Below are 275,945 nucleotides of genomic sequence, written 5' to 3' on the forward strand. Positions count from 1 at the left end.
GAACCCTCCCTCCTGTGAAAGAGAACGTACATAAGATGTCCATATATGAAAATATATGGAAAGAGTCCCAACTGGAACACAACATTTAAAACCATTTCCACTGACTAGAGGGAAAACTTGCAAGAAGGCATGTGGATTGGCTGCTTCATTTTAAGCAAGCAAAGCCAAAAACCTGGGCTTGGAAGTGGTTTTGGATTTTAGGCAGGGGACCCGGTTGGGGGTTTTTGTGTAAGTATTGGGTGGTACTGAGGTTGATTTGTTTTGTCTGGGCATAAGTGTTCTCTTTCTGTGTCACAATATTTTGTTCACTTGTTTGTTGGTTGGTTGTTTTTTTTTTTAATAAATAGCAACAATTGTGGCAGGCAAATATTTAAAACTAGATCCATCTTCTGGTGTTGAAGATTATTTTTTTTCCAATTTATTTTACTTCTTACTTGCTAGTAAAGAAATAACCCGTACAATTGTCTTATTTTCCATTTTGTGCCCAGTAATTTTATATTTACTTACTCATTCCCATTGAAAGGTTTTTCTTTTGTTTGGAATTTCTTATTTAGGCTTTTTAATTTACTATTTTAGAATAACACTGTCTCAAAAGTATATTTAGCATGCACTAACTTCAGAGGGGAACATGCAGATTTTTGCAGCTGCCCTCCTTATGGCCTTCCCTCTGCCCCCACAGTAGGCAGTAGAATATCAGGCTGGGAAAATGGAGACAAACCAAACCACATTTGCCAGCATACAGTAAAATGGAAGTGCTTTCTGGCGATGCACACTGAAAACCTGCATATCGTCGAGGACGCTGTATTTGGGCCTCGCCATTGTCCCATGTGTGCACCCCTGGGTGAGATGGGGCAGGATATGATGGGGGGACGTGCCCCAGGCTCATCTGCCTGCGGGGCTCTGTGTCCCTGCCACTTTCTGCTCCCACGCGCATGTGTAGCACCACGAGGGAGATGGAGTTTGGCAGGTCGTGGGTAACATGGTACTGCAGAACAGGAGAGGAGCTATCACAGTGCTGCAGTGTTGTACATGCCTGAAAGGCCAGTGTAAGCAGGGAGACAAACAGCCAGTCTTGCATATTCTAAATTAATTTTGACAACTGTACATCTTGCAGAGGATAGCTGAAAGGAGACTGCTGGAGATGCGTATCTCCTGTAGAATGAGCTTGTACTGTGGCACCCTGCTTTCGATCCACTCCTCAGTTTGAATTGAAGGCACAATTTTCCATTTGCTAAGATGTTTCATGAATAATCAGAAGGCTGGGTTTTTGGGGGCATCCCTCCTCATTTTTGTCCAGTGCTTTGGGAGCAACACAGAGGATTTGGAAGAATGTGTGCATGCAGTAACCTGAAACGCAGCAGTCCATATACCATCTTGGAAGAAGAAAGAGGTTTTCAAGCAGCCACCTTCTGAGCCTCCAGCCGCAAAGGAGCAGACCTTCATTAGCAGCTTGACCCCTCATCACCTGTCATCACGAAGGATGGGCATATTGTATTAGCAAACCTCTCTCCCTCTTTCTATGACGATTCTATAACACCACCTGCCACGGCATTTCCCCCTATTATACCAGTTTAGGAGTTGTGCACTGAAGATTTTTGGCATATATTAGCACTTCCATGTGATTGGCAGTATACCACTGAATTCATTGCAGCTCTGCATCTATATGGGTGTAGCTCTGAAATTCAGGGCAGCGTTTCCTAGGGTTTATCTGTGTTTCAACCCATATCCTGCCTATAAAAGTCCATTACCTTTCCATAGGTTTCAAGCAAGGAAAGGGGAGGGTAAGCACACTGGTGAAACAAGTGCTAGAGCCACCAGTTAGATCTGCTACTAATAAAATTATTTAGCACCAAAAGGAGAAGGTGTAGCATGGAAAGTTGCATGTGCTGTACCACCCAACTGTGAGTAAAATGGTGAACTGCTTGCTTTTGGCCTCAAAAATTATTTTATTAGAGTAATTTTCTTGCAGAGAGTGTGTATGCTGGCTTCTATGAAATACCAAATAATCAAACTAGCTCACGGCTAAGCAATGGAAAAATAAATAGCTGTGGACTTTCAGAGTGTTGAAATACATGTTATCACAAGTCGTGCTGGTTCTTTTCTTGTCTGGATATGAGTGCAAAGTTTCAGCCTGGCTTCAGATGATTATACACTGGTCTTGGGTTTGTTATGCAATGGTCCAGGCTCCGTTACCGGTGGAATTTGAAGCTGGCTGCTGCTGTCACATGGAAAGAGATGTGGTCTGCAAAATACCTGAAGTCCAAACCGCAAAGGGGAAAATACCAGGAAAAATGGAACGGGAGAGCTCCTCCCCGGGCAAAAAACCGAGGCTTTTAAGAAGTCACAAGTGTGCCTAGAATGGAAACTGGGACTGGTGCGTGGCAGAGGCGGGGTGGCAAGCGAGTCCCCTGAACTCTTCAGGTGCATCTTCACGTCTTGGAGGGTTCTGCTTCCACTTACACCGAGGCTCTAACGGACCCGCTGGCCGGTCCCTCCCGCTAACGGGGTCCGGGGCGGGCGCAGCCAGGGCTCGGGTCCAGAGGCCGGCTCTTGCAGGGCTCCCCAGGCAGAGGGGGCCGGCGGCTGATACTGCAGCACCGCTGTGGTTTGGGTTCCTCCGGTCCCGCCCTAGTCCCGCCGGCAGAGCCGCGGGCGAGGCGGCTCATGGCTCACCGCAAACGGTGCTGCAGAAGCAGTGCTCCCGCCCGGCGCTGCCTGCGGGCTGAGTCACGGAGGGAGAGCAGGCAGCGAGGGGAGAGGAACCGGGCGCCGAGTGGGTAGATGGATGCCTTCCACCCTGCTTTGCTGATAATCTCTGGCATTACGGCTCCCAGATAAAATATTCATATACTAAAGAGACCGTAAACACCGCGGCAAATACATTAGGGCACTTCGTTTGCGGGGCTTATGATTATTTCAGAACTTAAAAGAGATGATACGTGGCCGCTTTCAGAGGTGCATTTTCCCCCGCGAAGCAGGGACGGATGGGAAGGGAGGGGGAGAGGCTGGCCCCGAAGGGGAGACAGCTCGCGGAGGTGAGCGGATGGCAGCGGCCCCCGGCCCGGCAAGGCGCTCCCCCCGCGCTCGTCCCCGAAGTCCCCGGCCCACGTCCCCTCCCTAGCACACAAAGGCAGGGGACACCAGCGCACATTTGGGGAATCGCAGGGGTTTGGATTTATTTTCCAGCCGTAGTGAAAAAAAAATTAAAAATCTGGAAAGGTCACATAATAATGAGCACTTACAGCAAACACATTCTTCCCTTCCCCCTTCCTTCTATCTCACAATAAAATCATCTCCTTCAATTTGCCATGATCGTCGCGACCAGGAGCCAGGTGATTATCCTAATTAATGTCTATCTAATTAAATTACTGTCAGCGGTTAACCAATGGCAGAAGCCGTTTCATCCTCTCCACAAGCAGCAAGATCAAAAGTGAGTCTTTCCTGATTGCTGCATAGTGTCAATTGGCCAATCTCTTCTCCCAGGGAAGGAAAAAAAAAAAAAAAAAAAAAAAAAGTAAATCAAACGTTTGGGAAGCATTTGGTGGATGAAGTGCTGCTTTCTGCCTAGCGAGGGTCCCAGGATGTCTAGCTTCTGATACTAAGGAGCCCTTTCAGATCCAGGGACTGAAGGGTTATTACTGTGGTGCTAGAGCTATGCAGCTGGAGCATTGTCTTTCTCCCTCTATCATGCTCTCCAAGAAATTTCTCAATGTGAGCAGCAGTTACCCACATGCAGGCGGATCTGAGCTTGCCTTGCATGATCATCCCATTATCTCGACCACTGACAACCTGGAGAGAAGTTCACCTTTGAAAAAAATTACCAGGGGGATGACGAATCAGTCAGATACAGACAATTTTCCTGACTCCAAGGACACACCAGGGGACGTCCAGAGAAATAAACTCTCTCCCGTCTTGGACGGGGTCTCTGAGCTTCGTCACAGTTTCGATGGATCTGCTGCAGATCGCTATCTGCTCTCTCAGTCCAGCCAGCCCCAGTCTGCTGCCTCTGCTCCTAGTACCATGTTCCCTTACCCCAGCCAGCATGGACCTGCTCACCCAGCCTTCTCCATCGCCAGCCCCAGCCGCTACATGGCTCACCATCCTGTGATCACCAACGGAGCTTACAACAGCCTCCTGTCCAACTCTTCTCCACAAGGCTACCCCACGGCGGGCTACCCGTACCCCCAGCAGTATGGCCATTCCTATCAAGGGGCACCTTTCTACCAGTTCTCCTCCACCCAGCCGGGGCTGGTTCCCGGCAAGGCTCAGGTCTACCTGTGCAACAGGCCACTCTGGCTGAAATTTCATCGGCACCAGACGGAGATGATCATCACGAAGCAGGGGAGGTAAGCCACCGCGCGGACCCTCGCCTCGCCGGGGGTCAGGGCTGAGCTGCCGGCTCCGCCGGGGGAGCCGCTCGGAGCCTTCGCCGCCCCGAGGGAGCCGCCCGCCCGCCCGCAGCCGCCGCTGGGGCCCCTGAGCCGGGCGCCGGGATCCGGCAGCACCGGTGCCGGTCCCCGCCGGGGCAGCGTTCCCCCGGGTCCCCGCTGCCCTCATCCCTTCCCCGCTGGAAGCTCGACGTTTCGGGGAGGGAGTTTCTTTTAATTTTTATCTCCTTGTTGCTACCAGGAGCCGTGAGGATAAAACACAACGGGCTGGCTCCGCCGCGTGTGCCTATCGCTGCCGGGGGCTTGCTTCCCTCCTTCCCTTTATTATATTTCATTTTTCCCTTTCCTTTTTTATAGGCGCATGTTTCCTTTCCTAAGTTTTAATATTTCTGGTCTCGACCCCACGGCTCACTACAATATTTTTGTGGATGTAATTTTGGCGGATCCCAACCACTGGAGATTTCAAGGAGGCAAATGGGTTCCTTGCGGCAAGGCGGACACCAATGTACAAGGCAAGTTCCTCCAATTAACACTTTTCCCGACACATATGTAGGTGAGAATGATTAATTAAAGCCTTTGTGGACTGGCTCTGGCGACTTCTTAAACGCGAATGAGCCAATGATTCTTTGGAAAAAAAAAAAAAAAAAAAAAAGGAGGGTGGAAGAGAAAGTAATAGGTGTTCGGAAAACGCTGGTATAATCCTCGGTAAAAATAAACAGGGTTTTGACAGTAAAATGCCGCTGTCTTAACGGGATCCTTCGACCTCGTGTGCTGCTGCGGTGGCAGAACCGGGGTGTCCGCGAGAGCTGTGATGTGGTTGTATTTTGCTGTTTTGCTTAGGAAACCGGGTGTACATGCACCCCGACTCCCCCAACACGGGAGCCCACTGGATGCGCCAGGAAATCTCCTTTGGGAAACTAAAACTTACAAACAATAAAGGAGCATCAAACAACAACGGGCAGGTTAGTGGGGAAGACGCAGCAGCTGTGCCAGGCTTATTTCTGTTGCTTCAGGCAAAATCCTACCGTTACGGAAAGGACGTGTATTTCTTTAGATCGTGTAGTTAGGTGACAGTAAAAGGGGGTGGTGGGGGAGTCCTCCCGTTAATTTTGCCGCGGGTCTCTCTGATCCTGAGCGCGTCGCCCGTGCGGGCCCGGCGTGGCCGGGGGGAGCCGCAGGCGGCCCGGGGAGGTGGCAGCGGGGTCCCATTGCCCGCGGGCATCACGCTCCCCATCCTTCTTGCTCTAATTTGCTCCTCTTCCCGCGGCCCCCTCCCTGCTTTTCCTCTGCCCGACAGATGGTGGTTTTGCAGTCCCTCCACAAGTACCAGCCACGCTTGCATGTGGTGGAGGTGAACGAAGACGGGACGGAGGATACCAACCAGCCGGGCAGAGTGCAGACCTTCACCTTCCCTGAGACGCAGTTCATAGCGGTCACCGCCTATCAAAACACCGATGTAAAGAGCTCCCGGGTTTATTCCTCTCGCGGTCTCCCGCGCTTCCTTCAGCTCACCCCGCCGAGGCCGCGGCACTTCCCCCTCGGGTCTGCGGCGCCGGGAGATAGGGATCCCTATCTGCCCCTTTGTGCCACCCTGCCCTGACCGCGGCTGCTGAGCGCCGAGCGCGGCCGAAGCCGCCCGCGCCTGCCTCGGGTGCCCTGCACAGGTGGTGCCGCTCCGCCCGGAGCTGGGCGTTCATTTGCCGCGCTTCTCTTCCAGTTGGAAACAGCTCAGTTAGCTGTTAGCTTAAGCTTTAAGCCTGCAAAGATCAATTAACAACCTCATTGATTGTGCCGGGGGTGACGGAGCAACTTCCTCAAATTAAAAGCTCGTTAATGGCTGGCTACGCTTCGGAGTGGTCTGGCTTTGCTACAGACTGGTGCCCCCTTTTTCAACTGACATATGTTCAGTCCACATTCTCGCTTCAATTATTTTGCTCGATGCAAATGTAAAGTCTTAGCTACCGTTCTGCGGTACGGTCTGCCTAATTTCTGGATTTAAATATATTCATACCCATGCAGAAGTAATACTGACACATCTCAAAACATGGGGTTCAATATTAATTTTTATCGTACTTTATTTCAATAAAGTACATCTTAAATTAGACCCTGATATCTACAAGCATGCCAGATCTTTATTTTTCATGCTTTAAAGTCAATTCTACCGACTAGTGTGAAGCTTGACTTTAAAAATGTGTTGGCTGCAGTGGGATATATTTTTCAGGCTTCCACAACTCTGGTCATTTCTTTCCTTAGATCACACAGCTGAAAATAGACCACAATCCTTTCGCAAAAGGCTTCAGAGACAATTATGACACGTAAGTAAAGAGGATTTCTTTTATTTCCCTTCTCCCGCTGCACACACGTCAGGGGAAAGCTTTGGGATGCGGGCTGGCTTCGTTACACACCGAAAACGCGTCGTACAGGGCTTTTCCAGAGCCCTCCGGGAGGGAGGCACCCGCAGGCTGCCCTGGCAGGACCGCGGAGAGGCTGTTTTTGCGGCCGCGCTCCGCGCAGCCTGCGCTCACCTCCACGCCTGGGGCCGTGCTGTCCGCACCCGCATCTCGCTTTTGCACTTTGGCGGTTTTGTTGCTGGTGTTTCCTGGCACGCATTTTTGCGACTCTGACCAAGTTTCCGTTTCACCTGCACGGAAAGGCTTCGAAAGGGGCACCCGGGCAAAACCGGGCTCAGTCCTGGAGCAACCCGCCGGGTTTGGCTAATCCCGGGGTCCGCAGAGTCCGTGTCCGGAGGAAAGTTGCTTCGTCTTGTTTTGTTCTTCTTTGCGTTGGATTTTATATTTTTTACCCCTCCTCTCCTCCCGTTCAGGGTGGAGCTAAGGCCGCCGAAATTTTTTTGATCGCGGTTTGTCCCCGCTCAGGCCCAGCCGCCAGACGCACCGAGCCGTGTCCCTGTGGGACCTGTGGCTGATGCCTCCCCGAACGCGGTTCGAGGGGCACCAGACCCCGACTCCCCACCTCGCCGGGACACCCGGCCTGGGGCCGCCCGCCTGCACCATCTGCCCAGACGGGCAGGCGGAGGGCGCGAGCCAGGGCAGCCGGTCTGGGCGGCTTCGGAGCTCACCTGCCCCTCTGCAAGCCCCGGCTTTGAGACGGAAACCTCATTTTGACTCTCTCAGCTGCGGCGAGGAGCGGCCTCCCTCGGAGTGCCTAAGCCTGCGCGTAACTTCCTCGCCTGCTTAAAGCTCCCTGACCTCCGTCGGCGCTCCAGCATCCCCCAGCAGCGGGATTTCAGTCCAGGGGTAGAAACGATGCCGAGGCCTGCCGGAACTAGTGTGAGGAGGGCCCGGAGTCAAGAACAGACTCTCACCTGGGAGAGGCTGGTGATACAGCCGCTGTCCCCTAAGGGCGGGGGTCGCTGCAGCTGTGTCGGGGTCCCGGGCGGTGGCGAGAGGGGGGCTTCGATCCCTGTTCGTGTCATGAAGGGCGGCCGCAGGGCCTGGCCGCTCTCCTGCGAGCTCTGCAGGGAAGATGCGCGGCCTTTAGGAAGGCTGCGTGGCCTTCACCCCCAGCTGCCATTGCTTTTCTCTTTTTAATAGGAAAGAAAACTTTACAGGGAGTCACTTGAAAGGAGACTGGGGGGAGGGGGAAGCTTCAATGTTGTCTAGCACGTTGAATTTGTTTAAGGGCCAAGTTTATTTTGGATAAGAAATTCCAGGAGGCGTGGAGGGTTAATTAAAGCACAGTTTTAGCCTGAATTAAATACAGATAGTAGTTATTCATCCATTAAAGTTTTTATAATCGCAAATTACAGCCCAGCATGGGAGAATTATATATAGGCCACGCAGGGAACACTGGATGTGTCTGGTTTTACATTTCCTTCAAGTAGGTGTTTAAAGATTAGCTTAATTTAAACTCGGTATAATGTTGATGGTTCGTCTGTGACTCCCAATAATAAGTGATAAACAGCCGATAGAATTCCGTAGGCTGCCTTTCACGCTGTTGGTGCGTGTATGGCGGGAGTGGTCAATGTGCCACGGCCCGGGTTTTCACGCCGGTCTCATGCCGGTTTAGGGCAAGAGCAAGAGATCTCGCTCCCGTTAATGAATGGCCAATCGGTCCCAAAAAGTGCCCTCTCCCTGCCTTCCCTGCCCCTTCCCCATTAAGGCTGTCGGCGGTCCCAGCGCCGCAGGCCGAGGCCGGAGCTGAGCGCAGGCCGCGGTCAGCACAGCAGCGCGCTGGGGCGGCCGCCGGCCCATTCGGTCCGTTCCCGTCTCTCCCAGAGGGCTGCAGCAGTCCGGCTGCAGCGCCGAGGAGGGCTGCGGGCTGCGGCGGACACCCAGCTCTCTCCCCTTCTCTTGGGCAGGATCTACACGGGCTGCGACATGGACCGGCTGACACCTTCCCCCAACGACTCGCCCCGCTCTCAAATTGTGCCCGGGGCCCGCTACGCCATGGCCGGCTCCTTCCTCCAGGACCAGTTCGTGAGTAACTACGCCAAGTCCCGCTTCCACCCCGGGGCAGGAGCCGGCCCGGGGCCCGGCGCCGACCGCAGCGTGCCCCACACCAACGGGCTGCTCTCCCCACAGCAAGCCGAGGACCCGGGGGCCCCCTCACCGCAGCGCTGGTTCGTCGCGCCCGCCAACAACCGCCTCGACTTCGCCGCCTCCGCCTACGACACGGCCACCGACTTCGCCGGCAACGCGGCCACGCTGCTTTCCTACGCGGCCGCCGGCGTCAAGGCGCTGCCGCTGCAGGCTGCCGGCTGCGCCGGCCGACCGCTGGGCTACTACGCTGACCCTTCGGGCTGGGGGGCCCGCAGCCCCCCGCAGTACTGCAGCAAGTCGGGCTCCGTGCTCTCCTGCTGGCCTAACAGCGCGGCGGCGGCGCGCATGGCGGCCGGGAATCCCTACCTGGGGGAGGAGGCGGAGAGCCTGGCCCCAGAGCGGTCCCCCTTGCCGGGAGCCGAGGACTCCAAGCCCAAAGATTTGTCCGACTCCAGCTGGATCGAGACGCCGTCGTCCATTAAGTCCATCGACTCCACCGATTCTGGGATTTACGAGCAGGCCAAAAGGAGACGGATCTCCCCCTCGGACACCCCGGTGTCCGAGAGCTCCTCGCCCCTCAAGAGCGAGGTACTCACTCAGCGGGACTGCGAAAAGACCTGCGCCAAGGACATCGGCTACTACGGCTTCTACTCGCACAGCTAGGCGCGGCTCCCGGCCCCGCCGTCCTTTTGCACAATAACTCCTCCGCGTTAGCGCACTGACCCCCGCCCCTAGCTGCCCATCCGTACCCCCGGCCCGGCCCGCAGGCAGGCAGGGAGGCAGGGCCGCGGCTGCCGCCGTCCCCCCGCCCCGCTCCCCGCCCGGCCCGGGGGCGCGGGGGGCACCGCTGCTCCGAAACCCACTGATAAGTAGGATGCTTAGACTCTCAAACAGTACAGCGCTTCCTTCCTTTTACCACGGATGGATACTAGGGGATAACAGTAATAGTGGGGGAAAAGAGCCTGTGAAATGCCTGTACATAGTACTTAATTTATTGTAACCGACTACTTTTCTTTGGTTCTGTTGCTTTCTTATTTGTTTGGATTTTCTTTTAGTTTTCATCGTTAAGTCACAAAACTTAGATCCTGTTTAAATTTCTCCCACCTTTGCTTCTCCCCTTGTCCCCTCCTCACAGCCGCCCCCCCCCCCCCCCCCCCGGTAAACACTCTTTCTAAATGCCTCTGGAAATGCAGAGCGGCCCGTAGCTGCGGCAGCGAGTAATGGGTTTCTCACTTTCTCTGCAATTCCTCGCATGAAATAATTACACCTTGCCCTGGGCTAACACAGCTAAAGAATAGCTCAGCTTTCCCTTCAAAAGAACAGAAATACGTCTCGTAGGAAAGTCTATTAAAGTAGCATGACGCCTTCCAAAAGCAAAATTAAATGCCTCTGTATTTTTCTTTAAAAGGAATAGCTCGACATCAGCAATATTATTATTTTTGTGGTATTCCTCCTCCCCCTCCCCCCCGCCCCCAAGTGCCAAATCCATTACTGGTCCCTGCAGGTGCCAAATATGCTGACAAACTCTTTTCAAATTTCTTTGCAGTTTTCCCCTCTTTCTTTATATTGCTGTAAATCTTTGTAATGAATAATCTTAAAAAAAAAAAAAAAAAAGAAAAAAAAAAGATATAGACGACTGAATTGTTGGTAACCATAGTGTAGTCCAGTGAAGATGAATTGTGAGTTGTATATTTTACTGCATTTAGTTTTGGAATTGACTTTTTCATAAAGTAGCTAACCGAGATCTGACTTCCTGGGGAATCAAATGCACATCAAAAGTAAGAGCGATCTTTCCTGTAAACCTGTTACCAATCTCATGAAGGAGAACTAATATCCCTCCAGGTCTCTCCCCCCGGCGAAGCAGAATAGTAAGTCTTCGAATTTTGAGTAGCAAATCTACACAATTAACGCATTTTTATATAGAGGAAAAAAAATACGATTACAAACTGAAATATGCATCAGGCTAAATATTCAGTTTAGATTACACTCGACGGGGAAATTTCCTAATAGAAATTCAGGGTCATAAACGTGTGTATATTTTTGACTCTTCTGTAAATCGAATGTTGTGATTTTTATATTTGTTCTGTTACGTCTGTGGAACTGAATAATTTATACCAGTACATGCTCCATTGAGAAATGTTTCGGTTTTTGCCCGTTTGTATCGTCTGTGTATAACAAGTAAAATAAACCTGGCAAAACGTTCACGCCGTGTCGGAGAGCACTTTGCCGTTCTGCACGTCCCAAGTTGGGAGACTCCAGTTCTGCCCTAGCTGCCCCTTGCCCAGCTTCGCCTCTTTTTTTTTTTAGGGGGGTTGAAAAGGAGATATAGGGGAGAGTTTATTGCCAAGCATGGCCAAGTATGGAGGTTTGCAGTTGGAGACATCGGGAGATGAAACCCCTTCGGGTTTTAGATGTTTGTAATTACTCCTGTCTTTGACTCTTAAACCCCCTGACAGCACTTTGCAGGCGGCACAGGTTCCCTGCTGCGGAGAAGCCGCCCTGTTGGCGGAGCAGAGCCGAGAGGCGCAGCGGTGCCTGCTCGCAGCCCTCCCGGGATGGGGACGCAGCGAAGGGCCAGGCCGGGCCCTCTGGGGGCGCGGAACGGAGGAGCGGCAGAGAAACTTCCGTGGCACCACCTCCTTCTCTGCCGACCTTCGAGGGACGCTCTCCTCCTTTAAAAAACACGTACCCATAGGCTTTAGTAGAGGTGTCATCCCCCGGCACCTGCATGGCTCGGGGTGCGGAGATGTTTGGGGTAAAAAGGCCAGTTTTAGTCTTGATCCGTCAGAGAGGTAAGCGCGGGTGAGGAGCCGCCACAGGGGTTTTGTCTTGTGGCGGTGTTGACACGGGGGATCTGAGGAGCTTCGCTTCATTATTCCCTCTGTCTCCTCCACAAGGTGCGGGGTTCGACCTGAGGGGCGTCCCTGTGGCCCCAGCTCCTCCGCCGGCTGCAGCGGGCCTGTGGCGACGGCAGCGACGGGCTTCGGACCAGTACCTGCCCTGAGGCTGCCGCCGGGCTAACGGTGCTGTCCCCGAGGCGGCGGTGGGGGCCGAGGGCCACTTGGCCCTCGAGCGGAGGGACCCCTCCGCCCGGAGAGGGCCGCTTTCCCCGGGAAGGGCAGACCAGGCCGCCGAGGGGGAGAGGGCCCCCCTAGAAGCGCGGGCAGCTGGGGCTGTGGGAGTGCGAGCCCTTTCCAGCCGCCTCTCCCCGAGCGGCGAGTCTGGGCCGTGGCACCGCCCGCGTCTCCCCTCTCATCGCCCACAACTCTCCGCCTCTCGCGGACCCGGCTGCCCCCGCAGTGGCGAGGCGAGGGGCTGGCCTGGCTCCCTCCCGGGGCTGAGAGGCTATAGGAAATTAAACGTTCTCGGCCCTCCTTCCCGCTTTCGGCCAGCAAAACCCGTCCTCACGTTTCCTTCCCCCCGCCACCCTCCGCCGCTGCCCGTCCCCCTGAATTACCCCCCGGGAGGGCCAAGGGAGCAGACCGAGACCCGACAACATTCCCGAGGAGAGCCCACTGAAGCGGCGAGCGGTCACTGCGGGTAGCCCTGGTCTGAAGTGGTTTTGCTGGGTCGTGTTCTGCGGGGGTTACCCAGCGGGTCTGGAATAAATACGTAACGTGTGACAGGTCTGAACAAAATCCTCTCCTGTGTGTGAGTGGTTGATGTTATTCCGTAACTATTTCGACAGGGTAATTCCGTAACTATTTCTGCGAGACACTGGAAGAGATAAGGGCTGCAGAAGTAAAAAAGGCTATTTCCTATCGGTAGGTCACTTTATTACTATTCTAATTTTTCAGATGATTATCAGAGGTGCACCTGTGTGTCTGATGACCACATGTTTGCTGACACATTCAAATGTTTGCGTTCACCTGGAATCGAACATGCAGGGTTTGACGCGGTGCGTGGAAATGATGATAGCCTTGTGGTGTTCTTGGTTTAGTCAAAGCAAAACCCCCTGTATGAATTTGTTAGACCAGCAACTAATTGCATGAATTTTACATGAAGTATAATTTGTACAATTATTCTAGGCATGCTGAACAGGCTTTTAATTTAATGATTGTGTAAAATAATCTATTCCATTGCTCTTTCTTTGCTTTATTTGATATAACATGAAATCAAGCTCCGATGTGTAGCAAGTAATTCCAAGTTCTTACCGGTAATACTTTCTACCACGTTTTACATTAATACTATAGCAAATGTAATACAGTGATTTACGCTCCGCAGATTTTGCACGAGTATGCTATGCATATTTGATGACACATTGCATATTTTAACAAGGTTTTTAATGACTGATTGAAATGTTTGCTAAGATATTTTTTAAGAGCTGGAGGAGAAATGGTTGTGGAAAATGTGTGTAATAGAATAGTGATAAGGATGGGAGGGTTTTGATTGACAGTATGAGGAAGCAGATGGATGACTAGGTAGGTCAGAGGTAAAGATGCCTTTGACAGCTTTTTAAGTTCCTTTGGCCATTTTGGTCCAATGAATCATGCAAAACATGTGTACATTACCAAACTGATGTCTCTGCATCGTTTACTGTTGGAATCCTCATCTTTTCAAACCCACCCTAACCTTCTTTCATCACCATTTGACGTGCTATGTCTAAACTAGATTGCAAGATCCTAAGAAGGCAAGAATCTGTCTTGTATTACTTGTCAGCAAAAAGAAAAAAAAAATAGGGAAAAAAAATCATGTAAACCTATGGAGCTAGAAGAACAACCGTGACAGATTGGCAGAATAGGCGTAAGGTGGGACATGTTCTTCTTAATTTTCGCTGTCTGGTCATCACTCCCCTCCCCTAGGTAGTGCTCAAGGGAGATGTGGTGAACAATGATTTCCTCTCTCCCCACCCCACCCCCCAAACTGGCATAAATCTGAATTTTCATAAGTCTGATAAGAGACCTAACTGCATAATTTTCCTTATAACATTATGCAGCGAGTGCTGTTGCTATAGTTAAAATGGTTTTCTTCGCAGTCTGTCTTTTCAGGTGCTTTGTGTGTCCCTCGCAAATTACTTTGTCAACTGGAAATGCTCTGATTTATCCCTGCAAAAGGTTACTGTTTTTGGAAATCTTGTTTAAATTGCATAGGACAATTTTAAAATCACCATGATACAAAAAAAGAATGTGTGTGTATTGGGAAAAGCAGAAAAAAGGATTTTGCATGGAAGTATGATTTCCAGGTACTGTTTCTGTGCAGAATGGACACAACTTTTTCTTCTGAGTATTAGAACTCGTCATGAATGCGATCTCCAGTGGGGAATGTGTCACTTGCTGAGACACAGGGGCAAAGGCAAAGAAAAAGAATTGAAATAGCAGAGTGATAAGTAGTTAGAAGGGAGCAGACTGTTTGTATTCAGTACTCTGTTATTTCCAGCTAAATAGATGTAGTATATTTGTGGTGGGTCCAGAGATCTGCAAGGCTTAGTGATAACATTTCATGCATTTATCAGAGTGCACATTAATCTGGGAATGCACAAACAAAAGCACTGCTTATTTCAGAGTGTGATTACTCGAAAGCTGCCCATTTGTTCAAATATGTATGGCTGGAAAAAATATATATGGGTTGAAATACATATACACAAATATATAACTCTTGAATTTTGGAGCATGTGTAATATTTTCCTTCTTACAGATGTAGAATAATCATTAATTCATAAAGATCCAAGGCTGCTGTTGCTGATTAGATGTAACTTTTGGCCTTATAAAATATATTACACAATAAAATCTGTGATGTTTTATTCATGCTATCACTGCAGTTTCTCATAGCTGCAGTGTTTCTAATGCTAAAGGGCTGATATGAGTACAAATGATCTTGTTGGTCTTCAGCTGACATTTTAGGTCAATTTTATTTTTTATTTTTTATTTTTCCAAACTGAAGACTGACTGGATGAAAACTTCAGGCACGTTACTTCCGTGTATAAACTACCTCTACTGTTACACTGATATTAACAAGCATTTATTTCTCAAGCTTTAAATAAGAAACAGCTGGTAATGACTTTGAATCTGTTTTAAGAGACATTTTAGGTAAAATGCTGATAGCTTGTAAATGTGTATTCCTGTCTTAGTCTCTGATCGTGCATGCAAGTTCATATGTGTGAACAACGTAAAGCAAGAGGTCAGTCCTACAAAGACTATTCACTTGTCTAAAAATTCACAGACATAAATGTTTTCAGGATCAAGGCCTTTTTCAATAATTGTGATAGTCATGTACCTTGAAGTGACTGACTGATTTAGAATACACTTAATAATTTGATTTTTTAATATAGTAGAAACACTGCATTGATGGGTTACCAAAGCGCGTCATACGAGCTCACACTTCAATCATTTGTAATATATTTTTTGTTTGCTTGTTTTTGGAATTTTTTTTTTTTTTTTTTTTTTTTTTGGTGGTGGTGGTGGTGTTACTGACGGCGCTAACACATAATTTAAACTTTCTAAAAGTCGCAATTTAATTTGTATGGGCCGTGCTATGATATGAGTTTTTCTACGCAGGCTTCTTCCTTGAATTATATTTAGTTGCACATTGACTGCTTTAGAAGAAGCAGCAGCAGCGGATAATACTGGTCTGGTACTGAAGGGTGTGAGGGCAACACCAATATTTTCAGTTGAGAGAAATTTCAGGTTGCTGAAAGTTGTCTCCTAGTTTAGAAGGAGACACCCACCCACCAGGAATTAAACTGAAATCAGAAATGTAAGCTAACAAATGCTTTTGGTGGTGGATCAGCACCCTGGTTACAGCTTATTTACCTTTATGGAAATGTTTGCTGAAAGGGAGGCATTATTTATCTGGAGTCAACTACAGCTGAACTGTCACATCTCCGTCTTCCATAGACTTCCTGCAGGAGACACTGAAAATTTGGTGGCTGCTCTCTGGCCCTGGGAAAGTTGGGGCTCACCCTCTATCATCCGAGGCTCCCTTCCGAGGGCCTGGCAGCAACGCCTCCTGTCTTGCCTTTTGTTCTGTGGTTGGTGCCTACATTTTACCAAATCAGATCTGTGGTTCAATAACACAGAGAAATAACTGCTCCCCATGCTATGTCCCCTTTCAGCAAACCCTTAAAGCACCTTCCCTTTCCCTGTGTTGCCACTGCCTTACCACTATATTTCTAAAGCTTGATGGTTTTGTACACAGGCATTACTTTAAGCTTGGTGTAAGCTCTCTTCCGGTAGCTCAGTTTACCCTTGCATTAGGAGAAGAGAGCATTTCACTTGGATTAGATGTGAGGTATTGAATAACAGGTAAAAGGTTTTCCTTTTTATTGACTGTTCCTGAATTTCCTATGGAAAACATCGTGCATAAGTGATGAGGGGTAGTAGCATTTTTCAAAATCCGTGAGTGGTTTAGTTGCCTGTGTTTAGAAATGATTAAAATCGCACCGAGAAATCTACAGTCTGGTGGTTCTAAGGGATTTCCACACTTCTTACAGTCTGATTCTTGGGCACATTATCAAGCATTTATTTCAGATATTCATTGAGCAGTAGTATTTTTTGCAGATTTGGTATCAGAATAGTGTGGATTAAATCCTCTATTGGTGTACAATTATGTCATTTCATTGGCTTCAGTGGTTCAATACAGATTTGTATCATCTGATAGCTTCCTCTAGCCAAAGCAGGTGCTGTTTGATGGAATGAAGAGGGCCAAGTATCAATTTGATATGCACATTTGTTTCTCCTGTGTTAAAATAATTATAAAAACATCAACTGATATCTTACTGTACTTGCATTTTCATTTCTGTCTGTTCATATTATAAAAAGAGTTGAAGTGTCATTTTTGCTTATTGTCAAGGTTGATTTCGATGCTTTAGTTTTCTTCATAATTAAATCAAAACCAGTTTGCTTGGTATGTGTTTTACAAGAATTTGTCCTTTTTTAGGGGTAATATTTAGGCCAACTCTATTCTTTTATTATAAAAGAAATGTTCAGAAGTTGAATGGAAAAAAATTAATCAGATATTTTTAGTCCTTCTTGTATATGTCTGGGATTCTGTAATGCCCAAATCTCTTTCATGTTCTTTGCAGACTTATCTGGTCTAGCTCTACTTTTTTTCCTTTAGGTTAAATGCCACAAAACCCCTGTGATGTTAACATCCAGTATTGTATTTTTAAAGATTTCTGTTTCCATTTTGTTTCCATGTACTTGTAACATCTTTCTAATCATTGAGATAGATGAAAATTACAAAGTTTTTTTAATCACAAACCGATTCATTTATATAAGTAGACATAAGCTAAAGTAACATGAAGTGTAACAACAGAAATTAAAAATGGCCTTTTAAAAATGAACATTAAAGTTTACATTAAACACATGTGGATAAAAGATTGCTTCAGGAATATATTTCCCTGTACACCATTCAGACAGATGTAACCTAAAAGGCCAAACTCCATGGTAGTCTATTAGCAGTATATGCTTATTTTCCAGACATGTTATAACTGCAGAAACAACACAACTAATTGTCCTGTGACAGTGTAAAGCTTAGTGTACACGTGCACATAAGTCTTTGCAGGATCAGGGCCTATGTCTATTTTTCTTCAGCAGTGTTATCTGCTCTGGGGTTTGGGATGTTTTTTTCCCCTTGGTAATTAAAATGCAGATCTGTCACTGTGGTCACATTTCCCAGCTTTAGAAGGACAGGGGTGATGCCTGTGCTGAATACACACTGTGCTAAACAGTGATTATATTTAATTTTTACTTGATATCTACAGCTGCCTCAGGGTAAGGATCTAGGAGATTTTAAGTGTAGTTCTGTGTACCCAACCCTTTTCACAAGGGTTGTTATGCTGTCAGTTCAGCTCGCATAAGTCACTTTAGATGGTGATGGTGCTATTGAATGGGAAAAGCTGCCAGGCTGGTGGGTGCAAGGGTGCAAGGGCAGGGCAGCAGGAAGCTTGCGATCTCTTTCATGGGCAAGTAGGTATGAGATTGGGTTATCTATAACCCAAAACTTGCCCTCAGAGAGTTGTTTTGGATAATGCATGCATTGCTTTATTCCTGGGAGACAAAGCAGCAGAGCTCCAACCTGCTGCGAATGCACCAGTAGTCGCTAAGTAGCCTCTGGTCTCTTCCCCTGGTAGATCTCCAAAGCTTTTCATGAGCTCCAGCCTCTGCCTTGCTCTTCTCCATCCTTTTCCTTACTGGTGGGTGGAGGGGCTCTGCACTGGCACCTCATGGCTAGTTCTGTTTAGAGCTTGAGCATGTAGACGAGTGCTCTTTCCTTTAACTCCTTCTGTGGAGGATGCTTAAACAAGGAAAGCCCTGCTCAGGATTAGCAAAGAAGAGGAGATTGATGGAAGGCTGCTCTCTTTTATACCCAAACTCTGTAATTTACATTTGCATACAGTTTCTTGTGATTGTAAAGGGTTTAACTTGTATAAAGCGTTTGACATGACACATTTCATAAGAATCAAGAATGTAAATATTTTTAGCATTTGTAGTTGCATAACCAGGGTGTCTGTTTCTGATTTTTTCTTAAGAAGAATGTAACAGGTGAACTGGTTTTATGGGTGTTTCATTGCAACCTATGGAGCCTTTGCTGATCTAAGTTTGATTCTTATAGCTTTATATATATATATATATTTATTTAATTCAAACACCATTTTCCAAAAGACTACTGGCAAGAGGATATCTTAAAATAACCTGCTTGAAATTTATCCTTTTATAAAAAATATTTAAGCTTGTAGCAGTTTCCAGTCTATTCTGTAATTGCAAGAATAAGTATGTCATGTCTAGCCAATAATATTATGTCTCAAATAATATTATTTCTGAATAATAGGAGAACATTCTAGAACCTATAAGCACTTTTTCTGGGTTACACAAACACACTGTTTTGCCTGAGAAATCCTAAGGTTTATGCATTTTATTAGATTGTTTGGTTTGTTTTTTTCCACAGAAAAGTAGACAGTATAATGGAGCTTTAGTCCATCTTCTATATTTTTCCACACATCTTGGTGTCCTCCTGTATTTCATCAGAGATTTAGGAGCAACTTGGCTAGTGCTTTTATTCTATGGCATCATATTTTTCTTCCTTTTTTTTCATGTAAGATTAGATTATTATTATTGTATTTACAATACCCGTTGCAAAATTTCATCTCGTATTACAGTGTCTGCAATGACAAACCACAGCTTGTCTGAGACTGGGAATATTTTCCTTGAGAGTCTTCATCATTGGACTATGGTGTGTGTATGTCAGTTTTACTGAGAGGTTGGATTAGGGTATCAGCTGTCACTGAATCTTGTTGGGATTTATATTTTGGCTGTACACCACACAACTGTGTGAAGACTGGCCTCCGCAATCTAGGAGATGCATCTTCTAAATCCTTCCTTGCGGCTGTTACTAGTGGCTTTGTTTCTGACAGTTTCTAATTTTCTGTACATAATAAAATCAATTATTTTGCACATACATGCTAAAGCTAGAGGCTGTTTTTTGACTGTGCATTCTACAATTAGTTATGTAAATAGCAGCATATGCTACAAGTTTCCAGTGCTCACCCTGCCTTTATAGAAGTGTTGGCTCAGGCTCTGCTTCAAAGTTAGTTGGCAGAGGTGTTTGGTGCTCTGTGGCTCAGGCTCTGAAGACAATGCTTTCTTCATCAGTTTTCCCTTGTGTTTGGTGTGTTAGTCTATAGTACATCTATAGTACATGTTTCTATGCCAAAGCTAAGACATGACTCGAATGCACTAGGGATTTTGTTAGTCAGATGTTCAAACTTCCCCACATTTTTCTTGGTTCATATATAGAGGGATACTGGTAATTGTACATGGGCTGTGAAACACCTCCTGTCTGTATAGTCAATCTTCCCGCTATCCCACTTGGGTTATTTCTTTAAATAACAAAGAAATAATAAATAGTTTCTTTATTGAAACAATAAAGTTTGAATTCATGTCTCTGCCTAATGGTTTCTAAACCAGCCCTTTCCAGAGATTTCAGAGGTATATAATGAAGTTATATTATTATTTAATCACATATGAAAGCCTATTGCAATCTCTTCAATGTCATCAAATATTTCGGTGTCTTTTTGAAAAATACTTCAGCTGCAGAGTGTAATCCACAAGGTAGGTTGGTAAAGCAGCAAATTCCAAGTGGGGTTTAAAAAATGCTCACATGCAAATCAGTTTGTTTTTCATCTTCTCCTAGAAGATTCTGCTGGAGCCCTGATCAAGCACTCAATGTAGAGCAGCTTTTGGGACTTTGTTTTTCAGCAGGACTTCTGAATCTTAAATCACAAGCTTCCATAGTTTCAGTCACAGAAAACAGACAGGTTTGTTAAAGCTTATTATCTGTTACTTTTGCGCTAGCTCCCTGTATGGGGTGGTTGGGTGGGTGGGCATTCTTTAAAAATAATTTTGGTTAGGAATTTTTTATGTTGTGGCACCTACTAATACAGGATATTTGTTGGATGTGCGAGCTCCTCCAGAATTCACTAATGAAGTTCACTTATCTCTTAAGTCAACTCTGTGCTATTACATTCAAGAACAATTCAAGGGCAAGTAGTAGTAAAGCCACAATGTAACAGTAAACAGGAGCTTAATGGCTGACATGAGATTGAATTTACATGCTATGAAAAGCCTCTGAAAAAAAAAAAAAAATCAGACAAAACTCAGGTGAGAATCCAAGCCCCTGTTGTGGATTGACCAAAAAAGTCCTTGGATATTTTAAAGACTAGTTGATATGCTCACTTTTAAGGAGTAATTAGCTCAGATTCTGCTGGGTGCATGAGACAAAATATGCCAAGTGAATATATGTCCTCATAGATGAGGAAAATTCCTAAATCTAAGACAGTAAAATAATGAAGTGCTTTTTTTAAAAAAGGAGCTAGCATAGTCGGAAAGGTGGGAAAGAAAGTCCTTTCACACAGTGTAACTGGTGTATTGGGTTGGTAGAAACAGATCTGCAAAAGGAGAGACCAGTCATAGGTAGTACAAGCAACAGTCTTCCATCAATATCCTTCACCTATTGTCTTCCAACCAGGGTCATTAACAAGCGACTACATGCATGGGACCTTTTATATTAGAAAAGGACAAGGATTACTCTTTGACCTGGAGGACTTTAATTCCTGCATATTGCTAAATAGTGCATGCATTAGGCTCTTCTTCGGATATAGGGGTTCATTAGCACACACCTTCTGTCATAAATCAAGTGTTCATGCCCTCATATTTCTGAACGTGTAAGGTGGCTCATGAAAGAGCAAATTCCAGAGGCAAAGTGACCTGTTGGTCTAATAGCAGCTACTTTAACTAAGATACATACTTTAACTATACTTCTTTAAGATTACTTTTTTTAACCCTTTGTCTAACTTAAATTTATCTTTTAAAATCTATTCCACTAAACATGTATAAAATCTACGCATAGGCAAATGCTTAGAAACCAACTATAATTATGCTAATCATATTATTGATGAGATAAATGATAAATGTGGAAGCAAGTAGGTTAATTTGGCCTGATGAATGGCTTAAAATGATGATTTTGTAAGTAATATTTTTTTCTTTGAAAGTTAACCTATTCTCCAAATGTATTTAAAATGTTAATAAACTATTAAATGAACAAGTAACACTATATTCAACATTTTTACACCATTTCTACAGTGGGTAAAATTGTAGTATAAAGTTGGTGTATACACGATAACAATTTACATGTTTATTTTACCATCTGGTAAATGTGTAAACGATATTTTGAGAAGCACATTTCAAATTCACTTTAACAACTTATCCCCGACAATATGTATCCTATCTCATGTACTGACTGGAAGGATTTTGAAAACCTCTCAGAGAGAAATGCAGTAACAAAACATATTATTTTTTTAGTGATGCTTAAGATCAAGCTTAGCACCAAGTTGGAGGTCTTTTACCTTTTGGGAAGCATTTTGGTATGTTAGTGGTGTCGAAAAGAGATTTCAGACTATATAAAGATATCATCTCATCTTCCCTAAAGAAACCATAGGGTGCATAGGTAGCAATAACAAAACAAATGCAGTTTGCTATGTTGTTGTATAACTGCACTGTATCCTTTCCAGGGGGTTTGAATTTGCTATCTCTTGTGTCTAAATATGGGAAGCTCATTATTAGAAGTGTTACAATGAACCCCAAGTGGATTGCTTTTCTCATGTACTTTAACAGCACTTTGACACTGCAGCCTTCTGCCTTTTTATTTTAGTCTTCTGTTTATTGGTCTCCCTGGATTAAATTGCAACCACTTTCTTAAATATAACAAACTAGAGAATATTCTGTTGTAGCCCAGCTTTTATTCACCCTTTCCTGGCTGTTACTAATGTTAACCGGGGGGGGGGGGGGGAAGACTTCCTCTTCTCCTCCCCCAATCCCAATAAAATGTAAAAAACTCTGCCCTGAAAGCAAGTCTGCTTGGAGAACACCTCCACACTAATTACCATCTGGCCAATCTGCAAATGAGGTTTGAGAGCAGATTTCAAATGTAGGCTCCAGCTAGTCCGTGCCTTATATCAGTCCATTAGTATTTTTTTAAGAGATCTGAAAGCATTTAGGCAACCAAAGAGCAGGCAGGTACCTTAACTTCTGGAAAACCAATCGGGCATTTATTTGTTCCTTGCAGGGTCTAAATGCCTTTGACCTGGTACCTGATCAGCAATGCTCCTTTAGCGTTTGTGGCAGCATTTTGTTGAGTATATACTTTATAATGGCCAATGATCTTAAAACACCTTTTAAAATGCATTGGTGAAAAAAATGTATAAAATTATTGTACAAATTGTAGTTACTCCTGTATTAAAGTTAATGAATTACAATACTAATTTGTTTTTATTTATGTGCTATTTCAGCATGGGAGAAAACCCTGCTTAGCACACAGTCAGATCCATTACTCATCCGGACTAATCAGAGAAACCTGTGAGCTGCTCTGATTTTATGTGTGCATTTAAAACCAGATTTTATTATTATTAATGATAATAAAACCAGGTTGTTATTAAACAGCAACATTAAACTTAAAAATATATTTGCATTTTTGCAGGTTAATTAGGCACACTGCTTTTAGCATTACTGTTGTGTTTCATTTAGATATTACATGCATTTCACTAATGAATTTCAGGTTCAGCAGCCATTTTCTCTTCCTCCCTTACAGAGATTAGACAGGACCTTTCCTGTTTGTAAATCAAAGATGATGTAATTCTTATCAGACTTAAAGAAATAATTTTTCTTTTCTCTTCCCTTTGCTGGCTTCTTGTTTTGTCTCAGCTTTGTGAAAAGTGCTGTCACTCTTATGTAAACAATAATCTATTATTGTGTTTTTAATGATAACAAAATCCCAGTCCAGAAAGCCTTTCAGCAAAACAGCACTAGCTGTTTAGGACACTTGCTGTTATAAAAGATGTTCCTACAGGAGCCAGTTAGCTCATGGGTGAAGTCCCAATTGAGAACACCTGGGAACATGTAGAACTGAACCTGAGTTTTGTAGCGCCAACAGCAGTTTCTAATAGGTACTTATAATGTCTTTCTCTTTAGGTTGTCTGCTGGTATCTATATTGCAGAAGCAGGTGGTCAAGAAATTACTCAGGGGTTTGAAATGGTGTTTAATTGGAATCACCTGGAAAAAGTGGGCAACACGTGGAAAATCTACTTCATAGAGTTCTGGAGAGGCTTCCTGAGGTGGCACAGGTTTGAAGGTAGGTAGTAAATAGACTAGGCCTTGAACACTGGGTAATGTTGCTTTTATTGTTTTGCATTGGAATTTTAATATGGCAATTTTTTGATGGAAAAGAATTTTGCTCTGTAGCTATTTACTGTTAGATGTGGTGTTTGCAATCATGCCTGCCAGCACCAGGAAGGAATCTGCCCCTTACCCTATGATCACATTTGTCCTGGTGGATTCCAAATAGAAGGTCCCTTGGCTTGCAAAATGTAAGCTGTTTCCCTTTAAGTGAAAAATATCCAAGCCCATTTAAAAAAGATTAATAAAAAGTGACCTTTCAAAAAAGTGAGTTAAAATTATATATTTAGTTCTCATATTGTTAATAATTGGTGCTCATTGGCCTCAGAAGCTTCCCCGCTCCCCATGTTTTTCTGTGTGTCTGCTTACTTCCAATAATTGTAAATATCAAACTATGTATTTAGTGCTTTAACTTTTAAAATACAATTTTAAAATTAAATGTGAAATTTTTATAGATTTTGATATTGACTAAAATGGCCCTTTTAAAGTGACATAAATACATAAATGGAGATTGATAAATTTATTTCAGACTACCATATGGGAAGGCTGATTACAAGGGCATGTGGAGCACAAAGCCAATTAAAGATATTCTTACTTCTTACTGTGGACCGTTGCTGCCTTCCCCATGTTCCCTGGAAGCTAAACTGAGTAGCATTTATGAAAAATATTAAGCTAAGGGTATCATCATAAATTTTCTCTTTATGTAGTCCTGTTCTCTATTGACAATCAGATTTGCATCAAAGAACATGACACCAGTGACTTGCTGGCAGCTTAAGTAATTGGGGAAAAAAGTGGTTATTCATATGGAAACAGGAGTTGGCTCATTACAGCCAATCACCTGAATAGCAAATGGTATGGCTGCCAATAGATGGAGAAAAAGGCAAGTCTAGTGGAAAATAGGAGCATTTAAAGGCCAAGAAAAGACATATGGTCTGTCTATGCTTGCCTTATATGCCTGGAAATTATAAATTAAGCTACGATATAACCCACCACCTCAATGTGAAATTCTCCATTTTCCCCATATTAATCTTGAGAAATTTAACAGATTTGGCTACTAATACTGACTTTAGCTTTTGTAACAGCATTGAAGTTTTATATAAAAATAATGGCTGAATTTATTGTTGTTTAATATTTGATTCTGTTATGGCCATAAAGGATGTACATTTGAAATAAGCTCTCTTTCATAGCAATTGCAGATGTGGATCTGTTTTGTCCTTTATAGATGTTCATATTTTCATAAGGGTAGGCAAGAGGAGAAAGCAAATTGTTTTTGGCTGCTCCTTTTTATAAGGTAATCCTGTGATGATGATATGAAATGATTTGTGTCTTTAATGGATATCTCATTTACTGTTAGTGGTAGTCATAATTTTAATTGTGTGCTAATGCTCTCCTTTACTCCTTAAGGTATATTGGACTTTTATTTCATTACAGGAACAATACAGGCTCAAATTGGTCTGTAAGTTTCAGAAACTGTGGGCTTATAGAGGAGGCTACCTGACCACTTTTCTGGTAAAGCATTAGTAAAAGTTGAGAATACAAAATCTTCTAAAATGTGCTTGTGTAGATGCATTTCACTTGAGAGACCAAGTTCTTGAGTATCTGAGGGCAGTTTGAGTTGTAAAGATTTTATGTGGCCTCAAGATTGTGAAGGCCTGTACTCTTCTTAGCTGCCGCCTTCATGAGCTTTTTTTGTTTGTTTGTTTGCTTTTTTTTTTTAATAGATTCCTTATTCTAAATCATCCCATGATCTAGAGTCACGTGGAGAACAGATGCTGAATTCTGCACCTTTTTTAATGCCATGTGCTGAAAATCCAATGGTTTCTCCTTTTCAGTTAGAAATACTGAGAAAACACGGGCCCCTGACATAAGCTTCCCGGACCTTGTTTCTCCATTTTATGTACCTGAAAGAGTTACTAAAGCTATTATTTCTGGTTTGTATTCATGTGCTTTAAAAATAAACTATTTTTTACATATTCCAAAATTCCTGATTGCAGCTGAAACCCCTTTTTTTAGTTAATGAATAATTTCTGACTTCATTGTAGTATTCTAGGAACAATGAAGCCTAAAATTTTGAATGAAAATTTGGATTTAATGGAGGAACAATGAATAGTAAAATTGTGTATTACAACTAGCATGCATTTAAAATTTGATATGTGATAGATGTTGTGAAAACCATGGAATTTGGGGCTGCATAAAAATGTATATATGCTTATCTAAAATAATCTCATCTATAAAGTTTCTAATTGGGTCCAGTGACATAGTACACTTGCAGTTCTTCCCCTACCCTCGCCACTGTTAGGTCCTTTCACAAGTACTTCTGTTCTCCTCTTCCTTACTGCTTCTTTGCGGGTGAGTGACCTGCTGGCTTAATTTCCCTGTCTTATTTCAGCACAGGCACAATCAAATCATCTCAACTGGTGACCCTTCTGACAACGAACCTCAGAAATGAAGTTTCTTCATCCACTTTGAATCTGGTGCGTGTCCCACAGGGTTATTTTGGGATTTCTGAGGTGCAGGGCAAAGAGAAGTAAATCTGCACAATTCTGAAAAAGTGCTGCTAAGAAAAGTTCTTATGAAAATATTGCTTTATTTTGGGATCATCCTGCATTTGAAGTATACAGGCTTATATTTCAAGAAGTTCCATCTTGGTGAACTTTTTCATTCAGATCCAAAAATTAACCCATAACTCTTCAGTAAAGCCTTACCAGGGAAGACCAGTCTAGGTAACAGGAGCCTTTGCCCATCAGTATACACTGGCATCACTCATTTACTGTAGCTCCAATTAATGGTAGTAGAAGTTACACTTGTAAATTCCCCCACGCATTAATGAGCGAACAGACTCCCTCTGTTTAGTTAACCATCTTCCAGTTACCTGGCACTTTCCCCATCCCTTGTGAGATCTCAAATATTTAATTAAAGCCTTTTTTTTTTTTTTTCTTTTTTCTTTTTTTTTTTTCCTCCCCCCACTCTCCTTCATTCAGTTTGTTGAGTTGTAATTCTTGTTGGCCTGATGCCTTGGCAACATTCAGCGCTTCTAATTGCCTATATAGTCTGGCCTAGTCATGGAGCCTTTTAACTTTCATTGAGGCTTCCAGCAGTATCAGCCTTGCTGGTCACAAGCTTCCCACTCAGGTTCCGTTCACAGCCCTTTCGCTGATTACTTGTTATGTATTTAAAGAGCTCCATACTGTTTATTTCATTTCCTATTTGAGATAGTCTGTTTGCTTAATTTTTTTCTATGCTAATTTAATTTTAAACATATAGGGCTGTCTTCCTGGTCAAACAAGCCAGAATTTTGCATCCGTATGTTACATTAAATAATAATAATAATAATACAACAAATAATAGTCAATGCTTTCTGCTTCTGTAATGTCTACTATTCAACGATCTCAAAGCATTCTTATTTTACAAGTGGTAAAATGGTGTCAAGAGACATGAACTACTTGTTAAACATTACGTGTGACATCTGTTACAGAGCCAGGCATAGGATTGAGTAGTTTGGTTTCACTAATAGCAGTTAGTCTAATAATTGCAATATGCTATAGGAATTATTAGGCTAAAATATGCTTGAACTGAATGGGCTGTACCCTTGTAGAGCTATGTACTGTGGAGACTTGTGCTCAGAATATCGTGTTTGTTGGTATATCAGACAGACTGGAAAGTGGAATCCAATGGATATTGATGTGGTCTCTGTAAAGGTTAGTAACCCCTGTAAGTGTAAGTCATGTTGGTTTTATAGTCATTATTATGAATCACAAATAGATTAGAGTCATTACTTTTAATCAGAAATAGTCGGGTATATTTTGTCTCATTTTGTTTTCTGCATGAAGACCTCGATTTCAGCAAACCTCTGGCTTACTATGGTTACAGTAAGTCATTTATGTCTCTGCAGAGATAACACGCTAATGTTAGGACTTATGCTAACATAATCTGAATGTGTCCTCTTTCAATGTCTGGCAGCATACAGAGGGCAACTGAAAATGGTCACTACAATTTGTGTTTTTTAAGGTTGCTTTTGTCCAGCAGCTAATCATGGCTCTATGTTGTGAGGGCTACCACAACTCTCATCCATGACCAAAGTCACATTCCTTTGTATGATCACTTTGAAGTAGTCAATAGCTGATTTTTCAATGCCTGCACTTGGCTTTTAGGATGTGAATGCTTATATGCATTTTTATTACATACGTGTCTTCTTCCCAAGATCAGACAGCAGAATGCAAGAGTGAAGAAGAACCAATGTGACTATATCTGTAGTATACGTGAGTGGAGGTCAAGCAAGTAAAAAGAAGGAGAAATCAGTGCTGGCTGGGAAAGGTTCTCTAATGTGGTAAGCATGGTGAAATGATCTTTTATTGTTTTCTGGAGTGAAATTAACTTAATTCCTGTGGTGGTACAAGGATTACTAGGGACTGCATAGGAATAATAAAGTGGGCTGGAAAGCTAACAGCTGAAGTATGTGGAAGTACAAGGTTATACAATGTCCTTAAAAGAAAAATCTTAAAATGGAATCTGGTTGTTTTCTTCAGACAAGAGCCACTCAAACTGTGATCATGTCGGAAAAACACAATATAAAAACCAGTTTGCTTCAAATACAGGATTACATTTGTAAAAAAGTGTATGTCCAATAATATTTTTATTATCCCTTGTTTGACCCATGTGTATTCTGAGCTCAGTATTAAGCATAACTTGTTGCCCATGGATGCGTTTGGGCTTCTGGAGAAAGACTGTGTGGGCTTTTGAGCAATAGTCTGCCAAGCAATATATCACGAATCCTAATTGTTTTAGAAAACAGTTGTTCTTTTTCTTCAGCAAATACTGTTGTATCCACATTATTAACATAGATATGTATAGTCTTTTTGAAAAATCATTCTCGGTTTAAAGAATTCTAATGCTTCATACAGTGATTATGCAAAAGTCTCATGTATAAGCAATGCCGATGTTACTGGAAGCGCCTCATACAGAGTCCAAATATAGCAGATCAAATCAAAACTGTGCTACATCTTAAGCAACTGTTGACCCATTTCCATATCAAATTGGTTTCTGTCATAGAAGACTTTGCTTTTTCTTTTAGAGATATTTACTTGTGCTGTGCTAGCTCAACTACAGTAACAGCATGTTTTATTGTAAGAACATTAAATAATTGGTCAATTGGGTTTTAGCTTTGTATATTAACAACTTTCTATTTAAGAAACTGTCATAATGAAAGGTTTGTTCCTGCTCTGTGGTATGTGAACATACCACTGGCTCCTGTAAAATCAGTTGCCATGATTCAGCACACGCAGAGAGCCAGTGCTAGGTGCTATGCCATGCTCAGGATGCCTACCAGTTGGCTTGATAAGCTCAGTCCTAAATATCTAACTTAAACTGTGGGGAGGAAATTCTATTTTGAAGATTTCACTTTGTTCTTTGTTTACCTTTTTCTTTTTTGAGGGCAGAGGGGAGGGACCAACAGAATTAGTGGACTCTGGCATATCAGTAAAATCTCAGAGATTGCCATAAATACCTAGAGTAGGAAGAAGGTGAGTTGTTAGCAGTGTAAAGCTTGTTTGTGTCACTTTGTTATAACATTAGCAGTATCTTAATATAGATTTCTTTTTTGGCTTCTAATGATACATTCGTTTCACTGGGGAGGGGATAGGAAAAATGTGCTACTGCTGTTTTTCTGACATGAACTGCTCTTCCCCTCCATGGCTCCTGGAGCCTCCTCAGGTGCTAGTGGGCCCTCTCGTGGGGCTGGCCACCGAACCCTGCTCCAGCTCCTGCTGTGTTTGGTAGACATGCCTCATTGTGTGTGGACACTGATGTAGCTGACACTGCCAAAAAGTAAATCTCAGACCCCTGTAACATTTTAAAGCAAGACTTATTTCTTGCACAGAAAATGTATAGCCCAGGCTGCAGGCAGCAGGCCAGTGGGGACCACAGCAAGCCTGCCAGTGCCCATGATCTAAATAATCTGTTATGTTGCACGCCATCAAGTTGCTTCTACAAAATTAATTATATAATATCAGCAATATTTGAGCATTTTGGCTTAGAAATTTCAAATAAATTTGCTTTTTTCCAATTTTTTTTTTCTTTTTGCTTTTTATATGTTCAAGAAAATAATACTATTTGAAAAATACATGTAATAAATCATTTAGGTGATTTTGATACCTTAACAGCAGTTCTGTGCTGAGGTTATATATTTTTGTCATCAGTGTCTATACAAATGATTCAAATGTACAAGAACAATTTGTAAACTTAGTATATTTGTACTTTTTCAGTTTTTCCTTTGAAAAGTGGGTTCTTATCACTTGCAGGAGCAGTGCTGTTAACATCAGAGTTTTCACTAAAAGCTAAACTTATTTTCTGAGGACGTGGTTTTACACATGCCACCTCCCAAAAGACTTTTCTGATCTCAGTTAGCAGAACCTACTGTTTCCTCCTCAGACTCAAGATCTGTATGTCAAATATAGAAACAACAAACGTGTGGTTTTACGTCTCATGTCAAAGATGATGCCTTCAGAAAGCATAGCTGTTTCCACAATGATGCCAGGGCAGGCTACAATATTAACTGACAGGCATGGGAATCTTATATTTTACTGGGTATGTCCTGATGCAGGACTAGCCTAAGTTGTGCCCTGCAAGCAGGCAGGTTACAGCCTGCTTCAGCTGCCCTGCAGCTCCTGTTCCTCAGTGGTGCTAAGTTCTGTGTTCCCACCTCTGCATGTGGAGACCCTCCAGTAGCATGGGGCTGTTCAGGGACTGGTGACCCATGAGACAAGCTGCGTCATGATAATAATCTGTAATGGAACATTTTCACATCAGAGAATGAAGATTTTTTTCAAAATGTCATTTCTAATGCAGATAATTTGCTTGAAGAAGCAAGAAAATCAAGAAACAGCAAATTTCCAGGGGGTTCCTTGTGAGCCTGGGGTTCCAGTTTCCACCTTTTTGGCAATCTGTGTATTGCGTTGATCTCACAAGTGGACAGTTTCAGATCCTGCCTGTCTTACTGATAAGCCTCTTAAGGCTGAAGGATGCAAGTTTCTTGTTGCCTTGCCTGTGTTGGAAGCTCAAATAGCCTGACGGGAACTCAAAAACTGTGAGGCTTTGAAGTTGCTGTGCAAGCCAGGGCTTATCATCTCCAGGTTTTTCAGAGTAAGTGGTCTATCATAATTCCTTCCACCACTGATTATCACGCCTGTTTACCTATGAATGGCTGTGATTAATTAAATTATTGTAACTGGTGAATAATTAAATTATTGTACTGTAGTTTTACAATGCCAGAGAAGCAAAACCTGCCTTTGTAATAGTGTTTTAGGTTGCTTCTGGCTGCAGACTGTGAAGGTGCTAGTTGTATTTGAGAATTTGGCAAATACTGGCTAAAGGAAGACTGAATCTAGGCTGTGTTATCCAGCCTTTCATATCTGTGAATTCCAAAACTATCTGAAAGGAGATATAGCAAAACAAACCCTTTCTTAAATCTAAGTGGTATTCTCCAGCTGGAATCCTGTTACACATCATCAGATACAAATATTGGTTTTGATGAACTCCTCAAATTGATGTGGTGGATTTTTTTTTTTTTTTTTTTTTTTTTTTTAAATATTCCACTGCACTTGGCAAAACAAGGGAATAAATGGAGTAGAAAATTTCTTTGGAGTAAATAAAAGGTAGCTGCTATTAGCATTTAGATTTGTATATGATAAAAACTATTTGTGTTCGGGTTTGGGGATGATGCAACTTTGAGTCATTCTTAAATGAGAGACATGGGTCTGAATCACAGCTAAACAAGTCACTACTATTTTTTTTTCCTTCGGGGATCTTCAGCCTGGCTTTGTTCAGTGAAACTGAATATGCCACATTAGAGCACAAGCAGATGATTACCAACAATGTTTATTGATGCTACCACTAAAAGAAAATGGCAGACTGATATAAAATAAAGAGACTTAGCAGATGGGATATTGGCATTTGAATTGGTTAAAATAGATTACTGATTTTACCCCAAACCTGCCCTTTTATGAACACTGTGGTATTGTCGCTTGTGGAAGTATTGTAAATAGAATTCATCCTTATAAAATTATTTCTCATTGCAGACTCAGACTATTTATTATTACACATGCAAAGAATATTTTATTACCAGGGAAGTCTAAAGCAGTGGTTCCTTGTTAGAGCTCCTGTCAACAATGACTGTAGACATAAGCTGCTAGCATAGAAAGTTAGATTAAAAGAAACCTTTCTTGTTTCTAGGCATCCCCTTACTATAAAACCAGCAAAAGCAGATCTGCAAAGGTAATTAGACACATGCCTCTAATTGAAATCAATGGGAATTAGAGTCAATATCTATTCGATATTGACTGCCTTTCATTAAACCCTTGTGACTGCACAGTGCTGAGAACAACATGAGCCTGAAGAGGGACACAGAAAGTCCAGCTGAAGGGTAGAACTGTGACATGTGCTTCGACCCTGCTAAAACTAAAATGCAGATGTAGAATAGGCCTAGGATAGGTGTAAGAACTTAGTGGAATTTAGGCTATGTGTATCTGGCTCTAGGTGCCTAAATAAGACCATAAGGTCTTCATCATGGTAACTCTCATGGACTCCAGGCTAGCGTGAGGAGGCATGCAATGATTAATTAGGTCTTTGGTTTTAACATCTAGCATTTTGTACTATGAGTATCCAGCAAGCTCTGCATGGGTTATCTTCATTATTGGCAACCCTTTTTCCTGTGTCAAGGCATGTTATTTACATGTAGGTCACCAAAACAGTCCTGGCTCACCAGTATTTGCTCTGGTGGCTTTTTGCACTGGATACAGTTCTTGATATAGCTGAATTAATGGTGACCCTTAGTATCCAGGATGATTCATCACAATGCCAATGCATATTTATAGCAGCAAAAATTCATTCAGTGCTAGTCAAGGAAATCATGTGTGAATTTAAGTCCAGTTGGCAAGGTAGTACAGTATCTGAAATGTTGGCTGTGCAGCAGCTGTCATTCTATGCCAATCTATTCTATCATACAGTAAGCAGGTGGCTCACACATATTGTTTTTACTACATATCATTTTAATTTTGCAATGTCTCACTGAAATAGGAAATGTGTGCTACGGATTTCAATAAGATTTTCTTTATTGAAGCATGTTAATAGCATGCAGCAATTTACAGTATAGTTGGAGTAATACAGCAGCTGCTGAACCTGTTTATTCCCTATGGCTGTAGTTGTGTATCAGTCTTAAGTGAAGCTAATTAACTTCTATTCATTAGGGATTTTACATAAATTCAAGCAGAAAAGAGAATACAAGCCTCAAACAGTTTGTGTTCCTTCAACACCCTTTTGCGATGCCATACTGCAGCAACCCGCCTCCTCTGGTAGACATGCGCTGTCCTCAGGCCAGCCGAGGGGGACTCTCTGGGCTCATCTGTATTTCTGAGATTTGGGAATTTTTTGATGGCTTGATCTGCTGAAGGAATTGCCTTTATTGCAGTGTGGCATGTTAGCTGTTGTTTGGGAAAATGATATCTCGATGCATTATAAATAACAGTTCTCACAATGCAGCCCCTTGGTGTTTCACCTCTCATCAGAGCTAGCATTTGAGTAGGTCAGGTGAGGCTGGCAGGACAGGGAGTGACAGTGTCCAACTCTGGACAGCCTTAGCATCCTCATACAAATGTGGTCTCTGTTTCTGGTATTGGATGATCTTCTTGGCTCGCTTGATTCTCAGTATATTTCTCAGCTTCGTCTTACTCTGTTTGGGCAAACATTTTCTTTCACAATAAGCAGTATCTCCTACTCAGGTATTGTTTCGGTTTGTATTTTTTTAATTTTCTGACATTTCTTGGCCTGGCAGGATATCTTGCTTAGTCTGATTGTAACTCCTATTCACATTATGGGAAGTTCTCGTAAGATACTTCTCTTTGTGTGAATTACTGTTGATAGAACTGGTAATGTTTTTTTTTTTCCTGTCTCTGGGAGTTGTTTGTTTGCCTTTCACTTACAAAGCACATTGATAGCAGAACCCTTGCCTTGGCAAGGGTTTTCCAAAGTCTGTTCTCTGAGGGGGAGTTCAGGCTGAAACAAAAAAAACCCACCTAAAAATATAAAAAATAATTAATGGGAATTGTAAAGGGAAAAGAAGGATAATAATGAATATAGTATATGGGACTGCTTCACACCCTTTAGGCTGAAATGCCTCTGAATTCAAGATTTGCATTTGGTGAAAGGAAGTTTTTCCCCAGGTGAGCCAAAAGACTATGATAGCCCACCTGACTTCCTAAGGGCTTGTTTCATTTTCCCCTTCTCTTTGTGCTTGCTTTGTCCTTCTCTCACTTGCACGTAATTACTGAATGTTTCTTCTTGCTCCCTCTGACTTTGTCTTGTCTTCTGTGTCCTGCAGACTTCTTTCACTGTCCCTCTCTGCTGTTGATCTCTTCTTACGGCCATGACAGTTTGCCAGTTCATGTATCATTTCAACTGAACGTCCAGTTCCTCTGAAAACCCCACTGTAACCCTCACGCTGTTCCAAACTAAAACTGTTGAGGCTGAGAATGAGATTAAGTGAAGTATCAACACCATCCTCTCTTCTAAAATGCAGCTATTTTCTACGAATCAATACGGTATCGTTCCACTGCATATCACGCTGCCGGCTGCTCTGGCACAGGAGCTCCCTGCAGTTGTGCCATTTGAACGCTGAGTGGCACTAAAGCCCATGTCACTGGCAACACGAGGCATTCCAAAACGGTTCTCAACTCAGGAGGAAGTAACTAACTAGCTAACATATGAGAGGGCTTTTGTTTGGCTGGGAAGGGAGGTATTGTAGATGCAAACCTGTAACAGACATTACATATCTTGGACATGTTCTTAAGTTTTGCTAGGGATCATTCTGAAGCCATTTAAGAATTTTTCTGACCATGATACTGACTTTTTCTTTTTTTTTTTAACTAACTGACTTTACTATTTAGCTTCAGGCACATTCAGTGTACTAAAAAAAAAGGCATTCATCTGGAAATCCCACATAAATGTGAAGTTAAAAAGAAATTTCTCAGTTTGTTCAGCTCAGAGAAAGTGTGGAAAACCCCCAGTGCTGTAAGTGCTATTGAACAACCTTGATGTTGTTTCTAAAAATTGTTTGTGGGCAGCAATTCATATTTTGTAATACCCCATTGTTCTGGTGAAATTTTGTACAATTTGAAGCTAGTTGAGACCCTGCTCCTACTTATTCAAAAGGTACAGTTTGATCACAGAATCACAGAATCCCGAGGGTTGGAAGGGACCTCAAAAGATCATCTAGTCCAATCCCCCTGCAAGAGCAGGGTAACCTAGAGTACATCACACAGGAACTTGTCCAGCCGAGCCTTGAATATCTCCAACATAGGAGACTCCACAACCCCCCTGGGCAACCTGTTCCAGTGCTCTGTCACTCTCACAGTAAAGAAGTTTTTCCTGATGTTCACATGGAACCTCTTATGCTCCAGTTTATACCCATTACCCCTTGTCCTATCACTGGACATCACTGAGAAAAGCCTAGCTCCATCATCCTGACACTCACCCTTTACATATTTGTAAACATTGATGAGGTCACCCCTCAGCCTCCTCTTCTCCAAGCTAAAGAGACCCAGCTCCCTCAGCCTCTCCTCATAAGGGAGATGCTCCACTCCCCTAATCATCTTTGTCGCCCTGCGCTGGACTCTCTCCAGCAGGTCCCTGTCCTTCTTGAACTGAGGGGCCCAGAACTGGACACAATATTCCAGATGCAGCCTCACCAAGGCAGAGTGGAGGGGGAGGAGAACCTCTCTTGACCTACTGACCACACCCTTTCTAATGCACCCTAGGATACCATTGGCCTTCTTGGCCACAAGGGCACAGTGCTGGCTTTTAATTTCCTTCAGAAAAATAGTTCCTGCTTTTATTGTAAGAACGCTGTTTTTGTGAGTAGCTCATGACATGATGTTACATTCAGTTTTCTTAAGAGGTCAAGATCATCTGTGCTTTACTTGAACAAAACACCTGGAACTTCACCTTGGACAGCTGCACTTCGTGGTTGACAGTTTTCACTGGAGCTCAAGACTAGCACATTGCCATTATTCAGTGTGCTGAGGACAAGACTGCACTCTTGGCTTTGACCTGAAATTCAGGAGGTATAGCTGTAGTATGTGCTTAAAAGCGAAACATTCCAATGACAGGACATTGAATTGTGTATACAAGTGGCATGCCCTATTTATTTAGTCACTAATCAGACTTGTATTATTAATCAGAGAAGTGCCTTATTTCTCTTCACAGCTGGCAGATGATTGTAAGGTACAGAAGAATTTTAAGAGGATGGGTGTGGGAGTTTAGTGGCAAGCATTACTTTTTGCCACCTTTCATTTGCACGCTGTGGCACTGCCTTGTTTCTTCACACCACTTTAAGGCAGGTAAGACCTTCCAGTTAAATGAAACTGAGCCAGCTGGACAAGGTCTGGCTTCACCTAGAAAAGATGACAGTTTCCATAACGATTTACCTAAACTTAGAGGGGCAAAAACCTTAACTTCATGTCCAAGCACAGCTTAAGGCAGAATTGTAATTATAGAAGACTACTGTGTCCTGAGCATAGGACAGAGTTTATCAGAGAAGGGTAAATTAACTTTCATCTACCACCAGGGTCTTTCAACTTTGTGGTTTGCGTTAACTTTCTCACTGGCTCTGTATTTGAGATACGGGAAGGTAAGACTTTAGAATTTTAATGACTCTTGCTTGTTTCCCATATCTGAACCTTGTTCAGCTGTATGGAAAGGGTCTTCTGCAAGCTGATCACCTCCTTTACAGTGTCTGGCCAGTAGCTAGCAAGTATCATAAACACAACCAGCAACCAATATATTTTCTGTTGAAAACATCCCATAATACTGTCATGCAGTTAATGTGATCCCTTACGCTCATATACCACAATGATTGTATGTTTTTGTTGCATTTTTCTGGGATGAGAAAGAGAAATATCCATCTAAAAAAGTAAATATAAAAATGATCTTTTAAAATACAAAAATAATAACGGTCCCTGTTAAATAGGGGATCTGAGTCTTAGGGGGATGGCAGACAAGGTTCCTGCTGTAATGCTACTCTCTAGATCAAGTTTCAGGGTCAGTTATATATGATGGGAAAACTTGTTCATATGTTCATATGTTACTGAGTTCCTATTCAAAATGGGAGTATTTTTGATATTCACTTCTTCTGCAGTGGCAGATGAGAGTTACTGCAAAGGCCCTTATGTCAAGTGTTCTGATGAACTCATCAGGCCTCCATCTGTGGTTACACGACTAACATATTTTTGTAGCTCTGTGTGTCATGCTTCAGATAGTGCACCAGTGTGTGGATTGTCAGACAAATGTGGAATTGCATTTTCATCACTCTAAGGCTCTGTACTCTACAGCTTGTGGCTTTGCACAGGTACCAAAAGCAGTGCAAAATATGTTTTGCAAATTTGGACAAGCTGTACTTGTAATATAATCACAGTTGCTTTAAATGACCATAGATGGTGGCAGTGCCCCTTGAGTGTCAGAGGTTCTTCATGCCCTTTCTACAGACAAAATCTGGATACAGAATTCTTTCTTTCCTGACAGCAAATTCTGAAAATTCATTCATAGTTGGAGAATCTTCTGTATCTTCCTTCTATTTAATATCCCCAAACACGTATTTACTGTTTCACAGTGTGAATGGTTTTCTCATATTTAAGCCAACCTGGTGACACACTGTCATTCCTGAACAGTTCTGCCTGGAAAATGGGTAATTTATTGCAGACATTTCACAAAGAAGAGAAAAATGTCTTCCATTAAATTGTTTTTTACTACCTCTAGGCATTAACTTATATTATTTTCTGATTGATGATAGTCTTGTGATTTGGACAAACAGCAGCAATCAGCTAAGGTGAAAATGTACTCTTCTCATCTGAGGGTTTGTTCATGAGCTAAGAATAAATGGCTCAAGGGTATCTTGGGCTAGATTTCCCCTTGAGATACAGGTTTTTTCCATTTTCGTTATTAGAAAATATCTTTAAATTTTGTTACTAAAATTTAGAACGAAATATAATATTAATAATCGCATATCAACACATCCTTACAGTTTTTCTTGTCATAAGGAAATGGCAAAGTTTCCGTGCTGAATTTGTTCAACCCCCTTTCAGTAATTTTTGAAATCTTTGAAGATGACCTACAGAATCATAGGGAAATGCATTGGTGTGATCTTCATTCTGTCTGGTCTCAAAACACAAATCATCCTGAAAGATCCTACATGGAGGTGTTCTTCAGTTATGCTCAGTATACCTTACATCTATTAGGCTTTCATAGTCATTATTAGGCAAATGGAAGTTAGACTATGGAAATTAGACTTGCAATACTACCAGTTCCTCCAGGGGAGGACAGCTATCGAACAAACTTTCAGTACACTTGGTGCTACCACAGTTCCATTGCCAGTGTTACCTTAGTTTAGTAATTTAGGCATGGCTCAGATATGAGCATCTGTGCTGCAACAATAGAAATATGTTATCTGAAATAACACCAAGAAATATAGTCAAAAATAAATGATCTCCAATGCTAGCAGCATTGACACGCAAAAAGGTACTTTTTTTCCTAAACAAGTTAACCTTCTGCCAACCCTGAATACAATTCAAATGACTTAACATACTCCAGTTGTGTAGTTGCAGCTTGGCCTGAGGATGTGAGAGAAACCAAAGTGTGTATGGAGAGGAAACACCTCTGTTAGTGTGGTGGTAAAGAACGGATATACTTCTGAACTTGTAATCTTTTCACTAGATCTAGCAAGAGGTAGCAAAACGCAAGCAAAATGTAGGTTTTACAAAAGTGGTACAGGTGCCAGATATTTGAGGTGTGAATTTCTTGTAACTGAGAACCTGTAGTGTTATCCTGATGACTTGCTTGGGGTAGGGCAGTGATTTGTTCTCATGAAAAGGCTCTGGCCTCTACACACCTTCCAGTCTCTCTGTTTTGAGCATTTCATGGAGTACCTAAGTCCTGTGCTCTTGGTGTCCCATATGTCTTGGCTGCAGCACACTACAGCTTCCCCATGTCATAGTTTCCTCTTTGTGGGAAACAGGTCGCTGGGGGAGAAATGGTACAATAATCTTGCTTTGATATGGGCATGTCAGAGTGGGAACCATGGGAGATGAGCAGCAGTTTTCTGTGTTTTAGGCAGCTTAGACATTTGTGTCCCACAGTCCAAGTTATTTGAGATGTTGAGCACAGTTTATGATATACTTTTGGTCAAGGTTTTAATCAGTCCATCACTGTTTTCAAGACTCACAACCTGACGCCAACATCAAATTATGCAGCAGTGCCCCAAGGTACGTTTCCAGCAGTGCAGTTCAGTCAGTGTGATATTTATGTTTGATGCTTCAAGTGATCCTGATAACCTCACACTTTCACTCTAATGTGTTTTCATGTGTGCAGTTAGAGTATTAGGGGGATTCTGGAAGCTTAGGCAGCTTCTGGTCCTGCCAGCAAGTGGTAACATATTTACCTGTGTTAACACATTGGCTTATTTTTAGGGACAGGCAATGATTCCTCAGACCAGAGCATTAGTACACGAGTTGCTGGGCATAATGCAGTGGCTAGAGAGTGGATTTACACCTGTGTCCTTACACTTACAAATCTACAAATACTGCAGTATTTGCAGAAATGGCAAAGAGATTACATGTACTAAATGGCTTGTCTGTCTTTTTCAAATCTCTTAACGGGCTTAAAGACCCTATAAATAGATGAGGTACAGAAATCCCACAGTCACTGTCTTAGAGATCCACAAACATGTAGATAAGATTTTTTGAGAACTCTTATCAGAGTTTTCTATTGCTCTGGTAAGAGTTTGCACAAATAATTTTATCTATGTGTTTAATAAATTACAAAAATAATCCCTGTAATATTGGATATTAATACTTCTCAGTTTTTTCTTTATACCTGGAAGTTTAATCTTTTGTTTTTCTCATCTTGAGGAGGAAAGTACGATTGTATTTGAGCTCAATTATTGCTTCTTTTCCCAAGCAAAAATGTTGAGCTCAGTTCTGTGGTTGGTGTATTTAACTTTAGTCGAAATTGGATAAAAAGTAGAGCTCAGACTTTATGCTGATATTTACTTTGTAAATGGTCTCTCTTTTTTTTCAGGTGTAATGCAAGACTCTTTAGGGGTTCACTATGGCAGAGTTAGATCTGTTGAATGTCTATTGGTATCTAAGCAACTTGTGTGAAATCCTTTTGAAGTGCCTGGAGAGGAACAGGTACTCCTAGGTCATGATCCACCTTAAATGTTTACCCTAGGGTGAGATGAACTATAGCTGAGAAATGCTTTTTTGTCTCTATAAACTATAAAATGAGTCTAGCTCGCTCCTAGAATTTTAGGCTGACAGTGCTGTAATATATATGCGATTTGAACAGACCCCAGTTTGTTGATATTCCTCTGTGTACTGGGGGCAAAACACCAGAGCCATGTTATTCAGATGTGACTTTGTGAGTGCCAAGCAGAGAGGAATAATCACATACCTGTACCTGCTTGCTGTAATATCACTAATTTGGCCCACAGAGCTGACCCATTCCAGGTGCACGACTCCGCATTTATTGTTAAACTTCATGAGGTTTCTGTCAGCCCATGCCTTTGATTTGCTGAAATCTTCATAAATGGCTGCCTGGTCCTCCAGTGTATCAGCCAGTTGCCCCAGCTGGGTGCCTTGCCATGGGCTTTAGGAGGGCTCTTTCTGTTCCATTGTGCGGGTCATTGATGTTAAACACCTGAGGCATTAGGATCAGCCCCAAAACTGACTGACTGGAGATGGGCACCACTTGTAGCTGGCTGCAGTTAGAGTTTGAACCATCAATCAGTAGCCTTCGTGCCAAAATGCCCAGCTTCTCACTGACTTTGTGGTTCACCCATCCAGTTAGTACTGCCTCAGTTTTCCTGCAAGGATGTGATGGGGGGACTGCATTGGAAGCCTTGTTAATGTCAGGGTGGATGACAGTGTTTGCCCTCCCCTTGCCCACAAATACAGACATTTCATTATGGAATGCTTCTGGACAAATGCTTTGAAGTATGGGTGCAGCTTACAGAATATATGTCATTAACAGTTGTGTATCGGGACCCCCGGTATACTTTTATATTATTGTCACTATTATCAAACATAATGAAATAGGTTACATACTATGTAGCCTTTCTAAACGAAATTTCATGCTGTGAAATTCTTATAAACCCATGGAATTGTTATCGTTGACTTCAGTGAGGCCAGTAACTCCGTAAAGATTTTATTTTCTGTGTCCTAATTACCTGTCTATTGAGGAACATGGATGAAGTTGTTCTCTTTGCAGAATTAAAAGCTCAAGTTAAGTGTTTATCTTTAAAGAGAAAGTTACTACCTTGTAGTAACTATTGCACTGTGTTTGAAAGAAGCAATTGCAATTCAGTGGAAATTCTTTTCAAATCCCTATTTTTGTTTTGAGTAGGCTACTTCAGTAAGGAATGCACTTCATCTCAAAAGCCTATTTGACCATATTGGAGCTGTGCCAGTTTATACCAGCTGGTCTTGTGAAATTGCAAGCCACTCAAAATTCTGGATTCTGGATTTCAGGTAGGAGATTTTTTTCTGGAAACGTATCATGTGGAAAAATAAGATGGACGTGTACTTCTGTTTCACTAGTAGGTTAATATTAGCACAGTAAATATTTGTCCTGTATGTAGTGGTGAGAGCAGTAAAACCAACAAAGGTGGTATTTTGAAACATTCCTGGAAGGAATGCATGATTAGAATATATGGTAAGAGTTAGTGTTTGTTCATTTGTATGTGGTATCTCTGAGTGTGCTCCCAGAGAAGGAGAAAAAAATTGCATCTGCTAAAAGATGTTACTAGAGTCAGGTTCCTACCAAAGGTGGGTAGAGCAGAGAGGGAACTAGACTGGTAGCATCCACAAATTACCTGTAGCAATGGTTTGACTACTGAGGAACTTCAGTGTTATATACAACCTAGAGTGGGATTGTTATTGGAATATTTATAACCTTAGCAGCTTTATTTAAAAAAAAATAATTAAGAAATTACTTTGTGTGTGGATTTTTTTTGTTTCTGTGTTGGTTTGTTTGGGTTTTTTTACCTACAAAAGCTTCATGCTAGCAGCCTTTCCATTAAACATGAGTTTAGTTGGTTCATAAACATTGCAAAGAAACAAAAAATAATTCAGACTTTACTTGTTTTCTGCACCAAAGCACATCTCATACTTCATTTTTTAAAATGTACCAGGAAAAATGTAATCAGTGCAAACTTAAAAAGGTAAAAGTTTTGAGGTGAGATCTTCCTGCACAGAAGCTGACAGCAGACTTTTCAAGGGATCTATAGAGTGAAGACTTTATCTCGTTTGGTATTGTTACGCTTGGCTGGGTTTGCATCAACATAAGTCCATTTTACAGAAATATCTTCTTTCATTGTTTTATTATTCCTGAAGTTTGGAAATTAACTTGTGGTTTTACTTGAAATACAAATTGAAATGCAAATAAGCTGTCTATTAAAGGAACATTTTTCTGATAAATATGCACTAATCCTAGTCTTTCATTTTCTGATTTTGAATATTTTGTGAAATTTTTCACTCTGCTACTAAAATTGGCTGGCAACCTTTGAGTGCATTTTGGTTTTTGAATTATGAAGGTGGAGGGTGCATCAGAGAGACATAAAAGATTCAATTAGGTAGACTTCAAACATTTCTACTATTGCGACACTTTAAAATGTGTAGGCATTGCTTCAGCTTTATACTAAGAAAGCTTAGTTCTGAATATGAGCTGAATTTTTGAGAATTGGATCTCAACTGCAGGCATTAATTACGATACCTTTTTTGCTGAAGCTGTGTGGAAATCTGGAGTTCACTCTTGTGGACAGAAGTTATTAACTGTGACTTTGGTGTGCGTCTCATTGATAATTCCATATTAATCTGATGTAATTTCCCTGTCCAAATCTAACAGCTCAGGCATGACACCATGCAAACACTGCACTGCTTCAAGGACCCACATGGCTTGGGTGCAGATCAGCCTAGTTCTCACAGCTCAGTGCTTCTGTTTCTGGGATTAAAATACATAGCCCTGGTGTCTTAGATGTATGTACAAAATATTACTGTTTGTAAATTGTACATATCTCAAGGAATAGTTCTTTTACAGTTACATGAATACCTATGGAAAAGCTGAAGTTTTGTGCCTTTTCCTTGATCACAGTAAGGCCACATGATTAGTTTGGTCTTCTATAGAGGCTGACTGACCTCCTGCTGAAGTGCTTATAGGCTAAGGCAAGCGACAGAGAATGTGATTAGGATTTAAAAGGTAAAAGTAGGTACATGAAATTCATGATATTGACTTTAGTATGTATTTGCAAATTTGCAGTATCACAAACAAATAAAATCACAGCCAGCCTTATTCATCTTTCCCTCTAACTATCATCTGACCCTGTAGATGCCCCTGCTAGGAACATTCCTTGCACTGCAATGCTTAAGGGAATGATCATGTTTCATGATGTGGAAAACGGGATGATCCAGAGGTCAAAGGCATATAGTCTGGCTTCTGAGTGCTACATTGTTAGGTCAAGTTTTAGAATATTGTGGTGCTCCTGTGCAAATTTGAATAGGTCAGAAGAGCCATGACAGTGGTGCAAAGTCTTCCTTTGCAGTAAGGAATTAAAAGCATATATAGAAGTATTAATACAGAACCTACCTGTATTGAGAAAATAGAGGTCTTCTCGGCCTAGAAATGAGATGTAACAAGATCCAAGGACCTGAAGTTCAATCTAGTTAAATATTGTCTTATGTCTGCAAGATACATATTTAGTTATAGTTTGCTGTTGGAATAACTCAGCAAACAGTGTATTATTCCTTCCTTGCAGGTTTTAAATTAAGGTAGCTTAATCTTTCTCAAGGATTATTTAGGTCAGTGACTAATCAGAGCCTGATTCAACGTATTTTATTTAGAAAGTCGGATTAAATGGATATGTTTGAGGAATTTCTTTCACTGAAAAATAAGTCTAGAAAGGTAGCTATCTTAGTAATTAGCAAGCTAATGTATTGATTCATTTTAAGTATTGTATTATTTTATTAGGTAGAGTCTTTAACAACGCTCAATTATTTAGATTTTAAAATAGTATTCTGTAATATTAACTTAGCAAGTAGCAAAATTCAAAGGCCTGTCTTAGAACCAGAATATCATAAAATTCATAGCCTTTGGTAGGTGATACCTTGTGGGGAAAATTAAGGAAGTAACCAAATATTTGGTGCTCTTTAGCAACACAGATTATCTATTACAGGAGTTGTCGGATTGGGCTTGTGGACTCAGACATATTTCGTTGGCATTACTTTCTTTGGCTGAAGAATGTGAGAGGTTACATTAGTGAGACAATTACTAGAATACTTTTTTTCCAGTTCTGATGCCAGTATTAAAAAAGAGATTATGTCATAACCAAAGCATATATCCCAATCAGCCTTTTTGGATCATATTTCAAATGAATTAACTTAGAGTCAAATAATTTCAGATAGAGTATATTAGCATAAGAAAGAGCCATTACTGCTTTCCAATGAAATGAGAAACACAACTGAGTACCACCTGTCACAAAGGCAGTACAATAATCCAGATGGTTATTTATTTTCAGATAGGGAGGAAGAATGAAGAGAGGAAAAACTGCTGCCAGAATTTCTGCTGTTTCCCCCCCTGCTTTGCTACCTTCTTGTCAGAACAGTTTTTCTAATGCCAGGAAAAAAAAATTCTTTGGAATAGGTTGTACTGACGGGATGTTTCTTTTGATATCGAGTAGTTCACTTTTATTGACATAAAATGAAGTTTGAGAGGGCCACCCATTACTATTTCATTCTTGTACCATCAATAAGAGAAAAATAGAATTAAAAGGATTGTGGCTGCTTGGTAGTGATTTCTTTTCCCTCTGAAACTTAGAAATTAATTTGCAACTTTACTTGAAATAGAAATACCTGTAACAAGCTGAAAATAACCTGCAGTTTTCAAAAAAGATTTCCCTTCATTAAAGAAATATTTTCTATGATAAACATGCACAATATGAGCATTCAAACTAATACGTATTGTGCATGTATTTTATTTACCAGTGTATTTGAGGCTCGACCTTAGGCAAGAATCAAGAAAGGGCAAACTGATCTCACCCTAGTCCTTTCTGATTTTGAAAACTGTGTGAAATCGTTCACTGTGCTGCTAAAATCTGCTGGCAACCTTGTTAGGTCTGACAGAGTGCAGCTTCTTTTTGGAATTAAGAACATGGTAAGAGAATTGGACATAGATGTAAATGAGTGAAGTAGGTTTCAAGCATACTTCTATTATGGGGACATTTTATAGTAAATGGTTTTCATGATCAGTTTTATAAACTGACTACCATGTGAAAATCAAGAGTTCATTCTTGTTCAGCAGCAATTCTCCCTCACCTCTCCCATCCTGGTAGAGTGACATATTTTATGGCTAAACTGGGAGAACAGCCAACACACCCAGGATGTCTTCCTAGAACACGAATACAGAAATCGTATTTGGAGAAATTTATTTTAACTTATAGCTTTATTTTGATGACAAAATGAAAACTGACAGAAAGGTATGACAGTAAAAATGTGAGTGGGATTGGGTCAATAAGTGATTCTAGGCTTCTGTGACAGCTTATTTATATTTACATTAAAAATATATTAGGGAGATGTCTTTGGGTAAGAAACTAGAACTTATATTACAAAGACATAATAAGGCAAGTATTGCAAGACCTTTCATAAACTTGAAAGCTGTAATTTTTAGGTCTTCATTTTGGAGCTGTATTTTATCATATGTCTATTTTTTGTATATACAGAGCTATGTCTTGCTGCGTAAGCCAGTGGGAGTTATTTACATTTTAATGTCAAACCCAGATAGGTAGGTCTATGCCATGTGCCCCCAAAGTCTATGCTATATATCCCTCCAAACTACTTTGAGAATGGGCTGAGCCTTCTGAATGTATTTCCCCTTCTATATAAAACATACCCCTTGAGAATATATTTGAAGGAATGAAGCCTCTGTTAAGTGGGGTTTAAAGCATTGGCTATCATTCAGCAAAACACGTGCATTACTGGCTTGCTGCAGGCCAAAGGGGTAAGAGGCAGTTTTAGGAAGGAGAAGATTAAATGTCAACTTTTGCTGTCTTTGTTTTCTTCTGAAAGATGACACCAGGCAGGGATCTGGTCAGTTTCTAATGTCAATTCAAAACATTATTGAGTAAGAAAAATATTTCCCCTTTTTCCCACTGAGGTTGCTATGGGAGCTTTATTATTGTAAAACTAAATGTAGAAGCCCTTGCTATATAATGCACTAGATATATATATGTAAGGACAAAATTAGAGTCTGACATAAATATGTCACAAACGTATCTATTCCAATAGCGTATCTTAGGTACTCTTGAAATCTTAAAACTTAAGTGTATCTGCATGTCATGATTTCAGGACAACTGCTCTTTTTGTTTTCAAGTTTCTTGAATTCTTGATGACTTGAGAACCTCCTCTTACTTTTTTGCTTAGCCTTCATGTACAAAAGCTTGAAAATATCATCTAGTTGTGTACTAAAAGTTCCAACTTGATACTCAAGCCTGCTGTGCCTCATGACCTGGTCCAGTGGAAGGTGTCCCTGCCCATGCCAGAGAGGTTAGAACTAGGTGATCTTTAAGATCCCTTCAAACCCAAACCATTCCATGATTCTATGATTTTAAAACTAATTCTTTTGGGATGGGAAGAGGCATTACTACTGTAATAGAATAATATTGAAGAAGAGAAAATTACTGGGCATGTCTGGGAGCATGGCTTACATCAGATGCAACAGTGAAAGAAACGAACTTTAAATTTCAATTCAGTTATAAGCATTTGGAGAATAAATATTACTTTCTCTTTGTTCTCTCTTTGGTGTCATATACAGCTAGGAAGTTACTAAAAAAAATTGGTAGCTTAGCCATATTTGATTGAAAATAGAACTTTCAGCTCAGTCTTTTATGTTCTTCCACTTTTGTATTTGGAAAGCCTTTAGCTTTAGAGCTTTTGAATACAACATGTCAGATCTTCGTACTGTCACAGCTGTTGAAAAGAATTACCTGTACTTTGGCTATTAATTTGTGGCTTTGTAGCTATGGAGGACTGTGATGTTTTTGCGTGAGCAGAGCAGGACAATACAGAATGATTTGGGGAGTTTTGATATTTAACAGAGTTTTTCCATATTTTGTCTATTATTCAATAATGGTGAACTCCTGACTGTAAAGCACTCTGGCAAAGAACCTTTGCAATCACATCACTGACCCTAACTGTCTTTTGCTGGCCCATTCAATAACTCACTTGTAGTTCATGTGAGTGGTGCTTGTGGTCTTGATCCTGTTTCTCACTGTGAAACATTGGGAAACAGTGTCATGCACATAGTAAGCTGATACACTTCCTCATAGCCTTTGTAAAATCTGATTTGTCCTTGGGCTTTGCTTTTAGAGGTGTATTTGTGAACAAGTGTGTTTCCGGGAATCTTTTGGGGAGTGAAAGATGTGTAAATGCCATTAAGCTTGATGTATTGCAGTATGCTCTTGGACAAGCTCGAGATATTTAGGCAAAGACTTAGGATGCTTATACTTATGTTCATTGAAATTGCTGCCTGTACACTGAAGGTTTTTGGTTTTACAAGTGGTATATTCACTTTAAATCTTTTCTTTTCTTTAAAGAAGGAAAATCAGTTTTAAACACATTCCTTTCCCAGCTTTATAATGACTTTTATAGCTTAATTATAAGCTCCTACAAATAGGGTTTTACTGCACAAATGCTGACGCAGCTTTACCTCTAGTGACCTGAATGGCCTCCTATGTTAATCACCGTAGGTCAGTAATCATATTATGAAAATATGCATCTGGCTTCTGCCCCAGAATCTGGATCACAGTGTTGTTTGTCTTTCTATACAGTGTTACATGTATGTATCACTTGGTACTGAGACCAAATTCTCAATTGTGACTCAGAAAAATAGTCTGCTCCTTTGTGAGAACCAGCTTGAATTCCCTTTCCTTTATACTATCTCCTCAGCTTTCTGCCTGATGTACAAACAAATCAACCTGGAAAATCTTTAGGAGACTTGAAGAATATGCCCCATGGCAGATGAGATTCAATCGGATTTAGAAAAAACTATTTGTTGATCTACTTTTAGACCTCAAAGTCTATCAGAAATGTAAGGGATGGCCTGCTGCTTTGACAAGGCAATCAATGCTAACAAGGAGACAGGGATTTACTTTTTAGCTCAGTTTTCCTAGTCAGGTCTCTGCTCATATTTACTCTTACGCCCACAGGTGTGGATGGGAATGTTGTTTTGGGAGATGTGCTGGGAAGTGATGAATATGAGAGCTTCTGTAGCTCAACTGTCTTGGTAGGCACCATTGCACCTGTCTTTAATAATACAAATAGTGTAGGGGCTCAACTATCTTTATGCTCATTTGGATAGTCAGATTTGGGCTTTGGCCAAATCTGATCATGTTCATGTAGCTTGTTGGGATTTTGGTATGGCTGAATGTAGCTATTGAGTTCTAAAGCCAGACAGACTAGGACAAGTTAAAGGTGTAGCTGGCTTGGATGATTATAAATTGGTTGAAGGGGGTAATACTCCCATTGAATTAACTGCATCCAGCAGGATATGGTAATAGGGTATGGGGTCATAACTTGCAGGTAAAAGGGGATGGTGGAGTGATTTTAGTGGAGAATGGCCCAGACCACAGACACCCTCTGTTTTGAAGATGCCGACTGTGTCTAAGTGCCAAAACCTGGCAGGTCCAGGCAGAGATCACTGGTTTTCAGTGCACTTCGGATGCCGACTAGATCAAAACAAATCTTGGTCCATGAGTGTACTGAAGCAACAGTCCTGGGGAGACTGTGGCTGAAGCCTGGTGTGAAGTGGTAAACTTGGAAGTCGTGTTCTGATCAGGTTCGCTATTGCAAATCCCCGGCACTCGGGGATTCTGGGGTCCGGTCGCTCAGCTCCCTCGGGCTCGGACAGGGAGTGCACTCCCCTTTCGGCCGTGGCGACTGGCATCCCCGGCCCGAGCAAAGGTGCCCTGTGGAGGCACTCGCGGCTCCGGGGTGCCTGGTGCCTGCTCAGGCGCGGCCGCACAGGGGCGAGGCCCGGCCGCCCTTTCCTGGCGGCAGCAACAGCTGGACCCGGCCGCATCCCGCAGGTGGATCCGGCTCGTGCCTCCCCCCGCGCCGGGATGCGGAGCCATGTGACTGGCGCTCTTCCTGCCTCCGCGCCACCTGATCCGCGGAGGGAGCGCGGCGGCGCGCGGAGCTGAGAGCAGCCCAGCGGCTCCGGCAGCGCCCGGGAGCGCGCCCCGTGGGGCGGCGGGGAGGGCGCCGCCGCCGCGGCCCCGCCGCCGCATGGAGACCCAGGACCAAGGGGCGCAGATGGAGCCGCTGCTGCCCACGGTACGGCCGCCGCAGCGCGGCCACGGCTGCGGGAGGGGGGCGCGAGGAGCCCCGCGGGAGGCAGCCGGGGAGGGGTCGCGGTGGCCGCCTTCCTGCCCGCCTCTCCTGGGGGTCGAGGCTGTTTTCTTGGGTGTGTGGGGAAACAGGTTGGCTCGCTCCGGTGCCGGGCGGCGCGGCGGCGGGGTTGCCTGGGCGCCAGCGCACTCGGGGATGAAGCGGGGTGTGTTTGTGCGTGTGTGTGTGTGTGTGTGTGTGTCCCGCTAGGGTGAGCACCCTGCTCTCCGGCTCCCCCCGCTTCAGACATTTTCTTCCCCTCGGTACCGCTCTCTCCGCGTTCCACCGTCTCTGACATCTCCGGTCTCGGTGGGGCAGCGCTGGGGAGCGGGCACCTGAGGGCTGCTCCGTGGGGTCCCGCTCCGGGCTGGGACTGTCCCTGCAGCTCCCGGCCCTCCCTTGCCTGAAGACCGCAGAGGAATCTGCCGAGGTCTGGCACTTGCATCGCGGGGTCTAGCCCCCTCCCCCGCCCCGATCCCGGGCTTCGCTTCGTGCCGTGGTGTCGCAGTTTCTTGTGCTCAGTGGTGGAGCTGGTAATCTGTGGGTTATTGTCGTTTTGGGGGGGTACGGGGTGCACCCCTACCTCTGAGCACAGTGCGATTGCACTGCTACGGCTGGGCAGCGTTTCTCCAGAAAACAGGAAAGGGGTCAGTGGGTGGGGGACCTCTTAGATCAGTGGGGACTCTCTTTCCTGCCTGGCTTCCCCCAGACACAGGGTTTGCAGTCATAGAGAAGGTGTGAGGTGGGTGTCGATCTTCATCTCCTACTGAGATTCTGTTTGTGAATGGTGGTTCCTGCCTTGCACTGGAAATCACTCTATGTGGAGCAGGGAGAAGTCTTTCATGTGCATACACTAGTGTCTGGCAGGCATACGCATCCCTGTGAGCACACTGCATAGGTCTGCAGAGGCTTCCCTGGCTCCTGAAATGGATTTGTGTTAGCACGACATTGACAAAGCTTGCAAGAGACAAGTCTCAGCCTCTACAGGTTGATGAGCTGCATTCATGGCAAGCCTGTTTTCTGTAGAGTCTGTTCCCATCATCTGTTGACATGGTCCATTTTGCAGTCAGGTGGCAGGTTGCTACACAGTGTGAGGTTATCCCTGGCATCTCCTTTCTCCTTGTGGCAGAGACAGTTTTCCCTGTTGCTCTCTCAATACCTTTTGTGAATCCTAATTCCTGTTGCTGCTCTTGCACTTTCTGGTGCTGGAGTAGAAGGTCCTGGCTTTTTCACTGGCAGACTGACTGCATGCTTCCTTTCCTTAGAGAGGCAATTCAGTGTAAATCCAGTTTCCATTGTGATCACTGATTTCTGTCGAAGGTTTAGTCCTCAGTGTTTCACACCAGTGAGGTAGCCTGCAGTACCGCGGTAGCAGCCTTGCTCTTGCTCATATACCTTGCTAGCAGCCTACGTGCTGGTCTTGCTTTGCCAATATGCGTTGTCTCTGGTTGTGCAATGGCCACTGCGCAGGGAGTCAGAGGCATTAGCTTTTAGAAGGTGCAACGTACAGGATTGACTTGTGCTGTCTGGTTTGGAGTTTTGTTTCTCCAGGGCTGTGCACAGGAAAAAAGGCTGTTGCTGTGGTTAAGAGGACCAAAGAAGATAGGATTTCTTGTGTGCTGATGAGGGGAGAATTGTTGCCAGTTCCCTTTGCAGCTCTGACTGGCGGCACCCTGACCGATGCAGTATCTGTCTGCAGAGCCGCAGGTACCCATCGATGCTGTTGCTTGTTAAGTTTGTGTCCTAGTTCCCACCTCCATTTACTTAAGCCGCTGTTGTGCTTGCTTCAAGTAGGAAAGGAAGACTTCTGTACTCCATGTAATATATATATCATGGCGTGCCCTCTTCCTCTCTCCTCCGTTACTCTCACTCTTTCTGACAGGGCCTCTGCAGGTCAACAAGGCAATGTTTCTTTCTTGCCACAGTGATGGTAGAAGGCCTAGCTCCCTCAATCTTAGAGATTTTGCAGTTCTAATGGCATTTTCTTCTTGCATCAAGTGATTAAGTATGTGGATGTGCTCTGGCAGTCTCTGCCTGGCTGATGTCTAGAGTCCTGCATGTGATAAAGGCAGAAGTGGCTTTTGCATGGTTGGGAGTCTTGTACCTGGAGTCTCAGCAGAGTTTAAGGAGCAGGAATCGGAGCTAATGTTAGTGATTTTAGCCTGGGAGGTAATGCTGTGACATAGCAGTACCTTTAAAGTGCTTCTGTTTTAGGGATCAATCCTCATCTTGACTTGAAACAAACAAATGGGAGTCCAAGCTGTAAGACGAATACAGTTCTGTTCCCAAATGTTGTCCCAGTTTGGTGTACTCTGGGTCTGAAAAGAAATGCTTCTAGCTGAGCTCTTTTCCTTCAAGAGCTTAGTCTAATGGCAACAGTGTGTTTATTTTTTTTATTTTATATTTTTTTGTGAAACTCTGACACATGACGCAGTTTAATTGTTATTTATAGTAAAAAGATAGCAAATGTAGCCCTTGATTAATTTTATCTTCTGATGGTGCTCAGAGATTGTGAAGCCTCAATGTAATTTCCCACAAAAATCCCGCAGCTTGTACAAAGTGGAATCTATTTTTACTGTAGCGTTAGTCATATGTTGTTATTGATTTATTATACAACTATTTAATTAAAACCCCCAATCCCTAGCAACTAGCAAAATGATAAAATACTGTGGTTTTTGGGGGGGTTAAACGATTTCCTTACCAGTCTCCTTTCACAGAACTGTTTCCAAAAGGAGATTTACACAGCCACAGCACCTCTGTTTAGCGGTTGGGATACTGCTTCTCATTTTTTTTTGCAGTGTGGTCAAATTTCTCTGAAACTTATTAAAGCTCTATTGCAAATTGTCTGTAAGTGCAATATTGTAGAAATAAATGTAAAAGGAAATTGTTCACCTGGAAACAATTTGTTCAAACTGCTTTTGACAATGCAAATATAGTCTTATTTTTATTGTTCAATACATACACTAATATGGTAACAAATTGCAGGCTTGTATGCTTACTGTATCATCTAATGTTTTATTTATCAGTCATCAAGTATATTTTTTCAGTATGATTATTCAGAGTGCTTTAAAATAGTTGTGAGTAATTGAAAGATTGCTGAGGAGTCATCATTTGTTTACAGAATGGGAGAGACAAGCTGCAGATCTTCTCCACAAAGATGCTGTATTGATTTCTAATCAAAGGACCAGATATGGTTAGTTTGTATATATGTATACCTTATTGCATGTCAATTATTTTGCAAATGGTCACTTAAGGCAGTGTGTTCACAGCGGGAGTTACTCTGTAGCGTATTTGTTTATGTCTGTTCTGGATCTCTCTTGTATTCAAGTCAAAATTTGCTTTCAAACCAGGGTTGTTGTCAGACAGAGGCTTGATATTTCAGGTAGAAGGAGCATGTACAGACAAAGTGCAGGTATTTTCTTAACTGTGTTTGTGCTGGGCATGTTGTTTTCCTGTGTTTTCTGAAGGTAACAGTAAAGCCCATGTATATAAAACCAAATTGACTATTCCTTTCTAAGTTTGTATTCTCTCACCTTCAAGCTGTTTTGTGTTATTTATTTATTTATTTAAAATTCTGGTAGGTACAAGACCTTAAAGCATGACGCTGCTGATGCATGCTCACAGATACATATATGTAATGTATATGCATACACTATGGTATGTTATGTATGCTATAGGTAAGATATCGTTTGTAATCGAGTACTCTTGTTGCTGCTGGAAGTGGCATGCAGTTACTACTACTTAGGCCTCCGTATGTGGGAGAACGGTATAGCGAGATCTTGGGTAGTAACTATTTTTAATGTGGCAGGTGAGTGTGGGAAGCTGCTCACACTAACAGGCCAAATTCTCTTGCTTTTGTTGATGCTGAGTGAGACCTCCAACAAGACTTGAAGATGAAATGTATTGCTCATTGTGAGAATGGATGGCAGAGCCTGAGCCCACAGTTTGCATAGCAGTACTAATTCTCAGTTCATCGAAATTTAGGATTATAACAGCACTTAAGGCAAGTTTATAGAGACTATAGGAATGTTGTGTTTCTTTTGGAAAAATGCAGAAGCAGTATTACATTTTCAAGACAGGAGTACTGAGATAATAACACTGTTGATAATAAAACCCCAAAACCTAATTGTAAGTATAAATCTAGGAGTGAATTGCTGCTTTGGGCATTTCCCTTTTTTACTGCTTGATTCCAAGTTCTGAGTGAAAAGAAAAAAGAAATCTTTTTCCAGGAAAACGCTAGAATGAAATGAAGTAACCATCAGGGGCACATATTTATTTAAGTACCTCCCCTCCCCCTTATATTTGCCAGTGTCATGATTATAAAAGATATCTCTGGATCATATGGTATACTGTGGTGTTACTGTTTAAGGATAATTGGCAGCCTGATACATATTTGTGAAAAAACAGGGAAAAAGTATGAATCCTGTGTGGAAATCATGTTAATTAATAATCAATTTAATGTGTCTGTGTCTGGTTTGAGTTCTTTCCACAACTTCTACTTGTTAAATACACACTTTCAGTTTCCTCTGCTAATAATTGCATCTTTCCTTTCTATTTTTTCCTTTGGAAAAAAATATAGAATCAATTCTAAAACAAAATACTTCCACTGACACCTTTAATGTGTCTTAAATAAGTAATGTTTACAACCTCAGTGGATGAGAGGATTTAAGCAGGTGAGGGAAAACTTAATCCACTCTAAATCGTCTTGAACAATTAGTTGTGTATCTGATATGAAAAGAGAAAGCCATAGGCATAGCACATTCATTTCATTTCTGTAATACACTGTAACATATGTATTTGTGTCTGCATTGTAAAAATCCCAAACTTTTGAATAATAATGCCCTTAAGAGTCCCTTTGCAATAATAATGCCATTTTTATATTAATGGCAGAGTTACTTAATGGAGAACTGAGTGTATTCAACACAATTTTCAGTGTTGGTGGAGTTTAAAAGTTATTCTCATGAAATGAAAAATAATCTTAGCATATTTAAACATAATTAATATAAACCATGCTTGTACAAGGCTTTTGATTAGGATAGGCAAGGTGAAAGTTGGAATACATGATAAAGGCAATTACTAAAAATAGAGGGAAAAGAGTCTTGGGCTGGGAGAAAGAAGTTGCAGGGTGACATAAGGGTAAAGTTTTGAGTGTGGAGAGATTTGTGCGAACTTGGAGAATCGAGGATGTTGTATCTGACTGTGGTATGAAACAGAAGAGGGAGCTGATTAAGTTTCACACGGAAAAACTGATTTAGTTACAGCATGGGGAAAGTCATGGAGGAACAGAAGCAGGAAGGCCAGCTCATGCCCTTGTACCGCTGGGGCAAGACAGGATCTTGAATCCTGATTCTCCCATATCTTTTCTGATTTCCCTGTCCACCTGCTGGACCCTTTTCACTTTGTTTAATTAGCTATTTATGAGACATCGCAAAGTTGATTATAAATAGGATTTGGAATTCTGTGGAGATATGGAAGATACATCAAGATTTGCAAGTTCTTGATTGAAATGGGGCAGGAACTTGCTGCGAAGAAACAGGCATAGTACTATATTTAGAATAAATCTGGATTATAAATGTTGATAACTTCAGTTACATCCTCCTGATTCTTGAATTTGCTATAAACATTTACATTTACTATGAACATATTCAAAGAATATATTAGAAAGATAGATGCCTACTATTCATCTGATTTTGTGGTTGCAAGTAGGTTTTAAAACCATACAACAATATAAAATATAACATTATTTATGAATGCTAATCTGCAAAATGCTAATCTTAGATGTAGATTTTTAAGCCTTTGTGAAGCATTGTTGACTTTTAAAGAGTATAGAAATCTGTCTGCATCAGTGGGGCTGCAAGATGTTCCAGGACAAGTTTCACTGAGAGCAGTCACTTGGTAGCTGTTGCACTGAAAAATGCCAGAAAGTATTGCATGTTCATGTTGCATTTTGGAGAGAGATGGGGATGGTTTCGCACCTTTTTATAGCAACTTGTAATGAAGTAGTCAAAATGATATAAATTAAGAAAAACTGATCTGAAGCCACTGTTCTGAGGGATTGTTCCAGGTATCAGTCCCTAACAATTGCACTAGACATTCATAAGCACTGAAACTATGTAAGGATGGAAAAAAAAAAACCCAAACCCTGCTGTTAGATGTGGGTAAAAGTAGAAAATAGATACTTAAACTGTAATTAGTCTGTCAAACTATTTCATTAAATTCAATAGCAAAATGCCATGTCATTTCTGGAGAGGAAGATAGTATGTACATGTAAACTTCCTATCCAGCATATGAATGTGTACATGGGTTTTATGTTAGAAGAAAGCAGCCATCAAAAAGAATGTGATTTCATGTTGAATCTTTCCCAGTAAAATGCTGAAAACACTCTGGTGGTTGTGTGGAATTAAGGATGTCTATAGTGTTGTAAATATTGATAGGAAATAAAGGTACAATCAGAGAGGCTGTGTATCAGATTACAAGTTCATACTGACTAATAGTTTTCGTATTTTATAGAATCGAAGAATAGAATCCATAAGGGAATAAAAATAACTTAAGTATTTTAATTTTGGTGTTCAGGAAAATTTTAGTGGTAAATTTGAATAGTTGGATTTATAATTGTAGAATACAAATTAGAAATAATAAAGGGCTGCATTATATTGATGTGTTCAGTATTTACAAGATACAGTAAAATTTTCAGTTTTGTTAGTGGACTGAAACATCAAGCTTCTGAATACTAAGATGGATCTGTTTCGTTCTGTAAAGCTATATTTTTGTTGTAAGATGAAACAGAAAAAAATAATCCCAGGATAAGATCCTGAAGTCTCTCCTAGATCTGGTTGGAGGAAAGATGCAGTTGATAAATTTGTGCTTGAGTGTATTTCTAGAAAAAGAATTTTGCTTTCAACATAAATCCATCATCTGTCTGTATCTTTGACAGTTTCCCAAGAACCAAACAGGAACCCTATCAGTCAGATTATTAAAATTCAGCTAAGAAAAATGTCGATCTGTTTCCTCCTAAATTAAGATATTGACCTTTTTTATTTTTTTGGAAAAGTATACTGAAATATACAGAAAAGGATGAAAGTTTTCTATTTGGAATTAAGCAGCATAATGACGTCTAAAGTAATCTTGAGGAATTTGCCAAAATTCCAGTGCAAATATCAATAAAGTCTTAACTGCAGATCTAGAAATACACATCTTTTTTCAAGGCCTGCCTCAGTAGAACCGAAGATGTCATTCTTATCCTTGTTTAATTATTTAATTTGCTTATCTCACAAGTCAAAGCCTCTTGCAACAGCTGTAAACCAAATGCAAATCTTGAGCTTTTTGCTAAATCCATAAATATGTTTTTCTAAATCTAGGAAGTTGATATTTTTCATTTGAAGTGCAGGTAAGTGATGATAACGAGAACATGAGAATTTGAGTGGCAAGTATTAGCTGCCCATTTGCTCTGGAGATTTGTTCTTTACCTTGGGACTAAAGGTTGAGCTTATAGATACGCTGTTCCCAAGGACTGCTGAATAGCCATGCAGAAGCGATTGAACCACTGTTGTCCCTATTACCTAAAACCCTCTCACCTCTTTTGCCCAAGTGGAAAATGGATGAAGTTGGATATCATCTGCTAAGAATGCAGAACAGTGTTTTTGTGAGATTGCATTGCAAGCATCTCTAGTGTATTGATACAAAATTGAGAAGATTGAAGTTTATGATGTGATAATCCATAAGGGAGAGGATATATTCTCCTAGTATGCTCTATAACATGAAGAGTGTGACAAAAATGATAATTTAATATTGCATGTGGAAGAAGGTAGGCATTCCTCTAGCTTTGATTTCATGAAAATGTCCATAACCTGTATCCTTTTTCAGAAAAATCAGCATGCTTTAAGAATTTCTTTTAATCATTTTTTGACCTATTTAGGTAAGTACCAAAATAGAACCAGAGCATCCCAGAACAGTACATTACTGCACTGACAGAAGGGATATTATATGTATTGGTGTTTAAAATGAATTTATAGAATAAAAGTAGTGTTCCCTTCCATCCTCTCACCCCCAAATCTATGCAGTCCTCAGGAACAACTTAGTTTCCAGTTCTTTTGAGGCTACTGCTGCCTTGTTTGAGATTCACATGAGTATCATCACTAATACAAATGATTATGCAGTCTCTCCAAGTCTGCTGTCTTCTGAGACTTTAACATACTTTACCTTTTTTTCCAGAAAATTTCGTAACTTTGATTGTAACCCATATTACTCATCTCCTTCAATTACTGTCATCCTTTCCCTTTATTTGAAGAGAAGATAGAAATGCTCAAACATAAAACTTGACTGATGATATAATTATCTTTTAGAAAGCTTCCAATTTATTCTGTTTTTCCTCTTAACGATTGTGTTGTAGTGAAATACTTAACTGTGTCCACTTGTTTTTATTGCAACATTAGAATAGCTTTGAAATTAGAAGTGGCAATGAACTGTAAAAACACCCATAAAGCTGTATTTAATACTCAGCCAAGAATCTTGTGAAAATTTTAATAATAGGAAAATCCTGTATCTTTTTTTTGAGAGAAGTATCTGAATGAATCCAGAATAGGTGAATATGCTCTCAAAATTAGTATTTTGACTGCAGGGCATAAGCCTTCATGCTTATTCTCACCAGTTTCATAAAAAGGACTTTTTCTGTAGCCATACAGCTGGCTTTCCTCACTAACATCAAATGTGCCTCTAGCTTTTGGAATCTGCTCCTGCCAGTTCTTATCCTGTAGGAGAATGAACTGAGAGAAACCCTTTTATGAAGTACGCACTGAAACCTCATGTTTCACAGGACTTGGTTCTAAAATGACATTGGAATAAAAGGTTAAAGATTTTTAAAGAAACTTTTAAAGAAAAAAATACATTCGGTTTTGGAGATATTGAAATTTTTTGTCAGTGATCTGTAGTTTGTGGAGTTCGATTGTGTTCATGTCGCTTCATCTTGCCTAAAAGTTTATGACTGTGTTGCTGTATCAGCATGGATGTACTTTGGCCAGCAAAACATGAATTTTTTTTTTTTTTTCCCCACCATAATTAAAAGTAGGTGAGAGGTTTCTAAATGCAAACCAGTATTGCCCAGAGCAACAGAAAACTGCAGCTACTTCTGGAGTGGAGAAAACACTTTGAAGAGAAACTTAAGAGGTGCACAGCTGCCAGAAGCAGGTTTTGAAGGAAAAGAGTTGGTTTTGAGAACTGGGTATCTCCACTGTACCCATGAAGAGGGGTTTGCCTTTTACTGGCTTCTGCCACAGGAACTGTGTTCCCACTAACAGTTACAATGATACATACATAGTAACAGGATTATAGCTTGCAAGTCCAAATACGTTACAGCCAAAAAGCTCAGAATCCTAAAGCTACCTTGCCCTGCCTCCTTCCCCCCAATTTTTCCATAAATATGAAACTTGTTAGTGTGTGTATGTCTGTGAAAAAAAGTTAAGTTAGAGGGACCAGACAGAATTTTGTAAAAGAATCTGTCAAAGAAGAGTATGGAAATATTAAAGTGAAAGTTGTTATCAAAACATGTAAATGTGTAAACCTTGGCTATATTTTTTTTTTACTTTTTTTTTCTCATGTGAATGACTCAGATCCGTACAATCCAGTCTTGTGCGCATTCATACTACCTACATGCCTTGGGTAGTTCAATACAAAGAATGTAGGTTTCGAGGAAGCATCCAATGTAGGGTCTGAGAAAGACCAGTAGGAAAGAAGTGTTCTCATTCTGAAACCATTTCTTTTTTATCTTAGAGTCTAGAAATCGTGATTCCAGAAGTACCATGGTATTTAGAGCAACTTGGCATATAAAAATTCTGAGCAGTGTTTCAATGATAATATTATGAAAAGGTAATATCTGTAAAACCGGTTCTTGGTGACTCTTGGGCTTCTGAAATTGCAAACTGTGGCACTCATCAGAAGTTATGATTTCATGTTTGTTTGTGTCTATCTGGTCTCCCTTGGCTTGCATACAAAGAATGGCTGTAAAAAAACCTGCTGTGAGGTAGGTAGCATCAGCGGCTTCTCTTTTAATTCCTTAGTTGCATGTGCTGACCTTACATAAATGCAGGGTAGGTTTGCCCTTGATAAAATTGGGATAATCTGCTTTGTGCTTGGCATCATGTAAGAATAAACACAGCAGTTTATTACAGCATGGATAAGATGCTGTAAATGAGACATCAAGTTTAGGTGGTTGTATTTTTTGTTTGTTTGTTTAGGCAAAAAATGGTGTGAACCTTTTGAGATGAGGACTGTATTTTTGTTCTGGATGGATGCAGGGCCTGTCGTGAAGGGGTCCTGATCCATTACTGGCTAATTCAGGAGCTAGGACAGTACACATGTGAATAACAGACTTGTTTATTGGCTTGATTTTAAGCAAGTAAGTTTCTGGTAATGCAAAAATAATAGAATCTGCTTCTTTTCTTTAGTTTGTTGCTCTCCTGATTGCTCATGAAAATAACTGAGCTATTGCAGCATAACCATTATGGCTGTAATCACATGAAGTGCTTGCTGTAAGAGTGCAGATAATAATTGCAAATGGTGAATGGACAATTAAAAATACCTCTTAATTTAGGCTTTTATTTATTTTCTTTTAACCAATAAAACTTTTACTTTTCTTACACAACAAATAGTAACTTTTATGTATTCAGGGAAGTGCTGTTTATGGATGTGAGATTACAAAATTCTAGAGGATTATGATTAATCTTGTTCAAGTACTGTAACCCAGAGACTGTTATTCTGCTATACTTTGACTCTCAAATTTTTCATTTCACAGTGATTGCAGGAATACCTGTTTATATAATATTTCTATTTTGGATATTCTTTAAAAAGCAAAAAACTTAATTACGTGGAGCAAGATTGTCTTGAGTGAAACCAAATGAATTGATAAATGATCTGTGCAAGCTGTAATACAGTATTGTTAATACTTTGCAGTTAGAGTACAGGTTTTAGTAACTCATTATTAAGAGCAGGTTTATTTCTGCTACTGGTATATTTTTATATAGGAATGTAATACTGATATATAATTACAGAATGATTTACTTATTTTTTTCTTTAGTCCATAAATGGTTATTTTCCTAATACTGACATTCAGCATTTTTCCAGCAGGCTTTTCTTGGGTATTATGGATTTTTGTGTCCATATATATCTGGAAATATGAAAATACATTTCATTATAATGGGAATATTTTTTAAAATTTCTGCCTGGTGGCAAACGTTCAATTCAAGTGAATGTTTTCAGCTTTCAAGAAATACAAGATTAGGTAATTTTTCCTTTAGTTTTGTTATTAATACTGTGTTTTAGTATTAGTCGTACTTTATTTGAATTACATAAACCCAGGTTTTGTTTTGTGAGGACCAAAATTCTTCAGGGCACTAAAATCACGTTGAGATTTATTACAATATTTCAAGCCTTAAAGCATCTTCTACTGTGTCAAAAATATTTATAGTATTAAAAAAAAGAGAAAAAGAAGTCTCTTTCCTTTTCTTGTTTGGAATGGGAAGATGACTCAATCCACAGTTAGCAGTGGGTTTCCTTCACAGTCTCAATTTTTAAGTGTTTCATTTAAGGTATCTTGATTGGTAGGGTTAGTAATAGAAATGATAGGAAAAGTATCTTATCATTTGGAAGTGCTAACATAACAGATATGAACATGAGTGATCTAAGACATGCCTATGAATTGTGAGTATAATGAAAAGAGCAAGAAATCTAAAAGAAAATTCAGTATCAAATCGTTATTGTCAACTTTTATGTTTCTGCTATAATCTTGCAATCTTGTAGTTTTTATACCAAGAAACACCTATATTCTAGATTTTTTATTAAAAGGTGAAAATAAAATAGGCAATATTTTAGCCCTCATGGTGGAGATGGAAAATGTGAAAACATCAATCTTGACAATCCAGAAGGCAGAAATCATTGTATGTGTGCTTCTTTTTAAATCCCATCTTTTCAGCCACTCTCTTGCTTTTTAGGTGCTCTTGCTGGCTTTCAGTATCTTCTTTTTTCTGAAACAAATTTCATCTCTCCCTAGGATGCTTTTCTCTCTGCTGTCTAGGATGTTTGTTGTCCAGGTTGTGCTCCTTTTTAATGCTGTGCTCTACTTGGGCGTTTACTCCTGCAGTTCTGTGGCTTGTGCTTCACACAAGTACACGCCTGTGTTTAAGGGGAGGTGACAGTCAAGTCACTGCTGATGTGGACACAATGTAAAAAAACCTTTCAGAGCACGTTCTGCATGTAAGATCAGGCTGCTCTAAGGTCTCCCCAGAGCTTTCACTTCTCCAAGCTGGACAATCCCAACCCTCTCTTGACTCTTCACAGAGGAGATGCTCCAGTCCTCTGATCATCTTCCTGGCCCTCCTCTGGACTTCCTCTAACAGGTCCATGTCCCTCTTATGTTGGAGGACCTAGAGCTGGATGCAGGTGAGGTCTCATGAGAGCAGAATAGAGGGGGAGAATCACCTCCCTTGTCCTGATGGCCATGTTCCTATTGAGCTTAGTGATGAAGTTGATGATAGCACTGAGTGCTGCTATCCTGAAACAGGGCTTTCCCTGAGCTTTCAATTTGAGGACTCTAAAGTCTGGATCATATTTTGAGGTAATGTCATTCAGCCTTTCTTTACTATTGGGAAAATAGTTTCTGTTCAAATCAAAGCTGTGTAGATTAGGAATTGTTCTGGAAATGAGGCAATTCAGGAAATGGAGGATGAGATACCATGAAAAATAAAGAAAAGGTAAATACAGAATACATCCTACCTATTTCATTATAGCAGAAATAGTGAATTTCAATAAAATTATCATTCACTAAGTTAAAAACAAAAGAGAAACACTTTCCACAAAGTATAGAGTTCAAATACGAAACTTAAAGTAATGTGAGATATTGTGGAGGCCATTAGTGTAAATAGGTTAAAAAGGAATTAGGTAATTAAGCACGATGATCCTAATTCAACAAATGCAGTCACCATCTTAGGAAAACTTTAAACTGCTGATTGCCAGTAACTTGGACTGAATACCAGAGGAAACACCATTTGCTAGTTCAATTTTTCCTTGTACTAAAAGGGGCAAGTAGTGGGGCAGCCTGAGATAAGATGGATTTCAAGAGAGTTCTGCTTTTGCTTTTGTTCCTGAGGTCCACGAAATGGGGTTTGTTATTGTTAGCTTCAGGGGCTACGTCTTGGGTATTTTTGTAGAAAGAGAGATAATTCTCTTTGGTCTTACCAATAACTTGTTCATCTGTAGATGGGATCATTTAAAAATAGTAACTTGTCCAAGATGAAATGGGGTTTCCCATGTACTGTCTTTATTTTCTTGTGCCGAAGAGTTTATGTTCTTTCTGATCAGTGACATTTTTTGTTGGATTGTTTTTGGTGTCTCAGGAGAAATATGTTCCTGATTGAGGGGTCCCAAACAGAGGAAAATGTAGCACTTGTGAAATATGTGCTGTTTCAGCAGTGGGCAGCAATGATCCTTGAGAGGTCTGTCACACTGTATTCTTGCTGAATTCAGTAGTAAAGGAAGAGGAACCTCTTTCATCTCTGTCCATGCATTCACATTTTCTTGCAAGCAAATGAGCCATCTGTATGTGGACATCTTCACAACCTTGCAAACTGCTGTCCTTCTTCCCCAAAACGCCTCCTGTTTGCTGAACTTTTGGAATGTGCTGCCTGGCAATTTATAGGGTACAGCTTGGCAAGGCATGCCAAATACTTGCTTTTTACAATGGGCAAATAGTTGTGTATTCTTTTACAGATTCAAGTATGAACTACAAAGGAGGACACAAGGCTGCCACTGAGCCAGGGAGTCATTAGAGGAGCTGATGATGGATGCCAAGTGCTTTCACTTTGATTGTATTAATGACAGACTATTGTATTGGATTTTGCTTGGTGATTCATTTGGTTACCAGCTGTGGGTAATTCAACTGGTGAGCCCTAGATGGCATCTAGTTTGTCTCTTTGCTGCTGCTCTGCATGCTTTCTTTACATCTTTATTGTGTGCTTGCCTGGATGATGGAAACACATGGCTATTGTAATGGGAAAACATTGTAGCATTTCTGGGAGTTACAAAATCTGGTAGTTTCATAGTTCCCCACTAGTTTTGGTGCTGCAGTCTTTAAATATTGAGATTGAGATAAATTTTTGGTCTCCATTTAGTCTGCAATTTCATATAAGAGAATTCTGGTTCCTAGTATCAAGCACTACAGTCATGCACACTCTTAGTAAGATCTATTTTTCAGGTGCATAAACATGCAATATGTTGGAAAATCAGCAATTTTTTTCCTGATTGTTATGACAGTAAAACTGCATGCAAAATTCATGGTTATTTCACATATATCTTCGGATGGATCAGGAGAGACACAAAACCAGGTTTCTAATGTACACCACTGCAAGTATTTAAAAATAACATTTAAAACAGTGTTCAGGGATGCTAAAATAGAAATCAGATGCAAAGATCTGTAGAAAAGAGATGTTATGAAACATTTTCCTGGCAGGGCTGGGTAAGACTAGATGCTCTGTTAGAACATTCATAAGAAGGAAATCTAAGAAAATATTCCCTGTGTCAGGATTAAGGAATAAAGTTCTCCATTTTGGATTGTGTTTTGCTGAGAAACGAAGCTTGAATTCTAATTCTATTTTAAAGGTTAATGCTCAGGTTTAAAAGTTTGGGCCTAAAAAAAATCTCAGAATTTTTACCAGTATCTCTGTCTCTGGGTTTGGATCTGATCTATAGTAAAGAAATGTCCTGATACAGAAATTTTTCCATGCATATTTTTGTTTATTGCATGGTGAGACTTGTCCAAATACTATTCGGGAAGGTGCAGTGCAGTGTAACTGGATTGAAACTAATGGAGTTGCCCCAAACTTATACAAAAAAGCTGAAAATGTGATTTCTCTCTGTGTATTTCTGTAGTAGTTTTACAGTTCACACAAACATGTAATAGCATCTTATTTTCATATGCTAACATCTTTATCCTTTTCATTTTGTTTTCTGTTTTTCTACTCTTTGATTCTCTCTTTGTCCATTGTGCCCCACCATCAGGAGTAGATTATCACTCGTTGTGATTGTGCATATGGTTCTGTACAATATTGGTTTTCTAATCCTGACAGCTGAGAGCTACAATGGCAGCAGCCTGAAATTAACTTAGAAACTTGGGATCCTAATCACTGGGTTTTGTGCTGCTTCAGCTGTCTGCACTTTTAGCCAGCTAAACCAAGACTGTATTACTTGCAGATGTGTGATAGAGCTGATTGATAGGTCAGTTCAGGATTCATTCAAAGTTGAGAACCCAGCTGGGAGCTGAGAAAGCAAGAAAGCCTTTTTTCCACATATGTACATGGAATATATTGGAGAAGATGACTCCTGAAATTTTAAAGGCTATGTACGTAAAATTTCAAAGACATTTAGACATCGAAAATACATGGAATTTCCTACTGAGATTTCAAAAAAAAAAAAAAAAATGTAACTAGTTTTGGCATAGTATTTTCACTGAACTAGAGACTCTTGGGCAACTAATCTGATTAAAAAAACCCAGGCAAACTCAAACCCAACAGAAAACCAAGTAGCAATTAAATGCTGTAATTTTCTGACAAAATAATGCAAAATTAACACTGAACAAATGGTAATAAATATACAGTCATGTAAGGAACATGTAAGCATACATTGAATCCTCTTCGCTTTTAAGAATCTTCCAGATTTAATATATCTTGGTTTCTGCTTCACTATGCTTCCAGTGTTATACTAAAATAGATCTCTTTTTTGGAAAATATCTAAAAGTCTAACTGCAAAACAAGATTAAGACAGACTATATAAGTAAAATGACCTACACGCTCATTTAAGGTTTATATCAGTTTTAAGTTGATCTGCTTTGCCTAGGGCACAGTACAGAAGGACAGAACCTGGACAGAGAGCTATGCAGGCAAGATGCCTGTGGCAAAGTCTGCTGTACATTTGGTTAGTCAAATGCTTAAAGATGCTTGTTTCTCTAGGTACCTTTAGCTTTCATCCCCTTCAGCAATGATGAGTCTGTTCTCAAACCGTACTTTCTTTGTGATCCCTCTAACGGTATACTCTCGCTACTGGTTTTCATTTGGGGGAAAAAAACCCCTGTTCTCTCATTTACTTCTTTGTATATTGAGAGGTATAAGCCAGAGGTAGCAAAGATGAACATAGACTAAAATAGGTGTGCACACTTGATGGTCCTTTTGTGGCTTGAGAACATCTTCTGGATGACTATAACCAGAATATATCAGCATGGCAGGCTTAAAATTGTAGGTAATTAGCATCCATATTTCATAATTCTTATTCTTTACAGAGTGTAGGGAAATTTCAGGTCATATTTCTGTAATACAGTACCTGAATTGCTGCTGTAATTTCTACTGCTGTTTCCACAATGTTTTGTGGATTTGTCAAACAAATCCAAACAAAAAAAAGGAAAAAAAGTAGAGGGACTCTATTTTTTTTTACCTCCCAGTAATCTCTTAAAGCTTGGGTGATCTAGTTGCAGTTTCTCTCCAGCATCTGTGAGAGCACTTGAACACCTATCTCCCACTTCCAAAGTGGTGATCCACCCCAGTGAATCATAGCTGGATCTGCAAGTGGACCTTTACGGTATCATGGAGAAGATGAAGATTACTAATATTGCAAAGGTTTCATGTTGTTGCATAATGCATTGAAAAAGTTGCATAACAGATTAAATGTGAGTTGAGAGTCTCTTTGTGTTAATTTCCTTAATTAGTTTCTGTATTCGCAGAACTTCATCCAGTTACTATAGTAATTGATAGAATCTTCCTTCACTGAAATTGTACAACATAATTGAGTGCTTTCTTACATTTCAACCTGTAAGGTTGTTTTGTGGCGTGGTCTGTTTTTTTTTTTTTTTTTTTTAATAATAGTATTTTATTTTTTTGGCATGTTTCTTGTTGGCAAGTTTTTATTGCATAAGGGAGGTGTAGTGTTGTAACTATCATTTTTAGGGTAGAGATGCTTTAGTTAAATAAGACCGCTGCAGAATTTTGTAATGGTGCATGATTTGGCTGATCTACTGTGGGAGTTCATTCTATCATCAGATTTTCTCTAGCTACAATTATTTTTACACTCCTTTCTCAAGCACTTAGTGATCTACATTAAGAAAGCATGCTGAAGCTTTCACACTGTTCACAGAGCCGTTCAGTCTTTGATCTACATTATACTTGATTCAGTTAGGATCTCAGTCTTCAGTTAGTTGATTGTAAGTATTTTGAAGAAATTGGTCATTGATCAATTGGGTGAGGGATGGCCTAAATGAGGATAATCTGAGACAGCTAGCAATAAAGGGGGATTGCACCCATGCATCATCAGCTGCATTAAACTACAGTAACCTAACTAGACAGGGAAAATGTAACACTTTGATAGTAGCCAAATTTTGAAGTGGAAGGAGAGGGCAGCATTTCCAAGTTACTAGTATATACTCTTTACATGCTTATTGTGTTCATAGGTTTATTTTTTGAACTGACGAAGGTTTTTTTGCTGTTCATAATTTGACAGTAGCTTATTGACTATAGTTTCAAAATAGGAATGAAACATTGGCTTAATTACTGTTTAGATAGGGAAAATGCGGTCATTTTCCTAGCATAAATACCAAGGCTTTGAAAGAAAAAAATCTTCACATATCAAAGGAATATGTTCACTTAAGGAGCCAGAATTTTCTCCAACTTGTTATGATTGGAAAATTGATTTAATAGTCTTTCTTTCCCTGGAAAAGACTTGTTAAGGCTGAATCATAAAATAGTTAGGGTTGGAAAGGACCTTAAGATCATCTAGTTCCAACCCCCCTGCCATGGGCAGGGACACCTCACACTAAACCATGCCACCCAAGGCCTCATCCAACCTGGCCTTGAACACTGCCAAGGATGGAGCAATACAAAGTTTCTGAAAATAGGGCAACTGTTATTACAATAAATGACAAAAAATGCAGTGAAAGACATCATCTGAATAATGTATTTTTGCTTGGGGGCTTACTTATATTCAGTCTCCATGTTATAAATATCACAGTTGTAATTTTTCAGTAGAAGAATCACAGCAGTAATTGTTCTGATACACTAGTAACGGAGATTTTGGCATATTCCCAGCACCCCGTTATAAAATTTAGATGATGAAATGTGAAGATGGAGATATTTTTAATGTTGCCTAAGTGATTTTGATGCTTATTGATTTTTAATGACATCTGAAAATCTCCTGAATATGTAACTTCATCCCCTTGATTTTACATGTTATTCATGACCATTTAGAAATACTTCCAAATTTAATTTTCTTCCTGAAGTTGTAGAGCCTCATATAAATCCCTGCAGCACTGTTTCTCAATTTCCATCTTATCTTGCTGACAAGACTAGACTTGTTTTCTAAGTTGTGTCACCTATCAAGGAAGATTTTTCTTTCCTTATGTGGTTATCTCCTGCTAAGGAATGAACAAAGAAGCATTTGCTTAGAATCATAGAATCATAGAATAGTTAGGGTTGGAAAGGGCCTTAAGATCATCTCGTTCCAATCCGCCTGCTATGGGCAAGGACACCTCACACTAAACCATGCCACCCAAGGCTCTCTCCAACCTGGCCTTGAGCACTGCCAGGGGTGGAGCATTCACAACCTCCCTGGGCAACCCATTCCAGTGCCTCACCACCCTAACAGTAAAAAACTTCTTCCTTATATCCAATCTAAACTTCCCCTGTTCAAGTTTGAACCCGTTACCCCTTGTCTTATCACTACAGTCCCTAATGAAGAGCTTGAAATGCTAAATTATTATTTGATTGAGTCTCTTTACCTGATTCCTTTAGGCCGGAAATGTTCTCACCCTTTACAATTAAAAGCTGATTAGCAGTAAACCATTATTTGGGAAGTAGATGAGTGAGGATATTTACTTTCTGATAATGCAGAGGTTTTCTTTATTGTTTCTTTTAATTGTACTAGGGAAGAGTCAGCTGTTACCATGTATTTTTATTGTTACCATGTTCAGTCTAGCACTTCTAGGTGTCTGGAAAGTTGGGTTTTCAATTTCATTTAATCTGTTGAGTTCCACAATGTTTAGCAATCTTGTTTAAAAGTTCTTGCCGAAGTTTAACTTGAATTTTGCAATGGAAAACTTATTCATGTTGCTTTGAATTATACCTGCTTAAACCATCCTAAATCATTCTCTGCAGCTCTCGGTTTCAGTAGTACTTTGTTATCATCTCTTCTTAAACTCTAAGGCTTTATGTTTGCCATTGCTTCTTTTTTAAATGAACTCATTTGTTGACCACTTAATTGTCTTGACTTAGTGAAACCTTTGGGGAGCATTTGAATACAGCTCTCTCTACCTGCCTAGGCTCTTTAAGTCAAATACAAAAGATGAATTTTAAGAAATTAAATCCTGGCCTACAGCCTAAATGAGTTGTAAAATACTTTTAGGACACCTGAAAACAGCTGTCAAAGTACAGATATTGGCAAAACATGAACAGAAACGGAAGTGGGAATGATATGTCCTTCGGCTGGTTCAGGGTTCTGATTTTTGTGTATCTACAAGGCCTCATTGAATCAGTGCCCTTGTTCCTTGCAGGTAACTTTGTGAAGAGCAGAGAAAGGAGTGGAGAGGGTGCATGTGCTGAGGGAAATATTCGGCCAGTAGAGATACATGAACTGGTAGAGAAGTTAATTGCAGTTTATGCTATTCATGTGTTACAGAAATGCATTGCAGGAAATATTGCAGCTTTCTCATGACAAAAGCTCTGTGCTTCCAACGCCGCAAATTCTTCTGGAGGACAAACCATAGGCAAAAAAGTTGTTTCTTGAGAAACCTCAGTTAATTTTTAGGGTAAGAAACTTTACACAGCAGTTGTGGTTCTTGTGAATTTGAGTGTATCTTACGTTAATATGGTCTGCCCTGCATACTTATTGTGTTATCCTCTCTAAGTAGGTATTTATTAGTGCTGGGCAGTGGCGTGATACGTTCTTGAAGGAAGTTTACTTGGGACTGAATTTTCTCAGAAAGGTTATAACTAGGGAGAAGTGAAAGACCTTGCAACTGAGTGCTCAGAAGTTAATAAGCTTACACGTAAGCAGTGAGCATTGGGCATAATAATGTTTGTGAACCCTGCAGCCCGTTGTGAGTTTGAGCTGATTCCAGCAGTTCTCTTAAAGCCTTGCCTGAAGGATTGCCACCATCCTGGTATGGAAAAACATGCTAGGGCAAAATCTGCAAACATGATTCGTGTGTTTTTGACTCTGTGTGGAAAAAATAAACCCAGAACTGGAGGTACGTTTGCTGCAGCAGCATGACATTGTGGTTCTGCTGTGTTTACTCAGGGGAGTTTACACTGGGGCTGTTTCTAGAGGTGCCTGAATTCTTTCAGGCAGAGAAGAAGCAGACCTATATCTCTCATATTAAAGTAGAACAAACAAGGGTGGATGGTGTTACAGTATTGCTAGAAAACAAAGCAGTAGTCACCTCTGTATTTTAGGTGTCATTGGACATGTGTTTTTCAGAGAAGAACAGGGAAAGGTGAGTGAGCACGTATGATGTGAGAGCAACACCCTGGCTGGCTTTAGGCTCTGGTTAGACATTAAGTTTCTTTGCCCTGTTGAGACCAAGCAGAATCTTAGCCACAAATGAAACTTTAGTGTGTGTGTGTGTGTGTATATATATACACTAAATATATATATCTCTTTATATACATATAAATATATAAATATATATGTATATGTAATATTCATATGTACAAAGTACATATATATAATGTATATATAATAAAATTTGTATGTATATACAAAAAAGAGAGGCTCTTGTCCTGAGTAGTTGACTATTGCCAGTACCTGTCATCTTTGTTACTGTAAGTATTCCGGTAGTCTTCTGAAGGAAGGACAAGCCTTTGTTTTATTGAGTGCTAATTGGATTCTTTTCATTTCTACTAACACGTACATCAAAATACTTTCTAGGTGTGGTCATGCCCTTTCAAATAAAGTAAAAAGCAGGGGGATAAGACATAGAATGAAAAAATAAAAGTTTCAACATAAGCCCATAGTATGTATTAATTGCATGTAAAGCATTACATGGGCCCAGTGCCAGGCATATGCATGTATATTTCCCACCAATGTTTACTTTATGTGAGTAGGTGTTTAATTAATAATTTCTTGTTTCTCAGTTGTTTTTCTGACCAGAGCATTTGATATGAAAGCCTTTGTCTCAATTTTCATAAAGTACATGTAAAAACCTGGGAAAAATATTTGCGTAGTATAGGGAGAACAAATAACTTGTGCAGATCATATTTTTGCCATTTTGTTAACAACATCAGTAATTAAGTATTGCTTCCTGGAATCTGAATATGTAAAATTCCCAGTGACAGCACATTGTTTATGGCTTTGAAATGATACTTTCTTTGTTAGAGTGTCAGTTCCTTTGGTATGTATTTCCTCTGTCACCTGAGGCTATTTTTCCAACACGTAACACATGTGATCTTTTTTCTGCTTTCTGAATAATCAGCTTTTCCTTTTGCTCATTAAGCATAAAAATGCAGCCAAGGTATTAACACAACATGAGGTATTAACAGTGACCAGTCTCTACCAAATACTAAGTTCTTTTTGTCTCTTACCTAATTAACATACTTTAATTAGTTCATTACATTTAATGATTGTTATGTAAAACTCAACATATTCTACCTTCAGGATAACCATGACGTTCAATCTAATGTGTCAGACTGGACAGTATGAATAATTAATACAGTATATTTATTAATTTGTATACAGACTAGCTTGACAGACTGCGTAGTGGGGTGGTGCTCAACATGGGGGGTCAGGCAGCAATCTGCTGGGCAAGGAGCAGGAGCAGCACCCTGTAATGGCTCTGCCTGGGGAGGAAAGAAAGGATGAACCTTGATAGAAATCAGGACCCTGCTGACACCAGGTGCTTCTGAATCTGTCCAGTGTCTCCTGCTGGCGTGAGGCAAAGGCAGTCCTTGGCTCTCTTATGCTTTTTGTGCCTTACACCTCCTTTCATGGCTTCACTGGCAGCACTGGTTCAAGTCAGAAGAGCTTAATAATAATAATAATTCATGTAAAATGCAATACGTGTATTTCTGATAAAAAACAACCCCCTGCACTTGAGCTATTAAAATCAGAAATATAACTGCTGAATACTAATTCTTTAAGCTGCTTGAAAGTGAATTTTAAAAAGAATGTACTATTTTAATATTTCTGACAGATGCTGGAACTTCAGTATGTCTTGGGTTATGTACAAGAAAAATTGCGAAGCTGCAATAAAGGTTTAGCTGAGTGGAAATAGGCCTTTCTCTTGTTGTACCAATGTGTTTTGTGCTTTCTCTGACCAGAAATGGCCTGTTGTGCTTGGTAGCGTATGAGAATTTTTGGCTTCAGAAACATGTGAGAGGCTGGTGGTTATCCTTTGGCATTGCCTTGTGCACCCTCTGAGTGGAGTGCCTGCAAAATATCTGCTGTGTGATTGCTGCAAAATATCCTGTGTGATTAAGACACATGAAAATGTCTCTAGAAAGCTTGATACTGTTTAGAACTTCTTTCTGGAAGATCCTTACTAGTAGCAAAAGTGATAGACAGTATAGGTTTCCATGTGGGCATAATGCCATCTAGCTATGAACGCCAGTGGCTATAAGGCTTTGCACAAAGGTCATAGTGATGACCTAGAAAATAGGCTTAGACTTACGAATATCAAATTGATAGAGGGGCTTGAGAACATGAGCAAGGGACAGTAATGCATTTTTCTTGAAATAGATTATGACAGTGCTAGGAATGAGAGTTTCAGATTTTTACTTAAAATGCATTTTTAGGCATTATATTTTTGGGAGAGGTAATAAGGTGAATGTATGGAGCATCTATTTGAATAAAGAACTCATTTCTTCAAGTTAGACAAATTCTGTTTCTCTTAATGATGAAAGGCATTTTTTGGTTTTCGAGGTGAGAAAGAGGCTACAGACCCACTTACAATACTACCTTAAATTCACGTGCTGATTTGGTTTCCCCAGCTACTTTTGTCTCTTCCTTGTGAAGGATGAGTTAGAATAGACTATATATAAACCTGTGGTCTATTGACTGCTGGAGGCTGAGTGAAGTAAGAAAGTAATTGAAAAAAATGAAACATTTATGAGAATTTCCTTTATATGATATGGTATGAACTGCTTTACTTGGTTCATAATGCAAAGTACTTTTTTTTTACATTAACATGGCTTATTTCTATTGCATTTATTCTAAATACTTCTCCTGCTATCATTGAGTGAGTTTTGTCATCTGTTGTTGCTAATTACTTTCTTGAATGAGTTAGTTATAGGGATAGTCATTTTATAGCTGTGGTATTTAAAATGATTTATGGTAAACTGGCTTTTGCATGAGTTGTGTAAGAACTTTAGTAATGAGAAAGAATTTATGAAATAATAGAGGTGGTATTCTGCAAACAGGCAGGGTACTTAATAAAATGACCACACACTAGCGTGTAACGTGCACAGTTTATTAAACAAGCACACGAAAGCGAATAAGCACACTAATGTGAATCAGGTATATATCTGTATGTATATATAGTAAATAAGTACAGGAAAGTGAATCAGATATATATATATATGTAAAGCACAGAGGAAAATCAGCAGTGCGTCAAATTGTTACTGTATAGAGAGAACAGAGATTAAGAAGAAATACATCACCAGTTACCACCTCATCATCATCCAGGCCCACACTTGAGGCTGGGAAACCCCGTTGCAGCTGATACCAGGAGTCTCAGGTAGCTGGGAAAATTCCTACATGGTGCATCCACCCTTAGATGAGGCTCTGGATTTGGCTGCAAAAGGGTCCTGCTTTTGTATTCTTAGAATAACAATGGGCTTTATGCCAGCTCTGTGATTGTTTACTCCTGGGGCCGTGCAGTTTCTCATGATCTCACTGTTGCCCACGCCGAGAGCGTTGGCCAGGCACCCTGGTGTGGCCAAGTACGAAAGTCAGAACAACTGCGTGCCTATGTCTTCCTGCCTCTTTCTGATGACAGTCACAATGAACATAAACATATATACTCTATCAAATACACTTTGACAAAAAACGCACTTTGGTATGTCTCTTAGTCACAAGTGGGAATCAACTGTCAGCTAAGTTCCCGTCCATTACAGGTGTCTCATCACCTTACTACCAAGTGGATGCTGGCTGACATATATTTGTTTTCAAAATACACTTGTTTTCTTTGTAGGTTAAGGCAGAGGCTGTAATTGAGATTCACATTGTCTCTGGCCAGCAATTGGAAAATGCTGTAGATAGGTGAAATGTTAAAAATATTTACTAGAAATGTGTGTAAAATAGCAAATTTGAATGATTCTTTTCATGATTCTCCTTTTCCACATTGTTCTCCTTTGAGTTTGCACACAACACTGAGCACGTTAAACTGCAGAACTTATCCTTAAAATAAAAATTGGGTTGATGGTTTGATGAATCATTATGTAGAAGTAGTATATAGGATTTGAAAATAATCAGGCTATTGAAATAACACAGTAACTCTTGAAGTATATCTGACGTGGAATTTGTGGCATCATATATTATCTTGAAAGGCAGTCAAGAAGTTCTTGAAAAATAGATTTGGGAGGAACTAACAAAAATATTATTCCTTACATGTATTTAATGAAATTAGGATTCCAGCTATTTAGAACTAACTCAAATCTTCATGTGTTTTTTCGCATCTTCTGCTTTGCTTCTGAAAGCCCTAACTTTTAGTAATTTATCTGAAAACTGTTCAAATTAATGAATGTATCCTTTACCATTTCCTTAACTTTTGGTTTTACATAATAAAAGTAGAAATAAATCAAAAGTTGGAGGCCATAGATTAGAATTCAAATAGCTTACATAAAACAGGCGTGATAATTACAATATTCAATGCTACCGTGACTAATGTCTTCATGATGTTATCTTGTTACAAAATTGCAAACAGCAGACAGTTACAATTTGCATTAGCTTCTTAAATGTTTTTTCATATTAAAATGTATTTATTATTTTTACCTAAAAGACTTCGTCCATTAAACCAATCCAAGAACTAAAACAATTTTAAGAGTTATCTCGGTGGTGTTAGTCATGTAAGGTATTTTGAGTTTCCTGGTATTTGAGATTTCATTATATGGCATGATACGGCTAAACAAGTCATGAAGTGTGACACTAAGTACAATTTTTAGTGTATTGATAATAAAAGGCTGCTTTGTGCAGGAGATTTACAGCATTTTATCCAGCTGAGTTTTGCAAGTCCCAGATAGTGAAGCTAGTGCTGCTTCTCATTTGAGACTGTTCTCCAGGTGACATAGTTCAAAGTCAGTTTTTAATTTTTAACCATGTACTTCTGTGAATTTCACAGTATTGGGTATCTATATTTCTTCTAACAAAGAGAAAACAACATTTTTGTATCAAACTTTGAAACATTTTTCTGAATAATGAGAGTGTTTATGCCTCAGTGACATGGATTTTAAAGAGGATGTGGAGAATGAGAGTGAGGGTGGAAATCCTGTCACTGAATATTTGTCTGATGGATTGATGTGAAATCTTCTTATCAATACAAATATGGTGTTGCTATGGGCCTTCATTTAGCGAGTCTGGTCTGAGAACTCGGTGATCAGGTTCTGGTCTAAGTACATCTGGTAAAGTCTTTCCAAACATTGGAGATAGCACACGCTGAAGCCGTGTACCCTCTGAGGAGTTCAATGAGGCTGCTAGACAACTGTCTTGTGGTGTGAATGTCTTTGCTTTATAGTTACCCTTTTCTCTGAAATTTGCATGGAAATTGACTCACAGCTGTAACCTAAGAGGAAGTTTTAAAAAGGTTTTGAGCAGTGGAGATTACGTAATGACTGCTTGCTTGCAGAACTGACTGACATCTTTTCTTTCTCACTTCGCCTTCTGAACTCACCTGGTTTTTTTACCACTGACTCAGAAAACATTAAGTCTTTTAGGAAGCTGCTACAAGGCCTGAAACAGGGCTGTGCTGGTGGTGGATGTGTATGGTGGTTCTGCTGATAATCAGTGGAGGGAGATGAGAGTTGAAAGAAATTGGCTAATTCAGGAATCTTGTGTCTGTCGGCTGTCACTCTCTGGGGAGGTGGTCGCATCGCTGGTTTTCTCCCTCTCTGAGAGGAAAAAGAAAAGGTGAAGTTGGCTGCTGCTGAATGTATCTTTCTGGACAAAGGGGAGGTTTATTATCCTGGGTATATTTAACCATGATAGATCTGATCATTTAAGTTTTAGACTGTCAAACAATAGCTACTGTCAGGCAGTCCAAGTTCATGCAGTAGTATAGGATGAGAAATGATTCACTGTCTTCATGTGTGTATATATGGTGTATGTGTATATATATATACCTAAGAGAGAATGACTGTGAAGAATCACAGAAACAAAAGTCTTTGCACCTTTGGCAAAAAAACCCCCAAACAAACAAACAAACAAACAAAAAAACCCAACCCAAAGTTAATGGCTACATAGCACCATAGTTAATATTTTTATTTAAGAGTCCTTACAATGGGGCTATTCCAGAAGATCTTCTGTTGCACTTCAGGTATTACAATTTCATTCTGGTGTTTGCAATATTCTCTTTACTTACAGTGGGAAACAGTGTTTAATAGAACTAGTATTCACAAGAATTGGCGACTTCTTCTTATTCTTCTCATTATTATTATTTATTATTTCTTCTAACCATTTCTTATCAGAGTAAGGCAAGCATATATGCAATCACCAAACCATCAAAGGTGGTGAAGTCCTCTTTACTGGAATGCATCTAAGTATTACATTTTCTTCATTTTAGTGTTCTTTTATCTTTCTTTGTCCTTTACACTTTTACTCTTTCACAAGTGCTTTGCACTGAAGTACTTGGCTGAAAGGCAGTTTAAATACAAAAGCTGGCAGTGTCTGACTTTTGAAGCTCCTGTGGGAGACTGCGTGTTCCACTGGGTATTTCATCCCAGTTTTTATCTTTGAAGCAATCATTGGCTTTTATTTATTTGAGATAAACATTTTGATCTATGTCCTTGTGTTATTGGGTGTAAAATCGTGTTTTAAGTATTAAAAAAAAAAAAAAGTACATGGGCAATTAGATTTTTAGAGCATTTTGAATTGTTCTAGGAAAAGATACCTTCTTCCCCATTTTTATACATAAATATATATGATTTTGTCTAATTTATATAGTTTTTTTCTCTAATTTTATAATTTAGTCTGTAGCATCCCAACATGAGCTTTGGGGCCTGCTCCTTGTTTGGGGTGACTTTTCTTTCTTCATCCCTTTCTGTGTTCTTCCTACATCAACCAGAGGGGGGCTGCCTCTAAGCCAGTGCCTGTTTAGGCTGTGGATGCCTGCCCTTGCAAAGTCGTAAAAAAGATGTTTAGCTTTCAGTGAGATGTGCTGCTTCAATAGCTTTTCTGTGTTCCCTCCTAGAGGGGGGATAGCAAAGCAGAGCTGGTGCAGTTAATCTTAGTCTGCTTGCTGTCTGTGTGCACCATTTGAAGCTTGCAAGAAAACAAATGTTTTCTTCAGAGCTCACATTTCAGAATTGATTTTGGAATAGAGTGCTTGATCATTTTATTTATTACTATTTTTTTTAGCTGTAGGGGTGATAAAATTAGGTAATAATCTGTCTGATATATTACATATCTATGCGATAAATTGCATTTATAAAGCACTCTTTACTGTCTTGCTTTCTTCCTGTCATATGTTTTTTGTCAAGACTACTAACTAACCTAATCCTAAAATATACTGGTGTAACAGCTCTTTTCTCATAGCTTTCCTTCAAAGCAGTGGCTTTCTTTCACAACCTTTGAAACTCTCATCCCATATTACAGTCTTCTAAGACTCCAAAGGGTATTTTGCATAGGACCAATATTAGGTTTATGCTCTGATACTTAAGCATGTGAACCCACTTGTTTTGCATGATTGAAATAAGCATTTAAAACAGCCTGGAAAATTTTGGAGTAAGTGATGTATCCAGCAAATTTATTTTTGTATGCACTTTGACTGAATAATATTGGCTAGAATTAATCTTTATTTATTATCATTCTCATTTAGAATCAGTATATTTTATAGCAAAGGAGTGTATGCATGGATGGATTTTTAAAATATCTCTGTTTATATTGCCTGTCTATATTTTATTGATAAAACTTTGAAAGGACCATGGTGCACAATTGATGTCCAAAGAAGCTGGTACCTGGGAATTCATAAAGGTATTCAGAAGTTCTGATTGCTTAGAAGTATAGATAAATTAATGAGGAGGAGGATACAACTGAGTTTGTATTAAAAGTATAGTATGCTTATATTTTTACATACAGTAGAGGAACTTGTCTGAAATTGTCTTTTTCTCCATTGTTTGAACTGCAGCAGAGTTTTGTCTGATTTAGAACTAGTTCTGAATATGATATAATTTGACATAATCTTCTCAGAGTTTTTCCTTTAAGAAAAATGACTGAGTTCTCTGCTCACAATGGGCATGTCAATGTCAAAGCTCAGCAGTGCGTCAGGGTAATTCTCTAAAGCTCTACACAGACCGAAAAGACTATTGAAGAATGCACAGGCATTTTTTTGGTGCTAAGTCTGAAATAGAAGTGGCTAAATCCTCACTGGGTAGAAGTTATATAATTCGGTGATGCTATGCTGATTTATGCCTCTTGAGAGTTTGCCTGCAGCAGAAGCTGGAGGTGATGAGAAGAGATTGGATGAGAGAAAGACCGTCCAGGAAAAATGCATCAAATTTGTCATTCTTGAAAGGACCATCATAACATATGGTAAGGCATATCATTTACCTCAGGCTCAGAGGAAAATGGTTTCTGCTAGGAGAATATTAATTTTATTTCTTACAGGATCAGCTGACAAGGGAGGCTTTCTCCTGGCTGGTCTTCCCCTTCTGTTTTCTCTAAAGGGAAGGATGGAAGCTTGGAAATGTCTTATCTGTAGCAGACAAGCAAGTTGGCATTTTGCCATAATTTTCTGCTAGCAGAGAGGATAATGGTAATTATATGTCAAATTTTAACATTTCTCTTCTTTAAAAGAGAACTTTTTAATGCAAAATATTTAGAAAAGTAAGATCGATTCTGAAGCGGATGAGAAGCTAGGATTAGTGAACTGACAAAATTTTCTTAAGAATTTTTTTATTCCTCTTCAGGGACAGTAGAGAGATGAAAAGGATCAAAAGAAAGCAAGCTATGAGGTATGCAATCTAACTAGGCTGCAATTTCATTATTGTGTAGTATTTGAGAGATACCCACAGCAGCATTGCCTGTCCTGCTGTTCCATCTGTAAAAATACTGGAAGCACTTGCTTTGCTAAAGGGTTCCAGCATTTTTTTGTTAAATTTTTATTTCTTTGTTTATCAGGAAAATGAATTTCTGTTGTGCTGTACAAACACATCCAAATTCCATCTTCAGGATGAAAGGTGAAAATGTTTTCCTGTAATCAATTCTAGTATCCCCAGTGGCTGCAAGTTAGGCCCTTAGTCAGCCATGTCCTTAGTGAATAAAAGGAGAAGGGGGTTCCCAGACTGTGGCACGTGTTATAGTACTGCTTAGGTGCTTAAAAAGGTAGAAAGCTTTGCCTTCTTTAAAGTCAGAAAATGAAGGCATGGTCATTTAAAATAGGACCCGTTTACCTTCTAGACACATATAGAATTTATAATTTCAATTGATTTTACGTATAATTTATTAGAATACATGATTTACGTAAATATAGTTTTGCTAAGAAAATAAATCCATAACTGCAAACTTTTAGAATATGTTGTACTCTTTATATTCTGTATTTTTCCAAGAACAAATGTAAGGTCAAGGGAGATGATTCTAGCCCTCTACTCTGCTCTGGTGAGACCCCCACCTGGAGTACTGCATCCAGCTCTGGAGTCCTCAGAACAGGAAAGAAAGACATGGACCTGTTGGAGAGGGTCCGGAGGAGGGCCACAAAAATGATCAGAGGGCTGGAACACCTTTCTTAGAAAAAAATTCTGAGAGAGTTGGTTCTGTTTAGCCTTGAGGAGACTCCAGGGGACACCTTGCTGTGGCATTTCAGTTCTTAAAAGGGGAGAGACTTTTTAGCATGTGCTGTTGCAATAGGATGAGAGGTAATGGTTTTAAACTAAAAGAGGGAAGGTTCGGGCTGGATGTGAGGAAGAAGTGTTTTTGCAGTGAGGGTGGTAAAATACTGGCACAGGTTGCCCAGAGAAGTGGTGGATGTGCCATCCCTGGAGACATTCAAGGCCAGGCTAGATGTGTTTCTGGACAACCTGATCTACTTGAAGATGCCCTTGCTCATTGCAGGGGGGTTGGACTAGATGACCTTTGAAGATCCCTTCCAACCCAGACTATTCATCTTTTATATACAGTCTAAGTATAGAATTGCCGCTTAGCAGTCAGAGAAAAAGATGTCTGCCTTCTCCTACATTATCTTTTGGGAAATGGTATGCCAGGCATTTTGAAGTTGATTTTGAAGGTAAAATACTGGATAGAAATAGTTTTTTCATTTCATTGTTTTAAAATTGTTTATTATACATTTATTCTAATTTGTTGGCAACATGTAATGCAGTGACGTGGATCATCAGGGTTTGGCCTGTGATACAACTTGAGTTCTAATGCAAGGATAGAACACTCTTGACAGTAGGATATTTGGAAAAGCAGGTTTTGATACTGAAGAATTGGAAGCAAGCAGTTCATTTCAGGTTTTGACTATGCAGCCATGGTTCAGGTCTGCCTTTGCTTGTTTCCTATTTTGTTTTATAAAAGTTTTGAGTTTCATTTAACCACAGTTGTGGTTATCCACAGATGACCTGATTAGACTTTCGTAATGCCTGTTGAAATAATCACAAAAGGACAGTGTTGGAACAGTACCTCATTTGTGAGAACGTAGTAAATATGTACATAAAACATAGTAAGTTTTTAGTTAATAAATCTAAACTTGTATTTTCTGAATGGTTTTCCTGTTTGGCTAGAGAGGGATATTTACACTTCATAGCAAAAAAACCCCAAAACTTCAATAATTTCATGGGATAATTAAATAAGAGATATGTAGATGGACTACAGAGAGCTAATAGAAACAGTCCTGTCATTAGGATTAAAGGGGAATGGGCTATCATTAGTTACTTTTGAGCGTATTCCACTCAAGTACAAAGGTACTTTTTAGTCTGTGTTGATCTGAGCAATGAGATGAAATTTAAGAACTGATGAACTATTTTACTTTAAAGAAATTGCTGAGCTATTTATATTGTTAATACCATTCTACATATCCAGACAAAAGCTCAGTGTTTTCAGTATAGGAGAAACCAACTGTTACCAAGTTGTGAGTTTTTTTTTTTTGGTTGGTTGGTTTTTTTTTTGTTTTATTTTTAATTTTATTCAGAGTTACAAACCTATTTCCAACCATTGTTGAGCACCAGGGCAATCTCTCTATTTTTGTTAGGGCCTGCTCTTGGTACCAGTTCTGCTGTACCTTAAGTTTCTGCTTTTTTTTCTTCAATTGTCTGTGTTTTCATGATCGTCTCTAGTAGAAATATAGGAATGAAAGACACACTTTTGCTTTTTCAGTTTGATTTCCTGCTCTTGCAGACCTTCGGCTTCTTATAGTGTAAAAACCGCCAAACATTAGTGACAGCTTTGTATGGATTTATGTTTGTTTCAGGATTTTTCTTTTACATTAATATTACTTCTTTTTCCTTGGCATCTCGGTCTTGACACCTACAGCCATTTCCCCTTGGTCTTTTTTTTGTTAAACTAAGCAAAGTAAATGTTTTCAGTTTCCTCTTGAAATTTCCCTGACCATTGTAGAAGCCTTTATCTCTTGCAGTTTAAATTCCTTCGCTAGGCATAGATGATCAGAATCAAGAATAGTAGGATTTGAACAGAGCTTCTTGCTATTGCATTAATGCTGATGTCTGTTTGCTAGAAATATCTTCTCTGATAATTTTAAAATTTCATTCCATTTCCATAGGGACATCATGTTGGTAGCTTATAATTACTCTGCGATCAGCTTTGTCCCCACAGTTTCATCTGCTGTAATTTTCAGCTGCTGAGCTCTCAATTCTTAGCAGAAACTTAATAATCAGTTCACATCTTTGCATTTCACATTATGAAATTTTACCCCAATTTTCCTAAAGGTAATCCATGTCTTCCTGGTGATGTTCTGTTCCTCATATGAGCAGCCATTTCCAATATCAGAAATTTTTGAGTGAACCCAAAATGATTTTTTTGTATTATTAATACTACTTATGCTCTTGTCATTAATAAATATATAGTAAAATTGATTCCCCCAAATGATGCCAAGGAATATGTGTTAGTATTGTTCTTCCAGCTCTTTTGGTACAGCACTGTGTGATCTCACCTTACTTTTACAATCTGTAACACCTTTCACTGGTCTCAAGTGTTCTCCATCACCAGCAAACATGACTTAATTTAAAAAGCTGAGTGACAAAGCTTCTGTTGTTAGCTCACTTATTGCATAGGTCAGGTTTTTTGATGGGAAGCTGATTCATAATAGACTCGAAGTGACCATTATTTCACCTTACATAATCCACAGGAAGTCTGAATTTGTTTTTTTTCTCTCTTTCTAGATTTTTTTTTCCTTTCTTTTTTCCTGTGTATGTGTGTGGGAAATTCAAGGAAATAAAAGCAAACTGTATTTGTGAGTAATACTTTTGTATGGTATAAAGTGGTACCTGTTGATATTCTGAAGGGAATGGATTACCATATTCTTGCTTTGAACATCTCTCAGAATAAATAACTATACTTTATAAAGCAGTATTGTATTTATACCATCTCTGTTTTAACATTTCTAATGAAATGTTAAAATTTTCACTTTTGCAGAAGAGTAATTGTATTGACATGAGGAAAGACATGGTATAACTTCTGAGAGAAGATTCCCCTAGTTGGGATAATATAAATGAAATATTATAATCATACTGCTGTATATTTCTGAGTACATTTATAATCTGTACTGAGATCTGAACCTAACTCAGGAAAATAGTCTTTTGTCTTGTCTTCGGCTAGCTCTTGAATTGATTTTAGATGATCTTAAGGTCCTTTCCAACTCTTAAGTATTCTATGATTCTCTGAATTCCTCAAATGTCCAGCTGGGCAGAGATTATGCATTCTTTGTGAGCAGAAACTATGTAAGTGATGTTTCTGACAGCTGTGTTTAAAGCTCCTAGTTCTGTGTTTTTCACTCTTTGGGTGGAGATCATCGTATAGTTCAAGATTTGCACAGAGAAAGCATGTGTATTATTTATGAAAGGTGTCTTGGCAAAGTACATCTTTTATGTGGTCACTTCTTACCATCTTCCTAGCCTTAGTATTCTAGCTAGGTGGTTTTTCGGGACTTGGAAGTGGTTACCAGCAACTTATAGATACAAGGTTGTACTCCCTTACGTAGTTGTAAGTAGCTACTGATCAGAATACAGTATTGCAGAACTGTGTGTTTGCATAGGAATAATTAATATTTAATGCTGGTGTATTATTATCTTTTATAAAATTATCTTTGGAAAAAAAAATATTACCCTGGGAGATACTCTTGTTTAATACTGATGTAGGGAAAGATATTTTCTCCTTCTTTTACTGCTGAATCACTCTTTTCCGTTTTTTGAAGGGCCTTTTGTTGTGTGTATGCATTTATATCCTGTGCACATAGATTTGTTACTCTTTTCTAGGTTGAAGGTGAATTCATGAGTTTTTATGGAAAAAACTTTAAAAGTGGCAGCTTTCACAATGAACATTCACCATGTACAAAGTGGCACCCTGACTGCCGTTATCAGCTGATGTAAAAGGACAGAGTCAGGTAGTTGGGTCTCAAGATTAACTTTCTGGAAAATACAAAAAGCAGAATCAAGTCTGGCTTGATCTGATTCCCTGTTGTACTTCAAAACTTCCTTGGGCCTCGGTGGCTAGCCTCTGCTGGGCTGCTGGACATGTCACTGGAGACCCTCTATGAATGTGTGGCTGAGTTCCTTTTCCCTGTAGATGACGCAGTTGCTGTATAAAGTGAATCAATTAAAAATCGATGGCAGGCAGTTTCTCTCTCAAAGGGAAAATCTGTGATATTCATGGATGAGACCAGTTTGCTTTTATCAGTGCCATAATGTGAATGACTCTAAGCCAAATTTGATTAAGTTACTCAAAAGACCAGTTACTACAACTATATAATAATAATGTTAAACTAACAGAATAGGATCTGGGTGAATTAATTTAGAACCATTTACTTCTAAATTCAGCTTTTGCTTGTATTTCAAAGAAGGACATCCAGAATCATTTGAATAACATGCAAGCTGTAGTTATATCAGGAATATATCATTTTTTTCCTCCAAGTTTTATTTGTCTGTAAAATTTGACCAGTAGCAATATATTTCAATATGTGTTCAGGGGATGTTCCTCTGTGTTTAAGGATATGGACTGAGCGCCTCAATAGGACTTTCTCAGTGCATGAACATCAGTAAATTTCCTGTGGGTCTGGAATGCAGAGGAATTGTTAAGTGATAACTTTTTCCATTTTGTTGGTGGGACTGTTTCATCCTAGTTCTGTGAAGTTTTTGTTTGCATAAATTTGTTGCCATAATAATAGAAACAATAAACATAAATAGTGATTTATAATAATTAATTTGCATCAAGTATGTGTTTTAATAAAAATCTGGTTATTACTTTGTAATTTAAAAATTACTAAGGAGAATACTATACATTTGTTAGCTTGAAAGGTCTCTTGTATCAGAAAAAAACCATGCATGATTGTTTTGTTTGATATCAAAACACATTTTTGCTGTCATAATACTGGCACATTCTCAAGGCATGCTGTTTTCTGGCTGCTAGCAGGGAGTAATGGAAACAATGCAGTGATCGTGCAATTTATTTGAAAATAAAACACTAAAAATTCTTAGGCAAGCAATGTTTTTAATTTAGGATTCATAAGGCTGCCTAAAATAGCTGTTTTAGTACCACAAAGGTATTTAAATGCCTTGCTCCCTCTGAATTGTTTATAATTTCTTTCTGGTAATTTTCCTTTGGATCAGATTGTGATGCTGCTTCTGAATAGTGATAGTGCTTGTTGAGGAGTGGTCATGCAAGCAAAATGTGATAACCTCGATATGTCACTTCATCTGCCGTTTTTCTTTTGTTAATGCAAAGCTGGTTGCATAATATCTAATTTCTCCTTTAGCTGACCACAGATGAAAACAAAATCTATAATGGCAGTGCTAGATTTTATAAAAAACGCAAGTGAGGAGTTGAAGGATGTGGCTTGTTCTGTTTGGATGATGCAGGATTGCTTTAAGCAGTAAGCTTACTGTTTTCAGATGGCATTAGCAGCATCAGTGATATAGCTGTGTCAGCCTCCTTGACTACTGGATGTCTGTAATCGCACGGAGGGAACTATATTTAAGATCTGGTATCTTGAGGGTAATGACTCCAGCACTTACTGATGGACAGAATGGCTGTTAATGCTTTCTTCTCTAGCCCTGAAGATTTTGAAAGATAGATGGGTCTGTGATGTACTTCTGTAAGACAGGAAATGCAATTTTTGGGGGTCTCTGGAAACAGAAAGGTCATGCAGCTTGGAACCGGTGAGACATTACAGTCTCTAAGTCATCAGGTATGAACTCATAGTTTATTCTAATATTTTTAACACAAGGGTTTGTTTTACAGTTTTAGGTCGTTTACAATCTCTTTGTCTGTGTAATTTTTTCATGTTGGATTTGCTACAGGATTTGTCGGGTAGACTGTTTACATAAGCAGAGCAATGTATATCTTGGAAATCTAATGTGTTGTTAATTGCTTTTTGAACAATGTAAGGTTATTCCATGTATATTTTCAACCTGTTTTTATTGTGTATATGATTTCTTTGAACTAATTCAGGCTAAAGGTTACACCTTTGCTGTAAAGTAAAATTACAAGATTGTATTGCATTTGTACTTTGCTTTATCTGTACGTGGCACACAAAGCTATTGTGAATGCGTGTGTTTGTGGTATGTAATGCAGTATAAGGCAACTGTTTACCTACAGTGGCAGGTTATTTAAAACAACGTATCACATTGTGTAACAGCACTGAGCTATTCTGCAGGCACAGATCTTGCTTCATTTTTTTTTTGTGTGTGTTTTGCAGTAATAGGATATTTTTCTTTTTTGCTTCATTTCAAATCAGTTTAAAAATAGCTCACTGAACATAACAGTGGAAGTTTGGCAATAACACTCCTCTTTTTAATTATTACACTTAGTGACACAAACTAATAATAATGGGTTGTAAATGAGAAGGTGAATAACTTAAATATTTAGAATGTTGTTTAAAACCAAATTCATTTTACTTAAGCATGTCTCATCCTTTTTTTTTTTAACTGTTGCCAACTTTATTGCATGGCTGATACAAAAGTATTGTAATGTATTGTGGTGATGGATAGGACAGTCGGAGTACATAAAACCCCAGGTATGTGGGTATTTTACATAGGAAGATAGTGGCCTAATTTCATGTGTGGAGCACAAAATGTAATTGGAGATCCTGTTACAACTTCAGGTGTTATAAATGCTAGATAATAGCCACTGTTTCCCTTGAATGTATCATGGAGCAATTATGTTTAAATTTGTAGAAGTTTATTTTAAAACAGTGATATTCAGCTCCATCTTAAGAAATTCTAGATGTATTTGCAGAGCATTTCCATGGCAACGTGTTTGCCATGTGTTTTAAAAGCTCCACGGAAGCCTGAAAGTAGTGTGCAATTTTTCTGTCACTTGCTTTACCCTTGTAGAACAACAATTTTCACATAAAACTGGGCTGCAGATTGGCAGGGGTGGGTGATAATTCCTGACCTCAAAGCACAGGATTAAGTGATCAAGATTTAAAAATATTTTCATATTTCCACACAGAAATGTAAACATGTAAAATGTGGATTCAATTTTGCATTTAAAACTGTATTCTGGTTTCACCTCCATTTAATAACATTCTGCTGGATATATATGTGTGCGAGAGACCCCAGAAGACCAAACTTAAGAATGTGCAGCAAATTGCTTCAGTACAAAAGGCTGTCTTTTCATTTTTAATTAAAAACATATTTGTAAAAAAGTGTTGTATTACTTTTATTACCCATAATTTATAGTTTCCCAGTGTACTTATCCAGCTTGCGTTCTTATTAATAATGGAGAAAGACTGCCCTGCTCTTAAGCTTGATTAGGTTTGGAATGATTTAACTCTACGTTTCACTTGCTACAAGGTCTTTTTAATCTGTTAGAATTTATTTTCAGTATTTTAATGTATTGGTCACAATGAGTAGATTCTGTTCCTTGGTATTGGAATGAAATTCCTGAAAGTATTAGTTTCATGGTATTTTGGTGCTTTGCAGGGTATTTATGGACTTTTTATTAGGACGAGCCTTCCCCCTAGCTTTTTTATTTTCTTTATTCAAGTGTAATTTAAAATCTTGACTTATGTGCATTTTGAAGTTGTTTCTGAACTCTCCTTTGCTCATTTAAAATAATTAGATCCCTATGGAATTTTGCATAACTGGAAGCTATAGCAGCATGTCATGTGCTTATCCTGGACTCTATTTCATCATTTATGTTAATTCTGCAAACTGTTCTGTGTGTGTTTCTGAAATGTATCATTGATAATAATCTCCAAATTGCGCAATAAACATCCGTTGCAGCATGGTTAGGATAGAAACTGTGTTTACAGAGGAAAATTGGTGAAGAATGCTTACCTGAGGAAGTGTGTGTTTAGGTCATACCATTTTGGAGCAATAATTTTACTGACTATTGCAAGTGAATTTGAATATGTTTTTTCGCTTAAAGGAGGCAGTTCCATTATAGGTCCTCCTTAATTTTGGTGGACTAAAGAATATTACCCCAAAGGAATGTATGAAGGAAGTGAGGTTCTTTTCTAAAAGAAGGAGTTGCAGCAAGGTAGAGATTTACACATGAGAGGTGGGAATCACACTGAAGAGATCTGAAAGCTTAAAACTACAAATTATTTTGCTTGCTTAAAAATGTGCCTTCCCCCTCCTTCCTAAAAAATAATCAAATGACAGTTTTAAAATGTTTGCTGATATTTGGTCATATTGTACAAATTTGAAGTAATTAAATCCAGTGGCAGTGTCTTGGTATCAACAAGAAGCGTTTCTTTTATTTCTCTAAACTATACCATCTCTTCTAACCAAGTTGATTGCAATTGTCAGTGTTTGAAGAATACTGTGTAAAGAGGGATTACCCTAACTAAAGTATTCTTTCCCTATGACTATGCATAACGAATACACATCCATGAGTATGTGTTTCCCTATCTTTAAACATTCCAACTTAGAGAGCTTGACTATAAAGGTCTTAAAAGAAACGGAGCTCTGTATGGATGTTTTAGGAACAAAGTTAACTAGTGAGTTGGGCAAGAAGCCCAGTATCTGTGTAATTTACTAAAAATGTGAATGTTCACACTCATGTCAATACTCAGGTGTGTAGTGGTTTTACTTATTATTGATTGACGTTCTGAATCCACACTGCTGACTTTTTTTCCTGTGTCACAGTGCCAGTTTTTAAGAATATGGCAGTACTAGGACTAATAGGAGATTGTGGCCAAACATTCACAACTAGCAAAACAACACAAGAAGTAAAAAGTACTTTCAGAATGAGTTGAAAGAATTCAAGTGCTTTTGGCCTACATTAGTCTCTGTCCCAAGAGATGATCCCATTCTCTGGTCAGATTCTCCTTGTTTAGTACTTTAATTCATATACCAAGTCATTTGGTGTTATAACCTGAATTATAGAAGGCTTAGAATCAGCATGTCAGAAAGGTCTAAAACATAAAGTAACATAGCATAAAATGTAATAGTGAACAGTAGGACACAAAATACATAGCTAAGTGACTAGTGTTCCAAGAATGCTCTATTCCATTTAGTGTTCCAAGAATATCACTATTTGATCATTTGAATACAAACCTTTTAAAGGAGATTTGCTGGGATGCAATATGAAAATGTGGACAAATAACAACAATAATACCACAGTAATCTGTTAAAAAAATTTTAAATAGTCATAATTAATCCCAACAAATTCTGGGACCACCTGAGAGGGAGTAGTAGGGAAGGTGACCATAATTCTGGTAAATTCCAATAGGCCACTTACTAATTAAGATCGACATAAACTACAGAGTAAGCTACCTAATGCCTTCATTGTGCTATACTGATTTCAGTGTGACCCTTAAATGGGAGAGCATCACTTTCTGGAGTAATTTAAAAAATGTATATACCAGTAAGAGGTTACAAGATGTGAGTGATAGTATATGGTGGGGTAATACTGCTATTTCGATTTTATTAAGGGCAAATTGTTTTTTTCTTAAGTGATACTTATATATTTAATTTGTGCTCGTTACCTCTTGCCCTGTCACTGGGCACCACTGAAAAGAATCTGGTTAAGCCTTTGCTGCTTCCCCCCCCATCATGTATTTGTACACTCTGATAAGACTCCTCTGAGTCTTCTCTAGGCTGAAACAGTCCCAGTGCTCTTGGCCTTCTCTTCTATGACCTTTATGGCCCTTTACTGGGCTTACTGCAGTACATCCATGCCTTTCTTATAAGAAGGGAGCCCAGAACTGTACAGTATGCCCCAGTTATGTCTCAGCAGGGCTGAGCAGAGAGGTAGAATCACATTATCTGGTAAAGAAATTTGGATTGTCTGTTAACTGGTCAATGAAATACAGGAAACTTGAATCCTTGAAAAATGAGGTTTTAATGCACTGAAAATTATATATACTGTCTGTTGGTAATCTTATGGAGAAGAAAAGCTTTCAAATAGCTTTGCTTAATTCATAGCAGTATTTTTTAGCAATGAAACCTCCTGTTGTTCTGGAATGTCGTATATGGAATCTATGTTCCCCAGTGCCAATTGATACAAGCAAAGACTAATGCCTAGGGGGAAAGGTTAAGCTTTAATATTTTGACCTAAGCAAATTTTAAAGTAACTGAGTAAGAAGATATTGTCTAGTATGATATCACTAATAATCACAGAATTGTAGAATGGTTTGGGTTGGAAAGGGCCTTAAGATCACCTAGTTCCAACCCCCCTACCATGGGCAGGGACTCCTCACACTAGACCATGTTGCCCAAGACTGTCCAACCTGGCCTTGAACACTGCCAGGGATGGAGCATTTGCCACTTACTTGGGCAACGTGTTCCAGTGCCTCACCACCCTCATGGTAAAGAACTTCTTCCTTATATCTAACCTGAACTTCCTCTGTTTAACTTTAAACCCATTGCCCCTTGTCCTGTTGCTATAGTTCCTGATGAAGAGTCCCTTTCTGTCTACTTGTAGGCCTCCTTCGGATATTGGAAGGCTGCTGTGATAAAAAATAAAGGTAAACTATGGGGAACCTGAACTCCAAGGATTCGTAAGTTTTGTTTTAGTCGCCAAAAATGATTTGTTAATTTCTAGTAAAAACTCAGAGCGTGCACAGAACTCTCAAATGTGCTCAACTGATGCAGCAGTCATCAAGTGACAGAAAATATTCAGCTTGGTGCATTGAATGAAAATGTAAAACAGGCATTAAGTGACATGAGGGAGTGTTGTGGTATTGTAAAAATTTGCTCATTTTTGTAATAGCTTCCCCCTTTTCCCCCAGGCTGCTTAAACAAACTAAAAATATGTATAGGAGACTTCAGTGATTCAAGATTCATCCATTTCTCTACTGATAACATAATGGGTTCACTTGTTCAAATTCTCTTTTTTAAAGATTTTATGCAGGCACACAGTCATTAAAATACATGTAAGAAAGCATACCCATAAGGTTTGCATCCACATTTAATGCAAGTAAAGCTATTCTAACAAAAGTAGTATCGGTTTTATGTCCAAATCCCATGACAAAAAGTTTCCAGGAAAAACAGTGTCACTTTTTGTACCTGAATCCTTGAATCCTGAAGCAGAGAAATACATTGTACTTGCATTTGTAAGGGGAGCTGCAATTGAGTGGTTGCATTCAGGTGTGGAGTTGCTCTGGAGATGGGATTTTTTATGGTAGAGACCTCATGTCAATGTCAAGCTTATTATGTGAGGGGGTTAACTGTGCTTTAGGGGGTTTCTGTCTGATAGTCGTGCAGATCAGTTACACCATCCACTGTCATTCTTTAGTTCAATTTTTCAAGGTGTTTAAGTGTTCATTTTCTATTTTCCTGCTATAAGGTTATCTGAAATACTTAAAACTTGGTGGGGGGAGGGGAGAGGGGGAGGAGATCAGACTGTGCTTTCCCCTTTTCTTCTCCCCATTGTTCATCTAACTTTTAAAGTCCTGTACCATGACTAAATTTTGATGAATATAAAATTTTGGACTTTGTGCATGTACATGTGTCTTAAGCAGCAGTTGTGCATATCACAACTTTGTATTTAAATTTAGGCAACTCTTAGTATATGAGGAAGTGGAGGTTGGATGGTGTTACCTTCATGTTGACTGCCATGTAACATTTTAATGAAGTGTACACTGAATGAACATTAGGAAAATCTAATAAGCATGGAAAATACAAAATGAGAATTTTGTAACAAGGTAATGCAGTGATTTCTTATGGCATTGTATATTCTGCTAAAGATTATTCCTAGGTGCTTAGATTTCATGTGGCGAGTTTAGGCCTAGTTCTGTGAGTGCTACTAAGGATGAAGCTGTGTCTGGTAACTGTGGTTGGAATTTTAGTGTATCATTTGTGGTAATTGTGCTAATACATGTCAAAAATATGACTCCTTAGATCACCACGGCACAGGATTTAGTGGAGGTTGCTGTATGTTGCTGGTAAACTTTACCTAACTTTACATGAAATATGAGACATGGAGAAATGAAAAACTGTCCTGGCATTCTTCTTTTGTTCTGGAAGGAAGTGATGACCTCTTTCTTCAAGAATTTGGTTTCCTTGTTTCCTTTGCCAGACTTCTTCCCTCTGCTGGATCTCAGTGTACCATCACCAGTCTTTCTGGATGCAGTCATGGGTGAATTTCTCATTTCTGCTAATGAGCATCTTGCAGTGACTCACTGGGGTTGGTTATTGCCCGGTCTGCCTTCTGCTCTCCTCCTCCTCTTTCCGGAATGGTTTGCTATTTTGTAGGGTACAGACGTGGTGAAATTTCTCAGCCATCTAACTTCTAATGCAAAGATGCATATTTGCTGTGGATGTCAGTGAAAGATGTAATCTGTGCTGTCAAAAGTAGTTACTAGCACTGCCTTGTGTACTGAACATCTACAGTAGCAACAATCTCATCACAGATCTGAGGCATGCTCTGGGTCCTTGTCTGCTTCAACAGATAAGAAGTGTTGTCTCCTTTTTAGTATCCTTTGCAATTGCTGAGACAGGGATTAAATTTATATTTTTAGCGATGTCTGTATCATCAGCTGTAAACAAATTTCCCTGGCAGTTGCTTAGACTTGATTTCCCACATGGGCCTCCTTTTATGTCCATATAAATGTCATTATCAATTTCTAGTTTAATTTCCTTTTAATTTTCCTGTCTTTGCTTGGCTGTACTGTACACACCTGTAAATCTGTAATTTAATATAGGAACATAAAGAATAGCACTTTTATCTTCCAGTCTGTACTGCATACAATTTCTTCAGGTGACCTGAAGAATCTCTTCCACTGTTTATTCAGTCATAGCAAACAAGGTAGGCTCTTTGGCTTTGGACACTTTTGGCATCTGCTTCTGTACAGAGCTGGGCAGCAGGGATCCTGTAAAGTAAATTGGTTAAGCCCTGAAGCTAATGGTGTTCCCATAATGGATGCTTCTGCTTTCCAGCATGTTCATACCATGTATCTACCTCTCTTGGTTTTCAGTTTACTTATCGGGATATTCATAGTGATGTACAGCGACGTAGTACTGTTGTGGAACAAAACTGCTCTTCTTGGAATTCAGCAGGGGGTTACATCATTTCCAAGGCAAGAAACACCTCATTCTCAGTAACCCTCACTTTGGGAGATTGTCTGTGTTAACGAGGGCAGGGCTTTCTTTGCTTATTCAGGTTCCTAGTGCAATTCTGCTCAGTTTGAATTTATGTATTTAATTCAAATTTATGTATTTAATTCAGTATGAAATTATGTATTTATAGCTTCCTGGTCCGTTGTCAGAGGACCTCTTGATCAATTTCAGTGCAGAACTGCAAATGTACCTCAGATCCCTCAGTTGATGTGTGTTTCTCTGGAACATTCCACAGGATTAATTGTTTTCCAGTATATCATGCTTACTCACATGTCCTGCAATTTTATTCCTTATAACAGTTTCTCTAAATCTGCCCATTGCTAGCAACAGACTATTGGTTGATTGTTTACAAACATGGGAAATCTTATTAGAGGATTTGTTGTAGTTGGTGTAGTTGGCATCATATGTGCAGTCTTCCAGTTCAAAGGTGAGTTCAGGTAATCCAGTTCAAAGGTATGCGAGGTTATTTCAAGGAAGGATGTTACACACCACATTCGGTCTCTCACCTGTAGAATTTGTGATTATAAACTGGTTTTGTTGGCTAAAATATCTTGAGAGTAGTTCTGTTGGAAGGATATGCAAATTTATTACCAGCCTACTTCTAGGCTGGCTGGATCTCCAGAGAAATGTAATGCAGCATTTCAGAAACAAGAAAACTGAGGAAGCAGAAACATTCAGAAAATGTTTAAAAAACAAGTCAAATACAAGATAATAATGTCACATAGTTTAAATTTTTTCATGGACAGGTTAAAAAAGCCATCGTGCCTTTGCTGTCTTTTATTGTTCTCCAGCACAAGCATTATTTTTGTGATTCAGGGGGATGAAAAATGAACAAGAATGAGAATAATCATGAATAAATTTTCCAAGGGAATAATAGTAGTATCTGTTAATGGAACTATGCACAGGATGTGTTGACTTGATCTTTATGATATTGAAAAGGAGAAATTTCTTTTACTTAGTAATTAAATATGTCATTTGCTACTCCCACTCTTTATTATTTTCTAGGTGAATAATAAATGGACATAGGCAGTGTGATATTTAGGCTAAACTGCCCCTTCCAGTAATTGTGAAGTGGATGGGCAGGTTTCCAGACTGCCCTCTGCAAGTCAGATCCACCGCTAAAAGAAGAAGTGGGGACATTTGCTTTTTCTGTTTCTCTCTTTTTTTTTATTTCCCTCAATGAAAAATTCTTCAGTTTAAATGTAAACTGTACAGGAAGATGTAGTTTCAGTCTTTAGTGGTCTTACAAAAGCTTTGGGCCTGTCTCTGTTCAAAGGTTCAAGGGACATTTCAGTTCTGTTCCTTCTGTTATGGCTTCTAGTCTCTTACTGACTTTTTCTACACTCTGTTGTAGTTTTAAATATGCTTATTCTTTTTCTTAGTACAGGAAAGCTCTTATGGTATGTGCTTTTTAGTGTTCTGTTAAAGTCCATGGCAATATTATAGTTTAAAATAAAAGATACCTGAAATCTTAACTAGCTTCCATCCTGCTGGCTTCCTGCTGATCACACAGAAGTTGTGCAAGGTACAAGTTAATGTAGGGTTTCACGTACATAATGGGGATTAACATCCCTGTCATGATCTGAAGGGAGCCTACAAGGATGCTGGAGAGGGACTCTTCACTAGGGACTGTAGTGATAGGACAATAATAATAATAATATAATTATTATTTATGTATTAATTTATTATTATTTTTTATTAATTTATTATTAATAATAATAAAACTTAAACAGGAGAAGTTTAGATGGGATATAAGGAAGAAGTTCTTCGCTGTAAGGGTGGTGAGGCACTGGAATGGGTTGCCCAAGTAAGTTGTGAATGCTCCATCCCTCGCGGTGTTCAAGGCCGGGTTGGACAGAGCCTTGGGTGGCATGGTTTAGGGGGAGGTGTCCCTGCCCATGGAAGGGAGGTTAGAAAGAGATGATCTTAAGGTCCTTTCCAACCCTAACTATCCTATGATTCTATGGTCTACTGAGAATTCCACCAGTCAGAAATGGATTTATAATCTTGATGAATTACAAACTTGCTTCCTTGAGTTTTGAATTCTGCCAGGTTTACACCAGGAGGTCAAATGATGCCAGAGCATAAAGGTTTCAAAAAAAAAAAAAAAAAAAAATTATTACACATAACTCTTAATTTTTTCCTAAGTGCTGCTGTCCCTTTGTTTTTTAAGTGTGCATATCTGTGACTTTAATAACGCAGCAGAGTGACAGGGAAGGAGTGAATTTCAGGTAACACTTTTATTTTTTTCCTTTTTTTCCTCTTCTCAGGCAGATCAGCTGCTACAGCTTTAAGTGTTAGCTGAAATCTGTGGTTCCTATATATAGCACACCTGATTGCACCCTTATTTGGAGACCAAAAGCCCTGTGTAACTTCCTGGGATAGGTATGGTTTAAAATACATTAGCTGGTATTCTTCTATTTGCAGTCCTTTGACTTCAGAAATCTTCTACTTGAAAACAGTCACTGGTAAAGATAAGTATCAGACATACTAGCTGTGATGTTGGGCTTGGGAAAGAATAAGTATGCTCAAAGTAACAATACAAGCTTCTTAAAAAATGACAAACACTCCTTTCTAAAGAACCCAGACATCTGATCATCCAAGGTTGTTGCAGAATAATACTTAACCAGGGATGTTGTTTACTCTCTTGTGTACTATATATTGAGAAGAATTAAGCACTCAGTATGCTATTCTGGCAGATGATCCATAAATACAATTAAAATTCCTGGGAAAACAGAGCTCAGATTAGTCCAGTTCTGCATTACTAGAGATTTATTAGTGTATGTTGGCATGAATTTCTAATAGAGTTACAGAGTGTACAAGTATAAAATGCCTCAACCAATACTGCTTGTATGGACTTGGCAGGCAATATAAACTTCAGTGTATTAAATACTCTTCTAGTGTAACTATGTCATAGCAACTCATCCTTATCAACTAGAATTTTAAATCACCATGTGATTTGTTAAAACAACTAATGTGTGTCAGATAGGGTATATGTAACAGCTTCAGATATAGAAGTTTAAGGATATATGACAACAACAATCAGGACAGTACTGTTTCCTTTCTGTTGTTGTTTTTGATTGCTTTACTGGTACTTGGTTGTCTTTATGCTTTCTGATACTTTTCCTGCTTTTATATCAACCCGTGCCCAGACTACACTTCTTTTGGTATTCTCTGTCCTTCTTCCCTTAAGTTACGTCTGCCTTTGGTTCAGCTTCCCCTCTGTGCCGTTCCTGTCACTTCCTTTTTTCCTACAGATGCAAAGCTCCTCATCTCCTCCATTATCTATCTATTTTCTTGATGTTTTTGGCATGTTACTGGCGTCAAAGAACCTGGAGGTTGTCTTTTTACCTCCTACTGTTCCCTCCAGCCCACAGAAGTATGTTCCCTTGTTTATTAAGACGTCATCATCTATGATCCTTTCTGTGGACACTGTTACCTTCAACAATATCTACTGTGAATTTAGGTCAAAGAAGTTGGTACTTCTCCGCTGTTATTCTTAAGCTCTGCCTGCTCCCAGCCTTATTTATTAATTTACTTTATTTAACAACAGAATTACCTTCTGTCTGTTTTGCTGATGTTTTTATGTCTGTATGCACACAACTCTACCTATTCTCATCTCTCTGTCTGACTTTCATTCATAATTTCTCACTATTCAGTTTCTTTATGGATAACCATCCAACTCTGTAGCTGCCCTGGTGCTGTTGTTTCTCATTCGAGTTGTATAACTGTGCCAAATCAGCTACATGCTCAAGTTGGTCTTTTCTCTGCGCTTGTTCTCTGAGTTCCTTTTCTGCGATAACTGTTTAAATGCTTTCACCATTTTTATTCTGTCTCTCTCCAAGAATGGGACTTTGCAAAACTTTCATTTTGTCTATCTTAATAACATAATTTCTGCTCACATTTCCTTTATTCCTCTGTACTTTCCTCTATCAGCTTATCAGTTCCCTTCAGGCTCTGTTTTTTTTGTTCTTCTCATACAGTTCCAAACCCTTTTGACAATTCATGGTCCTGGCTGACTCCCAGTATCCACTTTCTCAGTTCCTAATGCCATCTGCCATGCTTCAGAGATACTGCTGACTATCTCTGGTGAAAATCTTTTGATTCTGTTGACTTTCTGCATTTCCTAATCTCTGGGATTTTTATCATCTGTTATGAGTATCTTTCTTTGCAGTTTTGCCAGTTCTGTATTTTATTTTGTTAATCATATACATTCCATTCAGCTTGTCTATTCCCCTCTGTCTCCATGTGAACTTCTTAAAACCAGCCAACTAATGCTGAAATTCAAGCTTCCTCTTCATTTAGTGAAACAGACATTAAATTTTTGTTTTGTAGTCTTTGAACCTGTTCCAATGAACCCATCCTTATCCCTATTCACCTTCTGACCTTCTGGCATTCTCTTTTTTTTTAAATTTCCATTTCTCGAATTGCTTCCCATGCACAAGAAATCTGAGTCTCATGTTAAAAAAAACCAACACAAAACAACTCTCAGTTTCAGAAGTTTCTATTCACCAGATTAGCATCTTACCCCTAGGCCTCCTTCATCTCGCCATACCCTGACTATGCTTTGTACAATTGTCTTAATTACTTGTCTTCTAATGCCTTTCTAGAGCTGCTCACTTCTGTTTTCTGTCTTTTGCACAGAAATTTATCTCACTAATGTTCCACTTCTTCCTGGGGGATTTCCAAGCTAGTCCTTTATTCTCCTCCACTCCATCTGTCATCTCTCTGCAATGCTATGTTGTAGTCTTCACTAGATTTTGTTGTTCTTAGACATTTGTTATTTTGTCCTTGTTGATTCTCTTTCTTTTCAGACTCAGTTTCTTATTGGGTGGGTCTTCTCTGCCCCTCCTCCTCTTTTTGTCTGTAGGTGTGTGTTTAGATCTCTCAAGAATCCATCCTCAGTCTTCGCATCCTCCTCCACACCTTACTTCAGCTAATGGAGCTATAAGCATGGCTTCTTTATGCATCCCTGCTTTACTTTTTAGTGATCTTCCTCCAATCCAGTTAAGCTATACTTATCTCAAAAAATTTTCTTGGTCTTTGGTGGTCATCTGAATATAATCATGTCAGGAAGAATTACTGAGTTTTCTGTACTTTCCTCATGTGCTCTTCTTGCTATACAGTTCCAAGGTCTGTCAGTTCCTGTTTGTCCGTGTAGCCATAAATCAGATTGAAGGCTTGCTTGCCTCAACACTGTTATTGTTGTGATCTCATCTGCCTGTCTGACGCTAGTACTTTTAGCTTTGCTTTACTTAATTACTGGTGTTAATATCATCTTCACTTACCATTCTGCCTACATCACTTGCTTTTTTGTCTATTTACTCATCTTCTGGCATACAAACTTCTTTCTTTGAAAAGCATTAAATTTGCCTTCCCCTTTCCCTTCCAAGGGAGAGATTTTACAACAAAGTTGAATTTTGTGTTTTCTCTGCTGGTAGTGTTGGATTTGATTTCCAAATGCTATTTGTTTTACAGTCACTAGTATACTTGCACTTAATGTGCTCAATCTTTGTTGAAGCTCCTCCTCAAAACTCTTTCTGTAGTCTGTAAAGTTAAGTGTAGCCTGTTAATGACTGGGCATGTGTTAGTTGTGTGCATCTTGTTATACTTAGGTTGCCAAGAATTCTTAACTTAAGGCTATATCTTGTTTGTATGCTTACAAGGTATAACGTGTCTTTTAAATTATAGGACCATTGAAATAGTTATAAATAAGGTAATTTATTTGAAGTATTGACTATCACATCATGCATATATTTGCAGTATATATATCAACAGAGCCCACAGACACTATTTTTCATTCTCCACACATGGTGTGTTTAATAACAGTGCTAGTTAAAGAAAAGGTAGGCAGAATTAGCAGGTATAAGGAGGGATGCTCATAAGGCCAAATACAGATCAGAAGGTATTATTATTTTAGTACCTATACTGAGATCCTGCCAGAAGAGGATGAGCTTATTCTACTAAGCCTGATATAAATTTGTAATAAATGAAAGAGTACTTCAAGTAGCTTGTGACATAATGTTTATATGACAAGAATTTTCTTTTTTGTGTTCATCACAAAGAAATCCTTTAACAAATTCTTTAAATAAAAGGAAATAATAAATAAATAAATGCTAAATAAAAATTCCTTAATACAAGGAGATGGTGTTGTCTTGGCAAGGAAGGCTATGAAAAGCATCTGCTGGATATTATTTTTCATCATTGTGCTTTTAACTGTTTTCACTTTAGAGTAGTATAGTGAAATACAAGTAGTGATACGTAATTCCAAAATCTCATTACTTGTATTGTGCCAGTAATACTTGATATCTAGTAATTTCTGCCATTTTCTCAAAATACTAAATACTGGGGACACTTAGATCAGGGAGATGGAATCTGAAAGGTGAAATTTAATGGGATACTAGTTATCCAGTAAATACATAAATAAACAAGTAAATACTATGCCTGTGAGAAGGGCTGAAAAAAAATTGCTTTGGAAAAGTTTCCTTACCATTACCAAAGTGGGAATGCAGTCCTAACAGCCTTTCTATTCAAAATATTGTATCTATCACCACCAGAAAGACTCCCAAATTCCTAAGGAAGAGAGTAGCTAGAGGTTAGCTAATACCCTTCAAGGCTCTGATGGAGATGGTTTTATCTTCCCTTGCTGTTCTCTATCTACAGCTGCATATGGGTCTGTCAGTTGAGTAGCATTATGAGAAAATAGACAATGAAAATGATGCTCTTTTCTAACAATAAAATCCTTTAATACAGAAGCACAAAACATGTATAAACTGGTAATGCCATATTCACATTTACTTTCTACTGTATAGTAATATTTGTCCTTTTTCCTTTCTAAAAGTTATGTTCTGTAATTTCTATATAAACCACAATGTTAAAGCTGTATCAGTTGTTTCTAACTTCTTATTGCTTGTTTTTATTGTCAAATATCTTAACTAGTCTAGAACAACAAGGTCATGGAAGTGATGATGTTTAAAGCTTTCAGTTTACAGCAGATGTGCAACATGTACAAGTCTAATTCTTAGATATCTGAGACTTAGGAAGACCAGTTGAAGTACTATTTATAATTCATCTTTACCTTTGATTCTTTGGCAGTGCAGTTCAAATTCCTGAATGTGTATCTTGTGCACTTGTGCTGTCTAGACTTTTAAACTGTACAGATATCTCATTATCTAGTCCATTATCACGATCACTTTCCCAATATATTTTCAGTGAGTCTTTGATATAAAAATTCTCTTTACAGTGCAGTATTTCATCTTCTGGGCAGAAGTGATGCACAAGTAACTTCAAAATTGGTATCTCAGATCTGTTTATTTGTCCTGTTACTTCTCAGAACACATTATCAATTTCATTATCTCTCTTCTTTTCTGCCTTTTGCTTTTCTCTCCACTGCTTCTGCGCTGTTTACTGCTTTTCATAATTCCTATGTGGATTAATTAGAGTATCTGAACTTTCAGATAGCAGATCATGTTATCAGTGGCTTGGAGGACATAATTATTTTTTATCTTTGTGAATAGAGTGGCTTCTGACTGTTTTCTCTGGCATTGCCCTCCCCAGTCACCATAGCTTCATATTGAGAGAGAGATGAATAGTGACAGCAACGATAATCAGAATGTCATTGTCTGATTATGAGATGGAGAGTTTTTTCATGTCTTATGCTGTGTCTATATAGGCAGTGCAAAAGGCCTTTCCATTTCCGTTAAGGTTTGTTTGTATGCAGCAGAATATTTCTGGGTGATACAAATCTGGTTGTTTTTTTTTTCCCAATCACATCAATGACTGTTGCCTTGGTAACAAAATCATTCATGACAACAAGATCACATAGATCAACCTAAATCTTTGGAGATGAGAAGTACTGGGTCATTTGTTCTGGATTTTCTGCTGAAGTTACTCCATGACGATATAGATGATTTGGGAATTCTTCAGACTAACCCCTGCATTTGAATTTATACATTTTGGCCAAGAAAAACTTGTCAGTTGTCTTCAAGGAAGTTATTTACATGTTTCAATTTAAAAAACCCAAGTTAACCAAACACAATCATCTTTTCTCTTCTGGAGGATAATAGATCATATAGAAAACAAGTCTGAAAGACTACAGGAATCTAATTTAATCTTCAGAAATGCAACAGAAAATTGTATGGTGTTCTGAGTTGGTTTTTTTTTTTTTTCTGACAATGGATGGTAAAAGGGCTGTATTAGTTTTCAACACTTCAGTTAGGTTTGGTTTTGCTGCTGGTTGAGCAGTCATATCATGAGTGTTGGCAAACTTATTTGGAAGGTTAGTGATGAGTTTGGCTACATATGGATTTTACACTTGATCAAACTGACAGTCATCTAGTTTACTACCCTGTCTCTCCAGATAGTCGTAATTTGACTGTTCTAAGTCTCAACAGTTTTCAGCCCATCTTCAGTGACAGTCAGTCTACCTAAGATCTTGTGTTTCCGGTGGAAGCAGCCATCTCTTTGCATTGATTGTTAAAAACGTGGATGGTGATGTCATCTGTAGTTAAGGCAACTTCAGTTAGCTACCAAAAATTTTATGGAATTAATCCTTGTATTGTGCTTGTCAAGAGTGCTTGTCAACTGAAAATTGTGGATAGGTCTGAGAAACAGAAGAATCACTGAACATTATACTGGTGTTTCTGAGAGAAGGAGTTAATATATTATTGATCATTCTGGCTTGCAATCTCAAAAAAAAGTGATGTGTTGAACTGTAGTTGGCATACATTTGTTAAAGATGCAGACTCCAGACTACATAATTTTTGTGGCTGTAAAGAAAGACAAAAGGTCCTCTCTCCTGCTAAGACAGATTCTGATAAGTTGGTCATGACCTCTTTTCTTCATTGCACTTGCTACTTCCACATGAGTAGCTGCTGCAAGAAGACTGCCTTCTGTGACTCTTTTCTCTGACCCTAGTTCTAGGTAAAGAAGTCTCAAAACAGGTCAACTTGTCTGAGGCTGAAGGCAGATCTTATGAGATGGGAAATGTATCTAACTTAAACCCCAATGTATCATAATGCTGATTAAGAAACTAGCAATTAACATAATTTATGTTTTTCCATTTGCTGCCCAGCATCTAATATCCTATTGCATAGTGGGCTAAACTCAGCATGTTTAACTACATGGAAATAATGCTGTTATCTTGGATCTGTCCTCACCTGGCATTGGGCCAAGAGAGAGCTTAGACATGCTAAGAGTAAATCTCATTTGGGCTTTGGATAAAGTCCTCGCATCCATCTTCATGCTGTTGGACTTCTCCATAGTAGCTGAGAGAGCCATTGCTGTGAATGAGAAAAGAGGATTTCAGCTAATGGGGCTCACTGGGATGACGTAAGACATTTGAATAATAATCACAGAGATAAAAAATAACCATGCCTCAGGTTGAAATCTGTGCTGTTCTCACCTTCATAATTTGTAAGTATTTGACAGTGTAGTAAAGAAAAATATGAAGCAAAGGGAATAGAATCCCAGTCATGCAGATGTGACCCAGCTTTGCTAGCAGCAAGGAACACTTTATTTTATTTATTCAGAGGTCTGGCTGAGACTAGCAACTGAAGAAAGATTAGTTTACAAAACCAGCAGATGTGATATGGTAGGAAGGAAGGGGAGAAGTTACGGGAATCTTAACATGACTGAAAGCGTTCAAAAAGCACCATAACCTATGTGCCTTCTTCAGGTTTTATAAGGCGCTCACATCATTTAGGCATACCTGATAATTTTACTCTGAGGCATACAAAACATGACAAGTACAGCTGCAATTAAATGTGCATGCTTCAAACAGGTACTGGAATCCAGAAAGAATTTAAGAGTTCAGTATTTCCTTAGAATATCCAATGCTCCAACAGGTTTATCGAGTCTTAGTGGAAACGTTGTATGTGTGTGATCCTCTCCCCTCCTTTTGTTGCTGCAGTTATCAGTACAATAGGTGTATGAAGAATAGATAATGTAACATATTTGCCTTGCAAATGAAGGAAATATATTGTTTCTACCTAACATGGCTTTCTAAGAAAGAAGATTCCTTATCAAATGATAGGGAAATATTTCAGTGATTGTGCATTCATTTATGCATCAGTTCTTATTGGCTGTATTGCGTATAATGGTAAATAACTAGCACAGGATGATTCAAAATAGATAAACACAGGGATTGTATATATTTGTGAGCATTTACTAGTCTGTAGAACTGCTTTGTGTTAATTGTGTGTGCAGTTTCTGCTTGTGTTTCATATCATTAATTTTATAATGGGTAATATGTGCTTAGATTTAATGTCTGCAATGGTTATCTATGTTTACATGTTACAGGAATTGCATTATTACATTAAATGTGTGCTTAGTCTCAGGTCAGTAGCAGATGAGTTCTTTGGAGCCAGTGCTGATTAGTGCAATTTTTAGCAGCATTGCAGAAGATGGTATTTCTTTACTGAGCCATGCTAAACAATATCTTGGCTTTTGCTGTAAAGGAGAAAAGGGAAAAAGAGGCAGAGAAGGATGCTTCTATGCATATGAAATGCAGCCTTAGGGAAGATGCAAATCTGGAATGAAAACTAATTGCTTTCTATTTTGTTGTGTAACCTGGGCTATGTGGAGTAAGGCTGACCAAAAGGAGTGTGTGCTTTATGTTAACTAGTAGTGATTACTGCAGAAAGCTGCCGCAAACCCAGACCTTATTGAATTATAAATGTGCTTTGATGGGTCTTCCTTGATAGGTGGATAGAGGGGGAAAAGGATGATAATAGTGAAGCTAGTGGAATGGAAAAGCAATTGTATTTAATCGGAAAGGTAAAATTCACTGTACTTCATACCTTAAAAGGTTTCTAAATATGATTATATGTAATATAAGTAATTAAACACAATTATATTAAAAAAGTTTGGATGTTAGGTTTTTTTTTTTTTTCTTTTCTTCCCTGTGCTTGTCTTCAGAAAGTGAAAAGAATTGTAGCATGTAAATTGTGGGCATACATATTGTACACTGAACTAGTTTTGTGTGGCTGTGTCTGTTCAAGGGCAGTTTAAAGGACAAGGCTGAACATGGCAGTCACCAGTGATTTGCATCCTGCAGGAGGGAGGCATCCATCTACATATAAACAGCTTTTTAGCCATTTAGGTTAATTGTCTTTACAAGATTGTTTCAATATGCTCTTGGCAGATCCTGAGTTCAAATAATTCACTTTTCTCTATTTTTAATAATGACATTTTTCTGAATTGTCAAGCTGAACTTGACAAAAGGTTCTTAAAAATAGAAATATTGTGTCATGGGTCTGCGAAATAAACACAACACAAAACAATAATGCTGGAATATCTTGAGACTGGGAATTTAATTGTGGTGTGTATATGATCTCTGGATAAGTGTTTAGAATTTCATTACAGACCATTTGAAAGCTGAATACACAAGGTTTACACCACTGACTTTATTTATTTCAGATTATGTATTTTATCATATGTTACAGAGTTCCATCTTTTAATTTGTGATTATTGATAATACAAAATAACTAGAATAATTTTATATTTTAGCTTTCTATTGTTCATAGGAATGCAGTATTTAATATTTTATGCTGACAGGTGTTCCTGAGTTCCAGATGGCATTGGAGAATTATGTAGGTTGTCTAATCATCAGTAAGTGGCTTATATGGAGAAGTAATTAATACCATGATTATTTTTCTTATGAGTCATCAGGTGTGTCATACATAATTTCTACTGAGGAAAAGATCAAAATGGCTTCTGTTCTGCTGTATAAAAGTGTACCAAAAAAGATTCTTTTTGGTTATGTTTTCATTTGTGCTATGGGTATATTAAGGATGTAATTGAAAAGGATTTTACCTGAAGGTTTAAAAATGCTGAAATTTTTTCTGTAATATTAATACTCTCTGGTGCTGATTTTTGTGTTGTGTTTCAAAGGAAATCAATCATCCAGTTTATTGAAAACACTGACCAAATATCAGAGACAGAAAATAAAAGTAGCCAGGTATGAAGAAAGTCAGGTAGAAAGAAGGATTAAGAAAAGAAGTAATTTCTGGTTTTCCATGTAAAATGAAAATTTTAGTGCTATCCATTGTTCAAAATATTGGCATAGTACCATACCAGTGGAGCAGAGTACCTACTAAGGGAAGGTCAGTGAGGCATATTTGTTGCAACCATTTAATAATTTTCTATTGTCCAAACAATTTCCTGTTTCCTAATGTGTATTTATTATTGTTCATTTATTCATTTATATTTTTCATTTATGGTGCTGATCAGCACAGATGATCTTCAGTAAATGTTTGTGTAATGTTCAGGTAGCTTTTATGATACAAGCAATAGTGTCTTTTAAGATCATGCATTAGTTTTCCTTTTTTAGTAAGTACGTAAATACGTATATAAATACATATAATAAAAATTGTGTGTATTGTCACCTACACTTTAATCTACCTTTTTGTCATCTAGAATATGAGGAATGTCCTAATTCCATCATCCAGAAATACCCTGAACAAGTGTGTCTACATTAGCACATAGGTATTTAAAAATGCTTTAGTATGGATCCATCTTTGAAAGGAGGTGCTTTCCTCCTTCCATTCATCTACCACATGATGAAAGCACCAACATTTATGAGAGCTATAACTAAAAATGACCCAAAACATCTGTCATACAGTCATGCTTCTCAGCTTTTCTAGATGTGTGGTTTCTCCATTAATTTAAGTGGTCTGAGGTGTAGAAGGGCAGTGCATGATCAGCCTCTTTGCAACACAAGATGAATTACAGTTAGGGCTGTATCATAGGTAAAGAGGAAGCTTTGGGAAGCTTTCCAGGAGGTCATTTATTTAGCTTTGAAATATCCTGGGTAGTGATCTTTATCAATACATTAATAGAAAGGGCACTTCAGATGTTTAAGTTTCTAAACCATTGGCCTTTCTATTCCTTCTGACTTAAAATTCCTGGCAACAGCTGCAGCCTCACTTTATACTCTGATAAGCAGGTTGTTGATCTAAGGTTGAAAAACAGTACTCCTAGCACCCATGGTGACCTTCTTCCTTCATGACTGCATACCAAGAAGTAGAAGTCAGATGTCTTTGAAGGTTGTTGATTGCCTTTTAATTTTGTTCAAATACATGTTTCAGTGTTAGTGTGTGGTGGTGCTGTGAAGGATGCAGAGGATGACTACTGTCTGCTTTTCTATACTCACCACTGTATTTAAATTTCTAGTATAAGGAGACAAAAATAGTAACAACTATGTCTATAAGACTCATTAAGTTCGGTTTTTCTGTGAAATATGTGCAGCAGATGCTGCTATGCGGTGAAGGTCATTTCAGCATTCATTTGGAAAACGTAAGAGGTGAAATCATGGACTGAGTAGAGTTGCTGAGCCCTGGTCTCCAAGGAGCTTGTGGTTTCCACGTGAAAGCCTCAGCTTTTACTTACTCTTTTATCCTAGATACATTATTTCTTTTACTGTGTGTTTGCTATTTTATTGCTTTAGGGAAATAAAATGTTTGTACCTACATTTAAATAAACCATTGTGTGATAACTATATAAATCAATAAAATATTTACAAATACAATTAAAAAGAGAGAGAAGTGTTAAGTTGTTTATAAATATATGCCATGTTTATTGTACTCTGATTACAGCTTCACATAAATATAATTCTTCTGCAAATTGCTTTTGAATTAGGCTAATAGAATGCAAGCCCAGTATATTTATTTTTATGTAAACTTTGTCCAGTTAAGTTGTTAAAGCTGTACACCTTAGAAGTATTAGAAGGTATTAATATACATTGGTTTGATGAAAAAACCCAAAACACTTTATGCCTAAACGTTGATTTTTATCAGTCTGTTGTTTCTTATCATCGTATCTTCATGTGGGCAGACTTTTCTAAATTGAATGATTTTCCACTTCTGTGGTGCTTTACAGTTCTGAAATGCTGTGTGAATACATTATAGCACAGAGCAGCCTGGTCAGGAAGGTAGGTAAGTAAGTATGATTATCCCTATTTTACAGATGGGGAAGCTGAGGCACAGAGATTAAGTGACTTTCCCAAGGCCACACAGCAAGTCAGTGGCAGATCCAGGATTAGCGCTCGGGGACTTCCTGGATCCCTCTCCCATGCTTTAAGCAGTAGACCACAGTGTTCACTGGACTCAGCAAGCGACTCATTGCAATAATGGACAGTTCCAAGGACTCATACCTGGTCAGTGTGTCCACACATTTTTTGCAGACTCCTGCAGTAAGTCAGTATGATTTGAATACCCTAGTCCTAGCAGATTTGTGCACTGTGTAAAATTTCTGACCTTCATCATCTTCAAATAGGGTGAAAGGAAGAAGTGTTAGAATTCTGAAATAAACATGGCATGTCTATGAAAAGCATTGAGTTTTCATGCTTAATTCTGAGCCTGCTGAAACTAATGGGTAAAACTGCAGTGGATTCATGGTTTTGTTAGTGTAGAGGTTGGTTGACTGCTTGGTACGTTAAAAGTCATCCAGAGCATGAATTCTATCTTCCATGACTATAGTTAGTCTTGCCTACATTTTCAGTTTGAAACTCTCATTTATTGCAACACTTAAAAATAATAATTTTATAGTTTTTCTGAAAAGCTAATAAAAAGCAGATTATCAACTGAAATTAAGTTTCTAGTCTCTAGTCATCATGTGGATTGGAGTGGATCTGCCACTATTTTTACTTGTGTGGAAATAGTGTTTACCTCCAACTAAGATTAAGACCTAATTGCACTAAACTAATAGTGAGCCCTTCCTTCCTGTCTCCCCTCCTCCAAGGAGGTAATACAGGAATAACAGAAATTACTTCTAGACTAAATTCAGTGTGACTCTTGTACTGGTAAATGCAAGGTGGCTTTCATACTGCTCCCTGGGAAGTGAAAGTGTACAGTGCAAGGCCTCTTTAATTGGTCTTTGCTCAGAGTTTGACAAGTGAATTGGCAACAACACAATACTCCCAATTAAGCTGTTTTTCCCTATAATATTAATGGAATAAACCCACTTCTGAGAATGAGGCGAGACTGAGATTTGCTGTGACATTACAGGAAGAGGAGGCAGGGAAGAAAAAGATTGCCAGAAGCTGAAAACTGAACACATGGGAAAGGAGAAGTCAAAGTGTATAAGCATATTTTGATAAATATTAATGAATTAATTTGTATTTAATTTACTTAGATAATCTGTAAAGGCTTTAAACTGTCCAGTGATTTAATGTGTTCCCCCTTGTAAATTTCTCCTAACATTGTTTCCATGAGGCCTTTTCAGTATGAGTAAAATACTGATGGCTGTCTTATACTAGAATAGCACTATTTCTGATATGGCTGCAGTACAAATATGGACATTGGCATCCTGCCTAACCATTCACCCAGGGGCATGGCATCATGCCAACGTAACGAACGCCCAGTTGTGTCTAAACTGCTTAAAATAATGGATTCATTTTTACCTAAGATGATAAAATGGTTTGTGTGAAATTATACAGCCCTGGTACACCTTAATAGATTATTAGGTTCTAAATTATTAAAAGACAAACCAGTTTCAATAGAAGGCCTCTTCTCATTGCCAGATTGTAGTTATATACTATTATCTGTGGGAAAGCTCTAGTAAAGATACTGTAACACTCTTAAGTCTCTCTTTCTTTCTTTAACAGCCCAGATGCTTGGAGCTGACACATTTCCAGGGTTTTTCTATATAACATAGATACAGCACGATAGCTATTTTTAAAAAAGAGAGGAGCCTGAAACAAAAACTTACATCCGGAATGCATGACATCCAGCTCTAGATGTGAATCTTTTTGCCTGGGGCATCTGCTCTTTAAGGAGAGATGCTTATGTAGTTAATTTCTTGTTATATTTGGTTTCATTCTATATATAGATATAGATATTTAGCATGTAACATTGATATTCAAATTCCCTTGCTTCAGACATCCATTAAAATATGAATTTTATATACTGGAATCAAGCAGTTCTAGTTCTAATATTGCTTACTAAACCCCTTTCACTAATGACAAGTAAATATGTATTCGTGATACATTAATTCATGTTTTTGTATAATTCATCCTTTTTTTCTTCATCATCACTTACTGGGAACCACACTAAATCATGTTGTGAAATACAGGCTGTGTTTACTAACTGTATTTTTACAATTGGTGAAGTCAAACTCATAGTAAAGCCAATATTTGTTTTAGCCCTGTTGCTGAAATCCCGAAAGATTTCTCTGCTTAGGGAAATGTGATTTCCTCCCCTTCCCTCCTTTGTGTCAGAAGTGACCACAATAATTAATTTCTGCAGCTTTTTTAGACTAATACATCACGTGGTGCATTCACAGTGCAGTAGAGAATAGTTAAAATGCATGTATGATCACAGTATAAAATTAAACAAGAAATACATGTTCTTAACGAAGAACAGCTTCTCTCTTTTCTACTATTACTTTTTCTCTCTTCCTTAATTGTAATTACAGTTGGTGTTTGTAAAGAAAAGCAAAACCTTTGCAATTCACCAGTAAGCAAAGTCAATTGTTTTCATGGTATTAAAGTATTCTTTCTTACCATGTTGTCAATGGTAATTGATGTCAATTCTCTAGCTTTGCCAAAGTATAGGGAGTGTTTGTGTTAATAATTTGGAAATTCTATATGTAGCTCAGGATCCTGGTCAAAAGACAAAAATACATGTGCAGCCCCTTTCTTCAAGAGTACAAGAATAAAGCTGCCTCTACCAGACATTTCTTCCCTCATCTCTTTCATTTTCCTATTGACTCATCTTTTTCTTAGTTCCCAGTAACCAGTGTTTACTCATCATCTTGCAGGTTTTAACATTTCTTCACGTCAGTTAGCTATAATCTTACTTCAGTAAAAACTGAGGCATAAAGAATAGATTTTAATGAGAAAAATTATATTCTTAAAAGCTTTTTTGTTCCTGAGTAGGAAATACTAAATATTAAAAGCTTTTTTGTGTCATAATACTATACAAGCTTCCAAATTTTCCAGATGAGAAGCAGCTTACCTGTTCTTTTTTCTGTTTTACAGAGGAATGATGAAGAGGCTGTTGTGGATAGAGGTGGAACTCGTTCCATTCTCAAGACACATTTTGAAAAGGAAGATCTAGAAGGTGAGAGATAATTTTTCTGTGCATTACATTATCTCTTTTTTCTGAAGGTACTGAGATGCAATTCCAGTGTGTAAACTTACTTTGAGCAGGGATGCAAAAAGAGTGAGCAAGAGAGTATAATCTTATGATTCATTTTAAAAAGAGAAATATTACTCTCTTCTCACACTGGTGCTCAGAGATGATGGTGGAAAGAGTTTGCTGGTTCTCAGTAGTCTATAATCAAGTCCTGTCAGCATGTGTGTATGACTTTAGATAAGTCTTTCTACCTTTGAGTTTCGAAATATGTAAATGCAAACAGGATTGATGATTTAGGACGTATAATGGCTTCTACACTTGCTTTACCGTCCCCATCTAGTTGCCTAGCAGCATCTTCAGCTGAACAAAAACATTCTGAACTGACACATATTGTACAGATGCTTGATAATACAAGCTCCAGAAACCACCTAACGTCATGTAGAAGAAAGTGAGAAGTTGTGAGAACTGTCTTATCATGTTGGCCTAATAATTCAGATAGTCTCAGAGTCACATTTCACTCTGTTTAGTGGATCCCAAAATTATTCTGTACTTACACTGTTGTATGAAGTTGTGTAACACCTGTCCCTCCCCCAAATCGTAACTACTGGATGAAACTGAGTAACTACTGGATGAAACTGAATTTCTGTTGCACGTATAATATCCCATCCCAGAGACTGGAACTTACTGATTTTAATTGTTAGCTTCTTGTGGTGGTATGTAGAAGGTTCTTGTCTTTGTCATACAGAGCCACAAGAACTAGCCAAAGTGAAATACTAAGATCTGGAGTGTATTTGAACTTCCTACATCTGAAAAGTTACCTGCCTCATGTCTAAATAGAGTTATCTCTATCTGTGCATGAACTCGAGCTTTCTGAATGCCTACCCTTGATTACTTCATCATAGAATCATAGAATATTTTTTTTCTTCTCCTTTCTCTCTGGCTGTTTAAATTTCATGTTCTCTGCTACGTGATGGCCATATTGATGATTTCATGTGAATATCAACATGATACATAGCAGCTCCCTGTTTTGCTTCTCTCAGCTGTGCCTCAAAAAGCATTTTGAAAGGGGCCTGAATGTGTTAGTCTGTATGAGGTAATCTCTTACAGAAGGATGTGCCACTCAGTGTAGTATGTATAAGATAGGTAGCTCTTTGCTCAGTCTGTGGCAAGTCTGTGTACATGCAAGGGTAGATATCAGGTAAGATGTTTCTGGAGTGGCATTTAGGGTTTTTTGGTGTCTCCAGGGGTAAATGGCTACCAGTGAATCAGGCTGGCAATGACAATTTTGAACTTAAGAGCACAACCCCCTTTTTTGTTTTTGAATCTCACACTTAGTCTTCTGTAGTATTCAGTCCCTTGATCATGTCTTTGGGCAGAGTGAAACTATTGTATCTGGTGTCCTTAGAGAAACATCTGATGGAAGAATGCAGGCTCTCTGCCTTTCCTTCTCCATAATGCTGATTCACAGAATTTTTTGTTGGGTTATCCTACCCCAAGAAATTCCTTTTGCCGAGTCATTTTACTGTTGTCCTGGGTTCAGCAGTAGCAGTCAGTTTTTCTCCTTCTTAGTAGCTGTTGCAGCGCTGTGTTTTTGACTTTCAGCCTGGGAACAGAGCTGATAACACCGATGTTTAGACTGACCAAGGACTTTGTGAGTCTCATGCTCTGCCAGGGAGGAGGAGAAGCCGGGAGGAAGCAGGGACAGGACACCTGTCCCAAACTAGCCAAAGAGGTATTCCATACCACAGCACGTCATGCCCAGGATGTAGAACTGAGAGTTCCCGGAAGGGCTAGATCACGGCGGGGTGGGGGCGAGGTACCGGTTGGTGAGCGGTTGTATTCTCTTCCTTGTTATTTCCTTTATCATTATTACTATTAGTGGTAGCAGTAGTGATTTGTGTTATACCTTAGTTATTAAACTGTTCTTATCTCAACCCGTGGGAGTTGCATTCTTTTGATTCTCCTCCCCGTCCCTCCAGAAGCAGAGGGAAGAAAGGTGTGTGTGTGTGGGGGGAAGTAGACTGCGTGGTTCTGATTTACGGTCTGGGCTTAAACCACGACAACTGTTGATGGTAAGGTGGCATTATAGAGATGTACAACTTTCTAGAGAATGACATCTTTAAGCCAGTCACATGGGTAGACTCAGGTGTTGAGGAAATCAGGATGACTGTGATGTTCCACATGTGATTGCATGGAACCTGAAGCTTCATCTCAAAATTTGAACAAGTATGTAGTTTAAAAATGTCGTGGTTTAAGCCCAGCTGATATCTCAGAACCACACAGCTGCTCACTCACTTTCCATTTTCTTCCTACCTGGCTCCTGGTGGGATGGGGAGGAGAATCAAAAGAATGTAAACTGCACAGGTTGAGATAAGAACAGTCCAGTAACTAAGGTATAACACAAAACTACTACTGCTACCACCAGTAATAATAATCATAAGGGAAATAACAAGGGGAGAGAGTATAAGACTAAAAAGGGAAAGGCTAAAAAAACCAATAAACACAAGTGATGCACAATACAATTGCTCACCACCCACTGACCGATACCCAGCCTGACCTGGGCAGCAATCTAGGCCTTCCAGGTGACTCCCCCCCAGTTTATATATTGGGTATGATGTGCTGTGGTATGGAATACTTCCTTGGCTAGTTTGGGTCAGGTGTCCTGTCTCTCCTTCCTCCCAGCTTCTTGTGCCTCTCTTCACTGGCAAAGCATGAGAGACTGAAAAGTCCTTGATTGGAGTAAGTGTTACTTAGTAACAACTAAAATATTGGTGTGTTATCAGCATTGTTCTCAGGCTAAAGCTGAAACACAGCACTATACACACAGAAATATAAGAAGGAGAAATATAACTGTTACGGCTGAACCCAGGACAAAAAAATATTTCATTGCTATTTTTTGCCACCATCTTGTATATATAGAGTTGCTCCTGTGAAATATCAGTGAAATATTCTTTCAAAAATCTGCTCCTAGGGTATTATCAATAGAAATTAGAACACGACAGTGACACCCCCCCAGTCTTTCCATGAGTTTAAATTGTTTAGAATACTGAAACATTCTGTAGCTAGCCAATGAGTCTGCTGTCCTTTAAAATAAAATCACACTGCTCCCTAATGTTCTAACAATTATTCAATATAGAATCCTTCATAACGCAGTTAGCTTTCTCAGATAAATTTCGTGTGCAATCTAAGATCAGATCACTGTGTATAAATATATAACTGCATCCAGAAATACCAAATGACATAAAAAGATCATAAAAGATTGTGAATTTTAATATCCAGTTGCTGTTAATAGCATGTTCATTTGTTTTGCAGGACATTGAGGCACTTTTCCATCTGGAAGCAGTAGATGTGACTCACAAATGTGACTTTCTTATTTTTATCCAATGTGCATTGTGTTGGGTTCTGCTGAAATCTTACCTTTTTCATAATGACATAACAGATATAAAATATGAAATTATATAATCAGGTGCTAATTGCATAGCTTGGTAAAATCATATAATTAGATAATTAATATGTATTATCTAATTAGTTCTTTGACAGACGCTTAATTGGATTTATGTTTTAAAAATATAAATAGCTAGTTACTGAATATTCTAGCAAAGACTAGTTTTGACAGGGTTTAAGTTTAAATAGCACCATATCAGCAACATCTCAAAACCTGCAATTCATATGAAGAACTAAAGGTTCTTTAAATCTGAAAATCAATATTCTATTTCTTCTGTTTAAATTTTAAAATTGTAAGTATTTTTCTATATTTTAATTTTAGACTATCAGCATTCAAATGTCAGAAGTACTGGTTTAAATGTGTACTGAAATTTCTAACTGAAATTTCTTGGCCCAGCAAATACTTGTATTTTGGGACAGCCATTGTGCAAATATATTGCAAGTACGTATCTTGCTGAAAGCATGAAAATATCCTGGTGATTAATGCTGCCTGGAAGAACATCCACATGACCAGAATTTTGCCTTAGTCTCTTTTGATCAGTGTTTTTATCTTCCTTGAGCAGTATAATGAAAATCTGGGGAGATAGGACAGGAACTGCAGTACTTACAGGAACAGAAGAGGTGTGGTGCTTGTCTTAGTGCCAGTAATGATGCTTGCAGTATGTACTTCGAATTGTATCATTTTATTTAAGTGCCTCAGAAGTAGACTGTTTGCAGAACTTCGGCATTCAAATTTTCAGCATGGATGATTTTTATCATGTAATTCATTTTTGCTCGTGGTTTAGAGTGAGGTGTCCCTGCCCATGGCAGGGGGGTTGGAACTAGATGATCTTAAGGTCCTTTCCAACCCTAACTATTCTATGATTCTATGCTGAGTTGTAAGGTCAAGATAGGTAACTAATACCAAAGAGGTCATTTGTCCGACTGTTGCATTAATGAAAGGACAGAGAAGGCATTTCTAAAAGCAAACCAAGAAGCCTATCTCCCCTGGTTTTAATCACATACTTTGCACGTTATCTTTCAATGTGTGTGCAGATCAGTGGTGAAATTCCTAAATGAGAATTCGGCACTGATTCTGGATAGTAAAGTACTTAATTGCAAAAGGACAGGTTGTACATGTACATGAACTGGGAGCAGGTAGGCAAGTTTTCATAAACAGCTGTGCACAGTTGCACTCAGCTTACTCCCTGTTGCCATCTCTGGCTGTCTGCCATTGCTTCAGTGGATGTTCAGTAGTAACAGTTTTCTGACAAAATATATATACCTACTTTTTCACTCATAGATTAAAAATGTTTGGATCAGTCTCCATGTGCTGCAACTTTTGGACTATATAGGTACGCAAAAGGATTGGCACTAAGTGCACTCTCACTAAAGGATTTTGCTTACAGCCACCATATTACCTGAGAATGAAAGTGTTCCATGGCTGTCCTTGTTAGTGGTGTTCAGCTGCAGATCTGGATTTTTGTGGCAGGATTTCAGAACTGCTGTGGTTTGAGAAGAAGCTTCAATAGAGAGATGCCTGAAGATAGGATTATTATGTGGAGGTTTAGGGATGAATTCTGGCTCTGTTGGAGGAAATCACAAAATGATCCTTGATTCAGAGAAGTCAAGATTTTGCTTAAGCTTTTTATGTTTCATACATTTTATCTGCCTAAGTGGTGTGGGAAAAATTTGTCTCATGGGAAATCAAGTTTGTCATCTTTCATGTCTCTCAGGATGCGTAACACACCGTATCCAGTATATAAATCACTGTACATCAGATTATTCATTCCGACACTTTTGACAAAATTTAGATTATGTGGACTGATTACTGAAAGTCACAAAAGACTTCAAGCTAAATTAGGAAATAAACAACACTGAATAGGATGCAAAAGCTGAGGATTTAAACTTAATAAATGAGAAATTAATTTGAAATGTTTAGCATGCTTGTAGAGATATTTTGTACTTAACAGCCTGCCTGAAGATTAATTTTGGTAGTAGATTTTGTTCTACTGACCAAAAAAAGAGAAATCCTGGAGTATTTAATTATTCTCTTTTAAAAATGGTTATTTTAGTTAATATTACTTTCTAGATTTCTTCCAGTTTGTGACAGTAATTCAAAAAATCATTTTAATGACAATTTCAATATACACAGTTAGGGTTAATATATGTAAAAGTCATTGTGATTGAACTCTAATCTCCATATATTATTTAGTGAAAATCTGAATGGCTTCAGATCCTGGGAGTAGCCTTTTATTCTCAGAGACTGGACATTTCTTATAGAAATAACATGACAGTGGACCTGTCTGCCACTAATATTGTTTACCTGAGAGTTAATAGCAGCTCACAGGACTGAGAGAAGATAAATCTTATTAACCTGCTGGCTTTGATCCAGCTTTGCCCCTGTGTAGAAGCAAGTCAGTTACTAGTTCTGCTTGGCTAGACAGCAACACTGACCAAGATCTCCCCTCCCCTTGACTGACAGGTTGGTATAGCTTATTGCAAATAATTTTTTACCCCATCAGTACAGATCCCCTCTCCAAGCTTCCTTGCCTCTGCTTCCCTTGGATGCCCCATTTATCCTAATGTGCACTCTCACCTGCCCATGCTCCTTGCAGCAATGTTTATTAGACTTAGAGGGGTAGAATATAAGCTGTGGAAGTAAAGAGCTGGAGAAAGATTCAGGTTAGTCTATGCCTGTGATGTCAGCTTTATAAGCACAAAATTCTTCATTTTGTTGCCTGTGAGGTATTACATGCTCTAGTTTGTTCCATTTGTTGTTTCTAAGGCACATCTTTCTCTATTTTTGACTTCTTTTTCCTGTGTCTCTCAATATTTGTCAGGATCTCACATTCTGCTGAGCTATGCTTGCACTCTTGCCTTGGCAATCACCTGGAGTCATAGAATCATAGAATGGGTAGGGTTGGAAAGGACCTTAAGGTCATCTAGTTCCAACCTCCCTGTCATGGACCAGGACACCACCCACCAGACCAGGTTGCTCCAGGCCTTGGGCAGGCTTTTCCAGTGCCTCACCACCCTCACAGTAAAGAATTTATTCCTTATATTCAACCTAAATTTCCCCTGTTTCAGTTTGAATCTATGACCCCTTGTCCTGTCACTACAGTTCCTGATGAAGAGTCCCTCTCTGGCATCCTTGTAGGCCCCCTTCAGATACTGAAGGGCTGCTGAAGGTCTACACACAGCTTCCCTTCTCTAGGCTGAACAGCCCCAATTTTATTAGCCTGCTTTCATATTGTCCCTTCACGTGGGTCTCTTGTCCCTTGTTTGTGGGAAGATGGTTCGCCTTGAGGATTCATGAATAACTCTGCAGGACATGTTCACATTCTATGTCTGCTGAGGTTTTTGGCAAGGTTTGAGGCCTGATGTCGTGATAGGACTGTGCACACAATACCTGGGCTGCTCTGGAGCAACGTGAGGAAATCAGGAATGAACAGAAGTACAGTTAAAAAGACTTTTTAACTCAGCCACAACCTGGAAAAATGTTTTGTTAAAAGGAGAGATTTGTCAGGAGGGCAATGATTGATGGGGGCTCTTTAAATGGTCCTTAACTTTAATGACTTCAATGAGATGCACTTATCCTCCATATTCAGTATGTCCTTAAGTCTTTCTTGTTGTTGTTTATTTTTTTTTCTATATAATTTCTGCTGTAATTTAACCTAAAACATAAGTTGCATGCATGATGTAAAAATTTTGTGAAGGCTTTCTTGGCAGTTCCTCCAAATTACAGCATGGCAAAAAGGTGAAAAATGTCCCTTGAGCAAACCATAACCACAAACAGCAATGTAACTACTGGTTTAGGAAGTATTGTTTTTTGTCCTTTCTGCTTTCTCTTTAGCTCTGCCTCCCTGCTGCACTACAGTAACGAATCATGAGTCATGTATTGTTTACTCCTACACAATTCACTATAATCACTTTTTCTTCTATAAGGAAGGACTGCTGGATTTCTGTCTCTACTCACTGTTCATTTTTGAGAGGATGGAAAATTGCATTAGGTTCAGCTGTAGCTGGCAATACATAAAAGAGGCTTCAAAGCACTCTTTCCAGAGGAGGAAGAAACCCCTGCAGTCCTGCTGAGGTCAGCAGTGATTTGAGACTTGGCTCAAACCACTGGCAGAATATTCTCTCTCAAGGCATCTTGACTTTGCAGTGTGTTTCCTTAGTAGGTCACAGAAGTCTGCCTTTCCTCCTTCTGGAGGTGTTTCAAGACCCATCTGTTCCGTTATCTGCCCCTTCATGTCATGCCTGTGAGCAGGGATCTGAAAGGCTTGGTCTCAGTAGGTGCCTAAAGCAGATTCAGAACCTTCCAGGTTGAAGGCAGCACAGGCAGATGTACCATGTGCACCTGGCACTCACAAACATTCACATCCAGGGCAGTCACTTTTTATACAGTAGTTATCACCTTGGCTGGTTCACTAAGGAGCAATTAAAGTACCTGCTTGAGTCCCTCATGAATGGTGTAGCATGGAGGCCTGTGGAAACTTTACTGGTGAGGAAGCAGGGAGGTAAATGTAGATTATATGTTTTTTTTTCCTACCGGATGGCTGTGTGTTTTCTGTGTTAAATTTGTGCTTGGAAGAAGAATGGGAGGCACTGGGGCAAAAATATCTGTACTGTTAGCGTTCCATTAAAAAGATCTTAATTCCTCTAAATTAAAGGAAACATTTAGCATCCCTTTCTCTTGATCTCCATTTTCTGTTGCAATGTCACATTCATTCAAACAATTCTAATGAGATTTCCAGAGGTTCTTAAGTGAAGTCATCAAGCACCATAAATTATAATGGGTGCATGTTTTCAAGGCTTTAGAAATCCCACTACATTTCCTTTCCTTTCCATTTATTTAATGAATAAGATAAGTGGCTAGGGCAAGCTTCTGTTTTAATGACCCAGAATGCCAGATTCTGAAAATCAGTTTTAGATGTTACATCTGTAATTTTCAAGGGCTGTGCAGAAAGTATTTTATTTTCTGAGGTTGGCTTTTTAGATTGTTAATTTAATGTTGGGGTCTTAAAATAAAATTTAGGTGTAAGGAAAAATTTCTTCTTTGGAATACGGTAACCCCAAACGACCCTTCTACTTAGATTTTATTCTGAGAAATGTCTCTGAAAGATGTATTCATATTAATAATGTATATTTCATATCTGTCTTCTCTAGGGCATAGAATTCATACCTCCACAAAGTGGAGATATTTATAGCACAGTACGCTTTTTCTGCAAATGTTTAGGGGAAATCCTGATCTTTACGTATGCTATTATATACTTTCATCTGTATGAAAATTAAATGTAATTAACATGATTCCTTTTAAATATTTTATAATATAATTTGGGTTTGTTAATATAATCCTATAAAAATTAGAAAGCACATTTTATAAAAATGGTCATTATGCCTTAAATCCTTAAAATATTTTTACCTAAGGAGTGTTTTGATGTTTTGAAGGTAAGCCACAAGGGGTCAAAGCCTCTTATGCTATAAATGCGTGGATTTGAACTAACCTTATATTATGGTTTTTGTTCCCCAGCTATGTGCAATTTGATTAAAACCAGTCTTTTTTTAAAAGCAGTATTTATACAATTTGACAGTGGCCAGGTAACACTGTATGAAGGTGACATTGCAGAGCAGATCAATTCAGTGTATTGCATTCATTAATAAGCTTTCAGACTGTAGATAATATTTTATAATAATTTATTTTCTCAGAGGTTCAGTTTTTAAAAATTATTAGCTCCTAAATCCTAATACTTAAAATACTTAAGCATGTGTTTATGTTTGGCTTTCCTAGAGGTACATCTGGAATAAATCAATATTTTAGTTCAGAGTGTGGTTTTGCAGGAACAAAATCATAGTCTTTCCATGATAAAACTCTGTTGATGTTAAGGTAAGGTTAGTTGAGAAAGCTCAGGAAGACCGTAGGATAAATCCTATGGCTCACTAATATCTAACCCCCCTGACACAGGCAGGGACACCTTCCACTAGAGCAGCTTGCTCCAAGCCCCTGTGTCCAACCTGGCCTTGAACACTTTCGGGGATGGGGCAGCCACACCTTCTCTGGGCAACCTGTTCCATTGTCTCACGAACCCCATAGTAGAGAATTTCTTCCTTGTGTCTAATCTAAATCTGCCGTCTTTCGGTTTAAAACCATTTGCTGTTGTCCTGTCACTACATGCCCTTGTAAAAAGTCAACCTGTTCTAGTGCTTCACTGAACCGTGTTGCGAGGATCTAGATTCTTCTCTATGTTTATTGAAATTATACCTTGAGAGAACTCTGTTGGCCTCAGTAGGTTCACACAGAAGGAAGATCCATTTTGCATTTTCTTGGTTATCCATTTTGGTTTCCAGGTTCCTGTTTTCTTTTTCAGTGTGAACCAATTCTTTCTGCATAGGGAAAATTGTTGTGGTATTCAGACATACATGAATGTTCTGGCATTTTAGGGCCTGTTTTCTAGTTCACTGAATAAAGAACAGTCTGGACTCAGGTCCTGGATTCAGCCCTGGGAATTAATGTGTGTGAACCTGAACCTGCTTTTCCTGATGCAGGTACAACCTGAGCATTGAAGTGGCACAGAACTTCAGTCATGCATTGGAGGATCATCATGCCCACTTCTATCACAAAGCAGCAGGATGTATTAAATTATTGAATTAAAAAAGCAATCTGTCTGCACCTCTGGAAATTATTCCTTTCAAAATGTTTTGGGTTTCTTTTCTCCCCAAGGAAGGGGACAAGGAAGTGTTGAATACTACATTACTGTCCTTTGGTATCTTTTTAATGAATTCTTTTTATGGAATACTTTTTTCAGTGTTTCATGAACTACTGGTTGCAATACATTTGAAATACACCAAAGCCATCAGTTCTCATTAAACCATTTCTTGGGTTAAATGTAATAAACACGAAGAAAGAGGCATCTAATAAATAAATAGTAAAAAAAACCCCAACAATTTCAGTTCGTGGTCTTTGGTTCCGAAAAATCTCCTGACTCTATAAGAATAGTTTCCTAAAAATTGATGCCTTTGCTTTCTAGTCTTCTCTGCATGCATCAAAGTTGAGGAGGTAACTGGTGTGGTGTCCAGGCCTTTTCTCCACCTTTTTTTGGCTCCACCTTTGCAGAGAATTCCTATGAGCTTTGAATTTTTTTGATGTATTGTGACAAATGCTGCCTTGCACTGTTTTCTGTCCCTGCTGGAGTCTCCATGGGATTAGAGATCACATGCTACCTTAGCTTAATGTTCTTGACCTTTTTTGGATGATTGATGCTGCTGAATGATTACAGCAAAGCAGCAATTATCTGCTAGCTGTGTTATGCTTTTTTCAAGGAGAAAATAAATGTTATTTGAGATGAGTAATCTGGACTGTGTCTTTCTGCTGAGTAACTGTAGGAGACTTGACTGTATTGAGTCATGATTCCTTTCCCATTTGTTCTGTTTTGTGGTACTTTGTGATTGCTTCCCTTCTGCTCTCCCCCTCCTGAATAAATTACTGTGCTCTGATCTTGTTATCTGACATAGCTAAGAGCTAAACCTTTGGGCTTGATCAGCAACATAAAATTCCTCAGGCTCAAAGATGGTGGTAGGCATGGCAATATACCTTCTTATGTATCTTAAGAAATAAAAGAAACGAAAGCACCCTAAGCTACCAGTAATGTATTTGTTAAGTGAGCACATAAAATTGTATGGGGATTTTGCAGTCTAGCTTTCAGAGCGTTTTATTGGTTTTTTAAGTAATTTTTTTCTTTTTTTTTCTTTTTTTCTTTTCCCTTCAGTTAATTTCCCACAAGAATTCTGTCAAGGTTTGGCTCATAAATAGCAATGAGTTTTGTAAAGTTCCTATACACACAAAGCAAACAGCAACTTCACCAAATGTTCAATGCAAAGAGATCCATGTGTCTCTTCATGTTCCTGTTTTGGAAGACATTTTACAGAACACCTGTCTAGCTTTAATGAAAGTTCACACACAGAGATGCAAATGTGAAGAAAAAACTTTAAAAATCTGGCACTGCATCATAAGGACTGTATCAAGTATGACCTCTATCAAGGGATTGTATACCTGTGCCACTACATCATCATTATTGTAATCAAAAATGTTATGACTATGACATTGGAATAATCAATATTATATGATTACACAGTTCTAATGATTATTATACCACTAATGCTATTATGGTTATTACTATTGCCCTTATGTTGCCACAGCCGCTTTTTAAAAGGTAAATGTTTTTCCCTGTAGGCCATCGAACATTGTTCATTGGAGTTCATGTGCCACTGGGTGGAAGAAAAAGTCACCGACGCCATAGGCACCGTGGGCATAAACACAGAAAGAGAGACAGAGAGCGAGATTCAGGATTAGAAGATGGGAGAGAGTCTCCTCCATTTGGTAAGATTTTAATAATAAACATCAGTATTGATTATGCATACTTTACCTTGTTACGGCTTGGGTACCATTAGTAGTGGGGTTTTGGAGAACCCACCAGAACCTCTCCAGTCTCTGCTGGAGAGCCAAGATTTGTTCCTCTCATGAAGTACAGCAGACAGTGACAGTCAGTACACGAGAAATCTCAGTAATTTCTACTACTGTAGGAGATGGGCCATAAGTGTTCTCTTAAAGGTAGACTTCCACCACCACTGAAAAGGGCTGAGCACCTTATGGCACCAGCTGCCCTCAGTGAAGGCTCTGGAGTATTTGCCTCTAAAACCATAATGTGCTGGATGCTGGAGTGGTGGTTCTATAGACTGTTTTGTAATAATGTCCATATTACTGAAGCTGCAGTGTTTTATCAGATGTGAACTGTGATCCAGATTGTGTTTGCCTTTTCCTTACATGACACCATAATGTGCCATTGTGAGATAAGTCTGCTGAGGATGTGAGAGCAAACAAGAAAAAATACTTTTCCATTAACGAGCCTGATACAAAACTCCTAAAATTCTCAAAATTTTAAATTAAAAAGCATTACAGAGAACAGAAAAAGGTAGTAATGAATAAATTAGTCAAGCTTTGTTTCAAAACATATGCGGATATTATTTGCTGTTCAAAACTAAAAAGCCCATGTGCTGAAATATCCAGTAAGTGTTGAAAATATAGTGGGAACCTGTACAGAAAACAATTTGTCAAGTGTACAACAGAAGAATGTTTTTAAATCATTAGGGTAATATGCCAATATAATTTCAAGTTACAGAATAGTAATGGTAAGACTTCATTTTAATATGAAATTTGTATTATGTATGTAGAAAGATCAGGAGCAAGTAGATTATAAGTGCTGATGGTTACAGAGAATGAAACCAAGTCAAGCCTTTTTCAGACTCAGTAGATATTGGCTGTGGTGTTTCTGTCTAGAATGTATTTCAAATTTACAAGGACCCAATACTGTATTGAATCCAGTTTCTTGGAAAACAGCAAAGTTCATAAATTATTAAAATAGTTTTCAAAAAGAATATGCATATATACATATAATGTCAGATTGAAAAGAAACAATTGAAAGTTACATTAGCCAAGAAGTGAGATATCTTAAACTATGAAGCAATGTCTTATGTTAAGTCATCTGGTTTTATTTAAGTGCCAGTATGTGACACATTTTGGCTGAGAACTTAGCTCTGTTCTTTCAACTTCTGGAGACCTAGGCTTGTGTCCTTCCTAATGTCAAAATAAAAAAAAAAAGCCCCAAACACCAAACCTGCTTGAATCTGTCCTTAATAATCTTTTGACAGTTGTGCAATAAAATGCATTTTTCAACACAGTTCTGTGTTAAGTTAAAATCAGCCTATGTTCAAGAATGCTCCAATGAGCATTGATGAGCAAAATGCAAGTGCATTTTGAAGTGATTTTGAAGTGCATTTGTAAATTGTTGTTCACATCACTTTTCTACAGCCATACTTGTTTGAAGTAACAGGACTGCACTTTTGCAAGTCACATTTTCACTTGTAAAGGTATTACAACTATGAATTAAGGGGTGTGTAAGAAACATAAATTATTATTTTTATAAAAAAGGCCAGGACACATAAGATACAGACGTAGTCTCTGGATCCAGAATGCTGAAGATACTCTGCAAAATACTTGGATGATAATGAATGAAACAAGGCAAATGCAGAACTACCAAACATTCAGAAAAGTCTGTGAGTATCCAATTTTTCCTACTTAGGAAAATTTGAGGATTTTTCCCTTTGGCTGACTGGCCAGAAAACCAGACTTTGAGCATTGACTTCTGTCCAGCTGGGCAGAAATGTGGCATCGCATAGACAACAGTGGAAGGGATTTGTCTTATGAAGGTAAATCTGACAGTTATACAGTGACGGAAGGGTTGAACACAGAGCAAACAGACAGACAAAATTATACAGGGATTAATTGTAGTCTATATCCACATCCTTGCTTTTACAGTGGATTTTCCTTATAGGGAGTTTCAAACATGTGGTTGTGCTGCCTGGGGAAAAGCATTCCTTTAAAGAGAATATAAACATAGTTTTTCTATGCTTTATTTACTCAGAGGGAGCAACAGATACTTCTCACGCTAAATCTGAATCCACTAAACCTCAGTAATGCTTCTTAGCTCTCATCTCCCAGTGACCACAAGGTTGTAACAGTATCCAGAGGCTGAAGGAAATTGCAAGGAAGACAAACGCATTTCTTACTCTTGATGCATAACTTACTGTGAGGTACTGTGCCTAAGAGATCGGATCCAAAATAGTCCCTTAATTTGTGAATCATTCTGATTTAATTGAACACGCAGAAATGCTTAGCTGCCCCTTTCTCTAGACGCATTTTAACGTATTTATTTCTGTTGAATGGTAGGAGGCTGTATTCTTGAGAACTGAGAGGGAGGAAGGGAAAGAAAATGTTGCAATGAGCAGGTACAAGAATAAAACCAGAGGAAATAAGCATTGTGAGTGCAGCTGATAGAAAACAGTGCTTTGAGGTAAGTCAGAAAAATAAATTGGATTTCTACGTACAGGAGAATAAATTAGCAGTGTTTTGAAGCAGTGAAGTATGAAAGGAGCTATAATAAAAGATGCACCAACTGAGTAAATAATAGAGATGTTGGAACAAGTAAAGGCCTGAAATATTCAGACATGAAGTGCTCCAGACTGCTCAGTTAAACCAAGCATGGGATGAAGCATTATTTTTTGTCATAATCTATAACTTCGTAAGGTATAACTTCATCTGTGAAGTACCATTAGGTGCAGATCTTGCTCTGCTATTATTGCTTCAGGGAGCTGTGCAGTACATAGTGCTGTGGGACTGTGCAGGCCCCACTCAGTGGACAAGTGCCACCAGGTTGCTATCCAGTGAAAAACAATTTCTTAAACAGTTTTCTTTGTATCGGCATGGCTAGAAAACACCTGTATTCAGTGTAATGCCCATGACTGGAAGCTTTGTGTTACTTTTCTTTGAGTCCTGTCTGGGAAAGCTGTACCAGCTACTTTCTGAGATAAGGTGTTTGCAGAGAACAGATTTTTTAGAATATTCTGACGGCAGCTCATAAGCTTTTTCCTGACCTCCTACTGTCACTTTTCAAAGGTACCCTGAGTATTCTCAGTGTGCTTGTAGATTCAGAGCTTGTAGACAAATAATACATAGAATATATAGGTAATGTGACCTTTGGGGGGCACAGATCAGTTACTCAAGTTTTATTTCTGTTTTCACCACACCTGATTCTCATTGTCTGTCTGTTGCCTCCTGATGAGATGAGGTTGTGCAAGGTGTTTCCATTTTGCCATAACGATGTGTCTTTGAATCACGTAATTTGCAGATTACATGGCTTGCTCATGGAGAGGCTTTTTTGGGTAGTAAAAATTGAAAGCAAAGTGATTTTGTTATTCTGGATTTCCACCAACTTGCCTCACAACTTTTTGGAAGAAAAGCAGAAATCCAGTGAAATTACTCACTCTAGTTAAAAATGCAGTAAGGCTATTTGCTTTATTGAAGAGGTTTATTGTTCCCAGCTGAAATGCTGCTGTTGTAATTAAAGACCCAGTTTCATGCCCCCTTTAAGCTCCCCTCCTCCACAGCTTTTTGTGTGGGTCAAGTGTTTCAGCTGCTCTGTGAATTAAATTAGGGAATTAATATAAATTAAAACTAGTTTGGCAAAATAAAAAAGCTGTTTCTAGCCTAGAGTAGCTCCTTGTGCAGCTTGTTGGAAGGGCAATGCGTGACAGCCCTGGTGGGCTGCATGGCCACAAGCTGTCTGGGACTGCTCCATCAGCGCTATTGGTCATGGTGGTGTTGAAAGTCTGCAACAGATTTCCCTTTGGCTGGTTAGGTTGCACTTGCTTGGTATGCACGTTGATTTTAGTGGCAGTATTCAGTATTTTCTTGATGTCTGATTATTTTGCCTGTAATCAGTGAAACTGCTCTCTTGTACTTCCGCTCATGAGTTAAAGATACTTTTCTGTTTTAAAATGGGTTGGAATAGGAAGACTTTAGCTCTCAGCAGGGTGTCTTTAAGGACAGGTTTTGTAAGAGTGAGGTGAGCACAGCTGTGGATACTGGGGTTTGATTTCATTTTCCTGTGGTGTTTTCTAGGACTAGATACTATTGAGGCTTGTGCAAGGTTTGGTTTGTTCTTTTAAGAAATCTGGCTTTGATAATGTCTAGTTTTAAAGAGGCTTAAACTTGTAATTCATGCTATTGGATGTGGCAAGGGAAGCTGAGCAGCTCTGGAGGTGATGCTAACAGGAGACTATACATGCACAGTTCAGAAAAGTCTCTTTGAAGGTAATGCAAATAAAAATGAATTGCAAAGGGGAACTTCTCTTGGTTACTAGAGGGGCTTGAAGAAAGTGTAATAAAAGGACTCAGCTGGCAATTTGGTAGCTAACCTCAAATGTTGAAGGGGTATTAATGGGGCAAATTTAATTTTCTGTAAAGAATAGGGCTGTTAAGAGAAACTCCTCACCTTAATTATAGGCTTTGTATGCTGAACAATGGAATTAGAAATTTGAGTCTTTGGGCAGCTGTGGAACAGATTGCAGGAAATCTGGATTAATATAAAGTATCATAACTTCAGTTTTAAGTGTCTAGCAAAAAGATGATAATTGAAGCTTGGGAATTGCCCATATTGTCAGACCCAAAATATAAGATTATTTGTTGTAGCCTTGATGTGATGGGAACAATTAATGGGAAGAAAATGCAGAGAGAGCTTCCTGAAACAAGATTATACATATAGGGCTGAAGTCCCAGAGAAGGAAGCAAGGGAATACTTTCTTCCATTTTGTCTATGATGTTTGCTACCTTATGTGAACTTCTGTAATATAAATTTTATTTTAACGTTTAACATGTTTTTGAATGTCGAAAATGTAAATTTTCACTCCTACATTTAATGACCCCAATAAGAAGTATTAGCCCACTAATACTTCCCTTAAATGAAGGCTCTCAGCAGGCTTAGAAATACAGAAACCTGTTCTGACAATTGAGATAATAGACTGTTACCAGAAATACACTTTTTACGCTTTCTGGAGCTTACTAAGGGCAGAGGCCAAAATTTGGATACATTTTACATGTGTTTCTGATTGTGGTATGGCTTGGACAGATTGTGTGCAGTTCTGACTGATGGTGGGGTGGTTTGTCTCAGGGGAAATCCTGGTGTGTGCTGAGGAGGAGGTCTCTCTGGTGCAATGGAGCAGGTTGTTTGCTGGGATGCATTTATGTGGAGGGGCAGAGAATGATCCTGCTTTCTTATCCCAGAAACCTTGTTCCCTTAGGTGAGAGGGAGCAGGCCTGGCCCAGAATTGTGGTTGCACTTGGGGATGTGTTAAAGGGGAAAATGCCAGTTGTGGTTCTTTCCTACCTGTCTTTTGCAAGGTGGGATGGTGATATAGGCCACTGTTCCCCCTACCTCCATGCAGCGCTGTTCCAGGGAGCAGCTCATTGTGTTGCCCTCTGGGAGTTAGGTTATTAGCATTTCTGGCTTTCAGTTCAACTGTTTTGGTATGTCTGTGCCCGTATCTTGCTTTCATTTTAGAGATGCTAATGACTTTAGAAAGAGCCTTTGTAGTGAGCAGTATGTCAGGTTGCTGCAGAGTCACTTTTCTGCAGCTCTGAATTCCAGTGTGAATTTGTGCTTTTGACAAGAGCTTATGCACCAGGCCTTAATTTTTACCCTTTTGACAAAGCAGTAGAGTTATACAGGTTTTAAAACTAAAATATTCAGGTTTTCTATGCATGCAATGAATTTGATGTGTCAGAGGTAGTTTGGGTATCTGTGTGAGTGCTGCACATACGATGTGAATGCAAGCCCAGAGGAACACGAAGTCTGGCAGGAGGCTCCCATGGTGGAGCCACAGCAAACAGAAGCTGCTTCGGCTCTTCCTTACTGAGATGGCTTATTAGCCAAGCATGGGTGGTTGTTGATGGTACTCCTGTGCCTGTCATGTAGCAGACTTTGTGCCCAGTCCCAGCTTATCCTGAAGGATTTCCTGAGGTGGTTGTGAGCCATTTACTTGGGAGAATCAGCAGCTGCTTACTGTGGAACTCGAGTTCTAATTGCTTCTAATACCTCTGTGCTCTGATATGAAATAACTGCAGTTATAGAAATACTAATGTAACAAATGAGTACCATTCATTTTATTTTTTTAGCTTAATCTAGATTACTTTCATTGTTTTTTAGAAATAGCAATAATAAAACATTTTTTTAATGTTGGCTGTACTACTTGAAATACGGATAGACACAGATAGTATTCAAGCCGATTTCTGTTTTCCCAGACTTCAAAAACATTGAGTGTCCTAAATTGCAAATATTATGCTTCTAGACTGAAGATTAAGTTATCACAGTTTGACAGTCACCAATTGAAGTTTTCTTTCATACTGTTTTTGAATCATAGATTACTCATTTTCCATATAATACATTAATGACATATTTGGTATTTATTACTCTGATGAATAAGAGCCAAATCCATCTGGCATTGCTCACATGAGTATCCTGTTAACTTAGTTTTACAAGTAGAACCAACAGATTTTCTTTTTTAATTTTACTGTTTACCTATTGTTTAATTTTCTTAGGAGTTTGCCCTTGAAATAAAATTATTGTACTATGAAGCAAACAATATCTTCTTTTTTTTTTTCCCAGCTTGGCATCTGAAACTCCACCTATGATTTACAGGTTTCAGACACCAGTACAAATTACAGCAGCAAAGAAAGTTAGCCAGAATCTAGAAGCTAGTTTTACTCTTGTCTTAAAGAGGACGAAGATAATTTAGTGCATATTTTAACATATATATAGATTCTTCAGTGTTGTCAGTGAAGTAGCTGTGTTACACAGAAGACCCAGTAAGAAGAGATCACAGTAGTAACATGTTTCCTCGTTACTGCTCACCTGACTTCAAGAGGTTTCTGATCCTCTGCTTTCCTTGCCATGCTGAAAGTGTGCATTTGAATGAGTATCATAACTTTCATAAAACTGCAGCTCTGCTGTACAACACTACTCATTTATTACTTAATAGTAGCTGTTGCTGTAAATCAGTTCTAGTGCTGATTTTATCAAGAGTACAGGATGTTCCTGGCAATGCTTATTCTCAGATTCTCACTGCAGTCCAGCTCTCTACTAAAGCAGCTTGTTCTCCATGTTTTGTTACTTGTCATGTGCACTTGCCCTTTGCAAGTTCTTATGTCACCAAATTTTTTCCTTTTGGGAAATAGTCTTAACAAGTTGCACCCTTCCTGACCAGAATATGCTATCTAGTCTCGGATTAAATCTTGATGTTTGTGTTTACTTTATCCTTCTCCAGAATATGCCAACATGTGGATATGAAGAACATAAAGAATTAAAAAAATCCCCAAATAAACAGAAATAGGTAAAGAGAGGCTGGAAGGGGTCTAGAATAGAGGTTGAAATGGTCTTAAAGAAAAAAGAGGACTGAAGAGTAAGAGAGAGAGTAACAAAAGAAAGGGTGAAGTGAAGGATGTTATTGCTGTTCTTCAATGATTCACCACAAGTAATTTCTGTCCCCTTGGCTGTCCTCTTGCAGTTCCATCCTCTAAAGCTTAGTAGTATCTGAGCCTATCTTTCTCTCCCTTCTGTCCAGTATTTCCTCCTGGGTTTCATTTCCTTGCTTTGTGAAGGAGTAAGTAGCTTTGACTGTACCATATCTTTACACTCTGCTGAAACAAATAGACCTTAAGTGAAAACTGTCAGGTACTGTGTGTATTTTTTTGCTATAGCAAATTTACTGCTACCAGAAAAGGTATCTTTACTGCTGAATTTAATCTTCTGTATTGACTGCCCGTTTAATTATTTTTGATTAGAGCTGTATTTGCCCTTCAACTAGCATTTGGTGAGTCTATTACCTCAGTTTTTCCAAAATTCAGAGAGTTTGAGGATCCTATGCGGAGATGCTCTTCACTGCTAGATGGAAAATACTGTAGGTTGTCTTACAAATACAGTTGTAGAACAGAACTTCATTTAGAGAGTGTTCAAGGAATTGCTGAGCTGTTCTGCTGGATAATCAGTTTTTCAGTTAACTGGCAGCCTGGACCCTATCAGCTCTTACAAAGGGCTTTTGGTTCCTCTTAGAAATATAAACTACATTAGCAGAAAAAAGAACCGTGTATTTTTGGAGAGACTGGATTTCCTCCAGAGCTTGTTCATTTGAGATTTGCATCTAAATAAACAAATAGGATTTTATTTTTTTAAAAAGCCTTACAACATTTGAGCTATGAACGCTGAATATACGTGTATGTTAAGGTGCCTTTTGAGTTCTGGAAATTTTCTGAGTGATGTGAAAAATGAATAGTATTTCTCTAAAATGCATTTAGTGGTCTGCACTGAAAGGTTATGAAGAAAAATAACTGGTAAAGGGAAGACAGAGATAGGAAGAATAAAATGGAGAAATTGGGACGGATAAATGACTTCGTCATTTGTAACAGCCTAACCATGTAGAAACAGTTTACAAAGGTGCAGGGAGTGGTAGTTGTGTAAGTGGTAATGTATTCTTTTTGAACTTCCCAGTGTATATTGACATTATAGAGTATTTTTCTGGTTTCTTTCTGCAGAAAAGGTAAAACAAACAATGTACATTTCGTATACCAGCTTTGTGAGCTGAACTGGATCTGCAGATTTAGACTTCAGATGTCGCAGAGTAGTTGTAACACTGGAGTAAAAGAGTTTTATCAGCAATATCTATGCTGCTATCTATGCTGTCTATTTTCTGTGAGATACCATTCCAGCTTCCAATAATCACTATTTCTGTACATCACATTCTATCTTTAGATGAGATTGTTTAATTAGCAGACTAGACAACTATGATAAATAAAGAGGCCTCAGTCTGAAGGTGTTTGTATGTGAATGTTTTTACAGCATAACTATAATCATGTTTTCTGTGTGGCACTAAGTGATGGGGGTGAAAAAGTCTTGATAATCTCATGAAATTTTAAATATTTGCTTGCTTGGAAAAATAAAAATGGTGTTCTGGAGTTTATATTTTTATTTTTCCCCAGATACCCCATCACAAAGGGTGCAGTTTATTCTGGGTACAGAAGATGATGATGAGGAGCACATTCCTCATGATCTTTTTACTGAACTTGATGAAATTTGTTGGCGCGAAGGAGAGGATGCGGAGTGGAGGGAGACAGCAAGGTGAGTGTTTTCGTGAGTTTTTTAAAATTATCTGTATCTATTGGTTGCTGGTGTTTTGAGGAATGATTTCAAAGCTGTGGTGAGCTCAGGAACAGATTTTGGATATAAAGCTTAAATAAAACCATAATTTTAATCCTTGGACTGCTAGTATTACAACAGTATTTGTTGTTTCCCGGAGCCAAATGTTTTGATCTGGATTTATGTAATATAGGTCAGAGTGAATATCAAGGGAAAAAAATATCAAAGTAAACATATCATCTATATATATATAAATTAAAAATTAGTGATTTTATTAATATTTTAGCTCATCATTTTGAAAAACTTTCAAACTTCTTATTCTGTTTAAATCATCAAGAAACAGATAAAATTTCCATTATAAAAAGATTGAAGTGAGGAATGAGATTACTTTGGAGCAATAAAATTTTTACATATTCTAGCTATCAATGAACAGTTGATTTTGGGACTTTGAGTATTCAATTTTGGATTATTTTGTTTTTGTTTCTGGTTGTATGAGGTTTTTATTTCCCCTCCCCCTGTCCTGGATTTTGTGAGGAACTACATATGTTGGCTGCTTAGCGTGAATATGGCTGTTATCTTCCCTTTAGTTTTACTGCAAATTTCAAGTTTCCAAGGGGGACACAGAATTTTCTGTGACCTTCCCTTTCCTTATCTGTCTGTAAGAGGCATAGACAGATGCTAAATATAGATCTTAACATGTACAAAATTCTCATATAGGGGTTGTGCTGCAAAATGAATGTAGTAATGTTCCTAACTAATCTTATTAATATTCAGAGAGAGTAAATCTAATCAAGTTCATCATCTGCAGTGTTCTCATACTGATTAAGAATATATAGAACCTTCCAAGAAGAGTATTGGCTTCTACTGTGATTATAATAAAAATCACCATGGCTTAAGTTACTTTTAGGCAGGGAAAAAGCTTCTTTAGTTCAACTAAAAAAAAAAGTGCTTTACAGAATTGTGTTTCTGAAAAATGAGAACAATTTTTATGAACATAAATAGGATAGAATTTGAAAGGAATATATGAAATCAAGGGTTTTCTGTCTATATAAAGGGATTGATCTGTCTGTATATACAGCCTTTCCCAGTTGTCGTTTGGGAACTAAAGAATCAAAAATGTTTAACAGAAGCAAGATGAGATTGTTGAAAAAGGACGTCAAACCGCAGCCAAGAAAACTATATTCAGAAAATACAAAAGTGAAGTATAATCGCTAATATTAAAAATTTCTTTAACTTTAGAAATAAGATGAAAATAAAGAGTTTGATTGCCATGCAGAAAGAACTGGTCATGATAAATGATCTTCACTTTGGATCCAAAAATTGCAGACAGCATTTGACATGGGGTGGCTGGCTGTTAGAAAAGGAAGAGATGGCAGTGAAATGACCAAATTCAAAACTAAGACAACAGTCAAAGTGCTTTATCTGTGCAAATAATTCCATCATAGAGAGATGAAAGAACATGCATTTCATGAATATGGTGAATCCTGTTTTCCTATGAATCTCTCAGGTGTGTTATTGTACTATAGCAAATGCAGCAGCACTGTTCAAAAATGATAAAATTGGTTGGGATGATCAGAAGCCTGAAAGTCAGATTTTGGAGCTATGCAAGGCTTAGAACAATATGTGAAGGAAAGAATAATTGTAGACTTGGAGCTAAGTGGAAAATTGGATCAAATGCAATACAGTGGTGTATCATGTCAGACTAACTAATGCTATTTAATCAGATAATTGATTTTTGTTTTCTGACAAAGAAGAAACAGATCTTTATTTTAGTGAAGCATTTGTTATGATACAGCAGTGGGAATTTATTACTTAAACTGTTCTAGTGTAAAATCGTATTAGTGGGTAAGGAACTAACTGAACAGGTGCAATAGGTCACGCTGAAATATTGAACTATTGGTGTGGAAGGTAGTGACAACTAACTTCTGAAGAATTAGTCTTCGTAAATAGCTTTATTTTTGAATGACAAAACTAGGACTGTAGTAATGAAACTTGCCGATAAGAAATCGGGAGGTATTGTTACTCTAGAAATAAATAAGGATATTGTACACAAAGAACAAAGAGACTTTGAGTAATAGAAATGGGATGGTGTTCAGTGTGCAAGATCATATACTTAGAAACTAACACGCTGGATCACTTTCAATTTCAGTGGTTGATTCAGGATTTCAAAGGTACTAATTTGATTAAAAGCATGGCATGGAAAGGATGCACCCTGAGTTTGTTGCTCTTCCAGCCTTATTACATGTTTTCCATCTGTGTGAAAAATGCCACTAGCAGTATTTGTAAATCTTATTGTCTGGCATTGGACATAATGCCATGTAGATGGATTAAAATTCAAATGATAGAGGTCATTAATTGTGTTTAATGAGAATGATGGCACTAAGTGATTCTGTATTTATTTCACCAAGCTCTCAGCTGAAGGGTTGGGTTCAGTCTGCTGCAGTAAATCTGCATCTTCATATTTTCTGTTTGATTGAAAGTGCACAAACAGTTCAGCCTTAAAATTTTTAAAAAATAGTTTTATGCTGTTTGTTCAAGATATTTGGGACATTTTGTTCTTATTTGATCAAGATAGTAACATATCAAAGGGAAACATGGATAGGATTTGACTGAAGCTTGGTGGCTTCCCTCCCTAACCCTCAACATCTCTTATGAGCAAAAGCATTCCTGAAGATTAATTAGTAAGAACAAGAAAAAGTGCACTGCTATTGCAGCCTGTTCCATTCCAGGATATGGTTTAGGCTTTCCTATCCGTGGAATAACTTAGTTATGTGGATACAGTGATAAAATCTACTATTTTTCCCCCCATTAATTGATTTCAAGCCAGAAGAAACATTCTTTTTAAAATCAATAAAAATCAGTTTTAATACTTCTTGGGAGGAGAATGCCTGATTGTTCTGTTCTGAAAAAAATATCTCCAGTAAGTTTGTAGAGCAGCACATTGACGCAAACCAGTTGTACTTATTTTATACACACAATAGTATAGTTGCAGATTGCAGCTATTAGGAAAGCAGTTCATGTTAAAATCTATCCTAATAACCTCTTCTGATTGTGGCTGGAAAATAGTGCCTGATTTGTAGCAAGTTTTACCCAAACTGTTAGGACTCATCTGCTAATATAAAATGAAAATTTTGGGGAGAATATCACTATGTTTCTGGAACAGAAAAGAATGTATGGTAAGAAGGAAAATAGAAAGACACTTTGGTGCCAACAGGAAAGTGTTTAGGCATGAATTTTAATGAAACAGCCCAGTTATGAAAATAAACCTCTGTCCATAGTTGGAAAGTAAATTATTAATAGTGAGTACAAAATGGATGAACTGGGGAAAAATTATGAAGTGAAAATGCATCTTCCGTGGATCGGAACTTTCTTCAAAGACATTAAGTCACAAAAAATTCAGGTTTGTCACTTTTGCTTTGTCTCTGATATGCTTGTTCATTTTCAAATTGGCATAGGCAGGCAAAAACTCATGTGGAGATTGTAAGATTACATTTATACATTGACTCTTGAGCAGGTTGTGAATGTATACTCCAGCTCTTTGCTGCAGACAGAAAAAACTATAAAATAGATCATGTTAAAGTCTCCAACTTCGTGTTCTGCACCAAAATGTAACTGAGTCTACAATGAAGTGGCCCCACTCTTATCAACTCCTAAAAATTGATGACTTTAGAAGATATAACATATGTATGTATGCATATGTGTACACAAACACATCTGAGTACTATTTTTCCTACAGTGGCATACCTTGCTGAAACTCTTCTTGGCCTGTTTTGTTCCAGAAAGTATGACATCAGAGGAACTAAACTATGTGATTGATACACCTGTGCTAGTTTTTACCAGTAAAAGAAAACTATGTGATCAGACACAACTAAGGTAGCTCTAAATAAATTCAAAGCACATGGGGATACATGTGACACATGAGCTCAATATACTAATGTGATTGTGTTTTCTGGGAAATTATGAAAGGCTTGTATGTATCAACCACATCAATTTAAGAGATTAAACTACAAAAATAAGTATGTTAAAGTTTGTCTTTTTCTCTGAAAAACTAAAGAAATGTAGCAAATTGGCAAATCATGCCTGAATTTGGATTTCAAACCCGTTTCTATCCTTGAATCTTGTACGTGAATCCGGGGGTTGTTAAAATGGTATTAAGATTTTTAAAACCACTTGAACACTTAGAATTGAACCACTACACGTAAGATTAGAGATTTGTTTGGTTTATGTTTTCTGCTGCTGTTTCTCATATGTTAGATTAGGATTATCTGACATAAGAGCGGTATTTCTGAAAAGATAAAAGATGATAAACATGATTTTCTTTTGATGAGAAGAGTAAACTCATGTAATAGAAGATTACAAAATGGAAGTTTATTACAAATGTAGAATTCTCACAGGTGGGCGTGACTTGTTTATGTACTAGCCTATTGGCTAATTAAATAACAACGTATGATAATGTTGCTAATGTATGATAATGTACAATAATGCTCCATCCCTGGCAGTATTCAAGGCCAGGTTGGGCAGCGCCTTGGGTGGCATGGTTTAGTGTGAGGTATCCCTGCCCATAGCAGGGGGGTTGGAACTAGATGATCTTAAGGTCCTTTCCAACCCTAACTATTCTATGATTCTATAATGTGTTAAAACAAATAAGTTTTAGTAGCAGTAGGAAATTGGATACAACACATAGAACTGTACTATTCAAATTGATGAAACTCAGAGATGATCATGATGGCAGTAATGACCATTCAAGCACTAGCAGTAATTTCCTATGGATTTTTGTGTTGTACAGAAGATTTTATGTCTGATTGACACCATAAACTCTAATTAAAGCTGTTTTCATGATTTAGACTTTTCTTGTCTATGTGTCCATAGTAAGTTACATAGTAAGCTCTGGTTATGAGCCTGCCTTTGTCCAGTCACCTGTCTTAATGAAACTTTTAAGAATGTGTTAGTCTTTTATCACTTCATTTAAAATTTGCTTAGAATTGGTCAGTAGATTCAAAATAGGTAATATCAAGAGCAGACTGCAGCAGTATAAGCAAAATTGAAGATGATCTACAACAAAACCACTCGGTGGATAAAGAACTGGCTGCATGGCCGCATGCAAAGAGTTATGGTCAATGACTCAATGTCCGGCTGGAGACCGGTAACGAGTGGTGTCCCTCAGGGATCGGTGTTGGGACCGGTCTTGTTCAACATCTTTGTCGGTGACATGGACAGTGGGATTGAGTGCGCCCTCAGCAAGTTTGCCGATGACACCAAGCTGTGTGGTTCGGTTGATACGCTGGAGGGAAGGGATGCCATCCAGAGGGACCTCGACACGCTTGTGGGGTGGTCTGATGCCAACCTGATGAAGTTTAACCATGCTAAGTGCAAGGTCCTACACCTGGGTCGGAGCAATCCCAGGCACAGCTACAAGTTGGGCAGAGAAGAGATTCAGAGCAGCCCTGCAGAGAAAGTCTTGGGGGTGTTGGTCAATGAGAAAATGAACCTGAGCTGGCTTCACTGTGCTCTCACAGCCCAGAAAGCCAACTGTATCCTGGGCTGCATCAAGAGGAGTGTGACCAGCAGGTCGAAGGAGGTGATCCTGCCCCTGTACTCTGCTCTCGTGAGACGTCACTTGGAGTATTGTGTGCAGTTCTGGTGTCCTCAACATAAAAAGGACATGGAACTGTTGGAACAAGTCCAGAGAAGGGCCACGAGGATGATCAGGGGACTGGAGCACCTCCCGTATGAAGACAGGCTGAGAAAGTTGGGGCTATTCAACCTGGAGAAGAGAAGGCTGAGTGGAGACCTCACAGCAGCCTTCCAGTATCTGAAGGGATCCTACAAGGATGCTGGAGATGGACTATTCATCAGGGACTGTAGTGACAGGACAAGGGGTAACGGGTTCAAACTTAAAGAGGGGAAGTTTAGATTGGATATAAGGAAGAAGTTCTTTACTGTGAGGGTGGTGAGGCACTGGAATGGGTTGCCCAGGGAGGTTGTGAATGCTCCATCCTTGGCGATGTTCAAGGTCAGGTTGGACAGAGCCTTGGGTGGCATGGTTTAGTGTGAGGTATCCCTGCCCATGGCAGAGGGGTTGGAATTAGATGGTCTTAAGGTCCTTTCCAACCCTAACTATTCTATGATTCTAAAACAGAAGGTAATGACAGTATGAGTTTTCTGATGATATTCTGCAAGAACCTAAGCTTGGTTTTAGGGTACATATATATATAGAGTGCATGATGGGTTTTTTAATTCTGCAAAAAACAAGATAATGGTACATCAGAAATAATTGGGCATACCCAAGCGCAAAGATTGTAATCTTATAAAACTGCTAAAGAGATGAGAAACATGCACAAAACCAGAGGTATGAGAAGATAAAATACATTTTGCAGGGTCTTAGGAGGCAATAGTTCAAGAAGGACAAATGCACTGTGTTTGTGATGTTAAGGCCACAAATAGGTCTAGCATATTTTTAGCTTGCCAACATGAGCACCATGAGTAAGTTAGGAGCAGCCTCTTCTTATGCAGTTCAAGTGCAACTGCAAAATGAAAGAAAAAAAGGTAAAAACCAAAAACCCAACTTAATTTCCCCTCCCTCCATCCCTTATTTTTTGCTTCTTGGTAACTTCCCTGAGTAGTTGTAGCTCATCTCTTTCAAATCATGGCTTTGAATTTGGCCTGGGTGGGGTATATTAATTTGTTTGATATATATTTGAAAATATATTTGGAAAACCTTGTTTTCATATGGATATTCAATTCCATGGTTCAGCTCTGTGGAAGCAGATTCTTGTGTGTGCTGTGTCCTTCTTGCTGCTTCTCTGGAAGAATGAAGAGGAAGAATGAAAAGCCCTAGGAAGAAATGAGAAATTGCAGTGAAGGGAGCGGAGGACAGAAGTCTGATGGAGAGGAAAGAGGCCTTATGGGCAAAGAGAAGATATGACAACTGGCCAGCAGCGAGGAAATAGAGGGAAAAATGTTTAAAAGCAAAGAGGAAGAGAGGGCCAGGAGCAGAAGATTAGAGATTTTGGATGAGCTGAGGAGTTGGGGGCAAACTGTGCATGTAAATAGTGGAAGAGTGATTAGAAAGCAGCTGGTACAGTTAGAAGAAATGGAATGCATCAGGAATGGAGCCTATATGCTGGTGATGAGTGGGGTCACTGAAGTGGTGGTTGCTCACAAGGGTGGCCTCAGGAGGGGAAGAGTCTGGCACACAGGGACTGAAAGGAGGGAATTGTCTAGAATACATGTACATGGGCATATTTAACAAGTAAGAGCAGAGCTAGGCAGGTGGGCTGGGAACAGAAGAGGCCAGTTGTGTTTGGTGTGTTACTGGGCTGCTTGGTAAAACTGGAAATTGCTTAGCTTTAGAGGTCCTAAGGCTCTACACTTCCTTGCTGTCTGGAAATATGTGTGAAGGTGCTGTCAAGGTGTGAGGCTCAGCTTGACTCCTCTGCTGCCTGGTCCATATGAAATAGCTGAGTGCTATTGTGTCAAGTGACAGAGGCTTGTGCTGTGGCTGCAGCTGTTCAGACCTTGCCAAGCTGGCAGGCTGTATGGCTCCACACAGCAACATCTGTGTATGCTTGAAAGACTTAATAACTTCAATTTAAAACATTTTTGCATATGTTAACAGACTTTTCTTTTTTCTTTTTTTTTTGTTTGTTTAGTATTCTTTTGTAATTTTTAGTGTAATTTTAATCAGTAAAAAATTAAGTTGTACGAGAAATTCATCCAGCTGGCTAGTAAAAAAAGACTTGATCCTCATGCCAGTTTCATGTTGTCTCTGCAGATTTACACTGAACCTGAGAACAGGAGAACAAAACTCAAAATAGTGAGATATGATATTATTGGTGTCTGAAGTGATATTTCATGTCATTCATGTGACTGTTTTACCTTAATAAGGCCTTAATTGGGGCTTGAAAGACTTCACAGGTGTTTACACATTGCCTGCGTGTACTTGTATGTGCCTGTGAGGTTTTTCATTTTAATTAACTTTTACATGAAAAATAGCCTAAATTTTGCATGTTCAAACTGCCTTTATGATTAGTTTAATGCAGGTAAGTAACTAACAACTTAAACCAAGTTCATAATAGTCTTTTGTGGTGATGATACTGGATGCAATTCTGTGAACTGTGAATATGTCAGTATGTTTACTTTAAATGAACGATGTCTCTGTGTCATGTTTAGTCCAGAATGAAGACTAACTGGAGAAAGTTCTATCCTGTGTTCTAATGATGTGTAGCTTTTCTTTTTGTCTACCAGAAATTCTTGATCTTTTTCACAGTACTTGTTCTATTATAGAAATACTATTGTATGCCAAAGATTTGCTCAAATTTTCTGTAAAATACAGTAATGATTACTTAATATGCTTCTCTTTTCATCTGTGTGATCAGAATTTATCTTCAAAAATGGTATAATACAACATTATATAGAAGAACTGGACAAGAGAAGTTTCTAATATTTCCTACAAAGAAAGAATAAAGTGAAATTCAAACACATGTTTAACAGTGATCTTTCAATATCCATGGAAGTAATTGATATTTAATTTCTTATGAAAAATGGAGTTATAAAATTGTTTGTTTGTACAGGTGGTTGAAGTTTGAAGAAGATGTAGAGGATGGTGGAGAGAGGTGGAGCAAGCCCTATGTTGCCACACTGTCACTTCATAGCTTGTTTGAGCTGAGGAGCTGTATCCTGAATGGCACAGTCCTTTTGGACATGAGAGCTAATTCCATAGAAGAAATTGCAGGTAAGTATTGATGCTGCATTTATTAGTTATGAAAATCATAAAAATAAAATGCTCACAAGATAACTATTGTATAATGATCAGTTCAGTCCTAGGAAATATTTTACTCATGTATTAGAAAATATATTAGAAAAGAATCTAATGTCTGACACAACTGGTAAATGTTTGTATTTTTTGTATAAACTTTGCTATTTACACAATCAATTTTTATGTAAAGGGGAACATTAAAATGAAGCAGAGAGGACAGTTGAGATATATTTCTATATTTCTCTGGCACGTTCTCTGCTCTTGCTGTGCCACCTCACATTGTGAATGATGTGTGTGCTAACTTCCATAAACTTAATCTATTGCTATGCTAATTGCAGACATTCTAGCTTAAAAAATATGTATATATATAGGGAAGTGTGCATCATAATTATGTAACACAGTTTAAAACCCATGTTTCTGAATTGAGACTGAAACTGAGAACAATAATATAAAGTGTAAGTTTTTAAAACAATTTGCAGGTACATTAATTTCTTTAACTAAAGTTGAGTGTGGTTTTTCCAGTAAAAGTGTATTTGGCAGTTGCAATTCTATAGCTTTTGAGAACAGCAAAAGCAGAAAGCAAGAGAGAACATAATGGATGATTCTTGTCTTCTAAGAGTATGAATGAGATTGAGACTGAATGCCATTTTCTGTGTGCCTGGTGTTTCCCATCGAGTTTATAAGTAGTTAACTTCAGGGGCCTTTTTTCATGGTGGTGGATTTGTTACTGTAATGGAACGGGTTGTTATGGGCTGTATAGTACAGACCTGTAATAGATGATCTTAGGGAGTCCTAAAGCTACAAAGGTTGCATAGCTGTGTTAGAATCATGCAATAATCTGGTATATTAATTTCCCTTCCTAAATACAGCAGCTAATTAGAATTAGATAACTTATAAACAAATTTGTTAGTAGACAAAAACTGAACATAAAGTAGGTTTCTCTAGTCTGTCAAGACAGGAATAATGTATGTATTAGAAACATATTTGCATTAGACTTTAAAACTCATCATTAAAATGTTAACACCCTGTCCAAGGGTTCATGTGCCCTAGAGGGTTTCTAGTGCTGTGTCCTTGCTCCTGTTATTTAAAAATCTCTGTCCCTTCCTGCAAAGAAAACACAGAGCAAAGAGCAGTGCGACTTTGTAATCTGTGGTCTCTAATTTTCTTTTTATCTACCTTTAGTATGAGCTAGTCTCACACTCACGATGGATACTGGATTGGTTTCCTTACATATCTTACATCTACTTGAAAGTTTTTCCTTACTTCTACCTTACTGTATTTCACAACATTTCTGAAAATGATGCTGTCTGTATCTATAAATCATACATTTGATAGTTTATACAAATTACATGAATCTTGTTATTTAATACAAATACTGTATTAGATTTATGGTATGCTCCATACTGCAAACTTTGCTGGAAGATCAAACATGACTGAACAGGTGTAAATTTGGGAAGGAGCACCTGCCCAGAGAAATGGTGCATGAGTGGCTGTTGCAGCCTTTTTGTTGCCTTGTCACAAGTGCAAAGTTATCAGGAAAACTGCTTTATGGGTGATATATGTCTATGTAAGTGACAGGTAAAAATTTAGTTATTTACATTATCAGGTAAGGGCGATATTGTTTAGTGGGCTATATTCAACAGTGGAATTAAAATTGACTCAGGTGGTGGTAGCTGCTTTTTGAGTTTACCTTTCCCAAATCGTTTATGTCAAACTGACGCAAGGTATTATTAATCCAAATGTGCAGAAACTTGTGTGGGTTTCTGTTCTGTGTTGAGAACCAATTCTCCCATGAATCATGGTCTGAATCAGAGCTTTAAAATTTGTCTTTATAATGATAAAAGATAAACATGAAGAATAAAAAGCAGATGATTCGAAAGAACAAAAGTTTATCAGTATAGAATCATAGAAGGGTTGGTCCCAATATGCTGCTTTATTAATTTTTTTAACAATCAAGTATTACTTAGGTCAGCTGCTTGATATTCTTTATTGCTTTTTTGCTAAAATAGCACATTAGAATTTTCAAGTTCAAGCTTTACATTTTTAATCCAGAAATCTCAACTTCTTCTGTCATCAACTAAGAGATCCCTTCCAAAATTATTTTAAGTTATCTACTTAAAGTAAGGATTAATGTGATAAAAATAATTTCAACAAACTTCTGTTTTTTTCCTGGTTTTGAAAGATACTGTATAGTGAGACCACAGTGCATTCATGTTTATAATCTCTTAATCCCTAGTTATTAGCTGTAGTAATTTTGTTTGTTTAGTTAACATGTCCAAAGACTTGAGCATTCTCAACACTATCTTGATTTGTTGATTAGGAAAACGTGTTCTGAGAAGAGGCTTTAGGATGACTTTCATGAATGGGCATGTGCTATTTTCACTTTAAAAGTACCCGTTGTTTTGTCAGATTTGAGTGTATTTTGTTTGTTGTCTTATTTGAACTGGTAGGCATCCCTTTCTGATAAGGTGATCTGATATATGATAAATTTGCATGGGTCTTGCTTTGTCTGTGACAGAGAATTTCCAATACTCTCCCTTCCTCTCCCGCCCCCTGATTCAGTATGGAATGATGTAATTATTTTGCAGCAGGTTCTTCTGGTAAGTGAATCAGTCTGTAAATTGCCCATGTTCTGTGTTAGGTTTCTTTGAACAGATTTCTCCCCCTGACCCCATGAAATAAGGTTGCTGTTCCATTTGCTTTTCTCTATTATTTTTATTTGTCTTGTAGTAATGCTGTTTTCCTCTTCCTCAATCAAGTTCTTTTGTAATTTGGTAGTCTAATACTACATATGTAGTTCATTCTCTCCAGCGCTTACAAAATGTTACAAAGAGCAGTTACACATTAGACAGTGCTGGGAGGAGGAGACTAATACGAGCGGTGACTGTATGGCACCAAGATATGTGTGCTAGGTATGTTAGAAATTTGGTTATTCCAAATAATATGACAGGCAGCTCTTTTTCCATATAAAGGACTACTGGACCTAAAGATTAGACAGAACTTGTATTTCTCAGGAAATCCTTCCTTGTCTGTTCTACTCAGTTGCTATTCACTGCCGGTAATTACAATCCTACTTATTGTGTGCCTCACAGTACAAACATTGTTTTCTGGTGTTGCTGTGTGTTGCAGTTTGTATCTGACAGTCTCAACACTTTAGAATGTAAAGAAATGGTTGATCTCACCTGTTGGCTTAATTGTTTTTTTTTTCACCTCTGTCCTTGTTTTGCTTGCTAGCCATTCTCATGGTTGCTAGTCCAGTGATACTGAAGGTCACTTTTGGTTGTTCTTTTCAATGCTACTATGTATACCACGTGTAAAAGAATTTGCGAGAATAGATTATACCATGTGGTCTTAAGTGTTACTCCTAAATTAGCTTCGGTTCTTGTACTTCTGGTTCAGTTTATTATTATGGGCTTTGTTTTTTAATGCAATCTGTTGACAGTTTTACTGCATTATATAGTGCATCATATCTTTTGAGAAAAAATAAACTAATTTTGCACATGCTCTTTCTTTACACTTAACACTTGTCGTGGTTTAAGCCCAGGCCGTAAGTCAGAACCACGAAGTCCACTTCCCCCCACACCTTTCTTCCCTCTGCTTCTGGAGGGACGGGGAGGAGAATCAAAAGAATGCAACTCCCACGGGTTGAGATAAGAACAGTTTAATAACTAAGGTATAACACAAATCACTACTGCTACCACTAATAGTAATAATGATAAAGGAAATAACAAGGAAGAGAATACAACCGCTCACCAACCGGTACCTCGCCCCCACCCCGCCGTGATCTAGCCCTTCCGGGAACTCTCAGTTCTACATCCTGGGCATGACGTGCTGTGGTATGGAATACCTCTTTGGTTAGTTTGGGTCAGGTGTCCTGTCCCTGCTTCCTCCTGGCTTTTCCTCCTCCCTGGCAGAGCATGAGACTCACAAAGTCCTTGGTCAGTCTAAACATCGGTGTTATCAGCTCTGTTCCCAGGCTGAAAGTCAAAAACACAGCGCTGCAACAGCTACTAAGAAGGAGAAAAACTGACTGCTACTGCTGAACCCAGGACAACACTATGTTAGAAAGAAAAATGTGTGTTGTGTATCTGTTGATAATATCTTGCTATCTGGGCTATATTCCAATATCAAACTACATTTCTGCAAATGTAGTGCTAGTCTTTGTATCCTTGAAAGAGGTGTACTTAATCTTCCTTGCTAAATTGAGACAAAGAATTCCTATTTGTTTTAGTCAAGGCTTTTCATCTATAAACACTTATTCACTAAGGCATTAAACTCTCAGCACTTAGCCCTTGAAAATTTCTTCTATTAAAGCCTATGTTTTAAGACCTTAATGGGTTTGTGGCAAAATCTACAAATGAAAAATGTCTTTTGTACTGTTTACATGGCTTCCAGAACATTTTGTATTTCATCCCTGGAAACTCTGATAGCTCTGCATAAAAATATTTTGGCACCAGTGATGTGGTGAGAATTTTTAAATCATCCTGTCTTCCAGCATGTCCATTCTTTATTAGATTCTTTTTCATTCCAACTGTGTTATTAAAAAATGACTTGGTCTACAAGACTCTAAATTTCTTTGGACAGTCACCCAATTTTCTTTATTGATAAAGAGCTTATTTGTACCTATGATGCTGAATTCACACTCACAATGTAATAGACTTCTGAGATAAATTTCCAACGTTGTCATCCTGCAGCAGAACAGCACATTTATTCTTGAAACTTCTTGAATATTTTAAGATGGATTATACTTTTTCCTTGAAAAGAGCTCAATTCCTGTGTTGAATTTTTCCTGGTTTAAAATGCACTTTTTATTAAACATATTTTAGAGGTTTTTGTTACTCTTTTTAATATGCGACATTCTTTTTTTCAAATGTCTTTGCAGTGGCTCCTATATCAGTAAGCTAGCACTCCATGCACAAGGAAATCCTTTGAACATTTGATGTAGTAATATTTTATCGATCACTTCTGTATAGAACATATGCTAAAAGGAAGTCTGAAAAATCTATGTAATCAAAACAATTTATTTTGGAACTTGTCTCTTGAAGAGGTATTTGCCAGAGTCTGGCTGCACCATTAGAGAGCAGCTTCACAGTGTTGTTCAAGTTGGCAGATTAAAATGTTCTCTTTTGATATTTTCATTTAATTCCTTTGAAACCATGTAGATTCTCAGATTACCATCTGTTTTTTGATTGTAACCACTGAATGAACCCAAAAGGTTCTTCTACTTAACATATGATGCCATTTTCTACTGTTTGGTTCAAAAACTGTTCGGTCCAGCCTTTAATGGCAATACTTTCTTTACAATATGAATCACAGATCTTGCATTTTGTTGGTAGCTGTGCAGAGTGTACTGTGAACAAATATCAAACCTTGTCAAATACAAACTGTGGCCTCAGTGTTGCACAGCAGTGCTTTGGGGACTTATGCATGTTTCAAATATTTGATAGTCCCACTTATTTCAGATAGATTAAATGTAAAAATGGTTTATTTAAGTTAAATTCTAAATATTCCCATGCTTTCCAGTCCAGAGATCTGTTTTTTATTCCCCCAGTCTTTCATGTGTTTCTTACAATCGAATTTTCAGTCTGTGTAACAGCTTAATCTTGTGATTGAGGTCACTCGACTCTGTGCTCAACAACTCAGGGTATTACATCCCAAGTGTGCAGTTTTATTGAATTCAGTAATATTGTGTTAAGCTTTCAATCTGAACAAGTCTTCTTTTGCCTCTGTTTGCTTTAGGCCATATTAACTGCGTATTAATGATATATTTAAACTGGCTTCCGTTTAGATTTTATTTCACTTGGAGCCTTTTGTTTCAGTTGCAACACTTGTGTTATATTTCTGGCAGTACTTTTATGGTAACTTTAACTTTTATTTCAACACTGTAACAAAGTGTGGAATTGCCTGTGAGCAGTCTGTTTCTCTGTTTGACCCTACACCTGTCTTTTGTCCAGCTTTCACCTTCTCAGTTACCCAGGTTTTTGCAGTTGTTTGCCTTATTTGCAGCTTACCATTCAGTGATTATCCCTACAAAGGAACCTCTGTCAGGTTTTCTTCCTTTGCCTATGGGTGAATTGTATTCTAGTGTTTTGGTTTAGTATTTTCCCCTGATAACCGGAAACCTGGGAATTTCTTAGATTGCATAAGTCAATCTCAGCTTTTGTCTTGTGTGTGGAGACGTTAATGTTACTCATGGCTCTTGCTCTGTTTAGAGATGCAAAGTATATTGTTCTATAAGGTCTCCATTCTTCTTTTGGTAGCATCCACTGTGGTATGTTAGCATATCTCTGACTTAGAACTGTGCTTGCTCTCTGAGATGCAAGCTGGGAATTTTAGCCTCATCTCTACATTTTACGATTTTATGAAATACTTGCTCTTGTTCTTCAGTAAAATTGCTTCGCTATTAATTTAAAAAGAAAAAAAAGAAGACATTTTCCACTCTCTTGTCTTTCTTTTTCAAGTAATTCAGCAGAGAGGTTGAACAAAGTAATTTCAGGTAGAGCTGGAAATAGAATCTGTCTCTCAGCTCACTGGAATGTTCTACCTCCTTGGATGAGTTGGCTAAATCCACTGGCTTAGGTAGTTTGTTTATAGTCACCATTGTAAACACTGTAAATGGGTCTTGGTTCACAAGTGCAGCCCAAGAATTCTAATAATTAGTTTTATATTGCTTCTAGTGTCTTAGCTCACTAGGGAAGTATATATTTGGGTTCCTATTAGAGACAGCTTAGGATAAAGGACGACATTTCAGCTGAATGCCTTCTATAAAGCACTGTCTTAGGTTTACTTGTGTTTTCTTCTCCCCTGTCTTTAAGGGAAAGAAAACTACCAGAAACCAAACAATCCTTGGCTTTTAAATTAGGTTTTGTAGTCAGCTGTCAAGGCAGTCATGACGCACACAAAACCCCATGTGTTCTGTTTTTTGTCATTAATCTCTCATTTTGTCCTGCACTTGCACAGTTATAAAATTTGGAAGATTGAAAGGTGTAAATACTGGCAATTTTGCCAGTATATATTGGGTTCAGTTTCTTCTGCTGTAAACTGTCAGTGCCAGCCTTTACTAAGAGAATATGAGCCCAGCAATTCAGATCTTATATTCCTTCTGGTACACAGCTCAAAAAAAAAAAACCCGCAAACCGAACCCAAAAAACCCATCTCTGGATCTTGTTCCTTTGCTCACCACTGCAAAAGTCAGGCCTAGTTTAGCCTGTTTAGCTGTAAGTAATTTCTTTTCAGACAGCACAGTCTACCATCTATATATTCATTCTGTTTTATCTGGGAGGTTTGTGGATGTGAGGTTATGGGCACACTGTGAACCTGTGACCTGTGGCCACAGTTGAGCGTCTCCATATTGCTTGTTTGCTTGGACCTGGGATGGCTGCATGTGGATCTGGCTGCATGTCTATCTACAAAACTTCAGTGTGTGATAGGCATCTCCAGAGTGAGTGGAAGCAGCCAACCTGCTTTTGCATCTTTGCTGGCTCTCGAGGTGAGACAGATGCGTTTTTCTGTGTGAGGCAATACAGGAGCTGCAGTACTGAACCGATTTGAAGTGTCTGTTGCCTGATGCTCTAATTCACAGCCTATGTAAATTGTTCAAAGGTGATGAGGATTTACATTTGAGTTGCTACAGTAGTTTAAGTTCTCACATTGCCCACATGTACTCACAAAATCAATTATATATAAATGATGTGTTGTAACTGAGTCTGAATAGAGAAAACATTCTTGAAATGATATGAAACCACAAGTTTCTTTGAATCTTTTCAAACAGCCAGGGCAGGAAGAATGTCTGTCCTTAACTCAAGAAAAAATTGATTTCATGGTTCTGGTGTGAATCAAGATTCCTTAAGGAAAAAACATTCTACTTCAGTGTTTGTGATGTCAGCAGAAATGGTATGGTGTGAACAATTAGTAGAATGGGTAACACTATGCTGATGGATATTCCACACATTGCATCTTGCTGAAAGCTCCATATGGTTATGAAACATCCTTGAAAAATCTTATGGTAAGCTGTGTCTCTGGCTAGAAGAGGGCTCTGCGGAATTTAAAAGGTCATTCAAGAGGAAAATTCTTTAAAACAAACAATCCCTAAACCTTTGTTGCTGAGCATAGAAACCCTGGGGAGTCTCTGTTGCTACACAGGAATGTAGCTGAGATACAGTGCTGTGAAGTTTCAGATCTGTATTCTTTACTGTCTTTTGTCACGTGGAATTTGGAGAAATGGCCATGTTGTGCTCTAGACACAAAAACAGGGCTTTGAAAAGAACATGCAGCTTCATCTGGTGGGACCATGTAGAATCTTCTCACAGGATTAAGGAAATAGAGTTTGTTTTGAAAAAGAGATGTTTAAAATACTCCTGTTTGCCATTTACTTTTGGGCTTTAACTGTGTTGCTCTTGTTTTGAAGCTTATCTTTGCAATCAAGAGTGTTATCACTAACGTTGCAGGTGCTTGGGCTTATAAAAGATATGTTGAAAAACTTGGGAAGAAACTGAAGTGGAATCCCATAGTGGTAGGTGCTGAAGGAGACAGTCTTTCTTATTATTATTCAGATCTGTTCATGTCTTGAAAAAATGGTCAAAATACAGCAATCTGGCAGTAATTTGACTGCATTTAAACTCCTACTGCTGCTACTGCAAGTGGGTCTGTATTAAAGGAATGACAACTGAAGGGGAGTATCTAGGCAAGAAAACACGTCTTCACTCTTTCCAAATCTGAATACATCTTCTCTTTTTACATGTGGCAGAGGTCCTAAAGTAAAGGGGAAGTTGTTAAAAAAAAAAAGAGAAAACTTAATGTAAGCCACTTTCTTCTCAAGTTTTGCAGGAAACAAAAATTGTTAGTCACACTGGCACTTAGCTCCGTGGCTTGTGTGACTGTTAACGAGTCTAGCAGAGCATCTAGGCAAGAAAGAGGATAAGGATATGATTTTCCTGGCATTTTTGTCTCCTCAAGTGGATCATCTTAAATATTGACATCATCCTCAGCAGTTAATGTTTTAAAATTTACTATAGAAAATGCTGTAATTCCAGGAATGACACCATACTAGTGGAGTTTCATTGATCTGTAAGCAAGGTGATGACCACAACCTTAAATTTGTGTGTTCTAGAGGAGTCGTTTTTTTCAGCTCTTCCTTTTGATTTCTGTCTTAGAGCAACTCAAAGAAGGTAATCTTTGGTTTTGCATCTTCTACAATTTTTCTTTTGGTCAGCAGAATTTTAAAGGAGGGAGGAGAGGATCACTTCAATTGTGCTTTAGCACATATGCCCTAAGTTATGTATGTATTATTTATTTTTGTCTTCTGGAGATCGCCTTTCATGTTACAGAAAGTACTGGCCTGTTTTGGGAACTGTGACATCCAAATTCATGTACTAAGGTGTCTAAAGGGAAGATAGGCTTATCCTCAGGGCAAAGGCAGCTCCTGAAGGGCAGTAGAGTTGAACAGGAAAATGATCATTTCACTTGGAGCTGGAGCTTTCTTTTCTTTTTCTCATGTTTTTCAAATTCTCAGCTCCTCCTGACAAAAAAAATCTACTGAAGACTTTCTCTTGAACTTATGTTGCCTTCTTTTTTTCCTTTCTGTCACTCATCTTGCTTCTATGCCTCTCTATCTCTTCCATTAGAGTCAAGTGTAATGGAAAAACAGTGTTTATCTAGGCTGGGAGTGTAGAGGTAATTGACCTGCTGGTGAGTTGACCCTGGAGATAAAAGTTCCATTCAGTCAGGTGAAGCACCCTGAAGACAGGTTTTACTGGTTTAGGCATACCACCAGGAAGTACTGCTCTTCAGTATTAGCTGTTTGGTCAGCTCTTGTCTACTGCAAAGAATGTAATTGCTGGAGACAGTCAAAGGCAGTGTCAAAAACCTTTGCATTACTCTTCATTGTGAGATGTGGATACATCTCTCATGTTTGCATCTGCCAACAGCTGCATTTATCTGTGGTCCTAGTGTTCTCTTTTTGTGTGTGTGTGTCATCATAGAGGTAAGATTTGTTGGTGGCCTCTACATAGCAAGTGAAACATGCAGGTCATTTGTTGTTCAGCTCTTAAATCAGCTATGTATATGATATATTGGCTTGTTATGTGGATATTGAGAATTTAGAAAAACTGTTGTGTTTTTTAAATGTATGCACAGGGCACAGTTGACTGTTAGCAATTAAACTCTGCTTTTAACCAGAATAATTGTTGGTCGCCTTTTCTCTTGCTCTTGGCAACCATCAAATACCTGACAAATTCTGTCTCTCCTGGTGATGCAGCTGCTTTTTCTTTTCTTTTCTCCCTGCTCTGCTTGCTTTCCCACTGAGTTTACTGGTAGATCTGAATTTGACTCCAGCACAGAATCATGAGCTGTCTGAATTTTCAGTACAAGGAGTTTTTGACTCAGCCTATTATATCACTGTTTTTGTGCAGTGCATTTCTTCAAATTGATGTACAAGGACAGTGTGTACTTAGCTGCTGTTTTACTTGCTTTGGTATAGATTTTTTTTCTTACTTTTTCTCTTAAGCGTTATTACTGTTGCTAGCAGGATTTCCCAAAATAATAATTCAAGGAAAAATTCTCAATGGTTCTTTCCCATTTGAAATATATAATGTAAATATTTACCAGTAGTCTTGAATATGAATAAGTAAGAATGTTTTCTGCCAGTGGACTGCAAAAATGGTAGTAATTTCCTAGCAGGGGGATCTGTTTCACTCATACCTCTGTGTAACGATTCTCTAGCAAGAACATGTACGTCTGGCAGTAGAATGAGATCCTGGTAAGTATTTGCAAATGATGCTGCAAAATTTCCTGTATTGTCTTATCTGAAATTTCTTTATATTGTACTGAAAGTATTGTAATTATAGTTACAAGAAGTAAAGAGCTAGAGTGTGATGTGCTGTGGTAAGTATAAGGGAACAAAAAAGTTGTTTCCTGTTGTTTCCTGGCAGCGTACAAGTCCTTTGTAGCAAATACGGTAGCATTTATTTGGGGGTGGGGGAAAGAAGGAAAAAGAGTGCTTAGGGATTGACTTCAAAGCTACATAGGTGACCTTAATTTGGGAACTGCATATCTTTTGAGGGCTTGACTTTTTTCCATTGGTACTAACCTTATTTATTTATTTATTTATTTATTCATGTATTTTTACTGAGAGTGAAGCATTTCTAGATAAAACTTAATGTTTAATTTTTCTCTTTAAAGGACTAATTCTTATTATTGTAATTGAAAAATTAAAATGTTTCCACTTTCCCCCCTTTTGTCACGTTTATATATGTTTTCAGATATGATTTTGGACCAGCAGGTGGGTTCTGGGCAGCTCAGCGAGGATGTTCGTCACAGAGTGCACGAGGCATTACTGAAACAGCATCACCATCAGAACCAGAAGAAGCTGAGTAACAGGATCCCAATTGTGAGATCCTTTGCTGATATTGGAAAGAAGCAATCTGAGCCTCATTCCATGGATAAAAATGGTAATGCGTTGCTTTAGTTTGTGTTTTGGACTTCCGGTAATATCTACCTGTTGAGCATTGCATGTGCTTTGTACCCAAAGCTTGAACTTGGCATGATTCTGCTCTGAAAAGCTACTGTGTGAAAGTGGTACCTGTTACATGAGGGTTGTTACTCTAATGCATTCAGTAACACAGCTGTTTAAAATAGAAATTCAGGTATCCTGCACAATTCAGGGCTGTGCAGAGATATTAAAGGGATCTAGCTCAGGTGTTGGAAGCAGGTAGCTGTGTTGGTGTGCCATTCTGTCCTGGATAATTGGCATGGCACATTACTTGTGGTGCAGCAGAGCTCAAGGGCACTTGTGGTGCTTTAGTAACTCTGTGATCCTTCAGATTGAGCTTGAGTATCTTTGCTCAGTGTTGCGCTACACTGGGGACATGTTCCATTAGTGCCAGAAATGGGATGTGATTTTTTTTTTTTACTTCTGTTGACTATCTGGGCCTATTTAGTTAAAATGGAATGGATTGTTGGAATAGTTTCTGTGGCAGTGTGTGCATTAGCCTAGTGTTCAGCTGGTGCTTCAGATTTCATAGTTGAGTTTGAGGGGTTGGAAAATGAGAAGAACATTTTCAAGATGACAGTTTTGGTGAGATGCTGCAAGAATTCTTCCTTATTCTTCCAGAAAACCGCTTTTTGAAAAATCAAGTTCATGGACATGAGAGAGCACATTTGTGGAGTTGTTCCGCAGTAAAATATTGGCTTAACCTTTTTATTTCTTGCTTTCACAGAAGCCTTTATAAGCTGTACTGTTGCTATAGGTTAATCATAATGAAAAATCATTTCTTATTGCCTCTTCCTTATTTACATAAACATGGGCCTGCGTTATGAAAATTTCAGCCAAATTTTGCAAGTATTTACAATTAATTCACTGGAATTACACATTGCAGTGTTACTGAGCCTCTGTATCTAGTATCATCACAATACCCACAACACTTTTGTCTGAAAACCATTGGACTATAGTGACTTTTATTCCAGAAATCACCTTAGCTATACCGAAATCTCAGTCCCTTCTGCTGTCTTTTTGGTTTAGGGCCCTACTGAGCTCCCCTGTTATCTTGGGAAGTGGGGAGTGAGGAAGGAACCATAGCAGAGGAAAGGTGCTGGGTGCAAGAGTCAGCTGTGTGGTGTCAGGTGTAGGGTGGAAGGGAAAAGAGTAGTGCAGCTGATGTGTTGGTATGAAGGTTAACCTTGGTTTCAAGGAAGGACCATTTGTTACAATCATTGCCACATGAAGTTTGAACAGGTACTTAGGAATCTAGCTGCTTCTCAGGGGAAGACTTTCAGACCTAAAAGGCAACATATAATTTCACCTGAAGATGATGTTAAATAGAAACGTATTGATTATGCCAAAATATAATTTTAAGAGTAAAGAAAAATACTATTTATTAGAACAGATTGTCCAGAGAAGTTGTGAATGCCCCATCCCTGGATGTGTTCAAGGCCAGGTTGGATGGAGTTTTGAGCAAGCTGGTCTAGTGGAAGGTGTCCCTGCCAATGGCAGGGGGTTAGAACTAGATGACCTTTAAAGGGTCCTTTTCAACCCAAACCATTTTATGATTTATTAAGATGTGTGTGATCATGTATATTGATGCACAAGGGTAAAAGTGAGTAAGATGAACATCCATCCTTTTAAAGGCAACTTTCCTGTTGATTTGTGCGATTCTTGCTAATGAATGATGACTTTAAACAAATATTCAGGAGAAATTTAAAGTTAGTGCTATAATATTCCTATTTCTCAATTTGCACAGGATGCAAGATGGAAACCTGCATTCCATAAGCTTTTTGCACTAGATCTTATATAACAAATAAGCAGCAGATCTCCTTAAAAAGACCCCTTAGGGCAAGCTGTGAAAGTATCATAAGCTCATTTTTTTATGACTGTTAGTGGAGCTGATGCAGCAATTCTCTCCAGAAACATTTCCTTTTAGCATAAGTTTCTTCAGGGAACCTTTAAATCTTGTATCTGATTCCCCCCAGAGTAGATTCTGGACAACAGCTAAGTCCATATTAAGCACACTAATTTTATATATTCAGTGGTTAAATTATTCTGTAGGTAAGGAGGCACATGCCTACTGGTTTTCATTTGTCTGTGCTTATTCTGCAAGATGAAAAATTGCTGAATTCTAGTTCACATGCATATGTAGAGATACCTCAGAGCACTCAAACCCCAGGATAGAAGAATCACTTGGTCACTTTCACTATGTTAGTTTAAATTAAATGCATCATAAACAATACAAATCTAAATAATTTTAGGAAAATTTATATAAAAGTGAATCAGCATTTTATCTAAAATACAGTGAAGAGTTCCAAACCCAGTCTTTTCGGACACAGATGTTTTTTAATCAGTTTTAATTTTTTAATTTTAAAATTGCGCTTCTGCTTGCATCCTTTAAGTGCTAATGCATATATGGCAATCTTCTGCATGGGCCTCTTCAAGACAGATGATGGCCCTGTAATAAAGCAAAGAAGGGTTGGTTTATTTTAAGCTTCTCTCTTGCCATTCATTACCCTGTTACATTAAAATTCTGATTCTTACTTTATTGCCTGAATTGTACTAAAATTAGCATTAGCTTTAGAAGAGGAATATTCAGTCTAAATTTTTGTTCTTAAAAGGAATCGCAATTTTTTCTCTTCAGGACATGGGATGGAGTATTGCCTCACTAAACCAGGGTAAAGGGTTGGGGAAAGAGATGGATCAGGAGAGCTGCTTAATTTCAGGCACACTGAGTGCTACCTCTTCTGGCATACTCTAAGCTCTTTCTTTACCCTGAGTAACTTGCCGTAGTACATGTTGTATAAATTATGCATGAATCTATGCTGAAATGCTCAGTTGTCAGGAACTCTGCTGTCCATAGAAGCTTGACCAGAGGTAGCTGAGAGGTTTCTGATCATCTTCTCCCATTGGTTCATGACCCAAATGCTAGAGTTCAGCTACAGTGTTACGCTCACTGCAGCTATATATTTCTCTTTAGATTGCTATGGAATGCCTGTACAAGCCTCTTGTAATAATACAAATAAGATTTGTTAAAATATAACTTTGAATCAGGTGATTCCCTGGGGGCCCCAGATTCCTATAGCCCCAGAAGGAGTCAGGATAAAGGAGGAGTTTGCTTTGGTAGATGAGGATTGGGTTAGGAATCAGTTAAGCAATCTGGACATCTATAAATCGATGGGTCCGGATGGAATACACCCACGGGTGCTGAGGGAGCTGGTGGAGGTCATTGCTAGGCCACTCTCCATCATCTTTGGTAAGTCGTGGGAAACAGGAAAGGTGCCTGAGGATTGGAGGATGGCAAATGTCACGTCAGTCTATAAGAAGGAGGACCCGGGTAATTATAGACTGGTCAGCCTTACCTCCATCCCTGGAAAGGTGATGGAACAACTTATTCTTGACACCATCTCTGGACTTATCAAGGATGAGGGGGTCACTAAGAGTAGCTAACATGGTTTTACCAAGGGGAAGTCATGTTTGACCAACCTTATAGCCTTCTGTGAGGAAGTAACTAGGTGGATGGATGATGGTAGAGCAGTAGATGTGGTTTTTCTTGATTTCAGTAAGGCATTTGATACTGTCTCCCACAGCATCCTCATAGATAAGCTAAGGAAGTGTGGGCTTGGTGATCAGGTAGTGAGGTGGATCAAGAACTGGTTGAAAGGAAGAAGGCAGAGAGCTGTGGTCAATGGGGCAGAATCTAGCTGGAGGTCTGTGACTAGTGGAGTCCCTCAGGGGTCAGTGCTGGGACCAGTGCTGTTTAATATTTTCATCAGTGACCTGGATGAGGGAACTGAGTGTATCCTCAGCAAGTTCGCTGATGACACTAACCTGGGAGGAGTGGCTGACACACCAGAAGGCTGTGTTGCCATTCAGCGAGACCTGGACAGGCTGGAGAGTTGGGCGGGGAGAAACTTGATGAAATTCAACAAGGACAAGTGTAGAGTCCTGCATCTGGGGAGGAACAACCCCATGTACCAGTACAGGTTGGGGGTTGACCTGCTGGAAAGTAGTGAAGGGGAAAGGGACCTGGGGGTCCTGGTGGATGGGAGGATGACCATGAGCCAGCGATGTGCCCTTGTGGCCAAGAAGGCCAATGACATCCTAGGGTGCATTAGAAAGGGTGTGGTCAGTAGGTCAAGAGAGGTTCTCCTCCCCCTCTACTCTGCCTTGGTGAGGCCGCATCTGGAATATTGGGTCCAGTTCTGGGCCCCTCAGTTCAAGAAGGACAGGGAATTGCTTGAAAGACTCCAGCGCAGAGCCACAAAGATGATTAAGGGAGTGGAACATCTCCCTTATGAGGAGAGGCTGAGGGAGCTGGATCTCTTTAGCTTGGAGAGGAGGAGACTGAGGGGTGATCTCATCAATGTTTACAAATATGTAAAGGGTGAGTGTCAGGATGATGGAGCTAGGCTTTTCTCAGTGATGTCCAGTGATAGGACAAGGGGTAATGGGTGTAAACTGGAGCGTAAGAGGTTCCATGTGAACATCAGGAAAAACTTCTTTACTGTGAGAGTGACAGGGCACTGGAACAGGTTGCCCAGGGGGGTTGTGGAGTCTCCTACATTGGAGATATTCAAGGCTCGGCTGGACAAGTTCCTGTGTGATGTACTCTAGGTTACCCTGCTCTTGCAGGGGGATTGGACTAGATGATCTTTTGAGGTCCCTTCCAACCCTTGGGATTCTGTGATTCTGTGAAAGTGAAAGAAAAATCAGCTAAATATGCATAAAAGAAATCAAAGCAAAGGAATATAAACACATTATATTGTCAAGAGTGTGCCGAGACTCACATCTTTGTTACCTAAGGACAAACTGGTGAAATGCAATCAAGGCATAATTTTAGTCTGCTTACTCCATTTGTGCACAAACATTATGTAGAATGTATGAATGTAAAATGTTCCACATATTGTGAACAGTGGCAATATTGTTCTCTCATTTTAATATAAAAAAATGCAGTAAAATAATAAAATATTGTATTGCTTTTATTTTCTGGATGAGAAGCTTAATACCTAGAAGACTGCAGAAAGAAAACCAGATCATCTCAGGTACTACTGATGAGCTTACAGTTCAGTTCACCCCTATCAGAGATCAGAGTTTTCAGAAATGGCAAATGCCAGGAGCTTTAGATGGGCCACTTGTTTGTCCCCGTTGAAATTAGGCAGGGGAACTTGGACATTATTTCTGGAACTGAGTTGGGTTAAATTTGGGTTTAGTGTACAGAGTTTAACTGATAACCATCCATAGCAGTCTGCAGTGTGTACAATAGGTGGTTCAGAGCCAAAAGTCTTTGCCATCTGTTTTGTTATGGTACAGCTCAAAACCCCTTCTTTGTCCGAGTTCTGGATATGGTAGCTAATCAATGTATCAATCTTCAGATATTCAGGAGCAAAGTCTGAAAAAAACCACATAAACTTAGATGCAATATATGGCTGTGCTGCTGACAGACCGCTGTGGTATCTGCTGGAAGATAGTTGTACATATGTTCTCCCTCCATCTTTTCTTTGTTTAAGAGTCTGTCAGACCATCTAATTAATTTGCTTTGTACTTAGTAGTATTATCTTTTGTTTACAATGGCTTTTCTTCACATCCTCTGCAGGGCTAAGATGTCAGGGTGCTATGGATTTACCATGCATTTTTAATGCTGCCATGCTGTGTTTAACTTTCACTTTTCATTAAGCATCAAAACTGTGAGAATTAAAAGCCTGCTTTTGATGTTCCAGTAAAAACCGACAGTCAAATTTGGCATAAAAGCAGCAAAAATTATTATTTTTTTAAGTCTAATTTGACACCAAATACCCAAAATAGAGGGTGACAAGTAATTTTAGCATAAATACTGTAAAAAGCAGGTAAAATATGAATATTTGTCATTACTAAACTCTGAAAAGTTTGGTTTGTAAAGCAGTTTGAGATCAATAGGTTTTTTACTCTGAAACCTGAGAGCTGTGTCTGTAAATTCTTACAACATGGTCTAAAAAGCCAAAGACAATTGCAAATTGCAACTTTCTGTTGTTGGAAGAGTGCTAAAATGGTTTCATAAGCCTTTCCCCTTTTACAAGTGTGCGTGGCATCAACAAGTAGCTGATTCGGTGAAAATGTAGTTAGAAAAAGAAGTTTTCATCATGTAAATATTTTAGTTTTTTGATTGGCTGTTTCACTTTTAGTGTAGGCTTCAGAGTATGTGTGTATGTATATATATGTAAGGAATTCTAACAGACCTTTTACTAATTAAAATCGAAGAGGAAGGAACTAGGGGAGAGGAGCATGACAGGATAAGTGACTTGTAAATTGTATGTCCATGAACCTTGCTGAAGTGTTCTTTATCTATAACATGAGCGTGTGCCTGTTTTCTGTTCCATACATATGCCGTTTATAGCTGTTTTTTCTCCTTTGGTGTCAAAGCAGACACATTATTAGTATAAAAATTACATTATGCCACACATGATGTCTGATTTTGAGAAATTCTGAAATTCCAAGGTTTATTGATATGCCAAAGAGCTTGAAGAAAGCAATGACATATTAAATTTGTGATCTTCAGAGTTAACACCATGAGCTGCAGGGGCAGTTCATTTAGAGATGTTCTTTTTCAAGCCTTTTTCCAATTGTTTCAGTTAGCATGATGGGCTGGTCTGGGCTTCTTCGTTGTTTTATGGCAGTATGAGTGCACACGGAGGTGTTTAAGACTAAGCTTGGGTGGCTAATTTAGGACAGTATGCATTAGTATCTCAATAAATCTATATTACCGGTTATGTGATGGTGTTTGTTACTTTCCTCAGTTTTCTGATCTCTAGTAAAATACAGTTCAAGCATTTATGCCACAACTCAGAGCTAGGTTACAGCATGTAAAACTCTGATGTCAGGAGTACCATGTGGAGAAAGATGGACATTACTTGGAGCCATATGAAAAGGGTAGGGAGGCATTGCTAGGTTCGTGACAGTTTTCCTTTGTTTTGGGAATAAGTCACAACAAATGTTATATATATACCCAAGTTTTATGTCAATATTGGATCTGGATCAGGTGGATTGCTTGAAGGGATTTCGTTGAAGACAAGGCAAACTCAAAGATAGTTAATTCTAGCTTAAGTTGGCTAATGATCTATTTCTTCTTTTATATTCTTCTCAAATGTATATGTTAATCAACTTGTCTTATCCACAGGTTTTGTTACTAAAATATATAACTTGTATTTACAAACATTTTCATCGGATATTAATTATTTCTTTCTCCGCATTTCCTTGAACATATGATAAAAGGTGTACGTATAAACCAGTATCATTCATCTTTGTATTTCTTTGTTTTGCTGCCTTTTATTGTGTCTGTCTCTAACGGGCTCATCTCTGTATCTCCTTCATCTCCTATCCTTTGGGTTCCATAAACTCCCTGAAGGTTCAGAGGTAGTATAAATACCTATTCTTGCCTGGGCTTCAGATTATTGCAAATGTTACACCCATGTCTTCATCTCAGTTTCTTGAGCATGCAACTTCTTGCTCTAGTGATAAATAGTGAAAAAAAACCTCAGGCCTTTGTCAGCAGCTGTGGCACACTTAAGAGAAGCTTGTGTGGAACGATGGGTTTGGGGGAAAAAAAAAGCCATTTCTTTGTAAATACATTTTCTTACATCAATTTGTAAAACTTGTAAAATCTCGTAAATTATGTATCATTAGTAAGCACCAAATCTGCTTGTGGTTGCACAGGTGCAATGGAACTGACATGGTTCTTTATTGATTTAAAATGTTATGCATTAAGGTCTAAAAGTACATATACAATTCAGCCTGTGAGGATTGTATCACTGTTCTGTTGTATTAGAATTTTACCATCTACTTAGGAAAACTTACTTTTTTTAGTCCTTGGTTTTTGATCTGGAGAGTGTGTCCATTTAGATTTGGAAAATTGGTGAGTAGTTGCAGTGAATAGCCTGAAGATTGTAATAGCTGACTTGCAAATAAGATTTTTTTTTTCTAAATGGAAAGGAATCCGTATGGTCTGAAAAATAAGCAACTTATTTTCTGATTCAGTTTCCTTTGAGTGTCAGTTGCATCCAGTTTGTTCCTGTTAACCTTGATTTGTATCTGAATGAATTGTTCTTGTTTTCTGTCATTGACATTCTAGATGCCTCTTGGGTTTTGATTAATAAATACAGTAGACATAGTAGAGTGTCTTGAGCTTTAAGGTTCAGGGAGCTAATAGTATGTTGCCTGTGACACATTTACTGGGATTAATTTTCTGGTTTGTTTTTTTTTGTTTTTTTGTTTTTTTGTTTTTTTTTTTTTTTTTTTTTTTTGTTTTTTTTTTTTTTTTTTTTTTTCAGCTGGACTGGTAGTCTCAAAATGTGGTATCTATCATCAAATGCAAACTTCTATTAGTGTAACAAATATTAACCTTATTTTGATGGATTGCAATTTTTAAGTGGCTTGGCTTTGCAGGATATAATATTTTTATGTGAATTCTTGCTCTAGTCAAAGCTCTGGTGATTCCTCATTATCTGAAAAAAAAAAGTGCAAAACCCAACACTTTTTTATGTATACCAGTTGAAAATATGATTTTAAAAACTGTTCTGATACTGGCCTTTTAATACATATATAAGCTTTAGCACCCATTTTAGTGTGGTTTTCTTTTAGGTATTAAGTTCCTTTGTATAGTGGCTGAATATTTCAATGGTACCATGTTGTTCTTTTGTTTGACTGATAACTTTCAAAAGTCTGAGTGGCTCTTTGATGGATTCTCAAAGAATGCAGCTCTTCAGATGCTTTATCTAGAAGGACTGCAGGATAAATCAAGGCTTTTAAACTTTAGATTTATAAGGACTCAAAGTACTACATTGCACTCTTAAATACTGTATTTACCCCATACAATGCGTAAATAAATTTTGCTCGATAGAGATGGAATAGAACTAGCAAGGACAGGGCATGGAAGAGCTGAATAAGTGGCAAGGCTGTTGTTGCTCTTATTTACTCTTAGAGTTTGATGGTTTATGCCTTCACCACTCTTACCAGTTTAAACCCCATATTGCTGACTCAAAGAAGTAATAAACAATTGTGTTTTTTTCAGAGTGGATATTTCAAGCCTAGCTAGGGTTTGGTGGTGGGTTTTTTTTCATTTGTTTAATAATTTTTTTTTGCACATAGTGCTTTGAAAGCTACCGTATCATAAAGGTTAAATTTGGAGAAAACATGGATTCAGTGTACCTGTATTCCAGACACAGTTTGATGCCGTGGTGACTGCTGAAATTTTGGTGGAAATCAGAGAAGAAACATTTTTTGTTGTTTGATTTGGTTAGTAGGTTGGTTTGTCGTAGTCTAGATATGATATGATAGCTCTCCTCTTCATTCACATAGCTCTTGAATTGATTGTTGCTCCATGGGACCATCATGGTGCCAAAAACTGTGTCCTTAATTCAGAGAAAAAAAAAAAAAGATTCCTGAAATTAAAAGGGGCTTGAAGATAAAGCACATCTATAATTGCCAACATCCTTTAGCAAACTGAGTGTTTTTAATGACTTTGGAAAACCAGTCTAGCATGGTGGTGCCAGTGTTCACTAGGTTGTCATCAGTGTGATTCTGGTCCTAACCCACTGGAAATTATTCATGTGCTTCACAGTATTCACCCCAAAGACACCTCCTTTAAGTCAGTATGAAATCATACATAAAATTAAATTAATTTATGAATTTTTGTGACTTCATTAATCAAAAGTAGAGGAAGCTACTAAATATAAAACCAACCGTGTAGCATTGCAGTCCTGCTGCTAGGGAGATGATCACCAGAGCACTGCATCTACCTACTATGTAGTGCAAAATATACAGACATTTAGTAAACTACATGTGTATAGGAGCAAAACTGCCTCAAAAACCCAGTACTTTTAGTCTTACTTTTATGTTGAAGGGCCATGCAGAGACCAAGTTCCAGGTTCACTTTTTACTGACTTTATTGTTGCACAAGAAACACATTCCCACAGTTTAAGATGCTCTTTAAAAAACTTGTCTCCATGTCTGTCATGTGAAAAGCAAAATTACCTGTCTTCTCTACCATGTATTTTGTTTGATATTCAATACAGTAAAACCCCCAAACTTCTTGTTCCAAGATTCAGAAAGCTGTCTTAAGATGCAGAGATATTTAAACGTCTCTTACTGCCTCAAGGTAAAACTCATGTTCTTTCAGATTACTCCAGCATATGGGTAAATCAAAGTTTGAGGTCTTCTGTTGGCACAGAATAAGAACATATGCTATTCTTATAAATTTCACATACTTACTGGTTGTGGCTTTTATTTCCTACCATGTATATTTTTACATGTTTTTCTCCTAAAAGAAAAGTGGACACAATGTTTAAAAGCTAGCCTTTGGACTGTTATGCTAATTGCTTAGAGGCTTTTGACACCTCCAATTATGATGTTAAAGTTTCAGTATTTATAACAGGTGGTCCATGCTCTGACTCCTTTGTTGGTCAATATTTTTATCTCCCTGGCAGATATCCCTGCTCTCATTTTCTTGAGTTTTTGGTTCCAGAAAAAAGAAGTATAAATGTAAATCCCTAATTAGCAACAGAAAGATAATGAACTACTATTTCTGGTGCTTTCCTGTAATGTCTGTATAATATAGTATGTACATTAGTATGAGTAATTATTACAAGTATTTCTCTTTATATAGATCCTAAAATATACATGAGTGTGTAAAAGGAAGAAATTAAGAGTTAAGAAGGACTAATATTACTACATTTAAAGTTTTCTGGGAGTAAGATAAGGGAGAAATTTTCCCTGAGCATTTTAAGGCTTCTCTTTAAGAATAGTGGATTTTTTTTTTTTTAATATTATTTAAATCTTTAGAGTGGCACAGAAATAAAATTTATGTGTTAATTATTTTTAATAGTTATACAGGATGATTTCTGTAAAAGTAATCCTAAGTCTGCTAAATAAACAATACAGAAAAAATTATAGTGTGAATTAGTGTGTGGAGATACATAGTGTAAAGGTGATGTGATATAACTCAGTGATAGAACTCAGTGTTTTCCTTTAAGTTCCAATTAAAAGTCAAATTGAATGACCGTTTATAAGCATCTTGCATATTTCATAATTTCTAGCTTCAGCTTCAGATTTGCAAAAGTTGTGTCTTGTGCCATTAAGGAATTAAGTCTTTTAATGTGAACTCCTTTAAGTTACATTAATATGGTGCTTTCTGAAATCAGTCCTTTGTTCTTGTCATATGTAAATTCTAATCCTGACTTATTTTTGTCTACTTGGTTAGTTTAACATGCTTGTCATGTCTGCTTTTTTTACCATTCTCTGTTTATTTCACTGTAGTGCTGAACAAAAGCCATAATTTCTATTCCTGCTTTGATCTGTCTTTGTCCTGAATCAGAAATTGGACTGTTTGCATTTTTAAGATTGATGCATTTAAAAAATAAGATTCCTAACAATACGTCTGAAAACATTTTCTTCCTGTACTTCTTAATCACAGTGAAATATCTCCAGCTATGCTACCAAGACACAGCACAAGAGTCTGAAAACTGTTTTGTGTTATGGGAGATTTGCATAGGGGAAAATGAGATGTTAATTTTCATGAAAACCCACCTTTTCCTTGAGCAAGTGTTACAACTGGGAATTCATGACCAGCTTAGACAAGGATACTGTAATGCTCAGCTGTGACAGAAGCTGGATACTTAAGTAATTTGGCAGTGACTGAGATCCTCTTGCAAGTCTCCTGTCCTGTTCAGACTGGATCCAGTGAAGTGCTCTGTTTCCTGTTTGTGGCTGAAGACATGCTTGGACTGCAAGCATGTGTTTACAGTGGTGTAAAGGGACACACCATGGCTTTTTGAATTGCCCAGACAACATGCCTAGCTGTGTACTTTCTGACTGTCTTTATCTTCAAGTATCGTGAACATATGGTCTTAGTTACTGTGCAAGTTTAGGTTGATTTTCACCAGAACCAATGTTTTCACATCATCATTTCTCAGTCATATGAGAGACTTTATTTGCTATGGAAACAAATATATGCTGGGCACGAGATGCTGACTCTGGGCCAGTTGGACTCTGTAGTTATTCCTGGGTATGTGTTAGGGCAGTAAGAGATAGTTGGCTCACATATTTAGTACCTTTTCCTGTACTTTGTTGTGGTGTTCAGAGCTGTGCATGGCTCCTGCCATGCCAAGGAGGAAGGAGGAGTGCAGGCAAGCAGGGAATGGCCCACCTGCGGGATTTGTGTGCCCTTAGTGTTTGGATGGTGGCCTGTAGCTGTGGACAGGGACAATGTTGGCAGGAAATGAAAGTATACTTTGTGTGACATATACTTGTTGCTTAATCCTGTTTTTCTTCTTGAGCTTTTGCTGGGAGAATTTATTGATCAAAAGGCTTTACCGTTTGCTTACAAGATTGAGACATGTTTAACCACTTCTCATCTTGAGATATTTTTAAAACTTCTACAAAATACTAAAGCCTCACTGGAATTTTTTGAAATTGTATTTCCTGAAACATTTGGTTTACACATGACAATAATCACATTGTTTAATGCTGAGTTTTTAAATCATCTTTTTTATGCCCATTTTTATGCTGGGTTTTATAGCTGTTGTTATAAACAGGGCATTATCATACACGAGTGAATTTATGAAAATTAATAATCCTGTTTTATTCAGTGAGGAGTATTCTTGTAGACAGATATTACCGAAAATTGGCAGCTCCTGAAATTGCTAAGAAACCCATGTGAATAGCAGGACTTTCATCAAATGTAGTATCTTAAAAATCATGACCTTTAATTGGCATAAAAAGCTTGTCTGCCAATATATTAAAGGGTATCTTTTACATTTTTAAAATGACATTCTCCCATTTCTAACTGCACATGATGAATATTCTGTATTTTGAGAATGTGCTGTTCTCAATAAGTATTTAATTAAAATGCCATGTTTGGATGCTTCATATACATATGATACGAAATGTATGTAGGCCTTTAACAACTATTTCATTGGATGTTGCTTTATTTATAGAAGTAATTGTTAGTAGTCTGTAATAATGGTACTTCTTTTAGCAGGTCAGATTGTTTCCCCACAGTCTGCTCCAGCCTGTATTGAAAACAAAAATGATGTGAGCAGAGAAAACAGCACTGTTGACTTTAGCAAGGTGAGTGTTCACTGACAGTGAAAGGAGCTTTCTGACTACCAAATAGATCTTTTAAATTAAATCACATGAATCCATGTGAATCAGCAAAAGCTATGAAGTGCAAATTTTACTTCAGCATTAGTTTTGTGTGCACGGCAACACAGTTGTATACAACAAAAAAGAATTTTTCATTTTCTTGATAAATTACTGGTAACAGGAAATCACAGTTTATAAGTGTGGATAAATTTATTGCATGACAATATTATAGGTGTGCAATTTGTAGGGGGAATTTTTACAAATTAGCGGAATTACCTAAGTAGGAAAGTAATTCGGAATTCTTTTAATTCAGATTTACCTCTCAAATTTTTACTTTTTTAGAAGTAATGCATGAATGCAAACTATGCTTTTTATAACCTGAACTCGTGGATTCCAGATGTCTCAAACAGAATGTGTTTCTGTAAACCTATAACTTAATTCTTCTGGCAAGCCAAGATATTTCAGTACGCTTCACAAAAGATGTTAACTGTGCAGTAGTGGAGATTGCAATGACAGTTCAGTGTTAGATAGCAAGAAAAGCAAACAGCTTCTCAGCTTTAATGTAGAGGAGAATCCTAATTTGTTTAAGAAGTCTCTATGTACCTAAAACAAACTGTCACATTAGATACAAATGACAGACCTGATAGGGATAGATGACTTCATCTGACACATTAATACAACAAAGGTTGAGAAAGTGAAGAAAGGTGATTTAAACCAAAATTCTGAAGAACAGCACTTTGAGTCTGTTGAATCTTAATGTTAGTGCAACTGCGCTAAAAGTAGAGTTATGTGATTGCTCCATCTGGTGCCAGACTTATTTCCTAGCAGCAGTAGCTATTTGCACCATTCGAATTCTTGACTGAACATGCCAGACTAGGAATGGTATATGGCTAAAATAAAGATGAGAAACAGATCTTTTTGTCAAAGACAGAAGAAAGGAAACTGGCTGGGGATGTATTATGGACCACATTTCTACAGAGGTAGCAAGGAGATCTATAAACAGCAACAGGTTGTTAAAAATTTTATGCTAATACCTTAAAATTATTTAAAACTAATATTATAATGCTTTAAAAAGTCAAGTATGATTTTGTTTTCCCGATGTTTATATTTAAAGTTTTAAACAAAGCTAATTGTTTTGGTAAGATTTTGAATATCAAGATACAAAATTTTGTAAAGGATATAAATAAAGCTGTCTGTTCAAAATTAAGCTGTGTGGAGGTGAGGCTCATAACAACCCAAAGGGAACAACATGACTTTCAGTAGTGCTTTTCTTGCACGTTTCCCCAGTTGCTTTCAGTGTTGTGGGATCAAAATCCAAGTCTTGTTATCTTGCTGCATGATGTTTGTATCAAGCAAGATTGGAAGATGCATCCTTGATCCTTCACTCACTATTTTAGTAGTACTGCAGCTTTTCTGACCAAAAGAACTCTTCCTATTTAAACTGGCCTGACAAGAGATCAACATGTAATTTTTTTACTAGCTTTGGCACTATTGGATACCCACAAAAATGTGAAGAATATGAAAGGAACAACTTTTGTTTGCAGGAATGAAATAACAGTAAAGGATTGTAATCTAAATATCTTTTTTTACTGCCTTCAAATAGATCCATTTATCCTTTTCAAGATGCGTTAAGTACAATTTCCCCTTGAAATGTGCTATTGCAATAACTCCCAATGGTTATAATTGGAATTATATGCATAGATTGGGAGGAAAGTAGAGCAGTACACTAATTTTCTCTTGAGTATTGTGATTTCTTGCTCTAATTTTGTTCCACATATTAATTTCATTTATCTTCTACAAAAAAGCACCTTTGACTACCTCACATATTCTCTCCTTGTTAATCTGTCTCCCTTGGGCTACTTCAAATATTCCAAATTTTGGAGTGGATTCAAAAAGCTGACTTAATCTGAATACAGCACTGAGACTGTGTTGATTATATTGGCATCTATTTATGAATAATGTAAGCCATGGCACTAAATGCTGTCTTGAATGTTACTTCAGCAGCACAGAGAGGGAGACGTAGTTTCTGGTGTTTGAACTTGTAAATGGGTCACTCCTCTTCCTCTTGGGACACCACAAGGACTTTGTATTTTGGGGGTGATAAGGAGGTGATCTGTCACAGCACACACTTGATCCTGTGTCTGAGGAAGGTGGGGATGGCAGTTTAACAACTGCATTTGGCTGATCTCTGCTTCTTATGCCAGAGGCTGAAGGGAACCCTACTTGTCCTTAAATACAAAATGTATGAAGAGTCCATAGTCGTATCCCTTCTCATGGCAACATTCCTATGCTCCACATGGAAACATTATTTCTGAATTAAACCCTGATCCCATACTGACAGTTTGCTCTTTCAGACACCATGTGAAATAATTGACTTGCTTTGAATACTGGTCGCCCTTGCTTATAAATGAATCTGGTTAATATGTGTCATGGCTTTCCTAAGAAGTGATTTTGCGTATTTTCTGGTTGTCTGCATGTCACTTTATGTTTGGTTCTGGGGAAGGCCTCCACCACCATTTTCAGTCCTTGAGTTGCCCTGAAGTGGAATGACCTCCACATCAGTTATTTAGTTCCATGTTTATTTGGAGCTTACTGGGACTATTTAGTGCCAGGTCATGAAATGTGGCTCAGGCTAGGGTGCAGATGAAGATCCACATGACGTCTCTACAGCTTAAGACTGCTTGTGATAAGAGATGTATAATGGATAAGTTAGATGAAGCCTTTGAAAGATGCAGATTCTGCCTTTGCCCTAAATTCACTTGAGGGCCACCTCTGCTCTTGTTGTGTAGTGGAAGTAACACCTGGGATTCAGGTGTATTTGCCCAGTTTGACGCTACTCTGCCAGCTACTTTCCTTTTAACTGGGGCTCCCTTTACTACCTGGAAGATTGTGGAATCTCGAGATGATAAATAGTACAGGAAACATAACTGGAAATACTTTCTGGTAGACAGGAGACTGAATGTTTCCTTCAGATCTGAATCTTGATCATGTGATCTGTATGTTAGTGGGACCTTAAGGTGACAACTGTAACATGTTGTACATAAGACATCAGTTATTAAGCGTTAAATCTGTTCACAAGGTAAAATCTGTACCGAATGCACATTGCTATGGACCTGAAAGACTGCTTCCTTTCTCTCAACTATAAATGATCTAGGACACAAAAATTAGGCGAAGAGTGAATCTGTGTTGGTTTTGTATATAACCCTGAAGACTTATTTTGTGATTTCAGTGGGAAATAGAATTTACCTCACTGATACTTCACCTGGAAAAAGTACTTGATCTCCAACCTTCCAGGTTGATTTGTTGCTTGTTTAGCTTTATGAGGCGTTTGGTCATGGTTCTAGGTTAGTTTTGGATAGCATTAGACATCTCTGTGTGATTTCAGAAAAAATAAGATTTCATTACACAGGCAACTGTGTTATATCTGAGTTCTGATTCAGTGCCAGAGCCATTTGCAAGAAAACAATTTTCTAAATATTACCAAAAACTATGCAAACTAGTACTGACAGATGGCTGTAAGATAGACATTAAAATGGTCCACTTTAACAGTTTATATTGGATTTGGTTGCTGTTGTTGTGTTTAGGTTAATAAAAGGAAAGCAAACGACAAAATTCATGCATTTTGAAATGTAGACAATACTGGTGCATAATGAAATCAAGCATACATTATATATGCTATTACTGCACGTTGAACTTTGTTACAGAGTAAACTCTGGACTAATACTGAGGAAATAAACACAAATGAACACATTCCTAGGCAAATACTTTGAGTTTATATAGCAACGTCATGGTGAAGCTGTTTGTCTTTTCCTGATTTTCTGTTGTCCCCATGAAAGTCAACATCACTGCCTTAAATCTCCAAAGCTTTTATTCTGCTTTGTTCTTTCAATTTACTCCTGAGACAGTTATGGTCATAGCTTATTTTCTGTTATTTTCAGCAGAAGGGCAACCATCTTTCATTAAATCCCGAAACAAAAATACATCTCAGTCAGAGTAGTAGAAGGAAAATTATGTGTAGTGGAACCTGGTTTTTTTTCTCACTGAGATTATAATATGGCAACTATGAAGTATGAATTCATGATTTCCAGAATTTTTAATTATAGAAAAATAAGATGTCTTCATTTCTTCTACTGTTATGACTTAGTGATTCTGCTATGAATTACTGATGCTGTTATGGTTATTGATAAAAAGTATTGCTAGGAAATTAATATTGTATTCCTAACAAGATTTCAAATGTGATTTTTTTTGTCTTTATAAATTAATTCTCCAATATTTAAACTATGTTTCCAAGAAAAAATTAGTCAAATAATGAAAGACCAGTTGCTTGGTTTTGAGACACATTTTTACTTAAAAAAAGTATTCAACAGACAAGAATAGTAGAAACTGTATAATTGAAATGTCTTAAGGTCATTGTGCAGTGACCAGAGAGTCTCTATCAACAAATAGTGAAAAAAATACCTGTGAATAGCTTTTGGGTTATAATTTAATATACTTTTCTCAGGTTGACCTACACTTTATGAAAAAGATACCACCTGGAGCCGAAGCATCAAACATCTTAGTTGGTGAACTAGAGTTCCTGGACCGCGCGGTTGTTGCTTTTGTTAGGTTATCCCCTGCAGTGCTGCTTACAGGACTAGCAGAAGTTCCGATTCCAACAAGGTACAGTTGGTTTTATTTCTCTTCATGTTTTTCTCAGTTTGTGGGGGCAGGGTGATATGACCTTCAGCTTTTGTCAGTTACTGAGTTGCGAATTCAGTTCTTTCTTTAACAAAGACATTTATTAGACACATCTTTCCACTCATCCTTTAAATGATGTATATATGTATATTCAGAAACATGTCATTTGTGTCTGCAGATAATGGTTCTTCACAGAAGTACAAATGATTGCTTGTTAGGTTACAGCACACAGTTTATCCTATACAAATTGGTAATACTGCAGATGAAATACTAAGGTGAAATATTCAGCTTCTAAGAATATTTCATTTGAAACTGAAACTACTTGTGTGATGCTGCATAATTATAGCCAGAAGAAAGAAAAATGAAGAGGAAATAGAGTAAAGGGAAAAAAGAAACTGTGATTTGATTGACAAGGGAAGAGTGAATGAATGAAGAACACGCTGTAAATCTCATACTCCTCTAAAAGTTACTTTGTAGATACTTGCATGTAGTGAATGTGACTTTTAACTGTAAATTTTTACTAGATTAGTTTGTTCTAAGTTGAAACTTTTTCCTGATGAAGTACTTCAGTTGTGAGAACACATTATGAAAAAATTTTTTTAAAAAAGAAAGTCTAAAATAAACTTTGTAGTCAAATAGAAAGTATTTAAATAGACCTTCAGGTAAATTCTCAGTTGTGCTAAAATGCAGAAGACAGTTTTTTGACTAACATGAACTTTTTAAAAAATAAGCACTTTTGCATAAATTCCTAATTATCCTGAATTTTAATTATTTCATTTTCTTTTGCACAAGAATCAAGAAAATTTGGTTTTCTTTTGGTAGGTTTTTTTTTTTTTGGGGGAGGGCCAAAGTTGGGGGAGATTACAAGGAAAGGCTTCAGAAAAAAGCTCAGTTCCCCAATGCTCCTTACACACATGTAAAAGTCAAAAAAGACAAAGTCATATACAAAGTAACCAGAATGTAACTAAAATGTAAAAGAAAATTTTATACTGTTTATGTGACTGGGAGTTAGGATCTGAGTCTCAGCATTGCGTTTCATAGCGTAACACTCCTTCCTGAGTGTCTCTAACAACTGGAAGACACCACTGTCTTCTGTCAGAATTCTAGTTCTATAAACATTAAAAGAGGAAAGGGGAACAAGAGACAGAATATGTGCACAAACATATGCACAAATACAGAAAAAGGTGAAAGACTGCAATAATAGTTAAGTCAGTGAACTCAGATATGGGGGAATCACTTCAGAGTTTTGATCTGAATCAACCCCAGGAGGAAACAGGTTTCAGTTATTTCATGTGCACCTATTCTCTGCATTTTATAGAACCTCACTAGCCTCAGGCCTAGAGTAGATGCTATCCAGAGCCTTAATGGGAGTAAGAATGATATAAAAATTCCTTTTCTTCAGAGTAATTTAGCTTCCCCAATATTGCACTAAAATACCCCTATCAGAAAATGGTTGATTCTGTTGAGTTAATAAAATTAAATAAATTAATGTGTTCTGTACATAGACTATAATTGCATATATTTATTATGTAAGATGAGGTTTGTTATGTAAGGAGGCTTTGATAGTCTCACTCAAGTCTGCCTGTGAAGCTTATGGTATATTTTTGGAAGTTATTTTCATATTTTTTTTCTAACCAGAGCTTCATGTTTAAATGCATGTGTGAGGATCTTGAAGGAGATTATATATAATATTTGTCTTAGAGGTTCTTCTAGTCCAGTTTTTAAGTTTTTCTGCAGTGTATATAATTACTTTCAACTATCTATCCTTTGAAATATTCAAATTTACCTTTTATTTGCAGGTTTTTGTTTATTCTTCTTGGACCGCTGGGTAAAGGGCAACAATACCATGAGATTGGAAGATCAATTGCAACACTAATGACAGATGAGGTATTTTTATTCCTGGCTTGGTTTTAGTCATTTTGTACTGGCTGATGAGGTTTAATATGGAATCTCCAGTGTGGAATTGTCCAAATGAAATGTAGCTAATCATTCTAATGAGGCACAAAATAGCATTCTAGTTCATTTCATGATTCTGTAACAGCCCAGATTATGCTGCCATAAGGAGATAACAAAATGAGAAACAATGTTCATAAGCAAAACTATCCTTACAGAGAAGATGCCATTTTACACAGTTACTTCATAGTTGAATTAATTGTGTTTAAACTGTAGAACCTCTATAACATTTAGCACCCATAAGGATGTTTTTCCATAGCAGCTGGAGCTTCTATGAAAACTATTTACCAGAAACTCTAGTCAGTTGAAGCTGAGATTGTTTGGTAGGAACTGCGTGAAGTGCTTTCTGTTCCAGAGAAAAGGGGCCATTGTGAAAAAGATTGTGAGAGTATTCTTTCTCCATCTCTTTTCCTCCCTCATACTTGTCTCCCATTTTTCACAGGTGTTCCATGATGTTGCTTACAAAGCAAAAGACCGCAATGACTTGGTGTCTGGAATTGATGAGTTTCTTGATCAGGTTACTGTTCTCCCTCCTGGAGAGTGGGACCCAACAATTCGAATAGAACCACCTAAAAATGTTCCCTCTCAGGTTTGGACACTGTAAAATTCAGATACTTTTAAACATTGTGATGAATTTTTGCTAGGTAGAATTAAGTCTCATGAGTTTAGCATTTAGCAGAATCACTATATAGACATTTTGTGTGCTCTTTTGTTTAATTTGCTTTAAAAGATCCCTTGTCTTGCAATCATATGGTATAGCAATGGCATTTTGTGTAGATCAATACTAATTCACTCCTGAATGAAGACAGAGAGTTGTATCTAAAGATTCAAGGTCATAAGGATCTTTGATTATGTTGATCAGACACGGTCTGATTTTCTTCTAAGCTTATTACAAGAATTGACCAAAGCTGCCTGGCTTACTACTCTTTACAATGTTTTCTGATGCAAAATTTTCTGCGATCAATTCTTTAAATTTCTTAGACCACAGTTCCTTCTATTCTGGTTAAAGAACTTCTCTTAGAATAAAATTTGCATGTTTAGTCTTTCAACTCTCAAAGCCTGTTTCCTTTGCTAAAATTATGTTTTGGTTGCTAAGACCCATGCAGAATATCTTTTCCTTCTGGTAGGAGAAGCGTAAGATCCCGGGCGTGCCAAATGGAACTGCAGCCCATGGGGAAGCAGAGCAACCTGGAGGACACTCTGGACCAGAACTGCAACGCACGGGAAAGTTAGTGAAAGCATATGCAAGAGTTTAGGTGTTTTAATTGAAGCACTTCAAATGAATTATAATGGTCTGGTTCTTGCTCAAATGACTGGCTTGGCATATGATTTTTATTCAGGCATTTTTTCCTGATTTATGTTACCACATGGTTGAAAAGGACACTGCATGCTAATTTGCAGAGAGGGGGAGAGGACAAAAGGATTTGAGTTTTCACATTGTATTTATTGCAGGCTGCTTTCTCTATTATTTATAAAGGTCAGACATCTCTTAAACCTGATTAATATTTCTTATTGCTGTACAGCACAGAGGAAAAGTTGGGAATAGTCTTGTGCCATGTATTATGAATACTTACAATTATTTTGTAGTTGAAGTTTCTGGGTTGTGCTGCTCTAGCATTTCTTTTTTACCTCAGTAAGCCATGATATGTCCTGGTATGAGGCTATGATTACCACGGTGGCTGCAATATACACACATCAGAAGCAAGAATTTGCCCCAAGGAATACTTAAGTTCTCTCATCTAATATCTTGTGGTGTAAGTGCATCAGCTGTTAGTGGGTACCATAGTGCAGTCTAGTTGCGCTATAGACTTTTCTTTTACTTCGCTGCGAATTCATGCCTGCATAAGGCTAAAGATTCAGCTGCAGTTTTGGTGTACACAGTGAGGCAAACAAGATGATGGCCTGTAAACTTTTCTCTCCCCAATAAACCTGGTAATTGATGGCTTGAAGGATTGTTCTGATATTTAGGGAGATGGTAGCACTTTATCTTCCTCTTTAACCCAGCAACATCTGATCTTTCCAGTGCCTGTGAGAAAAAGAGCATTGTGGGGATGTTTACTTTAACTGTATTGTAAGGGAGCATCTGTTCCTAAATATGTGATTATATTTAGCACAGTGTAAATGACAAAAGATGTCAGTTCTTGTCCTTGGAAAATTGTGGTCTACATTCAATTCTATCATCAAGTGTATTGAGGAACAGGTTCCTAAATAATGTGAAACTCTGTATGTAGACATGTAGGCAAATGGGCACTGTGGTGGCTGATTAAACAAATGGAAAGAATTATTCCACATAATAAATAAGGTTTTACGTGTGGAGCTAACAACTGTTCAGAAGCTTTGCATCTGGATGATCAGATGAAGATTTTATGAGAAAAACAAGCAAATCAGTTTGTTTTAAAAATGCCATTTCCTGTTTAAAGTTATCAAGACAGGGTTCCCAGAAGCTTTTTTCTGGGAAAATGAACTGTAAGAGTATGTATCATTTGATCAAGCAACAATAACTTCTCTTCAGGGTATTTAAAGCAATACTGTGGAAGAAAGTTTGAGATGCCTTTTTCAGTAATTGGACCTCTTCTAATTTTTTTTAGATTTTTTGGAGGATTGATTTTAGATATAAAAAGAAAAGCTCCCTTCTTCTGGAGTGACTTCAGGGATGCTCTCAGTCTGCAGTGTCTGGCATCATTTTTGTTTCTCTACTGTGCTTGCATGTCTCCTGTCATCACATTTGGTGGTCTGCTGGGAGAAGCAACTGAAGGTCGTATAGTATGTGTTAAATCTGAACTTTTAAAACAAACATTCCTAGGTTTGTGGTTAGTATTTGCTTACTGTTGCATGAATCACCTTTAAATATTGGTTTATATTCAATGTTTAGAAGGCTACAGAGTAAGATGTTGCAAAAAGAACCTGTTTGAAAATTTATGGACACTTCTTTCTGTATCATATTCAGAGTGCAATAGAATCGCTGTTTGGAGCATCCATGACTGGAATTGCCTACTCCCTCTTTGGTGGACAGCCACTCACTATACTTGGAAGCACAGGACCAGTTTTAGTATTTGAGAAGATCTTATTCAAATTCTGCAAGTAAGTGAAGATCATGATACACAGCATCCCTTGGATGTTGTTAGGTAGAGACACTGATCCCAAAGTTCCAACATCTTCAAAATGAGATCAACAGTTTGTTTTGAGTGCACTGCTTAGGCTTTCAAAGTCTGAAAATTATGCAGGCACTGAGACAAGTGAATTGATGGTAATGCAAAAAGGTTGATTTGGTGGTGGTGTTGTTTGGTTGGTTTTTTTTATTGTATCATTTTCTACTCTGAGACAATACATTTTAATCTGTGGTTTTTCTCATCCCTAACTCATGGAAAAGATTTTACCTTTCACTCAGGAATTAAGTGCAGTGGCAAGGGTGCCATCTTTCATTAATCACTAATATAGACCCTGCCCTTCCTCCACCTAAACAAAGAAGAGGTGAAGCATCATACCAGAGCAGCATATGCCCATGTTTACGTTAATGTGCTATACATGACATACCTCTGCCACAGAGTGGGTAAAAATTATGTCTGTATCTCGGCAACCATCATGCTTCTCTGCAGTCATATTTGCTTTTCTGCCTCATTGCTGTGACAAGGACTTTTTCATCAAAATCTCCTGAGCATCATACAGTAGGAGACCCTGCTTACCACCCCAAAAAGCTCTTTTCTCACCTTCAGGTAGACCTTTCAGTTCTCTGTGATAGTGTCACACAACATGGAGCCCTACTGTCAGATGCAATAATCATACAAGATTTTGATGAATGTTGTTATTATAGCTACTCTTGCAGCTTAAGAAGAAATTGGCAGGTGTTGACTGTTCACAAGACAGAATATGGGATAAAAGTGGGTGGACCTTACGTACTTCATGAGTGTGACTACTCTCAAAGCTGTTCGCTCATTTTAGCAGAGATAGAGCTCTCTTGTGTCTTGTTAACTTGGAGGAGAGCTCAGGTCAGGAGGTGACTTGACAGTGTCTTCAGTTCACAATAGGCAAATAATTTCCTTTGCAGAGTGCTCCCAGAATCACAAATCCATCCCTAAGCAAAGTAAATTTTGGAGGCACCTCTTTTGCATTACTGTGGCTGGACAAAACATAACATAAACTGTGTTTAATTTTTTTTTTTGTGGTTTTTTTTTTTTTTGTTTGTTTGTTTGTTTGTTTGTTTTTGTGTTTAGAGAGTACGGGTTGTCATACCTTTCTCTGAGAGCTAGCATTGGACTGTGGACTGCAATCCTGTGCATCATCCTTGTTGCAACTGATGCAAGCTCCCTAGTCTGCTACATTACCCGGTTTACTGAAGAAGCTTTTGCTTCTCTTATCTGCATCATTTTCATTTATGAGGCCTTAGAGAAGCTATTTCATCTCAGTGAGACATATCCAATCAACATGCATAATAATTTGGATCTGCTGACAAAGTACTCGTAAGTAAGATTTTTTTTTTTTTTTCTTCTATTAATACCATTTTGGTTTTGTTTGTTCGTATGTTGTGTTTTCTCTATGAGGAAAGCAAACCAATGCACAGCTGGAAAAGTTTGCAGTAGTTGTAAACTTAACATGTGGAAGCTGTTGTGTTAGGCATGATGCTGGCATATGGAAGCAGTAATTTTTAGAAGTATCTTTACAAGCAGTAAGCATTTACTTAAGTGAAAAATATCTTGACTTGGAGTTTGGAAAAGTTTACACAAATGCAACTTGGAAGACATAGATTGAAAGAGTAGGTCCTTATTCACATTTTTGTTTAATGAGGTGTAGTTCAATGATCTGTGCCTATAACCATGTACTGATGATTTATAATATTTTATTGGGTGTTCAACATTTTAATATAATATTTATCTGTTTTTTTAGTTGTTGGGTTGTTTTGTGTTTTCACCTCCCAAACTGAAGTATTGATCTACCTAAAAAGGATATAATCTGATGTATTTTAACTCCTCCTCCTGTATTTTAACCTCTCTGACAGTTAAGGATCAAGCTTCTATAACTGAAGTGGATTTGGAATTCTTAGGTGCTTCTCAGCAGTGATTGATTTTGTCATAATCAATTTGTTCTTAATAACAAGGTTTTTAATATAAGTCCATTTAAGCAGCTTTAGTTTATTTGTAGAGTTTTGACAGGTATTGTTCTACCTGGGGAATAAAAAAGTGAATGGTTTTAATCAATACAGTTTCACTGAGATGTGAAACCTTTTGTTTTTGTAATACGAGAACAAAAATGTTCTTCTAGTAAAGGACAAGATCCTCGTCTGTCCTGAAGCCAATTAAGCCTGGTCACCTCAGCAACTAGAATGTCATTAAAAAGCATTTCCAGAGAAGATTCCCCTCTAGAAATGTCTTTGTTATTTCATTGAACTCATTTGAACCCTTTTCATGAGCAGGGTGGGGCCCAAAAGGAACAATGCTTGAACAGTGCCACATCTTCTGTTCACTGGAAAAACAGGAGTATCTCAACCAAATGTCTCATTTGCATTTTAAGCTGGGAAAAACAAAACATAGCAACGGAGAAAACATTTGAGCTTTGTATATGTTATCACTAGAAAAATAGTTAGAAAATCCTGAATCTGAATGCACATTCTATACCTTAATACGCAGAACAAGTTAAATTACAGAAACTATAGCTCTGCTGTGACATACTCTCTCCTCCTGCTGAAAAACATATTCATCTCTGAAAGTTTAATCAGTAGACAAAGGAGTATTAATTTGAAGGGAAAGCAATAATCATCAAGAATAGATCATGTATGCAGGTGAGGTTATATCCTGGTCTCATTTAATTTCACTTAAATTCTATGAAGTCGGTCTTTTACTCTGAAGAGCCTCATATAGCACAGTGTTTGTGGATTAAGTTTTCTTTGCCTAACTACTTAAAAATAGTTGTCTCAAAGAGAAAGAAAATAAGATGTTCTCATATGGTTTTGAAAGACAGATGTTGAAATACTATACAAAGACATAAAATTATTCAGAAACCATTTAGCAGGCAGAGCTGAAATGTTAAAATATGTCATGAAAGCATAAATGCAAATAACAATACTGATTCCTGGGTGTGTAGCTTTATTTGTGGATAGCTGAATCCTGTGACACTGCTTGAGATTCCAGAGAAATAAGATTAAGTGTCTTGCTTGTATGGGGGTACATTGATACGTTTCTCTATATTTTATGAAAGTATTTTATCATCACAGTCCTTATGTTTACAAGGAAAAGGTTTTGGTTTTATTTAAAATTCCATTCATTAATCAGAATCCCATATTAATTTTTGAAGAGTGGTATTTATTTCCCATCTGACCTTGGTAACTCTTCATTGAATGTAGAATCTGCAAAGCATGCAGAATGGTGAAAGAACAGCAATTCTCTTCCTCCAGTTACATCTGTTGACCTGTCATGTCCTACAGTGTTGGAATACCAGCACAACAGTTTTAGAGTCTTCCAAACACAATTCCTGAAGGAGAAGTGTCTTTCAGATGTTTGGAACAAAGATTTGACCACTGCATGGTAGTTTCAAACACATATATGGCCATCAAAATTATTTGATATAATAATTTTGTAGTTATTTGAGGTCATCATTTCATACCTATTGTTTCAGATATTCTTTCACTCCGTGTAGATAGTACAAATAAATTGACTTTTAAACTCTTGTACTGCATTTCTCTTTTGGCATTTATGTTGTATCTTCTACTTGCATCAATATCTTCTTTATTATTGATATCACATCCATGGCAACTGACCCCACTAATACCAAAATATTTATCTCTAAACATAGGTATAGGCAACATATCTCTTATGGGATGTGGCTTATTTTTTTTTAACCCTAAAACTGATGGAAATGCCATTGATTACCTTGTAAGAGCACATGTGTTGATTCCAAGGATCTGTACTCTGAACACAGCAAAGTGATAATTCCAACCTCTTTTATCTTCCCTCCCTTCTCTTTCATCTGAGTTTTTCTTAGTTGTTCAGAACCATCCCAGACAGGTTGGGAGAACAGAAAGATGTGCTCTTTTGGAGCAATTCTACATCAGCTGCCCAAATGACTAGTGCTTTCACGGCAGGCTTAGTGCAACCTAAACTTCAAGGGTTTCCTGTGCAGATACATGCATATTACTGTGTCCAGACACAGTGGCCATTTGCCCAGAAGGTATTACAGTTATCATCCCCACAAGAAAAGACATTTCAAATAGCCCTTAGTCCCTGCTTAAATGTCTGTACACATCTCAGTTCCAGAAAGATTGGACATGAGAAGAACAACAGGAAAAAAAGCTTACTTGAAATAAAAATCTCATTTTTGTGTACTTGAAATTGGGGAATATTGCTTTCACAAGGAATTAGAAGCTTTTTCGGCAGCATTTGACTCCAGTCCTTCTACTTGCAGTTTAAATGGGTAACAAACTTGGGCTGAAACTGGTCCTTTCCTTAAAGGACCAGCATACTCTGTTACAGAAGCTAATTAGTATCTGCTGTTTTGCTAATTAAAACAGCTGTTTGCATTTTCCTCTTTGGGGATTTTAAAGACAAGTTTTTAATTGTTAGTAAAGCTTTGGCAGTTCTTTAATTAGCGATGGGTGAACTTCAAAAGGTTGTGTGACTTACTTCTCTTTGAATGCTCAGCCAAAGCTTATGTAAAACTTTATCTTGGATCTGCAATTCTATGCTAGAAAACTCAGGTTATACTGTAAAATTTCTGTATTTTCCATGGTCTGCCTGCGGCCCACTCAAAAAGTTGATAATAAATAGGTCAGGGCACTGTACACATTAAAAACATTAAGTGTATGCTGTAGCCCAGCCCTCCTCTCTTCCCCCATGGGCTTTCTGAGGATACTCTGATGATGTTCTCAGGTAGTCCTTCTACATCCCAGTACTGTTGCCTTTGCCCTGGAGAACGCATGAGTTTGACCCAGTAAAAGTCATTGGCATGCTGTTAATACTGTCCTTTGGAGTACTAGAAAAACAAAGAAAATTGTATTTTAAAATGGTTGGTATTTCAACCAGATTGGAACCATATTTCAAGTGAGAAAGAAAACCCATTCTGTATTTTGGGTGGGTTTGAATTCTGTCATAAACAGTCTCTGTTGCAGGAGTTTCATGTAAAAGGCTGTACTGCATGCATCTCCTTGATATTTGAGTATAAGAGTTACTACTAGGATCTGCCATAATAAATCTTAGAAGACTATAGAAAAAAAGAGTCAGAACAGTTGTTTGTTTGGTGTGGTTTTTTTTTTTAATGAAGCATACCCAAATATTTGAAAATCAGCTGAAAGTCCTTGTAAAAGATTTCTCAAAAATTTGTATTTATCATTTTACCATTTAGGTGGGAGATGCGAGTCTGAGTCTGTTACAGAATTCTATCTCGAAAAACCAAAAAATATCCTTATGCATGATCTAATCAATGTAGAACTAGTCCTAATGCACTTTTAACTCATTTTCTTTATTATGCTTGTTTGCTATTCTGTGTTGAAATATTTGCCCTAATCATCAGGTGATGTAGCTTCAGGCCAATCCATTAATTCATATGTAACTTTTCTTTAAAACACCATTTTAACAATAAGGACTCTAAAGAATAAAGCATTTAAGAGCTAAATTGGAAGAAGGGACAAAAGACAACCTGATTTTCAGTGTGCTACTGTGCTGCAATTTCTTTTCAAATTGCATTGTTTTGAAGGAATTTAAATACAGTGGCTGTGTTGTTTTGTAAATGAAATACACATACACTCTGATCTGGGCTTTTCTTTCTTCTTCTTTTTTTCTGTGACCTTTTTTTATTTTTCATGCCATTAGCATTTGTGGGTTGGCATAGCAACTCTCTTATTTCTGCACTCTCCTCCTCCTGCTTTTTCCTACCTCTGTAGCAAATATATCTCTAGTTAGTGAATCCTGTCTGGAACACTGATGCACATCACTTTTAATGTGTATTTTAAATATTAGGATATCACTTTTGCTAGGAAAGGAGAGCCCTACAACTGGGTGGGTTAAAAACAGAGATTCTCAAAAGGAGAACAAAGTAAGCATTGTGGATGAAAGGAACATGATTTAGAAAGCAATCCAGTATTTTTAAAAATACAAGCATTTTAAGATAATTATCTTAGAATACAGAAGATAGTTATTTCTCAGTGTGAGGTTGCTTAGATCTTGGGACTCCATATACCTTTTAGTTTTTACTAATTCTTTTTTTTTCAGAGTGATGAATTTGTGTTGTTTTTAATAATTCTTTACCAGAAGTTACTCAATTATTAACAGATTACATTGAATAATTTTAAAGTGATTTCTTGGCATAGTAATATGCATATTGCAATCTGTCTTGGTATTGACATGCACTTAAGCATTAGGAGTAGAAAATCCCACTCTGATGTAATTAAGGAGCCAAGATCATGTCAATCTTGGTATCTTTTGCAGGCTATGGAAACCATTGCTTCTAGAAGGCATTGCAAAGATTTAATTTTGTGCATACTACTGTTTGCACAGGCAAGTTTTAAATCATTCCTTTCTGAATAACTTAATCTAAGTACATTATTATTGGATGCAAATTGTTTTGGTTTATACTCTGTATTCCTTAACTGCTGCTGGTGGAATGAGAAGAGTTAGTGATGATAAGCACAGAATTTCTCATTAGGATCCCAAGCATGTAATTGCATTCCAGTTCCTGTAAGGATTTCTTTGAACTCAAATATGAGTATAGATTTTCCTTTTCCGTTCCCTTATATTATTTCTGAACCAGCATTATACTGAATCTCTTCTCCTTGGGTGTATGATTTTTTGAACTTTGGAAATATGGTGAAGCAACATCCTGGAACTGTTTCACAGTGAAAGGTTTTAGGTGGATTTTCAATATCGCATAGTTACACTGTTCTGCACTTCAACTTCCATGTATGTTAGTTACATATCATAGTACTGCTAAGAATGCATGGACTGCATACTGCACCAGGTAGCTAATAAAGACCAACATTTATGAGTGACAGTCAAGGTTAACAAAACTCCAGTGTGATTAAAAATCTGTTTTGTGAACTTTCCCCTTGACAGAACAACAGTCTCCTCCTGATGTGCTATCCAAAGAAATCTGATTCTTTGAGATTTCTTCACTCTAACAGAGTTTCACCCCCTCAGATTTATCTCTGTGTGTGTGTGAAATTGTTGTGCTTCTGAGTGCATTGTGTAGGTACTTTTACAGAATTTTCTGTCTTCCTCCTGAACTTCACTAACAAAACTATATATACTTCCAACTTCAGAGAATAGTATACACAGATGCCTTCTGATGTTTGTGATTGTCAGAAATGGGCTACTTAATGACTCAGTGGTCTAATTCAGGATGGCAGATCTCATGAATAAATGAAGAAAAAGTCTTGTCTTGCCATGACAGCTGTACTTTGAAAGGATTTTTTGATACTGAGAATAGAATTTAACTGACAAGTCCATTTCCCATCAGTATTAATTATTTTTCTTCCAGTCTCTTCTCCACCGAGACTTTGATTTTGTCGCTATGAATTCTGACATGAGAAGGAATAGTTAAATTTAATGCTAGGGATATACAGGTTTGTTTTGTTTTTTTTGTAGGTATGGGATAGCAGAGAAAAGTCATCCTCAACGATATCATTGTTTCCTTTCCATAGCAGTAGTTGGACAAATAGAAGGACTCTGTGAGTGTCCATAATTCACATGAAGATGGTGTATTTGGAGGCAATTAAAGCGTGCATAGCATTCTGCTATTGATGTACTTTCCTTCAGCCTTATAAATGCAGTTATAAGAATATGTATGCATATATTCTTATACCTTACTTTAGAAACAAAATTAGTGATGCTGCCTTCCATTTCATACCATCTTATTATTCTGTCTGTTATGTGATCAGTGCATAGCACACTTGTAGAGCATACCCTGTGTCTTAGGGGAAAAACTTCCTACTCATAGTGCCAAATATGTGCTCTGGTATTCAGCAAGACATTGTTTAAACAAGCACATGTTGTAACTCATTTGTCATACTTTAATAAGATAAATATTCATATTGAGCAAATCTCATTCTCTACCTTAAGTGAGCCAGAAAGAGATTTTGCCCTTCTAGGAAGGGTAAACGGTATGTTGGCTAATGATGAAGAAGCTGCAGTTGCATCTTCTATGGATCTGATCCTTAGTTAGTATAAATAGGCATAGCTTGAAGTATGTACATGCTGGAAAAATAGGAGCTCCAAAACAGTGCCTTATGAATTGGATAAAAATCACCAATAGTAAGTGCCTTCTAGTCTTGAAAACAGCACACTGAAAAATGGCAAGAGCCTAAGGATGAATGGCCATGAGGCTTTTGGAGAACCTGCATCATTTATGTATGTTTTATTTACTCACAAAACCAATGTACAAGGTTCTTGTTCAAAGGTCTTTTACTGGCTGTAATGGCAAGCAGAATGGACTAGCACCATGCTGCATGTTTAAGGTCTGTATGGGGAGGAGAGTGCACGTGACAGGTTGAAGAGAGAAAATGGCGAAGAACATGCCTGAAGTACTAGGGGTAAGACGTGGAAATTGGAGGGATTTCCCCAGCAGATTCAGGTTAAATTCAGCTGAACAAATAGGTATAGGGAATAAGTTTCTTCTTTTATAGTAAACAGAAAGTTGCAGTCAGGATGAAAGTGTTTTTATTGCAGAACCTTTCACCTGACTAGTTGCGCAACAGTGATATTTATCTTTTATTGCTAATCTATGAAGGAGGAGGGAAATACTCACTGGCTTTACATCTAAAAGGTTCCTATTTTACTAACCCATATTCCTTTTCCCATTTAATGGTTGGACTTGAGGATCTTAAAGGTCTTTTCCAACCTAGTTGATTCTATGATTCTGTGATTGTCCAACGAAAGAAGGATCATACAGTCTTTTTAGTGCCATTAAGGACAGCAATATCTATTCCTTTTGCAGAACAAAGAACACTTCTAGTTGTCTGAGATGTCCCAAAGTTGTTCTTGTCAGATCGTAGCTCTGTTCTTTGAAAACAGGACAAATTGTAGGAAATGTTGCACACTTAAGTTGTGATAGCGGCCTCAAGTTAATGAAAGTTATGAAATTAAGTTTTATGAAATGAAAGCAAAAAGAGGTAGGAAAAACGTGGGGAGGTTGGAAGGATTAAGAAGGGAAGGGGTGTGCCGTCAGTGACCTATACTGCCTATATTGTTATAGTTAGATTGGTGCTGAAGATTTAGCTCCAATCATGATCCTCCTGTAAAAGGGAGCGAGGTACAGACTCCAGAGGATACCAGATTGTCAGCCAGTCCTAAAGTGTATTATTTCTAATCTACCTTTGTACCCCATCTTGATTTGCCACAGACTTCTTGAGCATCTTGGAAGATGTAATGGCAATAAAGACTCCTTGCTGTAGTTACTTTTCTAGCTAGCAGGTTCAGGCCATTGTTTTTCTTACTTTCTCCTTTTGTCAGTTCTGATCTTGTGGCATTTCTCCTGCAGTTTCCTGAAGTATGTCTTGTCTGAATTGGTTCATATCTCAGATTTATAAGCTACTTTGTAATAGGCTGTATTAGATATTTAAACACCCTAGAAGAAATCAAGCTCCGTTGATTTTTTTCCTAGTTGCAAAATACGGACATTTAAAACGCAGTAAAGAGTGACCTGTGTCTGGGTAACTAGTGCCATTTTAGATTTCAGCCTTCATCTGCTTGAAAGCAAAAGCATGAGTCACCATAGATGCTCTCACATATGTGCCAACTGATCATGGATGTCACAGGTACCATGGGGTATATAGGCGCCCATGTTTAGATATCTGAATTGCTCGCAGGAGATCAGAATGTCTTGCAGTAGCCAAGATTGTAAAGATGCAAAAAGAATTGTTCTGTCATCAGTGTGATGAAAGGGGTGTATTGCGAGATTGGCAGCAGAGACTTTTTTTTTTCACTATAGAATAGTTGGTACTGTAGTTGGAGCTGAATATGTTGCTTAGAAAATAAAAGTATATATATGCTCATTGATAATAGCATGAACTCCACATATATCTCATAGTGGGCAAGTGCTCAGCACTTTTAAACAACTTTACAAGAACTTAAGAGCATTTGAACTTCCAAGAGGCAATCAGGTTTTTTTTATTCCAGCCTTCTGAGTAATATTTTGTCAAGAAAGTAGAAAGATGTGTTAGTGGTTAACAGTTCAGCCTAACTTACTTTTTCTCCTGAGAGCTGACCTCTCAGAGTAAAAAATGACAATGAAAGAGAATAAAAGTTTTAAAAGATTAAAGTAGAAAGTTTATTTCACTAATGTGAGTTTCTCCTTACAGGTCAGTTGTGTTGGGAAATAGCCATCATTAAAGCAGTTGCATCTGTTATGAAATGTCACATTTTGGTAGATAATTTTTTACATTTTGGCACCATATGGTACCTCCAATTGTGTTGGTTTTGGGCTGGATAGGGAATTTCTTGCTACCTCACTTTTCTATAAAGTTAAACATTTAGCGTGATGCTGGAAGACAGTTATACCATGGTGCAATCTCACTTCAAAAGGTCAGTGTTGCCAAAGGATGCGTAATATTGAAAACAATGTAATTTTTATATATATATATATTTGTATATATATTTAAAACCACTGAGGTCATTGTCTGAATTATCTTCTCAGTAGAAGGCAGGATCTGATTTTTACAGTTAGGGCCTAATTCTGTGCTTGGGTGTGGGTGATTTTGGCTTACATGATTGGAGATTGCACAAGTCACTTATTGCTGATGAGCGATCTGCCATTGGTAAATGCCTGTGAAATTTGTTAAAGGCTAGACTGGAATGCTGTGAAGGAGGAAAGTGGTATTGATACAGAAATAAACAGGGTGATGATATCATTTGAAGGTAAATTACTTGAGCTGTATTAAGCTATAGCTTCAATTGTCAGGTTTCTGACTAAGGTAAGAAAATTTGACTCCTTTAACTTTTAAATGTATCTTTGCAATTTGCAGTAAGCGTAGCTGTACCATGTAGTCTTGGTGACATGCACAGTCTTCCCTTCTAGTGAGAAAGTGACTGTGATTGAACAGCCCACGTCACCTTGGCCTACTGTAATCAAACCCAAATGGGCCGTCACCCAGTATCTGGCCAGTCTGCGATCAGCGATGGACATCAGAGGGCAGGGAGCTCCTGTGCTCACAGGAAACAGTAGTAACCTGAAACAGCCACCTCCATATTGTTGCATGAACATCAAATACTTCCTTGCAACGACATAGACATACTGTTGACTTTATTATGTTACTGTAGCTCACTAGTTGTGATGTGCTTCATTTGACACATTCTGTAATATTTTAAACTATGCATTGAGCACACATTCGTTCTGCATCTGGGGCCTGATCCAAAACATTAGATACATTTGAAAGATCAGTCCACTTTAAGGACTTTTGGCTCAGGCCCTCTGTTTCTCTGAATGCTGTTGCTTCATTTTATTTTAATTTTTTAATTGCTTTTTGTTGATGGGCTGTAAGGGTTTTTTCTTTCTTTTATAAATAGCTGCATTTAAAGTAAAAGCAAGGAGTTGCACAAAGACAACCTGCATCTCTCTCTATGTATGTAGTAAATGCAGCTGTTGTCACATGTATAGTATTGTAATCAAAATACAGTGTCACTATTCTGTACGCATAACGTAGATGGTAGAATTTTTTACATCAAAAATACTCCAAATCTAGATGAGAATTGTCCTTTTGTGGAAATATAAACAGCTGCGTACAAAGTAGATGGCAGGGGTTAAGTGAATAAACGGATAGTCTTCTAGAACTGGAATGTAAAAACATGCTTACCGGATCTCCACTTCATAGTCAGGTGTTATCCTGTCCCCAGCTACTCCCGAAGACTTTATCAGAGAGTACAGAATGTATTTACAGCCATCATAATCACATTAAAATAGTGGCAGGATAGATAGTACTATAAATTTTTAAAGTGGTATTAAAGAGAACTGCAAAACACACTTGACATGTTGGAACCTATTGAGTATCCCGCATATTTTAAAGGCTTTGTTAAACAAAAAACTTCCCACAGTTGCTTCAGAGGCTTTAAAGACTTAATTTTGATTTTAAATTGCCTATTTGGAGTATTGTCCTCCCACACTGCCTCTTCACATTTTGTATGCTAAAATATGCAATATAGAATGAAAAGCATGCTTTTAAAACAGCTGTGGGGAAAGAAAAAACAGTGGACACAGAAGTTCACAGCACCTTTGGTACTGGTGATCTTGCAGAGCCCTGGTTGTTGACTGGGCAGTTTGCAGTTTTGCATGCAAAGGTGCTCTGGTAAAGAGAAAGAAAGAGGATACGGACAGTTTGCATTTGAGAAATGTATCCCATGTAGTAGAGGAGTGTTAGGTATAAGGGGGTGGGACAGGACTGGCACTTTCTCAGTATTGCAAACTGTGCCTGGGGGTATCAATAGAACAGGAGGAAAATAGGTGAAAAAGCTTGCTGTGGACAGTGGTTTAAATATGTCACGTTACATACTACATATGCATATGCACCTCACGGCAAATTATACTCTAGTAATAGCACAGCTACTGAACTACAAACTGCTTCAAAGCATGCGTTTCCTGAATTCATTTGAACTGAAATTATCTGGCAAAGCAGAGCACAATTTCAATATGTCATAAAGTTGATAATTTGGATTAATATCTGATAGATTTTTTTATTATTAAGGAAAAAATATTACTTTGTCTTTTCAGATGCAATTGTGTGGAACCAGAGCATCCTAGCAATAAAACCTTACGATACTGGCAGGACTACAATATATCTGCATCTGATGTGCCATGGGGGAACCTAACTGTGTCAGTAAGTGACATATTTATGCATAAGCATAAATAATTTTGTCTCTCCTACAGCAGCAAATATATTGAAAAAAACCCCAAAGTTTTTCTGATCATATTTGTTCAATTGAAGCATAAAATATACTTAATTGAACAAAGATTAACATAGAGTTAGTAGCGTGATCTCATTGTAAGCATTTTGCAGCCCTTGATGGTACACATTAGAGCAAGTATTGTGCATTTTTTGCCCTGCTTTGGAAACTTCTTGACACACTAACACAAGCGTTTGACTAGGATTAGGTCTAAACATGTCAAATAACAATGGATTTTTCCTAAATTCTGCCAGATGACAAAACCAAAGCTCCTTTGAGTAGAAATACCAGATGCATTTATTTCCTCTAAAATATTCTTACAGCTGGATGGGCTATAAAGGAGAGTAGGAGAAGAAATTTTGTAAAGTTTTCTGTTAAGTGAACAAATTTATCTCTTAAATAGACCTCCAGTGTTAGCTGTGTCAGTTGTGTCAGGTTTTTTTTTTGAGGGAACAGGGCGGGTGGGGAAGAACCAAGCTACAGACAGTTTGGGGTGCTTGCATGGATATGCAGATTGATTCAAAATGATGCATTCTAGGTTTAAAAGATTTATTACTTCAGGTTTGCCTTCGTTAAAGCAATATATGCAACTTGATTAAAATGCCGTATTGATTTTTTCCCTCACAGATGTATCATTTCATTACACAGCCAAAGGGGATTGAGTGCAAAAGACACCAAACTGAAGTCTTCTCGCAAAAATGTATCTGTATTAACCTCATTGTAGGCATAACCAAATGAAACACTTAAAAGCCAGTCCAGCGAACTGACTCCATCACATACTTTTTTTTTTTCTTGCAAAGGTAGGAATGCAGAAGAACTGGTGTCCTCCAATCAGGAGTTAAGCAAGAGGAGCCTTCCATGGCTGCCCTGTGTTGATAGCAAGGGCTGCTCCTCAACTCTATTGGTGTGGCAACAGCAGAGAGAAAGTTGAGAACTGCTGGCCTGAGAGATTCCAGCAGTCCAGAATGAATATTCTCAAAATTGCAGCACACTCTAAGAGCATCTGTGCAGGGGCAGACTCCTCCTCTCACTTTCTCAGATCTCTGACAGTGTTTTTCAGAGTACATTTGCATCTGAGGAAATCTAAAATAACAGATTTTGTTTTAACTATAAATGTAAAAGACCGGCTGCATTATATAAAACCCTGTAAAACTTCTGTAAAAGCTTATTACTGAAACTTCAGTTTACACGTGTAGCAGTATAACTGGCTGGCTTTTCCCATGAGTCCCTATAGTTATTAAAGAAAGAACTGAAATTTTTCGAACTTTCATGTATTTATTTCTTGTAAGCATCATCAGGAAACTTCAATTCTTCTGTTCTGGAGAATTGCAGTTAAAGATTAGACCTACTTGTCTGTAAATATTTGGTCAGTTTTCCCCCATTGTCTTTTTTACTACTTATTTCTTCCTCTTGTGTCAGATTTATGTTTCAAGCTATTGAAGATACAGACTGGCACTCTCTTAAAAAGAACAGTAGCATCAACAGGTTTTTTTTCCTCTGTAGGACAAAATGAGTGTGGGCAAAAGTCTTTATACCAATGGTTGCAAAATCCTCTCATTTCTGTGCTGTGCCAGCATCAAGGTCTAGCTCAGGCCAGGACAAGTTTTCTATTTGGTGCCCCAGAATCTTGAGAATTTCTTCTGGATTTCCTGAAAAATGTTTCCCCACCTGAAACCTTTATTTCATCAATCAGAAGTGCATCATGTTTATCCCAGGTTTATTGCTATACCAGTCTAAAAAGTTCTGCACTCGTTTGTTTCACAGTCATCAAATCTGTTAACCGTTGTTTTCAAGCCAGCCTTTGTTCAAAGCCCAGGTTTCTCATAACATGTCAAGCCACAGTATTGTGACATGAGTATGATGAGCCAATGACCCAGTTTATTTGTTACTGAAAGATCTTTATCTGGCAGGATGTTGCTGCCTGGAATCTCTAGTTCTGAGTGCTGCGTTTCTTTTAGCTTAATAATAGGTATGGAAGGATCTGGGAAGGATTGCACATCCAGAGCTTGTAGCTCACATTTTTAGAGCTACTCTTCTTCTGCTTAACTTGGAGCAAGTATGATAACTAAGGATAGTATTGGAGTTTTTCTAGACATGTTTTCTACTGTACCTGTGTATTTGATAGTATATTGGATAGAATGAATGTTACAGATTTTGGGTTTTGCTGCATTTTATCAGAATGCTTTTTTTAAAGAAAAAGATAATTTGTGGGATGTGCTGCCCCCGTGTGGTATTAAATGTATTGGTCGTCTTGTAGCCTAATACCGTACATTCTAAGAACCTTTTTCTTTAATTGCTTGGCCTGTGAAGTTAAAACAAGAACTCAGTTCTTGAGAATGCACCAGGAACAGCCTTCCTCTTGGTAGCTTTTGAGCTTTGCTTTCCTCTCTTGGAAAGAATTGTAGAAGTGCAAGCCTGTGCTTGCAAACAGAAAATAAATGTATATTGTGTGTCTGAAATAAATCTGGTTTTATATTTGTTTTTTAATGACATTGTGATATGTCTTAGTGACGCCATCATTTAATACTGATTAAAAAAGAGATTCTTTTGAGGGTTTGAGAGTTTGCCCTGCAGAGTAGATACAAACATTAGGAGTTTTAATTTTTAAAACAGTAAATATCTAAAATAATATTCCTAGTAGTAAAATCTGCCTGCAATTTAGGTATGTAATAGGAAAGAAACCATCAGTGTAAGTATGGGTGTTTTTCAGAACAATACTACTTTGCTCTCTCTGATAGGAATGTAAAAAGTTTCATGGAGAGTTTGTTGGACGAGCCTGTGGACATCATGGCCCTTATGTTCCAGATGTCCTCTTCTGGTCTGTCATCTTATTCTTTTCTACAGTAACGCTGTCATCCACACTGAAGCAGTTCAAAACTAGCCGATACTTCCCAACAAAGGTGTGTGCCATTTTTTGGATTCAAAGGTTAGTCGTATGTAAGCATTAATTCCAAATGCATTGCAAATTCAGTTAACTGCTGGTGAAGTGGACACCGCTTTTGGACAGTCTTTTACTGTTAGAAATTGTATCAGAATAAGCATGATTTTAGCTGTAAGCACAAAACGGCATAAGGCAATGAAGAAAAAGAAATCCTAAATCACATATGAATGTTTTAGTTAAAATTGCTGTTTCTCTCAATAACCATAGGTACGATCCGTTGTCAGCGATTTTGCCGTTTTTCTCACTATTTTGTCCATGGTTTTAATTGACTATGCCATTGGGATTCCATCACCAAAACTTCAAGTTCCGAATGCTTTTAAGGTAATTGATAAACGATAAAAGAATTATTATGTTGACAAAGTACTGGGCTATAGTGGGTTTATTAGATTTTTCTATCATCAGGGAGTAGTGATACTATTCTGAATTTTTCATGTTCACCAAATACGACGCAACCTTTCTGTTTAGAGGCCCATGTAAGTGAATGTCTCCCATCAGGCCCTTTCATGCTTCCCGGTGTCTTCTATGTGAGGACCAACATGGCTCAAATTACCCAAATTGTAGACTGCTGTAATGTTCTGGATCTCCTTCCAAATTCTGGGCTTATTGTATCAAATACAACCAAATCTGTTTTGACTTTATTGTATAACTTCTCTGTTTGATATCATAGAAATTTAGCATTTTTCTGTGCTCTTACATAGGTTGATTTTAAAGGAAATAATATCCTAGTAATGTTCTTGTGTGTATTCTTGTGAAGTTTAAATGTAAATAATTCTGAGAGTTCTGACTGGTCATGCATGACTGTTTTTATAGCCCACCAGAGATGATCGTGGCTGGTTTATTACTCCTTTGGGGCCTAATCCTTGGTGGACAGTGATAGCTGCTGTAATTCCAGCCCTACTTTGCACTATCCTTATCTTTATGGACCAGCAGATCACAGCTGTCATTATCAATAGAAAAGAACACAAACTGAAGGTATTCAGTCAAAAGTTGTATTTTTGCTGTTGCTTTCTGCTCCAGGTTATGTAATGCGCCTTCACCTACTTGAATATGCTGGTTTATTTATGCTATATAGTACCTTTTTAAATTGTGCTTTTTCTCTGTTGGTGCATGTAGTACCTGTGCTCTGTGTCAGTGATTTGCTGCCTTACAGAAGTCTCTATGCATGTAATTTAGAACAGAGATTCTGAATCAAGAAAGTGCTGTCTTTTATGCTTTAATAGAGTATGATACCCATTCAGTTAAAGAAAAAGAATCTGGAAGTTAATAATTTCCTTAAGTGCCATAATATTAATTGCCTTTTCAGGTATTGACTTGTTCCACTGGATTGTATTTTGAAAAGCTATTCAGGGTTATGTTGTGATACAAAATTGTCTTCTCTCCTCTCTTCCTCCTTCTCTGTGTTTCTACCAATCCAATTTTTTCTATGCCCTTCCTATCTTAATAAAGGGAGAAGAATAAAAGTGAGCTTTAGAGTCACAATGGGTTCTTAAAACATAGGACAACTTCCTGCTCTGTTCTCTAACACTTTAGTTGCCTGCAGATGGAGAGAGAAAAAGGGACATCACCCCTCTGAAAAACTGTTGGGCAAAATCTAGCAGCAGGTTTCTGTACATGTATATGCAGCGAGCTTAGGCTTTTTTTGACATACTTTTAATAAGCAGCAATCCAATCCCAAGTTGCTTTAAGCAAATGCATTTGCAACCTTCACTTTGCACTGCCTCTTCTTGGATGATTGTGACATTTGATATGTTCTTTTTTTGCCCTCTTTGTCAGCCTGGCTCTTCATGTCAATCCATAGCATTGCATGTGGTTAACTTGACAGATGCAGGAATTTGCTGCCAAGCTTTGGAATGCGTTTTTTCAGCACTGGCATCTGGGAGTCAGATGGTCCTCCTGGCTGCCCCCTTGTCTTGCTGCGTTTTAGTTTTGCTGGGGTCTGGTGTAGCATCACCTGTTGCTATGCTTCCTTTTCTTCCCATATGTCAGGTTCCTCAGATCATGTATGAATGTGAGGAAATGCTCTCGGATTCTGTATGCATTAGCAGATACATTCCTCATAAATGTGTCAGAAGGTAAAAAAAGGTGTCTCTGTTAGGATTTAGAATTAAACTCTTTCTTTGAGTGCATTGTGCATGTAACTAATATCTGTGTTTGACACATTGCAGAGTTTGTCAGGATGTGTCATGGAGATAAGACTCAAAAGCACTTTTGGGGAGTGAGGGAAGGTTGCTGGAGTTGATTCTTTTCGTTTTCTTTACATGAATTCCCCTTTTTAAGTAATGTAAGCAAATAAGGTGGCATTTTCATTTTGATATGTGGCTTACATTTTCATAAACCCAGACGCTTCCCATTTTAGAAGTAAAAGTTGTCTTCAGAAAGAAATGATTTGTTTGCTTCCAACTCGTTTTCCCCTCTTTTTTTATACTTCCCATAGCAAATTCTGAATAGTGCACATTTCAGCTTTTGGCAGTCTCTGTAGCAAATCCTTCCAAGTTTAGTTTAGTTACTTTTTTTATGTCAAAAGGCATTTGCATGGGTTTACAGGCAGAATTATGGTTCAACATGTTCACATTGTTTGCATGAACATCACTGTTTCATCAGACTATGACACTGGATTTGTTGCCATATTGTGAAATTTGGTGGAGATAACTACCTACCTGACTTTTTAAAGGAAGATAGCTTGAGTGCCTGCTTGCAGCTGTGTGGGTCCTGGATACTTCCTAAAATTGAAAAGAAATATCCCTCTCAGCTATGGTAACAGGTATCTGTACAACCGAGCTTGATGCATATCATTGGTCATTTTCAAGCGCAGGTTGTACTTGCAGGTTTATAAATGTATCTTAAGATTTTACCAAAAGGGTTTTATCCCCTACTATAAAAGCAAAGCAACATCATCCTGTTAGTAAATTTATAGAGTACTTGACTACTACAGAGATGATCCAAATCCAAAGGTTTTGTGCTGACTTCTCATATGAATGTTTATGATACAACTTGTAAGTATTGAATAGGGAAACTAGTAAAACAGTGCCTGATGATGAATATTAATTTATCGTTTAATGTATGGCTTGATTATAGTTTAATTTCTTTTAATTTATAGCTATCTGCTCTTAGAGAAGATGAAAGTGCATTAGTACTATCATGTGCTTACTATGTATAAAAACTTTAAAAGAATTTATGTGGTTTTATGGCTCTGTATAGCATCAACTAACTTCGCAAATATTAACTAAAGATTTTTTGTGGAGAAAAGAATCAAAATACACATTTTTTGACCTCCTGTGTAATGATGGATGGAGGATCTATTAAGATTAGTGAAGCGGCAAGTTGGCAATGTGGCTGGATGTTCTGCTTACTGTTAGCCACAAAAGAGATTGAGTTAAAACAGAAAATATGTATCTTTCCCATTGTCTTCCTAGTATCTCTTTTATAAGCAGGAAAGGTATTTGGTGCCCATTGTAAAGTGGAGTTATAATATATGCACTTAACTTGTAACATAAAGCATTTCTTGTGAGCTAGCAGTAATTCCCCTTGGATAACCAGTTTGCCATCACTACTGACACAACACTACTGGACAACACATAAAGCTATTTTTTGCTACAAGTCACAAATCTTTTAATTGTCTCTAACTGTTCATTAGGAATGCCTGTGAGGAATGTTCTGCTCTATTCAGATATCATTTTATATCTTCTTGTTGTCATTACTTTTTTTTAACAGAAAGGATGTGGATACCATCTCGACCTGCTCATGGTGGCAGTCATGCTTGGAGTGTGCTCTATTATGGGATTGCCGTGGTTTGTTGCTGCTACTGTCCTCTCTATTTCCCATGTGAATAGCTTAAAACTGGAATCAGAGTGCTCTGCTCCAGGGGAGCAGCCAAAATTTCTTGGAATCCGTGAGCAAAGAGTCACAGGGCTCATGATTTTTATCCTTATGGGCTCATCTGTCTTTTTGACAAGTATCCTGAAGGTAATTTGGGGAAGTAAGGAAAAGCTAAAGAATACTGCACTGCACTGAACGTTTCACTGACATTACTGTATTCTTTAATAAGTGTCCTCTCCAGTCATGTTACTCACAAGCATATGTTACACAATGATAATCCAAAGTGGAATTCTAATTTTGCATAATAAAATGGTCAGGGTCATCTAACATTCTTAAAACAAAAACCTTGTAATGAAAATCTGGCCTAACTGAAGTCAGAAGCAGTTCTGCCATTGACCTGCACTATATAAGGATTCACCCTTTTTTTATACTTTGGGCCCATGGCAAATTATCATGAAATGGTTTTGCCTAAATTATACCAAGAAGTAAATTTATTTAGAAAATTTAAAAACATTTTGTGATTTCTAGATAATTTAAGAATATTTTCACAGTTGCAAGAGAAGTTTTGTGGCTCCTTTCTTGGAAATGAACATGGAAATTTGCTCATGCTGCCTGGATACGCAACAGAGCTCACCAGTGTCCTGAAACCGGATGTCTACTTATATGTCTATGTAACGCCAGCTATATTCATAATACTATTTTTTAAGAATTATCTGGCCACTGGCTTCAGTAAGACTAGACTTTAGCCTTGCATGTTGTCACAGTGAAGGCAATAAGCCCTTAGAACTTGTACTTCTCAGTAGGATTTTATTAAGTATATCATAAACCTTCACTTTGAAAACACATGAAACATGCATTTTATATATTTAGTGTTTAAAACAGATACTTATCTGTGGCAATAATCCTTTACCTACATACTGTACACTAGGAGGCTGAACATTTAAAACAGCCTTTTACAAAACCATTCCTTAAGTCATTTACCTGTATTTAAATGCCTACAGCACAGAGCATTTCTTTTAGTGGTATGAAGTATTTTGTGTATGTCTTGAAGATTTATCTGAGGATTATAGCTTTAGTTTTTATTCAGATGCTCTCCTGAGCAGTCTTTTAAGTAAAGAATTTATATATCAAATACTTTCTTTTTTTTCACAGAGTTCTGTTAATTTTACTAATAGTGAAAAAAGTATTTTGTAATAACTGGCTGTGAAAGGAAAACAAAACTATAGAGGCAGATTCTTCTTTTGCTTTATGCTGAGAAACATTATTAATTTGTAATTGAGTGGCTCTGAATTTACAACTTGTCTGATTAATGCAGGCATATGGCACTTTGAATTTCAACTGTTTAGAATGTCTTTCTAGAAGCATTTCAAATGATAAATGGTAATTAATATGCTCTTCCTTTTCTTTGCTTGTTTGTGTAGTTTATTCCTATGCCGGTACTTTATGGAGTATTTCTTTACATGGGTGCTTCATCTCTAAAGGGAATTCAGGTAAAATGGATTTATGAAGAGTGTGTTACTGGTGATGCTTTCTATAAAATGTGTAGTTATTACTTTATTATCTTTTGTGTATACTCTTAAAGGAATATTGCCAACCTTAAATTCTTGAAAGTGACTCACTTAAAAAAGAAAATGGATTCTCTCTAAATAGAGTATTCCCTTTAGGCAGTGTGCTCCAATTTTTTATTTTTTAGGTGCTAATTTTTCTGTTCTCCCTTGTTATCGAGGGTATTTGGCTGAGACTAAAAACTGAGTGATAACTATCAGGAGCTCTTCCCTCTCCCCTGCCTCCCTGTTCACTCTTGCCTGCTGCCTTTTCAGTTTCCAAGTTGGTGTCTTTGTAGTGGTACACTTGATCTTTGACTTTAGGAGGCTTTTGGCTGAGTTGCCCTCAAATTAACATAGGTGACACTTTGAAGGTATTTCCTGTGCAAATAAAGGCTGCAGGCAGGAAAATGGAACTGTTGCAAGTCCCATGGTAAGTGGAACTGTTGCAAGTTCTGTGCTACTTAATTTCTGGCTTCAGGGATGAAGGACAAGTCTGGTGGAAGGGCAGCATTCCTGCAGTGGCCTTAAGTAGGAGTCCCTGGCCAAAACCAGGCACTCCAGCATTCAGGTCAGGGTTGGTCATGGTATCCTGTGTACCGTTTCTCCTGGATGACTGCAGTGTTAAATGGCATGGTTGTCAAATCTTTTAGCCCAACACACTCAAATTTTCAATTGTGCTTTTGTTGAAAGTTGAACAAATGTACGTTTTCCAAGACGATGGAGAAAGAACAATCACATGATGAAAACATGAATTGTACCGTAAAGAGGCTGTCAAATACAAAGAGCAAAGAAAATGCCTGATTGTTTCTTTCATTATATTTAAATTCTTTACTGAGAATTAAAAATGTCTTGCCTTTTTTTACCTATTATTTATAGGCAAAGCTGGGAACATCTCTTCGGTTTTGGTTAGTGTTTTTCTATTCAGAGACTTTTTTTACAACTTTTCCTAGCTCTTACCATTTGGGTTGATATTCTAAGGAGTGTAGTTTGGTTTTTACTAAGGTTTAGATAATTTAAACTTAATATGGCTCAGCTGTTTCTCAGAACAAGGGTATGAGAAAGTACTCTATTGAGGAGTTGTTTTAAGGCATGCTAAAATCTGGCTGTCTTTACTTGGAAAAGTGATAGCATCCCCCTTCCTTCCTCTTTCCCCCAAGCTGGGACAAGGAATGGAGATTTGGTAAGATGTTTTTTTGTAGGAGGATGTCCTTTTTGCTGTTTCTGTGAAAAAGAAATCTGCTCAAATCTGGCCAAATTATCTGCCTTTAAAAAAATGCATTTTGCACATAATAAAAATTCCTGAAACTTGAAATTCCTGAAGGCTGTTTAAATATAGCATAGCTCATCCATGCAAGGAGAAATGGTGCATTATCATCTTCACTGTGCCATAGCAGGTGACACAAAGTCTTGGGTCAGTACTGAACCAAATAGGTCTGAAAAACAATAACCTCTCATGTACATTCCTAACAGCATGACAGTTGGCTGTCTGGCATTCCTTTGGTTGATTGATTGGTTTGGGTATTTGTTTTTGTTCCTGGTTTTGTGAACAAAGTATAACAGGGAACGGCCTGGGATAAAGTGTCTTCTGAAGTACACACAGGAGCTGGAAGACTGAAGAGATCCCTCCATGATCAGCTTTTTGTGTGCTAAAGAAAACAGAGCTTAGTTGTTGAAAAAACAAAGTTTAGAATGTATTAGAAAGATGGTGTAATCGTGGGTTTGCCCAACAGGATCAATGAGCTTCCATTCAGTTTGAATCATAATTGATTTGTGTCTACTCTGAAGTCTGGCTTTAAGAATTCTTGACTTGAAATCTTAGCAGTATTATTTTAAAGTAACTGCTTGCTTTGTGTATAGCATTATTATATAGTTATGAGCAGGATGTTTCTTGGCGTATGACTATACAGTGTAATTCAGTGGAATCCAGTATCTAAGCACATAGAAATATGTAAGGAGACAAATGTGTATTAAAATTAAAAGGAACTTAAGAAGTATGACTGACTAAATTCTTATGGCTCAGCTGGAAAGAAGATGAGTCCTTTACTATTGTATACTTTGGACTAGTATAGATTCGTGGCTCATGTGCTCCTAAACTTCTGCACAGTTTTTGCCTTTAGAATAAGACAGAAATGAAGGATATTTAGTCAGTGTGTGAATGTCAGCATAGGTGATTGTACAGCTCATTTAGATGCAAACTTTAAAAACTTTGTCTTTCAGCTTTTTGACAGGATAAAGTTGTTCTGGATGCCTGCAAAGCACCAGCCAGATTTTATTTATCTGAGGCATGTTCCTCTTAGAAAGGTTCATCTCTTCACCATAATTCAGCTGAGTTGTCTTGTGCTTCTGTGGATTATAAAGGTTTCAAGAGCTGCCATTGTCTTTCCTATGATGGTATGAAATGTCTTTTAATTCTTCTAAAAATAACTTTTATTTTACTTGTGCATATTTATTATTGAAGAACAACATTAATTGTGGGCAGGTAATTACAATATTGCTTCGACTTAGTGTTCAAGAACAGTTCATACTGTATTAAGGAAACATTTTACATGTAACCTCTTGTTTGAGTGTAGGCTGCACTCTGTTTATGTATGTTTATTGTGTATTCTCTTAGGGAGAATTCTTCTCTTGGAAAAAAAAAAAAGATATTTTTGTTCAAGCTGTAGTGCTTAATCCTTTTACAAAAAGAACATTCACCCATTAAGGAGATTGTTCATTGCACTGAGGAACTTTACTGATAGTTCTGTGTCTTGCTGGCAATAAAAATCTATTCTGCTGCTTAATAGATCTCTCTGATTATCTCACTAATTCAAAACAAGAAGTATCTACTGACCTCAGTGATTGTTAAATGTTTCAAGCCAGACTTCATCTGAACAAAGGAAGACCAGCTGTTGGCCTGTCCAAATTAAAGGATGAAATTCTAGCTGTAAACTGTGGTCACTTTTGAAAGTATTTCTCTACAAGCGTATTTGTCAGTTTTACTTGCTTAATTTCTTAATTGTTTGAATTAATATCTTTACAGGTCCTAGCTTTGGTATTTGTCCGAAAACTCATGGATTTCTTTTTTACTAAGCGGGAGCTCAGCTGGTTAGATGATTTGATGCCTGAGAGCAAGAAAAAGAAACTGGAAGATGCTGAGAAAGAAGTGGGTCATGGTTTCAGGGTTTTTTTGGTGTTTCTCCTTCATTAAAAAGAAATTTAGGGAAAATTCTGTAAATAAGGCATATTCCATGCAACAGGCAGACTTGTTAATATTATCCAAAGTGTAATATTGTAATATTTTACAGAAGTTCTTTTAAGGTTGCAAGTCTAATTAGATTAGGTCTAATCCCACTTAGGTGGGGATGTCTAATAGGTGTAGATTCTTATGCTACTATACTGTCATATAACATAGTATCTACAGTGTTCCTGGGGATTGCTTCTGAGACCTGCTCGGATGAAGTGCAGGGGTGAACTTGTAGGAAAGTCCTCAGATGTCTGGGGCACTGTTGACTGTTTCAGATCTGCACTCCGTGTCTTCTTTCAAAGAATACGCATTTAAAATAATTTCTTATGAACTTGATACAGGACAGATTCTTACACATTTCTACTCAGAATATTCCTGTGTTTTGACTGAAACACTGATTTTTCTGACTCTTGCCTTCTAACCAGTTTTTCGTCAGTTTGATAGTATTTTCATCTAGTTGCTGCTTTGTGAATTGCTTGTTTGAATATCTCATAAAACTGTGGGAATATTAAGTAACTTTTTGTGCAAAGGATGGAGGTCTTCATCCTTTGTCCCTGGTTATCAGCCACCTGATCAGTGTCAATGGTTAGGGAACGTCAGTATTGGGCCCAAATAAATGAGGGTCAAATCGCTAAGTGCAGGAGCAGTAGGTAGAATATGTTGGTGCCAGGCACTTTTAAATGGTAGCATGGTGTGAGGCTGAGGTGGCAGTGGGAAATGAAGGTGTAGATAATGGCATGTGGTGTTGGCAGGCTCTGGTCACTTCTAGGTGGGAGTGCTCTGGGGACAGTTGTGCGCATGACCTCTAAGATGCCCTAAAGATCTGTGAGACTTAATCTTTTGGTGGTACAATGGTACCGCAAAAACTAGACAATGTGAATGGACAAATCAGCAATTTATCCTTAGGGATACCCTGAGATATGATCTAAGACTAGTGAATTGGTGTAAAGATTCCCATCGGTAAGTCTATTTGCAGAAATAGGACATGAGCTAGTAATTTGAATGAGTAACTATGAAAACTAGATTTCTCTGGCTCTAGGATTCTTCTGTGACCTTTGAGAACTCACTGCCTTATCTTTAAGCTGGAGAACAATAACTTTGCTTTCCTTGACACATTAAATTTTCTAGTTACATAGAGTACGCTTTAGGGTAAACTTTTTACCAAGGCGATAAACATCATGATGACTATTTACTATTTAGTATGTGCCTGTAAAACTACCATCTGCAATTAAAATATGAGTCATTGTGTTCCCCCTTGAACTGAAGAGAGTTGTTTCATCACAGTATCTGTTGTCATCACAATTCAGAGTAATCAGAAGTAACCTAGGTAGTAGCTCTTTTCTTGTGGCTCTAGTTACTGGAACTAATTCCTTGTTATCCTTACGTTTTGGTTATATGTCACTTTCCTTCCCATGCTTGATAGGGTGGCATCAGAAAACAAACCTGGGGAAATATACTGGTGTTACTTTATTTCATTCACTGTCTATTTTGAGAGGTTATTTTTACATATTTTGGCATTTCTAAATATTTGGAGCTATTATTAAAACTGTTCAACTGTCAAAAACTTAGGAAGCTGTGAAGCCTGGAAATGACAAAATTAACTAGTAATAAAACTTCTGACACGTAGCCTAAGGAATTAATTGGAGAGTTGCTATCACACGGCTTTTAAAAATAGAAGTATTCTACCCACAAGAATATTCAGAAATATAGTTGACAAGACCTGAAACTTATTTGATTGGATCCTCATTTCATCATTTAAGTTGTTTTTATATTTTTAGGCCATGTTTTTTCAAGGCTTTAAATTTATAGTGGATATTATACATGCCTTCTCCTCACAGACCTCCTTTGGAAGCCACTTTCATGTTAACCAATTAAGTCTTTTCAAGCCAGGAATGAACAAAGTGGTTTCTCCCATTTGGAGAAAAAGAATGTTGTGACTTATAAAATAGCTGTAATAGTAAAATATAGAAGGAAAAAAAAATCTGCATAGAGGACTTAAATTCGACTATTTTCAATAACTGGCTCTTCCAGCTAATACCAACTTATCAGTGTGTGTGATGCATGTGGGGTTTTGGGTGATCTGCCAGGAAATGGTAAGCTCTCTTTCTGGGAGAGCCTACTCACACTTTCAGACAGGCACCAGGGTAAACTGTTACAAAGCTGTATAAAGGGAAAAAAAGATGTGGAGGTCTCTGGGCGTCTTGTTATGCTCATAGTGTGTACATACACACAGTGCAACAGTTTAGGGCAGGATTTGACCATTACATTCATGTGAAGGCTCCTGGCTGTTGTTTTCCTGACCTAACAGAGGTGTGAACCTTGAGAATCCTCCTGTGGAGCTTTGTGTTGATGTTGGAGAGACAGACTCTTTTCCTGTATTCTTGCAGGCAGGACGTGGTGTTTGAGGGGTGTTGCTTTGTACTCCTCCTAAGAAAGATTTTCTAAATTTGTAATTATTTCACAAAAGGATTGTTGGTAGAGAGGTCTTCACTTCTGTTACTCAAAGAAGTTTCTTCCTTTCATGTGAAAACTGATTTTGGTGTCTTGTTTCACTACCTTTCACTACAATAAAACTTCATCAATATTAAAACTGTGTGTGCAGCCTTAAACTTGACTTACCTATTTTTTGCATGTTAGCATTACAATGCATATGTCCTGTTATGCATGGTATTCAAAATTTGCCATACAGTTGCTCACTTAGTGTTGCCAAGTTTTCTCTTTCTTTCTTGTTACAAAAGTGTCTCCTCTATTTGGCATTGGAAAATAACATTAGGTGAAGACACATACTTTAAAATAGGAGGTTTTAAATGTCAAATATGTACATTAAGAAAGTTGAAAAGTATGTTAAGAAGTTCAAATAAATACTTAAAGAAAATGGAAAGAGGATTAAAGTACATAAATTTCACGTCATCATATCCTGTCTCATATCTAAATTCCTTCCTTCTAGGAAGAGCAAAGTATGCTAGCAATGGAAGAGGAAGGAACTGTTCAGTTACCACTGGAAGGACATTACAGGTAAAATATACCTTTCCTCTTTTAGGTGAGTTGCAATTTAAAAAATAAAATAAACATGCCACAATATTTATTCGTAATGCTTACTAAATGTTAGGAGGGTGTTTGTCTGGTAGTAGAGTGCAGTTAGGTGAACTGAACCATATACTGCAGCATTCAACAATCTTAACCCTTTTCTAGTATTTTCACACGATCTCATGGTCTCTAAGAAAAGGCCACATTGGGGGAAGTTTTCCCTTGGGCAGGACTGCAGGATCAGGCCATTCATAATGAGCTTTCTTATGTGCACAGCAGGGAAGGAAGATGTAGAGCAGATTGAACCATTCACTCTGATGCTAGCAGAGAGCCAGGAAAGGTTTTGAACACACCCCAGAAAAGCTAGGTTCTTACAGTATTACATTATAAAACATTCTAATTAAGATCCTATTCATTTGAGATAATAAATGAATCAAGAGCTGTCCAGGGTAGATAAAGCATAATGCGGGGTTGACACAACTTAAAAACCGTGAGCACCCATGTTACAGCTAGTAATAATACACATGGCCAGCCTGTAAGGACTTACTCTCATTTTCAGTTTTCAGAAAGTTCTTAATATAAGATTTGAAATATCTGGTGATAGTAACCTCTGCATTAATGAGAGTTTATAGAAACACTATCTCGGAGTGGCTTTCTCTGTTATATTTTAACACAAAGTTACCCTAATATCTCCTAAGGCAAATAACAATCTGCGTCTCTGAAAAATCCCAGTCTATTTCTTACTTTTGATTCATCACACCACCCTAAATGGTCTGTTTTCTTTCTTCTTTTGTCCATACCTTTGTGTTCCACTTTATATTAGCAATGGTTAGCTTAATTTATTTTGCCGTGTGATCTATATTGATCTGTAGTTTATTTTGATAGAGTTGCCTAGGTAATACCTGACTTTCTCTACTGTCAGGATCACAGTCCTACAGCTAAAAAGAAGTCAAGATATTGGTTAATAAACTGGTTCCCCAAAACACTATGCAAACAAGTTTACTGAGGGCTTACTGAATATCGAGCCATATATAAACTGTGAAGTCAGGACAAGCAGGCCCTCTAAACATTTAAGAGACTATTATTCTTAAGTGTATAAATGTGTATTTGGAGCAGTCAAGATTTTTGATTGCTTTTAAAATTGTTTTAAAAGCAGATGGAGTTTCAGAGCATAAGTACTTTGAGAACTGTTATAGGAGCTCTTAGGATTGTTGTTCAATCCATCTATGCCACTGGCATGCTGAGATATCTTGGGCAATATTTAATTTCACAGTTCCTCATTTTTCTCTATTAATTGGAAGTGACACAACGTATTTTATTGACATTACTGTTATTAATTGCTGTTGGAGGAGGAAAACGCTAAAAAGTGTGAAGATGTTTTAAGAGAATATATAAGTCGTTCAGGATTTTTGAAATTAAACATAATTTCTTAACTTACATTGCACTTACTGTCATCACTATCAATTTTCAAGGACTTTTGTAGTTAATAAGTAACAAGGAGTGATTGCTCATTGTTTTATTGTGTATTTATTCTTGCCTAGAGATGACCCATCTGTGATAAACATTTCGGATGAAATGGCAAAAACTGCTGTGTGGAAGACATTGTTGATATCCTCAGAGAATGCAAAAGATAAGGAGTCAAGCTTTCCTTCCAAAAGGTTTTAATTTGTTTTTACTTCACTGTACTTTGTGTAGTGGTGTCAAACCAATATCAGAATATTGTGAATATTGTGCTAGGGATTAGAAAGATTTCTAGCATCTTGCAGTTTTATTTCTTGAGGTTTCTTTTTATTTACATCCAGTCATAATATTCTGAGCTCAAAAAACCACAAATGCCCTATTTATTAAAAAAAAAACCAAAACAAACCACAAGTATTTGCATGCTACTTAGTTATGCTACAGTGAAAAATGAAGTTGAGCATGAGTGATGCTTGTGTGATGAACCACCAGCCTACACCTGGATATTGCACAACAGCTGTTGTGTGTTCTGCTTGCTTTTGTTCTTTCCTCTTGAAAAGTAAGTGGTCATCACTGCCCTGGAAATACTTATATGAAGGACCCAGTACTCTGAATGCAATCGACTAATATTTGAAGGGAAAATACTTTCAAGATTGCATTACTTCCTTTCATTTTTTTTTGCCTTCTTGCCTTGTACTCAAAACAATTAAATACGTTTAGTTGAGACAAATGTAAAATGAAGCACTGATGTTCTATCTGTGCTATAGTTATTATGTGAGTAATAGTAAATACAAGCACAGTAGGATCATAAGATAAATTTTCCTCTTCATAGATTTTAAATTTAACTGTTTCTACTTAATTGTTTCATACCACATTTTGTCATAAGCTCCCCTTCCTAATTACTCGAGAAGCTGATTCCCCAAAGGTAAGACCCTATCTCCCAACCTTTTCCTTGATTGTATCTTTGAATTCAAAATTCACCTAGGAACCCAAATGACTTGACTTTCTGTAGTTTCTGGGGAGACAGAATGAAAAATTTCAAATAGGCATGTAAAATATATTCATTAAAGTCCTTAATATTCCAATCTAAAATTTATTTTGTATTAAAAATAGAAGCTGTAGAGGTAGTATATTTAAACATTAAATGGAATTTATTCTTAGAACTTTTAATCAAATATTTCAAAATACAAAGTTATATTCTGCCCATTTCTAAATTTAGTTTTCAAATCAAGCGCCATGTTTGAAACAGCTACTCATTGTTCTGTGGTGAAAACATCCAGTAAGAGAAAAAAATCCTGTAGGAAAATAAATTGTTTAAAATGTTATTACCCCAAAATGGCATGCTGCCTTTCAGTGTTGCTCCTACCCGTAAATAGCATAAACAAAATGAACAGCTGATGACCAGAGAAATCATTTCAGACACCCGTGGAGCAGCCCATTAATGTGATCATTTTAGTGCTGTTTCACTGACAGCCAAAATAGCACTGTAGTTCTGATTTGCTTTCCACCCTCAGCTGAAAAGGATCATGTCACACAGTGAAATCCATGTGGTGCATGGGAGAAGAATGTACAGTAGGATCTTCTTACATTATATGCCTCTCTGTCCAGGCTGTGAAAGCCTGGAGAAAGAGAAGAAACTGATGTGGTACATTTACAGCCACTGGGTATGCAGTAGTTCTATTTTTCTCTAGTGCATATTGCTTTCTTTGATGGTATGATAGATTATGTAAACATGTACTGGTTTTAGCTGAAATTTTCAAAGATCATTTGAGCAAAGAGCATCTACGTAAGACTGTGGCTGAGACAGTATTGGTAAAAAAAGATTTGGCCTTTCCACTACAGTAAAATAGTAACTAATTTTCTAATGAGCTCATTTTCAATCTGTTCATCTTTGGTTGTGAAAACAAAGACTCAGGTGGAAAGGAACAGTTTGATGGTTTTAGGTATGAGTGTCCTGTTGTAAAGGAACAACCTCTTAAAGAATCTGAAACCTGCTTTTTCATGTGCTCTAGCTTGACTCAGATTCCCAGACAGAAGTAGATTCAAGGAACCTTAAACCTAGAAAGCTTGCTTTCTGATAAGCAAAGCCATAAGACATTAATCTTAAATCTTACTAGAGACAGAGCTAAAAAAACATTATATTCCTAAATGAATGTATCACTACATGAAGATATAATTCAATCCTAGGTAAGTACTGAGAAAAAGAAAGCTTGGAATGGTGGCAGTTGTAAGGATAATTTTTTGCAAATAATCCAGCTCACCAATATTACATTACACAATTCCCTTCAGTGAAGGGTATCTTACCATAGAGGCAAAAAAATCATGTTTTCTGATGAATTTTACTGATGCCTTTTGAAGTTCAACTACAGCAGTGTTTGGTACTCTTTTTCCTCTTGTCAGGTCTGCTTTCTTATACTAATATCCCAACATACTACTAAATGGGGATAATTAAATTATGATTTTGTACTATGCTTTTATGTAAGGCAGTGATCAATTAACAACATAGGGTGATTTGTGGAATTGGTAAAATCTGGAAATTCTTGGTACTAATTAAATATTGAGTTGACATAGCTAATGGAAGACTGGCCAATAATAAACTAAGATCATCTTCAAAGAGATTTTAAGCATGAAGGGTTTACACAGATGACTTCTCAGCCTGATGCATGGATAATACCTATCATACTGCTATCTGTGTAGCAGTACAGTTATGTGACAGTTACATCCCAGACTCATAGCAGCATTTGTCTAAATTTAATCAACTGTTGTTTAACCATACTTTACAATTTTCCAACCTTAATTTTTCACTATTATAACTTCTAGGGCCCTACAGGTCTCTCCTTTTGAGCATGTCTTGGTAAAATTGAACACTCAGGCACCTACCTGAAACACAGCACTCTTTGGTACATATAATTAATTATTCCTCTGTCTTTGCTTATAAATATTAAGCCCTTCAGGCAGCAATGTCAAAATACATGCAGAAGATTTGACCATGTATAGAAGGTAGTCCTAGCTGGTCTTTTAACGTACTGGAGAAAGATATCTTTCTCCAGAAAGGTACTGGAGAAATCTATCACTTTGTAGATTGTGTGAGTCCCCTTCTCTACCTGAAAATTTTAGTGTGAGGTGTCCCTGCCCATAGCAGGGGGGTTGGAATGAGATGATCTTAAGGTCCTTTCCAACCCTGACTATTCTATGATTCTAAGATAGAGATGATAAAGAAGATGCAGAATGCAAATCCCGCATCCCAAACCTTCCATCTCAGGCTTGACAGACTATTGCCTCGGTAGGGAGGAGTAGAGTGCCAAGTTTCTTACAGATCCAGCAGTTATCTGTTTTACTGGTAAAAGATTGGACTTGTCCTTTTTTAGTTTCCAATTTCTCATGGTACTGAAGCCCACATCTGCAGGTGATGCTCAGGGATGTGAATCCTAAATAGATGGAAGACTTTCTTGGTATCATGGAGGCCCCTATGGGAATATTTTAAGACTGTAAGGCAACAACACATCTTCACTGTTTGCTTTTACTAAGCACAGGTAGCTCTCAGCCTGCTGTACTGCTGCAGTTTAAATTCACCCCCCAGGAATTTGTTTGCATACCCTTTGTGTGCAGAAAGTGTAACATACCCAGTTCTATCACTGTTCTACAGAAGGTGATAGATTTGGCAGCTGAAGTGGCAGAAGTTGGTATTCTTTAGCTATTTCCATTAACACCTCTGGAAGCTGCCATAGGCATAGAAGTAAGCTTTGGCTGAACTGAATTGTATCCTTAACGCAATTTTTATAGAAGAAAAATGTCAGATGATTGTAAAATTGTGCATGAATCACCTTAAGAATTTGAGAATTGATCTTGCTTTTTTTAAGCCTTGTGTAACAGCCTATTTCTCATTCATTCTAGTTAAGGAATTATTCCCATGAAACCTGGTAGGTTATGTGCTTGATACAGGTTTGTTCTCAGAACCATCTTTTTTTTTTTTAGATACCCTGCCACTCTTTGTTAAAGGCTTGATTTGCCTGTGTCATGGAAGCCTCTTTGCATTTTCCTAGTGTGACTGAAACTCATTGCAAGAACATGATTATTTATTTATGCTGTTTTAAATTAGGACCCTCTTCACCAAAAAAAAAAAAATCATCTGCTTTGCACATATATTGCTTTCTCTAGGCAAATCAACAGTGTCATAACTGGAAGGAAGCTGAATCCAAATCTGAACTCTGCTTCAGAGTTCTTATTGATACGGCCTTTGTCAGATCTTTCAGGCTTTACGGGTCAAAACGGGGAATATTGTCACTCCCCAGCCCCCATGCTTTTCCTGCCAAATACTACAGCTGACAATTGGTTGCACTGCTCTAGTTCAGAGACATTCCTTCTAAATTTACATTGAGCAACAAAATACATTTTAAAGACAAGAAGTACTTGTGACCTCTTGTTTGTGCCATTTAAGAAAATGCCGGTATTGCCTGAGAACTGTACCATTGCCATCATCTAATCAATTAACAGTTGTATTTGCCAAAAAAGAAAAGAAGAAAGTGGCTGCCTTTGCTTGCATGCTGGCTGACATCTGTCTGTACATCTTAAGTTCTCTATCTACCTCATCACTAAAATGCTGGCTGATGTGTTCTGCACCATTCGGCACAAACTTTCACTTGCTTCCCAGTTTGTGCTATGCAGCATGAAAAATTAATTAAAATATCAGTGCAGTGTTGGTTTTCAGGTACATCATTAATATACACAGTAGTGCAACTGTAACTCTTTTTTTCCACTTCTTTTCCTAGTGCTGAAACCAGAAAAGAGAAGAAAGCTGACTCAGGGAAAGGTGTTGACCGGGAGACTTGTCTATGACTTGTTCTTCAACTAATTTTTTTACAAATGAATGAAAGGAGTGCCACAACCGCTAAATATATATAATTTACTGTGTAACTTTTGTCTTTCATCTCAAACTAGCACAGGTAATGTAGTGCAATATTTGTCTCATTTCACCTTGTCTACATGTCTGTATCATCTAGTATCTGTGTAAACGTCTGCAGTAGCCAATGCAAAAAATCTTTATGTTCTTTGCTGATACTGGCCATTTATCAGTGTTTGTACCATAAATTTAACAAGCAAATTTTCTTTCAAATTCAACTTTCCTGGTAATAGGTTTGTACTGTATTTTACTACTTTTTCTGTGTGAGAATACTTACTAACCTTAATTCAAGATTAAAAACCACCTAACTCACGTAAATGATTTCAGGAAAGCCAAACTGACAAGCAAACATTAAAGAAGTTTTTAAAGTAACAACTGATCTGACCCTGTGAACAAACTAACAAGGATAATCCTTTCCTCCTCAAGCTGTCCTTCTGAAGTCATGGATTACTCTTGCGATGAGGATTGCAGGGTCAGATTCTGTATTTGTGAAATTTTCCTTGATTTAATACAGTGTATTTAATATTCAAATTTGTATGTAGCTGGAACATAGTCATATATATTTAAAAATATATACTAGAACATTCTCCTACCTTAGTTGAAAAACTCCACCACATCCTTTGATGTGAAACATGGGTACAGTATTTCTTAATATGCAATCTGTGATTACAGTATCTTATCTTGTATTGTATGAATGTTGCCATGGTTGGCCAAACTACATTATGTCAATAATCAATCTATTATTTTATAATAAGGAAAATTTTGTAGATACAAGCTACATCCCACATGCAGTTATATCACCTGCCCAGTGTTTTTCTTCTTCATTGCCTAACATATAGCCACATAAAGGGCATATTTATATTGGCTTCTCTACCAACAACCATAAACCTCTTAATTTCAGAGATTAATAGTGTATAATACTTAAATGAGTATGCTGATGTTGACTTTGTTACAGTTCTTCACTATTCCATCAAGTACATTGATTAAAAGATAAAAACAACTATACAAAGTAAAATGTGGCTTTAAAGCCATTGCAAAGACATTTCTCATAATGGATTTTGTTACTGCCTGATCCTTCATACCATTCTTTTGTGTAAAACAAGGCCTGCGAGATTAGGTATTGAATTCATAGAGATGTGGAGAAACAGTTTTATTGAGTAATTTGGAATTCACTGATTTTTAAATTTTTTTAAGGTAAGTTTTTAAATTATTAAATGAAAGATAACTCTCCTTATTATGCTATTACTTTGAATCCTACCAATAAGAATTAGTCTTGCAATCTTTGTAAGAATTCATCTACAGGAATCTAGCATTCCCCAGCTTTCTAAAATATGATAATCTTTCCACAGATCTTATGCAAACAACATTTCAGATGCATCACATTTTAATTATTCCTTCTAATGTTTCTGTGTGTGTGAGAGTGTATGATGTTTTACTACTGTAGCCATAAATGATAATTGCATTTTGCTGCAAACTAATAGGGTCGCTGTTCTAAATTTGACTTTGCATTATCAAAGCCCATTAAAAGCCATTTTTATGGAGGAAAAAGAAAAAAAATATAATGGACACAAAGAAGGATTTACATTTAATTCTATGTTTGTATTTGTAAATTTAGGAAAAAAAACCTGATACATTAAGCTAAAATGCTTTGTTTTGTGTACTTGATAAATTGTAAGATTCCAATTGTTTTAAGATTAGTATAGAAGTTCAATACTGGTTTGTCCCGAGAGCAGCCTGGTGGTGTTTTAATATGTTGCTGACTTTGTTACAGATAACGTATACAATCAAAATGTATTAGTTTCACTTGACCAACTCTTAGAATATTAAGAAATCAGTGTATTCAATGGCAGTCTGTATTTCTGTTCAGTATTTCAGAGTGGTTTTATTTTAAAGCACTCTGTTCTTGTGTGAATTTAAATGCTATTCCAATGTTAATCTTAACATTCTGAAATCACACACAGTATAAAGCAAATGTAGTGCTATATTTACTTCTAATTTAATATTCCTGGTCAAAATTACTCAATTTCTTGGATGTAATTTATTACAAAAGTTTATGTGTACATGTGAATAGACTGTTGTGTTTTTCACAAGACATGTTATGTGAAAATAAATATTTATCCTAACGAATTTTCAATTTTATTTTCACACTGCAAACCCCAGAAAAACTATGTATTATGGTACAGTATTTTAAATGTCTACCTGACACTTGAATAGACACTGTAGAGCACAGTCCTGCTCAGTGGAATTTCACTGAGACACAAAAAAAGCCAACAGTGCTGGCTTGCTGTGCCTAGTTGATAGAGGTTACAGTAAGGGAACACGTGTAGTTCTTTAAGTACGACAGCCTAGTTAATGTAGTTGTTGGATTACAGAAATACTATTTTTGGTCTATATTACACTATTTGCCCCTTGCTTCACAAACAATTCAGAAGTTCATAATGATCATCTTTTTTATAGCCTGTCTGCATTGCTGTGATCTATCTTCATACTGATCTATGTTTCTTTCCCTTCAGTTAAAAGAATCAGAGATGAGGTTACTAGACCCTCTTGGAGACAACTGACAGCCTTTATTGTACCTCTAGAGCTTGCTTTAACAGTGATGCCAGTCTGCATTTAGAATGACTAGTACTGCGAGCCCAAGATTATAATTCCCATTATAATTTTGTGTTTTCCCCAAAAAACTTATTTATTTTGTGAGCCAAGGAGGTTTTGGTTTGTTTATGAACCCCTTCTTTTTGTCATTTAAGGACAAGCTGCATGAACTGTCTCGACATTTTTCCCCACCTCCCTTGTGCTTTATCTGTGTGCATTTACATTTATCTGTGTACTTTTACATCCAAACCTAGTGTCCCTAATAACCCACAATACATACCTGATTACATGAACAAGAAGTTTAATGTCAGATAATCATGTCACCCTCCATTACACGATACTATTAAACAAAAGCAGAAGTTTCACTGTTATTCTCTCAAAATTAGCAGGGATTTTTTTAAAATTCTAGGAGTTCATTTCTTGAGCAGCATTTTCAATGATACAGACTACCCCCCCTATTCATAACTTAGTATCTTTTTTTATTTAAAAGCAGCACAGTTTGTAGTACATGTGGGCTGTATCTTTTCAATCTATGTGAAATTAAGAAAACTAATCTTCAGCTGGAGAAGTCTACCTGGAATGCTAAAGATAAAGCAGATGTTTACTGGTAGGCTACAAAGAAAAGAAGGTTTGCTAAGCAACACGTTCACATGAGAGTTGGTTAGTTACATGGAAGTCCAGCCTTTTCTTGAAGTGACTGCTACTTTTCATTGTAATGTTTTTTATGTTTTGAGTGCAAAGAATGTATCCTTTCATCAGTAAATGGGAAACTTGAAAAAAAACCCCCGATTTTCTGTCCCATAGAGAAACAATGGTGGGCTCATAGAATTCCCAGATAAGAGTTTACCAGTGCAGATTTCCACAGTAGCAGCCTTTTTGACTATAAAGTAAGCAAAACTCACAGTACTATGATAGGAAACGAAGAAATCCAGTGCCACTGAACAGGTATCATTCAAAAACTTTGGTGAAAGCTGCTTACATGCCTTCCTTTGTAAGACTTCTACAATTGTACAAGAGATTATTTACTTATGGAACTGCAGTAAACAAGTCAGTATTTTTCTGCAAAGTGTTTTATTCTGCATAGAGAATATTAACATATTAATGCATATTAACATTGCAGTATTCCTGATACTATTTCTAAAATAATAATTGATCAAACATTAGGTAATTTCTGCAAAATCTAGTTAAAATTTTATCAGTACTTTCACAGAAATGATCACAAGGTTAATTTTTTGTGGGAAACATTATTATATTTGTTCTTCAACTGATCTCTTATGTTGGCTCCTCTGTGATATTTTCATCATTCATTACCCTACTATAGAAACTAGACTCTTTCTGTTTTACGCTGAAATAGCAGGTGATAAGATCTGATTAAACATAATAAAAATGCAGTAGCTGCGTGACAAAAGCAATCAGTCATTAGAAAGATTAGGATTTCATTGTGTACACAGGTATCCCAAGAGCTAATCCTTATCTCAATTCATACTGGCTCAGTGTACATTAGCTAGAGAATATTCTAGGGAAGTACCATCACTTGCCGGTGCTAGGGCAGTGAGAAACATTGCTTTATGAAATGGCTCATGTGGGTATAAATATGCTTATGTGCTTGACCACTGATGGCATGGTCTTTGTCGGTGTACCACTGTGGGAAAGAAAAATACAGAGAATGTTAGTTCTAGCTACATCTAAATCAAACAAGATAGATAGACATAAAAACATGTGCAGCCATTTAAAGTTAGCCCAGCATGGAGGCATGATACTTCAAGCCCGGCTTTGCGTGTGGGATGCACCATCTATTCATACTAAAAGTACAAAATGAGTATGTGGCTTGTCCAAATGGAGGGTAGATGCAGCTCTACAGTTTAGCACAGCACCTGATCTGTGCTGTTATTTGTCTGAACGACAACCACACACTGGTGCACTTCCTTCTGTATTTCATCCTTTTCAGCACCCAGCTCCCTGAGCTCCCATGAGCTGGGAGAAGGGAGGAAAGGAAGAGCTTGCAGCTTAGTCTGTGAGTTTTCATGTACAGCATAAGAAGCAGCAAATAACTACTTGTCCTACAAGTTCAACAGAGAAACACCAAACATTACCTCTGGATAGGAAGATAACCTGGACAGGTTATCTTGGACTTAGGATATAAGGAAGGGTTAACTTCAGCTATCTATCTCTAATATACTATCCATTGGACTTTGGGTATATGCAAAGACTGGTTTTGGCTGTTTGTCTGAGAGCACAAAAATAACAAGGTGAAAGATTAGGTAAGCTGGGTCAAATACAATTTGTTGCTTTACATTTTTTCTTGTACAGAAGATACATGGGTGGGTTATGTTAAAATTTCAGTCACTGAAAATGAAATACGAGTATGTGAACTTTAAGATAGCGGTTAATTTAAACCTTACAACAGGGAGCTTTTACTGTTATTCTCATAGTACAAACCCATTTTTATGATTATAAACAAAACAACCATACCATTGCCTGAAAATCCACTTCAGCATCAACAAGAGCTTTGGAAATCTGTGCTGCTTGCTGAAAGTGAACATTATCTGAAAAGTGAAAGAGAAAGAGGAAAAAGGTAAACAAAAGATAGCTTCTGTATTACTCTAGGGGAAAAGCAAAGCAACGAACACAGCAAACTCCCCAGCACTGCTGACTGAAACACAAATTAGTTGCAGAAAGCAGTATTATTTTATTGACGTAAATTTAACAGCCTTGCCCCTTCATGCTTTTGTTTTGTCAGTAGTAGAATTGCGAACCTGTCTGTAATACTAAAATGTCTAATTAACTGCAACTCACCATCTGCTGTTCCATGAATAAGGAGATACTCAACTTCCTTGAATTTTTCAGCTCTGGCCATTACTGTTGAACTCTGAAATTACAGAAAAGGGGGGCAGAAGGAGGGGGGAAGAAAAAAGGTGCTATTTATTAGAAGATGATTTGCTACCAACTGACTTTGATTCCTGTTGACATAGTCTGGGGTCCTTCACATAAAAACAACCACCCCTGCTCCCCCCTCCACACCCCCAAGTAGCATGTTCACATATCCAGCAGCACTGTGCTCTCACTCAAACCATTCTGCACTGATCTGCCATTATTACCAAGGGTTATGTCTGCAAAGTAACAGGCAATTCCAGAGGGGAAGAGTTTTGTGAGTGAGATACACATTTAATGCATTGCTAACATGTTGTTAGCCTGCAGCACACCACTTGCCATAGGTTTCCTGTGCGACTGCAGACAAGTTAAAGAATGTTGCCATGGCAACAGTGCACCCTATGATAGCAAGGAGGAAATATTGCAGAGCCTACATGTGTTATCTTCCCCACCAAAACATACACTAGTTCACATGTAGGTAAGTCAACAGAGCTAATATTCCACCAGTCTCAAGTAAAAATGGGTGTCAAGAAGTTTAAAACAATGCTCTCCCCAAATATGATAGAGAAATGCCTGCAGGAAGAGACACTAGATTACATCTATAAATAGATGTCAAGCTGCATTTTAGGAACTGAAAGACAATACGGTGTTAAAAAAAAACAACAACAAACAACTAGATTAATCACGAAACTTGAAACACAGTAACAACATACGCCCTAAAACATAATAACCACCTGATCATAATGTGACTAGGTACTAAAGAATGAGGAAAGTAAGGATTGCAAGTACAATCTTTAACTTGGGAAAGGAAAGGGAATGGGATAATGCTCTGCCATGAGAATGGGAAGATGACAAGGGACAAGAGACAGTATTTGGGGTTTGACAAGGCAATCAGTATAATGGGGCAAAAATACACTGATTTAGATTTCTTTCTATTAGTAACATTATAGGGGTTCTCTGATGAAAATAACTGAATCCCTGTGGACTTTTCTCTAATTACAACAGCTTAAAAGCTACTATGGCAAGGAAAAAAAAAAAAAAAAGGATAAAAGTTAAGAATAAAAGACTTTTGGTTTGGTTGTGGTTTGTTTTTTAATTTCTTCCGCACCATGAACTAAGGCTGTATCCTTGCATAGGGATTTTCATTTAATACCCCCAAAACATTGTATTACCAAGACACAGAAGTGTTCTAATTTCTTTATGTCTCTTGTATACTCATGAATCTTTAAAGCAAGCATAAATATTAATTAAATGACAGAATAACTTACCATAATCCTCTCATCACTATAAAGAACTGATTTCCCTTAATTCAACCAAATTTAAAAAACAAGTTCAACATAGAGGGGAAAAACCAGCACCCTCCAATCCCTAACACTGTAATTGCCCTCTTTTAATAGCAAAAGGCTGCAGAGCACCAGAAATCCCAGCTAATATATGGTGGTAATCCACACACACTGGAAGGATGACATCCACTGCAATGACTTGGTATCATGGAGTAAGAACAGATAGTTATGAGAGTGCCAAAATTTGGAGAGAGGACTTTGATTCAGTGAGCATTGGTACAGCAGCCAAACAAAAAGAATGATTCAGAAAGTAATGGCCCAGTGATATAAACAAGCAAGCGAGCAAGCAAGCAAACAAAAAACTCCAACAACAAAACAAAAGAAATCAGGAAAAACTAAGTGGTATCCTTTGAGTGAATCATTTTCTACATATGCAGAGGGAAACTTGATAGGTTGCCTTTACAAGCTTTCTTCCAGCAATATCAGTGCTGGTTAAAGGGACAGCCAGCCTTCTGTGAGCGGGAGCCTGACTTGAGCTGTGCTTCTGAGAACTCAACTTTCCAAAAGCAGTTTGGGAAAGGATGTCATTATTTTTTCTCTCCAAGCCTTAAACAAAATAAAGCTATTTATTTGCTAAATACTTCAGAAAGAAGGAACAAAAGAGATACCTTCTAAGTTTTTTTGTCACTTACAAGTGATGTCTCACTTGCTGCACCCATATTCAACAGTAAGAGTCCCTTCCCATAAAGTGCGCTTTACAGACACAGTACTGCCAAAAGAAAAGGTTGCAAGACTGGGATCAATCTCAAGGTAGGCACAGTTACAGCACAAAGCAACAGCTCCATCAGCTAAACAAACCTGAAGTGGACAGCAAACAAAAATTTACCCCATCCATAATTACACTGCTGGGACAAAGGTTCTGAAAAGGTAATGTGTACAAGTGCTAAGAATTCGGCCCTGCTGAGTGTAACTCCCTCTTCTAAAGATCACCCAGCAGTCAACATTTTATCAGCACTCCACAAACAAGTTAAGGTTTGGCTGAAACTGAAGGTCTCTCTCCCTTTAGCATATTCTCAGATAATAGAACAAATGTCAAATCAGTACAAGATGGCATATTTACAAAATTGTACCCTGTTTTGCATAACCTAATGATGCAGCAGTTCTTAAGGACTGAACATTTCAAATCTGCTAGAAAAAGATTGCCAAATCTATGACTGTTTCAAACACTTGCCAGAAGCATATCAAATTCAGAGTGAACTGCAAAATAATCTTCTCACAAGTTGAACAGTCTCTTTGATATGTTTTACATGGCTACTGCATCTGACCTCCCGAGCTCTGCCCTGACTTAGTCTTTAGTCTTTACATCAGGGACATTTCCTCCCAGGCAGACAGCCTGTGCTCCATTCAGCCTAGGATCCCTGCACAATTGCATTCGGAGCTCCACCCATGCTTATTCCTTTCTTTCACAAATCTCTAATTTTTAATAGTTCACAACTACCCTAAAAGGCACAACCAATCATGCCTAATTAGCTTACTTAAAGGAGTGGGAGTCATCCCTCAGACTTGTCTCTTGATAAAGAGCATTTAACATGTCAGATTCTCTTCCTTGAATAAATGTGAAGCTCTGTGTCCCAGTAATACAAAGGTACGGTGTACCCCTCTCACCACAACTAGTTTCTTCAGACTAAATATTCAGTGATTAATGATACTCTGTGCATTAGGAAGGCGCCTAGCAGCATGCGTCTTCTTTAAGCAGGTCTGTAGACAGTCTCATTTCTTTTCAATTAGGGCACACACCCTAGAGAGTTTATGCAACCCTTCACTTTTCAAGACGCCTTATGCAGTAGGACAGAGGATATCTGATGCAGTGCATAAACCTGACAGTACAAAGTTAACAGTTCAAAAATGCTCTAACAGCTTCAGCTAGGAGAGCTTTCAGTACATGTTTTTGCATTTACTTGCTAAAAAACATTCAGTTCAGAAACCAGCTCTCAGAGACAGGAGGCCAGGAGGCTGGCTGTTGGGACTGGGACATTGAACAAAGGGGCTGTAAGCCAGGAACATGCTGGGCTGAAGGCAGTAAGGTCCTCAGCATCCACAAAATCCCACAACCCCACACTGATGCTACATGCAAAGCAACAAACTTATTGCTCGAGCTACTCCATCCCTCCAGGTTCAAATGGAAAAGTAAATTCCAAGTAATATGTTATTTGGGGCTTCTAACAATTAATGAGGACTTCGGTTGCATTTTCCTATCTCTAGAAGCAGCAGTGAAGTGTGACAATCTGATCTGTGCAATTACCCCTCCTCCATCCAGCCACCATTCTTCCCAATTAGTCCTCTGAGTAACACATTTGAAACCTTTAGCTCTTTGGTACTGGCAGTTTCAACGTGGCCATTGCCAGCAATGGATACTATGCCAAGAAAATCCGACTCCTGGCTTGAAAGGATTAAACAGTCCTCTGTTGCCATCTGTGCTGTGAAGCTGGTGAATGACTTTGTGCACCCAGAGCGTTAACGTTCGTTCTGCACGACGACAGTAACTTCTATTTACATTGCTACCTCACAGACCTCCTACTCTTCCCACTGCCTTAAAGAAACAAATTTGGGAAAAGGCAGGCAGGCGGCTGTGGGCTGCTGGTCAGTCCCTGGTGAGCCCGAGTAGCTCGCTGGTTAGAGACAGACGCAGCTCCAAGTCTTCCAGCAGTCACTAACATTGACCTCAGTTTTGACTGGAGTGTCTGATATAGCAGTTGACAAAACTAGATGGCTGTAGTGATATGTCAAAACAGATGTTTCAGTCCGTATCTGCACGTATTTGTATGTTTTACCATACTTTGAAATCAATGCAACAACCCTCACTCTTTCCCCTCCTTTCCCATGACAATTGCTTTTTCAAAGCATCAGGACACAAGTGCTAAACTGTTTTCTAAGCCTGTTTACCAACCTAAACACTGAGAATGCCTCACCTCTTTGCCTCCATCACCCACCTTTGGTTCCAGCATCACCATGAGTGAACACCTCTGTAAAACATTCCAGTGACCAAGGCACAAAGAACCCCCCAGATCCGTCACACTTCAACAACCACTGTACTTCCACCTAGATCTGAAATTTAACAAAACCTTACAGAAAGCTTGGGCTGCCCTGCCCTACGCCCAGCTATTACCCAGGTACTTCAGAAAACCCGAGGCAACAAAAAGCACCTGGCACAAGGAACAGTAAGTCAAACAATTCATCATGTCATAGCAAGGATAAACAATCCGCAGGTATTTTTCTTCCATTAGAAGACCTGGAAATCCTCTCACTTCTGGGCAAACATTAGACCAAACCTTGGACACCCTGTGTTCATAGAGATGGGGCTAAAATTCCAGGTCCAACTTGGTCTGCAATTTGTTTGATATGATCGCAGTACAGACTTGACTATCTGTCAAATTTTCCTAGTATTTAGGAGATTTTGCTTTCCCTGAAAGAAGCTCACAGATTCCCAAACAAGAAAGTTCACACCATACCCATCTTTTAAAAGTTACACTTCAAAAAGAACCAGAGTACATTTGTTTTGGTGGAAATGTTGTTTAAGATAAAGCATAGTTTGCCCACGAGCATATTAAATTTTAAAACAAATTTGTTTCTTGGTGATTAAAATAAAACAGTTTTTACAGCTTGTTTTACAGTCTGCAAAGTAGCCAAATGGAGCTGAATGTAAAAGAAACCAAAAAAACCTAACACACCAAACAAACAACAGAAAACCCACACCATACAGCAAGGAGTAACTACCTCATGCAAATCCAAACACATGAGACTACAGCCTCTAAAAGCACAATGCAACAGAGCTGGAAAGAAGAAAGAAACTTATTCCTTCCCATGTGGAAGGAACTAGACTGTATAAAGAAAACCAGAGTGGGTTAGAATATAAAAAACACTTTAAAGAAACAAAGTGATGTATTTCTTACATTATAGTTGTTCAGGTTATCACTTGCTATAGGAAGACCCATGTATCGCTCCGTGTATATTGAATCTGTAATAAAACAAAACAAACAATACAAATCAAAACTAGAATCTGCTATTTGATTTTCAGTCAGTCTACCAGTCTACCCACTGATACAAGAAGTAAGAATGCACACAAAGAAAAGGAAGAAAAAAGATACAAACAGGTTTTCCACAATGAGGCTTGTAGGTAACCATCATTATTCAGAATATTTAATCTTCTTGTTGCCATGGACACCTGAATGCTGAATATTAATAAAGTACTTTGTGTCAGTGTTACCTTATTGTTATTCTTTCAGTAATCCTAACAAAATTACTGAAAATCTTGCAGTAAATGACTAGCATTGGACAAAACACACATTTTATCTAAATGTTTCTACTAAAAATCTGTGAAACGAAAATGTAGCAGTAAATTAGGAATCAGCTTAGCTCTATGTTATATACAGTAAATATTATGTATCTCTAATTTTCCAGATTCTTCAGCATGGTCTCCTATTTCCCTTTTTTGCAGATTTCCTGCTTTATTTTTAGCCATAAAAATCAATGCTCTGTTGTCATAGTCTAATGTCCATTTGACTTTTCATCAGTGTCAGTGTTGTTGCGCTGGCTGGTTTTTTTTTTTGATGCTGAATATGCATGCCTCCATAACCCTTTCCTTTATCTGGTCAACTAAAAGTGGAATTTTAGAGATCCTGATCTTCATTAAATAAAAAAAACGCAACCAAAAAAACAAAACAACCCACCACAAAATTCCTGCCATGCTGTAATACTCATGTCTAAAACCAAAACATTATGAAATCTTCCTTACAGCCTCAATGGACTACTGCTAATACCTGGCAGTACGATTTGATCCGTGGAATTAGCCAGAGCACATCATATGCTATTATACACACTCTGTGCTAGCTGCAGAGTGATAAATTATGCCTCGTTTAGCAGAGGTTTGCCAGGAAAAGCTTTTCTTTGAACACTTTTTGACAAATCAAAACCAGAAAAGATGTAAAAATGTGGTCATATTGTACCAGCGTGTATTATACTTTTAACTGTATATAATTCTTTTAATCTGGGAGGAGAGTCCCTATAACTGTATTTATAGCCTCAGGCAACTACAGCCTTATAGACTATAAGCTTGAAGCACACACAGACTTGTCCACTTGTTCAGGTTTTCCTCAAATCAAGCTATTCATGAGATTAATTTTATAAAAATCTAAATTTTATACTCTAAAAGGAACACACATAAAGGCAATTCAAATCCTATTCTGTTACTTTGAGTAAGTTATAATGCAAGTTTGATATAAAGCCTCACAGTTCATTCTTCTAAGTGAAGTAGCATTTTGAAGAAAATATGTCTAATAGCCATGGATTTCTGACAGACAATACTGGTCTCAGAACATGTGGCAGCTTCAGAAAGCAAACACAGACACATTACAGTAATCCTACAAAATTACAATAATTTTTGCTTCATTAGAGGTTAAAGAGATTACCTGGAACTATGGATCTGACTTTTAAAAATGGAAAATAAGATTTAGGGAATTGGTAGTTTAATTTCAAGATGCAGTACCCCTGAGTTCATAAAAACACACTGAGTGGCATTTACATGGCATCTACTAGCTAATCAAAGTTCTGCACTATGAATCAACACTTTGCAGCATGTGCACTGCAAGACATATGGGAATCCTTGTAACAAGGAAGCCATCACATACCATAATACTGCCAACTTGACACAGGGGCAACCGCTATTCCACACTTGAACACGCCGCTTCCAGAGCCAAGCACCATGGAGGTCACATATCCCCCATAAGACTGAGAAGAAAACATTGCTGTTATTTTAGTAGGAAAGAAAAGGATGGGGCCCATCTGCTAAACAGTTCATCAGACATTTATAGGCTTAGTGTTTTTCATATTAATGAACTCCATTCTGAATTTGGGTCAGATCTCACCCAACCTGCTCAGTTGGGGAAAAAGGCATCAAACAGTGCACGGCAGCTGTGGCGCTGATGAATGAGAACTTGCTGGGGAAAAAGGGTGCAAACGCTGCTGAACTGTGACTCAGCTAAGGATGACAGTGTTTGGTAGCACCGTAGGTAGCAGCGAAAAACAGGAAACAAGACACTGCTGAACTGCTGTGTCCCTCTCTGTGCTGGGGGAGTGGGTGGAAGCAGAGCTCAGGCCCACAACATGCCCAATGAGTAGTTGCACTAGGGCGGCTGAAAATTTACAACTCCCTCAGAGCAGGCCTATGGCAGCTCACTTGCTAACTCTCCTCCAAAGCGTTGAGAGCAAGACTGTGACTAGGGAGTGAACGATCTTCTGCAGAGTCTGTGGGAGGAACTGTGCACCAACACACTTCTTGCTATGCGCAGAAAAATCACTCATAGGCTAGCTTGATACACAGATGAGTAAATATCTGACACACTTGAGCATCCAGACAGCAAGATACCTAAACAATGTCACTGACTGCCCAAATGACTGCCCTTAGTATATAGTCTGAAGGGGTTATTTAGGAAAATGTGCCCACCCACATCAAAAAGAAGAGCAATTTTTGGATCTCACTCCTGTCTTGAAATCAGATGACAGGCAAATGGAACTGTTCAAAGCCCTTAAATGTTTGCTCCAATTTCACACTGAAGTCCTCCCAAGGAGATAAGCAAAGTAAGTGCACCTTCATAGTAATTAAACCCACGTATACATATGTTACTTAACCTAGCCACAGTAAAGATATTATTGCTAAGATATTGATATTATGGCAAACAAAACTGATATACCTAATGACAGTCTGACAAACTGAAAACTCAAGAGATAAACTGTTTGCTAACAGGTTCAGTATCCAGGATGCAGAACTCCAACATAGCTCAAAAGAGGATTGCTCTTCCACTATTCATCCCAAGGCTCACAGGGAGTAAGATGGTAATGCATTTAGTCCTCCATTTCTGCAGAAAGATTTTCCCTCCCACTGAAGTTAATACTACTACACTTGACTTCATATAGCACAGACATGTTGACCCCAACAAAAAAAGCTAGTAAAAGTATCATCATCATCCTGGTGTCAAGCAATTTATTCACTGGTGCTTGTCACCAGCAGTGACCAAATTCCAGCTAGCAATATAATGCAAGATCCGCATTTACTTAAGCATAGTATGCTTAAACAGAACATGCAAGAATATTCCCCATTACCAGAAAAACCATTGAAACAGCAACCCGGGACAGAAATGTTCAGAATTTGAATAAAATAGATGTCAGTAACATTGCATATGCACTTAGCCTTGCAGCTGAGGGGTATGTACACTCTGTTACACTCCCCTCTACTGTGACAAGTTTTAAAGATGCATCAAGTCAGAGAAATCTGGCCTCTGCTTGAATATAGTGCTGAAACAAAATATAGCCAAGCACAACAACATAGCAGATTTGGATGTTTTCAGGCTGCTAGTAAAAACGACAACCATGGCAAGCAGCTGCTTCACATGTAAATTTACACCTTCTTAAAAAGAAAAAAATAGAATCATTCAACTAATCCAGAGTGACACTGATGAATATATACTTGGGTCACTTTTAAAAAATATTGGTTCATCTTGCACGCACGAACTTGGCAGTATGCCTTTGTTTTTAACCCCTCTAGTAATCCTAATTTCTGTTTCAAAGGCTCCTTAATACTTGCAAAGGGACAATGTATACAGTTCATGTACTGTACTGTGCCATGACCCCAGAGATGCCTTACACTTCACCGCTCCAGCACCCTTGCACACACATCACCACAACAAATAGCTGTTACAATTAGGTAAAAAAAAAAAAAGTACCAAACTTACTGGAGTACTTACCCAACCCCAAATAGCTATTCTGTCCTTATCAACAAAGCTCATTTCAGAAAATTTTCTAAAACCAAACAGAATAATTAAATGCTTAACAGATTGCAGGTATCTGCCATTATACAGACATGCCTGTTTTCCATCATGTCTGCCTCTTCCTATTGTAGAAATAGTAATTTTCTACTTCATCAGAGTGACTGCATAAGAAAACATAAAATGATTCAGGCATGTGTATCTTTAAAAAGTCAGAAAAACATCCGTGCTTGTGAAAGTAAACCCCTGGACACTATGTAGAAGCCCTCAAACTACACTCATTGACATTTGTATTGTATTAGGTTAGGCTGCACCACCTGCCTTGCCTTTTTTTTTGTTTTTATTATTATTTTTTTAAAAAGAGGAGCAACACTCAAATTGCAGCTGTAAGGGACAGGCCAACACCTGTAGATCCAGCCAGGGTTTAAAATAAAAAAAGATTCTGTAATGCTATTTGTTTATAGACCCCTTAACATTTTATAATCCCCAAAAGCAAACCCTGTAAGATGACTTCTTTGTGATTCTGAGATTTTCATACTGACATCGTTCAGTTAGTGAGGTTCTACAAGCATAAACCAAGTGATGAACACGAACTATGATGCAAAGGCTGAGTAGCTCAAATAACTCCTTCACAACAGAAACCTGTAAAAAGCTTGGAGTAAAACTTCCAGCTCTAAGTTCCTTGGTAGCATGCTCTTTTACTGATGTGACAGGTATCTTATCTATAAAATCAGAGATATAATAAATTTGTATTACAGCATTAAGTCTTCTCTCTTTTTAAGTGTAAAACAATGATTTGCCCACAAATGACACACTTCAGCATAAAGAATTAATGCAGAGTTTAGTTAAGCTTTTGACAGTGATTTAAAGATGACCATTCAAAACCTTCACCTTCCCCCCCCCCCCAATAAGCACAGAAAAGAAGGAGCAGATGTTGACCATTTCACTGTAGCTCACCTCGCTGCTGCTATCTGATCTTCCACTTCGTATGTTCCCAGCCTTCGGTTTATTGCATGCATAATTTCATCCCCTTGGTATCCACTTCCTCTGCCATCAAAGCTGGCCACAATGATCTGCTCAGTGCTTGCAAGGTAAGTAGCCCAGCTGATCCGGAAGACATAATCCACTTTCTGACTACAGGGTCCTGCATACCTGGGAAAAAAGTGCCACAGAACTCCGGCATTAATTCTCCATGTATTCTCATATCAAGCATTTGAAATACAATTATTGCTGACAATTTTCAGCCTGTAATGAAGATTATTATCTGACAAATTAAACTGAGCAAACAAGAAAAGTATCACTCACTGACTCCGTACTGCTGCTTTGTCTGGACACTAAAAGCAATACCCTTTTTTAAAATGTCAACTGTTAATCAAGAAAGCAGACTGGATTTTGTGTTATTGCCTTCTGCTTCAATAAGAAACTTCCATTATTTTGATTTTAAGCAGGTTGTCAGAAATCCAAATAAAATTCTTTTTTTGTGTTGGCATATCTAGTCACCTGAGCTTCAAAGCAATGCTCTTCAACTATTTCTGTTCCAGTTACACATCATTTATTTGGTTAAAGTCTGAAATCAACAAATAGCCTTCATTTGGGAAAATGAAAGAGACCTTTTTCTGCATTTTTAGTGCTCATCAGTGTTCTCTACAGTCTAAACTTTCTTATGCAGGCTGAGGAAAAGAAAGAAAAAAAGTATTTTTCTCAGTATTAAAAGCAAAGAAAAAACTGGGAATTCTCTGTATCAAGCTTTGTTTTTATACACTATGCATCCTGACACTTCTGAAGTGATTTCTGATTCATTTCTGATCACCATGAAGCTGAGGTGATCCTGACAAAGGCCCAGGTAAGTCAATAAAAAAAGAATGAAAAACAAAGTAATTCCTAAGAAGCAAGGAGCACTGACTCCTCATTAAGATGTTCAACAGGCATATCAGAAGTATTACAGTGCTACCAAATCACATTGTATAAAGATGTATCTAACAATTAACAGGAGTGTTTTTGTGGATTCAGCCTTTCATAAAAAAAGGAAAATATTAACATAACTATTTTAATGCATAACTAAATTTCAGTAATTTCCATTTAGAAGAAAACATGCCATCATGAACAGAAGTGCTAAGGAAGAATGGACCAAACAGCATGTGCTAATGGTCTTGAATTTATGAAAGAACTCAACAAATGCAATCCTGACCACAAGATGCAATTTGCCAACAACAGTTGGCAGTCAAATATCATAGAGAAAATGTAATGTCAAACTCACTAGTTTAGCTTTGGGATACACAGATTATCCAGGGTTTCATCCTGGAACAAAATTTCATTTAGTATTTTTCCTAAGGAATCGTAAGAGCAGAGGAGGAGGAAAGCTAATACTAACATGCTGGCTTTTTATTCAGACACAGAATGCATCTGCGCCTCTGCCACCAGCAAAATAGGTGCTTCTTAAGCATTACATCATCTTATGGTACAGGAATCTATGACAAATTGAGATACACTTCATTTTTTTCATTCCCTCTTAAAACTACTTCAAGAAGTAATTAGAAAACATGCCAGTTTTGTGTTTCCTGATCTTATTAAGAGCATTTGAAGTAGATGAAAGTGATTATTAACACAACATTGCCATGTAACTTGAAGACTTACACATCAAGGAGCAGAGGGTACTTCTTTGATGAATCGAAATGGGGAGGCAATATCATTTGATACCACAGGTCTGAAAGGGAAAGAAGTTTGACTTAGGTCAGTTCTCCAGCAAAATAATTTGGCATGCAGTGCAATTCATACAAGAGCACATTTGAGTCACTCCCTAAAAAGTAATTTCATCTGAACTGTCCTAATACCTACAGGTCTACAGGTAAATGCTCCTAGCTAATCTAAGGCTTACTATTATTTTTTTAAAAATGTTTTACAGCTAGGCTATCAGAAAGTCTGGGACTGGAGTTTCTACAATAATGTAGGGGACTCATCACACTGTCTTGTAATATTATTCTACATTCTAAGCTTACACATAAAACTCTGTAAGTCTCTACACTAGTACATCTGACACTAGCTCAGAAATGTTTCTCTACTCGAATTCCTCTCCCAGCACAAAGAAGAAATTTTAAATATTTTGAACCTGCCAGATAGGCTTTGCATGACAGTTTGTAAAGCATCCCAGAAACATATCCAAATAGCTATTATTTCTCAAGAAACATTGATTCCAGTTCCATCCATGTTACTCTTTCCACACAAGCTGGCTGAGAGTTAGCTGAATATTTTAAATGCAAACCATATAAGTTTTGCAAAATGATTGGCTTGGCTGTTCATGCATAAATTCTAAAAGAACTGATGCTGCAAAGGAAGCAATGGTGACGGACTGCACTGCAGTAATAGCCAGCGTGCAAGTCTTGCATATTCATATCTGGACAAATTTCTGTAAAACATTAAACCACCAAAAAATTAACAACCTAAACTGAACACATGAAAATACTAATTTTACTTTTGTGTACTCTGTAGTCACAGGAGCAGATTTCTTCTTTGATTACATACATGGATTAGTGAACAGAACTTGAAGTAAGGCTACATAAATGGATTTACTTCTCCTATTTGTGACACTGAAAAAAAAAAAAAAAAAGATTCCCCTTACCCAAAAGCTTTTACCCTGAAGCGATGAAGCAGTAAGAACAAATAGGAATTAAAAAAAAAAAAAAAAAAAGGGAGAATATACAACTGATAGCAGGAAGAACATCTTTAAACCTCCATCTTGCCTGGAAGATTCATCTTTAGCCCTAGTAAAAATGTGACAGAAAGAAAAGACAGAAAACACAAAGATAAAGACAGTTATTATATAAATAGCTAAATGGAAGGAGGGAGGCATCAAAAAGAACAGTTAATAACGACTGACAGAAAAAAATAAATAAAGCTTGTAAAATATAATTCTATTAATATTCATTCTTTTTATCAAGAGGAAGTTTGGCACAAAGATAAAAGCTAGTAGTAAAGGCTGCAGCAAGAACAGATTAGGCAGGTACTAGGCCTCCCACTGCCTATCACGGCTGGTTCCTCAACCTAGAAGCATACCAAGAAAGCTGCTGTACCCAGATGTGCAAATTCTGAGGGGCACCATTAGCAAAGCATTAGCAGTTCCATTTTCTACCATTTCATTTTAGTCTGTATTCAAAGGTTTATGTAGTCTTAGAGCATGAACATGCTTTTAGGAACATGACTATTCAATCCAAATACTCCCCTACACAATGTCAAAGGTCATCTAGTGGAAATGTAGCCTAAAGGATTTTGTAAGCTTTTCCATTTAGTTTCTGTATCCATTTTTTGTTACTAACTGAACTTCTCTGCTTGCCAACCTGCTAATACAAACCAAAGGGACTTGTATCTGTAAAGTAAGAGTTAACTGAATTTATAATTTAATTTAAATTCAATGATGCTTATGAGCTTTGTGCCCCACCCCCACTCCTGTAATTTATTTAATGTGGTGCTAGGGACTTCTGTTTTTGAGGTAAGTATCAAGGAAAAAAAGGAGTTAAGCCACTTTTTTATGAACACATCAAGGTATCACAGGAGGACAAAAGCATATTTTAGTTAAGAATATTTTGGGATTTCTGGAAAAATAAAACAAACAACCCAGAATGTTTGGAGATGTAAAAAAAAAATAAAATAAAAAGAATAAAAAAAAAGTCCCAAATTTATCTTGCCGTTAATTTCTGAATAACTGCAGTAATCCCACTACACCCACCTCTTCTGTCATTGTTTTCATCAGGAGACCTTGAAGCACTTGGTGAAAGGGGGAAAGAAAGGCATATGTTTTTGAACTTACTGTATCCACCTATAAGAATGGAGCCAAATTTTTTTGAAGGTATCTGAATATCTTCCAACAAACTTTCCAGTTCAGTGTTGTTTTCCAAGTATCTGAGGACTAAATAACACAGTTAGTAAAGGGACAATTAAACACATTATTTTCAAATGCATAGCTCTTTAATTGTGAACAACTTTAAAAATTCAATCTGAGATAATGGCAGCCTACACTGCAGTTTTAGCTTACTGCAGTTTTTGTTTTTCCTCTCAGATTCAATGTTTACGATATAGTTTTCCTTCAGTAATTTAGTAACCAGAAAGCTGGTTTCCCTGTTTTTCATGTAAGTGCAATTTCAGAAAAACTGAACAATTATCCAGTAAATAAGTCATACATTACTCACTGTTTTCTAGCACAATGTAAAATATTATTAAATAAACTATGACTAAATGTATGCCAAGCTATGTAATCTATTCTTCTGGTTAACTATACTAGAGTAATCATCTGAAATTAAATTTACCCTTTATAACTGACATTTTAATTACTATACTAAGCAATTAACAGTGCAATTTTCTGACTCAACACAAATTATATTTTAAGACAATCCCATACCTTGATCATTACCGCTTCTGTGCAGAGTAGATACAGGCAGGCCGGGACCTGTTAACAGAGCAGGAAACCTTCATGTTTGCATGATGTCTCAAAATACAGCCCTCAAAGTAAATGGAAGTGGGTGAATCATAAAAGCTCAGAGTTTGTTTCCCTCCAGTCTGCACAAGCTGGATTTTTAGTTGGGCCCAAACTCAAGACACAGGATCCTGTAAAACATGCAAAGTGTCTCGCAGGCGAACCACATGGTTGCGAAGAATTAAACTTCTACTCTTTAGCAAAGTCTACCTATTGGTTGTGGACCACAGTTTGGAAATCAGTAAGCCTTGTCACGGAGACCACAGCAGCCTTCTTCAACCAACCCAGTATTACAACGTGGCAGAACAATTCCCGCCCTGCTGTCTGTCTGTCCTTCTAGCCCATAGGTCAAGGAAGACCTTGGCATCTTAAAAAACAACATATAATTCAATTTAACGGAAATGTCAAAGATTTTATTTTTCCCATCCTTTGATTAATTTTTCCCTTGTAGTATCTAGTACAAGCACTTAAAGGTCAGAGAGAGACTACAGTCCCACTGCTTTAACTTATGATTATGTTCACTGGATTTTTATGAACAGGACTGTCTATCTCAATTTTATTGCCATGCATAAAGCACTTCTCTCTACCCAGCCTGTTGCTTGCCTTGTTCCCTGAGCCTTCAAATTCCTTCTACAGACACGAGCTCCCCATGCAGCTCTTGAGGAGCTACATAGAGAACAGGAGTCTTTGCACCTATTTCAGGACCACTGATAAAATTTGATAGATCTATCCCTGTAATTTTTGACAAGGTGCTTTTGAACCTAGGAAAGAGTATGTTTTTCTGCTGCCAATGCATTTATCCAATGATACCAACACATATCATTGTTCCACAGTGCATATCAAGATCTTGATGAAATGAACTTCCTCACCCAACTAATCAGTGAGTCATGTTTATGTCAGTTAATTCGAGATATACTTACCATGACAATCTAGTTGATAGTACTGTGCATCTTTGCTAAAGGACACAGAATAATACTGGCACCTTTCTCGATTCAGATCACAGCTAACACATTCAGTAGAGTTTGGACTGCTTTCCAAGAGCACTCTGCAAAATAGACGAGCTTCATTTCAGAGATGAAGTTGGTTTTTTTTTGGGGTTTTTTTTGAGCTATGCTAAACTAAGGTATGATTTTAAAATAAAATGACCAAATGAAGTATGTTGAAATTCAGGAGTAAAGTTCTTACTGATTTAAAAATTAGAGAAAACAGACTTTAATTTTTTAAGTTCAATTAATACTGGAATTATAGTCATAGCAAAAAAAGAATAAGAGGCTTTCTTTAGGGGTTTGTTGCTAATTCTTTTCACAATTGTCCTTATATTAACTAAATTTATAGAAAAATATTGTAGTTATTTTTCCAGTTTATACTCCTACACTAATTTTCATTAAATATCCCATAAAGGATCCCATATTAGATTGTGAACATCCTAATCTGTTATTTTGCAATGCTTTTTCTTAAAGTTTCTTTTTCATTAACAAATATTTTACCCATACTGCAGAAAAAAAGTCTTACTTATACAGATTTCTTCCTCCTGGCATTCCGTTTTCATTACTAATGTAGTATCTATAAAAGCAAAACATACTGGTTTTGATAAAATATTTACAGTACATTACAATATTTAAAGGTTTATCTTACAAGTTTAGATCAGATTTTTAATGAGTTAAATGACACCTGTTCTCCTTCCCTGCTTGCTTAGACCCTTTTTACAAGCCCTCCTGATAGGAATCAATAGCTTAATTACAATACTTACAAAAAGTTACTGGTTACAGCTGCTATGCTGATTACTTCCCATTTTCCTGCAGTAATAGGCACTGGAGCCTGGAGAGGTGGGGAAGGCAAGGCAGAAAGTAGAATGTGAAGCTCCTCAATCACCAGGAGAAACACAGGTCAGCAGTGACTGACTTTTTAAGTGTCACCTTATTTTTTAAGTGACACCTTATTACCTACCTGTGAGCCATTTATGTAATGGATGTGCTTGTAACCTACTGTATTGCTGAAGACTCTGTAATAAGTAACGTTGTCGGGTGCAAAGTGAGGGACAGATGGCTGAAACTTGAACAAAAGAGAGATGCGTATTAAAGCAAACAACAAAACTCCAAAGTGATAAATTTAGTTTTGATAGTGCTAAACAGGAGTTTCAATACTTAAAGCAATATATCACTGAATGTACTGGGATTTTTTTTTTCTTGCCTACTTAACAGGTAGAACCTGTAGCCACTACCCTAAAAATAAACACACTTAAAATATTTTCTTGCTCCTTCAATAGCAGAATTTCCTGAGTATTAGTCCTGGTAGTGATTGAAGTCCCCTCCTACCTTCCTTGAATTTGAAATCCTACAGTTGTTCCTAGTTTCCTTCCATTTTAGGACACAATATGTGCATCTATAAAGTCACTGTTTTATTCTGTCCAATGTCAACATGCAGCTGTAACCTATAGCAATGTCAACACTGCAAATACGTTTTCCTTAAATTTCCCATTCTAAAATGTGCTTGTGAACAAATTCTTTGAAAAATTTTTTTTTTTTTCTTTTTAGCCTGACAAGGAAAAATATCCCCCTTATTTAAGAACACAAGCTGCTTTCCAAGAGGAAATTTTGCTAAGTAGAAAAAACCCCAACTGATTACAGAATGCCAGAGAACCCAAACTGGAATGATATTTTCATGAAAGAACTATCCACTTATCAATTGGGAGTGACAGAAATGAATGGATTCCTTCTACTGACTGTCATTTGGATGTGCTCCATATGGTAAAGAGAAAAACAAGAGGAATGAAATTGAGCCGAATGAAATACAAGTTACTTCTGTGATAAACGTCCAAAACAGCTAAATGTTAATTAGGCAACTGACACAATGCAATTACCTCCAAGACAGTATACCCATTTTTTAAATGGAGGTTGAAACAGAAAGACTTGCCTCTGGTCACTCAATGTAAGCAATGACAACTTGCGTCTTCCTAACCCATGTGATCCAGATCATCTCTCCTTCATCCCTAGCAATATTTTTTGCAAAAAATAACCTGGCAAATATTTGCTAGCTTCTCCTTTATCACAGTCTTGCTTTTTCAAAGTGTGACTTTCCTTCAACTCAACTGGCAAGCTTTAACTTAACTCATGACCTGGAAGCCTTATGCAGTAACACAGGCTGTTCTGAGCATTCTTAGATTAAGCATAAATTCATCCCTACTTTGGAAAGGGGAAAAAAAAAAAAAAAAAAAAGAAAGAAAGAGAGTGCAAAAGAAAAGAAAAAACCCACTATATATACAAAGAGAGAACTACATATCTATATTTTACACACCTATTTACTTAAGTTTGTATATACACTTATATGAATAGTATGCATATGTATGTGTGCATATATATACACACACCCCCTTTTATATATATATAAATCTCCCTTATCAAATGTCATTTTATCATCCCTAGGTAAGAATAAAAGAATAAATATACCTTTCCTATCCCTTCTTTAATCCTCTCTACTTTCCACTCCCTTCTGAAATCCAAGAATCATATAGGGAGATTATCTTTTTCTTCCAAGAGCTCCTAAGATGTGGGTTGTCTCTTTAAAAGAAACAAAAAACCAACAACCTAGTTTAATGGCACAGACTTGCATTTTGCCCTCTCATTTTGCACAACTGTTTACAAAGTCTGCAGCTTGATCATCACATTGTCTAATTGTGAAGCCTTTGCTGCAGAGAAGCAAAATGTGTCAGCGTTAAGGCCTTCCTTTCCATATCAAATTTGACAGCAGGTGGGTTGATCTCTCATCTTCATACTGCGGATGATTTCATCCCTGCTGTTGCCTCCCTCTTTGCATTTCTTTAAACTTTCATTTTTGACTTCAAAAGTGAATTAGTGACTAAAGCATAATCAGTGTGTGGAAAATGCGGGAGTGGAAAGTGTACTCTGTGTTCTCATCAAAAACTCTGAAACTCATTTCTCCCTCCAAGTCTGAACTTTTGCATCTCTGCTTCACTTCCCCCAGATCTTCTGTGTAGTTCATTAGGTGCCTACTCTCTACCATGTACAAAAGGACTGAGAGGCAGCTTTGAAAGCATCATCCAGACAGTAGCAATTGGTTTAGCAGAAGTTTATGAAAATTTTAATCTGTCCAGTTATTTGCACCTTGTCCCCCATTCTATTCAATAGGTATTTCAGGTGTGGGGAAAATAAATAAATAAATAAAAAGCCCCTAAGAGAATGCAGAATGGTTTGTTGCAACCTGAAATGCTAGAAATTACTTTTGTCCTCTATGCTCTTCCTCCAACAGAACTCAAAGGTTATAGGATACACTTCTTTATACGTTTTATCCCCTAGATCATTCTAGAGGTGGCAGGAAGACTGGAAAGCCGCCAAACCAGCATAGCTGACAACTCCCCCAGAACAGAGGGAATTCTGATTCTGCCTCCTTCACTCCCCTACCTACTGCTACCAAAATGGTAGCTCAGAATTAAAAAGGAGTCTGGAAGGAGCACTCTGCTTTTTGGCAAGCTGAACAGGATGCACGGGTCACAGAGGACACAGTTACAGCTCCAGCCCATGCTGCACTGTCAGCCCAGCCTGGAAGTTCAGAAACTCCATACCCACAAAAGCTTAAAACCGGGAGCAGGGTGTTGCAGCAGTTCCATTCGAGACCATTTTTTCCCCTTTACATGTAAAAATGCAACAAGTGAATGGATCAGACCTATACACAACAGGCACTGCAACTGGCGAGGCTCATGTGAAATTTTCTTAATTATCAGTGTCATTTAGCATGTAACAGTTTTAGAAATCGAACACTTACTCTGCCAATCCATCCAGTTGTACTTTCTTCTGTACGCTGTTTTTCCTAAGAAAGAAAAAACAATCCCACAACAATTATGTTTATTTTACATCAGGCTACAATTATAAACATACAGAGATACTCTGCTCCTTTCTAGTCTCATTTATCAAGCATCATGACTCTCTCACCTCCTTTTTCTTACCTGTGGACACAACCAATTTCCAGTAGCACTTTCAAAGTCACAGACTGTGAGGATTGAAAAATTCTGAATTCTTCTGAGCCACTGCAGACAAATCCTTTCATCTGTCACCCATGTTACAACACTCAAATAATGATCCCTGAAAACAGCAATAGCATTAGATACTTACAATCCTCTCTGTCATAGCATACTATGCAATAGCATTCAGCAATTTACTGAATGAGACTCATCTGGCTATTTTCACTTCAATCTACTCTTCCACAATAAACAATAATGCAAACCTAATCGAGCCATTTTCTTGTCAATTGTTTTTGTCACTAGTAGACATTTTGGTTATTTTCACTCATACAATAAAGAATTAGATGTTTTGTACATAACCGCTTCCAGAAAGACTGAAATTAAATTCTAACAGCCTATGCACTATCATCTAATGCATAAAATAGCTACTCTAGACTGTTCATAAATCTTGTACTGTGTGCATCTAGAGGAAATTCTTCTGAATATTGGAGTTGTACAGGCACTAGACTTTGGAATTTTATCTTTAGCTGCATGAAGCTGGTTGCTTGTAAGCACTTTCTGAGTGATATGTATCTTTGTTCAATTTAATACTTATTTCCATGATTTAGAATGGAGGGAGAGATCATACCAAGAACAGCTATTACTATTTGAATATTTTACTTTCATCTTTAGAATACCAACTAGTTGACATGAAGTACTGGAGTATCTAAAAAAAATAAAATATGTAATTTTCATGAATATTCCTATATATTAATTTTAAAAAGGCACCACATAAAATTTAGTGGTTTTGTTTACCATTATGATCTGTTAGATGTACTCATCTTTTCTTATTTTAGATCTCTCCTATCTCCTAGAAGACTTACGAACTAAAAATAAAACAAACCTCCCCTCCAAGGCAAGTATACATTTTTAACTGGAATATGCACATTTGACTTAGTTCCAAGTTCATGTTCTCTTCCCCCCCCCCAAGTTAGTTAACAAAAATGTGTGGGAAGTTTTGTGATGGAGTGAGTATATTCATGATCACTGGGGGGTGGGGGAGTGGAGAAAAAATGAAAAAGAAAATACTACAATTAGAGTGGATGGATTAAAAATATATGCCAACTGGTTGCTGACCACTTTCAGGTTTATTTCTAAACTGCAGCTTAGAAATCACATCTGAAAAAGGTCTATTTCTGCATTTATATTTGACTGGGAAGTTAGTAAGTCATTTAATTGTTATTGTCACTGCTTCAAACGTGTATTTTAGACCAAAAATACTGTAAAAGCACTCTGCAGAAGCTTGTTTGATGGAAACAAACAAACAAACAAACCCAAACCAAAAAAACCCAACCAAAACCCAACAAACTCAAACTCTGTGTTCCTTATGTACCTGTAACACCTGGTTCCCCTTTCTTTAAAAAGGGAATTAGCCCCACAGTTTTCGTTCCCTCAAAGAGAAGTTAATTCTGGAGACTATAAATCATCTATCAGACAAGATGGACAGTCAAGGTAAAACCCCCCAACAAAATTACTATTTATATACTGTTATTATAACATAGTAAATATTTTAAGGTTATTATGGAGACTAGCAGTGCACCTTCAGATTTCAACAACCCATCAAATGTTAACTAAACTGAAATTATGTATAGCATACAGTAGTTCTGCATTGCCCTTACTCATTTGCTGCTGAGAAATGATATCCCTGCAATAACTGTCTGGAGCTCTCTACTCGGAGGACTTATTTTTAGGACAGATCACTTCAGACAAGAAGCATCCACTTGCCCTCATCCTCCTATTAGCCAACAGGAGTCCCCTGTACCCATGATGCTAAAAGTAGTGTCTATACACTGCCTGGATTTCATGCTGGTTATTTGTGCAAAAAATATCAGGTTTTATCTACCATGATGTGTGGCACTGCCATTCCAGATTTTGGCAGCTTTTCTTGACAAACCTTCTCCTCTGAAACAGAAGTGTGCTGTGCCACCTTCAAATGTGGAGGTGCAACTGCTGTGCATACAAGCTCTGGATAGCACTGCAACAGGCAACCATTTGCTGGGGCATTGCCCCTCAAAATCCCCACCCAGGCAGGTCAGGTATGCCACCAATTCAAACTTAGTTTTACTCAGGATTTGGCTCCAAGAGAGTAAAAATAGAATTTTCCATCACAGAAAGTAACCTTTCCTGTCAAACAGTGGTATAAATATACATGCCATGCAAATATCCATTACTTTGCACTTCCAGGAGCAAACCTACCCAACAGCAACATTGCACATCACTTGCTTTTTCCTACTCATGTACTTTTGCTCTTGCAAAATTCCTCAAGACTTGTTCTGGCCACCTACAAACCAAAACATTGGTTTGTAGGACACATGTGAGGCTTAACCATTACCTGGAGCAGCCGTTGTGAGAAAGATGAAGTTTCATTCCTTGCACTCATCATTCAAGACTGGTTTACACTGTTACATTAATTTAAATATGGATTAACTCCATATAAATCTCAGGGCTATATGTTAGCCAAATGGATACAAGGCTGGAAGGGAGAGGATGGTTACTCTCCCCAGGTCACACAGCAGCACTGTTCAGCTTTCATTAGGTGTAAACAAAAGATAAAACATGACTCTAAGACAGCAAGAATCTAAACCAGAATTGAGCAAAACATACAGGGCTGTTACTTCTGGGGCACTGAAATTCTGAAGAAAACCAGCATATAACACCTACATAACACCTTGCTATTGCAGTCTTACTGTACAGAAAGGATAAAGAATAACATTCATAAAATCTTGCTTAATGCAGAGATGTTAGTTACACCGTGGTGAGGACTGAAACGGAATAGCACTGAGATTCCAGTTACAATTTTTTGGCCACTATGTTCAAAATGCTGGGTTTATGCACTAGCTAACAGACCTCTCTTGTTTTTCCCTGAAGTTTATCGGTGTAACCTATGCTTCCATACCCGTGTTTGTAAGTGCAAAGCTCTAAAAAATTCTACAATGCTGTTAAAAAGAAACAACAAAATCCAGGATCTGGGATACCAAATTCTGTGTGCATGCATTTTAAATCAATTTAGCTGCTCTTTACAAAATACATTTATAACATGTTGTGCATTTCCAGTGGCATTTTGAGAAATACAATTTTCCATTTACTGTGAGAGGTGCTGGTTTTCACCATGTTTCCAAAGAAAACAAACATTTTGAGTATAAGTCTGAAGACAGTCATGATACCTTGCCTTAGCAAGGAGCCTGCTTCCAAAGAAATCAAATCTTCACTTACTATTACGGTTTTGTTTTGTTCTCCCCCCCCACCAGTGAATTGGAATACATATATTATAATTTGATTATACCAAAACTTGCTCATATTAAAGTTGTACTGTGAAATGACTTCACCATAGTTAGACTCCACTGAATGTGATGAGCCAAGAACTTGTCAAATTCTGAATATAACATACATGGAATATGCCATCTATATATAATCACTAGGAGGATAATCTCTGAGCAGATTTTCGCTGGTAAATCTTTTTGCTACCAGAGCCCCAGGACTGGGAAAAACTGCCATATAAACTGACTACAAGGTGGTCACACATCAAAGCTCCTCCTCTCCCACCAGAAGAAACAAGCAAACATTGAACCAAAATTTCTTACCCTGATATTATTTCTGCAGGTGGAGAAATTTCAGCAGGGTGGAAAGCAGGAAGCGATCTGGTATCCACAATAAAGAATTGCACAGTTGGATTTTTAGCTCCTGCCTAAAAATAAAATTTTTCATTGTACTTTTGAAGACAGAATATTTTTTGTGAATAAGTGTATGAAACGATAGCCAAAGAAATTACTAGAGTGAGGTAGAACCAGCCAACTTCAAACATTTGAAAAGACAAGCTCCTAAATGCAGTTCTTAAGATCAGTACATAAATTATCCTTTGCGGGTTTTTTTTTCTTTTTTTCTATGGAAGTGTTAGTTATGCATCTCTAGATAAGAAAGACTACTACATTTAGAAACACTGGTAACTACATAGGGCTTGCTGTACCCAAAGCAGTTTTGGGCAATATTTCATCCCACATGCCACACACAGTACCTAATGGTGAATCAAATCCACTGCTAACAGATAGAAAACTTCTTCATGGAAGCCTTACATTAAGTGTTCACATAATAAATAGCTGCCTATATCACAATCAAAGCTGTGACTGCAGCACATATCCCATTATTTTTAATGTGGTATTACTGACAGTAATGTAACTGTGTCAAGAAGGGATTCTCTAGAATTTAACCAGTCAAGTCCTCATCATAACAGTTAAATAGCTGTAGTTGACCCCCCTACAGAAGTCAGCAATATTCCAAACACAAGGAGTTTTATAATAATCAAAGGTGCAATTTAAATTGGCAGCTCATTCCACACCTATGTCTGTTCACAGGCAGCATGCTCAGGGCAGAGCACCTGCAGTGGTCCACAAGCCCAGTGCCTCACTGTGAGCAACGGTGACCTCTCTGGAGGAGACTCCAAGGGTACAGGCGAAGGCCATGTGTTCCTGAAGTTTTGGGAAAGTTAGGAAGTGACGACCATGGCAGCTGCACAGAAAGCTGACCCTGGGCACAAAGAGGATCAGAGGGCAGTCTTTTACAATCAGCTGAAACATTTGAGGGATCAGTCGACTGTATCAGCTGTTCTGCCCCAGTTAATCAAAAGAATGAGACTATCTTCCTGAGCTGGCCAGACCAGTATGTGGGAGCACATACAGGTGCCTCAGCCCAACACAGACTATAAAACCCAAACGATGAACAAAAGGAACTGAAGAAAGTGATGGGCTTAAAATGGTTTCAACTCATGTAACTCCTTCCCAGCAAGTGGAACTCCCAGCACTGTGGCAGTAAGCGTGTTATGGAGACCCCCAATGAGAACCGTGTTTATGTCGTGATTCAGCAGTATAGTGCAATTGTTGTACTTTGTACTTGTATTGTGTCTTAAGCTGCACCTACTAAATCAAAATCCTATATAACTTCAAGAAACTTCACACAGGTAAATCTTGTATTAAACATGAAACCCTCCACCTATGAAGTACCTGAGAGAATCTGCCTGAAGCACATTGGACTCTCTCACACCATTTAGTCCAGTGCAAACTGTGTCACGAGCAGTGGGCACAAAATCATGTGGATAGGAAGGGAGAGGGAAGGAGCTGCACACACTAAAGACTTCCCTCTAACAGCTAAGACTGAAAGAGCTTTATGTCTAGACAAAGAAACTCCATCAGCAGATTCCTTTGCTTCACCCCAATATAGGAAGCATCCAACAACTGAAATGCTACATTGAAGCTGAGAAGTTTCCACTAGCAATACCACGCACAACCCTAACACCATGTACATCTGTCAAATGCTTTTTACCGATTTCAACTTCCTAAGACTTTTTTTCTCTCTCAACTTCTACTTACTACATCAAAATTGTCTGGTGAAACAACAAAACCTTAAATCATATTTTTTTTTCTTTTTTGCTTTCCCCTGGAGATAATAAAACACTTTAACATTGCCAGATGCTGTTGACTTCAGAAAGAGTAATCACAGCAAGCTGTTGAGGAGAGACAGACAATATTTTCATTAGCAGAAACTGATTAAATGAGACTACTCTCTTAATGAAACTGCAGAACAACCATGTTTAATAAATAACACAGACCTTGGGATATGGGATTCTAATGGTCTTTGGATACTGCAAGGTGTCCTCAGAATAAAAGGAATACTCTATAACAGGAACTTCTGAATCATTAAATGCTGCATATGCCACAAAATTGCCATTTGGAGACCACCACAGAGCAGAATGGGTGCCAAACATTTCCTCTGAAAGAGATGCAAATGCATTTAAGCAATAATTGATAAGTTGGCTCTTGTCCTAGGTACTGTTCTCATCATTTTTTAATAGGATTTTTTTAACTGAATCTCAGGTACCAAAGTAGAGATTGTTTGACAGCATTAGATCAATGCTTACAGGTCTATTATATGAAGCTAATTCACAAGCTGACTTACAATGATATACTGCAAGTTACGTGAACTCATTTCTGTTCTCAGATCCTCACACTAGCTAGGTATTAAGCTCAGATAAGGATGCCCGCTTCAGTTAAAATACAGACTAGATTATTTTGATTATCAGATTATTTTGAACTTTCCCATGATAACAACTTTTTTGAACTTAATTTTTAACTTTTTTTTGAACTTTTCAATTTTAAGAAATAACAGCTAAAATAATTACAATAAATAAAGTTTTATGCAAAGTAAAATATGCTTGACATAGTTACCTTCATAAACCCAGTCTGGTACGCCATTGAAAATTTTATTTTCTTCTCCATTTTCAGTGATTTGCACAGAGTCTGCTGTCGGTGAAGGTTTTATATAAACATTATTTTTCCAAACATATGCCTGCAAAACATCATTGTGTTTACAATTATTATTGGAGTAAATCCTACGTCCTTCCTTTGCTTCATCTACTGGGAAATCTACATGAGATGACAAAGATTGTCTCTGAAAGCTGTGTTTCACTAAACATCACTGACGCGTAACAATCTTGAATTACTAATACAAATCATGTGTAGCAACCTAACTTCAAGCCTAGGAGCAAAAAACAATCAACTATGATAAATGACACGATTACCACATCAAGTTTTGAAAGTTTTTTTTTGCTACTCCTTTTCAGCTGAGGTACAAGCTTATTTTCCTTCATTAGGAGTTGTTTTTCACTCATTTGTCTTTCAAAGAAAACTATCAGTACTTTGGTAAACATTGCAAAGATAGTGCACTTCCTCACTGCCACTTAGAATCCTAGTTTTTGGCACTTGCCTGCCTCTCTCATCACCCCGATGTCATCCTCTCCAACAACTGCACAGTTTGGTTCCAGAGCTTTGCTCTGAGATGGAAAAAGCTCTTTTCAACATCCTTTGCTTATGTGGTTGGGCTCTATAATTCCTATACTAAAAGCAATAAGAATAAATGATCACCACATGCTCCTGTGACAGCTCTTTCATCAGATCCAATGCTCACCATAACCCTGCAAACACAGTGGCTGTCACCATCACCATGGACTGGGATGGACAGGAGGAAAATAAAAAGCAGAGTGGGAAAGAGTACAAGAGAGATTTTGATCTTCTAATCCCTGTTACATGCACCCATCAAGTAAAACTTCATTGATTGTGATGTCATTAAGAGAGAAAAATCACAGTGGATGAGTAAGGCAATTGTAATGCTGCTCCTCTGAAATGGATGAGCTACTGTCTGTAATTGTAAAAACACAAAGTTCCTGGGCATTTGTGCATTTCATAACTACTGGGGCCACTACTAATTTCAGGAATGCATTTCCATTAAAGAATGAAACAAAAAACACAGAGGGATTTTGGAGTCTTTCCAGCAACAGCAGTCAATTTGGAAACTAGTTCAGCTACTTTATCCAGCAGTAGGAAATTCCCAGAATCTCAAGGGTGCAGACAACGTGAGCTTCCATGTCAGTGTACAAAAATGGCTGTTTATATAAGTTCCACTTATCTTTACTAACCAGTTTGTGACCAACAGGTGACCAGGATATATATTGTGTATCATTAGGTAGTAGTCCATCATCTAAGATCAAACTGGAAAAACAAAATCAAAATGCAGCAAAGAGAAATCAGTGAAATGTCATTTAGTTGGAAAATATTGGTAAAACTATGTCTTGTGCAAAAATTACTGACCTGCTATTGAAATCATAGATGTGATATGAAGCTGTATAGGAATGCCTCCACAACTGCAAAGAAAAAAATAAAATTAATATTAAGAAAATAAATTTCACCAGATTAACATCCCTTACAATTTGAATTACCTCTGAAACCCTCCTCATGCTTTTGCTTAAGACAGACAGACCTCAATGAATGTAAAAAGGTAACAAATCCCTGCAAGGGTTTAAGAAAAGACTAAATAATTGCTACCCCCCTGGGGTCATCATTTAAATACTATGACAGAGACCATTGACTAAGGACAGAGATAGAGAGAACAGAGATACTGCAGATTTTTAGAAATCCTTGTAGCTACATGGCAGACTATTGCAGCTATGCACGGTTAATCCTTCTCCTTCTGCCTTACTGGTGCACTTGCTGTTTTCCATTTCATTTTCCATGCTGTTTTATTTAACTTGGCATCTTATTACTCAGTAGTCCTCACAAGTCCCAGCAATATTTCTGTAGCAGTTTCTCCAGCTCAAGAGTGATCTATTCCCATTCATATTGCCACAGAAATAAACCTTTTGTTTCAAAAACCTGCCTTTCAAAGTCCTATCACTCTGTAGGCACTCACAGAGAGAAAGATGATGATGATACTGCAGATGTTTAAATCTGCTCACTATGTGGGGCTGAAGAGATTTGATTTAGCCCATGGTGTTGACATGTTACAATAATGCTATACTTCTATGATGGTTCTGGAAGATTTGTATGAAGATATAAACCAATAACTTAGTACTACACAACCAGATGGCTATTACATAAGAAGTGTCTACATCCTCATGATTCATTTTGTTACTGTTTTCTTGCAGTAAAGATTAATAACTTCCAATCACACTATTATATAAAGGTTAAAAGATCTTGCTTCAGCATTAAAATAAAATTAACTCTTACGACTGCAACAGATAAAATAGCATAAAGCAATAAACCATGAGTAGAGGGAATGTCTAGGGTGGCTGGAAATATATAAAACATTTTGTGGCTACTAATGATGCAGTGAAAAGCCAGACAATTACTAACAATTTGGTAACTAACAAAAGGTAACTGGCTAAATATTACCTATCAAGGAAGCTAAAACTGAAAAAGTGATGGCTGAGTGCATGGATTCTGGCTGGCACAGTGAGAGGGACATTCTTGGACTGGAGAGCTAGAACATGTAGATAGAGCTCAGTGGCACAATGCTTGAGTATTTGTACACTGCGTAAGTAAGCACTGAGCTTTGTGTAAACAAAACAGGTAGCTGTCTATTAAAAAAGAAGACAAAGTTACTTGCTTCTCAGTGCACACACTGTAACGTCTCCATTAGTCTTCTGTAACTGTCCTCATGTGGCATGAAGAACTAGGTTTTCATGCCACCTGGCATAAAAGTAGGTTAACCTTTGTTGAATGGTTAACCACCATGCCTGGATGAGGCATTATGCTGGAGTTTTTTCATGTGCTTGCTGACAGTAGGGATCAAGGATACCCACGTCCATTCCAAGCATAAGAGGACAGTCTTCCCTTGTAAACACATGCTGCTTTTCATTCACCTCAGTTTTAAGTTCTTATGTCATAACATCACAGCATAATAAGCATACGTATATATAGCATACATGTACAACCGTGTGCCTACAATCATATTTAATCATCACTTCTCCTTACTCACAGAACTCCTTGGACAGTGATGCCCATCTACTCTTCTAGCCTGTCTTCTCAGATGAACCACCCAGCCTCACTCCCCTGGTGACATCCCTCCATCCACTTTTTACCCAGCTTATTTTCTTCAGTAATTATAACTCTTCTGCCAAGCTCACAGATAATACCAGTCTCTCTTCCCCCCTTCTGCCTGCTCAACTTCACTGTTCCTCTGCAGACATCCATCTCATTTATCCATTCCCTGTATTTCCCTTGTATTCTTTCAAGCCTCTCAGTTGTTCCCAAACCTTTACTTCTCAGTTTCATCCTCAGAAATGCCCTCATACCTTTGTAGAGCTGTACTGCAGAAGAGCAAACTTTTGGTCAGGTGACAATATAACTGTGGTTGCCTTGTATTTATCCTGTCAACAAAGGGCAAAAGGAACACATTAAGCATCGATCCCAAAGAAATGCACAGAACAAAATATTAAACTCAATATCTTTCCCAATGTCTGCATATATTACATGTAAGTCAACGTACTAATGTTGTATTCTCCAAGATTACTGAGGGTGTTCCAGTGTCAGCATTGATAAGCAGGATGTCCCCATTAGATGCTTTGTGAAGATACTGATTTCCTAGAAGAATAAGAAAGTTGCTTAGAAACAGTAAGTAAAATGCTGATCAGTTACTTCCCTCTTTCCCTTAAATTTTTTAGTGGGAAATAAAATTAAAAAATCTGGTCAATGCTGTGTTTCCCACTTTTGTAATGAAAGGATGCTTATAGTACAAGAATGTTCACAGAGCATAGTCCTGGGACTCACAGCCTCTGCTTACGGGCACCTCTTTTCCTTGGAGCACTAAGCATATTCAAAATGAAAAGCACCCTGTATCCTTCTGTTGCCTGATAGGCTGATGCACAGGAAGCTGACGTACTTCAGAAGAGAACATGCTTCCACAAAAACACATAGATGTAAGTATGCTCTTTTACTAGCATGGTTGACATTCAAGAATTGCTTATTCCAAGCTCAAGAGCAGAGCATCCCGACACGTAGGAAGTCAAGGAAGAGGGCCAGGAGACCTGCGTGGCTAAATAAGGAACTGCTGGGTATGCTCAAGTGGAAGAGGAGAGTTTATAGGTCATGGAAGGAGGGGCTGGCCACTCGGGAGGAATATAAGGCTGCTGCTAGAGGATGTAGGAAGGCAGCTAGGATGGCTAAGGCCTCCTTAGAATTAAATCTGGCCAGAGGGGTCAAGGACAACAGAAAGAGCTTTTTCAAATACATAGCTGATAAAACTAACACCAGAGGCAAGGTTGGTCCACTGGTGAATGGGATGGGTGCCCTGGTGACAGAGGATACTGAGATGGCAGAGTTATTGAATGCCTTCTTTGTCTCAGTCTACTCTGCCGGTGGCAGTCCTGAAGAGCCCTGTACTCCTGAGACCTCAGATGAAGTCAGGTCACTGGAGCAGTTTGCCTTAGTCGATGAGGAATGGGTTAGGGACCAGTTGAGCAATCTGGACATCCATAAATCCATGGGTCCAGATGGGATGCACCCGCGGGTGCTGAGGGAACTGGCGGAAGTCATTGCTAGACCACTCTCCATCATCTTTACCAAGTCTTGGGAAACGGGAGAGGTGCCTGAGGACTGGAGGAAAGCAAATGTCACTCCAGTCTTCAAAAAGGGCAAGAAGGAGGACCCGGGTAACTATAGACCGGTCAGCCTCACCTCCATCCCTGGGAAAGTGATGGAACACCTTATCCTTGATGCCATCTTAAGGCATGTCAAGGATAAGAGGGTTATGAGGGGCAGTCAACATGGCTTTACCAAGGGGAAGTCATGCTTGACCAACCTCATAGCCTTTTATGAGGAAATAACATTGTGGATGGATGATGGCAGAGCGGTGGATGTGGTCTACCTTGACTTCAGCAAAGCATTTGACACAGTCTCCCACAGCATCCTCATAGCTAAATTGAGGAAGTGTGGTCTGGATGATCAGGTAGTGAGATGGACTGCGAACTGGCTGAAGGACAGAAGCCAGAGAGTTGTAGTCTATGGGGCAGAGTCCAGTTGGAGGCCTGTATCTAGTGGAGTGCCTCAAGGGTCAGTACTGGGACCAGTATTATTTAATATATTCATCAATGATTTAGATGAGGGAATTGAGTGTACTATCAGCAAGTTTGCTGATGACACTAAGCTGGGAGGAGTGGCTGACACGCCAGAAGGCTGTGCTGCCATCCAGCGGGACCTGGACAGGCTGGAGAGTTGGGCAGGGAGTAACTTGATGAAATATAACAAGGGAAAGTGTAGAGTCCTGCATCTGGGCAGGAACAACCTCAGGTTCCAATATAGGTTGGGGAACGACCTGTTAGAGAGCAGTGTAGGGGAGAGGGACCTGAGGGTCCTAGTGGACGGCAGGATGACCATGAGCCAGCACTGTGCCCTTGTGGCCAAGAAGGCCAATGGCATCCTAGGGTGTATTAGAAGCGGGGTGGTCAGTAGGTCAAGAGAGGTCCTCCTTCCCCTCTATTCTGCCCTGGTGAGACCGCATCTGGAATATTGTGTCCAGTTCTGGGCCCCTCAGTTCAAGAAGGACAGGGACCTGCTGGAGAGAGTCCAGCGCAGGGCGACAAAGATGATTAAGGGAGTGGAGCATCTCCCTTATGAGGAAAGGCTGAGGGAGCTGGGTCTCTATAGTTTGGAGAAGAGGAGACTGAGGGGTGACCTTATTAGTGTCTATAAATATATAAAAAGGGGGAGTGTCATGAGGATGGAGCCAGGCTCTTCTCAATGGCAAACAATGATAAGACAAGGGGTAATGGGTATAAACTGGAACACAAGAGGTTCCACTTAAACTTGAGAAGAAACTTCTTCTCAGTGAGGGTGACAGAACACTGGAACAGGCTGCCCAGGGAGGTTGTGGAGTCTCCTTCTCTGGAGACATTCAAAACCCACCTGGACACATTCCTGTGTAACCTTATCTAGGTGTTCCTGCTCTGGCAGGGGGATTGGACTAGATGATCTTTTGAGGTCCCTTCCAATCTCTAACATACTGTGATACTGTGATACTGTGAAGAATATAGCTTGACATGAACACAAACGTCTAAGGGGAAAAAAAATATTAAAAATCACAAACCCTTGAAATATGCACCTTTCTGTAATGACACCATTAAATAACATACCTTATCTGTTCAGGATACGGTAGTCACCTCAGCATGAAGATATATGTTTACTGAAGGTAGTACATCTTCTAGATATTTATGCTGAATGTACAAATGAATTACCTGAAATCCACTGCAAATCATACATTCTGTAGTTATAGTCATTGTTCAAGTAATTATGCAGAGTGTAGGTTCTTCGTGAATCAGGCTCAGTGGTACTTTCTGAAAGAAAGAGACAGAAGAAATTTCGGTGTTGCTGCAACTTGTTCTACACACCCGCTTCTTAACCTGACTATTAAAATAAGTGGGTTTTTGTTGCTGGGTATTGATGTGTTTTAGCTAACCAGCCCGAAAGTACTAGCAGTGAGAAGGCACTAAAGCTTTACTACAAGATGAATTCAGCAAGCATAAAATAAAGAACCATCAGTGAGATCCCTCAACAAACTCTTGTGAAAATGAAAATACCTTTTTGACAGTGACAAAAATAAACAGACGACCTCTGGCCCTCATATCTCAGGAAACACATACTTGTACACCTCAAAAACTGAAAAGAAGAGATCTTAAGTGTCTTTCCCTTCTATGCTCACACTGAGAACTTTGCTACAGAGCCCTGATTGCTAATATTTGCATTAGACATCAATTGCAGAGTGGGTCATGCAAAGCAGAGATGTACATGCTCATGCTGGAGTGGTAGATGGACAAGGCTGTTGCCGTGGTTTAAACCCAGCCAGGCAGCTCGTTTACTCACTCCCCCCCCTTCTTCCCCCCACTCCCGGAGAGATGGGGAGGAGAATCAAAAGAATGTAGCTCCCACAGGTTGAGATAAGAACAGTCCAGTAACTAAGGTATAACACAAACCACTACTGCTGCCACCAATAATAATAATGAAAAAGGAAATCACAAGGGAAGAGAACACAACACCTCACCACGCGCTGACCAATAACTCACCCCCACCCCGCCGTGAACTAGCTCTTCTGGGTAACTCTCAGTTACCTCCTGGGCATGACGTGCTGTGGTATGGAATACCTCTTTGGCTAGTTTGGGTCGGGTGTCCTGTTTCTGCTTCTTCCCGGCTTCCCCTCCTCCCTGGCAGAGCATGAGGCTCAAAAAGTCCTTGGTCAGACTAAACATTCTGACCAGCAACTAAAACCATCGGTTTTATCAGCGCTGTTCCCAGGCCAAAAGTAAAAAACTCAGCGCTGCACCAGCTACTAAGAAGGAGAAAAAAAAATGACTGCTACTGCTGAACCCAGGACAGCTGTCCAGGTGAATGAAATGGGTCATCCACAAGTACATGTACAGACTTCAAAAGATACCCTAAAATTAAAGTAGCTGATGTATTTTATCACATATTCTGAAATACTGCTGTCCCTGCTCATGAACCTTTCAGTCGTGAATCATCTGCTTATCATTAAATTCAAACTTCAGAAATGTCTCAAGTAAAAAATCTGAGGAGCAGTAAAATTTTCAGGGAAGATCTAATTAAAAAAAATTTAAAAAAAAATTTAAAGTACAAACTCACAAACTCCTACTGATAAGCTTATGATGAAGTAACTAGTTAAATATATATCCCTCTTGATGTTCTTCACCAAGGTATCTTCTTAATGTTTACTGAAACATCACTATTTTGACTGCAAAATTAAAGCCAAGTTAACTGGGTTACTACGAAAAGATTAAGTGAAACTTTAAATCCAGTTAATGAGTTTGGCAATCAGCTCCAGCACACTGCAGTCAACTTCTATGAAGAATATTTCTTTCTTACTAGCTGCAGTGCACAAGCTATTCTTCCCAAAGTGTAATAATAATAATAAGTTTTGAGTCTTTGTGATTTTTTTTTTTTCCTCTGAAAACAAAGAGTACAATTTTTAAATTCAGGTGTGCAGTTCTCACCCTAGGACCACCTAGTTCTCTACCCAGGACATCTCCCCTGCCCTTTTTTAAATGGAAACCTAAAAACTACCCTCACGCAAGTCTGCACAGTGCAGAAGGGAAGCAATTTTTATTTCAACCAGCTAAACCATTCCTTTTTTGTTACTACCAGTATAAACCAAAAGACTTAGGGCAAAAACAACTGATAAAAACACTCAAGTACAGATGTGGTGACTGATTAACCAAGATAATAACCTGCCCCTATCAGTTCTAAGAGCCCCAGTCTTTCAGATACTTCTAAACAGATAACCTCTTCTTTCATTATGATAAGAAAGAAAACTGCTGCAAAGTCCTTGGGGATGCACACACAGAAAAGCATCTTACAGTAATGCTTACAGGTTCTTTCTCTGCAGGTTAAGTACATATGACAACTGGAACATAGCAGGAAGATACTTACAATAGCTTTTGCAGTTCTACTCTTATTTCCAAACAATAAACACATTGTACAGTACAGATTGTACAGCCATTGCTGCAATAGAAGAGCCATAACAAACAATTATTTTAGTCTAAGGTGCTCCACAAAGGTTTAAAGAATTGCTTGCTCAATTCGATCTGAAATTTGACTGTTTTAAAAATTTACTAGTTTAGATTTCATGCTCCTGAAATTTCTGTGAGAATATTAATTCCTCAGGTTAATTATTCTATATTAACTGAATACTTAATTTGACGGATTATGAACAAGTGTGCATTTGATATTCATGCACAGTTGTCTAGTTGGGAATATCACTTCTCTCCTTCTTAATTGAGTGTCATTTACAATTAGAGGGGCTTCTGAAAGCAACAAAATTCTCTCTTGGAAAAGGAGGAGCAATTTAAGACAGGTGGTTGATGAACAGGTTTAGGGATTTTTCCAAACTGAAGAATGTTTTCCCCCTTGGTGACATACATATTTTGCTGAGGTCTCATTACTAAAAATCAGGACACTATTAAGATTTGTTGGCTGTGTATAAAATTAAAATTTCATTTTCTGTCAACACCTTCCACATAGTAACTGAATATGAAAACATACGCCAAGTTGTAAGGGTATACTCATAAAAGTTCTAGTTGAAATCTTCTCTTCATTTGCAAGATAGGCCACTACCAGTATATTCTTGCTTAACCACATTATGCTACGCACTGAAGATATTCAGCATACATTGAATTCTGCATTTTGCTACTTCTTGTTCAGATTCCATTTGAAAAAAAGTGCCAAACAGGTTTATTTTGACAAAATAAAGTAGTTGTTGACACTCAAGAGCATTTTATTGGCTTTGAATATTGGATACAGGTCAATGTATGTTCATATTTTAGCAAAACAGCTTCTTTCAGTCTTAGGTTCCTCAGAGAGGCTGTGAAGGCTGAATTTTCCTGCTATTTTCACTATTCCAGATACAGACTTATTTTTCTAAATTCTAAATGAGTAGCTCCTCATCTCTACCCCAGCAGCACATACATATTTCCAATGTCATAATGATATACTGGAAATATTTAAATCCTAACACCCCTGTTAGAAAACCAAAACCTAAGTCCTTCTGGGAAGAAGGCTATTAGCCTTTTATGTAAATAGTACTCATTTAAGGTTGATAAACCATTTAGTTTCCATTGTGGATTTTTTTTTAAAATGTCACCCTTTCTCAAGGGAAAAATTGAGTTGGTTTCTGAAGGTGTAAAGCAAGCAAGAAGTTAACTATTGTGTAATGTTAATTATATGACATATCACCATACCAAAATCTAACGTCCTTGACAAATTACTTCTGGTATATGTATTGCTTAATCCCCAATATCAAGGCATATTTTACTAATTTCCATATGTAATTAAAAAAAAAAAAAGTAAGAAATTATATAACCAACTTAAAAGAGGGAGAAAAACTATAAACCCAGTAATAACAGAAGCTTTATTACATGGTCACTGCTACCAAGAAAGCCTGGATGAACCACAAGGAAAAGACAAGTACAAGCATGATGCACAGCAATAATAAGAAAGAAAGGAATAGAGAAATTATAAAAATCAGAAAAGGTGAACAAGTATCGCTGGTTTAAAGTGACAGCAAAACAAGACCAAGAATAATATGCTATATAAGAATGTAATTCAGGAGCAGCATGAGAGATGCAAGAAGGGAAACCCGATTGATTCAGTAGTTACTCAGAAAAGTAAGTGACATTTCAGACTATTTTTTACAAACCTTCCTTCTTCCCTGTTTCTCTTCCAATGTGTGTAAGAAAGCACTCAAATCCCCTCTCCCTTACACTCAAGCCCCCAGTTACTACCTAAGTGACAGCACAGAAATGGAATTCCAGCAAAGAAAGTAAGAATGACTCTCCCAAGGTTCACTTAACCCAGAATCCCATCTATACCCAGTAGTTGATACTGGACACCCAGAAGATACTCTAACTAACAGGTGAGTGCCATGACCCCTCCTGAGGCAGTTCACACAGATGTCACACTCTGGGGCTGCAAAGACTTCCCCAGGGGGAGGTAATCATTAACTTTGAAATCAATAGCTCTGGAATCCCTCTCAAATTTGCCCCCCCCCCATGCAAAGCAAGGAAATAAAAATAGCAGAAGTGTCCTACAGATAGCAATCCACTGCTGATATTTTTTTTTTTTATACTACATGACTCAACATTGGAAATAAGATACATATCAGAATTAAATGACAGTTACAGAACTCAAGGACACACTGCAGGAAAATATTTCCATTCTCTGCCTTTTCCTTCACTAACTAGAAGAGTAACACATCTACACATAACGTGAGGACTACAAGAAACCTGTAATGCAGAGCAAGGTACATGAATACATAGGGAAAAGAGAATAGTTAGAACAGTTAGATTCAAGCCAAAAGACTGTTTGGTCAGACAAATCTATGGCATACTCACAACAAGGCGATTTATCTGCTATATCCCAGATTCAACTTTGGGGAGAATTTCAGCCACAATTTTGATTAAAGTCCTTTGAAGCTAGCTGAATGGAATTAACTACTGCTCACTCTTCATGTAACAGTTCTCTTAAAGAAAAAAAAAGAAAAAAAAAAAAAAGGAAAGAAATCCAAACCCTAAAATCCCACACCAAGTCAAGATTCTTATTTAAACCTTAATTATTGAATCTAGAGCCAAAGAGATTCTACTTCAAAGACCAATTTATGATCCACAGGTTTAAATCCCCTTACAGATTTTCTAGCTTAAAACACCTTTAAACCTGCTGACTTACAGAAACCGGAATAATACAGGACCCCTCAATTCCCAAGAAAACTGTGACAGATCACAGCTGCCAGATTCATTCATCTTGTGGCATAAGTCTCCAAACACAAGGATTGTGCATCAACCAGAAGCCTCTCTCTATTTCAAACATACTGTTCAGTTGCAAGCAGAGTGTTGACATTGGCAAGAAATACTCCTCCACACCACCCAGTCACAAATTTGCTTAGTTCAAGACAGAATGCAGAAAGGGTAAGCCAGGGAAGCCTGTAGATATGACCATTCTCAACAGAACAATGACGAGAGCTAGCTAAAGACCTTCTTTTTCTTTTCAGTTATATATTAACACAGCTGTGAGGAAATATGCAACCTCACATGCCCGAGTCCTTGAAGCACGAAACCATCTCAGCACTCCCAACATTCTTCATCTGCAAATCCAGGATGACAACACGAACTTACTGGACTTCCACCAGTAACCCCTCTCTCTATGGTGGCTTTCTACCAGCCACTAGTAATACCCAACACGTCAATTAGGCATCAGACTTACAAAGTACCCTCAGACACCTTATGGTCATTAACTTCCCCAGCACCTGCTGTGCTTTTCCAACCTCTTCATATCACAGAAGCCCAAGCATTGTATCATCTAATTATGACAGTGATGATCCTTCTCATTTAGTGAATATCTCACCCTTGGAGAACTAGACCTGTGGATGCAGGAACCAGTTTTGTGATCAGATCACTGTAAAGGCCTCCCAGTATAAGGCAGGTGATGACTTGTTGACGGCTTGCTCATGGCAGCAGAATGATACTACATAGTGCACTGTTTTCTTCCTGCTCTCAGCATTAGCTACTCTTCCTCTCACCCTGGGCCTTCCTGCCCAGCTGGCTGGAATAAGAACTGCTGTTACACAAGAGATAAAGGTGTATGGCCATTGTATGTTTCGATCTGCTTTTGCATGGAAACTTACAGGAGAAAAAAAGAAAATACAGGAGATACATAAGTAAAGGGATAAATGGAATCAAGATCAGACAGAACACAGGTTTTTAGAAAATATTCATGCTTTAAGGGTAAACACTTGCTGTTGTAGTCACCTCTTGAATAGCTCCTCAAAGCATAACAATGCTTTCATCAACAGACTTTAAATACAACCCTCAAGGCTACTTTGAGATTCAACTATTTGATGCAACTAGCTCCCTGTGGTTATTAAATATAAAATAAGGTAGCACAATAAGCAGTAGGTATAAGCAAAAACATAGAATTTTCTACACAGTTCTGACTGAAGACCCTCAAGGTAGATAGTGAAGGGCTGCACCCAAAACTTTGCAAATTTAAGTCTACAGTATTTGTCCACACTAGATAGCTGCAAGAGAAGAAGCAGAAGTTCCATGTGTCAGGCCTAGAGCTCAGCCAACAAACCAGAACTCCTCTGGAGTGGCAAAATCTCACAACCTTTCATAGCACTGGAGTCCATCTATCAAACTAATTCTGCGTTGCATTACTCTAAGCTTACGAAACCTAAGTACACTGAGAAGCATGGCAAGGAGAAGAGCAGCAGGCCAAAAGTAAGAATCTCAACTCAAAGTTATCTGTGTATATCAACAGGCATTATTTTTACTCCCTGCACAATACTTGACTCATCAGGATGAAACAGACTTGACTGCAATTACAATGACATTTATCAGAGCAGACTTTGATTTCACACAGTCACATGAGCTACTCCTCCTCCCCAAAGCCCCCCAATTTTGCCACCTTTCATTCTGTACTCAGACCAGCACCTGTACTGACACAGGAGGCATCTTCAGCTGACACACACCCTGAGGGAGTTCATAAAAGCCATAGCATGGTGATAATTCTGCATGCCATCCAAAAGAAATCTTTCATTAAATTAAAATATATTTACTATATAACTCAATGACTGACTCTGAATTGCAGACACTTCTACAGCAAAAAGATTCCTATGCTACAACGTATGAAAGAAGAAAACCCATTTGATTTTTAATACGACAAACCAACTGGTATTAAGGCAGACAAGCACCAGCTCCAGCAGAGTTCAGGCCTGCAGTACTGAATTCTTTCACTAGGTGAAACACATGCACCTTCACCAGGCTGCACGCATACATTTGGTAAGTTATCAAGACCCTTCTCTTTCTCTCCCCACCTTATGAAATTATCTTCTATTACCTCCAAAATTTGCTTTTTTTGCTGTAAGCGAAAAAAGCTGGCCCAAAATAACAGAAAGGAGTCAGCATCTACTGATGCAAGTATTAGCCCAGAAGGTATGTAGAGGAACTTTCTATGCACATAAACAACTGCTGTGTCCATACCTGAACACCCTGCCAAGATTAAGATACACATCTTCACACTTCGGGTGCACCTCACAGATGGAAGACAACCAAAGGTCTAGTCTAGAAAACTTTGCTTCCATAAGTTTGCAGTACTCAATTCTACATATTGCAGCTGCTCAGCTGTTCACCATAACGACACAATAAGAGAGATTAACCTGCAGCTCCGTCCTGCCAGCTGAAAGCAATGCATTACTTAATGAGCAATGTTTCACATTAACATCTAGAGCTACAAGGATAACCTGTAAAGTATAAACTTATCAGAGTCCAATAGTGCATTTCAAATCTTTCCTACTTTTCTGACCTCTGGAACTGTGCTGTATATATAATTTCACTCAATAACGTTAACAAAAGTTGTGCAAACAAACCAAATTAGAGGGAATATAACCTTATCTCTTCAATACACCCTAGGAAATTGACTAACTGGGATTTTACTGCTGATTCTACAGCCTCCAGCTGCAATAATCAAGAAAAATACTGAAAACCTTAATGCTTAGAACTAGTATTTTCCCAACTTACACAGAAATCAAGTGACTTTTAACACCCCCACACCCCTCAGGTGATACACCTTCTTGACCAAGGACCTAGTTTCCCAGAACTCTGGAGCTCCAACTCCATCAGCCCCGTCGCCTGCTGCACAAACTTTCCGCAAAAGCCTCCACTGCATCGGTTGCAAATCCTCCGAGCCCGACAGAGCCCGGCCAGCCGCAGGGAGCGTCCCCCCACCCTCCCCGCCCCGGACTTACTGCCGGTGAGCAAAGCGAGGGGCACGGCTATGGCCGTGACGATGACGGCAAACCCCAGGATCCCCAGCAACCACTTCAGGAAGGTCTGCAAGGAGAAGTCCCATCAGACGGCAGCTGCGGCTGTGCAGGACCCCCCAGCGCCTCCCATCCGCTAACCCCCTGCCCTCTCTCACCCACCTGCATGGCGCGGAGAGAGACCGCGCACCCTTAAGTCTTTGTGCTTCTGCTGCTGCCCTCGCAGCTTTTCTTCGGGGGGGGGAGGGGGGGGCTGGGGACGGTAGCCACTGGCAGGAAGGAAGTACCGCCAGGAGCCGGGGGTTCATGCGAGATCTCGGCTTGCCTGCTGGCTTTGCAGCTTTGCGTGTTGTTGTGCGAGCTGCTTTTTCTTCTTCGGTTCAAACATTAGGAGCGCGGTGAGACGGCTGCACGATAGAAGGGAGGGACCTTTGACACTGAAAAGATTTCTGTAGGAAATCAGATAACGGCCACACAGAGATCCCAGAAGTGAAATGCCTTCGAACGCTAACGGCAAAGCTCCTAATGCTCCGGTAACACCAGCATTTCTGTAAAGTTTCTGCTCTTTGAACTTTCTCTGGCAAGCAAGTCATAGAAAGACTAATAAAATTGCAGGAAGGGCTGGTATTTATTTATTTGGCACTGGTTGTTGGCATACAAGAGAGGTGGATGTGTAAGTTTGCAAAATGGAATTTTAAATTAAGTCCAGAAAACGGAAGTGCAGGATAAAAGTTTAAAATCTAGCTCTGAAGATGACCCTGGTTTATCACATCAGCCAATTCCACTTCCAAGGAGAATTTTGAGTATGTGTTGAGGTATTAGGACTAATTAGTGGGAAAGACTGAATATAACCTGGAAATCAAAACTATAAAGCATTTGATTGTTTAAAAAGCTGATCATCACCAAGTAGTCTTATGCTCAGCTCACTATTGTGTACCATTCACCTTGAAGGTAGTGGTTACTACTACTTATAAATTTATATGATGCTAGCTATAGCGATTTACCTTAGAAATACCATAATTTGCCCTGATAGTGGTTCCATACAGCTCAATGTATGTTTACAATGGAGGATGTAACATGGCATAAATTCACAGATATCTTAATGGTAATTTCTGTGTACTGTTAAGTCCATTTTTATAAAGTAAAATCACAGAAATAGAAGTCTTCAACATTAATTTTCAAGCTAGTATGCCATATATGCTGTGAGATGCATGACCAGAATTTCAGATTGTTTTATAGCCCCTCTTAAATATCTGTATGTTAGTCTGTGCACTCACTCATCTTACCAACAAGAAAAAAAAACACCTCCCCATGCCTTGGGGTGAATTCTTCTTTTCCCAGTGAGTGGGAATTGCAACATAATTCAGCCAATCTCTGCTTTGTTTTCTAAATATCTAAGTAGTGATCATCCCTGCATCTCAAAGTATAAACCTGTCAAATTATAATCTCAGTCTTATGATAAATGTAATGATAAAATGTACCTGAATGTTTCCAAGCTTTTCATAACCAAGTTACTTAATAATTGATATTTTGAGAGATTGTATGCAAGGTTTTTATCTTTCTCACTGGTTAATTCTAAGAAATAAAAAAAAGACCTATGCTGCCAAACCATATGCCTGACTTCTGCTAGTTTCAGTGGGTAGACAATTTTTGGTACCTTTGGAAATCTGGGTTCCTGTGCCTAGATCAGAATGTCTAATAATGTCAGTTCTTCTAACTCTGGTCATACCAGAGAGGCTTATGGGACCTAATTCTGTACTCAGAACCACCTGGGTGATCCAGTAGGAGTCAATATAGCAGAGTATGTTTTCCATTTAGTTGCAATAGTTCCTGGCAGTGATTCTCTACATCTTAAAAAAAATCTCAAGTTCCTCCTGTCTGATCAAAATACCCATGGTCCCCAAAATGACTATAATGGTTGTGCTTGTGGTGCTCTGACAGATTGTCTCTTTTTATGAACCATAAACTGCACGTATGATACATTTACAATATGTTTAAAATAAGATGGAACCCATAGCCTAACTGTTTTCTAGACGTAAAACTCACATCAGGTGCAGAGGGGCATCGCAGCAGTGCCATTTTTTGTAGCATGCCTGTCAAGACCCTTCATACACACCAGGGTATTTGAACTTAGTAAGTTATACCAAGTTTGGGTCCTTGACTGGAAGAAAGTTTAATGTTTGAGGGTGGATAAGACCATAGCCTTGTAGGTAATACTGAAACATGACTCCCTTAAGCAGTGCCACTTGCATGCCTTTATTTGCCAAGAGCAAATTCAAGCCCCCTTATGCAAGCAGCAGCACCACAGGCATTGCAATCAATATGATAATCGACAGCTGTTGCTCCATTGCCTGAGGACTTTGAAAACCATCTATTATTTAAAAGGAACCTTTAGGCCACTGTTCCTGAATTTCTTTACCAATGTACCATTCATGGCATGTAAGGCCTAGAATTATATCTCTCCCTTTCTAGACCACAAAATTAAAACTAAGACATAAAATAGCAATTCTCTAGAGGCTTGAATGCTGCAGCTATTCTGCTTTCTCTCAGCCTGCGGATGTGAGTAGCTATTGCCCAGTAAAGACACTTTTTAAAGAAGTGACCGCTACTTTTTTTCCCCCATGTTTGTGACGTTAACTGAATTTCATGTAGCGTGTATAAGAAATATCCAGCACATACCTTGTTTTTGATCCCAAATGGGCTTTTTCTGTGATTTCAGGATGTGTAAGTCCTAGTTCTGTTGAGCTAAAACGTGTGTTTGGAACTTCTGGGACATGTTCATATCATTTCTGAAGAAAGGGTGTCTTTTGATTCGTGTTCTAGATTGGGACTTAGAAAATTAGAGGTTAAATATTTTTGCTGTGTTCCAGACAAGTTGCATAACTTTGAGAAAGTAATTTATACCCCTGTCTTCCTAAAAGCATGTAATTTGTAAAAATGTGGGAAACCAGTATTTTCATAGCTGACAAAGCCATCTTTAGGAGGTGCTCAAATACACTGATGACAGACATCACAGGAAAATGGATTTGTAACTCAGGAAGCCTGTCCTTCATAGCACTAAATATCCTGGACATAATGGAATAAAACATTTTAAAGACAGTTGCTCAAATCTATGGAAATAGAAAAGTTAACTGTACCATTTGAGCCTTGACCTTATGGACCCAACTTTGTGTAACTAAAGGTTTGTTTCAGTTCTAGAAGCACTTGGAATGAAACCACTGAGTAAAAGTGGGACTAAATAAACAACAGATGTGTATACATTTTTCTCTCCCCCTTTTTAATTTCCATTGGTATTTTGGATGCTATATTTGGGGTTTTTCTTAGTGCAAGGTTCCATTGAGTTTTAATTGTTTCAAGTTGGGATGTTAGAACAGCTTTCTGTTGCTGTGAAGAAGCTGTTCTAGATGCCAAGTTGGGTATGATCAGCCCTGATCTGAAAGCAGAATACTGGTTCTTGTAGTACTTTGGGAGAACAATCTAATCTTATTTGTCCAGAAATTCTAGACCTCAGTGAAAGTTTCAAATGCCTTTAAAACACAAATGGACACAGGTGCTAATTCTTATTCAACAGCACTCCTGCTTCACATCAGCTTCTACTAGGTACTTGCTAAGCCCATTGGCTTTCACTTAAACCACTTGCTCTTTAGGTCCTTTTAATATAGACATCTGGCATAATGCTATTATAGCAAGGGGAGAAAAGGATGTTTGGGTTGTTACCAGAAGAGGTGTGTAACAGTACCCATGGCTATCTGGGAGCTGCAGTTCCTATTATATACCTACAGAAACATGCCCTGGCCATGACTGCTAGAAACACTGAGATGTGCAAGCCAGATGTTCTGTCACCATGATAAGAAGGCTCAGGCTACAGGAATGTTGTGCTTGTAAGTTACTGTACAATGTTGCTGAACACAATACATGGTGGACAAAGCAGTTCTCAGAGGAAGAAGGAAGAAAAGAATACAACACAGATTAAAGTGACCCCAGAGCCATTTGAGTTGGCATTACTTGGCAATCTTATGAAATTTAAAGAAATTATATGGCAGTTTCTACTACTATTAAAATCAAAGCTGTCCTCCTCATTTTGCTGAGAAACCAGAATTTATGCTAGTGAAGAATGCTTGTCTGATCAGACTTGTTTCCCCCTCTAGCTTCATCTTATATGATTTCTTTTTTAGCTAAAGATAATTCAAGGTTCACACAGCTCTTTTCTGAGAATCATTATAGAGAAAATGTGACAAAACAAAATGTTGAGTTTGTTTTATCATACCAAACAAACCACTTCCAAGATCTCAGTGACACTAAAATATTAGAGTAAAATGAAATGGAGTGCAAGAGGCACAAGGGATATATGCATGAAAAGTCAACAGAAAAGAAGCTTGAAAAAATTTATTTAAGGCTATCATTTAATATCCTTAAAGCTTAGCCTTTTTATAACAAAGGTTTTAAGAGGGATATTCACTTCTCAGGCATTTGTAACTGCCAGCCCCTTACAAATAACACATACAGTTTATGATTAAATCCTTTGTGTGTAGAAGTCCACTTTTTAGAAAAATAATTTTATCGTTAAATATAAATGAAGTTACTTCGTCTTAATAAATGGAAAATATAAAGATATGGAACTTTCATTTAAAGTTGTTAAGATACTTATCCCTTAGACAGTAGGTTTTCCATATGTAAACCTTTGGCAACACTAAACTATAGTACAATTATTTCCTGGCATGCAAGGTGACATAGTTTTGTTACACCAAATGCAAATGACAGAATACAGATTTCAGAATCTCTTAATAACAGGCAGTTGATGCAATGAAGATCTTCATTTATCCCATTTTTATTCTGCATTTTTACTGGTATTCTCCCAAAAGGTCCCTGGAAAAAAAGCAGCAGCAGTTAGGACATATTATAAACCACCAAAGATTTATGAAATATGTGTGGAACATATTTTTTCTGTTTAAGAGTTAGCAGATGTTAGTTGCACAGACCCCTCAATGACTCTCTGTAATAACAGACTGAAAAAAAATTCCTAAGGGAAAAGCTTTTGGATAGTTTCTAATGTATTTTTTTCATAGTTTATTTCAATGCTGATCTATAAACACACACAAAAAAGTATTAAAATATTAATAAAACCTGTATTTTAACTATAGTTTCTAAATGTTTTGTTTTTTTTTTTTGAGACAATATTGGTTGTTTCAGATTTCCAAGATCAACTAATTGTTTTGTGTGCTTCAGTAGTAGTCCAAATACGAAAATTAATTAATTTTTACAGAGTGGATATCCAACATTTTAAAAGATCTGGGCACTCATATGTGCCTTAAGTTGGCATTATATCATTTTTGAAATGCTTTGTTAATGTTAACAAATAATTCTTAAATATTAAGCTGTCCCACAGATCTCACATAGAAAATGTTGCTTTGCTAAAAGCATTTGCCTATATACAGGCACACTAAAGCAGGGTTCTTAATTAGTTATCTATCAAGAACTCAGATTACAGTACCCCATTGACAATCCACAATTTAAGCCAATGTTTTATATAACAGTCTTTAAAAAATAATCAATTTGGTGTAATTTTACCCATAAATATTCCTTGATTTCATAATGCCCATGGAAAGGAGAGTTTTATTTTTCAGTAATTTAATATGACCTTACTTCTGGTAACATTCAATGGCAAACCTCCCCTCAAGTTACACAGGAAGTTATTAAATAGGTTCACCACTGATGGAAAACGCAAGTTATATTTGGAATGAGTTCTGTGTCTTATCCTTGTTAAGCACTGTCTGTAACAAAGTTTGTAACACAGTTAAAGATATGTCAATAGTTTAGAGAAAAATTAGCAGTACTTTCTCTATGTGTGACAAATACATTTAAACCCACAATATATTATGAAGAACAATCAAAATTAGGCACCTTTGGGTAACTTTTGTATTAATCAGCCATTTTAGGAATTCTTTGGCAGCCATGTCATCAAGGACTTTGTTGATATCACTTGTGAAAGTGCCATCTGCATGTCTTCGGCCCATTTCTTCAGCCGCAAGAGCTTTTTCTGGGAAACTTCAAAGAGAAGAAATTATCAAACAATTTGCATATCAAAATAAAGAAACTGTTTAGAAGGGCCTTATGACAGGATTCTAATACACTGCACATTTCCACTGATTTTAAGGAGTTAAGAGTTGAGCCTGATGTTATGGCTCAGTGTAGAACGATGTATAATAGAACATCTTTTGAGGCATTATTTTCATAATAGAATAAGGCATGGAAGTCTCCGTTTACCATATGAGGACTTCAGGTGGGTCTAAATTCCTCTCTTGCATTTTTGAAAAAGCCATACATGCAAAAATGTATGTCTGAAATGCCTATGCCAAGCAGACTAAGCATCAATAATATCCATAGTATATTTACTAAGAATCATTATTTAAGAAATATCACTACTAAAGCATTATAGTAATATTTTCAGACTTTTTTTCAGTTTTTTTCTGTTTTAATTGTACGCCAGTCCTAGTTATATACTTAAAATGATACTGCATAAGTGTTTAGATATTAAGAACAGCAACATTTTGGGGGGTTAAAATAACCCAGTATAAAATCTATATGCTGTACAAAAGCATTTTATATTTGGAATCAGATCCTGATTCTTGCTGTCTCCTTTTTTGACCACTGGAAAACCATTATGCCAAGAACCTGATTTAAAAAGTTTCCTCTCTTGTTTCATCCCATTAAATAGACAAATATTTTAATGGGTTCCATTAAGGTGTGCTGATGCTGAAGCACACTGTGCTCTGGAACCAATGACAGGCAGACTGGTTCTTTTCATGCAATAATTTCAGGGAAGGCTATATACAATGTTGACCACAAATAATACTAAGTATTGGAAAGCAGAAGGATGATCTACATTTAATTGTCTGTCTAGGTTTCTGAGCGCAGTTCATCACAGCTAGGTTGTATTTCTGTCTTATGGATACTGAAATACCCTATTTCTGCTTATGAATATAAAACATGACAGAAAAAGAACTGCAAATCTCAACATCACTATGAAGTGGCACCAGCCTCTCCGTTCTCTATATATATAGCTGACAGCTGACCTCATTTATTTAACTCTGTGTTTAGAGGAAATCATCATTATTTACAAAATTTACTTCTACCTATTTAGTTTTCCTTGACTACAACACACAATCTTGTCTTACAGATTGTATTTTATTGTTATTGTTATTATTTTTATATAATGCAAGAGACTTACATAGTACTTTACAGCTATTAGAATATATAATCAAAGGATGAACTGAAGTCCTTGCCCCGAAGAGCTTACAGTCTAAAGGCACAAATAAGTATAGACCAGGTAAAAAGTGGGGAGTGTCATGTGCATGGTGTAGCTCCCAAAATGCAGAGTTGAAAACAGGTGAGTTAGAAGATGTGTGCAGGAGATTGAAGGCGATGACATTTTAATTATATGACTATCACGAAAAAAGGTGTAAAGCCATGAGTACATGAAGTGAATAGGCTTGAGCAATCTGCAATGCGTATGCGAAGAATAAGATATTAATGAAAGAAACCAGAGACATGGGTAGGTCAAAACTGTGGAGCACTGCACCCAGGAAACTCTGAACTATAGCAGAAGAAGTAGAGGTGTCTTAAAAAGGAAAATAATTCATAGTTGTAGGAAGTTGTAGTTACTTTCGCAGCAGCAACTTGGGGAGACTCTGTGGGGCATGGGGAGAGGGAAAAAGTCATCAGTCACTGCTGGGAATGATCAGCAGTGTATAGAATATAGCTGATGATGTAAAAATTTCATCTTGGAAATACTACAGGGGAAAAGATAGACTGTGAAAGGGAAATGAAGAGAAAGTAATTTAAGATGATGCTGACTTGAATCAACTCAGTGATAGATGAAAAGACTCTAAGCAACATTATGTGAAGGGACAGTGGTGGTAGGTAGAGGAAGTTAGAGGTTTAATTTTAGATATGTTGACCTTCAATATAACTTTACCTTTTAGACTGTAACAGCGTAATGAACAGGTTGTTTTAATCTGTATTGAAACTTAATAATGTAAACTGGTAGCCTAACACCCACAGAATATCTTCTTTTACAAAAGAAGAACATGAAGTACAGCAAGAATGATCAAAAATACATCAAGGTTTCATCAGACTTGATTTCTAACCCCAAAAGCAAAGCAAAATTTAGTAATAGGAATGGATTCTTACTCTCTTCTTCCTCGTCCATTCACTAACCAAGCAATGAACTCTTTGGCAGCTTGACCTTCCAAATAAGAGGTGATATCACTGGTATAGGTGCCTTCAGCATGTCTCTCATATTCAGCATGACGCTTGGAGATTGCATTGCTGAAAGAAGAGCAATACTGTAGGAGCAGGCTGCATAAGGACTTAATTTTTCTTTTAACCTTTATTGATTTATATTTCTCAGCCACCAGACTAGTATTTTTTATTAGTGAGAGGGGTTTTTTTTTGCTTCTTAAATTACTAAATTATTATTTTTTTCTTGGTAATATTACAGTTCTGAGGGCATTGCCTGTGCTGAGCAATAGTTTTGTGCAGAGATGCCTGAACTAGTTCTGAACAAATCAAATCAGGTACTGAACGCAATTATAGCTGTATTGTAATGATCATCTGCTAGATTAATTAGCTATGATCAACAATCTGTATTGTATTATACAGACATACTTTTTGTTATCTCTTGTGTTTACCTAAAAATTTGCATTAAGCCACTCCTACCTTCATCTTCATTATTTCTTAGCCAGTCTTTTGAGACATAATTCCTATTGAATTTACATTTTGAATGTTTTGTGAACACCCTTTTAATCATCAATCCGGCCAAGTGATAATCTTGGAACAATGTCAAGCCTGATCACCTTCAGCATAATAAAGACAATTGGTTTCCTCATTGTGCTTCTTTCTCTGGCATAGCACAAGTTATGTCACACTGGCCCTTAGGAGAACAAGCTCCACTTAGAAGTAGATATATAATGGAATATTTTCCACAAATAAGTTCCCTAACATTTCTATTTCAGAATTTGCTAATTTCTATCTAATTTTCAGGGCCTCTAGATCTTTCTATTATTTTTCTTCTTCTTGAGATTTCACCATTCCTCCTAATTTAGTACCATCTGCACTTTTTATCAGCATGTTAACTAGAGTTTGGAACATTTTAAATGAAACATTAATTTTGTTGAGATATGCTGTTCTATTGAAGCTGAAACATTATTACAGATTTGTTACTGATATTGACAGTGTTTTGAACGGAATGATCTTTGTGATCCAGACTATGGTCTTTGGAATTTCTGACAAAAGGAAGAATTAATATAGGTGTTTCAATCTGATTAGCAAAAATGTGGGGTTTCTGTATTACTTGTTTCAAATTTCCAATTCCCACAAACTTCTCCCAAAAATATTGTCAAGAAACAAAATTCTGGCCTCCATCAGGTCTTACATTCTCCTTTCCTGTAATAAGCAGTTTATGTAACATGGGACTGAATGCTTAGGGCTGAGTATATTTTATCAGCTCCCAGCAAATTGGTGCCTGGCCATTTTCCTTTCATTAATCTTCTCACTTGTTTTCTTTTCCTCAACAGATTTTTTTTTTTTTTTTTTTTTCCCTTCAGCCTTTCCTGTACCAAGTTTTTCTCTTTAGGTTATTCTCAAATCACTTTTATTACTTGAAATGTCCTTTTCTGAAATCTGTTCTCATTGTGTTGTATTCCTCGAAGCCACTGCACATAACTATAGAACACAGGTACAGGATTAAATAACAAAGAGACATTTCCTCTTTCCTTTTAAAAAGCAGGTGTGTGATGCTATCTTTTGATAGGTATTTCTTAGATTATGGTAACATTGTAAATAATACTAGTTGTTTTCTTTCTTGTTTAACAGAAAATTTTCTCAGAATCTATTTGAGTAACAAGTTGTGACAACTAGAATACCTTGAGAGTTGGTCTGGGAATTTGTCATTTTCTTTGGCCTCCTGTCCTTGTTGCCTGTAATGGAATTCCACAATCATTAGATCGTTATTACCAATATATTGCAGAGTATGCATAAGCTGATGAGATTTTATTGGTTATTATTTAAATAATTATGATAAACGACCATGACTGATAGAGGAATATTATAAATAATTTCAGGCTTATGAATTTAAATTAGTACAATATCTAGAAATTGTTACTTTATACTTTAAAGACTCAGAGATTTAAAAGCATTAATATCATAGATTTGTTAATTCTGTGGGCAGATCTGTAGAACAGAGGGCATAGACTTACATGTTTTTACATTATTCTTGCTCTCAGTTTGGTAGCTTGTGTTTAATCAAAGAGTACTTTCAAAACCATGCTAACTCATGCGTTAACAGTATACTTGTAACGGTAAAGTATCCAGTGGTCAACTTAAACCTTAGTTTCCTTTTCACAACGAAACTTCAGGATTAGAGAGTCCATAGATAGGAAAGTTTTATTAAGGCCTAATGGCCCAGACCTTTACATGATATTTACGTATCTTATTCCTATTGAACTTAATTCACTGAAACAATCTGTCCCGAATAGGCTGAGATAGGCTTTTTAGATGGTGCATCAGGTAAAATTCACTCAGTTTATCCAAATCCTTTTGACGATTTTGCACATATTCCCCATTTCTAATACTGTGTTAAAATTATATATAAATTTTCCTTAAGTACTTATTTGAGGATTACACGTGGTCTGTGATGGGAAGTTAAAATCAAGAAATTGAATTCAGCTAGATTTTTAGCTGTGTCTGTATATGGACTTCTATAGCAATGTGACCAAAATGCTTACCCATTTCTTTTAGTGCTCATTAACCATTGCACAAAGTCCTGAGCTCGTCTAGTGTCCAAGTACTTGCTGTAATCACTGGTGAATGTGCCCTGTGAGTGACGTTTCACTTCATTCGGCTGTCTAGATTCATCTAATGGTTCAGACTGGGAAGCTTTGAGTGATCTGTGAGAAGTTTAGTAATTGTTAGTTGGCAATGGTTATAGTACATTCTACAGGTGCGTTGACTTCTCTTAAAAATTCTATTTTAAACTCTTACAAAATGAAGGCAAATGACATACTGATCACTAGCTGGCTAGTAAAATGAATTAAGATAGCAGATTTGATACTACACAATTAAAAGATCATCTTGGGTTACTAAGGAGCTATTGTTTGTAATACCAAAAACTTCTGTGCTATACTTTGCAATATTAAAAACTGGTAGTTTAAGTATTGTGTAATAGTATAAAAAAAAAAATCTTTAAGTCATAGTATATTTTGCTTCAAACTATAAGAAAACAAACTTAAGGCCAAGCGTTTCTAGGAGTTTGATCTAAAGATTTTACCTTGATTTCTCCTCTGTATCCTGAAGAGGATTTTGCCAGCTGCCTTGAACTATCATTAAAAGGAGCCCAGCAACAAAATAAATGCTTTTCATTTTCATTGCCTGTCAAAACAGAAAAAAGCAACAAAGAAAAATGTAATCATCTTTACATATGTCTGAATAAATTACATTGAAAAGAGACATCTTTAATGCTGATCTAAACTTACAGATATTGAGACCTTTGAGGATGGGGCCTATGTCCAGTGGATGGAGACTGCAGTGCCTTGGGTAGGCATTCAAAAGATACAGTCTCTGTTCTAGTCTGTATTCTAGACTGAAAGGTGAGCTTAGAGCAATTGTATCCTCACTTTTGCAATATGAGGATAAAGGCCTGTATATCCTTTGCTCTGTGTTCTGCTGACTGCAAGCATTAAATCTCTTTCAATAATATTGTTTTTTTTTTTTTCCAAAACTAGGGTATTTGTGTTAGTTTCATTTTTTCCAGCTCATTCACTAGAGAAAAAACAAAGCAAGTCTTTGTCAAGAATACTGTCACATTAGCTGCTCTGCATTCTTCTGGCCCTCCACTCTCCTTTTAAAAGTTTGTTTTGAAATAACAAAAATTGCAGTAGTAGGCCTCTAGACTTAATAATGACTTATTGGTAAGTTTGATTTCTTATTAAAAAACAAACTACCAAGCCATGCACTGGCTTGTGTTCAGTTCATTACACGGTATGTCAAGTTTTGCTTCTTGCACTATTGACATAATACTTTTATTTCAGCCTGAGGGCTTCCATTATGGGGCTACATAGGATATAAAAGATATGGGGTGTATACTTTATATTATTGGTCCTAAATCATACCAGAAAATATTGTATCCCAGATGCAATTCTTACTGTTTCAGGTCATTCTATTGGCTTCAACCATGTAAGAAAAATGGCTACATTATTATATGTGTCTTCAACATGTGCACTGTAATAACTTGACTAGTTTCACTGACTTTAATGTGAGATTATTCAGAGTAAACTAGAGTATTACAGTCTGTACAAATGCTTTGGTGATCCACAGCCAAGCTGTTACCCCTTACTTGCATTAGTGATTCGTTTATTCGTGCAAGTAGTATGGTTATAGATTTTAGTGAATAGTCACGAATAAGGCATTGTCTAATCCCCTAATTATGTGTGCTACCATTTTCATTATTTAATGTAGTATTATTAGTCTGTTGGCACATGATGTAGAAAAGCTGTTGAAAAAAGAAATGCTGTTCATGTTAGGGTCAAGAAACCCTGTGCAAAAGGGACTATGAGCAGCTAATGACTGATAAGACTCAGGAAATGAGAGGAAATCTACTTATACTGGTCTAGGTTGTTAATTTTTAATTATTTTGGACCACTTAAATTTATGGACTGAATGTATAGAAAAGGAAGTGAATTTAAAATTTGGGTAGGTACTTTTGACCTTGACAAAGAGGTTGAATATGCAATTTATTCAATGGCAAATGCACATTCATTGAGTGATGAATAGTAAATATTCATTCTAACTGTAAAAGCAGTATGGATCACAATATTAATCAGCTGTAAAGCAACAGAAGTTGCAATGAGTTCACATCAGCAAAATGTCACTAGAAATAATTTCATCATGTACTTGGCCTGATACTTGTGTATTTGCAAGAGCACTTCTGCCATCCATGACACTTTCCTATGGAATTCTATAGTACAGTCTGAAAAACAAAGGGAGGTAGAAAACATGAGTGCACTGAAGTAAAGCGGTAGATGGCAAAGTAAGACCCAATCAAAAAGCACCCTCCCCACTAAATGTAATCTCTGCTGAACCCCTACGGCTCCACTGAGGAGTGATTGATTGAAATTCAAGGATGTATAAAATAAGGCAGTCTGAGCAAAAACATACCTGTTCTGTATTTTCACATGTTGTCACAATAGGCTGAATTTAAATACATTATGGCCTGGAGGAAACTATAAGAAAGTTATGAAGGAATGATGTGTATGAAGGAATGATGTGTAGGGAAGGTGCAGATTACTTTGTCTTGAGATTTAGAGCTGGCTCTGCACTGAGCAGTGAAAGTGTGTGTGTGTGTAGGGGGGGGGGGGAGCGTAGGGTAGAGGTGGCCATAGATAAACATTGCTGGAAAAATAAACTTCTACATCAAAAACCTTACTGTCCCAGTAGTCTGCCCAGCTTCAGAGCAGGTTTTCAAGAAATCTGTTTCTTCTGTCTATTTTAAAATAACTTGGAGCTGCGAAGCTTGACTGTTGGCAGATATTTTACCAATGGTTAGGAAGAGTGCATTGCTTCTGGTACTCTGGTAAGCCTGACTTTTAAAGGAATCTTAATGAATAATATATATGTTTTACTAGAATAACTCAGTGGCAGTATCAAAATACTTAAAGCAATCAAAATATTAATAAAATCTTAAAACAAGGAAAGGAAATCAATGACTATAATTTTTTTGTTGTTTTTTATTATACTATTAAGCAATGGAATCAATTTCTCTCTCTCCACCAGCAGCCACTGCCAGTGTTGCTCATTTTTTCATCAGTGCTTATGGAGACTCTTTTCTGCCTTCTCTAAGGTCTTGATATATGAAATTTTATTCCTACACTTGCACATATCTTGCTGTAGTACCAGCAAATGCTGTAGTGGCCATCTAGTTAGTCCTATTATATCCCTAACTGTAGTACCGAACACTGTTTCATTTGGAGCTGTAATTTGGTGGTGCAACACTGACATCCAATGTCTATCCCAAAGAATGCATAATTTCACGTTTCACAGGCTTCCAACAATGGAACAAAAGCTCTCTCTCTTCTTTGGGTGATGACACTGCTGTGATTATAAAAATGGTTTGATTGTAATGCAGTGACCCCCATGCTAGCTGATATGGCTGCAAATGAATTAATTCAGACACCAAATAGGGTTTGGTTATTGCACCATACATAAGTGAATTTGCCCTGATTAACAGTATGTTAGCAGTTTGGTATAATTTACTTAACCTAAAACACTAAATAAAAACAGTTTACAGCTGCCTGTAGCTTTGTTAAACCATGACACAGGTTAGGCATAAACCTAAGCCACTGAGAGGGAATGAAAGGAAAAATCTAGTCATTAATCCAGCCTCCTTATAGTAATACTAGATACCAAAGCTATTATTTTGTGAGAAATTTAGAATAAACCAGATTCAAAGCCCACTGTAATCAGTAAACAGATCTTTAGTGATTTCAATATATCATGGATCTAACTCTTATGCCTCAGGCCCATACAGCTTTCAGGTGTGAACAATTCCACTGGCTACTTTATGATTGAAGAATATGTTTAAAATTAAATGCATGTTCAGCTTCTTTGTAAATTTTTCAAAATCAAAATCTGGGGAGATTACTAAAAAGAAATATGTATAAATACATTTTTTTGAAAGTAATACAATTTCAAGTAAGAATCCTTATTAATAAAATAAGCATTTTCAAAAGGTATTAAACTTCTGTCAAATATGTTCTTTTAAAAATTAAGAATCAGTTTATTTTCTTCAGTATTTAGTACTTGCTATTGGTAACCCAAACCAGTAACAGCATTTTTTTGACAAGTTAAAGAAGCTACAGTATTTAAAGAAGAAATTGATATTTTATTCTGAGGAACACAAACATGTTTTGTAGAGAAAAAGATGATCAGCAAAATAATATTTGTTTAGTTTATTTTAGCTAATCAGTCACTTCCTGATCAGAAGAAAGGTTTTATTTGCTCTACGTTATTCAGGTCACCTGTAGATACTGCTAATAAGATAAATTCCTATCAACATGAAACTGTTTGCAAATAGCAATTATCTCTAGTTATAAAGAATCACTTTTTCAGGTAGGTGTATTTTACATCTAATTTACCTAGCATGCTATAATGCCTCGTGGAAGCTTCTATAAAATATAGTGGTTCTAGTCTAAGGAGTTCCATAGTAAGATGGAAGACTTAATTAAACATTGTAAAGTAATCACAGCAACTATTGAAAGGCTTTACTTTTTACTTTTGTGCTATAAAATTTCCCTTTCAGATTTTACAGTGATATGAAAATAATAGTCGCTTGAGACAAACTAATCTAAAAGTAGGGCAGTGGAGTGGCATTCTGTAGGGTGATGGAGTGGCAATCTATCTTGGACAGTTTTAAATCAGTGACTATACAAACCCACTTAATTTGTTTGCATTCTGCCAATTTAGTCCCTATTGATTCATATTTAAGCAGTATATATAAGGAGTGAATATTTTTAAACTCATGTTCATTAAACATTTCTACAGAAGATGCTAAAGATAAAAATACAATACTCAATAATTTAAAATCTTACTACAATGCATGTCTTTCATGTTCTTATGGTTAATCTTCCTTTCTTCAATTGCTTCGGCAACCCAAACTGTAGATTTCTCTTTTTTGGATCAGTCTCTGTTGAACTAATTCAATACATTAAAAGACTTAAATGATGATGTCATTAACTCCAAACATCAGTGAAGATAACCACAGAAGAAAACACCAGTTTGCTGAAAGATCCTGCACCTCTATTGCAAACTTTGGGCAATACAATTCAGATAATGCACTTAGCCTGCTCAGACAGATTGTACTGGTAGTTCATATCAATCTTACCTTTTTGTACTTTGAAGTGATATGTAGCAGTTGCAGAAAGAGCTGCTACTCTCTCTTCTGGAACTATGCAAGCCTTGAGGATCCTGAGATCTGCCTAGCTGCCTCTTTTGCACAGACTTATATATATACTGTTCAGCTCTAGTAAGCATTATGAGAGTGCATCATTGCTGACAGTTTCCTTATTCAACTTAAAAAAAAAAAGTCATCATATTTGCTATTCATTTCATTTGATAATTTTACAAGCAATTTCACACATTCATTCTGCTTACTTTATGACATCAATGCTAACATGGATTTGCAAAAGGAGTGAGGTAGCTATGTCCAAAGAAGTAAATATCAAACAGAAGGGCATTAGGATGACAAACAGTGGGCTTAAGGTGCTTGGAATTAAGGCATCAATTTCTGCAAATTCTGATTTGACACATTTAACATTTAGAATCCCAGTCCTGTTGATATCAATAGCATCAACTTTTAAATCAATTTTAAATCAAGGTTTATAAATTTAATGCACAGTTAACAATAACCAACATAACTCCCCCAAAGCCCTTGAATGATTCTTCAAGTAATCTCATACAAATATAATGAACATGAAGAGATGTGAAGTACCGCAGTGATGGCTACCCACTATGCAAAGCCTGGCACAGGTCAAAATCTAACGAAAATATCTGATTATCCTTAGATATAAAATTCTAACTTTGCAAATTCTACTGTATAAAAATTCATGTCCACTTGAGACCTATATGCCAAACATTCATTATAAATTGATTAATTTCATATAAAATGAAATATAAATTCATTATTGCAAGACAAGCCTTTTGCTCTAGTCTCCATTTCCTACAAGGACAAAAATATCTAAAAACCAAAACAGATTTGAGCTTTGTGGCTGTGTATGTTCTATGCAACTATTGCCAGCGTCCTAAACTATTCAGTCATAGGGGCAATTTCATAGCTGTGGTGGGGCAGCACTGTTCAGTCATGTGGTGACCACAGGGAGGAGAGGTTGACACAAAGCTTGTCAATGGTCCTGGCAGATGAAAAAATCTGCCAGTCAGAAATACGGGTCTTTTATCCTGTCTATGAAGATACAAGTGAGATAGCCCCGTTCGAGAAATTCCTGGAGAGGTTTTCCTTTACAGACTTTTTCATACATTTAAAATGCAAAAGGGCACAAGCCCTGAAATATTATTATTACATATGTAAGGTGCTAGGCAGTCCAGGAGACAGATAAAATATGAAGGACTCCATCTTCAGTCCTGCTCAGTAGAGGAAAGGGTCTGGAATCACAGTGAACATCTTCCTGAATGTTAATGACAGCCTGTGCTGCAGTCTGGTGTGGTGTGTAGTCTAAGTTGTGGCAAAAAGCATACATATTACAACAAACCCTTTTATTTCCCCTAACACTGCTCCATGAAGCCAGCAAAGAATCTTCTTCAGTGAGGGAATTTTCTGCTGGCTTACCACAGCCTGATTGGCATAGCCCATATGATGCAATTGAGGCAGCTTGTACATGTAATAAACTTAGTATTAGGGTCGCAAACAAAATTTAGTGGATCCTTCCTATAGCTCTATCCTAAATACCTTACTGTAGTAATACAATATTTGTTTAGGGAAACACTGTCTCACTACACAGTCCAAAAAATATTTTTTAAATATTTTTTTCTTGTGTTAGTGTAATAGAGTAATTTTTTTCTGCTCTGGGATCCATCTACTGAGATTCATGGTGCATTTTTGTCATTTCTATCTATAATGCAAGTGTCTACTAATGCTGCTGCTGAAAACTTAAGAGCACAGCTTCTGTTCCTCTCAACATTGCCTTCTGTTTGTACCTTCAGTCACTTATGAGAGCCTTCTTTTGCCTTTTTATTACTTTTATTTTTAATTACTGCTTCTTTTCCACATGATCTGATCCCTATGTCCTCTTTCTTCCTGCTCTTAATTGTATTTTTCACATCTGTTCAAAGTAATAGATTCCCAGTCATTGATTGGCATAGGCTAAACAAACTTCTATAAGTATTTATCAAACTTGGCTTTTCGGATTTTTTTCTCTGAAACGACCAGAAGTACCATCTCCATATACCAGTCTTCCCTAGGCAGACAACTGCGTAACTTGTAAGAGATGGTGCCAAAGGAGGCAAAGTAAGCCTGGAAACAACCTTATACCCAAAATCTACTTATTTTCATGATATGCCTATTTCACTGAGATACTTTGTAGTTTTTTGCCTCAGAATTACTTTTTAATCTACTTTCTATTTAAATTTTATGAGTATTATATAGGGGATGCAAAATCACTGTTTAAATATAAGTTCAACACCAAGTGTTGGAAGTCACTGTCTCCCTGAAGTTGGTAAGCTTTGCGGCTCTCCGAGAGAAGGCAGGCTCCCCAGCCCTGCAGTACCCCGACGGGACAGCAGATGGTGATCAAAGGGCCGTGTAGACCTTGTTTTAGACCAGGATGACTCATAGACACTTGTTGAAATAGATTGCTACAATTATTTCTCTGCTTGTTGAGTTAAAGATACGTAGCTTTGAAACAGGCAACATAGGCTGTGAGACAGTATCATCCCCTCCAGGAAAAGGCAGTTCTTTTTGTTTAGCTGTGTTTTATCTTCTTGATTTCAGAAAAAAGTATATGAGACATAGCAGCTCAGTACACCTGTTAAACAGGCTGTATCATCTAGCAGGTCATCTAGAATCTAGGAGACTGATTACTTGTTTTGCAAGTGATATACGGACAATAAAAAGTACATGAAAAAACTGAACTGCCATCAAGAACAATGCAACCTTCAGTTGCCATAACTGAATATACAGCAATACATTCAAAAGCACAGCAAGCAAAAGCTACCAAGCAGAAGTAGCAAATAGTAACTAGTGTATGAAATATGAATATGTACTATTTTTTCTCTCAGATTGTAAAATAAAATAGGTAGATGGCACCTTTTGACAAAATTTAAAGGCAACCTCACTCTCCTCTGTATTATAGTTCACATATGAGACACTTAAACTGAGTCAGATTAGAGACAGAACCTGAAAGTTGACCTGCCTTCAGGAAAGTATCATCATAATCTTTTTCATGATTCACTTGGAGTCATTAAAAGATCTTTATCTTGAGTTCACTGTATTTGGAGTTGCTCAAAATTTCCTGCACCATGGTCTCAGTACCAGGTAATGGCTGCTATTAAGGACAGTGTACTGCACTCACTGAACAAAAAGATCTGTGGGGAAAGTTACAGAAGAGGTACAATGAGGGGCAGAATTCTTACCAGTTGCACACTGAACCTGATGCTCTAGCAGTAACAGTTCCAGTTGGCATAGCTTTTCAGAAAAATAGGACCAATGTGTTAGCAATAACTGGCTAGCTGCTCTGAATATCATAATTTTTTGGGATGTTTCTCTCAACTCTTTTACTGTTGGTACAAGAAAAAAATAATTTTAAAAGTTTAAATTGTAAAGATTTGAACAGTTTAATGAATTAGGAAGTTGCTGACTTTTGAAAGTAAAAAAGTAAAAAAATTCCCAGCAAATGCTTTCAAAAAAGTAACCCTCCATTTTTTTGTGTATTTCTTCATTTCATATTTGTTATTATTATCGTATTATCTTATTATAAATTGCATATTTAAAGAACATGTGAAGGAGGACGATGTATCTTGGGATATGACTACAGGCCCACACCCTTTTATTTATTACATTGCACAGAAAGCATTCTCTCCCCTACCTTGTCAACCAAAAGTTCAGGGGCTGTGCGCCCCCTTTTATTTTCCTATCTTTGTTACATGATAATCAAGAGAGTCCTGCATTCTCCTTCTGAGAATTAGTGCAACATATATAAGAACATATGTGTAAGCACATACATATATAAAACATGCATCATGTTAGATACATACATGTGTGCATATACATTACACACACAAATGTGTGCATATGTATGTATACAACTCCATGGTTACACTTTGGAGAGCAAGAATGGCTTTCTGAAATGGAGGATTAGGTCCGGTCTCTAAGCCTTATGACAGCATGCAGCTCCATGCTTACTGCTGTGGATTCAGATGGGTTTGTACCTCAGGAAAGACAGCTATTGTAACTATGCTGTAGCCCACTGTCTCCTCACTAAATTGGAATTGCTCCATTTGAAGTCAATGGAGCTGCATCAATTTGCGCAAGCAGAAGAGCTGGCCAAGTCTGTACTAGTTACTTACATTCTGAGAAGACAATGTTCATAATTGAAAGTAATACCAAATGCTCTAGCAAATAGTATGAATTATTCAGATTAAATATAGAGCCTTCAAATGACTCTATAAAATGCTCTAAACAGCTGTGCCTTGTAATTGGAACTGACTGGCAAACTGCAAACTATTGAATGTAGTCTGAATTTGACTTGAGTAAAATGAGTATAACACTAAACATATTCTGGGGCCTGGCTGGGCTTATACTTGGTTTTATACTAATGCTGTTTTCAGGCCTTTTCTTCTTTGCAGCTGCAGTAATCCTGAGTGAAGCAAAACGTGTAGCTCCATGTTTGAGGTATGAGGATTGCATGTTCGCTGATATGCACAACTTGCACAGCATGAATGAGGTAGATGATGAAAATAGGTGTTTGGGAATGAACGGTTTGGAGTTGAACCACTGTTTTTCTACTATTTACATACACTTTGGTTCCTGGAATAAAGCAGTTTTTGTCTTTCAGCTCTAGCTTTATTTTACAAAAGCTAAATAGGATTCAAAGTGGAAACAGATTTGTAAAGAACTCTATCTATGGCGACTTATCTAGGGCCTGTCTACTAAATTCAAAACAACAATGTCCTGCTTTAAGAACCTTGTATACCTTATTTATACAACAGATATTTGAAGACTAAGTTTCATTGTCTTTGGGGTACCTGAAGTGTGAGAGTCTCATTTGAGAGAGAAAATAGGAGCAGAAAGTGCTCAGCATTTTCTGAAAACCAGATCCTCTAAAATATTTGACAGTAGGAAGCAAAATTTGAGGATATTCGTTCATCAGCTTAGAAAATCTTGTCATGAAGGCTCTAATTTCTTAGTTTCATAAGTTGTGTCCCAGTGTTGGCTCTTACATACCATATTCTATGTCTGCAGTATAGATATATATACATTTTATTCATATGTAAGGCTAAACCTTAAACATATTTTTGTCAGCTTCAACTTGTTTTCTTAAGACAAGCCCTTTCACCTTGAACTGTGTTTAAGCTCTGTTACAGAAGAGCCCATATAGTAGATTAGGTTAAAAGGAATGGGGCAAATAACTGTCCAGTGAAAGTTTGTGGTGATGCTTATAACATGGGTGGTGGTTGTAGACAGCAATGCAGAATAGAAAGTTTTCTTTCTAGATAAGAAAAGGCTCGAGAGGATCTTATCACTAAATGTAAATGTCTGAAGGGACAGTGTAAAGAAGATGGAGCGAGACTCTTTTCAGTGGTGCCCAGTGACAGAACAAGAGGCAGCAGGCACAAACTGAAACACAGAAGGTTCTGTCCTAACATGAGGAAGCACTTTTTTACTATGAGGGTGACCAAGCACTGGCAGAGGTGGCCCAGAGAGGTTGTGGAATCTCCATCCTTTTAGATATCCAAAAAACCATCTGGACATAGTCCCAGGCTACTGGCTGTAGGTGGCCCTGCTTGAGCAGGGAGATGGAATGACCTCCAAAGTTCCCTTCCAGCCCCAACCATTCTGTGATTCTACAATACTGCAGTGGTAGGTTTGAAGTGCTCTGCACCATTTCTAATGAATGACTGCAACATTACCTGCTACAGGGTTGGATTTTTTTGACACTCACTGTATCTTAGGACATTTTCCTGCAGGTCATCAAAATACATGATTGCTCAATCATAAAGCTTTCAGGTTAGACACTGCTCCAGCAAGTCAGAGTAAATGTCACACTCTGCTGAAGAAGTAGTCCCATTCTTTGGAAGAGCACTGTGTAAGGCAAATAAATTAAAAACATTAAAAAAAATGAAGCAAAACTGACAGCAGCATGATGCACTTATTTTTTTCATGCTTTATCCCCACAACTGCTCCCTCAAAGCCAAGGTAAATGCTGCACAGTTTGGAAGATGTGTACTCTGATTGCCTTAGGAAACAAACAGACATAAGGGCAGATTAATAATAAAACAGCTAATGCATCCCTTAGGAAAGAGGTACCTTCTGTTATTTTATTTGACACATTTTCCTGAAATGTGCCTCATTCCAAATACTTCCAGAAGCTTCTGACTAAAGACCTGTGGGCAGGGTGTGAGAAACACATTGCATAATTTTATTAGTTGTAGTATCCACAAAGGGCCAATTTATCTAGCCAAATTTCCAGAATTTATAGGATTTTCAAAAGTATAAATAGAAATAAAGCTGTGGAAATTTAAAAAGAACTTAATATATTAAAATTTATGGGAGGCTGATATCATACGTTTTTGAAAATTGCTCAAGACTCCCATTTTAGACATATTCAGGTATCTAAAACCTTAGGCATCTGTGATAAGAGCTTGATTTTTCTCTCTTTTATCACATTTCTGCATTGGTTTTTGTGGCAGTTTAAGAAATTGAGAGTTAAATCTCAGTAATTTTAACTGAATTATATTCCTTATTTGTAAAATAACCACATTACTGAGACTACTGTTGTGTGCAGCAAATGCACATAGGACCGTATAATCAACATCTAATTAGCCCCACTTCATGTTATATTTGCTTAATGTTAATTTTGTTAGAGCTATAATTTTTTCCTTTAACCGTTATAGCAGTTGAATTTTAATTACATTACCAACAAAAAACTCATTAACATCACGTAATTGGCAGCATTTCCAAAAAAACCTGAACTAATTGAGTATTTTCTGAAGACTTCCCATCAAAGTATAATTTAACCATTACAAACAGCTTGGCAACTACATTTACATAAAGATGTGTCTGAGGAATGTTCTCATGTGTGGAAAATTAGATTTGATATTGCCATTAACAAAATGAAAGAAGCTGTTACATAGCAAATCACTTCCACATTTTAATGATTTTGGCTAAACCCCATGTTTTTGTCAAGAGGGTCAAATGAAACCCCTTGCTTTTCCACAAAGAAGCAGTACCCAATCTCTGACTGACAGTTAGGAAGCAGCTTGCTTTGTGGGAAGGCTGCTCCACAATCTTTTTCAGGTTATTCTGTACTCCCACCGGCTAATAGCAGAGATGAGTTACTGTCTTAAACAGAAATGGTTCTTATGCAGCAGGTTAACTCAGAATTTTTTAAACATGTGACCAGGGAATAATTTCACTTACAATGGATCTGTTGCTAATTATTTTGTTCATATTTGTATATTATGACATGACTGAGTTGATTACTAATCAAAAGAATACAAGTATTCCAATCACTATTAGCCTCTAGCATTTTTAAAAGACTCCCTAAAATAGTTTCACTGGAAAACAAAGCAAAGAAAGCCTGCATAATCCTTTGATCCTTCCCCTCCAGTCTGGGATGAATGACACTGAGATTAATTTGAATGCCAAGGTGATGATTAAAAACAGGCTAATATGGTTCACATATTCTGAATACAGGGAGAAAAATGCTGAGATGATATAGCTATCAGGAATGTCC

General features: G+C 38.1%; 4 protein-coding genes across 5 annotated transcripts; 2 read left to right on the forward strand and 2 right to left on the reverse strand.

Moving 5' to 3' along the window:
• Positions 1 to 3,088: 3,088 nt before the first annotated feature.
• On the forward strand, positions 3,089 to 9,553 carry TBR1 (T-box brain transcription factor 1; the record flags this gene model as incomplete). Its single annotated transcript, XM_080622188.1, has 6 exons — positions 3,089 to 4,346; positions 4,746 to 4,900; positions 5,229 to 5,350; positions 5,686 to 5,844; positions 6,642 to 6,703; positions 8,710 to 9,553. The coding sequence occupies exons 1-6, from the start codon at positions 3,655 to 3,657 to the stop codon at positions 9,551 to 9,553; spliced, it is 2,034 nt and encodes a 677-aa protein (XP_080478314.1). The 5' UTR covers positions 3,089 to 3,654.
• A 39,374-nt stretch (positions 9,554 to 48,927) lies between these two features.
• SLC4A10 (solute carrier family 4 member 10) lies at positions 48,928 to 206,687 on the forward strand (the record flags this gene model as incomplete). Of its 2 annotated transcripts, none has more annotated exons than XM_080620348.1 (25): positions 48,928 to 48,975; positions 108,907 to 108,988; positions 120,660 to 120,806; positions 129,852 to 129,990; positions 138,582 to 138,742; positions 150,025 to 150,213; positions 163,252 to 163,343; positions 167,860 to 168,017; positions 169,835 to 169,922; positions 170,431 to 170,577; positions 171,116 to 171,216; positions 172,577 to 172,751; positions 172,936 to 173,069; positions 174,200 to 174,445; positions 185,667 to 185,772; positions 188,578 to 188,739; positions 188,988 to 189,101; positions 189,591 to 189,752; positions 192,492 to 192,743; positions 194,018 to 194,086; positions 196,361 to 196,534; positions 197,163 to 197,285; positions 200,314 to 200,381; positions 201,935 to 202,051; positions 206,621 to 206,687. In XM_080620348.1, 25 exons carry the CDS (start codon positions 48,928 to 48,930, stop codon positions 206,685 to 206,687), a joined length of 3,321 nt encoding a protein of 1,106 aa, XP_080476474.1. The 2 variants fall into 2 exon arrangements, with proteins under 2 accessions (XP_080476474.1, XP_080476473.1); XM_080620347.1 differs by lacking the exon at positions 48,928 to 48,975 and adding an exon at positions 84,416 to 84,604.
• Positions 206,688 to 210,886: 4,199 nt separating this feature from the next.
• LOC308223271 (dipeptidyl peptidase 4-like) lies at positions 210,887 to 252,597 on the reverse strand (the record flags this gene model as incomplete). Its single annotated transcript, XM_080622026.1, has 26 exons — positions 210,887 to 210,985; positions 211,816 to 211,889; positions 212,140 to 212,212; positions 217,448 to 217,512; positions 219,182 to 219,281; positions 221,294 to 221,348; positions 222,272 to 222,466; positions 223,949 to 224,018; positions 226,116 to 226,214; positions 226,704 to 226,751; positions 227,699 to 227,823; positions 228,291 to 228,341; positions 228,529 to 228,596; positions 228,726 to 228,830; positions 231,558 to 231,602; positions 231,739 to 231,874; positions 235,374 to 235,477; positions 237,392 to 237,552; positions 238,008 to 238,128; positions 239,255 to 239,327; positions 239,427 to 239,479; positions 241,409 to 241,483; positions 241,603 to 241,697; positions 244,346 to 244,444; positions 252,415 to 252,499; positions 252,592 to 252,597. 26 exons carry the CDS (start codon positions 252,595 to 252,597, stop codon positions 210,887 to 210,889), a joined length of 2,280 nt encoding a protein of 759 aa, XP_080478152.1.
• A 4,673-nt stretch (positions 252,598 to 257,270) lies between these two features.
• GCG (glucagon) lies at positions 257,271 to 263,853 on the reverse strand (the record flags this gene model as incomplete). Its single annotated transcript, XM_080622189.1, has 6 exons — positions 257,271 to 257,295; positions 258,331 to 258,474; positions 260,620 to 260,757; positions 262,353 to 262,406; positions 263,214 to 263,375; positions 263,756 to 263,853. 6 exons carry the CDS (start codon positions 263,851 to 263,853, stop codon positions 257,271 to 257,273), a joined length of 621 nt encoding a protein of 206 aa, XP_080478315.1.
• Between the last annotated feature and the right edge of the window lie 12,092 nt (positions 263,854 to 275,945).

The sequence above is a fragment of the Psittacula echo genome, assembly GCF_963264785.1.
Source record: "Psittacula echo genome assembly, chromosome: 6".
In the NCBI taxonomy this organism is placed as follows: Eukaryota; Metazoa; Chordata; class Aves; order Psittaciformes; family Psittacidae; genus Psittacula; species Psittacula echo.